We start from the raw sequence: 227,534 nt of genomic DNA, 5'->3' as shown, positions 1-227,534 counted from the left end.
CGGCCGGTGCCATCGCACAGGGCACCACAGGTCAGGGGGTGCTGTTTGGGCCTGTCAAATTTCTGTTTATTATCATTCTTGTTTGTAGCTTCCTCTTATTTCATCCCCAGCATCTCCTGGCCTCTCCTATCTCTTCCCTGGCCCTTCCCCATGAAGCCATGGCCCTTTTTTGGGTGCATTATGTCCCTTTGAAAAATGAGGGGGGCGCCAATGCTTTTTCTGGCACAGGGCACCAAAAAGTCTAGTTATGGCTCTGCGTCCACCACCCAGCCAATTACGCAATTCGTGTTGAATCATGTAATCTTGACGCCAATCTCTGCTTCACAATGCCGGAAATTGCAGCATAGTATAGCGGGGGGCAACCCAAAGGTCTGCAAGTATGCTATCAGGGATAAATGAGGGCAGAGGTTACAAGGGTAATCAAATTCATGTTTAATCCGAAAAATGCATGTGCGATGCAAGAATTGATCATAATTTGCGTAAATACTGCACGTATTACTGAAAGAAACAGCATCCCAAACCATATGTGGTAAATGTGATTTGTCCTGTTATATAGTTATAAGAACCACAGTAAACGTAGTATTTAGAGTTATGCTGCTGTGTAAGGTGCTATAAGGAAATATAAATCTTAGGCATTTGTAAATACGCCGTATTATCTGAGCACTAGAGCATTTTAAACAAATTGCAAACCCCAAAAAGATAAAACTGTAATGTAAAATTGTGCAAAAAAAAAATGTTGCCTCCCCGTCGGGGAATCGAACCCCGGTCTCCCGCGTGACAGGCGGGGATACTTACCACTATACTAACGAGGAGCTGCATGGTGAGAACGGCTGTACATGGCACACAGCAGCTGCTCCTCATTACAGTATGCGCGTGGATAAGTGCACAGTACATGACCTTTGCAGTAGGATTGACTCTAACTAGTTTTCCGGTGAATGTTGTCAAAGAGCCGGGGTCCAGGGAACAAATCTAGAGCTCCCATGAGGCATCGCACGGCCGTTATCTTTTCCTGTTGCATGCTGGTCTTGCTGTGTGTGTCATTATGATTACACCTATATAGAAATCATTACGTAAAGTACAAAGTTGCAAATATGTCGGATCCAAGCTCGTTCTCTTCCCCGGAGCAGCTCACCACCCGGCACATGAACCTCCGCCTGAGTGTTGACTTCTCCAAGCGTGTGATTTCAGCCTCCACTTCTCTGACCGTGCGATGCCTGCAGGACTCTCTGACCAGCATGGTACGGTGCTACCTTATCCCTGCACCAGCATACATATACACTGATGCCAGGTCCCTGCACCCACACACCTGTATCCTGTCCCTATACCTGCACCCACACACCAGTGCTCTCCCCAGATCCCTGCACCCACACACCTGTATCCTGTCCCTAAACCTACACTCACACACCTGTATCCTGTCCCTAAACCTACACTCAAACACCTGGATCCTGTCCTTATCCCTGCACCAGCATACATAAACACTGATGCCATGTCCCTGCACCCACACACCTGTATCCTGTCCCTGTACCCACACACCTGTACCCTGTCCTTATCCCTGCACCAGCATACATATACACTGATGCCATGTCCCTGCAACCACACACCTGTATCCTGTCCCTATACCTGCACCCACACACCTGTATCCTGTTCCTATCCCTGTACCCACACACCTGTATCCTGTCTCTATCCCTGTACCCACACATCTGTATCCTGTCCCTATCCCTGCACCCACACACCAGTGCTCTCCCCAGATCCCTGCACCCACACACCTGTATCCTGTCCCTATCCCTGCACCCACACACCTGTATCCTGTCCCTATCCCTGCACCCACACACCTGTATTCTGTCCTTATCCCTGCACCAGCATACATATACACTGATGCCAGGTCCCTGCACCCACACACCTGTATCCTGTCCCTATCCTTGCTCCTACACACCTGTATCCTGTCCTTATCCCAGCACCAGCATACATATACACTGATGCCAGGTCCCTGCACCCACACACCTGTACCCTGTCCTTATCCCTTCACCAGCATACATATACACTGATGCTAGCTCCCTGCACCCACACACCTGTATCCTGTCCCTATCCCTGCACCCACACACCTGTATCCTGTCCCTATCCCTGCTCCTACACACCTGTATCCTGTCCCTATCCCTGCTCCTACACACCTGTATCCTGTCCTTATCCCTGCACCAGCATACATATACACTGATGCCAGGTCCCTGCACCCACACACCTGTATCCTGTCCCTATCCCTGGACCCACACACCTGTATCCTGTCCCTATCCCTGCACCCTCACACCTGTATCCTGTCCTTATCCCTATACCCACACACCTCTATCCTGTCCCTATCCCTGCACGGAACGGTATACCTGCACCCACACATCTCTATACTGTCCCTATTCCTGCACACACACATCTGTATCCTGTCCCTATGCCTAATGCACCCACACACCTGTGCTCTCACCAGATCCCTGCACCCACACACCTGTGCTCTCACCAGATCCCTGCACCCCCACACCTGTGCTTTCACCAGATCCCCGCACACACACACCTCTGCCCTGTCTCTATCCCTACACCTGTGCCCTGTCGTTATCCCTGCACCCTCACACCTGTATACTGTCCCTATCCCAATTCCTGCACCCACACACCTGTGCCCTCCCCAGAGATCCCTGAACTTGCATTACCTTTGCCATGTCCCCATCCCGACACCCGCACACCTGTGCTCTGTTCTGACCCCTGCACACCTCTATGCAAGTACAACTAGTGATCCATTGTTGTACACATCTCCACTTGCGGCTGAAATGTCATAACTCTATGTAGTAGAGCATTTGCATGTATGAAGTTTAGCTAGGACTTGTTGATGGAGTTGTGAGTTATGTGGGGTACACACCTTGCCGATGGACCAATCGATTTGGTAAGTATGTGCTAATGCATACCAACTTATCAAGTGGCTGACTGATATGTCTGGCCGCAGGAACCAGTTGTGACATCATTGTCACTGGTTCCTGCGGCCAGCATTTCGGTCAGTCGGTTACCCATGTACACAGGCAAAATGTGCACAAAATATTTTTCGGATATATCACATCTGCTGTGCTGCACGTCCGACGCGATCTATATCTGTGAACGACATGGTTCACAGATATATTGTGTGTACACACTGGCCGATGGTCAGGATGATATATCATTCGTCGGCTGTACGGCCAGCATTAGACAGAGTTGTGCTATTTGGGTAAGTTACCATGCGCTTGGGTAAGTTACCCTGGGTTTAATTAACCCAGGGTAACTATGCCTGGCTATGAAACTAAGCGCATGGATGGGGTGTTATGATCACACACAATACAGGCAAATATATGCAGTTAGTTTTATGCATACATTGTGGGATTAATTATGCCTGACTTGCATTCAACCCTGCATCAACCCATATGTGAGTGTGGGATTAGTGGTAACACAAAATGCTCATCAAAGCAAGAGTATTTATAAGTGATCTACAAACACAGGTGTAAATCCCATTGACTTGACTGGTCTGTATAAATAAGCCTGTATGTTATTAAGCTAGTTGAATACTGTCAACATTTGTTGCACTATGGGGAATAGAAATGCTTCTGTTTTCTTTCTATCTATCACATGTTTTTCAGATTTTGGACACCAAGGACCTCACTGTAAAGAAAGTCGCTGTGAATGGACAAGATGCTAAATTTGTATTTGGGACAAGTCACAGTTTCAAAGGCACTCCTCTAGAAATCATCCTTCCTTTCCCCCTGATAAGGTACAGATCTCTCCTACACATAACTGCGCAGACAACATAAATGAAAATAACTGACCCTTGCTACTTAGTTGCTACTAATTTCACATCTGTATGTGTTTACGTGGAGAAAGCCATGTTCTGGGTAGGTATTATTATTCATATTTATTAAGATGTATGAACATTTAGGGGGCAATAAAATTGTTTAGTCAGCGGCTATTTTTTTAAGCCGCCCGACAGAGCAATTCAATTGTTTCTCCGTCTGAGCGCGATAATAATAATAATTTTATTTATATAGCGCTTTTCTCTCTAAAGGACTCAAAGTGCTTTACATTTACAGTACAAAATAAGCTTAAACAAGGGACATTAGTGAAATGCTTGGGTGAATAGGTGAGTCTTGAGTCTATTTTTGAAGGATTCTAGAGTGGAGTCCTCTCGAACTGTGCAGGGAGGTGAGTTTCAAAAGGTTGGACCCACAAAACTGAAAGCTCGACCCCCAGATGAATTCTGGGAAATTCTAGGTACTGTTAATAGTCCTTAGTCAACGGATCGCAGTAATCGAGAGGGACCGTAAGGAATCAGAAGCTGCTTCAGGTACCCTGGGCCATGGTCATGTAGGGCTTTGTAAGTTATTAATCCAAACTTGAAAACAATTCGCCATCTGACAGGCAGCCAGTGAAGGGAGTAGAGAGTGGGTGTTATGTGGCTGGAACGGGGCTGGTTGTTTAATAGCCTGGCAGCTGCGTTTTGTACCATCTGCAAGCGGTGCAATTCTTTTGCTGGGAGACCGAGGTAGAGGGCATTGCAGTAGTCTAGGCATGATGATATAAATGCATGTATGACTTTAGGCAGATCTTCTGAGGGAATTAAGTGCTTGATTCTGGATATGTTCCTCAGATGAAAGAATGAGGATTTGATTGTGGCTGATACCTGATGTCTAAGTGTCAAGCCACTATCCAGGACAACACCAAGATTCCGCACATGTTTAGTGTTTTGTAATTCTGAACCCCCAAGCGTAAGTCCTGTTGGTTGGCTATGCTGTAGCCCTGTCCTGTGACCTATCATAAGTACCTCTGTTTTATCAGGGTTCAGTCGCAGCCAACTGGCACTCATCCACTCCTGAAGCTCAGCTAGGCAGCCATTTAGAGTTGTTATTGGGTCCTTTGTACCTGGAGCAAAGGACAGGTACAGTTGTGTATCATCTGCATAGCAGTGGTAGACAAGGCCATGACGTCTAATTATTTCACCCAATGGTAGCATGTATACTGCAAAAAGCATGGGAGATAGTATAGAACCCTGTGGGACACCGCATGGAAGTGGCACTGGTGATGAAGAGTTTACTCCAGAAGAAACTCTCTGTGACCTGCCAGTGAGAAATGATTTGAACCAGCTAAGGACTGTGCCATCCAGTCCACAGAAATTTTTCAGGCGCTCAAGTAAAATCCCATGGTCCACAGTATCAAATGCTGCTGAGAGATCCAGAAGGATTAAAATTGAACTATCACCTCTGTCTCTTGCCATCAGAAGATCATTAAGCACACATACCAGGGCTGTTTCAGTCCTATGTCTTCTCCTGAATCCTGACTGGAATGGATTATAAATATCATGGGTAGACAGGTGGGTTTCCAGTTGCAGTGCCAACTCTTTCTCAATGACCTTTCCTAGAAATGGAAGGTTTGATACTGGTCTATAGTTGGTCATGCAGTCTGGGTCTAAATTAGGTTTTTTAAGAAGTGGTCTAACAATTGCTTCCTTTATTGGTTCTGGACAAATGGCTGTTTGCAAAGAGCATTGAACTATTTTTGCAATTACAGGGCCAATAATGTCTATACACCCTATGAGAAGCTTGGTTGAGGCAGGGTCCAGATCACAGGTGGTGGGTCGCAACATTCTGATAAGTTTAGCAATGTCTTTTACATCCATTATGTCAAAGCTGTTCCAGGGAGCCAGGTGGCTTACCTTGGCAGGCTTAGTAGTTTGGCACTCTTTTGATGGCACTGTGGGGATTCCAGCCCAGATGGAGGATACTTTATCTGCAAAGAATTTTGCAAACTCATTGCATCTTGACTGGGAGAGGGATTCATCATGCTGCAGGCATGCTGGTTTGCAAAGCATGTCCACTACGGAAAAGCTGAGCTGGCCTATTGTTTGCTGCCTTGATCTCATTTGAAAGGAACTCTGTTTTCTTATGGGTGATGATTGATATTCTCTAATATGTTTGATTAGTGTTAACTTATCCTCTGCCAGGTTCGTTTCCTCTATCGTCTTTCAAGTCTATGCCCCCTTTTCTTGAGTTCACTAACACTATTGTCAAACCTAGGGGCTTGACGGTGTGGTATGAGGGGTCGTATATGCACAGGGGCAATAATATCCATTGCAGTGGTCACATCCCTGTTATAGTAATTAACAAGGATCTTCACAGGCCCCCATTCCCGCTGAAAGAGCCAGGTTTGATGCAAGAGCCTGTGGAGTCATGCCCCTCCTTGGACGATACCTTGTCAACTCCATGGGTAAAGTTCTATTTTGAGGGGTTGCGACTGAGAAGTGAATTGAGTGGTGGTCTGACCACGTGACTGGATTTATATTTAGGTCAGAGACTTCTAATCCAATCTGGAAGACAAGATCAAGAGTGTGATCACTTATATGAGTAGCCGAAGGAATGACTTGTGTGAGGCCCAGAGCATTCATTGTGCACAGGAGATCCTGTCCAAAGTGTGAGAGCTCATCATCAAGCCATGTATTGAAATCCCCAAGGATCAGCCATCTTTGATGCTCCAGAACTAGTCCAGCAACAATATCTGCAAATTCTTGGAGAAATATCTTTACATCGCCAGGGGGTGGTAAATGAGAAGTACTCTGAATCCTAATTCTGTAGAACTCCGAGCAGTGATGCACTCAAATGAGTGAGTCATTTCCATTGGGTGGACGCTAAGTTTAAGTGCTTTTTTAAAGCGGATGGCCACTCCCCCCTCCCCTGCGGTTAAGTCTTGGGTTGTGAATGACAGAATAATTTGTTGGAACTGCAGCTTCCAAGATAGGTGCTGCACTTTCGTCTAGCCAAGTCTCTGTAATACAGGCAAGATCTGCAGATTCTGTAAGGTCAGCAATTGTGGCAGTCTTGTTTCTTATAGATCTGGCATTACAAAGGACAGACCTGATTGGGCATACCAGAAGGAATGTAGTTTCCTTTATATTGAGTGTAGGGGCTCTGGGAATGTCAGTCACACAGCGAGTTTAATGATCTGTTCTTCCAAGCACAGGGCCATTTGATAGGTACCACTTCTATCCTATATGAAACTGGTGAACCTGAAGGCAAGGAACTTAGGTGGTTACAGCGGATAGGAGATTTTCGTCCTCTCTTCCCACGACTTCCCCGTTGAGTTTTTTTGAAAATGCCAAGAGATTTAAGAATGGAAGCCTGTGCTGGATCAATAGGAACTGCTGCTCGTGGTGGGCGGAGTGAAAGCATAAAGCTGGAGGTGTAAAAATACATTGGGCCATCGATGAGAGAGCATGAATTGCATTTGATGATGAGAGAAGATCATGCAGTTTTTTATTTTTCTGTTTTCTCAACTCTGTGTGTGATCCAGAAGTTATAATGGGATTCATGAACAGTCTAATTTAATTTGGCTATTGCTATGTCCAGTAGCTTCTCTCTTGTACAAAAGGTATATTTTGAATAAGGAGTATCTAATAAGCTAACTTGTCTTTTCAGTTGATGATTTAGAGTCACACAAATTATCCCAGGGCAAAGCAGGCTTGCGGAAAGGTGTTAGAAGCCATTCCTATTGTATAGGTGTGAAAATCCCAGTGTGAGGCTACTTTTGAAGTGGATATTATGTGCAAAGGTAAAGATAACATGTCTCCAGGGGAAAAAAAAATTGGATCCTGTATTTTAAAATGACCAGACTTCCAGATTTCAGAGACTGGGGATACTGTATTTTAGATTATTAATGTAAGAAATCAGAGTTATTTGCTGAGCAGAGAACAGAGGTGAATGATGTCTTAGGGGGGAGCTGGAGCCAAAGATAATTTGTATTCCACAGTACCTTGCTCTGGGGTGTCCATTGCAGAGGTAATGCCAGTCTGAGTTCTAGTGGAGAAGGTAGAGGTTTCAATCCAATCCAATGTGAATCTCAGTGCAGGAATGCAATCCGTTGATTTTGGAGAGATATCCATGTAATGCAGTACAAGTTACAGGTAAGTCCTTGGATATTTCTTGTGCTTCTGATGTCACTTTTGTAGAATTTAAGCTGTTTTATGGAGATGTTCAGGAGCATGTAAAAGGTGAGGCAGCCATCTTGGGCGCCTGCAAATAGCCACCGGCATTTCTGCTCACACCCTCAGGAGGGTGTGAGCAAAAATGTGTGAGAAACCCCCTGGTGAGAGCACCCTAACCAGGACTTTAGACGGGTTTAGCTGTTTTACATGGCTAAACCCGGTCTAATAGGGCTTGAAGAGGGCGACAATTAATGAGCACCCAGAACAATTGAATTGCAAAACTGGGCACTCGTGAAGTATCGTCGCCCATGCAACAATTGAATCGCCCCCACAAAATCTTCTTTCAAACTGTTGATAGTTTCTCCGCTATTATTATTTTGGCACTGTATTATAAATGAGATTAGTGCTGTGAACCTTTGCAGCGTTTGCAACAGTTGGGTACCTGCAGGGGTTGAAAGCTTTACATGTTGCTATATGATGATCTAGGCGGATCAGGGATATTGACACCTAAATGCAGGCAAGGAGCACTTATGTGCCATGTAAAGGGCCTGGTCCTGAGTGGGGCGCATTGCTTAATTTTCTGTAGACTGTACATGCGCCGCAAACGCTGCCTGCACATATGGCAATTGAAGCAGTAGCTCATACGAGCTCTGTATGAGTTGGATCTCGAGACAACAACCTGCTGTGAAATGGGCATTAATGGGTGGTTACCATGCATACAGATACCTCTTGTGGGAGTGTCTTGGACTTGTAGCCCGACTTGCATGCTGGTTAGTGACCTGCGTACTGAGATGGGATGCCAGACCGATCTTTTTTTACTCAGCATGGGGTGGATGCAAGTGCCGATACTAATAATGATGGCAGTGGCCGGGAAAACAGTGGGCGCAATGCTAACACATAAAGCCACAGTGATAATAGCATGGACAGACAGATACTCACATCAGCATAATGTAATAAATCTGGCAGCTGCTGTAATTCACATATGCAGACACTTTGCATCCAACTCAGAATCTGGACATTATGACCACATGAAAATGTATTATTTTATTTTGTGGGACAAGATATCTTAGATGAGATTGAAGAGGATTAGAGGTGACACTAATTGGGGCATTCCCTGGTCTGTGGCCTGTTTTTCCTATGCAAAAGGATTTTTCTACATTATCCAAGAGGACAAAGATTGGGATTTAACTAGGGGTGTGCACCGGCCACTTTTCGTGTTTTGTGTTTTGGTTTTGGATCTGGATCTTTCTTCGTGTTTTGGATCTGGATTGGTTTTGCCAAAACCACCCTTCCGTGTTTTGGGTTCTGGGTTTTGTGTTTTGGATCTGTATTTTTTTTTAAAAAGCATAAAAACAGCTAAAATCACAGAATTTGTTGGTTTCTCTGCTCCTATGCTATTATTAACCTCAATAACCTTAATTTCCACTCATTTCCAGTCTATTCTGAACACCTCACACCTCACAATAGTGTTTTTATGTCCAAAAGGTTGCACCGAGGTAGCTGGATGACTATGCTAAGCGACACGAGTGGGCGGCACAAACACGTGACCCATCTAGGAGTGACACTGCAGTGGCAGGCAGGATGGCAGTTAGAAAAACTAGGCCCCAAACTGTACATAATGCAAAGAAAAAAAGAGGTGCAAGATGGAATTGTCCTTGGGCCCTCCCACCCACCCTTATGTTGTATAAACAGGACATGCACACTTTAACAAATCAATCATTTCAGCGCCAGGGTCTGCCACACAACTGTGGCTGAAATGATTGGTTCGTTTGGGCCCCCACAAAACAAGCTGGCAATTAATGTGTCCCTGCACAAACTGGCTCTACGGAGGCAAGATGTCATCCTCATCCTCCTCATCCACCGATTCCTCACCCTCTTCAGTGTGTACATCCTCATCCTCACAAAGTATTAACTCGTCCCCACTTGAATCCACCACCACAGGTCCCTCTGTACCTTCTGGAGGCTGGTCTCCCTGGAAGAGCTGATAATTCATTTTGATGAACATCATCTTCTCCACATTCTGTGGAAGCAACCTCCTACGCCTTTCGCTGACAAGGTTCCCGGCTGCACTAAACACTCTTTCGGAGTACACACTGGAGGGGGGGCAACTCAGGTAAAATAGAGCCAGTTTGTACAGGGGCCTCCAAATTGCCTCTTTTTCCTGCCAGTACAGGTATGGACTGTCTGACATGCCTACTTGGATGCTGTCACCGATGTAATCCTCCACCATTCTGTCAATGGTGACAGTATCATATGCAGTGACAGTAGACATGTCAGAAATTGTTGCCAGGTCCTTCAGTCCGGACCAGATGTCCAAACTTGGTCCTGCCTGCCCTGCATCACCGCCAGCGGGTTGCTTAGGATACCTAAGTTTTTTCCTGGCAGCCCCAGTTGCGGGAGAAAATGAAGAAGGAGCCGTTGACGTGTCACGTTCCGCTTCAGCTGACAGTGTGTTCACCAGCAGGTCTTTGCACCTCTGCAGGCTTGTGTCGGCCGGAAAGAGAGACACCACATAGGCTTTAAACCTAGGATCGAGCACGGTGGCCAAAATGTAGTGGTCTGATTTCAACAGATTGACCACCCTGGAATCCTGGCAAAGCGAATGAAGGGCTTCATCCACAAGTCCCACATGCCGAGTGGAATCGCTCCGTCTTAGCTCCTCCTTCACTTTCTCCAGCTGCTTCTGCAAAAGCCTGATGAGGGGAATGACCTGACTCAAGCTGGCAGTGTCTGAACTGACTTCACGTGTGGCAAGTTCGAAGGGCTGGAGAACCTTGCACAACACGGAAATCATTCTCCACTGCGCTTGAGTCAGGTGCATACCCCCTCCTTTGCCTATGTCATAGGTGGATGTATAGGCTTGTATGGCCTTTTGCTGCTCCTCCATCCTCTGAAGCATATAGAGGGTTGAGTTCCACCGCGTCACAACCTCTTGCTTCAGGTGATGGCGGGGCAGGTTCAAGAGTGTTTGCTGGCGCTCCAGTCTTCGGCACGCAGTCGCTGAATGGCGAAAGTGGCCAGAAATTTTTCGGGCCACCCAAAGCGTCTCCTGCACGCCCCTGTCGCTTTTCAGAAAATTCTGCACCACCAAGTTTATTGTGTGAGCAAAACATGGGACGTGCTGGAATTTGCCCAGATGTAATGCCCGCACAATATTGGTGGCGTTGTCAGATATCACAAATCCCCAGGAGAGTCTAAGTGGGGTAAGCCACTGGGCGATGATTTCCCTCAGTTTCTCTAAGAGGTTGTCGGCGGTGTGCCTCTTACTGAAACCGGTGATACACAGCGTAGCCTGCCTTGTAACGAGCTGGCGTTTCTGAGATGCTGCTACTGGTGACGCTGCTGCTGTTGCTGCGTAAGGTGATACATCTACCCAGTGGGCTGTCACAGTCATATAGTCCTTAGTCTGCCCTGTTCCACTTGTCCACATGTCCGTGGTTAAGTGGACATTGTGTACAACGGCATTTTTCAGGACACTGAGGACACTTTTTCTGACGTTTCTGTACAGTCTCGGTATCGCCTGCCTAGTGAAGTGGAATCTAGACGGGATTTGGAACCGGGGACACACTACCTCCATCAATTGTCTAAATCCCACTGCACTAATGGCGGATACCGGACGCACGTCTAACACCAACATAGCAGTCAAGGCCTCAGTTATACGTTTTGCTTCAGGATGACTGCTGTCGTACTTCATCCTCCTCGCTAAGGACTGTTGGAGGGTCAATTGTTTAGTAAAAGTAGTGGTGTTCCTACTTCCTCTCTGGGATGATGAACGACTCCCAGCAGCAGCAGCAACAGCAGCAGCGGCAGCAGTAGGCGTAGCAATGCAGGATCCTCCGGAGGAATCCCGGATAGGAGAGTCAGTCATGCCAGTGATATGGCCTGCAGGACTACTTCCGATCCTGACTAAGGAGGAAATTGACGAGGAGGGAGTTGACGGTGTGGTTTGCAGGCGCTTGGATACAACAGGACAACGGGATTTAGGTGTCCCTGGACTGCTTACGGTCTGAGCCAAAGTTTCTGAACTTGACAGTAACTTTTTATGAACGCGCTGCAGGTGCCGTATAAGGGAGGATGTTCCTAGGTGGTTGACGTCCCTACCCCTACTTATTTCACCTTTACATATGGTACATATGGCAAGACAGTTGTTGTCCGGATTTGGATAGAAATATTGCCAGACCAAAGAGGTGGAATGTTTGGTCTTCTGCCCAGGCATGACCGTGATGGGCTTTTTCATCCCACGGACAACAACTGTCTCCCCCGGAGCCTGATTTAAACAAACCACATCACCATCAGAATCCTCCTCGCCAACTTCCTCCTCAGCGCCAGCTACACCAGTATCCTCATCCTGTTGTACTTCAACAGTGACATCTTCAATTTGCATATCAGCAAGTGGACTGTGGGTGCTCCTTTCAGCACTTGCAGGGGGCGTGCAAATGGTGGAAAGAGCCACCTCTTCCCGTCCAGTGCTGGGAAGGTCAGGCATCGCAACCACCACCACACTTGGACTCTCTTTGGGGATTTGTGATATCTTCTTAGAAAGCACAGTTCTTCGCTGTGCTTTTGCCAGCTTAACTCTTTTGATTTTTTTAGTGGGAGGAGTGCTTCCATCGTCATGTGAAGCTGAACCACTAGTCATGAACATACTAGGGATCGACCTTAGCCGTTCCTTGCCACTCCGTGTCGTAAATGGCATATTGGCAAGTTTACGTTTCTCTTCAGCTGATTTAAATGTCTTTTTCAAGGTCATTTTCCTGAACTTTGCCATTTGGGATTGTATGTGCCCTCTACTATGACATTGGGCATCGGCCTTGGCAGACGACGTTGATGGCATGTTATCGTCTATGTCATGACTAGTGGCAGCAGCTTCAGCACTAGGAGGAAGTGGTTCTTGATCTTTCTCTATTTTATTTTTATCGGAGAAAGTTTGGTCCTCCATTTATGTTATATCGATTTGATATATACGTGCGGCTAAACACAGAAAATAAATTTTTTTTTGGTTCGGACTGGAGTGTACTTTGTGGGTTACAGCACCCTTTAACGGTCAAGCCAGCCGGCCCTTTACTTATGACACAGGCGCACTCTTGGCACTACTTTGTTGATGCACGTGCGGCTACTGCGCACACAATTCACAAACACAGAAAATAATTTTTTTTTGGTTTGGACTGGAGTGTACTTTGGGGGTTACAGCACCCTTTAACGGTCAAGCCAGCCGGCCCTTTACTTATGACACAGGCGCACGCTTGGCACTACTTTGTTGATGCACGTGCGGCTACTGCGCACACAATTCACAAACACAGAAAATAATTTTTTTTTGGTTTGGACTGGAGTGTACTTTCGGGGGTTACAGCACCCTTTAACGGTCAAGCCAGCCGGCCCTTTACTTATGACACAGGCGCACGCTTGGCACTACTTTGTTGATGCACGTGCGGCTACTGCGCACACAATTCACAAACACAGAAAATAATTTTTTTTTAGGTTTGGACTGGAGTGTACTTTCGGGGGTTACAGCACCCTTAACGGTCAAGCCAGCCGGCCCTTTACTTATGACACAGGCGCACGCTTGGCACTACTTTGTTGATGCACGTGCGGCTACTGCGCACACAATTCACAAACACAGAAAATAATTTTTTTTTTGGTTTGGACTGGAGTGTACTTTCGGGGGTTACAGCACCCTTAACGGTCAAGCCAGCCGGCCCTTTACTTATGACACAGGCGCACGCTTGGCACTACTTTGTTGATGCACGTGCGGCTACTGCGCACACAATTCACAAACACAGAAAATAATTTTTTTTTTGGTTTGGACTGGAGTGTACTTTCGGGGGTTACAGCACCCTTAACGGTCAAGCCAGCCGGCCCTTTACTTATGACACAGGCGAACGCTTGACACTACTTTGTTGATGCACGTGCGGCTACTGCGCACACAATTCACAAACACAGAAAATAATTTTTTTTTGGTTTGGACTGGAGTGTACTTTCAGGGGTTACAGCACCCTTTAACGGTCAAGCCAGCCGGCCCTTTACTTATGACACAGGCGCACGCTTGGCACTACTTTGTTGATGCACGTGCGGCTACTGCGCACACAATTCACAAACACAGAAAATAATTTTTTTTTGGTTTGGACTGGAGTGTACTTTCGGGGGTTACAGCACCCTTTAACGGTCAAGCCAGCCGGCCCTTTACTTATGACACAGGGGCACTCTTGGCACTACTTTGTTGATGCACGTGCGGCTACTGCGCACACAATTCACAAACACAGAAAATAATTTTTTTTTAGGTTTGGACTGGAGTGTACTTTCGGGGGTTACAGCACCCTTAACGGTCAAGCCAGCCGGCCCTTTACTTATGACACAGGCGCACGCTTGGCACTACTTTGTTGATGCACGTGCGGCTACTGCGCACACAATTCACAAACACAGAAAATAATTTTTTTTTTGGTTTGGACTGGAGTGTACTTTCGGGGGTTACAGCACCCTTAACGGTCAAGCCAGCCGGCCCTTTACTTATGACACAGGCGCACGCTTGGCACTACTTTGTTGATGCACGTGCGGCTACTGCGCACACAATTCACAAACACAGAAAATATATTATTTTTTTAGCACTTGGGGGGAGCACCCCTGATGGACAGAGCACCCCCTGGACAACACTACAGCACCCCTTTAGGACTGGGACACTGCACAGGACTTTGGAACTGACTGCACAACACAGTCCAGCCAGCCCCTATGGACTTTGAAGTAGTGGACACAGCCCCTATTAACAACAGCAGCACAGCACAACACAGCCAGCCCCTATGGACTTTGAAGTAGTGGACAACAGCAGCACTACACTACACTACACTACACAGCACTAACTCCCACCCTCCCTCTTCACTGTCCACAGCCGAGTGAGAAAATGGCGCCGACGCGGGTACCTTATATAGGATCCAAAACCCGCGAGACTCGGAAGGCGGGATGATGACGTTTTGCCTCGATGTCAGATCCGAGTCAGGCGGGAAAAGTCGAGCCTGACTCGGATCGGACTCGGATCGGGGGGGCTCGGGGGGGTTCGGATTTTCAGAAATCCGAACCCGCTCACCCCTAGATTTAACATATTCTTCTTTCAAAGGAATGTGTTTAATGTAACGATGGCTATATGAGAATATAATATATCTTTTATGTATGTCTGTCTGTCTTTTACAACCCAGTAAAAGGTTAATGTTGATTCAAATTGTAAAGAGCAACAGAATTTGTTGTGCTATATAAGAAACTGATTATTATATATTTATTATGTGCTATTTATAAACAATTACATCCACCTTCCAACATGCTTGAAAATGGGCAAAAGGGATATACCTAATGATTTGTGATTGTGACCAAGGCATATTGCAGGCTCATTAGGGCATGCCCTAATTCTGCGCCCTTATTGGGGAAGTTTGGAAAGTGCATTATTAGTCACTGACTCATGTGAGCTAAATGAAAGATTTAACCATAGCAAAATCTCCATCAGCTAATGGAAGTAAGTAGTGTTAAAGGAAATGTGCATTACATACAAAGTATACTTTATTATAAAATAGGGAATCTTATGGGTATTATGTAACTAATAATATTTTCATTAACAATAAGGCATGTTGCACAGGAGAGGACTCATGTACTGTACAGTTAAACATAAGTATGTTTGCAGAGCTTATTTCACTTGATTTCACTCTGAACATGCTCTGCAAGCGAGTGTATGCAAGTACAGCTATACAGTCGTGCGCATTTTAATGACATACACTAACCACAGAAGAGCGTAACTGGGTGCGATCAGGGTGTCCTCACGCATGCAAGGTTCAGAGCTGGTCGGAAGAGGCGTTTCTTGTGCACCTACTATAGGGTAAGAGCAAGTGTGCCTCGATTATGGCAGACCAGGAGTATACATAGTGGTCTGTTACATATAGACGAATATAGACATTTTTTCCCATGCACCTTTATTTGGCGTAATATACACTCCAGTTACTTCCAACTCAGCATCAGGCCCAGGGAGTTTATAACCTATAAAACTGCCAGTCCATTTTTTATAGCACAGTAAACGTAGAATACAGGTTATTTTATGTGAAGAAATGCTAATAACATCCATATAAATGTAAAGGTTGTTTGAGCATATTAGATCAAGTTATCACTTACACCATATTTGCCAACTCTCTGTCAGGGAGATTCCCTGAAATAGTAGCAGTCTCCCTGAAGAGTCTAACCATCTCCTTAATTGTACCTGTTCTCCATTTTGTAGCTGTTATATAAAAAAACAGAGCTATATACATTCAAATGGGATCATTGGTATAATTTGCCTGCATTGGTTATAAGGCACAGTGGCCCTGATTCAGAGCCGGACGCTCTGACAGAGTGCTCGCTCTGAATCAGGGCCGTCCTTCTTAATTTTTAGAGCGGCCTCCTGGCCGCTCGTATAGCTGTGGGTGACCACCCACAGCTATAGCGAACGGCCAGGAAGATGGTCGCGATGGTCAAGACCATCGCGACCATCGGGCTTGCGACGAGACCCTTGTGGTAGGGTCTCGTTGCTGCAAGCCCTGGAGTGCTTTTGGCTCTATCAGAGCCAAAAGCACTCCCACTAACATCACTTGTGATGTCAGTGGGGCTGGCCCCAGACGGTAGGCGTTCCCATGGGAACGCCTCCGTCTGGGCGGCCACGCCCCCAGCACGCCCACCAAAGGGGGCGTGCTGTCACTCACCATCGACAGCACGCCCCCTTTGGTATGAGACCCGGAGCGACGGCTTGCCCGTCGCTATCCGGGTCTAGCGCATGCACACGACGGAGCCAGCTCCGTCGTGCGCATGTGCACTGGGCCAACATCGATCCGTTTGCGAGCGGGTCTGAATCAGGCCCAGTGATCACTATGGCTAAATGCTTTTACTGAAAAACATCAGTGTGTTTTCATCAACATGTAGATCTTACTAACTACTTTGGGCCTCATTTATATTTGGATGTAAGTCAATTTTATGACACGCCTCTCGGATGTAGCAGTACACGCCCACTTTACTACCGCGCTCATAGGTGTTGCCATCACAGTCTCCCTGTAATGATGTCACCCTGCCAGACAGTGACCGAGAGAAGCCTGACAGGGTGACGTTATTTCCGGTGAATGGAGTTACTGAAACCGGTAGTGAGTTCCCTGGATGCTGGGCGGGGATGCAGAGTGTGTGTGGCATCTGAAAGGGTGAGTGTTGTTATTTAAAGCACTGTATTTGCATGTTTATTTCATGTTGTGTATCCTGAGGAAGGGACTTTCATGTCCCGAAATGTTGATGATTAAAGCACAAAGTTTCACTATTTGATGAAAGTCTCCTGAGTGCCGCCGGTTATCTGTTTCTATATTGTGTGTAGGATTCGCACCCCAAAGGAGGGCACCGGGAGCAAGTTTTCCACCTTTGTTGGAGGGGAGTGCCGGGCTGAATTTGGATAGATATAAATATAGTTGGGTTTGAAGTCCTGGCTGTCGGGATGCCGCTGGTCAGAATACCGACAGCAGCATCCCGACACCAATACAGAACAGCGGTGAGTATATTTCTAACCCTTATATTAAGGCTGCATCTAAATAAACGGATTTCTCCATAGGGAATTCCGGAAGGAGGTCATGGTGTTTAAGGGGCTACACCTCAAAAGCTATAGAAGGTACTGGGCTGAAATTTGGCATGGTCGGGTAGAACTGTCGCTCGGTGCTGCATACCAAATTTCAGGGCAAAAACTTAAAAAAATTAGGATTTGGGTGTAATCTAAAGCTCCAACTGTCACTTTTTTTCTGACATTCTCAATTAGGACAACTTTTTTGCTGTTCTCTATGGGTTTTTTCGGGAAGGCTTAACTCGGGTTAGGGGGCAAATTTAGACTTGGGGTTTGTTTTATTAGGTAGCTATTGTGCCAGGGTACGTGCTTTTGGGGTTCAGGTAAATGAGAAAGTTACAGTTTTGAAACTATTACCTCAAGAATGCGCCATTGAATAGATGGGAAATTTCAACTTGTTGCGAAGCCGCAGAAGGAGCCTCCAGCAGGTGTATTCACTTTGGCTTCACTTGGGTGCAGCAAGATGGCTGCCTTTTTCGGGCGGTAGCAGGGGCCGGGTCCGGGGGGGAAGAAAGCCGGCATTTGCTGCAGCCGGGATGCAGAGGAGGGGATAGGGGTTAGCGGGCGTTAGCTGCGGCTAGGAACCGGGAATGGTTGCAGGCTTTAGCAGCGGCAGTGCGGGCAGCGGTGTAGCATGCGTTAGGACCCGGGGGAGGTAGCAGCACACAGATGCAGGCTCGGCTCTGGAATATCCGTAATACCTGCATCTTTGTTTAAATAAAACAAACACAGAAGCAGGGACGGGTCAGTGAGACCCGTCTGTGCTTCTGTGTTTAATTAAAGAAAAAAAAACCTGTTTAAAATATGGGGGACAACTGATGTAGGGGTCCCCCGTATTCAGCGCAACCAGCACTAGGCTCTGAGCCGGTTCTGGAAATACAGGGGGAAAAATGCATAGAGTCCCCCTGTATTTACCAGAACCAGCACCGGACTCTTTCTAGCGGGGGGGGTGATGCCACAGCCAGGGGAGCCCTTTCACCGAGCCCCCAGCCGCAGCATCACCCCTGACCACTAGTCAGCCCTGGGCGGTGGATGTCGGGTTGATTGTCTAATGTTGTGCAAGTAAAGTTTGAATATTGTCTTTTGCTGTGGCACTACAGTTCTCAGCAAGCCTCCCCTGCATGCTGGTACTTGGAGAACCACAAATATCAGCATGCGGGGCATTACGGGCCTGCTGGTACCTGTAGTTTCACAGCAAAAGCAATATTAAAAAACCACACAATACACACACCGTAGAAAAGTAAAAGTTTTTATTAAAAGATGCACACACATGTACTCACACATGCACACACTATCTCACATACTCACCTAGTATCCCTGAAGCCAATCTGTCCTCTTCTCCAGTAGACAATGCAATGGAGAACCTGTAATAAAAATTCCATACTCACCTTTGCGTGGATCTGTCCTCTTCAGGCAATCCAGGGACTTGGCAAAAAAAAACCCACAAAATACCTGGACCCACGAACATCAGTAGTGTCCTCTAAGGACACTACTACCCGAATGACAGCTCCGCCCGGCATTTCAGTTCAGAAATCCCGGTGCGGAGCGCTCATTGGCTGAGAGAGGCGAGCCTTCTGCCTCTCAGCCAATGAGCTGTTCTCACCATTGACTTGAATGGTGAGAACCGAGCGTGCCCTTTTCATTAATTTTTGAAATTAAAAGATGGCCGCAGCTATCCAATCATGGCTCGTGACGTCATCGCCCCTATCCCCTCGGCTAGCTTAAATACAGCCAGCGCGAGGCGCCGTTCACTCAGTCGTCAGCTGGGGAGCTGTAGAGAAGACCAGCTGAAGCAAGAAGACGCTGCGGAAGCCCTGGATGGGCGGCGACCGGGAAAAGCTTAAAGGCAGCCACCTTCCAGGTGAAGACGCCGTAGAAGTCTTGGGGGAGCGGCAGCCATGAAAAAGAGCTTAAAGGCTGTTGCCCCCCCCAGGTAAAGGTCCAGCTAAATAAAATATTAAAAAAAAACTTCTTTTTTTTTTTCATTTATTTTAATATTTCTTTTCCAGGAGTACTATAGGTACCAGCAGGCCCTTAATGCACTGCCTGCTGGTGCTTGTGGTTCTCCAAGTGCCAGTATGCGGGGATGCCTGCAGGGACCTATAGTACTACTGTAAAAGACAATATTTATATTATCTTATGCTCCACACAATACAATCAACCCAGCACCCACTGCCCAGGGGTGCTGGGGATAGCCCTCGGCTATCAGCCTGGGCCTGGGGTGCCCTGGAGGGGGGACCCCTTTAATGGGGGGGTCCCCAGCTCCCCTGGCCTGGGCTGACTAGCGGTCAAGGGTGATGCTGTGGCTGGGGGGCCCGGTGAAGGGGCTCCCCTGGCTGTGGCATCACCCCCCCCCCCCCACTAGAAAGAGTCCGGTGCTGGTTCTGGTAAATACAGGGGGGACCTACGCATTTTTCCCCCTGTATTTCAAGAACCAGGGCCGGCTCAGAGCCCAGTACTGGTTGCGCTGAGTACGGGGGACCCCTATGTAATTTTTCCCCTGTATTTAGCACAACCAGTACTGGGTCCTCAAAGCCTGGTGCTGGTTGTTGGTTTTGGGGGCGGGGCACGTTTTGTTTTTCATATTTACAGGTGCTCCATTGGACAGATTGGCTACAGGGATACATAGATGAGTGTGTGAGATAGTGTGTGCATATGTAAGTACACATGTGTGTGTCTGTGAGTGTGTGTGCATGTAAGTTTTAATAAAATGTAACTTTTCTACGGTGTGTGTGTTGTGTGGTTTTTTAATTTGCTTTTGCTGTGGAACTACAGGTACCAGCAGGCCCGTAATGCTCTGCCTGCTGGTACTTGTGGTTCTCCAAGTACCAGCATGCGGGGGAGGCTTGCTGGGAAATGTAGTTTCACAGCAACAGCCAATATTCAAACTATACTTGTACCACACTTTACATAATCATCCCAGCACCCACCGCCCAGGGGAGCCCGGGGACAGCTCCGGGCTATCAGCCTGGGGTGCCCTGGAGAGGGAGAACCCTTTTTTTATTGGGGGGGGGGCGTCCCTAGGGATTCCCGGGCCTGGGCTGACTAGCAGCCAGGGGTGATGCTTTGGCTGGGGGGCCCGGTGAAAGGGCTCCCCTGACTGTGGCATCACCCCCCTCCCCCGCTAAAAAGGGTCAGGTGCTGGGGACCCTATGCATTTATTTCCCCCTTTATTTCCAGAACCAGGGCCGGCTCAGAGCCCAGTGCTGGTTGCGCTGAATACAGGGGGACCCCTCCTCATTTGTCCCCCTGTATTTTGGCAACCGGGGATAGTTCTGATTAGCCCAGTGCTGGTTGTGCTTGAGTACAGGGGACCCCTACGTCATTTTTCCCCTGTATTTAAACACAACCAGGACTGGTTGTGTTTTGGGGTGGAGGGCACCTTTTTTTTTATTTTACACATTCAATTTTTAACATCGATGCGTAGATTGATCTCACTGCTGCGTTCGTGCATCTGTGACTTATTGATTTTATTTTCTCAGGTGCATGCGCACTACCAGTGAGCCCTCTGTCGCCCACTGATGCCCCTTTTGCACTGCACCACTGCTACTGCTTTGCACCACCACTGCTGCCACTACCCCGCACGCCTACAGCCGTCTCGCACTCTGCACCTCCCAGACCACCTCCTGTGTGCTGTCCCCTCTTCCACCTGCGCCAGTGTACCATTTTGTTGCCCTTCTCCCCTGCAGGTGGCCCGGTTTGCTCATCCAAACCCTGATAGTTAATATATTTTAAAAAAGCTATGAAATTCCATAGACAAAAAACCTTACGGTTTCACATGTCTCATTAAGGCTGCTTAGACATGATCTGAAAATTCACAAAACCTTCTGAATTTCTGCCACTCGAACTCCAAAAAGCAATGTAATTACAATCATTAAGGCTGACGCCTTAATGGATGTGTTCCTTGCGTAATACAGATATGGTATGCCATGACACCATGTCGTTAACTGCAGGTTCAGCACTCTCAAAGAGTGAGATTGCTGTCACTCACAAAATGGTGGAGCTGCTAATTCACAGAATTGTGTGCTCATTGGAATACACTAATACTGGACCTATGTAGGGCCATACGTTCCTTTAGTTGCTGGGAGATCTTCCCTATATAAAATAGCCTGCATGGGCATCTTATATAGTAAATTACTAATCTGCTTGAGCATAACAAGGCAAATCGAATTTTACAATTTTTTTCCGGAATGCGGATGTACAAATGAATCCCCGATTTCTAAGAAACTACAGGTCGTACATCCAGTGCATTTGTAGTTACCCGGTTTACGTGTAAGAAAATGGTCCGGTTTTTGAATGGTGAAGGAAGAGATGTCATTGTGGACAACAAAGTGCTTGATATTTTTTCCACACCTGAACGAAGGCATAATGGGTGGCGACCCTGCGCGACTGCACTGATCGAACACCCCTAGAGCCGGCCCTGCCCCATCCCCTGGTCCCCGGCAAGTACAGAGATGTTGGCTTGAGAGTCTTCTTTACCTATATGGTGGTTTCTCTGTACTGCAGAACGTCTGAAGAAACTGTTCCTCTCTGCAGATGGAGAATTCAGTCATATTCACTATTCACATAGAATACATGGTCCGGAAGACGCCTGTTTGCGTAGGAATATTACCAATGTCATTGTTATCATGTAACAGAAGTACGTACAGATAATATATAGATACAGAAGTGTTGGTGTAGGGCAAAATGTGAACTTCCTTGTTCAAATAATGTTATATTATTAAACTGTGGGCCTGATTCAGGCGAGCGCTGAGCGCTCGCAAGCGGGTCGATGTTGCCCAAGTGCGCATGCGCACGACGGAGACTGCTCCGTCGTGAGCATGCGCGAGACGGCCAAGCCGTCTTTATGGGTCTCGCACCAAAGGGGGCGTGCTGTCGATGGTGATTGACAGCACGCCCCCTTTGGTGGGCGTGCGGGGGCGTGGCTGCCCAGACGGAGGCATTCCCATGGGAACGCCTACCATCTGGGGCCGGCCCCACTGACATCACTAGTGATGTCAGTGGGATGCTTTTGGCTCTGATAGAGACCATCGCGACCATCATTTTGGCCGCTCGCTATAGCTGTGGGTGGTCACCCACAGCTATGCGAGCTGCCAGGTGGCTGCTCCAAAAAGTAGGAGGGACGGCCCTGATTCAGAGCAAGCGCTCTGTCAGAGCGTCCGGCTCTGAATCGGCCTGTATTTGCTAATTATTTAGTACCATTTTTATCAGTAATGTTTCTTTAGAATAAAGATTCAATAGAAACATTACTGGGAGTTTTCCTTGTAATCCTGCCAGTTGTGGATAACGTTCAGCCACTCCCCCTATACACTTCAGTCTCATCGCCCCCTTGTTTCTCTTTAGCCCCCCCTGTGTCTCTCCAGCCTCATTCACCCATGTCTCTCCAGCCCCCACCGTGTCTCTCCAGGCCCAGCTCCCAGTGTCTCTCCAGCCCTCACACCTTACCTTCTGCTATGTCTTCCGATTGCTCTGTATTTCAACAGTGCAGTCCTATGATGTGATGTGCGCTATGCAGGCAGGGGTTAGAGCTAGGTTTATCTGTGGGCTCATCCAGGGCCCCATAGAATGTCGGGGCCCAGAACAGCTGTGCCCCTAGTCCCCCCCCCCCCTGTCAAAGTAGTAATTTTATTGTTTTTAAGTTAATAACTACTGTATTTGTATATATAGATTTGATGCCCCCTTGCAAACATATTAACAGATTCTTCTGGTGGAGGTTTTTCGTCATGCTGGCTTTCTATCAGGAGTTGTACTGCTGTCATTTGGGTATTGGAGGTGGTGGGGGGAGAGTGTAAAATCTAACTATCTTTGCCTGAGAAAGTTTTTACCTCAAATTATCAGATTTGTAACAATTAATCTTTGTAAATGTTTTTTTTGCACAGGGGACAGGAGGCCATTGTGGAAATCAATTCTGATACATCCCCCAAATCATCAGGTCTTCAATGGCTTAACCCTGCACAGACTGTAGGGAAGACTCATCCTTATCTCTTCAGTCAGTGCCAGGTAATTAGATTTAATGATACATTTATTGTCCACATGAACATGTTTTGTGACATTTTATGCCCCTGAGTGTGCTGTATGATTACCTTATACTGTTACAGCATTATGACAATACCCCAATATATAATGAGCTTCATTTGCATGTGGTATTAAGCTGTACTGGTACTGCAAACTTAGGGCCTGATTCAGAGCCGGACGCTCTGACCAGAGCGCTCGCTCTGAATCAGGGCCCTCCTCCATTAAAATGGAGCGTCCTCCTGGACGCTCGTATAGCTGTGGGTCACCACCCACAGCATATACGAGCGTCCAAAAAGATGGTCGCGATGGTCTCCCTGCCACAAGCCCTGGAGTGATTTTGTCTCTATCAGAGCCAAAATCACTCCCACTGACATCACTAGTGATGTCAGTGGGGCCGGCTTCAGACGGTAGGCGTTCCCATGGGAACGCCTCCATCTGGCAGGCACGCCCCCGGCACGCCCACCAAAGGGGGCGTGCTGTCAATCAACATCCACAGCACGCCCGCTTGCGAGTGGGTCTGAATGACCCCCTTACTCCAGTGCTACAGTTTTGGGCCTATCAATTTTCCTATACATAGCAAGTATTTAGCCAGTTGCATCTAATTGGTAATTGTGAACCTATACATTTATACAAAAAGATTTAAAATCAAATAGTGTGACAAATTGATAGATTTATAAATTTCATAGCATGGACAATAACTATAAGCATAGCAGCCCATGCAGTTGCTAGCAGGTTCAGAGATAAAAGTGGCCAAAGGTTAGTGTCCTTTATCTTTGGCAAGGTTTATCTGAGAAATTATTGGGAGTTCTCACACATTTAGAGGCTCCCAATGAGCTTTGGCATCTTCTAGCAGTAGCTTCACCTAGCCTGTGTGTGTCATATAATACAGAAGCCTAATTGACTCCCACAGTCTTTTTAACACATCTGACAGTCATAACTATTAACTAGACATGGTAAGAGATATAGGGCTGGCAACTACCATCAAATATCTTAATGATATAACCCATCGTCAAGTCCCCTACCCCGCCCCCCTTCTTAGACATCCAGCCAAAATGTAATATCTCCAGTAAATAATTTTTTACTCATTTTGCAAATTAGGATATAATAAAATAAAATGTATAGACTGTGTATATAGAAGATCCTTGACCTCAATGGAGTCACTTTTTCACTGGCAATCATCCACAAAAGTATTTCTGAGATTGCCTTCTTTGGATCCACCACCAAATACCTCCATGAACTTACATGGGAGAGAGATCTGAGACCTTCGATGCAGAGGTTTGGGAAATACAGTAGATTAGCGCCTAAAGCTCCACCTATCAAAATAAAAGAAAAAAAGCTATAAGCTTCTATAATAATCGTATTATGATCTGGTACACCTTAATAAATTCTCTCCAGATGTTTAATGTACCTGTTGGCTGTTATATGGATAGAACCTTTCCTTGCATCTGCTGGATATATCCTTAGCTCTCCTTTTTATAGCAAAACATCAGGAGATTGGTGTTTACGGTATTGCATATCGATATCTTGCTTTCACCAAAATACTTCCTCCTCCCTTTGTATAACCCCTCTGCTACTCGTCACTAAATCAAACTGATTCAGTGCATCCTGTCTGCTGCCACCTGTCAAATTGCGGCCTCTTGGAAATGATCCCTACCTACCTATCGAATGGAGTTCATGACAACCATTATTAACAAATCCTTCGGGAACACAAGTGAGCCATGGGGCCTATGTAGTAACATTCAGATTCTTTTCTTTTGTATTGAATTTTGGATTATTTCTGTGTGTAATAAATTCTTACACATTCTCTCATCAACATTATAATTCCATTGTCCTTCTACTCCTATCTTTCCAACTTTCCTTTCAATATGCTGTGCTGCATACCCCACTTCTCCTAAAAATGGATCCAGTATCTTTGATTTATTTTAGTGTTCATTCTAGACCCCTGCATGTAATGAGTAAGGAGAACATATTTTTTTATTTTGAAGGGCACAATTTTATACGTGATGTATCACTACAATTAAAATTTGCCCTCCTCACTGATTACGTGCAGGGTGCTAGAATGAGCACTATACTTTATAATTCTGCCTGCAGACTCTAGGGAGATTTATTAAGCTGTGGGGAGATATCCTAACTGTCACTTTACTGGCTGTGTTTGAAAAATGACAGGAGCTGATTGGTTGGTACTTTATCTCCATCCACTTTATCTCTCTCCAAGGCTTAGTACATAGACCCCATAGAGAGGATCCGTGGGGCTTCAAGCAGGAAGTCGCTCCGCTCCCTGTTTTCCCGTCCACAGCCCTAACTGTCATCATTAGCATCAGGACGTCAGAAACAGGCTTTCCTTCCTACGCACACGCCCATGACACACCCACAAGAAAGAAGAGCTCTGTGCGATCGCATTGTCACCCCCCCATTTCCTGGAAAGACAGATCCGACCAAGTTCAGTCTGACTAAGAATAAGACGGAGATACGCAAAAATGCTAACATTGGCATCTGCGTATGCACTATATGCTAACACTTGCTATTTGCATTCGTACAAAGAGATTCGTCCGACACCGCATCAGCCCCGTAGTGTGATTGATTCAGGGACACTATTTAGTCTGTTACCATAAATGGTGCCATGTGATCATTTACCAGTATTTGCCACGTAAAATTAATAGTATGATTTGTTATTCTATGCAATATATCTTGTTCACTCACAGGCTACACATTGCAGAAGTATTATTCCTTGCCAAGACACTCCAGCAGTGAAATTTACTTACTACTGTCAGGTCTGTATGGTAATATCCTCAGAATAACTAATTTGACTGTAAAGGTTCTTCAAGAGCAACAGATTATCCTAGTGTGTATTGTCCGCACAATGGGCCTGATTCAGCAGAGGATGGAATTGCAAAGCCGCACACAAGCAGCTTTGCAACTCCGTCCTTGCTAAAATGCAAATGCAGCAGGAGGTGCCTGACACATCCTGATGCGTCCGCAGTCCCAACATTGCAAGCGACGTTGCAGCCTGGGATAACCATCTCGACCATCGGTCGCAATGTTGGACGGCGCCAGCCAGCTGAGTAAGCCTCAGCTTGCACAGACTGGCCAGCATGTGAGGCCAGGAATCTACGTCCATGGACGCAGGTCCTGGCCTTGCCACCCCCAGAGAACGGGGTCATCAAACCAGAGAACGCAGGCCATCACCGCCTTTGCACAGCCCTGTAAAGCCTCTGCCTCTGTCCCTGCCCGTGTGCAATAATCATGAATCTGCGTTCGGCAGTACACTTGCGTGCACAGCTGAATCAGGACCAATGGTAGTAAATAATCTTTATACTTGCGAAAAATTGCCAGTGTTTTTATCTCCAGTTTACCACCACATTCGGTTATAGCATATAAAGTTAATTTACTGTATTTGAACTATTGACCTCCAGTTTACACTAGCCTATAGCACTTTTTATCTACATATTAAAATGACTTACATGTAATCAGCACCAAAAATTCCATACTACACTGCATGTCAGTATCACCCTCCCTCAGACCGATTATCATTACCATTTTGTGAGTAATGTTATAGAATCCATATGTTTGTAAAATGTTAAAGATATGGCATATAAAGTTAAAATACACATATACGTTGGAATACACATGTATGCTTTCCTTTTTTGCCTAGATACAAGAAACATTGCAGACCTAGATGTTCTTTACAAAAATATATCCCCCCTCCATAGATGATCTTCTCATTTTCTAACAGGTGTCAGTAAGAAAGGACTTATTGGTGCTGATGGGTGCTATTCATGACGGGAACATGCCTGATCCGCAGGACTGCAATAAGAAGATCTATTGTTTCCAGCAAAATGTAAGATTACTGTACTATAGTTAGCTGACTGCAAACTGAAATAACAACTCCAGTTTCCTCCACTGTCACCACTGATACCACACGCCTAGCTCTTGTGCATGTCACCAGATATAAATGCAGAGAGAGAGAGAGAGAGAGAGAGAGCCATTGTACACACATATAAGCACACATTTAAATACAGGCTAATGCTAGAGTGGTCCCAAAAAAGGGCTTTTATCATTTGCATTCCTGAATATGGGAGGTTAAAAATAAGACTACTTGTTTAAAGTTTGTCTGCCTGTTTTGGATCTGAAAAAACCCCTGAGTATGTGATTATTGATAAATGGGCCCCGAAGTGTTAATCCTCAAGATTTAAAACTGTTTAATAAGAGCTTAACCTTGCCCTCCCAAATTCTGAAAAGGAAGCCGCTACACACTGTGAGAAAGGCATGTGAGTCATCAGGGCCGTAGCTAGGGTAGTGCGGCCGGTGCCATCGCACAGGGCACCACAGGGCAGGGGGCGCTGTTTGGGCCTGTCAAATTTCTGTTTATTATCATTCTTGCTTGTAGCTCCCTCTTATTTTATCCCCAGCATCTCCTGGCCTCTCCTATCTCTTCCCTGCCCCTTCCCCATAAAGCCATGGCCCTTTTTTGGGTACATTATGTCCCTTTGAAAAATGAGGGGGGTGTCGATGCTCTTTTTGGCACAGAGCACCAAAAAGTCTAGTTATGGCTCTGTGAGTCATTGGGTGTGCCGTCACAATATAGGAAAAACGTTGTCCTAGTATTCAGGAACACAAAAATATGCAATTTAGGAAATTATTTTACATTTTTGTTAATAATGGATAGACACAGTGACAGATGAGCTTTCAGTACAGTATTGTACTGATAATAAAGGGATAAACAAAAGATTTTTTCTGTGTGGTTATTTGTACATAATTAATGCAAAACTAGGAGAATATCCCCAATTATAGTACATTCCTTCTAATATAACTATAACATGGGATTAGTGGATCGTTTAGAGCAGTAGCCTGAAACCAAACAGCTGTAAAAAAGCCCAGACCTCCCTCATTCACACTCAGTTGTGCAAGTAGGATGAGTTATGATAGATGACAAACTACTCGGCTGAGGCTCATTTTCTAGAAGTCCCGATGAGCTAGTGGAAATGTGCCAAGTGTTTCTTGAAGGAAACAGAGATATGAGACTTGTTGTGCTTATCAACATATGTAGGGCCCCATTTAACAACAAGACATAACCCCTTTAGCAAGTTTTAAAGGGGATATGTCCTCTATTCAGTATTTAACAATCAGTGGTAAACTAAGATCACACCAGTGTTTCCTCAGGGAGCACTAACTGCATGTTTTCCAGATCTCCTCACAGAATTACAAGTGAAATAATAAACTCCACCTGTGGATCTTTTAAAATGTGTCAGTCAGTAATGAATACACCTATGCGCCAACTAGGAAAAATGGAAACCATGCACTGTTAGTGCTCCCTGAGGAATGAGTTTGGGAAACACTGGCTTACACCATCTATAGATGTCAAGAGTGATACAGTCCCCATTTCCGGCAGTGGGGGCACAGCAAGAGCCTTTCCTGCTTCAATGAAGTCTGACTCTCAAATACACTAGGTATCACACAATTTTTATAAACAAGTTATGCTCTGTTCATGGGTTGAGTTCATAGGCTTAAATAGACAGTGGTTATTATACCACGTACCGCAAATATAATCAGACATGCTTAAAATATAATGAATCCACTAGAAGTTCCATCAAGGGTCCCAAGTAACCTCTCTGCTAATATTAACATGTACCTCATAGAATGAAAATGAATCACAATATGTGATATAGCATAAAAAGTTTAATCAACAGCAAAACAATAAAATATTCCCGTACAGATGTGTCCACATACATCTATCCTCCGTGTGCCACACAATTTTTGAGCGCTGCGACTCGATAGCGCTGAGTGCACAAGCAGCTTATGCTGATTTGCAGCATGCCTATATTATGTGTACATGTGTACGACTGCGGCCATCTCTGCATGCGAAGTTCTATGTTTAGAGCAACAGCGGCTGTGAATACTGTAACGTAGCATTTTGCATGCAGAATCAGCCGCACACAGAATATAGGCATGCCGCATATCTTTTTTTTTTTTTTTTTAATTGACTACAAAGTAAAACTTTTTCACAGTGCTACACAATGCAGTAATCAACACAAAATATTTATACCAAATATCTGGCAGGACATGCAGGGCCGGTGCAAGGCTTCTAGGTACTCTAGCCAAATCTTCTGTCTGCTGCCCCCCCCCTCCCATTCAGTACTCACTTTTTAGCCCCTCAGGTGAAAGTGTGGAGGTGATGTTTTAGAAGTTCCACAGCCGCCACTGTCAAATTGAGATACACCCCCTCCAAAAACAATATGTAAAAACAACGGTGTGCGACATATGCAAATACACCCAGGCAGGCTGTAGTGTAGTCGGGCAACACAGGCTAGATAGATAGATCCATACAATCTCTGGGACAGATATTAAGTCCAGAGCATTTTTTTTTTTTTTTTTTTTTTATTGTCATTCGAAGTGTTGAACATCAAAATACAATCAAGGATGAACATAGCTATACAGAGATGGTTAGACATATTAAATCACACTTGTTTGAAGAAGTAGCATTTTGACTTATTAGGGCAAAATACAATAATTTATCACAAATCGACACAAAATGGTCACGGTGGATTATTTGGAATATCCCATATTATATTCATATTGGTTTTAAAAAAAAAAGAAACGATCATCCAATGACCAACTTATTGAAGAACAAATAATACATTTGAATAAGAATAAAGAGAATACACAGAAAAAATAAATAAAACTACAAAAAGTTTTCTTACAGAGCTGTGTACCATCACATTCAAATTTTAATAAAAATAAGAATGATGGGCCACCAATGCCCTCCCTCCCCCTCAATCAAACACTCACAAACAAAAAATAATATGACAAAGTCAGGTCTCTAATCTAATTGGAGGATCTCCTGCCGCACATTGCGTCAGATACCACGTTGAGTTTTGCAATGTTCTATGGAGTTGGAAGCGAAGAGTACACGAAAGAGTATCTACATAGCTCTCCCACATATCAAAAAATCTTGCCAACTTAATGTCTTTTTCCATTATTACTTCTACCCAGTTCATTCTAAAGATATGGTGTAATTTTGCCTTGAAAAGAGCTATAGGAGGTGGCTGGGGATCTATCCATGTATGTAGGATTGTTTTACAGGCTGCTGCACTTATAGCTAGTAATAAACGTTTTCTACCTGCAGAGATACGAGTATTATTAGGAAGAACGCCAAATATCGCCCATTCAGGCGTTAAAGGAATGAAATTAACTAAATGTGTGGTAACATATGTCCGCACCTGCATCCAAAACCCTCGTATTATAGGGCAAGACCACATGCAGTGAAAGATATCAGCCTCAGGATTCCCACATCTATAACAATTTGAGCTCTGTGACATGCCTATTAGAAAGCTCCTATGAGGTGAAATGTAGGATCTGTGTAAAATGTTCAGAAACATAGTAGTATAGGAAGAATATGGCATTAGTGCACAGGCTTTATCGTAGGCTCTATTTAGATCAGGCTTGTCCAACCCGCGGCCCACGGGCCGCATGCGGCCCAGGTCGGCTCGTAATGCGGCCCGCATACCTCTCAAGTGTCCCTGATTCAGCGGGACATTCACGATATGTCCCGCTGTTCTGGAATTGCTCACTGTAGTCCCGGCGCCCCCAGACCACGCCCCCACGCTCTCCTTCACTCACTGTGCCGCCAGCGTAATTGAGCATGCTGGGCGGTCACAGTGGCGTAGCAGTACTTTGTGGTGGCCGCGGCTCCGTCGGGTGATTTCTGCGCTCTGCTTACAAGCGATACTGCCTGGTAAGCAGAGCTTGGTACAGTAGCTGTGTGGGGGTGTTTGACTGGGGTACTCAGCTTGATGCAGGGGATTTGTGGGGTGTTGGGGTAGCTTGGTACAGGAGCCGGGGGGGTGGGGGACTCAGCTTGATGCAGGGGGTGGGGGATGGGTGAGAGAGCTTGGTACAGGAGCCGGGGCACTGGCATGGCATATATACTGGAGGGGGCACTGGCATGGCATTATATAACTGGAGGGGGCACTGGCATGGCATATATACTGGAGGGGCACTGGCATGGCATATATACTGGAGGGGGCACTGGCATGGTATATATACTGGAGGGGGCACTTCCATCGAAGCAAATATGGATGCATTGGTGGCTGAGAAACAATGTCAAACATCTCACTAACTTCATTTCTAGGTAAGTTTAATATGTTAACTATGTTTTCTATGGTTTTTTTGGATGATCAGGTATCGTTACTGTTATTTTATTTTATGTGCGGCCCAAACCAAATTTTCATCTTCTAATGTGGCCCAGGGAAGGTGAAAGGTTGGACACCCCAGAATTAGATCATCTATTTGCAAGGCTGGAATCTGGGACACCCATTTCGCATAGCTTGCTGAGGATTTATCAGATATAAAAACTGTGCGAAGAAGATGATAAATTTGTGAAATGGCTTTTATCTCTAATGATTGTGAGCTTAAAAGGTTGTCTAAGGAATTATTCCAGTCCAAAGCTGAAAAACTCCAGACTTTTGCCTCAACATAATGTTTAGCCTGCCAAAATGCAAGTGGGTTCCTCGTTCGTACCGGATATTTGTCCCTGGCCTCCTGGAACGTGAGGGGTCTCCCATCCTCTCTCTGTGTCAGCTTACCAATATTATTAATTTCTAGGGTATTCCACAAATTAAATGGGTAAGTAGCACCACCCCGTTGGAACTCTGGATTTGACAAAAAAGGCAGAAATAATGTTTTGTGAGCATTCAGAGCGAATTTATGTCTCACAATATGCCAGGTTTTTCTCGTAAACCAAAGCAAGGGGTTCTCTTTGATCTCGTGAGGTATTTCCTGATCATGGGCATGTAGGAAGTCAATCAGACCACCTGAATCCAAAAATTCCTTCTCGAGAGAGGAATTAGCATATAAGTCACGATGACACAACCAATCCTTAATGTATCTTAGATGTGCTGCATAAGAATACACCTGCACATCGGGGAAGTTAATACCTCCCTGAGTTCTAAGCTGCTGCAGTTTATGTAGGCCAATACGAGGCCTCTTTCCATTCCACACAAATTTTCTGAAAATATAATTAAGTTGTTGTGCATCTTTATTAGAAATCAAAAAAGGCAGAACTTGTATGGGATACATAATTTTTGGAAATGAGACCATCTTAATTAGGTTTGATCTTCCTGTGTATGAGACAACTAAATTCTTCCAACCCTCCAGTTCCAAGAAAATGGATTTGATAGCGATAGTAAAATTGAAGTCCTAGATTAGGTGTGGGTTATTAGAAACCTGTACACCTAGGTATGTGATCTGTCTATTCGCCCAAGCGATTGGGATATCTGAAAAAAACGAAGTACGAGCCGAAGGGCGACCCAGACATAATGCCACTGATTTGCTAACATTGACTTTAAAGCCTGATATATCACCAAATTCAGATAAAATATTAAAAATGTGACTCAGGGATTGTGAGGGATTGGATACAAATAACATTACATCATCGGCGAATGCCGTCATTTTGATCTCCTTTCTACCTATCTGAATGCCCTGAAAGGAGCTATTTGAATCTAGTAATCTAAGTAAGGGGTCCAGACTAATGTTAAATAGCAGAGGAGAAAGGGGACACCCCTACCTTGTACCTCTGAACATGGTGATAGGGGAGCCACAGTGTCCATTGATCAATAAAGAGGGTCAGTATAAAGAAATTTTACAAAGTTTATAAATAAAAGTGGGAACTGCCTTTTTTGTAAGGATTTAAACAAATGTGGCCATAATACTGTATCAAACGCTTTTATTGTGTCTAAGCTGATTAATACATTGCTGGTATTGTCTGCATTATGTGAAGCTACAATAGCTGCCATTGCAGTCCTAATTCCCTTTACTAATTGCTTGCCTAGTCCAGAGCATTTTAAATAAAACAGAATTAAAAGGGAACTCCAGGGATTTGATTATTGATTGGAAATGGTAGGTAGGGAGAGCATAATGTGCTGCTTCATTATGTAGATACATAGATAAATAGGGCATGATTCAGAGGTGGACGCATTTGAAACACTGGGCGTCTGCACATGCACTGCACATATGTCCCAATGGTCACCACCATGGAACGCAGATCAGAATTGCATGGCAATTCATGCAACTCCAATAGGCATTCCTGGGAGGTGACTGTCATCGGTGGGCGTGACTGTGTCAGGGACACAATTAGTGGTCATATACCGTCAGACATTCTAAAATTCAATTGTGCGCCTGATGTCAGCTAGAAAGTGCATGAAATCACGTTACTACATTACTGTCCACCTCTGTATCGGGCCCATGGAGAGATATAATTAGATAGTACACGAATAAATAAATATATACATATATATATAATATAATGCATATCCATCCTTGCTCCAGTGCCCTCCGTACAGGGAACGGCGTCCCCACCATATACAACTCACAGAGGCGGCACTCAAAGAACTTCCAATAAGGTGCAAAGAATAGCAATAATTTAACGCAGATACATCAACGTTTTGGGACTACACGCCCCTTCCTCAGGCTCGGGGGTCAGCACAGGATGGGAGGGGCAGCAGCCAGAGAGCATGGGGAAATTCAACAGAGTTTCTATTGAAGCCGCTGCCCTCAGGAGATTGGAGGCGGAGTGGCAGAGTGGGCCGGCTGGTAACACAGTGATGTCGCTGGCGCTGGACCCAGCTGCTGCAACAGTTTGCCTCAGGTCTTGCTGTGTATGTTTTTTTTTTTGTACCTTCCGGGTGGTGGATGTAGATGGGCGCCCGATGCTGGGGTGAGTAGGTTTCACCGAGTCTCTCAGCCGGCAGGAGTGGCTGCTGGGAGAGGCAAGACCATGCCCCCACTCCAAGGCAGCTTCAACAGGTCTCCCCTCCAGGTCCCGGCGCCCTTAGGCAGCTGACTAAAGCTGCCTAATGGAAGCGCCAGCCTGAGGACATGTAACAAACAGAAAATAGAACTGTGTCATATGAATATAATATACACTTGAATACAAGATTACACAGCCGGTGTACATTTTAATAATATCTGTTGCAGTGTGGACTAGTCGTCCAGCCCCCCCCCCCCCCCCCCCCCCCCCCGGGAACGGTATAGGAGGATTGTTATCAACAATTCTTAATTCAAACCACGAAGTAGAAGAAAAACATTTGTGAAGTAATTGCTGTGTTCTCAAGGGAAGAGTGATGACAATATTTTTCCCATGCCTCAAGAAAATTTCCCAGCTCTTGATTCTTTATCCAAGGATGCCTCCAACCAGTCCATTCTAAACAGGTAGAATATTTTTTCTTTAAACAAGCAAAAAGGGGGCATACCTGGTTGAATCCAAACCTGTAGTATAGTTTTTAGCGCATATCATTTTAATCAGCATGAGCTGCTTGGCGCTACCGAATCATACGACACTCATGCGTTATGTGTAACTGGACTTGTAGCACAAAGAGGATAGATGTATGTGTACATGGGGAAAAACAATTATCAGACTTATCTGAGAAAAAGGTCAAGCGCTATGTGCAAAGTTATTTGGGCGGGAGGAAATCCACAAAGTCCATTCTTTTTAGGGGATGCCCCTCGATGGAACCAGTGTACTTATTTATACCAAGAACAAAGAAGATGGTAATTTCCATGTGTTTATGGGACTCCCACATTATTTGTGACAATGAGTCCATAGCAACAATCACTTAGATCTATCTATCTATTTATCTATCTAAGTCTTTTGCTATAGCTGGGATGTGAATAGAGATAATGTCTACTCCTTTAACAGTACTCAGAGCCATAACTAGACTTTGTGGTGCCCTGTGCCAGAAAGAGCATTGGCGCTCCGCCCCCATTTTTCAAATGGGGACATAAGATAGTGCACCTTAAAAAGGGCCATGGCCTCATGGGGAAGGGCCAGGGGAGAGATAGAAAACCAGGAGCTGCTGGGGATAAAAGAAGAGGAAGCTACAAGTGAGAATGATAATAAACAGGAAAATTGACAGGTCCAAACAGCGACCCCTGCCCTGCGGTGCCCAGTGCAGGTCGCAACTACCCTAGTTACGGCCCTGACAGTGCTGTTCGATTTTCTTTCTCTTTTCTATTATTTATTTGGTGCCAGAAATTATCCTCTATCTGTGAATAGCTGGGTCAAGGCTTTTGATATGCAATTCAATTAATTTTATTAAGTACACATTGGTTTATGTTTTTGTTTTTTAATTTCATATCTTGTCAACCAGGTTCCAATACCAAGCTATTTGATTGCCCTAGTTGTGGGAGCTTTGGAGGGCAGGTGAGCTTATTCAGTTTGTATATTTTAATATTTTGTGTGTTGTAGTCGTTTTTGTTTGTGTTTAACCTTCTTTATTTTAATCAATTTATAATATTATTATTATAATTATTATTATGCTTTATTTATATGGCACCACAAGTGTTCCGCAGTGCCTTACAAAGTACAATAACAAATAATTTGACAAGCTACTTACAGTACAATACAATATAGGACAAGGACATGGATAATATACATTGCTACATTGGTGACCATAACACCTAGATATGCAACAGAGCATAAGCAACTAAGTGTTGGGTGCCCTTGTAGGGGTTAAGATGTAGATGAAAGTAAAGTAAGGCGAAGCACAAGAGGGGAGAGGGACCTGCTCGTAATAGCTTACATTCTAAAGGGGAGGGGCAGACAAACAGGTGTGACACAGATGGGGTAAACCGGGAGGAAGGGGCATGTGGCAGCAAGTTAGAATGGGAGCTGGAAGGCTTCGAAGAAGTAGCAGGTCTTCAGAGCCCGTTTGAAGGATTGTAAAGAGGTGGAGAGTCTGATGGGGAGAGTAAGAGAGTTTCAAAGGTCAGGAGCAGCACGGGCAAAATCTTGGAGGCGGGAGTGGTAGGAAGTAATCAGTTGGCATGAGAGGCGGCATGCATTTGTTGAGCGAAGAGGGCGGATAGGAGAGTGAAGGGAGATGAGGTCAGAGATGTAAATGGGAGAGCAATGGGTGAGGGCTTTGTAAGCGAGTGTGAGAACCTTGAATTGGGTACTAAAAGGGAAGGGGAGCCAGTGGAGGGCTTGTAGGAAAGGGGAGGCAGATCATCAGATGTAGAGCCTTTGGAGAAGAAGATGAGTCGAGCAGTAGCTTTGAGGACAGACTGGAGAGGAGCGAGATGGGAGTTGGGGAGGCCAGATAGGAGGAGGTTACAGTAGTCCAATCTGGAGATTAATGCAGACATTATTCTATGTAAATCCATGCCTTAACAGGGCATTCACTCAGTAGCTTAGGAAAATGTTCCTTTCTACTTCAGGGTCCATAGGGTATCCACAGGATACCTTGGGGTATAGGTGTGACGTCAGTCATCGGGCACCATAGAGTTAAGCTTTCAGCCTCCCAGGATGCACTAGGGTCCCCCTCCTATACCCCACCCCCGAGCCAAGGCACCTCAGTTTAGTTTGGTGCCTGGCCAGAGTTGGGTGCACCTGTTGGAGTGGGGGCTAAGAAGAGCCCCTGAAGCTTTTCTGCTTCAGCTGTGGCTGCACATCTGGTTGTACAGCATGGACAGTCAGTCCTGACGTCCATGCTGTCTTCCCTACACCCCCGCCGGTACCAGAACGCCGGTACCGATCCGGGGATGCTGGTGAGCATCTGGGGTCACAGCTAGCGGTGACCCCAGATGTTCCGGACCATGGCCGGATTCAAGGGGGACAGCAAGGTAAGCAGCGGGGTCCCGCGGTGGGTCCCCGCTGTTACATGGTCCAGAGTCCCCAGGCAGGGGGCTCCCTGGGGACTGGCTGCAGCGTGGAGCCAGGTAAGAACCTGCGCTTCCACTACACCCCTGGGACAAGGGACCGCAGCAGAGCGGTAGCGCTGCGGCGTCCCAGGGGTTAAATGCATGCCAGGGGAGCGCGCTTTCCCTGTCTTACAGCCGGTGCCTCCCCCGATGCACACAGCCCTCTCTGCACTCTGCCGACTGGCCCTGTGGCAGCGCTCCTCCCCCAGGCCAGCCTCCTCTCTGCTCCTCGGCGTCCATCTTCCTGAACGCATGGTGAACGCTGCTGGAAGCCTGGAAGAGGAAGCCTCTTGGTCTGGGTCCCCCCGCATACCTCTCCGCTTGTGGTCAGGTCTGTGTATGCAGCGCTGTGTCCTACCAGACCCTGTGTCTGCGTAGTTGAGTGATCAGCGCTGGTTAGTGCAGGAATTGATTTTCTTTGCATTGTATGTGACTGTGCTAGCGCTGCTGCCTGTATCTTCTATTCTAACTCAGCTTTATTACTGTCCCTGTTCTTTCTGCTAAGCCCTTGCGGTGCGGTGCTGCAGGGTGGTCTCTCACCTCTTTAAAATACAATTGGTGAGAGGGGTCACATACTTAGTACCATCATGTCTGAAAGTGATTTTCCTCTCCGGCTACAGTGTACTACATGTAAAGTACCTTTAGCGGAGGGGGAGGGTAGCGCGGAGGGCCTCTGCCGGCAGTGTTTGTCGATGGTGCGGCCTATTACGGTTACAGCACCGGTACAGGAGCCGCCCTGGGCTTGTTTCGCTCAGGCGCTTACAACCTTAGTGGGCCAGTTAGCTCCGCAGCCCGCATTTACACAGATGGGTTTGTCCCAGCAGTCAGTGGTGTCGTCACCCATGCAGGGTTTCCCAAGACAATTGGTGGTACCCCGCAGTCTCCCTATTTCCCCTCTCCCAGTTTCTCAGGAGCCGGCGTGGGTTAACTCCCTGACGAGTTCTGTACAGCACTTGTCGGATGTGTTGCAGGGGGAGACTGTGATGCGGCCACACAAACGGCCGGTGGCGTCTCTGTCGGCTCCTTATGAGGATGACGAAGGGACGTCTGATGATGGGGAGATTCTGGATCCTTACGATCAGGAACCTCTCCATACTAAGGACGCTGACGCTAGATCCAAGGTATATATTCCTGGACTTATTCGGGCAGTCCGCACAGCCTTGGTGATTGAGGACGAAGTTCCCCCAGCTGCTAAATCCAAGTATGCCTTTTTTAAGGATGTGAAGGGTGACGCCACAGTCTTTCCTCTTTCGGGTCAGTTAATGGACCATTTAGAGGAGGCGTGGAAACAGCCTGGCAAACGATACCAGCCGCAGAGGCGCCTGGCGGTGGCTTATCCGTTCGCGGATAATTATTTTGCTAAATGGGAATCCCCTCCACAGGTGGATTCTCACGTGACACGTCTTGTCCGTAGTGCCACATTGCCGATGCCATCCATGTCCTCCCTTAAGGATGCTACGGACCGCAAGGTGGAGATCTGCCTGAAGTCCGCTTATTCCCTTACGGGGGGGGCAGCGCGGCCGGCTATGGCCATTTGCTGGGTTGCCAGAGCGATGGAGCGCTGGGCGGATTCATTGGAGGCGTCCTTTGATTCCGACTGTCCGGCCGAACAAAGGGAGTTGATTGGTAATCTCCGTGATTCGGCCACATATATCAACGAGGCTGCCTTAGACATTAGTACACTGGTGTCTCGAATTTCTTCAGCAGCGGTGGCTGCTCGTCGCACCTTGTGGTTGCGATCCTGGAAGGCGGACGCTGACTCCAAAAAGGGTTTGGAGGCGTTGCCCTTTAACAGAGAAGTTCTCTTCGGTCCGGATCTGGACAAGATTGTGGCCACGCTGGCGGCAGCCAAATCGGCATGTCTCCCGTCGGCCGCGGCTCCTTCTGGTTCAGGACCATCGTCCTTTCGGTCTTATAGGGCCCAGGGCAGGCCCAAACCACAGTCTTTTCCCCGACAGGCTGGTCCCAAAAAATCGGCCAAGCCCCGGAAGCAGGCATGGGGTACCAGACGTCCGGCCCCTAAGCCTGATGACGAGCCTGCTGCCTGATGGTCCCGGCTCCCCCACGTTGGGGGATCCCAAAGTGGGAGGCCACCTGCTGCAGTTCGCCCGGTGTTGGTCGGTCACCACGACAGACACTTGGGTTCTCGAGGTGGTCTCCCACGGGTACGCCCTATCTTTCCGGCACAGACCCCCGGCTCGATTCTTCACCACGGGTCTACCATCAGACCGGAACAAGTCCACGGAGCTGCGGAAGGTTTTGCACACTATGCTCCAGGCTGGAGTTATAGTGCCTGTTCCATTCTCCCAGAGGGGCCAGGGTTTCTATTCAAATCTTTTTTTGGTGCAGAAACCCAATGGGTCGTATCGTCCGATTCTCAACCTCAAAGCTCTCAACAAGTCTTTGCGGGTGCCGAAGTTTCGGATGGAGACCCTACGGTCCATCATTCTGGCGCTGGAACCTGGGGACTACATGGTGTCATTGGACATACAGGACGCTTACCTGCATGTCCCTATTCTTTTGCGCCATCAACAGTTCCTCAGGTTTGCAATCCGCAGCGACCATTTTCAGTTTCGGGCGTTATCTTTTGGCCTGGCGACAGCACCGCGTGTGTTCACCAAGGTGATGGCAGTCATGGCGGCTTCTCTGTGGCTGCAGGGAGTCCGCATGTTGCCGTACTTGGACGACCTGTTATTAGTGGCAGGATCTCCAGAGCTCCTTCTTCGCCACTTGGACCTGACCATTGCGCTGCTGCAACGGCACGGCTGGTTAATCAACTGGCAGAAGTCCACTCTAATCCCGTCTCGGCGGATTCTGCACCTCGGAGCCTTATTGGATTCCGGACAGCAAAGGATCTTTGTGACGTAGGAAAAGATCTCTGCTTTACAGTTGAGGGTGCGCAGTTGTCTGCACAGCCGCCGGGTGTCTCTACACTCGGCGATGAGGTTACTGGGCTCCATGGTATCGGTGTTCAACATGGTGGAATATGCCCAGTTTCACTCCAGACCTCTGCAGCACCTGATCCTGTCCAAGTGGAACGGGCTGCCTCAGTCTCTAAAGTCCCAGACGATAGTGCTCACCCCGGAGGTTCGCCTGTCCCTTGCCCGGTGGTTGCAGACGACCCATCTCAGCAAGGGACGTCCGTTCTGGGTACCAAATTGGGTCGTGTTGACAACAGACGCCAGTCTTCGGGGCTGGGGAGCAGTTTCGGGTCCACACTTGTTCCAGGGCAGGTGGACACCGGCAGAAGCGGAACTTCCAATAAATATATTGGAACTCCGTGCGGTCTTCAATGCTCTCCAGCAGGCACATCGGGTTCTCCAGGGTCATCCGGTGCAGGTCCAGTCGGACAACGCTACCGCCGTGGTCTACATAAACAGGCAAGGAGGAACCCGAAGTCGGGCGGCTCTCGTAGAGGTGTCTCGGATCCTGGTATGGGCGGAGCGCAATCTTCCGGCCATATCAGCGGTCTTCATCCCGGGAGTGCTAAATTGGGAGGCGGACTTTCTAAGTCGCCAGGACGTTCATCCGGGGGAATGGTCCCTGCACCCGGATGTTTTTCAACTGCTGGTGGACAGGTGGGGTCTTCCAGAGATCGACCTCATGGCGTCCCAGCACAACAACAAGTTGCCAGTGTACGGGTCTCGCACAAGAGACGAAGAGGTGTCTCTGGTGGATGCTCTGTCCGTCCGGTGGACATTCCAGTTCGTATATCTGTTTCCTCCGGTTTCCCTTCTTCCACGGGTAATCCGGAAATTCAAACAGGAAGGAGGGACGCGCCTGTTGATAGCTCCCGCGTGGCCAAGACGGCACTGGTTCTCAGACCTTCAGGGGCTGTCCGTGGACAGTCCTCTGCGGTTGCCGCTACGACCGGACCTCCTGTCGCAGGGTCCTTGTCTTCACCCGGACCTGGCTCGGCTGTCTTTGACGGCGTGGCTGTTGAGACAGCCATGTTGAGGTCCAGGGGGTTTTCCAGCTCTGTGGTGCGTACCATGTTGCGAGCTCGGAAACCGTCGTCCGCGAGGATATACCATCGCGTGTGGCATACGTTCTTCCAATGGTGTCGACCGAGAGGTTATGCACCGCGGGAGTTTCGTCTGTCTAGGATTCTTGCCTTCCTACAAGCGGGATTAGATCATGGGCTTCACCTTGCTTCTTTGAAGGTACAGGTTTCAGCCCTGCCTGTCTGGTTTCACCGTAGGATTGCTACAATCCCGGATGTGCGCACCTTTATGCAAGGTGTTCTACGCATTCAGCCGCCCTTTGTTCCACCTGTGGCGCCTTGGGATTTGGCTGTGGTCCTGAGGGCTCTCCAGGGACCGCCGTTTGAACCACTGGGCTCAGTGGATAAATGGCTAACAGCTAAGACTGTTTTCCTTCTGGCCATAGCTTCGGCCAGACGTGTTTCTGATTTAGGGGCTCTCTCTTGTAGACCCCCTTTCTTGATTTTTCATGGGAACAGGGCAGTGCTCCGCACTCTGCCTGAATTTCTTCCCAAAGTTGTTTCCCAGTTTCATGTTAAAGAGGAAATAGTTGTTCCGGCCTTTAACTCACCTGGTCTTTCAGTGGGTGAGGCCACTTTGGATGTTGTGCGGGCCTTAAGGACTTATGTTGACCGCACTTCTTCCTTTAGGAAGTCGGATGCCTTGTTTGTCCTCTATGGCTTCCGTAAAAAGGGTTGGCCTGCTTCAAACCAAACTTTGGCAGCCTGGATCCGTATGGCTATTTCTGAAGCTTATCTTCATGAAAGTCTGCCGATTCCTCCTTCTTTGAAGGCTCATTCCACTAGGTCTGTGGGTCCTCCGTGGGCAGCTCGACGTGTTGCCTCTGCAGTCCGGATCTGTGAGGCTGCTACATGGTCCTCTGTCCATACCTTCGTGAGGTATTACAGGTTTGACACCTTCGCCTCTCAGGATGCTTCCTTCGGGCGGCGGATTCTCCTTTCAGCACAGGAGTGTCCCCACCCTTAAAGGATACTGCTTTGGGACATCCCCAAGGTATCCTGTGGATACCCTATGGACCCTGAAGTAGAAAATATGAGATATGGTAAGAACTTACCTTTGTTATCTCTATTTCTACGAAGTCCATAGGGTTCCACAGGACTCCCGCCCTGTCGCACCTGTGCTGCAGATGGGTTTTGGTCTGGTCACCGGTTTTCCCATCTCCCTCTGGTGAGAGTGTGATTCTTGTGTGTATCCAGATCTTCATTCTCTCTCTTCCTTCTCCTCCTCCAGCCTATGGCTTGGTAACTAACTGAGGTGCCTTGGCTCGGGGGAGGGGTATAGGAGGAGGACCCTAGTGCATCCTGGGAGGCTGAAAGCTTAACTCTATGGTGCCCGATGACTGACGTCACACCTATACCCCAAGGTATCCTGTGGAACCCTATGGACTTCGTAGAAATAGAGATAACAAAGGTAAGTTCTTACCATATCTCATATTATCTTTCGACTCGAGCACATAAAGTATCATATTAGTTATGTCCTCAGTAAACTCACAATTTTTCAGTTACTTGCCTTTTACCAATTTTTTACTTTATATCTGTCTTTTGCAGAAAACTCTGTTAATAACAGTAAAATTAAGACTACAATTTCAGCATTTGTTCTAGTTAATAATAATAAAAAGTCTGACTCTTGCTTTAGGTACATTTTAACTGAAATTGTACAACATATTTTTATATACAGTAGATAGTACAGTAAGAGCAACGCTTCATATGTTCGTGATTATTTGATGGCGGAGGTAAGCATTCAGTGGTTCTTGGCCCCAGGTGACAGAAGCTATGCTTCTGTCACCTGGGGCCAAGTCTCAGCTTGGTCCCCCCTCCCGAGCCTCCCTTTTTAACATGTTCTTACATGCCATCAGACTGACTAGACACCTCTTATAGAATGATGTTTTATAAGAGGCGTCTGGTCGGTCTAATGGCATGTAAGAACATGTTAAAAAGGGAGGCTTGGGAGGGGGGACTCCATCATATGCTCTTATGTAATCACACTCCTCCACATGTCCCTTATATGCCATCAGACCCCCCCTCTCATTTAGGGCTGCTTCAGAAACTTCCCAGGTTTTCTATCACAATCCGCCACTGCGTAAGGGAACCATTTTCTGCACTTGTGCAAAAGTCGTTTTGTTTTGTGAGACCAGATAAAGCTAAAGGACTTCCACATTTGTACCTAGCCTGCTCTGTTTATTTAATGGAGGATGTTTACTAATATGTGCACAATTAATGTATTTAAAGGCTAATGAGCTTATTCAGAGTTTAATGCAACTCCATTTTACAGCTGGATCTTGTATTTTTAGCACTGCGCATGCTCCGTAGCCAAGAATACGCTACTATGAGAAACTATGGGCTGTTCAAACTCGTACACATTTTAGTCCCATCAACAGGACCTTCGTCCGTAGTTCTGAGGGTGTAAATGGAATTGCAGGCTGTACAGAGTAGTGCGTACGCAGAGATCAGTTAGATTTCAGATGGATCTCTTGCACTAGGTATAGGGCAGGTGCAAATGCGTGCTGATGGTGATAATGGCTACTTTAGCAAGCAAATGAATAGGGGTGGTGCGGCCTCATGGATACATTCAATACCACATACAGTCAAATATCTGCATTCCTCACTGATGCATATAGGCAAATATCTTCCTTCTCATGTATTCATTCCCGTGCATGCAAACAAACTTAAGGCTGACTTTGCTGCAACTGAAAAAAATAAAAATAAAACTGTGAAAATAGCTGCGCTACCAACCAGTTGCGCTGCCTAAAGCGGATATCAAGGATTCTTCACAATATCCTAGTATAAACAAATAAATAACAAAATATCCACTCAATGGTGCACAATATATATTGATATAAAAGAAAGTCCTTACACAAGCAATGGAAAAATAAATGAGTCCACAATTCTTCTGTTCTTTACGTAATTCTTCCCATTCATATAATGGATTCTCAGACTTTTAGTAGTTTCACTTCCGCTCAGACCACGTATAATCTCTCAAAAATAGAGAAGAAAGAACATAGTGCAATACTATCCAGAAATAGAAAAGATTTATTTTCAAGTTGTAGTCACATTTAAAATAAGATAAAAAGCATATCACCACACAGTGGATATAGGGTTTAACATTCGTTGCTGAGTCCCTCCAATTACCCTCCCAGATGGATAATGGGTAGAAATCCAGAGGTCCAGAACTCCCCACGACTTTCAGGGTGTTTAAAGGTAGCAGCCACGATAACCCCACAGCACGATCACCAGCTTAAAGCTTTTCGGACCTTAGTCCTTCCTCAGCAGCTTGGTGATTCAAAGAACAGTCACAAATATTTATACTATCCCTAATTACTAAACCAGTCTCTGGTGTTCCTGTTAATTCCCGCCACAGCCGGCTGCCCCTCATTACCGGAAATTACATCACAAAGATACAAAACCGAAAGTTGGCGCTGCATTCCATTTCTGCCTGAACCAGAAGTGCCCGGTCGAAACCGGATGTTATCGCTTGCGTATCAAATAGCATGCATCATAGAGAACCAAAGGGAACAGAGGACATAATACTCCAGTTCCTTGTCCTCCAATAGATTTCAAATGATGGAGGAATCATTTTGTCCTTGTGAAAAACTGTTTCCATAGTTCATATCTCTCCATAAACGGGGCATAGAAAAAATAATAGAAAATACCAATAAGCAGTATTATATAAATACATAAAATTCATAAAATGTACATTAAAATGCAGATAAAATATTTATAAAAACCACTTTATCTCAAACTCTCCATTCAAGCCATTTGAGGTTAAAGTGTTTAATTTATGGGCCCATTTCATTTCTGCCTTGGAAAGTCTCACTTCAAGGTCCCTATTATTCCATGTTCAATGGATCGCCTGAATCCCCCAAAAAGCTTTACTACAATAAGGATTAGACTTGTGCATTTGTTTAGGTTGCATCGAGACAGTGTGGGTTTCTAAGCCCTTTTTAATATTATAAGTGTGTTCAGCCAAATGTACTTTTAAATTTCTACTAGTTTTAACTATGTAAATGAAATCACATTGGCATTTAAGAGCATATATCATGTTTTTAAAATTAAAAGTGATGAAGTCCTTTATTTTATAATCTACTCCATCAATCTGAAAGTCTTTGATCGATCTTTGATCCTTCAGTCCTACACATTGTACATAGGGCCTGATTCAGAGCCGTTCGCTATTTGCGGTCGTTCGTTCAAAAACAAGGGGTGGCTATTCAAATGATCCGTTCGCAAATTGCAGTCTGTTCCCACCTCTAAGTCTGAATGAGCGAGCAAAACATACGCTCGTTTATTTGATAAAAACGCCCCCTGGCCGCACGCACCATACGTCATGTCCGCTATTTATTAGATTAATCGAGTACATCGTACAGCGTATGAACTGCTCGCTATTCTTGTGGTTGGTGTTTTCAACCGCTATTTTGCGAGCAGTTCTGAGTTAAAAAAAACCAAGTGACGTGGTCAATGACGCTGCTTTGTTAATTATGCACTCCCTTAAAATGCCCGTTTTGACCTTTAAGCATGCCTGCGTTCGGATCTCCACTCCCCGTTTTCAAGCACCTTCCCCTGTTACCACCCACATACGCCTCATTCTGTCACTCAAAATAGCAGGCCCTCGCTATATTGCGTACCAACGATTTTCGGCCGCACTGACTGGTTCGCGCATGCGTACTAAAAACCGTACGCATGCACAGATGTGCGAACATCGCTCGGAACGAGCGTACTGCCGCTAGCGAGTGGCTCTGAATGAGGGCCATAGTCCACACCTATGAAACCCATGGCTTCTACTGCTTGTTCTTCCCTTTTCCGCAATAGCACTACGTACCAATTTATCCTTCAAATTTGGTGCCCTTCTATAGATAAAGAAAGGTTTCTCCGGTATGCACTTTCCAATTATTGGATCCTTTTTAAGTAGTTTCCAATGTTTTTTAAATGTCTCGATTTCCTTGTGTTGGAAGTTAAAATTACAAATAAAAGACCATTGATGGTTTTTGGTAACTTTTTCCCCTTTCCCCTCAAGTAAAACTTTCCTCTCTAAACCTTTTACCCTCTCTTGAGCTTTAGTGGTATTTCCACTCTCTTAACCCTTATCTAAAAATTGATTATCCATCTTGATCAGTTGTTCATTACAGACCTCTTCCTCTGTACAATTTCTCTTCACTCGTAGGAATTGTCCGTATGGAACCCTATCTAACCAATTTTTATGGTGTAGGCTATTGATCTCAATGTAGCTATTTGAGTCAGTACTTTTCCTATACGATTTCATATGTAGGTCACCATTTTTAATATATAGGGAAAGGTCTAAAAAGGCAACCTCTTGTTTATTTATGTAAAAAGTGAATTTGATATTAAAATTATTTATGTTCAGGGAATTACAGAAACACTGGAGTTCTTCCACTGAACTTCTCCAGATGAAGAGCACATCATCTATAAAACGTTTCCAGAGCACCAGGTTTGTCCCCAGCTGATCTTCATGCCATATCTTGGTATCCTCCCAATACACCATATACAAATCGGCATAGCTGGGGGCAAACCTAGTGCCCATAGCTGTTCCCACATTTTGCATAAAATAAGATCCATCAAAATACAAATAATTATTTGTTAAAATAAATTTAATACTATTTAAAATAAATTCTTTAAGTTCATTACATAAGTCAGATTTTTCGAGGAAATAAGTTACTGCTTCTATCCCCTTTTTCTGTATTTATTATAGTATATAAAGTGGATACGTCCCCACTGACCAAAATTAAGTCCTCTTTCTATTCCATATTATTTAAAATCTTAATTACATCTCCAATATCCTTTAAAAAAGCTTTTGTTTGTCTCACTAGGGGCTGTAAATAAAAAATCAATAACCACAGCCACGTTTGAGGTAATACTGTTGACACATGCTATTATAGGTCTTCCTGGAGGGTGGATAGGGTCCTTATGGATTTTTGTCAGTACATAGTCGGAATGGAGGGATGTTTGGTATTAGTATATTCATATTCAGACTTACTTAAAACCCCCTTTTGGAATGCATCTTCCGTTAATTCATATAAAGATTTTATAATCCGTAAAGTGGGGTCATTCTTAAATTTTTTTTTATAAGTTTCACCACTTTCCAGCTGTTTAATATTTCTGCCATATACTTAGTTTTATCCATAAGGACCACACCTCCACCCTTGTCTGCAGGCTTGATGATCAAATCATCTTCCTCCCTCAAGGACTTAAGGGCTAGACATTCTTTCTTAGTAAGATTGCATTTTCCAAATTATTTCTTCTTTAAAATTTCTTCAACGTCACTATTGACCATTTTGCTAAAACATTCAATAAAGCTTCCTCTTTATATACAGGATAGAAGGTTGATTTGGGTCTAAAACTAGAGCAGGAGGGTTCTTCCATCTCTTCTTTAACCTTATCATCCTCTTTACTCATAAAATATTATTTAACTGTAAGCTTCCAAACATATTTGTTTAAGTCAATAAAAAATTCAAATGGATCAATTATTACTGGTATTATCATCAACCATCATTTTTTTAGATTTTCTCCGGGGCTTCATCCCACTCCGTTTACCCCTTTTTCTTTTTCGGGTTCTTTTCACTTTATTCTTATCTTTTAGGACCTCTGTTTGATCTTGTGTCCCCAGTTTAAAAAAGGCGACTGACTTACTTCTTCTTCCCTTTAAAACGACTTCTGCTTATTGGCATTTCAAAATCATCTTTATAATTATCTCTTTTCCAATAGTTACTTCCATTCCTACAATAATTACCTTGTGTAGAATTCCTATATCTAGGATATTGATAATCATATTCCCATTTATACATTGGTCTCTCAATATTATTATGATTTCTTCCTACTTTTTGTCCATGTTCTTTCAGTATCTCTATTCCTATCAATTTCATTTTTTCTGTCATTTTTCCCTATATTCAATCTATAGGGTTTCTTAACTATGCTTTTATGACTAATAGATTCTGTCCTTCCTAGATCCTTTATCCCTATGTCCCTAAAATATTTATTTTGTTTCCTTTCTTTTAATTCCTTAGTCTCTTTATTAAGCGTTCTTACTATCTCAATTTTAGCCTCTTTGAAGTCTTCTAGATCTTTAAATGGCTCTACAAGGGAATTTAAACTATTAATCTCTTCTACCAATTGTAAATTCTGTCTCCATTCCTTTAGAATGAGTTCAATTAATCTAAACGAACATTGGTCTAAGATTAGATCCCATTCTTTCCTAATGTTTTCATTACTAGTATTGAAAGAAGGGTCTTTGGAAATGTTTAAACCTTTAGGGATCAAATGATCAGCTTCATACCTCTCCATAGTTATTATTTCCCACCATAACTGGTTTTCTTTTAAAACTGCGTTTTCTAGTTTCTGTAAGACTGATGTTAAGTCCTCATCACAAATATCAACATCTCTCTTATCTCTACAGAACATATTGGGAAGGAGTTATCTCCTATTATCCCTATCAATATATGTATTGTGCGCCATTGAGAGGATATTTTTTTTGCTGCAACTGAATCAGTCTCTAAGGGTCTTATGCTGAGTTGGGCATAGGTACATTTTGTGTAACTTAAAATATGTACATTTGTACAGCGCATGTCCACAAGAAAGCGTAAGCTTATGTCTGTATGTAGATTTGGTTGGAGTGTTGGAATGGTGGGAGGGAAGAGGCTGTAAATTCCAATCAAAGTATAGTAAGGGTGTGTTTGCGGAATTGCAAACTGAGACAGACCTGCACAGATACACCCAGTAGCTGTATGACTTGCGGGTGCCTGAGGGCTATTGCAGATACACACTTATGAGGAGGATAATGACACTAGCTAGCCACTTCTCATTGGCTTATCACACGTTCTCCTCTGAAGCCGATAGTGCTGTTCTAACTGCGCATGCTTATATTATATGATTTTATGGGTATATTTTAGAATGACTGTTTTGCTACTTCATACATGAGTAGGAAGATTATACCTGCTGTATTATAAAAATATTAATTTCAATCAATCCGAATAGTGAATATGTCTTTTGCAATTTAACCAGTTGAAAATTTTTGTTCTACTTATAACCTGTTTTCCTGTGGCATTGCTTCTACTTATGATCGAAGTACTTTGTCATCTCCCACAAAACTGTTAATTTTATTGTTTTTTTTTTTATCTTTGTCCTACAGCAGCTTCATCATTAATTGTGATTCATAAGCATCTTTTGTTTCCAATGCATGCCTGACATAAATATGGTGCATATGCTACTGATACAGAGTGGGGCACAGCTTAAGATGTATCTAACTGAGGCCGAGCATATACCCGCAAATATGTTCTGTTCAGTGCCGTAACAGGGCTTTAAGCCGCCCTTTGCCACCCCGCCACCTTTGCATGACGTTGTGCATAGGGGACGGGCCAGCCAGCACCCAGAAGCGCATCAGTGCACAGAGCTTCTAGAAGGCGCTCCGTGCAGCTGTATACATGGCAGGGTGTCTGCCTGTACAGTCCAAAATAAACTTTTTGCATCCACCTATGTTATATTTAAATGGATTCCATGATTTACTTGTTTTTATGGTTTAACCATTTACAGTCCGTGTCATATATGCATGATTTTCACAGGAAGATTGGTCCTAGGACAACCGTGTGGACAGAGAGAGAGCTTTTGGAGGCTTCAGCCTATGAGTTTGCAGAGGTTGGTCCAACATTCTTAACCTTCGTTATCACTATCCACTTATCTCCACCTATCTCCAAACTTTGTGGCTATTTAACTGAACACTGATTTCAATAGCTCTAGTCCTGACTGTAGACTGAAGCTGTGGTGAAGAGGGAAATGAGATTAGGTCAATTTAATTGCCCATGACACCTCATTAACCTGCAACACATCAATCAAATGCCATCAACTTGTGGCCTGTAGCAATGATGTGCTTGCTGGCCACACACCTGTAAGCTTTCACTGCTCCCTCCTATTTTCCTCAATAGCCTAGTTTATCACTTACAATGCTTAATGTGCCAACTAGAGCTTAGAGTGCCAATGTCTCGGAATTGGCTAAAACATTATAAAAGTGACAATCTGGGTTTAAAAAAATAGGAGCACGACTACATGGGCTGGAGAGTTGCCTCAGGCACTGAGAATGACTTGTGATTGTGCTTTCTATTTATACTTAAAAAGCTGATATAATTTAATAAAGGATCAGTTACTAGACTGAAAGAGTATCAACAGGCCCTTCAGTGGATCAACAGCACAGCACTAGAATAGAGTAGAAGAGTAGTGTCAGGTTGTTTGTAGGCTGTATAGGCCGCTAGCCCCAAAAAATGGGATAAGACATTGGAATACACCATATATGAAGGTGAGTTAATATATAACTCTGAAGTTATAGATAATGTTTGAGTACACTGCGGGTCAAAACAAATTGCATCCACAAAAAAAATCCATTTGGTAATATGCAGAGCCCAAGCATCAGGGTTGTTTCTAGGGGCTGGGGCTTCCAGTCAAAATGTGCCCCCCCTCAAACAAGCATAAGATAGTACGTTTGCACGTGCCCCCGGAAAGGGCGTGGTCTCACAATAATGGGCGTGGACTCAAATGAAAAGACTACTTTTATGAATAAATTACATAACCATTGGATTAGGGACAGCAAAAGAAACTGCTGTTTTCCTGTTAAAATTTCCAAGGCACACAATCAGTCCCGTCACCCCGTCCCCCACAGGAATAAAAACACATTGCTCCCCACAGAAGAAATAACATCGCTCCCCACAGAGGAAATAACATTGCTCCCCACAGAGGAAATACCTATGCTCCCCCATAGAAAACCAAAAAATTGACCCTTCTGTGTCCCCAGACAGCCCCCACATCTTTGTCGCCAGCCAGCCCCGCCGCTGTGTCCCCTGACAGCCTACCGCCCTTCTGTCTCCAGCCCAGCCCCCTTTCTGTCTCACCAGAGCCAGCCTAGTCTCTCACTTTCCTTCTTCTTGATGGCACGGTTCCTCCCTTTCAGCGTCAGTGTATGGTGTGACGCCATTATGTCATGCGCCGCGCCCGGTCTAAAAAAACCCCCAAAAACCTTTATTTCACGGTGGCCCCCCTCTCTCTCCGGGTCTAGTGTGGGGTTGTGAGCATTGCAATCGCAGGGGTTGGGCGCCCCTTGTGGTTGCACGGCTCGCCCGCCCCTAGAAATGGCCCTGCCAGGCATTTTAAGTAATATTTAGTAATTTATGCCTGTTGCACAAGAAACACTATATAGTACAAACAAGCCCTATGCTGACCAGCCCAGAGCTTGTTTGTACTATAGCATAAGAATACCACACTGACTGCTTTCTTGCTAAAGGGTATTAGCCCCTTGTGTTATCAGTGCTGCTTTTACTTTACTTTTTTTTGTTTACTGGTCAAACAAAGGTGAGGTAGCCGCAACAGATATGTGACTGCTTCCCCCCCCCCCCCCATACTAAGGGAGTGCGCTCCTGCGCTGGTTCCTTCTCTCTGAGCAGTGACCTCAGTGTGTTGACATCTCTGCACATGACCAATCTGGCGCACGCCACTGTTAGAGTGCCACAGTACTGCATGAACATGCAGTACTTAGCTCCTCAAGTGACCGCAGTGTACAGATTTGTCCACAGCTTATTTCTGTGCGCTACAAGTCGTGTTAAAAATAACGCATGAGCACCGTGCATCGCTGTAGCGCTGAACGTCTTTTCGTGCGACTTTTTACCTTCAAATGCATCTTATTCACAAAGTGTTGCGAATAGGATGCACAAGCTGATTAAAATAATATGGAGTATGTAGTGTTCATTCTAGGTCCGTCTCAGGGCAGGGTGCCGAACCGTAGAAAGGGTACTCTCTCGCATGCATCTGAAAAAGGGACACGTCCACTGTTCCTCACTCTTGGGGGGAGTGCCCAGCACTTATGGGCATGCGCACAGCCTCTATTCACCAGCAGAGAGTACTGCACCACAATTTTTCCCCTCCACGGGTAGGAACGGCACCCGGCAGGTTGTTTTAACAGGGTGCCACTATACGGGTACGTGCAGTATGCCCTTTTGAAATCGTGCAGGGTGCTGCTAAAATATCCTAGCGGGAACACTGTGCATGCCTATATTCTGTGCGCAACTGCGGGTGTATCTGCATTCAAAATGCTATGTTACAGTGTCAGCAGCTGTGACACTAACGTAGCATTTGGCATGCAGATACACCTGCAGTTGAACACAGAATATAGGCATTCCGCATATCATTTTAATCGGCAGAAGCTGCTTTGCAAATAAGATGCATGTAAAGATAAAATGTCAAAAGACGCTTGGCGCTATAGAGTCACGCCACAGCATGGCGCAACTAGATGTCTTGCTTAATGCGCAATGAAGTAAGATGTGTGTGGACCCATCTGTATACCATTGTATCACTGCTGTTAATACTGTGTATACCGCTGTACTTAATAAACTGAGCATCCTGGTTAAGAACATCTGTGTGGATTGACCATTTCACATGAAATTGGCACCTATTGCAAACCATACAGGTTCCACCAATAGATTTTACTAATATGTTATGGGCCCAGGATCCCAGAATGTGAAAATATGCATACAAGTAATGGATCAGCATAGAAAATGCACAGTGCAGTAGCCAGCATGAGCTACATAAAATTAAGAAAATTGGAGATTTGCTATGGAAATATAGCTAAAGTGAGAGAGGTTGTGGATAATCACAAATGAAGACACCGCACTGATCACCCTCGCAACCACCGGTCGCGGCATTGGACATCTGAGTAAGCCTAAGGCATTGACAAGATGTTAATATCTCAGCAATTGGCATCTGTTTTAGTCCAGGTGGATGACAAGGTGCTTGCAATGGCAATGCTACAGAATGTGACACCTCAGTTTGAGTTTTTAGTAGTGGCTTTAGAATCTTGTGCGATTAAGCTATCAACAGGGATTGTGAGGGCTAAGTTGTTGCAGTTCCAAGAGCGCATACTGGTTGAGTCAAATGCTGGGAGTTATGCTTTACTCACAGTATACTAAGCCCAAAAGGCCTAAGTACAAGTGTTTCATATGTCACAAAGCCTATGAGTATAGACTGAGAGATTCAAGTGGCACACAGAAGAAGCGTGATAAAGTAACAAATCAGTTTTAAGTCAGACAGTAGCAGGAAGGATTGCTGGTGCATGGTATCAGGAACCACAAGGCATTCCAGCAGCAATAAAGAGTAGTTTACATCATTGAGCACGTGACCCTATAACAGTCAGAGGGATCGGAAACAAAGTCCTTAAAGCCACAAAAGTTGGGACAGTCATAGTATGCCTGAGAATCAAAGGTGAAACCATAGTCAGACATCCAAGATGTGTTATTTGGGAATCAACTTTATTGTCCTAAGTGTCCTAGAAGAAAAAGGATTTAAGGTCAAGTTCACAGAGGGCAAGGGTGATGTGAATAATAAAAGTGGCTGTGATAGCAACAGCATTCCAGTGTCAGCAGATGTACGTCCTAAATACAGAGGAGTGTTATAGGGTGGCGGAGTCTGATTTTAGACAATCTATGGATCTTTTGGCATAGGCGATTAGGCTACCTAGAGTATGAGACTGTCCAGATGCTTCTTGAAGGGATGGTGATGGGAATAGTTGTAAATAAACCAGAGAGGCTGGCATGTGAGAGCTGTATAATAGGAAAGCAAACCTGTACCACTAGCATTGGTGTATGCAGATGTGTATGGTTCGATGGATGTGAAAAATAAAGTGAATGCGACTATTTACTGTCATTCATTGATGACTTCACAAAAATTATGAGTTTACTTCATTAAAGCTAAAAGTGAAGTAATAAAGAATTGCAGACTACAAGATTTTGGTGGAGACTCAAACTGGTCAGAAACGTAAGATCCTGAGATTGAACAATGGCGAGGATTATGAAAATTTTTTTAAAAAAAAATAACCGTCTTCTTGGAGAAATATGGCATTGAGCACAAGGTAATGTCAAGGTGAATCCCTAGCTTTGGCAAGGAGGTCCTGAAGATTTCTCATTCCCCTCAATGTTTTTTTTTTTGCTTTGAGGGGATTGGGAGAAACAAGGCCCTTTTGTGCTGGTGGCTTGGGTCTTTGGACCCTCTCCAAAAGGAAGTTTTTTCACACTGCATTGAGTGATTGAAGCATACACCTTCAGCTTAAAAAAAAAAAAACAATTACAAACCGCTATTAAAATCCAATGAAACAGAGCCACCTAATGTAAAGCTCGAACAAGAACTGCAACACAAGTGTATTACGCTGGATATGCCAATAGCTGAAAGCATGTCTGAGTTAGACTGCCAAAGTGTATATCCAATCACCAAGCAGGAGTTTTGTGAAAAGCAAGCAAAACCACCTAGGAGATATTATGAGGAGTTCGCAAATATCGTTTTCTGTAAACTGCAAAATATCCAAGAAGCAAAGTCAAGTAACAACTCGGAGAAATGGGATTCAACAATAGATAAAGAAATGGCATCAGTAGATGGTAACAATACATGCATGCTGTAAAAAACTAAATGCAGATGGAACTATTGCCTGTTACACAGCCTGTCTTGTTGCTAAAGGATATACACAAAAGTGCGGGATTGACTACAGGGAAATCTTCTTCTCATCTGTTGTAAGGTACTGCCATGCATGATTTATTGCTCTACCAAGTAGACTTTGAATCAGCTTTCTTAAATGGAGGGTTAGATGAAGAAATTTACATGGAACCTCCTGAGCATTACAATGAGGGCATGTTATATGAAGGAAAAGTCTTTTTATTGAAAAATGGCATTGTATGGTCTGAAACAAAGTGATCATTGTTGTCACATTAAGCTAGATGCTGTACTATTAAAGATGGATCTCGTACATTCAGATACTGATCAATTTCTATACCACAAGACAATAAAGCGATGCTTTATTGCAATAAAAATTACAGTTTAAAGGCCTAGGGCCTGCACATCACCAGGCTTAAGGATCTTACAAAACTTGAACACAGAAACTCTCACAATTGATCAACAGGGATATATAGAGACAATACTTAGTAAGTATACAATGACAGACGCAAAACCAGTCAGTACTCCCAATGACAAGGCACAAAAATGTACAAATGCCATGCCTCCAACAAGTGAGTCAGAGATAGACGTAATTAGGAAAATTCCTCATCAGAGCTCTTGTTTTATATGTTATTAGAATTAAATGGTTTATTCATCCAATATAATAGTTTAAAAAAAACAATAGTGGGAGTATACCAAGTTTCTTCTAGACACTCTAAAAAGCAATCAGTAGAAACTGAAGTGGAAGTAGCAGAGCTTCACACAGCTACAGCTGCTAGTTACAGATATACCACCTATGTGTTCCCGAAGTCTGTCTTGATTCAGTATTCATGAATTTCTTAACCTTTTTTAACTACAGACTGAGAAAATGCTGAAATGTGCAGAAGATCTGGTTGGCCCTTATGTCTGGGAGAAATATGATCTAGTTATTTTACCTCCATCATTCCCATGTGGGGGAATGGAGAACCCCTGCCTAACCTTTGTAACTCCAACTATTTTGGTAAGCTATTTTACTGTGACCATCTGCTGTTAATATTATGCCTTCATGAAATGTCTGCAATATATAAACATAATGGACCGTTTTCGTGTGCTATTGCGTTATAAGCAATGTGCCCACTTTTATTGCGTCATTTTTTTCTTTCAAGAAAACACAGCAAACCTTGAAGATCTGCATAACTGAGCCCTATAACACCCACAGGAGGCATAAACACAGGCATTGATTTAAGAAGCAATAATAATAATAATTTATTTATATAGCGCACTTCTCCCGCAAGACTCAAAGTCGCTTTACAGACATCAGAAAACATGGTACATTCAGAAAATAGAAAACCACACTGAGATAATTGAAAACAACCAAATCCTAGAGAGCTCAATAAGCATATCGCAGGGTTGGTGCAGACATTTTGGGAAATACGGGTTATATATTCCACCAACAAAAGGTACCAGATGAGGCAACCATTTTGGGCCTAACGCTAGGAGTAGGGTCCCACCATAATGGTCAGGTCCATGTATTTTTCATCCCATCCCCGAGTGTACCAGGTGAGGCAGCCAATTTGGGCCTAACGCTAGGAGTAGGGTCACACCATAATAGTCAGGTCCACGTATTTTTCATCCCATCCACGAGTGTACTAGGTGAGGCAACCATGCTGAGTGCACTACGAAGTTTTCACTGTAGGAGATAAGCCGTACAAGGACCCAAGGCATATATGGGAAAACTGACATGTCTGGCAGTATGATATACCCAGCATGAATAGATCCATGGAAAGTACATCCTGCCCATGAAGCATGGTTGGAAAAAATTAATAGTTTGACTATGTTCTGCCTTCCAAGTTCACTCGCTCTCATTTTCCATTTCTATGTGTTACTGCTGGAATTAATTATACCTACTTTTTAAGATTGTTTTTCTCTATCTAAAAGTGAATTACCAAAATATACAATTAAACCACCAATACATAGTGTGTACTTGAAAATATGGCATTGTTAGAGAACATGCATCTCTTCCATATCCACGGCTGCTGTTATCTTGTAATTTGTAATGAAAAACAGCATACGTACATTCTCACATACTTCTGCAATATAAATGCTACTGCTAATGAGCATCACACAGTAAGTATAAGGCTGTATTCAAGTATAATACAAGTAACTGGTCTGGTTATGATATATAAAATATATTTGAAGAAGATTCACACTTGGAAAATTTTTATGTATAATTTTCTGTGTTTTTAAGATTTTGTGTTTAAAAAAAAAGTTTCACCTTAATGTACAATATAATATGAGAAAGAGAATTAGATATACCGATCAGCCATAACATTATAACATAGATTATATTTTTCAATGGCATATGTCATGGAGTGGGATATATAAGGCAGCAAGTGAACATTCCATTCTTGAATTTGATGTGTTGGAAGCAGGAAAACGGGGCAAGTGTAAGGATCTGAGCAACTTTGACAAGGGCCAAATTGTGATGGCTAGTCGACTGGGTCAAAGCAGGTCTTGTGGGGTATTCCTGGTATGCAATGGTTAGTACGGACTAAAAAATTGGTGAGGATAAAAAGGCGCTCCAGAAAGATAAATGCAGCCTTTTTTAATACTTAGGATCTGTCCCAATACAGATCTTGAATTTGGTAAACGTAGTGTAAAAAAGGAGTAGTATTAAAAAAATGGCACTTTTATCATGTGTGGACTACTAATAGTAAAATATATAGTCAAAACATGAATACTTCGCTTAAAAACTAGTCAGTGAATTTTCATTGTGGTTCCCAGATGACGAAGTGTGATGTGGATGATGTTGACGCATCTCCGAACATCATTGTACATGTTGAAACTTGAACACCAACCTGTCCTTGTCCCCAAACGCGGTCCACAAGGCTCCCCAACAGTTCAGGTTGAACCAGAACTGTTCACACTCCGTCATCTGGGAACCCCAATGAAAATTCACTGACTGCTTTTGAAGCTAAGTATTCATGTTTTGACTATATATTTTAATATTAGTAGCCCACAGGCGATAAAAGCGCCATTTTTTAAATACTACTCCTTTTTTACACCATGCAATGGTTAGTACCTAGCATAAGTGGTCCAAGTAAGGATCATGGGTGCCCAATGCTCATTGATGTACGTGGGGTTCTATCCAACAAGAGATACTGTAGCACAAATTGATGAAAAAGTTAATGTTGGATATGATAGAAAGGTGTCCGAACACGCAGTGCATAGCCACAGACCTGTCAGAGTGCCGGCCATGCTGACCCCTGTCCACCTTCCAAAAGCGCCTACAATGAGAACCTGAGCGCCAGAACTGGACCATAAAGCAATGGAAGAAGGTGGCCTGGACTGATGAATCACGTTTTCATTTACATCATATGGATGGCTGGGTGCATGTGCGTCGTTTACCTGGGTAAGAGATGGCACCAGCTTGCACCATGGGATGAAGGCAAGCTGGTGGAAGCAGTATGATGCTCTGGGCAATGTGCTGCTTGGAAATTTCGGGTCCCGGCATTCATGTCGATGTTACTTTGACACGTACCACCTACTTAAACATTGTTGCAGACCCAAGTACACCCCTTCATGGCAACGGTAAATCCCTGATTGCAGTGGCCTATTTCAGCTGGATAATGTGCCCTGCCACACTGCAAAAGGTGTTCAGGTAAGGTTTGTGGAGCATGACAAAGAGTTCAAGGTGTTGACGTGGCCTCCAAATTCCCCAGATCTCAATTTGATTGAGCATCTGTGTGATGTGTTGGAAAAACAAGTCAAAGCCAAGGATGCCCCACCTCGCAACTTACAAGACTTAAAAGATCTGCTGCTAATGTACCACAGAACACCTTCAGAATGCTTTTGGAGCCCATGTCTCGACAGGTCAGAGCTGTTTTGGCAAAACGAGGGGGACCTACGCATTATTAGGTGGTTTTAATGTTATGGTTGATCAATGTATAACTGTATATATCTATCTGTCAATACTGTGATAAACTAACCCTCCTCCCTCTCGGCAGTCTTCTCTGTATACTTGGCATTATGAAACTGCTGAATTGAACATAGTAACACAGTGTGGTCCCACGGTAGTCACTGTAGGATTGGTTTATTATATGAAGTTTGATGCTATAATGTATAGAGATTGTTTCCACTTCTGAAACACAATTGGTTACAGAAGTAAATAACCCAGACCCGTTTCTTAATGTTACTGATACAGTGGCAGTGGGAATGTTCCCTGAGTGGAGTGTTCCCTTTTCCAAGCATGATTGTGGTATCAGAAAACCATGAGAACAGCAGTGGAGCGCAGAATGATGTCCCCCTTACTGAAGGAGCAAATGTTGTTAAACCAGTTGACTGTATTGAAGAGAGATTATATTTTTACCTCAGAACAGTTAAAAGACCTTTCTCTGGTAAAGGTTAGAGAGAATGTAAAAGTAGCTGATGGAAACCTACTAGAGAGAAAACAAAGGAGGTCTTAAAGGCCACTGAAGACTCTATAATGAGAGCACTCAAATAGCACAATGAGAATAAAGTTAAAATATATCCTTTATTACCAACTACAATGCAATTAAAATCAACTAATAAGTACAAAAATCAGTGCAGGGTGTGATTAAGTGCAAAGATTCTGAGGTAAAAGGACCATTGAAAATAGGTTCCTCAATACCTTAAAACGGCAAAATATTACAAACGATAATTTTTAAAGTAACACACAAAATACAGTACATCTAATGAAAAATAAAATACTCCCATGTCCGGACAAGACAATAGTCAATCTCAAGCTCGTAAATTAGAAGTAAACCGAATACATATAAATGTACAATTCTGCTTCAATTGAATGTAGATTAGGGATGTGGAGATCTGTTATACAGGAGGTTCTGCTGCTTCCTATCTTACCATAGGTATTAGATAGGGAGTGAGAGACCCCTGTTATACAGTATCTCCTAGAAACAACAGCTAATATCAGTGATCCTGTGCAGCTGTTCGCTTCTGCTTTCAAATGTCATGCCCAATCCAAAAATGTGGATTATAGGGTATAGGACAATTGATGAGAGAGTTAGTGAGCTGTTATGGCACCATAGGAAATGGAAAGAGGAAGAAGAAAAAGAGTTCAGATGGAGACATAAACCTTATTTAATTAAGGGAACCACATTATAACATTGGTTTATCATACATATAATTTCTCCTCCTTTTCAGTTATTATAGTTGGGCAATATCTCCTGAATACATTAATTTCAATGAATTCAGAAAAATAAATTCGTTGGCATAAATAATAAATGAAAAATATAACCAACTGCACAATGAAATAAATGAAGACCAGTAATAATGGAGCTTCAGATAAATGTAAGAAAACAAAGTAAAACGTGCTAAGCATTAGCTATATACTGTATGTTTCCAGAGAACAATCAGTTGTGAGGACATACAAATTCATATAAGAAGTAAACAATTAAACTAATGGCAGCAAACTCAAAATCATTATAGGACAAGTCTGTCTCAGATAAAGTGCAATGTGTCAAAACAGTGCCAGTGCGATATGATCAAAATAGTAGTCAGTTATACCCCTTTCACATCGTAAACCCGGCTCTGACCCAGGATTTGGAAGCCAGGTCGGATTTGGCTGTGACCCGGGTCAGACCCCTTTCACACTGAACCTTCGACCTGGGTTATTCCCAGGCCGGCCCCGTTAACACTGAACCCGGGTCTGCCCTGTAAAACCATATGGTTGTCATTAAAAATTGACTTCTATTTTTACTGTGGTCATGCACTTTCATAAAAAATGTCCTGAATGCCTTAAGTTTATATACCACCTGCTGCTGAGTCCTCCGGAAGCCACTGGATTCCAGGACCTTTGCTATATTTTTGTAGACAACAGCGTCTTTCACTGTGCCTGTCATCTGTTTTTCTTATTTCCACCTCGCCCCTTATGGCCAGCAACCCCTCACCTCCTGAGCCTGGCTGCTCACCTCAATTGGGATTAACAGATCTGCTACCATCACTGCACTGCCCGGCGGCACACGGGACATCAGGCGGGTTGTTTGATGTGGCTACCGGGTGTGATTCTCTTCCCCAGCAACCTTCACAGCTGGAGCTGTAAGTGTTTCTAAGATCAGCGATCTACCGCCTCATCCGTGATCCCAGGACTTCAAAAGACAGCCCCGGTCACTGGGCGCTCCCCGCTGGTCGGTTTGAGCGCACTTACAACAGATCACTTTCCATTTACTCGTGACCCTTGCTAATACCATTTCATTTCTTCTTACCAAGGACAGAAGTCACAGGTAACAACTTTATTTGCAACAATCTGCTTTATCTATTGCATATACAGGCTAATTAGCCCACCCACTTGCTCAGTGACTTTGCCAACAGCACTGCTAATACATTTATTCTGTGGAGGAAAAGGAGGAATGTTTCTATATACTGAGCCATATCCAGGAATCTTATTTATTTTAATTTTACATGTTTCATTAGTAATGATATAAATGTATTAATTGTTTGTCCTATTGTCAATATATATGTGATGTTTTATAGTAAATGAGTATATCCTTTTATGGATAACTGTTTTGAGTGAACTAATTAACTATTACCTCATTGTCCTGCGACTGCCTTCCCTTTTTTTAGTATATATTTTTCTATTTATGAGGGTGACTCCCTCATACAGTCGCACTGATATTGATGGTATTCTTGCAAACTCCTAAGCGCCAAGGTTTATTTCTATTTAACCCCTCACCTCCTCATCACTCCAAATGGACATGGCTTTACTGTATTAAAGCCTTTAACTGCAGAAATGCTGTCTTGTTGTCTGCAGTGTGCTGCGCGTGTGTCCATGGTTCTGGCTGCTGACATCATCAAAGGAGTCGCAAGAACATCCAATCATTGCTGTTTGCTGAGTCCAGGGTTGAATAACCCGGATTGAGCCCATTCACACTGCACATCAACCCGGCTTGTTCCCGAGTTCAACTCTGGTCGACTGCAGGGTTGAAATGCCAAATCGCCGGACCAGGCATTTTTCTGTTGTCACGTTCACACTGCACCTCGACCCGGGTCGACCCGGCAATATACCAGGTTACTTTTGTGATGTGAAAGGGATATAAATCAGTATTGATATAACTATTAAATCACACAGAGTAAACAACTGTTGCCTTTGCTCAGGAATCAGATATCCAGCTCACAGACTAATTTAAGTGTCATAAAAAAATGCACCCAGCGTTTACTTAATCATGTACAATAATTAGAGCTGCATAAATATTGGTATATAATATCTTTTATCACATCAAACTTTGAATCCTTTTTAAGTCACAAGCAAAGGACATCACTCGTCTGTGGATTATTTTAAATCAACAAATGTGTAATACCGCTCCATCGCATGAGCGCTCTTAGGAAAGCAGACCTATCTCCTCATACAACCTGGGGGTAGGGGTGCCCCAACATTGCGCAGCTGTTGGATACCCTTAAGTTCGGGTCCGATGCGCGTTTCATCTGCATGGCTTGATCATAGGAATCAGCTCAAAGTACAGCTTCCTGGTACTCATGAACTTTATAGTGGGAAAGAGCCAATCAGAAGCCATCTGTAGTAGAGTGGCATATAATTCCTCCAATGGGTGTTAGTTATGGCATCACTGACTCTCTGACCAATGTAAAGGGAGAGGGTGTGAACTGGGAGTAATGATAGACATCTGTAGCTCCTAGTCAGATGCACTAGGAGCTACGGATGTCTATTATTACTCCCAGTTCACACCCTCTCCCTTTACATTCTACACAGAAGAAGTGTGTGGGGACTAAGATTAGTGCTACAGAGTGCAATAAGCCTATTTGCATTATTACGAACTGACTTGTTGTTTTAGGGAACAGAAGTAGTGGATTCTACAGACATAGGAAATAAAGATAATGGTAAAATGTGTATATAATTAAGGAGGATCTGCAACATCTAGTCACATTCCTGAACTGCTAGAGTCGATTCTAGCTATACCTTCCTCTTAGTGATCAGGTCAGAAACTTCACCTATTGTCTGTGTTACTGAAAGTCCAACTGCAGATAGAATTACTAACAGACATTTACTATATTGCTTGTATATGTTCTTTATAATCCCCAATGGTATGCTTACCGCATAGTATGGATTACCATTGTCACCTCTATGAAAGTACATCTTATAAATGGAACTATCCTTGAAGTGCTACTAATTAAGAAACAAATAAGAATACATATTCCTAATTTATGACGTGGTCAAAAAGTTGTATGGTTTAAGCAAGGACCATATCAGGTCATCAGTGTCACATAGGGGAGTCGGGTGAATAATTTGTCAAGTGCGAAATTGACGCTTAGCCCATCAGAGGTGTATGCACTGGCATTATTTCACATTCAGGTAAGTATGATTCCATCAAGAAAGGGAAGTATTTTGAATCAAAAACAATATTGTTAGGAAATACTAACAAATTTGAGATGGACATGTTATCATTTAGGTCATCATGAGGATGGAAAAAGTCTTTCTTTGTAATATATAGAAAATTAAATGACTGCAATATAATTAGTGGTGGATAAGGAAACATTATCCTTGGTGATGATGAGAAAAGGCAGTATTAAGTGCAGACGATATCACTGCTTGTTTGTCCAACAACAGTATAAAGTAAAAACAATATATTGAATATCCCATGTATCAAAAAAGTACTGTACAAAACTTATTATAGGTCAAGAACTGCTGTTTTGACCGTTATCAAAATAAGTTACAAACCTCATCATCTACCTTAGGACGTAAAATTTAATAGATCAATACTTGTTAGTAATATTTTTTGAGTTATTATTTTATGTGAAAAAATATATTATCAAGTGAATAAAATACAATGATAGTGAATAATGGAGGTGTGGAATCAAAGATATTTTTTTAAGTGAAGTATGATCATGTGAAGTTGTAGGTGCAAATGTTAGAAAAATAAGATAGTCAATAATTAGTAACAATAGTGTAAAAACAAATCTATATACAGATTGAGTCTCCCATATCCAAAATGCTTGGGACCAGGGGCATTTTGGATATTGGAATATTCTGTATTTTGGAATATTTGCATAAAATAATGAAATATCTTGGGAATGGGCTCCAAATCTAATCACAGGATGCATTTATGTTTATATACACCTTATACACAGCCTGCAGGTCATTTTATACAATATTTCAATAATTTTGTGGCTCAAACAAAATTTGTGTACATACCTGAAATGTATTTGTTACATATACACCTTATACACACAGCCTGAAGGCAATTTTATACAATATTATTAACAATGTTGCGCTTTAAACAAAGTTTGTGCACATTGAACCATCAAAAACCAAGTTTTTACTATTTCAGTCATGCTCAAAAAATTCTGTATTTCGGAATATTCCGTATTTCGGAATATTTGGATATGGGAGACTCAACCTGTATAGAGAGAGAGAGAGAAGGGGGGGATGTAAAAAAGAAAAAATTAAACATTTATAATAAATGTGAAACTATGGAATTAAGCCAAAGTAAAATTTCATATACAAATTGTAGTGATTGTGATAAAATAAAATAAAAATATATGTCTTCTCTGGTAATGGGTGTTGAGATGAGTGATCAGATTCAAAGAAGAAGTGTGTGGGAACTAAGAATAGTGCTACAGAGTGCAATAATAATATTAATATTAAAAAATAGATCTTATAAAATATACTGAAAAAGGGAAACAAGTATGCAAAAGGAAATATGGATATCAAACTAGTGCAGAAATGAACTGAAACTGCTATATTCATTTAGGCCCTGTGGTACCAAGGTTCCTAACTTGATGATCCATTCAGTCTCCTTTTATGAGTAGGGTATAATTGAAATCTCCTCCCCTTATAGAGACGGTGTACATTTACAGACAATATATAAGGTATAAATAGAGATAATATATATTTACAGACAAAAGGAAGCTAAAACATTATGAAAAGTATATTTTTAATTGGATTCAGTAATAATTAGTCACAGTATACTAAAGAAGAACACAAGATATACAATATAAAAAGTTGAGAGCAGGCAATTACTAGTATGATATACATTATAAGCAAAGGTATATAAGGAGGGACAGTATGATGTGAAGGAGATAAGTAAGGACTAGAACACAGAGTTTAGTTCAATTTGTTCGTTCAGGCCATCTGGAAATAAACAGTTCATCTTCCTTTTGTCTGTAAATATATATTATGTCTATATATACCTTATATATTGTCTGTAAATGTACACCGTCTCTATATATACCATTCTATAGCAATATATATATATATATATATATATATATATGTTTCCATATGAAAGCAGTGTTCGATATACAAAAGATTTGTATAATTAGTATGGGTATCTAAATCTGGTTTAAATAAAAACAATAATATTAGTCCACATATTTTCTATCTTATCAAATATTTCATCCATGTATATAACACTATGATTATAATGCTGGTAAGAAATATACATATATATAGACTGTTAAACATGTCTGGTTTAATTCATATATAGATAGCATATCCACTGTGGTATTTTAATTAAACATACAATTGACAAGGTTCCTTTTTTAAACAAGTGCTTGTGATCAATTATGCTAATGAGCTTGCTTAGCTACAAATATAGAGACTGTGGCAGTTAGAACTTACACCTTGACGAAGATGACAGGAAGGCGTTGAAACGCGTAGGTGAACTCTCTTTACACTACTCCTTATTTGACCGGACACCCGCTGTACCAACTGGCTCTAACAAACACAGCCTAAACTAAAATAATTTTATTTTTTTTGCTCCATGTGGACACAGACCTTGAGTAAGTGGACATCAATCATTGGGCTAAACCACAAAAGAAAGTACGAGGCTCCACCCCGAACGGGTAGAGCCGTCACACTGTCAATTTCGTGCTGCCGGAAATATCCATCCTCACTGCCCGCTACTTGAGCGCAACCATTGTGGAACTAAAAGATCCAAAGTAACAAGGGAGACTACCGCTTGGATTTGTGTGTATTCTGTTGCCATCAGAAGAAGTCGCTATACGGAGATCCCCGTGTACCTGGCTATACACTCCCATTGTCAGCTCCCTGGATCTAATAACATTGTGAAGCTTCTGAAGCCTTTAATTTTCAAGTAAAATATTCTTACAGAGCTCTGTATATTCCGGTGGCAAGTTTAAATTGAAATTCTAATACTAGACACCGTAAATTCACTAGACTGCGTGTTTTGCTGAAATTAGCTGTGCCAGTCATCATGCTATAGTTAAAGGAGTAAGATCTCAATGTGCTAAACTATACACATTGGGTCTCATTCAGACCCGCTCGCAAGCGCGTCAATGGATGTGCATTGCGCATGCGCGACGTGCGCAATGCGCGTGCACAAGACCCGTAGCAAGTAAGAAATTCACTCGTTCCGGGGCTCGCTACAAACGGGGCGGCTGTCAATGTTGATCGACAGCTCGCCCCGTTTTGTAGGCGGGGTGGCTGGAAAAGTGGAGGCGTTCCTGAAGGAACGCCTGCCATTTGTGGATGGTCTTACTGACATCACCAGTGATGTCAGTAGTGAGCTTCTGGCTCTATTAGAGCCAGAAGCTCACTGGGGCTTGCGGCAGACAAGACCCTACCACAAGGGTCTCGTCACAAGCCTGATGGTCGCGACCATCACCTGGCCACTCGCAAAAACTGTGGGTGGTTACCCACAGCTTAACAAGCGGCCAGGAGGCCGGCTGTTAAAAGAAAAAAAAAGCGGCCGCCCTCATTCAGAGCGAGCGCCCGCTTTTTGGTCCATTGTGTGCTATATTTTTAATACTAATTGTCAGTGATTGCTTGTAACTTTATTTTATCTTTTAGTAAATAAATAACTTGTTTTTTTTATACAAATCAGAATGTCTATTGTATTTGTCAATTGTATCCACCCCCTGATTCACAAGCTGCTTTTATATGTATTGTTGCTTGTTTTTCTAGTGGAACTGACTATCCCATTCAGCTTTACTGAACCAGGGTGTGGTAATTAACTCACAGAGTGCCTGGGTTTTCTCATTTTCTTCATTAAGGAAAGATCCGTTTTTGCATTTCTTGATATTGCTCACGTGTTCAACAATACGGGCTTTCAGAGCTCTGGTTGTCATTCCTATTTATTTGCAGCCACATATACATTGGATTCAATAATTCACCCAGATTGCCTTGCAGTTCATAAAGCATGCATATGGTAACTGTCTTACCATATCTGTTTTCAACCTTATTAGTAATCTTTATGTAAATACATGCTTTGCAGTTGCCGCATGGATACGTTCCTGTGAGTTTGGGAATTTTTTTGGTGTTACATTCAAAATGGCTGTAAATAAGCTGATCCCTAATACTTATGTACCTAGGTGCTGTTTCAAGTCTGAGTCCAGTTGAAGGATCGGCCAATGAGTTTGTAGAATATTTTTTTAATTCTCGCCATTCCTTACAGTAATCACCCAAGAATCTTAGTTCATTAAAATCACCTGTAGTTCTTTTCTGAGGAAAAATTAGTTGCTCTCTATTCATCGTTTGTGCTGCGTACTTGGCTTTTTAAATTGAGTGGTTGCTATATCCTCTATTGTATAGTCTGGTAGACAGTTCTTGATTTTCTTTTTTGAAAAGTAGGGTCATCTGAGCAGTTCTGCCTTAAACGCAAAAATTCACCTTTCGGTAGGTTAGAGATAGTTGGTGAAAAGCGACAGCTTGTTTGATATAACAGGCTGTGGCGGTTTTCTTTCTTAGGTCAGTTATGATCTCACCATTTGAATCCTTGGTGAATTTGAGATCCAAGAAGGTGATGCACGTGCGACTAATCTCGCAGGTGAACTTCAAATTCAAATTGTTCTAATTTAGGACAGTCATTAACTACAGAAAGTTTTGTTCACTTCCATTCCAGATTATGAACACCTCATCGATGTATTGTAACCATTGTTCTATGTGTTCTGTGTAAATCTAATTTTCTTCTGCAAAGAATACCTCTTTCCCACCAACCTAAGAATAGGTTTGCGTATGTAGGGGCACATGTAGAACCCATTGCTGTTCTTCTGGTTTGAAAGTAAAAGTTGTTTTGAAAGGGGGCGATTCAGATCCGGATGCTAAGCTGCACTCTCAAAAGGGGCCTGGTATGCAAATTCCACGATTGCACTGTCTGGTGTAAGGACGCTCTCTATGTCTTAGAGAGCGATGGCAGAGTGAACTCAAACCGGTCTAAAGATGTCTACTTTTCTTTCTTAACATACGTCATCTTCAGAAAGTGTATAATTAATCGGAGCCAACGGAGCAGCACGCAGCGCTTAAGGTAGACCCTACCCCCCCCACAAGCACTGCGATCACTGCAGGCTGAAATACAACCAAGTGATGTGTACAATGACGCTTCCATGCTAATTATGCACACCCATAAAACACCGTTTTGATGCCCAGACATGCCTGCGTTCGCAGCACCACTCCACCGTTCACAAGCACCTTCCCCTATTACCACCCACAAACAATTTTTTTTAATAAGATTCAGGATCTACACCTCCTCCACAATATTTTAATTCGCCCCTTCTCACAGTCCTAAATAAACCAGGTCGAGATCCCGAACTTTCCAGCTAATACAGACCCATCTCTTTACTGAACACAGATTACAAAATAGTCATGAAAATACTATCAGAGCGACTTAAGACTATTCTACCTTCCCTCATTCACGAAGACCAAACTGGCTTCATTTGGGGTCTCCACTCTGTTAGCAATGTCAGAAAGGTTCTTTCGGTGATGCAGTGGTTGGAATCCTCTGGGTTCCCGAACACCCATGCTATTCTTTCTCGATACAGAAAAGGCTTTTGATTTAGTGACTTGGTATCATTTATTTGATGCTTTACAGATGTTTGGGGCCCCGGAGGAATTCATCTCTGTATTGAAATCCCTGTATTCAGTATCCTCCTCACAAATTTTGACCAATGGATACCTATCCCCTCCTTTTTCCATTGAAAAAGGCACACGTCAGAGGTGCCCTCTATCCCCTCTTTTATTTGCTTTAGTGTTGAAACCTCTAGCAATAGCATTTCGTGCTTCTCCCCTCTTCACAGGAATTAAAGTTGGTTGTGATTAAGTCAAATTAGGCCTCTTTGCAGATGATATGCTTTTATTTATCTCGAATCCTATTACATCTATCCTGGCTATAACCAATATTATAAATAGATTTTACACTAAATCAAAATTATTACCTCTGACTACAGATATTTCTTTCTATCAATCACACCCCACTCTTTCACAATTTTCCTTGTGTCAATCTTCTCTCAAATATTTAGGGATTTTGATTCCCCCAAAGTTACATTCCCTTTATACAGTTAATTGTAAGTCCCTTCTATCCTCATTTCCTAAACTTTTGACAATTTGGATGTCTCTTCCACTGTCCCTGTCAATAGCTGTTGTTAAGAGTGTTGCTTTCCCGAAAGTATCATATCTACTACAGATGATCCCTCTAGGTCTATCTAAACAAGATACAGCTTTTAACACCTTATTACAGTTGTAACACCTTATTCTACAAGTTTATTTGGGCAGGCAAAAAGCCTAGAATAGCCTTCTCTAAACTCAAATTACCCCAAAACAGTGGAGGTTTTGGTGCCCTGACATTACTTCTTTCACTCAGGCTGCTTTTTTTAGATATATTTCTGACTGGTTACTACAGACTATTGAAGAAGCTGTGTTCTATCCTTTTTCTCCTAGCACCCTTTTACACACTCGAAATCCTTATTGCCTCTAACAGTTTCCTCTAATATTCTCTTTAGATATATATATATGTATATATATATATATATATATATATATATATATATATTAAGTAAAGCATGGTATAATATCAATAAAAAACTAAAAGGAACCCCACTAGTTCTACACTTACTACTTTCTGGGGCAATCCATGTAGATAATAGCACATGTATTATGTGGAAATCAGTTGGTATTTCAGCTATTAGAGATATTTTTGGCCCAGGAGGCTCCTTTTATAAACCTTTGAGCTCTTAAAAGAAAAATGTAATCTTTCCCATAAACAGTTTTTTATGTATCTTCAAGCTCGCCATTTTGCATAGACTCTGCCAATGGCTATGTCCTCAGATCAGGACACAGACCCTATTATGTCTCTTATACGCACCAAGGTTTATAAAATGTTTCCGATATTCTGATTTGATTTCGCCTCAGAGTGATACACCCTGGAAAAGATCTTTTGCTAGCTGGTCCGCTCACATACCTTCTTTAGAGTCTACAGAGATATGGTTACAACATTGTTCAATGTCCTTAAAATACCTTCACTCTGCTGCTTTACAAGAATTATACCTTAAGGTAATTCATAGAGCATATATCTCTCAGGCTCAAAGAAGGCACATGGTCCCTACTGAATCGGGAGCCTGTCCAAAGTGTAATGCCCAAGTAGCTTCCTATTTTCACAACTTTTGGGAATGTGGGAAAATTAGGAAATTTTGGGATAGATTTATGATTTCTATTAATACATTTTTTTCTTTACATTTGGTTAAGCATCCCATTCCTTGCTTACTCTTACATTTTTCACAATGGAATTTGGGCGCAGAATCTAAATTTATTATCCCCTTGCTCACGATTAATTTTACTGTAGCCAAGAAAATTATTGGATAAGTAAAACTTCTTTGGCAATTGTTGAAGTTAAACAAATGATGCTTTGTATTCTATATTATGAACGCCAAGCCACTTTGCCAGATATGGAAAAAGGTGTTCTTCGTCTTTATAAAAAGTGGGGTACAAATATTGACCATTTGGATAATGCCATACAACTACAAATCCAAAAAATATTTGAATCAACAAACTAGTACCTACTATGCCAACTAACAAATGATACCTAGTTGTACCTCATAAGTGTAACAATATTTTATCGGCCGATATTCTCTGTTTATATGTACATGTACGACATACTTTTGTCTCATTTTCCTTGCACTTTGCCCCTTCCTCTTCTATACCATTTTGTGCCTTTTTTAATTTTCTTTCTTTAATATGTCTAGTTTTTGTTTAATTTTCTGTGTACTATGTAAGAAAAAAAATCTATATTCTAATGGTTTCTGTTTTTCTGATGTTTTTATGGAAATATATCGATCTCCAGATTATATATTGATCAGTCAATATTCTTTATACATATTGTCATTTATATTTGGAGATGTTTTTTTCTCCCCTATATGTTTGCTTTGTATTATTATTTTATGATTATATATTTTTGTGAAAATTCAATAAAATTTGTTTAAAAAAAAAAAAAGATGATTGAGCTGGTGTGAGGATCTAATCAGATAAGCTGATGATTTCAAGTTCATCTTCTTTGTCACTGTGGACTATAACCATGTTTGTCCTGGAGGACTGTGTTTGAGGGAGAGGGGAGCCCCAGGTGGTTCGGTCTCTAACTCTTCTTTCTCCCCTTCCTCGTTCCCCTCCAGTGCGATATCTTACTCTGGTATCCCCTAAAAAAGTGACCGCAGATTTATTTGGTAGTGTTTCTGGGTATTCCTCCATCCCTGAGTATTCCGCTTCTTAGGATGAGTAATGATCATTATAATTTTGTTGTCTGGCTGTTCTATTCACACAATTCCACTTGACAATCCTTCCAGTGGCAAAATCTTTTTTATCATTGGTATCACCGATAATTTACAAAAGGAATGGGAGGCATGTTTACTGAGGTGCTCACAGGATCTCTTCACAATTCTTTTCCAACATAACCTTTTGGCTTTAGAAGAATGCGACAAAGAAATAGAAACCCTTGGAAAAAAGCTGGCACAGTGGGAAAAGGATAACCTTTTCCAGACATTTTTTTTACATGGAGCTTGAAAATTTGGAGAAACTATTATAGATTTTGCCACTGGAAGGATTTTCAAGTGGAATCATGTGAATAGAACAGCCAGACAACAGAACTATAATTTGAATTGAAATTCACCTGGGAGATTAGTCACACGTTCATCACCTTCTTGGATCTCAAAATCACCAAGGATTCAAATGGTGAGATCATAACTGACCTACACAGAAAGAAAACCACCACTAACAGCCTGTTATATCCAAGAAGCTGTCACTTTCCACCAACTATTAACCTACCGAAAAGTGAATTTTTGCATTTAAGACGGAACTGCTCAGATGACCCTACTTTTCAAAAAAGAAGTCAAGAACTGTCCACCAGACTACACAATAGAGGATATAGCAACCGCTCGATTTAAAAAAGCCAAGTACGCAGCACAAAGGATAAATAGAGAACATCTAATTTTTCCTCAGAAAACAACTACAGGTGATCCTAATGAACTAAGGCCCTGATTCAGAGCCGGACGCTCTGACAGAGCGCTCGCTCTGAATCAGGGCCATCCCTCCTTCATTTTGGAGCGGCCTCCTGGCCGCACGTATAGCTGTGGGTGACCACCCACAGCTATAGCGAGCGGACATGATGATGGTCGCAATGGTCATTTCCATCGCGACCATCGGGCTTGTGACGAGACCCTGCGGTAGGGTCTCGCTGCCACAAGCCCAGGAGTGCTTTTGGCTCTATCAGAACCAAAAGCACTCCCACTGACATCACTAGTGATGTCAGTGGGGCTGGACCCAGACGGTAGGCGTTCCCATGGGAACGCCTCCGTCTGGGCAGCCATGCCCCCGGCATGCCCACCAAAGGGGGTGTGCTGTCAATCACCATCATCAGCACACCCCCTTTGGTGCGAGACCCTTAACGACTGCTTGGCCGTCATTATTCGGGTCTCGTGCATGCGCACGACAGAGCCGCCTCCGTCGTGCGCATGCGCACTTGGGCACCATCGACCCGCTTGCGAGCGCTCAGCGCTCACGAGCGGGTCTGAATCAGGCCCTAAGGTTCTTGGGTGATTACTGTAAGGAATGGCGAGAATTAAAAAAATATTCTACAAACTCTTGGCCGATCCTTCACCTGGACCCAGACTTGAAACAGCACCTAGGTACATAAGTATCAATGAGATGGAGGTGAGCCAGAAACCTTAGGGATCAGCTTATCCACAGCCATTTTGAAAGTAACACCAAAAAAATTCCCACACTCACAGGAATGTATCCATGTGGTGACTGCAAAGCATGTATTTACATAAAGATAACCAATAGGGTGGAAGACAAATATGGTAAGACAATTGGTAAGGTGTGGGGGCCCCTGGACGACCACCCCGCCTATAATTCGGCCCTGGATTCCACATCTTCATTATTCACTATTGTTATTATTGTATTTGATTCACTTGATAATAAATTTTTTTAGATAGTAATATTTTTTGAGTTATTATTCTAACAAGTCTAAAAAGTATTGATATTTTATGTCGTTAGGTAGATGAGGTTTATAACTTATTCTGATAATGGTCAAAACCTCAGTTCTTTAATTTTTGTACAGTACTTTTTTTGATACATGGGATATTCAATATATTGTTTTTACTGTACACTGTTGTTGGACAAACAAGCAGTGATATAGTCTGCACTTAATACTACCTTTTTTCATCATCACCAAGGATAATGTTTCCTATCTCACTGCTAATTATATTGCAGTCATTTAATTTTCTATATATTACAAAGAAAGGCTTTTTCCATCCTCATGATGACCTAAATGATAACATGTCCATCTCAAACTTGTTAGTATTTCCTCACAATATTTGAGATATGATTTTTGAGTGAACCTCTTGTTTTTTATTTGAAATTCTTCCCTTTCTTGATGGAATCATACTGAATGTGAAATAATGCCAGCGCATACACCTATGATGGGCTAAGCTTCAATTTTGCATTTGACAAATTATTCACCTGACTCCCCTATGTGACACTGACGACCTGATATGGTACTTGCTTAAACCTTACGACTTTTTGACCACGTCATAATTTAGGAATATGTGTTCTTAATTATTTCTTAATTAGTACCACACTAAGGATAGTATGTGACCATAAGTCCATTTATAAGATGTACTTTCATAGAGGTGACAATGGTAATCCATACTATGAGGCAAGCATTCCATTGGTGATTATAGAGGACATATACAAGCAATATAGCAAATGTCTGTTAGTAATTCTATCTGCATTTGGACTTTCAGTAACACAGACAATAGGCAAAGTTTCTGACCTGATCACTAAGAGGAGGGTATAGCTAGAATCGACTCTAGCAGTTCAGGAATGTTACTAGATGTTGCAGATCCTCCTTAATTATATACACATTTTACCATTATCTTTATTTCCTATGTCTGTATAATCCACTACTTCTGTTACCTAAAACAACAAGTCAGTTCGTAACAAGAAACGTTAATACCTGATAACCAGCATCTGATTCGGAGCTACGGATGTCTATCATTACTCCCAGTTCACAACCCTCTACCTTTACATTGGTCAGAAAGTCTGTGATGTCATAACTAACACCCATTGGAGGAATTATATGCCACTCTACCAAAGATGGCTTCTGATTGGCTCTTTCCCACTAGAAAGTTCATGAGTACCAGGAAGCTGTACTTTGAGCTGATTCCCGTGATTAAACCACGTAGGCGAAACGGGCATCGGACCCGAACCTAAGGGTGTCCAACAGCTGCGCAATGTTGGGACACCCCTACCCCCAGGTTGTATGAGGAGATATGTCTGCTTTCCTACGAGCGCTCATGTGATGCAGTGGTGTTACACATGTGTTGATTTAAAATAATCCACAGATGAGTGATGTCCTTTGCTTGTGACTTAAAAAGGATTCAAAGTTTGATGTGATAAAAGATATTATACACCGATATTTATGCAGCCTAATTATTGTTCATTATTAAGTGAACGCTGGGTGCGTTTTTCTCTGACACTTAAATCATTCATTGTTCTGTGAGCTGGATATCTGATTTCTGAGCAAAGGCAACAGTTGTTTACTCTGTGTGACTTAATAGTTATATCCAGTGCTTAAAGTGGTCCTAGAGAAGTGGGGGAACTCACCCTCCTTCACTGCCAAAAAATTACAATGTGCGCCATAGGTGCGTGGCGAAAAAAGGGGTGTGGCTACCAAAAGAAAGGGGGCATGGCCACAAAATAAATGGGCATGGTCACACAATCAAATTACACCACTCAGTAGCACAATCTTGATTTACCCGATTCACATTACACCACATGTATGACACACAGCAGTGCCCCTTATACACAATGCCCACATTTGTGCCACTTATACGCAATGCCCACAGTAGTGCCCCTTATACAATGCCCACAGCAGTAGTGCCACTTATGCAAATGCAATGCCCATTGTAGTGGTGCCCCTGATGCAGTCCCCCCAGTAGTGGTGCCCATTATGAAGTGCCCATAGTGATAGTGCCCCTTATGCAGTGCCCTCAGTAGTGGTGCCCCTTATGCAGTGCCCCTAGTTGTGGTGCTCCTTATGCAGTGCCCCTTATTCAGTGCCTCCGGTAGTGGTGCCCTTTATGCAGCACCCACAGTAGTGGTAGTGCCCCTTGTTCAGTGCCTCCAGGAGTGGTGCCCCCAGGAGTGGTGCCCCTTGTAGTAATGCCCCCAACAGTAGTGCCCCCTGTGGTTGTGTCCCCTAATGCCCCCTGTAGTTGTGCCCCCTTAGTAATGACACCAGTAGTAGTGCCCCCTAAGAAAATCTCAGTGGGCGCCCGGCAAATGCAGTCTCCCTGCGGCGCCGGGGTTAGGTGGGTCAGAGGAGGTGGATATGGTTCTGTCTCCTAAAATAAGTGACGGAACGCAGTTCTTCCCCGTTCCGGCCCACTTTAACCCCAGGTTATATCAATACTGATTTATTGCACTGGCACTTTTTTGACACATTGCACTTTATCTGAGATGGACCTGTCCTCTAATGATTTTGAGTTTGCTGCCAATAGTTTAATTGTTTGCTCTTACCATATACTTCTTAGGGATTAGTATGAAGTAATCCTGAAGCCGGAAGACCGGTAACAGAAGATACGGACAGGTGAGTGCCTAACCCTAACCCCCCCCTGTAAGTGCCTAAACCTATCCCCCATTCCCCAAAGCCTAAACCTAACCCCGTTCCCCGCAGCCTAAACCTAGCCCCCCCTAACCCGGGGGGTGCCTAACCCTAACCTCCCCTGTGGGTGCCTAATCCTAACCCCCCCTTAACCTAGACTAACCTTAATGCTCCTGGGGGATTGCCTAACCCGAAGTCTGCCCCGGGAGCCCCTAACCTAACCCCCCCTGCGCTGCTGTCCGCGCCCGCCGCCCGACTTTCCTTCATTCGGCATGCCGGGCGTCGGGCTCCCGGCATAGGGATAATGATAGGCGTTGGGATTTTGATGCCTGTCAGTAGACCCCTGCCAGGATTAGACAGGTGGGAAGCCGGTGGGTGGCATTTTGACCATCGGCTTCCTGACTGCATCCCACTTCTTATATGAATTTGTATGTCCTCACAACTAATTGTTTTCCATAAACATATATAGCCAATACTTAACATTTTGTACTTTGTGGATCAATTTAGCTGAAGCTCCATTATTATTTGTCTTCATTTATTTAATTGTGTATTTGGATATATTTTTCATTCATTATTTATGCCAACAAATGTATTTTTCTGCTTTCATTGAAATTAATGTATTCAGGAGATATCACACAACAATAATAACTGAAAAGGAGGAGAAATTATATGTATGATAAACCAATGTTATAATGTGATTCCCTTAATTAAATAAGGTTTATGTCTCCATCTGAACTCTTTTTCTTCTTCCTCTTTCCATTTCCTATGGTGCCATAATAGCTCACTAACTCGCTCATCTATTGTCCTATACCCTATAATCCACATTTTTGGATTGGGCATGACATTTGAAAGCAGAAGCGAACAGCTGCACAGGATCACTCATTTTAGCTGTTGTTTCTAGGGGGTACTGTATAACGGGTGTCTCACTCCCGATCCAATACCTGTTGTGGCAGTATCACCAGAAATGGCGTTGGTGAGCAGCATATTCTGTGTGGGGTTGGAGAGATCCTCCCACACAAGGTAGAAATACTGAGTTGTGATACATCTGTGTGTTCCTTGTGGAGAGAGCTCAGGTGTGGGCTGATGAGAAGGCAGACCAGTCAGGCTGCTGTTGGAGACAGTCTATGTGGGACTGTGGCAGCCAGAGAGCCCAGTGAAGCTAAGCAAGCCATTGGGGCCAGGAGGCCTGTGTCTGAACCTTGCAGGAGGCAGTGGGTGGACCATAAACCTCTCAGACTGTGTAACATTGAAGCAGCTGGGCTGCAGGCTGAGGAAGCCAGAGCCTACTGTATCACTGGAGGATACAGGGAAGGCCACCAAGACTGATGGTGTTTGTATAGCTGTGGCAGCCAAGCCGAGCCAGGCTGGAGCCAGCAATAGACCTGCAGAGAAGCAGGCAGAGACTTTATTGGCAGATAGCTGCACCTTGATAGAGGTGGTTCAAGAAGTGAGCTACTGCCCTAAGAGAGGGCTAGGTTGTTTGTTATTTTCTATTTCTGTTTCCTGATTACCATGCTGCAAGTAAAGCACCATTTTCATTTATTTTACTGGAATGCCATGTGTGGACCTGCACCTAATCACTGACACCAATCTACCGAGCTAATTACCCCAAGTTATCACGCTATGGTAAGATAAGAAGCAGCAGAACCTCCTGTATAACAGATCTCGACATCCCTGGCTTTATTCTAATCTACATTCAGTTGAAGCAGAATGCACATTTATATGTATTTTGTTTACTTCTAACTTACGATCTTGAGATTGACTTATCCGGACCTGGGGGTATTTTATTTTTCATTAGATGTACTGTATTTTGTGTGTTACTTTAAAAATTACCGTTTGTAATATTTCGCCGTTTTAAATGGTCCTTTTACCTCAGAATTTTTGCACTTAATCACCCACCATACTGTTTTTTTGTACTTGTTAGTCAATTGTAATTGCATTGTAGTTGGTAATAAAGGTTATGTTTTAACTTTATTTTTATTTTCATTTTCATTGTGCTATTTGAGTCCTCTCATTATAGAGTCTTCGGTGGCCTTTAAGACCGACCTTTGTTTTCTTTGTAGATTGTTATTACTCTGAGAAGCATCTCCACTTCTGTCACGACTCTGGTGAAATTGGCCTCCAATGATGGAGCAGGCTTTGCAGGCAGTTAGTGTTCACTGTAGCTCCGGCAGCAGGCAGGTCACCGGAGCTAGAGAGGACAGTTCCTCACGCGCACCCGAAAAGGGGGCATGGCCATTGAAAAAGGGGCATGCTATAAGATGCATTCGTCACTCTTGGGGGCGTGCCCGGCACTTACGGACATGCTGGGCAACCCCCAAGCGCTGCTGACAGGTAGAACAGATGCCGGGCGCATGCGCCCAATGTCTGTTCACCGGCGGTGACCGGGGCACCGCACATTTCCCCGCCCGCGGTGAGGACAGGGTGCTTTTTGCCCTCCAGAAGGAGGGCAGGGCGCAGCACCCCGCTAAAACAGTCTAGCAGGAACGCTAGGCAGTGATACTGGCAGCACAAACTGAGGAGGTCTTAGATATGTTTTCCTCATATGACGGCACAAGACACAAGTAGATCAGAAGAATAGAACTTTAATTATGACAAGAATGGTTGGAGGGAATAGTGGTATAAGCACAGAACCAGTCCCGGTAATACGTAATAATATACCACTAGACAGATGCTTGAAAGGATCCGTGAATGACTGAAGACTGTATGCTGAAGCACTGGTTTGAGCCCAGGTAAAAGACAGAGTTCTAGGAGCAAAGTGCTGAGCTATGCTCAGTAATAGCAAGAGTACTTGGAGCCAGGTGCTAAGCAGTGCTCAGTAATTAGCAAGAGTTCTTAGAGCCAGGTGCTGAACTGTGTTCAGTAATTAGCAGAAGTTCTTTGAGCAAGGTTCTGAACTGTGTTCAGTAATAAGCAAAAAGTTCTTATAGCAAGGTGTTGTGCTATACACAGTAAATAGCAGAAGTTCTTGGAGCCAGTAAGTTTACTGAGTCAGGTACAAACGAAGATCCATCAGGAGCCAAAAGGAAACCTTTTAGGAGACATTGCACAGACACTGAGTTTCCAGGATGGACTTATATACCCAGTGCCTGCTGCTGGTTGGCCACATACGAACAGCTGAATCCAGGAGAAACTTAAGATTGGTAACTGTAGGATCACATGATCAAACCAAGATGGTCGCGCCCATGGACCGAAGAGGTGCTCATGGACACCGTGGAATATCGCCATGCAGGTAAGTAAGAACCACTGGGTAGCGGGAGTGGACATTTAGGCACTTAGGCAGTGTTTAGATGACTTCACATGGCTGACACCGCACATGGCTGTGGGGAGAGCGGACATGCCAGAGAGGACACCTGAATCTGGACACGTAGAGCACAGTCGCCCGGTACCTCAGCCGTAGTCTGAGAGTCCGTCCTGACAACTACCCTATAATACTAACATTTATACAATACAATTTTGAGTGAAATTAGTGGCTGTAGCACCCTCCTCGGATTATTATATATGACTGGTGATTACATACCTGTGCAGTGACATGCCTTCTCCCTCCTTTCCCTTTAATATTATTCAGAAACCTAGTAGAGCCTGATAGTAGGTTGTTATACCCTAACATGGCAGTATGTCAAGATTTGTTATATCAAATGTCCAAAAACAGAGAAAATAGTGTGGGACAATTAATAGTTCCTATGCCATATACACTATGTAGACAAAAGTGATTGGACACCCCCCTGTGCAAGTGAAGTGCATACCATTGCACACAAGTTCCAAATGGCCACTAATGTTATGGTTTTGACAAGAACACTTTGTAGGGAGGCCCATACACTTGCAGTTCTACGATAGAGCTAACGTTTTAATTAGGATGACAATTTTAGGACGACAATGCCACCTGTTATGTTTCCAGAGCGACATTGGACTGATATACAGAAAATGTAGTACCCCGATGGACTGGCCAGCTCAGAGTCCAGATCTTAACCCTATTGAGAACCTCTGGGACAAATTGTACCGACTGGTGCATTCTAGGCTGACTTGACCTTCTTCAGTGTCACAGTTGGTCACTACTTAACGCGGAATGGCAAAACATACCACCTGCTGTTGTCCAGGAACTTGTGGTCAGTTTTCCAAGAAGGGTACCTGCAGTAATCACTGCACATGGTGGACCTACAAATTACTGATGTCAATAAAATCTTGTTGATCTAATTGCTGTCAGTGTCCAATCACTTTTGTCTACATTGTGTAGAAGAACAGTGTTAAACCTGGCTCATGGTCACATAACTGCAGGACATCTAGGGCTAGAGAAACACCTCAGAGAATGTTGCAGTGGTTTTTCTGTCCATGGGTCCATAAGGATGTTTCTGACCTCTGTGATTCCTGCCCTGAGTGTCCGTACCATGCTTCCAGGCCACATTATAGAAGTCCACTTGTCCCATTAATCATTATTGAGGTCTAATTTGGTGGTAATGTATTATGCTACCAGATACCTGGAAGTGATACCATTGTGCAATTCCTCAACAAAGACAATTGCTTTGGAACTAGTACATGTCTTTAGCAGAGTGGGAATACCTAAGGAAATCCTAACTCATCAGGATACCCCCTGTATGTCAAGAATCATGAAAGACTCTGTTTAAGGTTACTCAGCTAAGGACCTCCATGTATCACCCTCAGACTGATGGTTTAGTGGAGAGAATTAACAAAACTTTTAAGAATATGCTAAAGAAAGTGATGAATAAAGAAGGGAAAGATTTTGATATCTGATATTGCAAAAGAGACATAGGAGGGACAACCCAGTCCATATAAGACTGTTATTGAGCATGTTTCTCAGATGCAGGAAAAAAATAGCTGCAGGGATGCAGATGGTGAAAGAGGACACGCCTAACAAAGGGTGTACAATCGTAATGCCCAATTATGCACCTTTGCTCCTGGGGGCAAAGTACTGATTTAGGTTCTAATGGTAAAAGGTAAAGTTCTGGCCAAGTGTCAAGGACCATTTGAAATCATAGAAAAAGTGGGTGAGGTTAATTAAAAGGTGTACCAACCTTGGAATAGAAAGCCAGAACAGATCTATCATGTAAATCTTCTAAAACCTTGGAAAGCCACACCGGCCCCTCTGGTAACCGCAGTACCTTTTGATTCGTGAAGTAACAATAGCCATTACCCTCTGAACTATTCAACAGCATGAGGCTAAAGAATTTCTCATAAGAAATAGAGATTTGTTTTCTGATATACATGGTAAAACAGTCATTAAAAATGAACTAATCACTGAACCAGGGGTTAAGGTTAACCTAAGCCCTATAGAATACCAGAAGCCTAATGGGAATTAGTGTCTAAGGAAATGTAAAAATAAAAAAAGAATTCTGTTAAAAAAATAAAAATACATTTTGAAATTAGATATAATTTCTACTAGTAAACTCGTGAGTGATCAAGTCCCATTGCACTCATTTCAAAACCTAATGGGAGCTTACGCTGCTGCAATGATGTACATAAATTGATCAGTGTATCTTAAGTTTGATGCCTACCCAATGCCTTGTGTGGATTAACTTACTAAAAGGCTGGGAACAGCTTGGTACTTCACCACTCTTGACTTAACCTAAGGGTACTGGCAAATGCCATTGACAGACAAGGCAAAAGAAAAGTCACTTTTTCTGAACCTAAGGGTCTTTTCCAATATAAGATGTTGCCATTTGGGTTACATGGAGCACAGAGGATGATGGATAAAATTTTAAGGCCACATAGACAATATGCTGATGCTTATCTTGATGATGATGTAGTCATCTATAGTTCTGAATGGCAGTCTCGCTTACCTGGAGTACAAGCAGTATTGGACTCCATCCATAAAGCAGGGATTGAAAGCCGACCCAAAGTATTAGGAATTAAAGAGGTGAAGTATCTTGGATACACCATAGGCAGAAGTTTGATTAAACCGCAACTTAATAAAATTGAATCAATACAAAATTGGCCCCTAAATAAGAAGCAGGACCAAGCTTTCTTAGGAATCACATGGATTATAGTAGATTTAAACACAATTTTGCCACCATTGCTGTCCCTTTTACTGACCTTACCAAGGGTAAACAGTCTGTTATGGCTAAATGGAATCCTGATGCAGAAAAGGCTGTTCAGACCTTGAAGGTAGTGTGCAGCCAACTAATGACACTTGACTTTAAAAATTAATTTGTCATGCAGACAGATGTATCAGATTATACTATAAAAAAATGAGCGCTGCTATTGTTGAGTTGCTGTATAATTATAATGTTATTTTTTTTGCACAATAAAATAATGAGAACATTAAAATTCAGTGCATATATCTTGTCACACAAACTGGCTTATAAAAACCAACAAGCATAAATTAGCAGCAAGTACCTGTGACCACACAAATTATTGAATTAGTGCATGCAATTGTTTAAACAATCAATATTGTTAAATAGGAGTGAGGACTAGTGTTGAATTGCAGTTATTTTAATCAAAGGAAGTCCAACTTGAGAGCAGCCCTATTCTGTTGGTTCCATTAGCATAATTAAATAATGCAATTATGTAAATTAAATATAACAGAGCATCCCAGCATTGTTAGTATGCAGACATGCAACAGCCTTGATCCAAGGTGTGTCCCTTACCACTGCCCAGACACACCAGTGTCCCCTTACCACTGCCCAGACACACCAGTGTCCCCTTACCACTGCCCAGAAACAACAGCGTGTTTTCTTTAGAATATATGTCTTTACCTCCAAGGGAGAAATAGTAACTCACAGTATGCTCTAATTAGTGTGCTCCACTTAATATGGTCCAATTGCCTGCACTGAGTATCTTCCCTGGAGCGCAACTGTGGCAGGGAATCTTTACAGCTGAATAGTCACAGTGAACTTTCTGCTGCTCAGCTGTCAGTACTGGCTGTGCAGCTGTCTGCAGCAAGTGTCAATCAGTTTCCATCAGATGTAGGGATAGGTGCTGGTTTGTCTTAAAGCAAAGATGGTAAAGAACGCCATCTTATTTATTTAAATAGGAAATTGAATATATATGAGAGAAATTATACCATTGTTGAAAAAGAAGCATGGGCATTAGAAACTCTAAGGTACTACCTTTTGGATTGAAAATTAATTTGATTACGGATCCTGCTCAGTTAAAGTAGATGCCTGAGAATAAAGAAACCAATGGGAATATAACTAGATGGTTCTTCACAAATGTTTATTTTTTTGTCCTATATTATGGGCTACAGGTGCTCTGCCACAGAGGGTTGAAACAGGAGGGGGAGATATGTGACAAAAACACTGGAAAAGTTGTGAAGGGGATACAAATATACCCCAGGTTTTCAGCTTTTGTCTGATAGGGTAGACAGAAGCTTATTTGCAGCCTTGATTGCCAGATCACCTGTGAGAGGCTGATAAAGGGTGTGTCAGTCTCTGTAGGCAGTCACTCACTGCCTGGGGAGCAGTTCAAAGGCCTGTTAAGAAAGACTGTGATTAATATAAGTGCTGTGCTAAAGACTTCTGTTTGTGAGAGGGAATCATTTTGGTTAGTTGGAGCCAGACAGGCCAGGATTTACTTTTATGTTTTTTGTTTATTTTTATGCTACTAACAAAACTAGCTGCAGATACTTGTACCAAGACCCAGGACTAGTGCACTACTTCTTGGCTGCTGCAAGACAAGTGTAACCTTTTACCCCAGGAGACGGCACCCTTACCCTGATCTTGTCACACAATATATAATTAATATAATATAGTGCTCAACATAATGTTTCTGGAAAAGATACTAACTTTTTATTTTTTTCTCTCTCTTGTTCATGGATAGGCTGGTGACCGGTCATTAGTAAATGTAAGTATTATTAGAACATTTACTTGCTCAATATTATAACGTAAACAGAGAAACAAAAAGACTGGGTGCTAATCAGTGAATAGAATATTATAAATAATAGCAGCAAATTCACCCAATGGGCTTGTGTCTGCCCTAATATAGAGATACCACAACAAGAGATGATGATGCACTAATAAACAAATAAATAATATACTATGTAGTTCCCGAAATGGCAGAAAAAATTCTGAAGACACCACCTATATAATATTAATAATCTTTATAAAAATGGAATGTCAGTACATATAATCACATTTACACTTATAAATAGTCACTTTTATCTATCTAATATAGAAAGACTCAAATGCACTCCTGAGAATTGAAATTTATAAAATATACAGCCTCTAATAGAAATGAATCACTGGATCTTTGATGCTTGGAGAAGTTTCTTGTCAAATTTAATGACATGTTGAAAATCCAATAATAAATATATAAAGCTATTTCTGTATGATATAAGTGCACACACTGTTATACCAGTCTTTCACCATATTGATACCTAGTTGCAGAGTCCCATGAACAATCTGTTGCATTTGGAAGAACACACCTACTATGAAGCACGTCCACCATGAACACTATGAAGCACGCCCACTCATACTATCTTCAGGATACAAAACATACAATAAAAACTTCTTACCTTAAATACCAAACACCTCTAAGTTGAACCACGCCAGAACCTGGAGCGACAAGCCATCCAGCGTCGGATACAAATGATGTCATCACATCAAAAAGACGCAGACATGTGACATAACCCATCACCCAAATGTAAACAAAATCAGCACTGGAAAAAATATTAAATACAGTTTAATGAATAACAATAATTTGCAAAATCAGGATAAGTATTCTACATAACATAACTGAGCATAGTCATCACAGCAAACAGCACAATACTGGAATAATAATGAAGACGTTTTTAAAGGCAGGATAGGCTAACGTATTCATTAAGCCCCCTTGGTGCTATTACATTCATGCGGTGAATCCACCCCGTCTCACACTGTAAAAGAAGGCGATTACGCTCACCACCTCTAGTGAGTGGGGGCACATGGTCTATCATACGGTACCGTAAACTGACTAGGCTATGATTAAACTCCGCAAAGTGGTGAGCAACCGGCTGCTCACCAGTGCCACTCAATAATGCTGCCCTTATGCTCGAGCGGTGCAACGCCATGCTCTCCTTCAATTTGCATTTAGTTTTGCCGATATAAGACAGTCCACATGGACACATAATCATAATGGTATATGACAAATGAACTGTTGCATGTAAGATGGTACAAAAACTTGAATTTCTTCCCTGAATGAGGGTGATTAAATACACTCCCAGGAATTAGGTAGCGGCAGGTAACACAAGAACACTTGAAACAACCTGGTTTTAAAGATAAAAAGTGCTCAATGGGTTTCTTTTTGCTAATGTCAGCTTTTACAAGGAAATCACGTCAATTATGCCCCCTAGAATAGCAGGGCATAATATTACAGTCAGATAAGGGTAATAAATTATCAGATTTAATAATCGGCCAATGTTTCTTGGCTATTCCATTAATATCGGGCGATAGGATATTAAAACGATTAACCCATGGTATAACTTTTTTACTGTCAATTTTTTTTCTTCAATAAATCAGAGCGATCCATAGATAGTACCTTAATCTTAGTTTTAAGTAGATTCGATCGACAATAACCCCGCACAGCAAATTTATTAATTAAATCATCAATTTGAGAACTAGCTAACGTTATGTTACTGTTAATACGCATAATCCTCAACATTGAGAATAAGGTAAACCAAGTTTCACGAGGTAACGATAAAATAATAGGTAACGCTACTATGAGTCACTATGTGTCTCGAGAGTGTAGTGCACACTTTAATCTAATATGTCTTATATATATTAGTGGAAATTGAGCTACCAATTTTAGTAATCTGTACGTCCAAAAAATCAATATCCTGGTTCAACCTCACGGTAAATTTCACCGGACAGGCTGTCCCATTGTGTTGTTTAATCATCTCCAAAAAGGAAGTATTATATATATATATAGAAATGCGAAGTCTGTCAGAAACAGCAACAGGCGGCACTCCATGGACTTTATAAATGAAGAAAAGTGACTTTATTCACCAATGTTTCAAGACCCATGCGGTCTTGTCATCAGGGTGTGAAAGTGTGACAATGGAAAAGGCTTACCTTAAATAGCAGTGAACAAACAAATGAATCGATGACCATCCTCACGCGCCGTCAGACAAGGAGGCGCATAGTGTATGATGTCACAAGGCGCGACGTGTTTGACTGTGGTCCAAGAGAGGGTAGCCAAGGAAACACTGGACGCTGTAGAAAGTACGGGAGGAGAGATGAATCAAAAGGATACACTACGCGGCTGCCTGCATGAAGGGGGGAGGAGTCAATGAAAGTGAAGGAAACACATGTGTACATGGGTGATTAGTACATAAATATGTACATACATAAAATACAATAAACACAAAAATCCAGAACATCGATGAGATATCGGTTCATACATCAAAAAAGATATCAATAATATATGTCAATGCAAGAGATGGCATGAAGGAGAATTAGGAGCAATTGGAAACAAATGATAGCTCACTGAGATGTTCAAAGCACACTAAAATATTTGTAATGGACCTACTGCATAACTCATGTGGACTAACTCAACACATGAATACTATGGGCCTGATTCAGACCCACTCGCGAGCGGCTGACCTTAAATATATGTTAGAACCATGAAAAATCTCACTCATTCCATAAAGAAATAGGGTGCACGTCAAGGGATCCCACTTTACTGCCAGTCCCTACTTTATTGCTCAGAATTAAAACATGGAAATAACTATGACATTAGTGTTAAACTCAAGGTATGCTATCTGGTTTGAAGCTCACAACAACTATGCTTTTAAAGGTGATACATGTTCTAATTCTGAGCAAGAAAGTAGGGACTTGCAGTAATCTAGGGTCCCTGGATGGGGCTGAAAGCTTAAATGCATCTATCAATTTGTGAACCATAACCCTATTGTATGTTATTATTGTTAGTTATCACGGTGAGTGCAAAGCCCCATGGTGCACCCCAAATCTAGGAATGGTGAGTGCCACGGATTAGTGCTTTATATATATATATATATATATATATATATATATATATGGCTTAATCCTCGGCACTCAACCATCTGGGGTGATGTGACCACGCCATTTACATATATACGAGGGTTGTTCAAAAAGTAATGCCTAAATGCTCTCAACTCAAATTTTATTATAGATACAGATTTGAAAATTTCCAGTAAAATACTTTGAAGTCTTAGTGACAGAATGACTCTACTCAAAAAATTCACCATCTGCCCTCAAACATTTTCTCCACCTCTCAACCCAAGCTGTGAATCCACTTTGGAAAAATGCCAGTGGTTGGTGTTTGACCCAGGAACATATGGCATTTTTAACAACCTCTATGTCTTCAAAATGCTGACCACGGTTTTTGAGAGGGCCAAACAAATGAAAGTCAGAAGGGGCCAAATCAGGACTGTATGGTGGATGTGGCATTATTGCCCACCCCATTTTGGCAATGGCCGCAGATGTTGCCATCGAAGTGTGAGGTCTGGCATTGTCGTGGTGTAAGATGACATTTGTCAGTCAAATTGTTGACCTTTTTTTGCAGATGGCTTCATTCAGCTTCTTAAGTGTAATAATGTATTGATCACTGTTGATTGATTGGTTTGGTTCCTTCCAAGTAATCGATGAGAATAACACCTCGGCAATCATTGAAGAATGTGGCCATGACTTTGTTTACGGATTGCTATGAGTTAAACTTTTTTGGCCTAGGTGAACTTTTCCATTGATTTGATTGGGCCTTTGTTTCTGGGTCATAAAGGAATACCCAGGTCTCATTTCCTGTAATGACATTTTCCAAAAACATCTCAGGGTTGGCTTCAAAGGTGATCAAAAATTCATTGCACAGTTCCTCCCTCTGGGCCTTATGATCCCTGGTTAATTGCTTTGGAACCCATTTAGCACACACTTTACGATCTCCCAAATCATTGATTAGTGTTTCTGCAGTGCCATGGCTACATTCAAGTTCATCACGGATATCTCTGATGGTCACACAATGGTCTTTTTGAATCATGGCATTGACTTTGTTTCAGTTCTCTGCTGTCACTTCAGTTGATGGTCTGCCACCACGAGGTTTGTCGCACACGGATGATTCTCCCAGTTGAAAATGCTTCATCCACCTTCTGACATTGCTATAGTCAATTGTACGCTCACCATACACTTTTTTCAGTCTTCTGTGGATTTCTGTAGCACGAGAAAATGTCCCTACACAGGCAGGTTAAGTGGACTCTTTTACTGGGGCACTCTTCAATAGTAGTTTGAAATGATATGATGAATAATTGATAAAATAACAATTTTATTTCACTCGTTAAAATACTAGTGCTAACAGCACTGAAAACACTGATTACCAAGACAAGACAAAAAGACGAACATAAACATATAACATATAATATAATAGATCCTGCCTGAAGTATCCAATCAATATTCTTATTGCAGGAGCAAAAGGTTAGGGCGAAAATATAGCCTAGCTCTTTGAAGAGATGGTTGTGTCAAGCCTAGAAACATTTTATATTGATTGCAGATTGCATGCTAGGCTTCAATCAGTAGCTTGATAAGCATCTGACTGTGGTTTATGATATTCAGACACAGAGGCACTATTATCAATCATTTAGATACAAGCGGATTTATTATGTGATTATATTCTTACCTAAGCTTATTGTTAAACAACAGGGATATGTGTGGTCACCATTGGTAAGGGATACCTGCTTTGTGTTTATTGTTTTTCCACACTTACCTTGTCTGCAGCTGCCAGCCTTCACCATCTCTTCAAAGAGCTAGGCTATATTTTCGCCCTAACCTTTTGCTCCTGCAATAAGAATATTGATTGGATACTTCAGGCAGGATCTATTATATTATATGTTATATGTTTATGTTCGTCTTTTTGTCTTGTCTTGGTAATCAGTGTTTTCAGTGCTGTTAGCACTAGTATTTTAACGAGTGAAATAAAATTGTTATTTTATCAATTATTCATCATATCATTTCAAACTACTATTGAAGAGTGCCCCAGTAAAAGAGTCCACTTAACCTGCTTGTGTAGGGACATTTTTTCTGTTTATAATAATTGACTTTTGGGAGCACCACCAACAATCTTTATTCAATAGGAGGTTCTTCTCCAGTAATTTGTATCTATAGTTGGTTATTTATATTTCTATTCTACTTTTTCTCTTGTGCAGAATCCTTTTTCCCAAATTTCCCCTTCCCCCCATTTCATAGATTTCTGTAGCACTGCAGCCTTCTTTTTCCAGAAATTCAATGACTGCTCTTTGTTTCATCTTGGATTCCATAGTATTTATTGGACTACCTAAACAAAACTACATATATAGTTAGTAGACATATTAAACTACAAACTGACAAAGTTTCAAATAAATGTTGCATATTATTTCAGAGTTCTGAGCATTTAGGCATTACTTTTTGAACAACACTCATATTTTCCCAGGTGCTCATTACCTGATATGCCTGGGTGTATTTCTGTCTCTTTAAACCAGGACCCATACTCATGGAAGAAGCATAATTTGTATTTACTACATAATATGTGTGATAGCTGGTGCCAAATGTGGCAGAGCAGTGCTCATGTTTTTGGGAGTCAGTGTAGGGACTGGCCAGATGGGAAGACCCTGACGTGGTTGACCAGCTGGACAAATTATTGCAATATACTGGAAGTAAAATTCCTTGTATTTAAAGGAATTACTGTTTGAAAAGTGAGTGCCGATCTCTCTCTCTCTCTCTCTCTCTCTCTCTCTCTCTCTCTCTCTCTCTCTCTCTATATATATATATATATATATATATATAAATTTATTTATATTTGCATTATCTCATTTTAGGTGATAGCGCATGAAATATCACATAGTTGGACAGGAAACTTGGTTACTAACACTAGCTGGGAACACAGTTGGTATGTACAAATTTATTATCATATTTTGACTTCCCAAAGTAACTGGAAAAGTCAGCATGCTACTGATTGGGTTATTACCACAGGGCTTGTGTATAAGTGTGGTCTAAATTTCTTATTGTAGAAGAAGCTTGAAGTTGCAGAACTGTTAAGCTTGAAATAAGTGCAAGATTAATAGTGTTGTGCGATATAAATTAGATAGATCTAGTCTTATTTGCACACATAGGGTTTAAAGTTTCTTGTGTTTATTTGCACGCATGTTCTTATTTGGTCTTTATATACTGGTCATGAACTGCAGCCAAAATGCACGTCTTTGAGTTTGTCCAAGCTATTCGGAGTAGGACGCATTCCAGTAATTTCTCTTATTTATTTATTAACATTTACTTACTGCACATAGTGCCAGCATATTCTGATGCACTTACAATTGGGAGCAAAGCAGTAATGGAAAAGGGATAAACTTGGCTGAGAAATAAGAGACCAACAAAGAGACAAGAAGGCCCTGCTCACAAGCGTATAATCTATAGGGAAATAGGCATTTGGTACACAAGTATTAGTGCTACATATTGCATGACAGTCCACACAGATTGCAAAGGTTCTCTTGTCCCTCAAATGGGAATTACTGGTAGCAACTGTGTACACATGTAAGAAAACTATCTACTGGGCATATAGCTAGAGTTGCACCATATTTTGAGTTTTGTGTATGCCGAGCAGACGCCTATTTCAGTCAGATCTCTTCCACCTAACTTCCACCATAATGGGCTTGTAAGTATAAGTGCCAATAAGAGTAATGCTCTTGCAGACAGAAGTCTGTGGGCGGTGCAGTTGCACAGATCCTTGTGACTCCAAATAACAGCAGACATTTGAGTTAGATTTCCGATCATGGCCAGTAAATGAAATTGCGGTAGTCAGGCTCAGATTATGTGTGTGTATCTCTGTACATATTCTGTATATATAATGATTTTTAAATGGAAATTACTTTTAGGGGTTTATGAAACTTAAGGCAAGATGACTTTCCTCTTCTGTTTTTGATACTGCCTTTTATATATGCAGGGGTGTAACTAGGTATTTGAAGACCCCATATCAAAAGTTTGTAAGGGTCCCTATGTACCACCCAATGGTGAAAAATGTATATAACACATGTGACTTTTGACAAGTAAGATGGCCCCCCTCAGCTCTGAGCCCATAGCAGCTGCACCCCTTGCACCTATAGTAGTTATATCTATGTATATATACTAATATATACTGCAGCAAGTTGAGGTTAACTCAAATTTTTTTTTAGAATAACAGTCTCGCCCTTGCTAGCTGTTATATCGCGCTTTCTAGATACAATACAGCACATCTCTCATTCCTAAAAAACTACTGTTAAAGCTACCTCTGTCACAGAGGTATTATTGCTGAACTGGGATCCGCAAGTGACTCGGCTTTTCCTGAGGTGGTCTATCTCCATTGAATGCTCCGGCTACTATACTAATCACATACAAAGCAGAGTCACACCACTTGCTACACAAATGATGTTGACGCAGATTGCTCTCTTCCCGCGCTGCCTTTAAAAGTAATTTGAAGCACAGCCAATTCCAGGTCAGTGTTGTGGCCACCTAGCTAATCACAGTGCCTGGAGGCGGGGTTTTCGGCCCCTCTCAGAAGATTGCACCTGCAGTTTGCCCTAACTCAGTTTGGACCACCCACCTGCACCCTTGGAAATTATGTGTCCGCATCTGATTGCCACCTTCATCCAGCACTGCTCTAACTTGGTTGTGTCCTGTTCTGCTTAGTGGCATTGTTCACAGTTTGTGTTGCAGTGTGCAGAACTTGTATGAGATGGATAGTAGCAATATCCAAAGGCTTTTTCCCCAGGTTATAACATACAAGTATCTTCAATGTGATGCTCATCAGTCTCTCATTGTGATAATGGAGTGTGTCCACTTGGCAAGTAGTATGCTGGTGCGTTTCATTGATGCTGTCAACTTCATTAGAGGTAAGGTGATGATGGCTTCCATTGTGCAGGTTTGAATATTTGTAGAGATTACCTAAAATACTTCACCCGAAGCAATAGCAAGGGGATGGGGTACTCGCATACAATGGAAAAGTACTGTGTCCATATACTAATACTAACCAATGCTGATTGTTTTTTTTTATTTCCATTGTTTCACATTCCTGGTGTGTGTGCATGTATGCGTGTGTGTGTATGTATGTATGTATATATATATATATATATATATATATATTACAGTTCCTTAGATCAAGCACACTCCTTCCAGTGTTACAATGCCGCAGTGCTCGCTACAGGACAATAAACAGCAATCAAACTTGGACAACATGAGGAAGGGGTGAAAGACCCCGAAACGTTGACCCACAATAAAATCCCTTTGGTGAGGATATTGCATTTATTTGTCTCCTAGTGCTGCCTGGATAGTTGGTATACAAATTTGGGGGTGCTGACTCCTGAGGATGCCCATATTTACTGTGTGATGGAGCAAAAAAACACGGTTAGGCACTCCAAACAATAAATAAACAACTGGTGCCAGTGCCCTCACAGACAGGGATACATACAAAGCGGTGGTGTGGCACTCGAGGCAGCAAACAAATTATTCAGTCAGAGGCAGTCAGCAATTTCAACGTTTCTGTTTTTATAAACTGTCGTCAGGAAAAAGTAACAAATAAACATAAAACACATACCTTATATACTACCCACCCAGTGAAAACCGGAACTCCGGCACGGGACTGCACACCCGCCCAGTGTCCCCTTTGAATGACGTCATTGCGCTGTTAGCACACGGCGTCGCTCCTTCTGTGACCACCCATCACCATAGCTACAGGAGTAAACAAGAACTTCAATAAAGCATCTTAACAATATGCAAAATATATCGAAAAAAACTCCACATACTAAGGTACTGCCAGAAAAAATACATACCGACAGATAACAAAATATAGATAATGACCTCGTTCACTGCAAGATTACAAATTGCCTCATTGCCATAAAGCTAATACTACCAAAATAATTACATACTGTCTAATTGTAAATAAGAACAATAAACTTATTAGCTTCCTGATTACAAAAAACTAGAGTAAGAAATATTTTCATTTGGACCCCTAGGGAATATTACATCAAGTTTAACGATCCAATAAGCTTTTCGCTGTAGTATATTTTTTTTTACGCGATCACCTCCACGTAATAGCGGGGGAATAAAATCAATCATTCTGTAATGCAGACTAGACAGGGGGTGTTTAAACTCAGAGAAGTGGCGAGCTACAGGCTGTTCACTAGATCCAGATAGTAATGCATTACGGATGGAAGATCTATGAGCTGCCATACGTTCTTTAAAATTTCCTCTCTGTTTTACAGGTATAACTTAAACCACAAGGGCAAATAATTTGGTAAACTACAAAATTAGTATTACAGTTAAGTTGGAAATTGATAGAAAAAGGTTTACCACTATGGGGATGATGGAATGTATCACCCGCAATCAAGTATTGGCACGTTAAGCATGTACATTTGATACACCCTAGTTTTTTTGGGAAAAAGGACGAGGTACTTTTAGATTTACCAACATGTGAAATATCAGTTTTTACCAAAAAGTCTCTTAGATTGCGGCCACGAGAATAGCACGGCATTAGCTCAGTATTAGAGAGATGAAGATTCTCATCCGATTCTGTTAAAGGCCAGTGTTTTTTTGCAATTCTATTAACTGTAGGGGAGGTGACATTACATTTGTTAACCCAAGGGAACTTGGGTTTAACATTGTTGCTACTATGTTGTTTAGAAAGAAGTATTTTTCTATCCATAGATAGTACTTTTTCTTTAGTTGCCTTTAATTGACCAAGATTGTAGCCCCTACAAGAAAATCGATCGATTAATTTGTCTATTTGTTGTGCCGCCTTAGCAGCATCACTGTTAATACGATAAATTCTGATCATTTGGGAGTATGGGAGTCCTCTAATGAGGCTCTTCGGATGGCAACTTTGTGCTTGTAACAGCATGTCCCTATCAGTTGGTTTTGTATACAAACTCGTAATGATTGAATTATCAATGACAGTGATGTTAACATCGAGGAAATTTAATTCCTTTTTATCCATAATGAATGTAAATTTTATAGGGTTACTACTCAAATTATGCTTCTCAATTAGGGATTTTAAGATAACTCGTTCACCATCCCAAAACACAATTAAGTCGTCTATAAACCGCGAGTATAGAATAATATGTGTTGAAATCAAGGGATCCTCAAAAAATAAATTATTCTCCACGATAAACATAACAATATTAGCATAAACCAGGGGGTTGTGCTCGAACCCATAGCGCAGCCTCTCACTTGAAGGAAATATTGTGCATCGTACATAAAAAAGTTGTTAGTTAATAACAGCTCAAAAAGACATAGAAAAAAGTCTATTAGCACCGCTCAGAACTCAGGGCCTGATTCAGAGCCGGACGCTCTGAACGAGCGCCCCCTCTGAATCAGGGTGTTTTTGTTTGTTTTTTGATGCGTCCTCCTGGACGCTCGCATAGCTGTGGGTTACCACCCACAGCTTATGCGAGCATCCATGATGATGGTCGCGATGGTCAAGACCATCGCGATCATCGGGCTTGCGACAAGACTCAGCACTCGCGAGCGGGTCTGAATCAGGCCCTCAGTCCTGGTAGTTAAAATTTTTTTAACACAACAAAGGCCAAAGTCATGAGGGATACTTGTATAAAGATTGATTATATCAATACTTGCAAACCAGCAATTATCCGTTACAACATCAATGTCACTAAGTTTATTTAATAAAGTGGTGGTATCCAATAAAAAGGTTGGTTCCTTCTGTATATATTTTTGTAGTTGGGAATCTAGATATATTGCTGTCGGTTGCAGTAAAGAACCCCTGGCTGACACTATCGGGTGTCCAGGTGGAGGGTCCAAGCCCTTGTGGATCTTTGGTATTGTATAAAAAATTGGCGTTATAGGGAATTCAGGTAATAGGATATTCATCAATTTGTCAGTTATACAATGTGTATCCACTCCTTGTTGTAAAATCGTGAATAGTTTCTTCTTACAGGACGGTTTTGTATCTCCTTGTAGTTTAATATAGACAGTTTCATCAGATAGCTTCTTCTCAATTTCAATTTTATAATCCTTAAGGTCTTGTAAAACGATGGCTCCACCTTTATCCGCATTGCGGATGATTAAGTTGTTATTATTAGATAAAGAATGTACAGCCTGTCATTCAAGTGGGGAAAGATTAGGATGAAAAATGGATTTCTTATTGCACAAATCTGAATCAGAAACATTTTGTTCCAAAAGACGTAAATAAGTTTTTTTTACTAGCATTGCTAGATTGAGGGTCAAATACTGAATGAGGTGCATATTGCTTCAATTGTGATGGTATGACATCTTCATTAACCATTGAAACATCACCCTTAAAAAATCTTTAAGTTTTAGCTTCCTCTGAAGTGTGTATTTTTCCACATTCCATTGCAATTCCTCAAAAGGTACAGAAGGAACAAAAGAAAGACCTTTATTCAATAAACTATATTCGCTATTTAAAAGTTCATATGATGATAAATTAAAAATTAGGTCCTTCTGTATTGTGGAGGTTTGCCTGCTCTTCCTCTGCCTCTTGGTTTGACCACCACTCCTTGTATAGTGCCTTTGCGCCTGGATTTTTCTGCCCTTGTTGTCATGCCTAAAGGGCCAGAAGCACTATTTATTTTTTCTGAATCACTATTAGAGCTATTAGCTTCTTGAGAAGATTCTGTTTCAAATCTCATAAATGGCTTATTATGTCTGAAAAAAGGACGCCTTTGGTTTTGTGAGCGACTATCAGCAAGCCATCTGTATACTGTATGGGTCTCATAATCGTGTTCCACTTTTGCCAATTTTTCTTTTTTAAAACGAATTAAATCCCTTTTATACTGTGAGAGCTGGATTTTCAATTTATCAGACCAGTTTGTATCAAGATCTGCCTCCAACACAGGTAAATTGATGGTTTCAAATGAAGCAATTTTATCTTTGATTTTCACAAGTTCCTTTGATGATCGCTCAATAACTAATAAAAGTAAATCAAAGGAGCATTTATTTGAAATCGCTATCCAGCGTCTGTGGAAGTCCGGGTCATGACGACCTATAGTAGGGCAATTGCGGACCCTAAAGCCCCTTGGGATTTTCTTTAATTTATGATAATCACTCAAGGATATCCCATGGAGGTAAAAATCGATTTCCTTTTTTCTTTAATCGGATCAAATCCTTAAAAATCGATTCTGGTGAAGTTGATTCAGTCTCATCGTTGAGTCCGCTTGATTTTAATATGCCCTCTGCTTCTGATTCAGAGAAAGACAATACATCACCGACTGGAAAGTGCTTATGTGCAAATGAGTCTTGAAGGGAACGTGCCATCTTGACTTAATATTGATGGTATTATTAAGGATCTATTTGTGTGCTTGTTATTCCCCAGTATCACCTTGGAAAAAAGTGCTGACGTGCTTTGTGCAAAATATTAATTGGTAAAGTGCAGATGGAGAATTTAAAACCACGGTTAGGCACTTGATGTAATATTCCCTAGGGGAGTAAATGAAAATATTTGTTACGCTAGTTTTTTGTAATCAGGAAGCTAATAAGTTTATTGTTCTTATTTACAATTAGACAGTATGTAATTGTTTTGGTAGTATTAGCTTTATGGCAATGAGGCAATTTGTAATCTTGCAGTGAACGAGGTAATTATCTATATCTTGTTATCTGTCGGTATGTATTTTTTCTGGCAGTCACTTTAGTATGTGGAGTTTTTTTCAATATATTTTGCATATTGTTAAGATGATTTATTGAAGTTCTTGTTTACTCCTGTAGCTATGGTGATGGGTGGTCACAGAAGGAGCGACACTGTGCGCTAACAGCGCGATGACGTCATTCAAAGAGGACACCGGGCGGGTGTGCAGTCCCGAGCCGGAGTTCCGGTTTTCACTGGGTGCAGTAGTATATAAGGTTTTTTATGTTTATGTTTTATGTTTATTTGTTACTTTTTCCTGACAGTTTACAAAACTGAAACGTTGAAATTGCTGACTGCCTCTGACTGAATAATTTGTTTGCTGCCTCGAGTGCCACACCACCGCTTTGTATATGTGTGTATGTGTATATATAAATATAAATATATATATATATATATATATACTGTCACGTTTAGTATCTGTGAGTTACCTGTCTCAGGTGATGAGCTGGATTCAACGGAGACTGGCATGACTGGAACCACAGTTGACGTAAATAGCTCCATTGCAAGACCTGTGTGGCAGTGAGAACTGCCTTTGATGATAAATGACAGGAACTTGGAACCAGTAGGAAACTTGGAGGGACCGGACTGGGACCGGCAGGAAGACTTGCAGAGTTGACCTGGTAAACTTGGAACTTGACTCTGGACTGGAATAACGTTGATTAAACTGATTACTTGGAACTTGACTCTGGACTGGAATAACCTTGACAATGGCTGAAGGGAAATCAGGTAATGCTGAGATGAGGGGCTAAACAGGGTAATCCGGAAATGCTGTGACAAAGGCTGGAACTTAGGTGCAGGCTGGATTGGGTAATTGGGAATAACAGGTTCAGGTAGGAATAGGTAGATTTGGGAATTTTAGGTTCAGGGAGGGAGTGGGTTGGTAGAAGGAGCAGGAGTTGATCCACAGCAGGAAGCAAGGCAGGGTAACACGGTGCAGGTTTGCAGGGAGCCAGGGACCAACCAGGAGTAGGGCAAGCAACAGAGCACAAGACTCTAAGGTCAGGAGCACAGGAACTCACTTAGCTGATGCTGAAACACACGAGTTGCACTGGCCTGAGAACTGGCAGGATTTCTGGATGCTCCAGGATTGCTGTAAGCAGGATTTCTGGATTTGCCAGGTATTGCTGTAAGCAGGATTTCTGGATTTCCAAGGTATTGCTGTAAACAGGACTTCTGGATTGCCAGGTATTGCTGAAAGCAGGATTACCGGATGAACTGGTCTAGGAACCAGTAGGAGCAGGAGCTTTGGATACCCTTGTACTCAGAAGTAGCACGAACTAACACCAAGGGAAGTAACGAGATGTTCAGGCCCAGAATGCTATCAGAGGAGGGTGTTTATACCCTGGGTCTCGCAGGAATTGGTGGATACGGACAGGTGGTCTGGTAGTAGCACTCTGAGTGGTGGAGGGCACGTCATGCAGAGGGAGAGATCTTCTCTGCAGTACTGAGAGTCAGAGCCACACCTGCGATTCCAATCAAGGCTAGCAGTTCACAGACAGAGGAGGCCCAGGTGAATAATCACTGTGGAAAGGAATGCATTCCCAGCATGATCAGAGCAGATTTCCCAGGCAAATTACACACACAGATCCATGAGACAGCTGGCAGGGGTAAGTCTACAGGCAAAAAGGTGAAAACTAGATAGGGTCGTGACATAAACAAGTGTTTTCTATTTAGCCAACTTTTCAAGGCCCAGCAAGCCGTGTCATAAGGGCTAGCCGGGCATTGCAACGTTGGCTAAATAAAGAGCACTTGTTTAGGAAGTCCGTGGGAGTGCCGCTTGTTTAATTTTATATGGACATTGGATTACTATACCAATATAAGGAAGGCATCCCGGCACTTTATCTACTGAACTGTAAGTGCCCCTCTACATGTTATATACTACAGTACTATTTTCAGCAGGAACTCCATTCCTGAACCTCTTATCAACTGTGACTAAATTGTATTTTCCATAAGATAAATTATATTTTAATGGTCCTTCCTTTTCTACATTTTATATATATATATATATATATATATATACATATGTGTGTGTGTGTGTGTGTGTGTGTGTGTGTGTGTGTATATATATATATATATATATATATATATATATATTCCAGAAAGAATGGCACTCGGAGAAAACAAAGAGTTATAAATACAGTGTAATAACGTCAAACATTTTCAGGGTCTCAGCCCCGTCATCAGGACAATATACGCATGCAAACAAATAACCACTTACCCCACAAATATAAACCCCTCTCATGGCCATCAGCTGTCCCATGGTGCTCCGGCCGCAGGTACCTCCTATTGGCTTCATTATTGGATAAGAAATTAGCTCCATTGCAAGATTCTTTGGACTCAGCCCTGACACAATTGACGCAACATGATCAACGTATTTCAGAAGCGGAGCAGAGGCTTTCGGACTTGGAAGATGAGCTTATTGTACTCAAAACTGATCTGTCTGTTCAGGGAAAAGCAACAGCCTCTATGCAGGATAAGTTGGAAGACCTTGAAATAGAAATAGAAGGAATAATGTGTGAATAATTGGTCTTCCTGAATCTATCAAAACTGCCGACCTGATGACAATTGTTTCCGACTGGTTACCTCGTGAGTTGGGGAGTGTTCCAGATATGGGAACGATGGTGGTGGAGCGTGTACACCGCATTGGTCCAGACAAACAAAATACCAGAAACAGACCACCACCTGTCATTATGAGAGTGTTAAATTATGCTGACAAGACTTGATTGATGGAAGCATACAGAAAGTAAACCGATCTACGTTATCAAGGAACTAAAATACTCCTGTTTCAGGACTTTTCCTACATGGTTGCGACAAAGAGAAAGGAATTTGCTCCCATCTGCAAGTATTTATTTGAAAGGGTCACGCTTTGCTTTATTATATCCAGCCAAATTAAGAGTCTCTTATGAGGGGAAAACCTACTTATTTGATGCACTACAAGCTAGACAAACAAAATACCCGCACAGATTCCAGATCTCAGTGGTTATTCCCTTCTATATTACATTTTGTACAGTATATTCTAATGATATATTATAATTATCATGGTAGGGAGGTGCTCCCAGGAATATAATATTGCACAAGAATACAAAGAGAAAGAAAAAGCATTCCTATGTGGGGCACTCATGAACCTTAGAGTAATATTGTTTTACCATGTTCCATTTCTCCTGGGAGCCAACAATTTACTAAAATATAACTTTTAGTAATATATTAAAAATAATGCCAGCGTAATATAAAAACAAAAATGTGACACAAATAGTGAAAAGTGATTCTTAAAATTAATATGAAGCTTTCACGACAAATGAAAATGTATTATCTCTTCATCATTCCTTTTATAAATCTCACATTACACAAATTGCCTTCTAGGTACAATATACCACACCGCTTATTTATATATAATATTCTCCTATAGAGGGTCCTCTTATTCAGTTAATCTAAAAAAGCAGTGAGTTCTGTGACCACAATGCTTAATTCTTCAAATTATTATTAATAGTCGCTGTTTGTAAGTCCATAAATGATAGTGTGATTCCTGTTTGTTAATCCAAAATTGGAGTTAGTATTCAAGGATCACTAAAAATTGTCAGTGAAACCTGATACATCACTATCATATTATTTGTAATAAGTTCCACTGAGTTACACTGTCTCTTATTCAACCCTGATAAGGTAGAGTATTCTTATATCAAAATGTCAGTATTAAGTATATAAGGGCTCTGGATATTTATGTTATATTATGGCAACTGTTGCAGTTTAATTGAAACAGGAACTCATTCTGTTGTTTAATGATAACAGTTCTTCCAGTAGTCATGCTTCTCCCACACACTATTCAGACCGCATTCAGTCACATAATTTGGGCAATAGCCATATATGTAATCTTGCCACAATTGCCAGCATTAGGTCGCTATTATCCATTTCATGTATTAGTACATTTTACATAAATGAGAGAGTCTAGTGCAATCATACTGTGCACGCTAGTGGTAAATGCAGCATGTCTCCCTTATCAGCATTAGGTCACTATTATCCAGTTCATGTGTTAGTACATTTTACATAAAAGAAAGAGTCTTTGCAATCATATTGTGCACTCTAGCAGCAAGTGTCGCGTGTCTCCCTGACGCGCGTTTCGCTTAGTCAGCGTATTCATATGAATTATTATTCAGCTAAATGAATATGAGGTTCCTAAAATAATAGCACACATTGAACCCTGTATAGGGCTTATGAAGTGAGATATATATTATAATTTGAATACATGGGGTAAACATCTGCAGTATCTTATTAAGAATCCCGTCATATGCAATTTAATATTGAGGGACTTGTGATATGGATTATCTATCCGAGGTATCTAGTGCTAGCAATAACTAGTGGATGTGAATAAATTCCATTTGTAATTGAATACACAGAACCCGGTTTAGAGAGTACTGAATAAGATGGGACTTAATTCTAATGCTTGTGGTTACTATGCCTGAAAACAGAATTTAATGAGATTAGTAAAGATTCTCAGCAGGACTAAACATTCATATATGACCATAATATTAGAATAAATACACAGGCAATGTTATTACCTTTTATAAAGAAAATAGTGCAAAAATCTTGTGTGTAATATGACGTGAGAAACCTCATTTAATAAATTCACTCACTACTGGAAAGTTTAAGAATATATAACATTCTCATAATTGCAACTCTGTCCACTATAATCAGCAGCAGTGAATGTTGATACATTTAATTAACATTTTTTTTTGCAATTAGAGACCATAACATAAGGGAAACATTTTCATTCTGTCGGAGATATAGAACCAGCCAGCTGGTAGGAACCTGACACTGTTTCATTTAGAGGTATTAATTACAGTAGAAACTTTTATTATACTATTGAAACCAGTATAATTAACTATTTAAACACAACAGTACTGAAATTATGTCTAAATAAGAAATAAAAGGACACTCAGACATTAAGAGAAATTATATTCTTTTATTTTAATTACTATTTCTTGTTTATTCACACACAATTCTTTCTATATTTGAACTCAATATTTTGCGTTGTTTTATACATTGTTTGGATATTTTAAATAAAAGAATAAAAGTTACATTTTAAATATAGTGCACCAGGTATAGATTCCTTTGTTTCTCTTATTTCTATGAATAAGCTGACTAAGCGAAACGCGCATCAGGGAGACGTGGCATTTTCTGCTAGCGTGCACAATATGATTGCAAAGACTCTCTCATTTATGTAAAATGTACTAACACGTGAACTGGATAATAGCGACCTAATGCTGATGAGGGAGACACGCGGCATTTACCGCTAACGTGCACAATTGATTGCACTAGACTCTCTCACTTAGTAAAATGTACTAACACATGAATTGGATAATAACGACCTAAGGCTGGCAATTGTGGCAAGATTACTTATACGGCTATTGCCCAAATGATGTGACTGATATGAATGTATGAACATGTTTTAGACTGCACATGTGATCGTTATATTCACAACGCTGTCTGAATAGTGTGTGGGAGATGCCTGACTACTGGAAGAACTGTTATCATTAATCAACAGAATGAGTTCCTGTTTCAATTAAACTGCAACAGTTGCCATAATATAACATAAATATCCAGAGCCCTTATATACTAAATACTGACATTTTGATATAAGAATACTCAGCCTCAGGGTTGGATAAGAGACAGTGGAACTCATTACAAATAATATGATAGTGATGTACCAGGTTTGGCTGATAATTTTTAATAAGTCAGATTAAACCAACATGCGTTGTGATATATCATTACATACAAGAAAGATGAAAATATGCAAAACCGATATTCTTGGAATATAGTTATCCTTGAATAATAACTCCAATTTTGGATTAGCAAACAGGAATAACACTATCATTTATGGACTTACAAACAGCGACTATTAATAATAATATGAATAATTAAGCATTGTGGTCACAGAACCCACTGCTTTTTTGAGTTTAGTTGAATCCTGATAAAAGGACCCTCTATAGGAGAATATTATATATAAATAAGCGGTGTGGTATATTAAACCTATAAGGCAATTTGTGTCATGAGATTTATAAAGGAACGATGAAGAGATAATACATTTTCATTTGTCTTGAAAGCTTCATATTTATTTTAAGAATCACTTTCACTATTTGTGTCACTTTCTTGTTTTTATATTTCGCTGGCATTATTTTTAATATGTTATTAAAAGTTAGATTTTAGTAAATTGTTGGATCCCAGGAGAAATGGAACATGGTAAAACAATATTACTCTAAGGTTCATGAGTGCCCCACATAGGAATGCTTTTTCTTTCTCTTTGTATTCTTATGCACCACAAGCTGCAAAGAACCTTTGTGGACTCTCTTCTGTCTGATTGTCGCCACAAAGCCATGGTTGACTGTGACACTGTTGTTTCATTATATTTCATGCTTTCTTCATTTGTGATTTACATTCAGATTCTACATATAAAAATGATTTTTAGGAATGTTTGTCGTTAACTGAATGCAATTATTTAGTTTTTTTGTGCAGCTTTTATCATCTGCTATGATTGCGTAGTATTATTGTTATGGTACTTTGAGATGTCACAATACGGATCTTTTAAGATTTTTTTGTTGGACCCTCTTTTAGGCTACAAAACAGAAAAACTTTTGCTATCGGCGCTGACAATAATATACTGCAAATTTATGTGTGTGCAGCAAATAAAACAAAGGGGATTTTGTCATGATTTGATCAAAGCATTTAAGCCTGCAGCCCAGCATCAAGGGACCCCATTTTTCTGCAGGTCCCTAACACTAGCATATATGCCTAGCACATCATTACATTGCAGTTAAATGTACTCACCTCCTAGATACAGAGGGACACATCTATACAGGGGCTGGCTGTTAGCCACACCCAACTAGGCTTTTTATAGCCTTAATTGAAAGTGCCATGATAGCACAAGGCAAAATTTTGAAACAAAACAGAAAAGAAATATGCCCGCGCTCGGTTTTACCCATATCATACATGGTACCAGCAGCATGGCAATATTTTAGACTACCAACAGTTTTTTCCTCAGATGTGGTTATTGGGTCAAATGACTCTAATTTGTCTAAATTTGCCTTATAGTATCTATATATGTATTATAGGCTCTTTTTCTAATCAGTTTTCATTTTACTTTTATAGTAGGCAATCTTTTCAATTGCCATTCTTGGTTCTAAAAAATTTACAAATATGTTGTATATTATTTCTATGGATGTATATGGATATATGTTTTTCCACTCTATTGATTATGACATGGTGCTCTAGGATGTATATTTTATTACTCCGATACCTGCTTGCTGGGACAGGTGGGGATTGTCCCGTTATTATAATTATTTACTTTTTAGAACCTAGGGCAGGAATAGGTCGATATAGCTATGGAATCTTCTAACTCCACAAGGGTACAGTCAGTGCTTAAATTCGTTTCATGTAAGGATTCTGCCTTTGAACCTCTATACACCCCTGCCTATACCTTCTGATATCCTGCCTATAAACCTCTAAGGATGACGCTATTTTGCGTACGCAGTTATACAGTAAATAAAGACTCCAGACCTAGAACCTGTGGTTCCAAAGCACAAAGTATTATTCAAGTAAAAGTACAGTCAGTTACATGCCAGTTATAAGTACAATTTAGCGCAAAGGAATTATACAGACCCAAGTACAGTTATACATACGCAGCGCTCTGGACCAGATGTAGGCATCAGCAAGAAACCCCTCGTCAATCAGCATTCAGCATGAATACTCGAAACCCAGGGTCAGAGCACACATTTATACCCCTCCAGAAATAGACAACACAATAGAGAAGTTTGTTGCTAATACCATTGGTCCTAAAGGAGAGGGCATATGTTACAAGGCATCTAACAGGTTGGTTCAAATAGACACAGTCCAGCCTCTAACAACTGGTGGTCTCTGGTTTCCCACCTCATGCAATCCTAACAGTTGGTGATATAATGTACATTTTGTTGCTTGAAGTCTCTGCGGTCCATAAGTTGAGAATGCCTGTTGCGATCTCTACATCGATGTTACCGGGAATACTGTTGAGAGAGTACGCATCAGTACAATACCAAACATGACTAACTTATCACGTATAAAACCTTAGTTACAAAATAATCTTTATTTCATAGCAATTATAGTAAATGTGCCTACTTGAATCTTATACCTTAAAGCTTATGGAACTTTGTATGTGAATATGTAATGTGTGAGTATGTGGGGTTTGATGTAAAGATGCTAGTTAGGTTTATCTGATTTGGGGCAGATGTGCACGCATGCAGCTAATAAACAGCGTTCGCATGCAGGATATTGTGCTTTCGCTACTGAGCATCATGTTAGCAACTTAACTGTACGTAATGTGCGGTATTCATGCATGAGATTCCATACACATATATATATGTGTATACATATATTTATACACATATATATATATATACACACACACATCTCATTCCTTATTTACAGTTTCAAACTGTAATGCAAATGTGTTACCCCCAGCTGTGAAGCCGGGGGCCACTCTGTCTGGGTGTGGGACTAAAACCTGTTTAGGATTCAGACAAATTCAATTGTGTAGATCAATGCCTGGGTTATATTACAATTGCCACAACTATACTTGCCTACATACAGGGATTCCCAATTTGTATGTAAAACACTCACAGTATCCTGGTGCATTGTCTATTCTATTTACTTTTCTCAGGGGCTGCATTTCTAGTTGTTTTTGTTAGATTATCAAAAACATTGCTATCTGTACTTAGCTCGTGAGTTGCAACTTAAAATGGCGCTGGTCGCAAAATGGCGTCTTGCAGATTCTTGTCTCTAAAATGGAGGGTAGCTTCCATTCGCAAGATGGCGTCATGCACACCAATTTCTACGCTGATTCCGTCTCAGCCACTAATCCACCTTCGACAGTCCACCCTTTGATAGCTAACAACATGCTATCACATCCTGATTTAAAATTAATTTAGGCATACATTTATATATATTACTTAATGTTATTAGGGGATGGCACAAGGTGGTTCTTAATCCATCAATAATGTGTCTCTAGGAGGGGACATAAAACTACCATTATACGCACACCGCGGACCTTGGGAGATCATGTGAAAGATGTGGGGATGCACCAGTCCTACAAAGGAAGTTTTGATGGGGAATTAGGACTTACATTATTTGAGGTGTTTTTAAAATAAATTTTTTTGGGTACTACTAACCACCATCATAATTTTGCTCTTCCGATTTACCTTATTTTTACATTTTCCACACTTCAACACATTAGGAACACACCGGACACATATGCCAATTATTATGATGACAATCAGTATAAGGATTAAGAATTTGCCTATGCTGGCGATCACTTCCTGGACCCATTCCCCTAGACCTGAGAACCATTTCACTGGGTTCAGCCATGAAACCCATCCTTCTATCTTCTGTCCTACTTCAGTCACTGAAGCATTATGGTTCTTACGAAATTCCCATTTTAGCTGCAGAATTTCATCCATCTTTCGGTCTATCACCTCCTTGGGGTCGCTGGTATCATTGGTGACATAGGTGCAACAGTTTACTCCAAATTGGGTGGCCAACGTTACGCAATACCCTCCAGTAACAGCAGTTAAATAATTTAACACTAGCCTGTGTGGCACCAGTTCTTTCTTGTATGCTTGCAATTCTCTCCCTGTATACCTGAATGTGTCATCGTACATCTCGGTGATATTATCTATTAATTTAGCAAGTTCCTGAATATATCTAAAATTTAATGTACCCCGAGCGATCCTGGTGGGATCCAATGCGACTAAAACTTGAAAGCCAGTTGTCTCACTAATTAACTGACTGGCTTTAAGCATGTCACCAGGTATCATATTTCGTTTGCCTCTGTGTTCATATTGCGTGTGAAGATATGGTGATGGTGTGTTTTTATAATTACCAAGCATTTCACCATCTGTAAGGGTCATAATTTCTGGAAGTAGTCTTCCCAAATAACATAACAATTACGGTACTAAGGGCCTGATTCAGAGCCGGACGCTATCAGCCGTTTGCTCGTACGCTTTTGATTGTTTTAAACCACGCATGCGTCCGGTTCTAATTGCGCATGTGCAGCTGGATCATTGCGGTCATTTTTCGTTCGCTCGTATACACAGCGAACAGGAAGTGACCTATGTCATTTGATTGACAGAATGTTCCGTTTATGGGCGGTAACGGGGTTGGAGATGAGAAAACGCAGGCGTGGCCAGCCGTTTTTTGGGCGTACATGTATTATCTTGTGAGAACGTCCAATGTGGACCCTATTTTGTACACGTGACTGTGTGATCCAGTTTCCATTATGACTGCTCGTTCAGCTTGTGGTAGGGTATTGGATCTTGCAAAGATGATGGTCTCTTCGTAGCTCCCTTAGCGAATCAATGTTTTTCTATTCTCCTTTACAAGACAAAAGACCAATCACCTAATAATTGGATCACTTGCGAGAAGGTGATTTTCAATGGCCATGATTTATTAGCTAAATTTGGAACGCATGTTGTGTTCCTATTTGTTTGGGTTTTGTAATCACAGCAATCACAAAAAATAAGTTTAAATAAAGGTTAAAATGTTTGGTTTTTTTGCTAAATTCCGTACGCATGTTGTCAGTTTTTTTTTTTAAAAAGACCAAAACCTGTTTTTCTTTTAATGTCTAATTTTTTTGGACAATTTGGTTACAATACAGAAAGACAATCATCTACTAATTGCTTTGCTTGTGTTATTGTTTACCTACCTGTTATCTTATGTTTTTTGGTTTAAAATATTTTTTAAAGTATATCACCTTTGTTATGTATTTAAGTATGTTTGTTCCAGTCCCTTTCAGCCATTTGCTAATGAATTGGAGACATATTTTTGGAAGAATGGATTTTTATTTTTGCAAAAATTAAATGTTGACATTTTTTGCCAAATGTGGCTTTTTTTTACAGCCAATTTGTTATTTTATTTTACATTTAAAAAAAAATAATGTAAAAAAAAAAAAAATTCACAAGAAAGGAGAGGGAGGTTTGGTGTAGCCAAAATATGGGGCAAACACAGAGATGGAATTTGGGGAAATTAGCCAGTGCTGTCAACACTTCTCCCCCGCTTGGCTTGATGTTGGAGGGAGCATGATTTTGTCTGTCTGGTTGTACGGCGTGCCTGGGCAGAGGTAGCTGGTGTTTCCTCTGGGCTAGGCATAGGGCTAGGCACATTTGGAGGGATGGCCGATGTTGCACCAGAGGTGGAGGGCCCTGATTTTCCGGCAGGAACGGAGGCCGGCTCCAACATGCGCAGGCAGACGAGCTGCTCCAGGGCATTAGCTATTCTGACATTGGCCGCAGCGTTTTCCTCCAGGGCATCCGCCACCCGCAGCAGATTGGCATCCATCCTCAGCAGAATCTCAGTGTTTTTATCCGTTTTATCATTGAGATCTGTGAGAAGGGCCACTGCCTGTGAGGGGGAAGGCCCTAGACTGTCTGCCACAGGGTCCCCAGCCAGAAATACTGCTTCCTCCCCTGTGGAGCCAGCAGATCTACTGCGGCCTAACCTCAGTTCTGGAGCAGACTCGTCCTCTTCTGTGCCTGTGTGAAAAAGAGAGATTATAAAAATATTAGTACATTTGTCTTTGTATTTAAACAAGTTGTTCAAACATTTTAAAAAAAATTATCCTGCAGCAACATGTGGAGCCGTAAAGTCTGGCTTGTCTGTGTCCATGTTGGACACGCCAAACACCTCCTCTTCCTGCACACACCCCTGTGCCAGTTCCTCCAAATCGGTTAACTCCAATGACACAGGGGTTGGCGCACCACCTGTCCCCCCGCATGCCTAGCCCTATCAGCCAGTTTTTGTTTGAGCCAATATTTGAAGTCGCTCCATCTGTTGTTTAAAAATGTATGTTTAGTTTTTTAACTAAGTTTTTCGAATTGTGGAAATAGGTTATATCATTTACTTACCGGCATTTGACTTCTTTGGTTGACCGGACAAAATCACCAACACCATTGACAGCACTGGCTATTTCCTCCCACAGTTTCCATCTCTGGCTTGCACCCATATTTCGGGGTGCCTGTGCCAGGTTATCCACGCACTGTTGCACCAAAGCCTCCATCTCCTTTCTTGTGAATTGTGGCTGCCTTTTTCTTTTGGCCCTGACCTGGGTAGGCCCCGCAGCCTCCTCATTGTCAGTCTCAACACCTTACAGAAAAAAAACAATAATAATTTTTTTTTTTTGTGTGTGTGTTAACTTTACATTTGGAGCTACTTACTGTTTGGTCCTAGAATTTGGCTTTGCTGCTGTTCAGTGGACATGATTAAACCCTTGAATTCAGCAGACCCATTGTAGCCTCTTGTGATGTTTTTATAGACGTTTTTATTGAGCGTCATTGATTTGAGCTGGAAAGTTAGGTCTATTTAAGGCTTTTTCGGGGTGGGTTGATAGTAGTGGTTGGTGGATGTTCTAGGTGCGGAGTTGTTTGGGAAGGTGTTTGGATTTGCTGAGAGTTGTCGAGTGGTTTTGTTTTTTTCGCATTTTTGCGTTTTTGTAATGAGCCTTTTTTTTTGTTTTGAGGTAAGTTTGGTGGTTCGCTTTCTTTTTTAAATAATGTTTTTGGGTTTTTTAGTTGTTTTTTTTTTTATTTTGATCTCCTTTCGTCTTGTGGACTGCATTTCGAGTTTCCGGATCATCTTTGTACGGTAAGTATTTATTGAGATATATTAGACCCTGTTTATGGTTAACATTTTTCATGTTTTTTTTAAGGGATCTCATTATGCATATTTTTTTTTTCCAAAATGATTATTTGGCCATCAAAAATGCAAAATGTCTGGCGTATATTTTGCACAGCTCCTGTCTGTGGCGTTAGCGTACCATTTAGCGGTATTTTTTGTCCTTTATTGCGCATATTTTGCACAGCTCCTGTCTGTGGCGTTAGCGTACCATTTAGCGGTATTTTTTGTCCTCTATTGTGTATATTTTGCACAGCTCCTGTCTGTGGTGTTAGCGTACCATTTAGCGGTATTTTTTGTCCTCTCTTGCATATATTTTGCACAGCTCCTGTCTGTGACATTAGCGTACATTGGATTAATAGAATAAAATCAGACACTAACAACATCTGTGTGGTGCATGCATTCTTTATATTTTTGCCTTAGGCTGTCTTTATTTTGTTGGGTTTTTTTGAGTTTTTATTTGTTAAATCTAATTCGTAGGTTTTCTTCAAGATGTCACTGCCTAACTCTGTAAGATTCTTCTTAATGTGTCAAAAAGTGAAGTATATTTTCGTATTTTTAAATTTTTGAAAAATAACTACATTGTCTAACATTTCAGATTGATGTTGGGCGAATAATAGTGGCAATGGTCCACGACCCCGACCAACCTGAACATCCTCCTTGGCATAGGCATCGTAGGCGTGCAAGGCCCCAAATATTTAGAACATGTGTCACCCTTTTTGGAATGCCTGATGATGTGGTTTTACGGCGGTATTGCCTACCACCACAAATCATCCTAGACACTCTTTCATTAATAGAGAGTTATCTTGAAAGGCAAATTAATAATCCAACAGCAATATCACCACTTACGCACTTAATGTCGGTGTTACATTTTTGCGCCTCAGGATCCTTCCAGACCACAGTTGGGATTGTTGCAGGCATTTCCCAATCCTCCTTTTCAAGGATCCTGAGGGCGGTCATGGATGCACTGTTTAAGCACCTACATCATTTTATTAATATGCCATTGGATATGGGTTCCCTTAATGTGGTGAAGCAGAAATTTTACCAAATTGCAGGCTTCCCACACATCAGAGGGGTTGTGGACGGCACTCACATACCACTTCAGCCTCCAGCAGCGCTGGAGGCCATATTTAGGAACCGCAAGCATTTCCATTCGATGAATGTAATGGTGGTATGTGATGCCTCCCTCCAGATCCTGTTCCTGAATGTCAAATTTCCAGGAAGTGCACATGATTCATTTGTCATCCGGCAATCAGGGCTTTGGCACAAATTAAACAACCTACAAGCTGGTGACGCGTGGCTTCTGGGTAAGTGGTACCCCTAATTTTTAAACCAAACACTGTTGACTTAGAAATGGTACTGAATGCTTTTTTTTTTTCACAGGAGACAGTGGTTACCCTTGCACACCCTGGCTGCTCACTCCTTATTTGGTTCCCACACCAGGGCCACAAACTCAATATAATTCCGCACTTACTGCCACCAGGCAGGTGGTGGAGCATTGTATCGGCCTTTTAAAAGGCCGATTTCGTTGCCTCCACCGCTCTGGTGGCGACCTCATGTATTTGCCGGCTATGGTTTCCAAAATTGTGGTCCTGTGTGTGATATTTCACAATATCGCCATAAGGAGTGGTGTCCCAATGCAGCCAGAGGATGCCTTGCCTGAGGATGGCCCCCCGAGGTTGGTCGGAGGAGAGTGTCAGGGGGGGCCATACGTGATGATGTCGTTTCCCGCTTTTTCAGGTATTTGAATTTCCTTGGTTTTACATTTGTTGACATTGTGAAGACTGAAAATTATGTGTGTTTAATATCCTATGTTTCGAATTTTAACCTTTTTTTATTTTTTTTTGCAAAATCCAAGCAACAACCTTCTTCCTGAAAATGCTCGCCTGTGACATTAATGACTCCAAAATGACCTTTACACCTGGACAAATGTGTTTCTTACCTGATTTTGGGACAACATGTTGGCATGCACCATTTTCAAGCAGTTCTTGACTTTTTGTTTCCATTCTTTGAGTGTATTTGCTTTTTATTGTGAAAAATTGTATAATAAACTACTTTTAAAATTATTTGTTTTTTTTTTACCAGAAAAACCAGCAAATGGACAGTACCTTTTAACTTAATTTACAAGTGTTTTTTTAAAAAAAAAGGAACTATTTTTGGCAAAACAATTTTAAAAACAACATAACAATTAACAACATGTTTGCATAGTTGGGCCTACCTTTTTTATTATTTTTTAAATTATTATGGGAGTTGCATGGATATTTTGGAATAACTTAAATAATTACATAAGGGATTTGTTGCAAAACATTATGGAGTTAATGTCAATTGGACCAATTATTGGAATGTCCAAATATGTCTTTAAAGTCTGGGAAACCACTTTTAAAAAAAAAAAAAGTTTAACTTTTAAATAATACTTACTCCAAAAATGTTGTATGCCACATTGTTTGCATTTTCATATGCAAAATCCATAAACCAAAATGTTTACCCCCAAAAATTAAAAAAAATTACCTTGTGAGCTAATTTTGGAGTCAATAAATGAGATTGGTTTAAACAAACAGCTTTTATTAACAAAAAGAAAAACATAATAAATTAATGTCACAAAAACAAAATCAAATGGTCCATTGCGACCAGCAGCTGGACCAAATGTCCCCTCATTGCCATTATCTGGCCCAAAATGGCTTGATCCAGCATCCTTGGGTCTGTAGAAAGACAAATATGAGTTTCAAAAAAATGTGAATTTAAAAAGAAAAATCATACAAGAAAAACAGGATTAGTTACAGTTAAATAAAGTTTACATATCATGCTAATTTTGTTTCAAAACTATAGTGGTAACATAAATTTGCCTAAATTACCAATTGGCACCAAAACAAAAAAAACATGAACATGAGAATAGTGGTTTGAACAATCACTTTGGGATCTTAATTAATCCTTACACCATTTGTATATTGATTTTAGTGTAGAAATGTAATCAAAAACAATGAAACTTGTATTTGGCTCTGGCATATGTGGTTATTGTAAAGTTTATTTTGTTTAGAAACATGAATAAATTGGTCAAAAATTTGGGAAATAAAAAACCCAAAAAATTTACAAGAAATAAAAAGCGTTTTTAAAAAAAATAAAAAAATTGAAGCAAACTTTTTTAAAAAATACCACCCAAAATAAACAAAAAAAAACCAAAACATGGACTGCCCTTAGATTGTAAGCAGGGATACAACGGTGTATGCATATAGAGCAAATTTTTACACAATAATTGCAAACAACCCCCAAAAAATACCTGCAGGTTCAGGGCCAGGTTGGCCCAGATCCTCTTCCTCCAGTGGATGTGTGAAGACGGGGGCTAAATGTCTGGGGGGGATAAAGGGGAGGGGTTGGATTCAGGAGTGGGTGCATCAGGGGAGGGTGTGGGAATGTGGATGGGTAGGACAGGGGAGGGAGGGGTGATTTGGATTTGGGGAGCAGGAGAGGGAGGGGAAATAGGGATGACCAGGTCAGGGGAGGGTGGCGAAATTTGGGAGGAGTGGGCAGGGGAGGAGATGGTGGGAGTTGGGGAGAGGGGTCGGGCAGGCCTCCGTCTATGTCTCTGGATCCGCTCCCGACCTAAATGATGTATAGTTTGTAATATTAGCCAATATGTATACCCAAAAACATTTTTAATGTAAAACATTAACCCAAAAGAAAATATTAATCTTGAAAAAAAACAATAACAAGGTGTCATTTAGCCCGAAAAAAATGCATACTGCACACATGCACACGCATTAATGCAAATTTACATTAGCAAAGACAAAAAGTAACAACAGATTGTCATAGGTATATAAACATTCAAATATCCACTTACGCCTACGGATCCTCATCCGAAGATGCGCAAGCAGGTGGGCCCGGCGGCGTAAATCCGACCACTGGCGCTCTAATTGGCCGATGGTCCTCCGATATCCCAAGGCCCGCAACCTGCGCCGCACCTCCGCGTACGCCCGGCGTATGCCCGGTGCTTGCGTTGGTTGGTGACGGGGGGCGGCATGTCAGTAATTCTCCTATCAATTACTTCAGTGAGCACCAGCAGCTCAACACGTGTAAAAGCACTGGCTCTCATGATGGCAATGGGGTTTTTTTTTAACACAAATCAGTTTTATTACAGGGACCCCTAAATTTTGATTGGCTAATGTACTTTCATAAATAACATGAAGAATTCTATTGGTTAATGTGTGAGTCATGTGAACAACCCCTAAAAATATATTGTGACTTATGATTGGCTTCCTGCATTTGGATGCGTTAGCAACAAGCCGGAAATAAAACAATTTCTAACAGCCTTTGGATTGAAAAAAAAGAAGTTTGCTGTTAAAAGCGGACGGATTCTATGGACCAAAATGAACACAAAACAAACAATAAAGTTTATTGACATTCCAAAAAAAAAAAGATTGAAAACTTTTGACCAACAATTAAGTAAATTAAGGTAATGATTGGCACCAATCGATTCACGGATGTTTGACGAAGGAGAAACAAGGCAATCGACAAATGACAGGCCTAGTTCCGGTTGTAATTGTGCGAGCGAACACTTCATCCAAAAACGAGTAGTGCGTTCGCTATTTTGGACGCTCATTAGCTAGAGGAGGGGTTGTGGAAATATGGGGCGGAAGACTCGCTACGAGTGACCACACGTGCGAGCGCTTGGTTTGACATTTGGACGGACGTACCTCCTGCGGGCGAACGGCTGATAGAGTCCGGCTCTGAATCAGGCCCTAAGATTGGTCAGACACTCCCCTGATTTGGCATAGCACTCCTCCTCCTGACTCCACTCCATCAGCACTGCCATCAGCTCCCATCTCCTCTATTGGTCCTCCATCACAGAAACTGGTTATCCCCAAACAAACCAAGATGACGGAAACTCTGGAAGAAGAATACAAAAATGAACACAGCAGAACAATCCCTTGCTGTGACACTGATCTACAGTTTTCTTTTAGCTCAGGTTTCTCACTGTCACCTTTTTAATCCTCCCGGCACAAGCTCGCAATCGACAGGTCCATGTTATCGGCCTCGTCTCCGTTTTGTATCACCACAGGTTGGTTAACCTCCCTGTAGTGAGTGGAATGGACCCACGTATCTTCCTCGGCCACCCTTTGAGGATGTGGTACTTTGTTAACAACGTCAGATACGGACCTTTCCACCGATCAGTCAAACAACCTGAGCTAAAAAAATTCGGATCATAACACATTCCCCAGGTTCGACATCATGACAGTTTGCATCAGTCATGTTGGAAAATAACATTTTCAATTTCAAGTGTACTGGGTGATAGTCTGCAGATTCACTCTCCTTTTGCTTTATGGTGAAAATTTTGTTCCACTTAACTACTACTGGAAAATATATACCCAATTGAGTTATGATGCGGGAAATATTATCTTGGTTTACTTGGTCTGTTAAGGGAACGTCACAATCCAATACACAATCCGTGATAAATTTTGTCATGTCGGTACTGCGTGGTAGACAGGCCCTTAACACCACCCGCCAATCTTTATTAGTTGGCTAATGAGAACTACCCAAATTCCTCAAAAATCTTTGACATTTGGCTAGTTCCTTTTTGGGATCGGGGAAATCATTTATGATGGAATTTAGTTCTGCTGTTGTCCAAGGACAATGCTTTACCACTTCCCTCGTGGGCACTACACCGTTCGCATCTGCATTTCCATTCGGAACAGTTATTGTCCGAATGGGATGCAGACCGGTAGCGCTGCTACCTTTTGACCTTGTTACCTGGCTGGGGGTTTAGTCTGCTGCTGCTACATATGATATTAACAACTTCCTCTATGGGTGCAGAGGGGGCTAGCACTTCCCTTACTGTTACTGATGGAGATGATGGCACCAATTGTGATTGTTGTGGTGCAGCATCTATCATCTGTACAGCATGGGAAATGGCAGACATTACAATAGGCTCATCATCCACATCATGAACTTTTTCTTTATAGTTGCTTAAGAGAGGGTACAAATTACTTGTTACATTTTTATGGGTATTTTTGATAACTGTACTTGCACCTCCATCCACTTAAGGTGGAGGTGGTGTGCGTGAACTGCTGGCAATACCTTCTACAACGCGGCCTTGCCGCACGTGCGTGCCATTTTGCGGCTCGCTCGTATTGCAATTTAGCGTCGCGGATGCATTCTCTGGCAATGCGCTCACAAGGCTAGTTTGCGTCTCTTGTGTATTTTTAAGCTACGCATCCCCTTCATGCTGCCACAACTTTAAACATTCAGAAAATTTTACCTTTTTACCTCGAGAGCGCATCAGACTGATTATTATTATTATTATTATTATTATTATTATTATTATTATTATTATAATATAATGGACATTATTCAATACATCTTCATCAAAACTACCAATTCTAGGAAACGGTTTAACACTCTTCCTCGTCATATTAAACCATAAATCACAATACCTGGTTGCATTGGCACCGTACCCAATATGAACCAAGTGGCACTTCCAACAGCAGCAAATCATTTAACATCTCTACCGATCGCTTGGCCCTCATCCTGGGAGAACCCTAAGTTTTTCAATAAAGATTTAAATTGGTGAAAGACAGTCTAGATACTCTCGCTTACCTATGGAAGAAATTTCCAGATGCCGCAGCTCACCTACAGAAGAAATTTCTAGATGCCCCTGCTCACCTACTGAAGAAATTTCTAGAAGCCCCCGCTCACCTACGGAAGAAATTTCTAGATGGCCCCACTCACCTACGGAAGAAATTTCTAGATGCCCCCGCTCACCTACGGAAGAAATTTCTAGATGCCCCCGCTCACCTATTATCTCTCAGCTCACAATCACTAATTTCCTAGTGTGGCTCAACTACAATGCTCAAATAACCCAACCTAATTATTGAACACTGCAATCACACTGAGAGCCGGTCCCTACAACAAAGACAACATGTACACCTGCTGATGTGTATAGAATGGTAAGCTACTTACCAAGCTACTAGGCCAACTCCTGCACCTAGTAGTCAAGGGTCATACAATTCCCTTAACCTTTAGGTCCCGTGTTACACCCTAAACAAATACTCACAATCCCACACTCTTTTCCTGCGCAGAAAACTACACGTTAACCCAATTAGTGGCAACAATTAAAAAGAATGTAAACCTCAATGGCTTTGTTTAAACACGTGGCAGCACAACCGGAAGTACGTATATGTTATTGTGCAACCAGTCGCATACACAATAATGCGACTACCACACAACCGTATAACAACCTTTAGCTGCGTACACAAAAGTGCATCTTTACTGTGCGCAAAACTGCGACCCAGCCGCGTGTTCAATACTGCGGCACCCCTTTAAATGTTAGGTTCTATCAACAAAGGAAAACAAACTTTTTCCTTTCTTATCCCTGGATTCTAGTCAGCATCCCTGGCTCACACGAAAACGGGTAGCGATCTCTCAGCACCGAGCGGTTGCAGGTAAACCCTGCATGTGGCCACTCCACCCTTTTGTGAGATATCGATAACCGTATGTGCCGTGTTAGTGGGTAAGTGACTTCACTACGAGCCCCCAACTAAGGATGTGTCTTTGAACCTCTATACACCCCTGCCTATACCTTCTGATATCCTGCCTATAAACCTCTAAGGATGATGCTATTTTGCGTACGCAGTTATACAGTAAATAAAGACTCCAGACCTAGAACCTGTGGTTCCAAAGCACAAAGTATTATTCAAGTAAAAGTACAGTCAGTTATACGCTAGTTATAAGTACAATTTAGTGCAAAGGAATTATACAGACCCAAGTACAGTTATACATACGCAGCGCTCTGGACCAGATGTAGGCATCAGCAAGAAACCCCTCGTCAATCAGCATTCAGCACGAAGACTCGAAACCCAGGGTCAGAGCACACATATTTATACCCCCCAGAAATAGACAACACAATAGAGAAGTTTGTTGCTAATACCATTGGTCCTAAAGGAGAGGGCATATGTTACAAGGCATCTAACAGGTTGGTTCAAATAGACACAGTCCAGCCTCTAACAACTGGTGGTCTCTGGTTTCCCACCTCATGCAAATCCTAACAGTTGGTGATATAATGTACATTTTGTTGCTTGAAGTCTCTGCGGTCCATAAGTTGAGAATGCCTGTTGCGATCTCTACATCGATGTTACCGGAATACTGTTGAGAGAGTACGCATCAGTACAATACCAAACATGACTTACTTATCACGTATAAAACCTTAGTTACAAAATAATCTTTATTTCATAACAATTATGGAACTTATGGAACCTTGTATGTGAATATGTAATGTGTGAGTATGTGGGGTTTGATGTAAAGACGCTAGTTAGGTTTATCTGATTTGGGGGAGATGTGCACACATGCAGCTAATAAACAGCGTTCGCATGCAGGATATTGTGCATTCGCTACTGAGCGTCATGTTAGCAGCTTAACTGTGCGTAATGTGTGGTGTTCATGCATGAGATTCCATACACATATATATATGTGTATACATATATTTATACACATACACACACACACACACACACACACACACACACACATCTCATTCCTTATTTACAGTTTCAAACTGTAATGCAAATGTATTACCCCCAGCTGTGAAGCCGGGGGCCATTCTGTCTGGGTGTGGGACTAAAACCTGTTTAGGATTCAGACAAATTAAATTGTGTAGACCAATGCCTGGGTTTTATTACAATTGCCACAACTATACTTGCCTACATACAGGGATTCCCAATTTGTATGTAAAACACTCACAGTATCCTGGTGCATTGTCTATTCTATTTACTTTTCTCAGGGGCTGCATTTCTAGTTGTTTTTGGTAGATTATCAAAAACATTGCTATCTGTACTTAGCTTGTGAGTTGTAACTTAAAATAGCGCTCGTCGCAAAATGGCATCTTGCAGATTCTTGTTTCTAAAATGGAGTCTAGCTTCCATTTGCAAGATGGCGTCACGCACGCCAATTTCTACGCTGATTCCATCTCAGCCACTAATCCAGCTTCGATACATGGAATGTAGAGGGGTTGAATGCCCCTATTAAGAGGTGTAAGGTCCTTTAAACATTTAAAAAAGCTTAAAACCAAATGTGGCATTTTTGCAAGAGTCTCAGGGCCTGATTCAGAGCCGGACGCTCTGACAATAGCGCTCGCTCTGACTCAGGGCCCTCCTACCTCTTATTGGAGCGGCCTCCTGGCCGCTCGCATAGCTGTGGGTGACCACCCACAGCTTATGCGAACGGCCAAAATGATGGTCGCGATGGTCAAGACCATCGCGACTATCGGGCTTGCAACGAGACCCTGCGGTAGGGTCTCACTGCCGCAAGCCCAGGAGTGCTTTTGGCTCTATCAGATGTCAGTGGGTGATGTCAGTGGGGCCGGCACCAGATGGTAGGCGTTCCCATGGGAACGCCTCCGTCTGGGCAGCAACGCCCCCGGTACGCCCACCAAAGGGGGCGTGCTGTCAATCAACATCGATAGCACACCCCCTTTGTTGCAAGACCCATAGCGACGGCCTGGTCGTCACCATTCGGGTCTCGCGCATGTGCACGACGGAGCTCCCTCCATCGTGCACATGCGCACTAGGGCACCATCGACCCGCTTGCGAGTGCTCAGCGCTCGCGAGCAGGTCAGAATCAGGCCCTCAATTCTAAAGATTTGAATACGCTGAGAGATACATGGATAGGTGAATATAAGGCTGCCTCATTCACGTCCAAAAGCAGAGGAGCTTTGATTATTTTTTGTAAAAATCTCCCATATAGTACCAAAGACACATTGATAGAGCATGACGGTAGATTTCTCTTTGTTAAAATATCGCTATATGACTCAGTTTATGCCCTGGCTGCTGTTTATTCACCCACTGGCCCGAATAAGGTGTTCTTCACCAATTTATACGTTAGACTGCAGGACTGGATGGAAGGGGAGTTGATTTTGGGGGGAGATTTTAACTGTGTCATATCTCAGGGTCTGGATAGGTCTAATGTGCTAGGTAGGGACAGAGAGGCCTCAGTGTCCTCTGTACAATTGTTAATAGATTGCTTACAATTATGTGACCAATGGAGGTGCCGGAATCCTGTACCTCGTGAATATACTTTTTATTCACATCCACATCACACCTTTTCACGTATTGACTTTTGGTTATTATCTCAATCTTTGTATCAGAAGGTGGAGTCATCTGGGATAAAACCTATAGCAATTTTGGATCATGCACCGGTATGGTTCACTCTTTCATTACATTCCCCTATTCTTACATCAACTGGAGATTTCCAGCATATTTAGGTAAATCAATTGATTTTCGTACTCATTTAGAGGGAGCTTTTTTTTTTAATTATGTAGATGATTATAATATTGAACATCTGGATGATGTTAATTTATTTTGGGCAGCCTCAAAACCTGTGCTTCGTGGACAAATTGGAGTATGTGGCCAGGAAACGTAAATCGGTAGCTTCTAAATTGGATATATTTGGTAAGCATTTAACCAAAACATACGACTCTCTCATTTTGAGTGAGACACCTGAAAATAGACAGAGATATGTAGAGGCCAAAACTGAATATGATCTTTTATGTGAAGAACGTGCCCAATATTCATATGATTTTCAACGTAGTAAGTTTTTTCGAGGCTGCAATAAATCAGGAAGGTTATTGGCTAATTTGGTTAAAACTCATAGCATATCTTCACATATCTTACAACAACGGAATAACTCGGATGCTTATGCTACTCGACATAAATTTCGGAACGGTTTCAACAATATTATAAACAATTATATATGGCTACCCCTGAGTCCTGTGCACTAGCCATGAGATTTTGAGAGAGGCAGGTTTGCCAATATTAACGGAGGAGGAAAGAGATTCTTTGGTAGAACCAGTAACAGAATTAGAATTGTTACCATTAATTAAGGCATTGTCTAAGGGCAAGACTCCGGGGCCTGATGGTTGTGGAGCAGAATATTATCAGATTATTTCACCTCATTTAATGCCACATCTGTTAGCCTTATTCAATTCTATTAGTGCTGGAAATGCCCCACCGATTGGCTTTAATGATGCAAGAATTATAGTATTGCCAAAACCTGGAAGGGATCCTACATTGGTTCAATCCTATAGGCCCATCTGACTACTGAACCAAGATCTGAAATTGTTCACTAAGTTCCTAGCTCAACGACTTCAAAATATTCTTCCTAGAATTCTACATGGATACATAATGTGCACCTGTTAATAGCAGCTATGACTCGTTCTTAACAAATTAACAATAGAGAGGCTGTGATAGTTGTGATGCTGACAAGGCGTTTGATCACGTTTCTTGGTTGAATATAACACGTGTTCTCCACCTTCAACAATTTGGCACTCGATTTATTAATATTTTTTGATTACTTTACACGTGGCCTACTGCTTTTCTGATAATTAATGGATTGAACTCCTCTCCTCCTTTTTATTTATCAAGAGGCACACGTCAGGGATGTCCTCAATCCCCATTGCTTATTGATCTTGCCTTAGACCCCTTGATACGCACTTTCATTAAGAACGAACTCTGGAAAGGAATTTCGGTAGGGAATTGTATGATTATGGTGTCAGCATTTGCAGACGATCTTCTTTTGTATTTCAGTGAACCAAAGAGGGCTTTTCCATCATTATTACAAATATTAGACGATTTTCATGATATCTCAGACTTTCTAGTGAATTTTAATAAGACGGAAGCTTTAGCATTGTATGCTGATGCCAGACTGGGATGGGGAGACCAGTTTCCCTTTTGTTGGGCTCAGGGACACCTAACATATCTGGGCCTAAGATTTCCCAGTAGGTTGGATAGTTTATATTCAGCTAATATTAAATTTTCTATCCAACAGATGTTACAGGACTTTGAAAACTGGAAACATCTGCCTTTATCTTATTTAGGGATGCCATCTGTATAAGATGACTTCCTTCCCCTGATTATTATATCCGTTCCAGATGCTCCCTTTTCTTATAACAAAAAGTGATGCTAAAATAATTAATGGAGCATTATCTAAATTCATCTGGGCTAGCAAACATCCCAGAATTTCCTTATTAAAGTTGCAACAAGCACTGTCAATTGGAGGGATGAACCTGCCATGTGTACAGGATTATGCTATAGCAGCGAACAATAGGTATGTCCTGGATTGGATAGGGAATGGTAGTAATTTTACACATAGGGAAATGGATCAAGCCTTTAGTCCTGAATGTAATCTAGTCAGTTTATTGCATACACCACCCCAACACATTATTTCTGACATTAAACTTAATCCTCTTTTGAATACTCCTTGTTCTGCCTGGCGAATACTAAGGAAACGACTTAATCTCTCACACACAGGATCTTTGTTTAAACCAATATTTTCTGACTGCCTCTCAAGGAGGTGTTTCTGATAAGATATTTCGGGACTGGCATCTTGGGGGCCTTAGTTTGGTGTATCTATTTCTGCTGTATTACCTGTATCTACACTTAAAGAGCGCTATCCTAATATTCAATTTCCATTGTTTGCATATTTTCAAGTTCGAAGTTATATCTTAAAATTATTGTCTCACCTTGACTGGTTGGATAAAACTAACACTCTAGATGCTATGGTGAGGAGTGGGATGGGCAAGTCATGTTCTACTTCGGTGCTTTATGACTATACAGGAAGATGGTTAGATCTTTCCAAAATTGATACAGGATTGGCTAAATGGAAAGCTACATTTCCAGATTTAATGCTACAATCTGTCATTACGTCCTGCATTACACTAAATAAACAATTAATCTCTTACTCATATGTAGAGATGCATTATAAAATATTACACAGAGCATATTATACCCCAAAACTTCGATATTTAACAGGAGCCTCAGACAATTCTAATTGTTTCAAGTGCTCAGCACCTAAAGCTGACATCGTACATTGTTTATGGTCCTGTGAGATTGTAAAAGCATTTTGGAAGGAGGTTCAGTCCTATATAAATAATAGATTACATATTTCTTTTGAGATATCTATGGCATGGGCGCTGTGGAATTATTATCCTCCCACACTTCACCCGAGAATTTCTATGGGAAAGCGTTTGCTATTAGCTAGAGTAGCAGAAACAGCAAAAAAACAATCTTCTCACAATGGATCGACTCCAACTCTATACCTTTAACGCTTATGCTACCAAGATTACTGTATCTTTATCAGATGGACTGGGTGGAAAGCTTGCTTGATATAGCGAATTAAGCTCAAAATTTTTCTGAGATATGGCTTCCATATATTGTCACCTTATCACCATCTACCAAAGAAAGGATACGTAGAATAGTAAATCTGACTACTTGGTATAATATGGAGATACTTGAAAAGGGCCATCCAGCATTTTAGTGGTAAATTATTATTTTCCACAGAATTTCTATTATACAGAATGAGGATATTTGTTGTGCCGCATGGGAATGTTTATATATTGTCCAACCACTATATGGATCCTGCTATGTTCTCCGTATTATCTTTATATGATCAGGGGCGGATTGGGATGGAAAACCAGCCCGGGAAATTTCTGGAAGCAGCCCTAAGGGGGGTGGGTGTGTTGAGTAGGTGCGTCTGTTGAAAGGGCGGAGTCTGTGGAGGAGGGCAGGATACTCCCTCATCTTAGGGCCTGGAGCTGATTTTGCAAGCCACTGAGGGGAGTAGGGCCGGCAACAGAAATCTGGGTGAATGATACCCTTTTATTTGGGGCCCCCCATCCCCCTGCACTAGGTACAGGCCAGTCAGTTTGAAAGTCTTTTCTTATCTATACGGTGGTTTCTCAACAACAGGGAACCTCTGAGGAATTTGAGCCTCACTGGGCAGCGTCTTCAGCCACTATTCACTATTCATGTAGAAGATCATATTGTCTGGAAGATGCCTGTTTATGTACAAATATAACTAATGTCATCATCATAACCTATAGTAGCAGAAGTTTGTGTGCAGGGTAAAATTAATTTCCCTGACCAAACAATATCTGTGTCTCCAGATGCCTGTACATCTCTCCATCCCCAGGCTCCCCTGTGGTTCTCCAGGCTCCCTCTGTCTCTCCATTTCCAGGACCCATTGTCTCTCTCCAGGACCCCATGCGTTTCTCCATCCCCAGGACCCCCGTGTCTCTCCATCCCCAGGCCCACCTGTGCTTCTCAGCCTCATTCCCACAGCACCAATGTGTTTCAGCCTCATTCCCTCAGCACCAGTGTGTTTCTCAGTCCCATTCCCCCAGCCATAGTGTGTCTCTCAGTCCTATTCCCCCAGCTCCAGTGTGTCTCTCTGTCCCATTTCCCCAGTCCCAGTGTGTATCTCTCAGCCACATTCCCCAGTGTGTATCTCTTGACCCCATTCACCCAGCCCCAGTGTGTGTATCAGCCTCATTCCCCAAGCCCCAGCGTCTCCAAGCCTCATTCTCCAGCCCCAGTGTACCTCTTTCAGCCTTATTCTCCAGCCCCAGTTTGTCTCTCGGCCTTATTCCCCTGCCAGCCCTTGTGTATCTCAGCCCCTGTGTGTCTCAGCATTATTCCCCAGCCCTTGTGTCAGCTCCAACCCCCCCCAGCCCTGCATCATTAGCTCACCCACCCCTCCCCCCCGCGTTGTCAACTCCCCCTTCCCTCCCATCTCCCCCAGACTCACCCCACAGCCAACACTTACCTGATGATGCTCTGGCTATCCGCTGCTTGTCCCTTTGGCCAGCCAGCTGCATCACCTGCTGCTTCTCTGGCTGCCCGCTGCTTGTGTCTGTGGCCGGCCAATGGCGTCACCGTGCAGGCTGCCAGTGCTTGTTGCAGCGTGCATGGAATGGGGCCGGGCTGCGCGAAGGGGCTGGAGGAGGAGCTGTCAGCTGTGACTGACAGGCTCCGCAAAGGCTTATGGGAAGAGCTGCTGCCGGGCATGTGCAGCAGCTCCCCCGTCAGTCATTTTTTCCATTAGTAAGTATGCGCAGAAGCTGTACTACTGTAAAGCTGCCCGATTGGAGCTGAGCTCCGATTGTGGCAGTGGATGGGTAAGTGGAGGGTGGCCGGCCATAGTAGGGACCAGCCCAGCGGGCACCAGCCCGGCATCCCGGCAGCCCAATCCGCCCCTGCTGGCTGTTAAGTTGAGAATCTTTTTGTTATTGTATAGCATATACCTTTTCTTTTCTTTCTATCACTATGTCATTGAATTGTCCCTTGGTATGATATATGGAGAAATGTACTCTCTGTTTAAATTGTTTAATAAAAATATTATTCAAGCCTGGGGAACTTATGAAAGGATTTCCCTGGCTGTGGCATTATCGCCTACTAGAAAGGGTCAGGTGCTGGTTATGGCAAATACAGGGGATCCTTATGCTTAGGCTTTTTGTCCCCTGCATTTCAAAAAACAGGACTGGCTCAGCCGAGCCCAGTGCTGGTTGTGCTAAATACAGGGGACCCCTACGTCATTTGTCCCCTGTATTTTGACAACCAGGACTGGGTCTCCAAAGCCCGGGGCTGGTTTAGGTGTGTGGGGGCACCGTTTAAAAAAACACTTTTATTCATTTTTTTACACAGATGCACGGATGGATCTCACTGATCTGTCCATGCATCTGTGTCTTTGGCATCTAAGTTTTGATGCATGCAGGGATTCTAGGTGAGTAGGTGAGATAGTGAGTGTGCATGTGTTAATAAACTTGTACTTTCACGATGTGTGTGTAATATTTTTTTTTTATATATCTTTTGCACTAGAACAACAGGTACCAGCAGGATCGTAATTCCTTGCATGCTGGTATTTGTGGTTCTCCAAGTACCAGCATGCGGGGGAGGCTTGCTGGGACCTGTAGTTCTCCTGTAAAAGACAATATTATTTAATCTTTCTTTGCACTACACTCTACACTATCAACCCGGCACCCACCGCTCTAGGGGTGTCGGGGATAGCCCCGACCTATCAGCCTAGGCCTTGGGTGCCATGGAGAGGGGAACCCCTTTATTGGGGGGTCTCCACCTTTAGAACATGATAAGAGAGAAAAAAATCAGACTTGTTTGGGGGCACTACTTATAATGTAGATTGAAAATAATTAAAACTTAACTTTTAATATCACTATTTAGAATAAATTGGACAAACAATAAACATATAACGTATATTAATACATAGAAGGATAAATCAAATAAATCATGATTTTCTTACATATGACATAATGCCCTATAGAGAGATAAAGGAGATAGTATATGTCTAGATCTCCTAAAAGCAGACTGCAGGCAATCAATACAGTCTGACAGTAATACACTGTTGCTCAAACAGCACACTTCTACAAGTTCATGCACATCCTATAGCCTTAAAAATAAGGATACACTTCTGCAACATTGTAATCCAGATATAACTTGTAGCACACAGTATCCAAAGCCTTTAACAGATTTATATACATCACATAGTCATAGATTTACTTGGAATAAATTGTCGCAATTCAGTAGTTCAATAATGAAAAAGTAACAAATTGTATTCACCGTTTCATAAATAGATGTATTAGTAGTTAACGCTGTATTTCACAACAATTTATAACATATATTGAACCACAATCAAATTACATATGTTATGTACACAGTGATGTGTTGCAGAAAAGAATCCTAGGGTCTATTATAAGAGGACCATATATAATAAGTAACCAAGTTACAGATTAACGTACTGATCAATTAGTACAATAGACCTCTAGGTAGCATCATGCCCTTAGCTTTACATAAATTGCTAATATAAAACATCAGTCATATTCTCAACATGTATATTAGCAAAATTGCCACACAAAAAAATAAGATGATCATTGATACTTAGCTATCCGTAGGGATGGATTCTAACTCAGCCATTCATATACCATTAGGGTCTAAAATCCACGAGGCCACTGTGCCTGGATACTTGGTTCCGCGTGTGGATGCATGCGGATCGTGCCGGAGCTCGCGGCAATAATAAAAGGGATTCCCTCCCTATAGTGTTGTCAGGCTGACAGCCTGAATCACGGAGCGGCTTCCCCGTTTTGAGGTGCGCTGTAGCAGGAGGCACGCGGCTATGAACAGCGGGTCTCTCTCATGCTGTTTCCAGGGAGGTGCCTGGCCGCTAACCGCCGCCAGGCGCTGGGGTCCCCACCTTCCCAGGGATCCCTGGCCTGGGCTGACTAGTGGTCAGGGGTAATGGTCTGGCCAGGGGACCTGGTGAAAGGGTTCCCCTCGCTGTGGCTTTACGCCCCTTCTAGAAACGGTCCGAGCTGGTAGTGGTTTATACTGGGGACCCCTACACTTTTTGACCCCTGTATCTCCAAAACCAGGACCAGCTAAGCAGAGCCCAGTGCTGGTTGCACTAAATACAGGGGACACCTACGTCTTTTGTCCTCTATATTTGGCAACCAGGACTAGCTCTGAAAAGCCCGGTGATGGTTGTGCTAAATACAGGGGACCCCTATGTCATTTGTCCCCTGTATTTTCTTAAACAAGACCGGCTGTGAAATCCTGGGGCTGGTTGTGCTTTAGGGAGGGAGTAACGACCATTTTTTTTTTTTTTTCATTTTTAACTTGTTTTCATATTTTCTAACATAGATGCATGGACGGATCTCACTGATCCGTCCATGCATCTGTGTCTTACTGATTTTTTGATTCTCAGATGCATGCCGCACTGATCCGTGCGTGCGTCTCTGAATATTATTTTTTAAACAGATGCCTGCATCATGGGTCTCACTGATTTGTGCATGCAGTCAGCTGTCTTTAGATCTTGCACGATAGTTCTTATACGAAAATGTGCTGTTTAAGCACCATATTGTGTCCTGGAGTGACGGGGAGAGTTTAAGGGAAATCGTTCACGATATCGCATCGTGAGCACATCATTCCGTGTGTAGGGTCCTTATGAAGCAGTTCATGGCTGGGATCATCAGCGCCAGTGAGCCCCCTGTCCCCCGCTCCTGCCCCTTTGCACTGCCACTGCTCCACACCCCCGCACTGCCCCACTTCTGCCACTGCCCCGCACGCCTGCAGCCTGCCCCCGCAGCCGTCTCTCCCTCTGCAGCCCCGAAACACTTATGCTGCTGCTGTCCCCTCCACCACCAGCGCTAGTGTACCATTTTTTTGCCCTTCTCCCGTGCAGCTGCTCCCGTCCCTGATGGTTCATAAATTATAAAAAAGCAATGAAATTCCATAGACAAAAAACCCTACGGTTTCACATATCCCATTAAGGCTGCTTAGACATGTTCTGAAATTTCACAAAACCTACTGAATTTTTGCCACTCAAATTAAAAAAAGCAATGAAATTCCGATCATTAAGGCTGACACCTTAATGGACATGTTCCTTGCACAATACATAATTTGGTATGCCATGACACCCTGTGGTTAACTGCAGATTCAGCACTCTCACATAGTGAGATTGCTGTCACTCACAAAATGGTGGAGATGACAGCAACTTCCTTCTTGCAGTGGCACTTCAGTGACAGCGCTGCGGCACCCTGCACAGTTTGGGAACCACTGGTCTATGGAATATACTGTATAGATATAATGTAATATTTTTTTTTATTTATTTATTTTTTCTTTTTACTTAATGAATTAAATAAGTTTTATACTTGATGCAGTAGTACAACAGTTTGTATTTATTTACGTTGTTTAAGGACACAATGCTCTCATGTTTCTGCCTGTGGAGGGTTACTTTGATTATGTGATTAAATTTGACGTGTGGAAAAGCTATTGTTGTAAACTTTAAGCTGGTGGCAATTAAAATGTTAACATCTTTAAAGCAGCTGGGGCTCAGTCCTTTGCACCACACTCATCTAAGTCCTAAAGACACTACCAAGAGATCAGTCTGAAGCTAATGTGCACCTGCAGTCATTCTGTTGTTCTAAAGACTCCTATAGCCAGATACTAGGGGGTATATTTACTAAAGTGCGGGTTTACAAAAGTGGAGATGTTGCTCATAGCAACCAAGTAGATTCTAACTATCTTTTTCTAGAAGGTACTAGATAAATGGTGAGTTGAATCTGATTGGTTGCTATGGGCAACATCTACACTATTGTAAACTCGCACTTTAGTAAATATACCGCTAGGGCTTCAAATGTTCTTAGTTTTCTATGTTTGTGCATTTAATGGTGAGCTGTACTTTATGGTAATCTGCACTCAGAAGTCTGCTTCAGTATATCCACCTGACTACTAAGTTTCATAAAGCATTGCTGTGGTATCTGTTTGCGCCCACTACCCACAAATACACTTTTTGTTAAATCTTATAGACCCTAATTTATTTTTGTTTTGTTCACAAGGTTAAATGAAGGTCTTACAGTCTATCTGGAGAGGAGGATTGATGGCCACCTTTATGGTGAGCAGTTTCGACAGTTTGAAGCTTTGGGAGGCTGGAAAGAATTGCAAAATGCAGTATGTTGAAACCCGTAAACTGTACTGTACTGTTTGTTGAATCTCTTTGTTGATTATTTTGCAAATCATTTTGTGTTTGTATATAGATACGCTATATATATTGTATATATGTGTGTGTGTGTGTGTGTGTATATATGAATGTATATACAGTATATATATCTTATGAGTCAAAGTCCTTGATAAATCGTTTTAGGGTATGGCCTAGTGACGTGCTAGCAGCGCCCTCTATTCTATCCCGAAGCCGGTCTTCAGCGTGTCTGCAGTTGCCGAGACTGAAAAAGCAGAGACTGAGGGGTACATTTACTAAGATTCGTGTTGGTCCCGATTTGCATTCTCGGGTGATAATCTCACTTTTTTGCCAATCGGGAATTTATTATCATTAAAGTCGGGTGATTTGTTCATTTTTCAGGTTGAAATCGGGCGGTTTTATGCCGCAAATTCGGCTGTTTTGAACAATAGAAATTATATCACGATTGGCTCAATTCGGAAGTACTTTTCATTCATTTCTACCAAATCGGGAATTTTACCATTATTCCTTTTGCTAATTTTGGCCGTTTTACACTGAAATCGTGGACTCAATAGAAGTTTTAAATGCACCACCTTCAGAGCTGCGAGTTGCATTCCAACATACAAATCTGTGTGATTTGTGTATGTTTACGAATGGCTAGTGTGTTGTAAGGGTTAAGTTTAGTGGAAAAATTAACGTGTGGTACCCCCCAAAAAGGCTAACCAGCCCCGGGCTGCAGGGCCAGTCCTGGTTTTAAATATAGGGGGAAAAAAATTGCATAGGGGTCCCCCTATATTTAAAACCAACACCAGACCCAAAACGACCTGGGTATAATGCCACAGCCCGGAGACCCTATTACCGGGTCTCCAGTTCCAAAGCATTATCACCCCAAGCTGCTCAGGCCAAGCCGGGGATCTCAGGGAAGGTGGGGACCACATAAAAAGGGGTCCCCCTCTCCCGAACCCCAGGCTGGGTCTGAAGCCCGGGCCTCTTCCCCGCACCCCTGGAGCGGTGGGTACGGGGATAATGGGGGGACCAGATAAAGTGTGACTATTGTATTTTACAGTGGAACTACAGGTGCCAGCATGTCTGCCATTTGGAGATACGGGTGCCGCACGTCAGCTGGCACTTGTAGTTCCACAAGTACTAGCTGACGTGCGGCACCTGTATCTCCACTGTAAATTAAATAGTTAAAAAACACATCACTCACACACCGTAGAAAGTAGAAGTTTATTGCACACCTACCACACTCTCACATACTTACCTGCTGCCCGATGTTCACGTCCCCTTGTCAACATAAAGTATCCATGGATGTACCTGCAAACAAATTCCAGTACTCACCTTTTGTCCCACAATGTTCTCCGCAGAAATCCATTATGGACCACGGACTCACTTTAAGTACATGCTGAAGCATGTAGTTACAGTACGCGAATGACAGCTCATGGGAATAAGCTGTCATTACTCCCGGGCCACGAGCCAATGAGCGGCTTTACATTAGCGCCCGCTCTTTGGCTGGGAACCATGTGGGTTCCAGCCAGGACCAGGACAGGCTGACAGGTCCGGGGCTGGTTAGGCTTTTGAGGGGGGACCCCTTGTCATTTTTTATTAAGAAATTAACCCTTAAAATGTAAAAAAAAAAAAACAAGCAGTCTGCACATATTTCACTGATATGTGCAGCCTGCTTGTTCGGGAGAGAAATTTGGGCGGTGAAATCGGGACTTCAGAACAGACAGGATCGACCAAATACACCATCAATCAAAACGATCCTGTCAAAACCAGGAGCTTGGTAAATTAACGATTTTTAAAGTGAAAAAAAAACGTCTGTTTTTGATTGATACTATCTGAGTTGAAAAACGGGACCAATTGGGACCAAATCGAAACTTAGTAAATTTATCCCTGAGTGTCTGACCATAAGGGTATACGACCGCAGGATATATCCTTCCATCCAGCATTTACCTGCATTTGGTCATCAGCGACGTTGGCCCATCTGACGTGCGGCACATCAGGTGGGACGACGTTGCTGACGACGCACGTGAACGTGCGATTGCCAGTACACACTGAGGGATGTGGACAATATGTTGTTCCAATTTGCCTCAAAACGACAAATATTCCAATATATCACCTAATGCATACCCCACCTGAAGGATGCATGAACAGTTCCTGCTGGTCCTTTTGGTTCACAATGAGATCTAAAATATTTGCGGGACCAAGGGCCACTTATGAGGCTCCTGACTAATATTTTGCTACCATCACTCTTTTTTTCAAAAGAAACCAATACTTTTTTGTGTGAAAATGCCAAATAAAAAATAGTTTATTATAGAATAGAATGTTAGACATACAGTATTACAGCATATTCAATGTTCTTTCTTGTAGGTGAATGCTTTTGGTCCAAATAATCCTCTCACTAATCTTGTGCCAAATCTGCATGAAGTTGATGTAGATGACATCGTTTCATTTGTCCCTTATGAAAAAGGATTTGCCTTGCTTTTTTACCTTGAACAGCTCCTTGGAGGTCCAGGTTTGTTTGCTACCAAATCTACCAAGACATTTTTATGGGGGAACCAATGTAGTATAAAGTGGGAGGCACATATAGAAACCGTTGTAATTCCTACACCGTTCACCTGATTTGGATGTAATTACCCTCAAATTAAATCTGAAAGTCTGCAGTTAAATCACATCTTGTTTGTTTCATTTCAAAGCCATTGTGGTGGTGAATAGAGGACAAAATATGAAAATTCTGTCAATGTCCCAATATTTATGGACCTGACTGTATGTCCTGATACATTTATCCGGGGCTGTGATCAGAAATTGTGGGGCCCGGGACTAACAAAATAGACAGGGCCCCCCAACCACCGCCCCCCTTTTCTGCAAATCCAGCCCTGCAGTGTCTCTCCTTCTACAGCCAGCACCCTTCTGTTTCCTCATCCAGCACCCCCTTATGTCTCCCTAACCAGTACGACTTGTCCCGACATCCTCCCATATGTGTCACCAGCCAGCCCCCATTTTATGTCACCAGCCAGCCCCCCTTTTATGTCACCAGCCAGCCCCCCTTTTCTGCAACTCCAGCCCTGCAGTGTCTCTCCTTCTACAGCCAGCACCCTTCTGTTTCCTCATCCAGCACCCCCTTATGTCACCCTAACCAGTACGACTTGTCCCGACATCCTCCCTTATGTGTCACCAGCCAGCCCCCATTTTATGTCACCAGCCAGCCCCCCTTTTATGTCACCAGCCAGCCCCCCTTTTATGTCAACAGCAAGCCCCGCTTCTGTGCCTTCAGCAAGCCCCAGTCTGTGTGCCTCCAGCCAGCCCAGCATCACTCACTTACCTTACGTTGTTTGCTGCTCCTCTTCATATCGCGGCACCTCTCAGCGGTCTGGCGCTACGTAATGACATCACGCACACTGCGCCGCATTAAAAGAAAAGACTTTCTTATACATGCATCTGTCACCGGGCCGGCCGTCTGAAGAATTGCCCCGACATGGGGGAGCCAGAGGCTGTGGGCCTGCCAAGCCACTAAGGGCAGCTCTGGGAACTGTCCCAAGTTCCTGGTGTCCTGGGAGCCAGGGGTGGGCCCCCTTTTCTGTTCGGGCCCGGGACTTCAGTATAAATAATTAGAATGGTGCTCTGCACAGGCACTATAAACAGTGCTGTATTGGAAAACCTTGGGCCAGCCAGAGTGAAATATTTTGAAGGAACTCCTTTGTGTTAAAGAAAATAGTATTGCACATATTGGGCCTTGTTCTGAGTTAAACGCATCTGCACCGTTTTTCCATTTTTCCATCGGTCTGTTGCAGCTTGCTTGCTATCTTATGCTAATGCTGGCCTGCCCACTGTTTTCCTATCTGCAGCCATTGTCCTTAGTATCAGCACTTACTCTCATGCTGATTGCAGAAGTTACATCAGAGACAGATGTCCCATCCATTTGCACACTCCAAAGGAGCACAGAAGTGGCATACACATCCTGTGAGACAGATCTGTTTTGTGCGATCGCATGGTCGCCGCCCAGAAATGCTAATTTCACGGAAGTAGTGGTCTGTCCGCTCTTACAGTCACTGTTCTGTGTGCATGGTGTGGCACATGTGCAGTCTGCAATAGCTTTCTACATCGTATGTGCAGTTAGCAGATATCCACAGGATGCACCCCCATTTGAACTTGTATCCCACTCTGAATCAGGCCCATTGCCTCAATGTTTATTATAGCACACTGCAATGTGCAGCCTATCCCACATAGATTATTATCAACAGTGTCCAATCATATAATTCCCAGCAATGACTATTTATACTATGTCAAGCACAAGTTGGGTACCGGATGCGGTTGCCTAGGGATCTCGGCGGTCATAATTACGACGCTGGCATCCCAACAGGGTTAGGATACCGACACCTGTCAGTAAGTATCCTAAACCCGATCACTAAACCTAACTCTCCCCACCAGTGTCTGACCCTAACCCTCCCCCTAACCCTACTACTTACCATCAGGATGGTGGTGGCGGGCCTCTGACTGGTGTCGGGATTTCGGCGCCGACATTGTGAGCGCCAGCATCCTAACAGCTGGGATTTAAACTACATCCGGTAAAGCACTATATTCTGAGCCACTGTTTCTTTTTTGGGGGGACTTGCTCAGAATCCCTCTGGAACCATGTTTACATACAAGGCTGGATTAAGGTTTCTAGGGGCCCCAGAGCATGTAAATTGAGGGGACCCCTAACAATAAAATTGTCAAAATTATATACTGGCAGTTTAATGAAGCCTCCCGGTGACCGGCATACAGTAGATTCAGCCTCCCAGTGACCGTCATACAGTAGACCAGAGGTTCCCAAACTTTTTTGAATAAGCCCCCTAGAGTATCTGCGTTGCTTTCACGGCACCCTAAGCCACAAGTTTGTTGGAAAATTCATAAAAAAAATTAGTAAAATAGCATAGTGAAATAAATTGTGCTTACCTGTCATCCTTGGGTTCAGTTACGTGGTTGTGGACTGGTTTGAGCTTCTGTTTGCCCACATACTTACATTACATTGAACAAAAATAATTTGATTTGGTGCTGGACCACCAACCTGAGGCACCCCTGCAAGTGTTCTGAGGCACCCCAGGGTGCCACGGCGCACAGTTTGGGAACCACTGCAGTAGACCTTTCACACTGCCAGCAATAAACCGGGTTATTTCACGTAAACGCGCAGCAACCCGGCTTATTATGCAGTGTGAAAGGACCCAGTTGAAATAACCCAGGTCGAGCGACCAGGCATTTGAACTCGGGTAACGAGCAGGGTTGAACATGTTTTCAACCCAAGCGCTGGGTCAGCACGTGATGGTGGTAATGTCATCGACCCAGCAATAAGCTGGGTCGGGCTGCCAGTATGAAAGGGGTCTCACCCGGATCGCACCCGTGTACAAAATCCCAGGTGCGACCCGGGTTTGCAGTGTGAAAGGGGTATCAGCTTCCCAGTGATCACCATACAGTAGACCAGTGTTTCCACACCTCGGTCCTCAAAACAGAAGTGGGCCATCCAGTTGGCTAGATGATGCGATTTGGGGGGTGGGGCCACAATGACATGATCAAGGCACCACATCCATAGCCAGGGGCCTATTTATATTGGGTGCAGGGTGTTGCACCCATATTATACTTACCTCTCCAGACTCCCACGTTGGCGCCGGTGTCAGCACTGTAAAAATGCCTGGAAAATGTCCGCCGCTGCCATTTTCCCGTCGTCATACGCAGTACAAGATAAATGGCCGTGGAGCCATTTTTCTGGTGACCTGCGCATGCTCTCTAGACTCTGGGTACACTCTAGTGCCCAAAGTCTATCAGTGCGGCGCTGTGCTCAGTGCGCTGCCGGCTGCCGGATTGAGAGGAGGGTGCCCGTGTGCAGTCTCCTCTCTTGAAACGCCTCTGTCCTTAGCTACATTAAAGTGATTGTCAAAATCTTCCAGCATCAGAATAGACAGTACACAAAACTAAAAGAAACTGCAAAGTTAGGCACACATCTGTTTGCTGGTGATTAGAGAAGTAAAAGTTGATTATTATAAAAGAATACATACATTTCAGATAATTAGAACATGGGTCATCAACCTGTGGCCCACGGAGCTGTTCCCCATGTCCCGCCGATGGATAGTGTAGTGCAGACCGCACTACACAGAAACAAACACACCGGCGCCGGCAGCAGTGTGTTTTGTTTTGGCAGCCAATGAGAGTCAGACAGACTAGACTGGCTGCTGCGCCCACTGCAGGAACCGGACTGAAGCTCACTCATGAGCTCCGCCTTCCGGCTCTTACAGTGGGTGATGGGAGAGACTCCATGACCTCTCTCCCATAGTGCAGAGCGGACTGGGAGGACGCCGGATGGAGGAGCGGACAGCGGCAGGCGTCAGTCGTGGGGATTGAGGTAAGTGGGTTTTTTTTGTCTTTGTCCAATATATGTAAGGGGCACTGCATAGAGGAGACTACTACTGGGGGGTGGGGGGCACTGCATAGGGGAGATCACTACTGGAGACGCAATATAAGGGGCACAACTGGGGGACCACTACTGGGGGCACTGTATAAAGGACACTACTGGGGGCACTGCAGAGGGGGGCAGTTATGGGAATTGTTTGAGGATGGGGGCAACTATCTGACATAATTAATGGAGTAGGAGGGACAGTTATGGGGCATAATTATAATTGTGGGAGGATGGGTGCCGTTCTGGGACCTAATTAAAATTGTAGGAGGGGGCAGTTATGGGACATAATTGTATGATGAGGGGGCAGGGTCTAAATACCGCAGTACAGCTTAGTAGCTCTCTGGCTTTATTGATTTTTTTAATGTGGCCCACACTGTCTTAAAGGTTGAAGACCCCTAACTTAGAATTTCTATCCATGTTTTTTAAATAAAAACACTTTAGCTACTCTTTATTCTTTATTTTGTACTTAGATGTGTTTTTGGGATTTCTAAAGACCTACATACAGGTTTTTGCTTACAAGAGTGTAACTACAGAGGAGTGGAAGACATTCTTGTATTCTTATTTCAAAGATAAGGTATGAAACTATTATTTCTGGCCTTACCATTTAAAATAACTTCAATATTTAGGCCTATGTTTTTTTTACATGGTAACAAAAGTGAACAACACAAAACTTACAGTATTAATAAAAAATATATGCAATAATGCAGCACAGAGAACTAATTATTAATCAGAAAGGTGACCTAATGTCCCAAACCTAAGGTAGATGTTTTTATTTCTAGTTCTGTTAGTTAAAGATCATAGTCCTACTGGGAGGCTGCAAATACTGGCATCTTGTCTGGTTTAATGTAAGTGTCAGTGAAAATCTTCTTGCCCTCCCCGTTTTGCCACGTAGTATGCAAGGTGTGTTACCCAGTGCGGGAGGAAGGTATAGCCTCCCCCCCATCCCATCCTCAGACTGCCCCAACCCTCAAGCAATTTGATGGTGCACTATCACCAGACTTTCTTACCTTATGTAGGGCAAGTAAGTGGAGTGGCAGGCAGACGAGGGGCGCTGCTTCTCCATTGTTTCATTGAGAAACTGGGAGTGAGGCATTATGCTGGAGAAGCAGCAAATGCTATCCCTTTGTAAGGTATGAAGCACGTAAGGTGCGCTCAAGTTCATTTAAATTGAAACATAATTACATTGAATTTAAACACTGACAGCCGATGAGGAATGTGTGTGTCCTATAACTTCCCATAGTGGATGCTGCTCTATGCGGGTTCACCAAGGTGTTTTTTTTTGGGAAGGAACACAAGTGTGCATCGTGTTGGACAGAGCAGAGTATTCATTTTTATCTGCATTCTGCACAATTTACCTAAGTATACTACTGATGAAGTAGATGCACTGTCGCTCTTAGTATTGTGGGACAGTGTAAAATCTATATTTTATTTAGCAGAGCTGTACATTATGGAAATAAGGTGGAGAAGGGGCCGTCTTTGCTGTGTGGAGGGGTTCACATACATTTCTACTACACAGAAAGACCAAACTGTTTCATAAATATGCAGAAAAAAAACCTATTAAAAGTGTTCATATAATATCCCTTAAAAAGGAATTTCTTCCACATCGAGAATTCACACCATGTTAGGAAGGTTACTTATGAGTAAATACTCTTACTGGACACCAATAAATAAAGGCACATCTCACATATCAATATCTTAATAGTCTTCTCCTTGATGTATGTCTGGAAGATCAGCCAAGCAGGGAAACTGGCTCCATAAAAATAATAAATCATATAGTGACATACTGACAAAGTAACAAAAATATTATTTAATTAATATCAGCAGGCATAGAACAATTCACAAAATGGCTGCATGCATTCATCCAATCAACCGATTAGCTCTGTACCAGCTTATAAGTGAAGAGAGGGCACATTAATAGAAAATGATGTTATTAACTGTAGCAATAACATTAGCTTGTGTCAACAAGCAATAAAAATAACATTAAATGTGAATAGAAGCAATTAAATTAGTTGATGATTAGTGATAATGTATAGTTCTTGCCCCTCTAAGAAGCTGGGTGAGTGTGGGAATAGGTAATTTATGGCTGGAAAGCCTTCTTACCCTAAACTTACCCTATCACTTCAACCAAGGATGATTTACAAAGTAGCTAAACGTGTCTAATGACAGGCATCGAAATCCCGACGAATGTCATTAGACCTACGCCGGGAGCACCGACACCCGGCTTACCGATCGAAGGTAAGCCGGGCGCGGACAGCTGTGGGGAGGGATGGTTAGGTTAGGGGCTCCCGGGGGTGACTTAGGGAGCGGCACCCCCCGGGAGGTTAGGGTTAGGCTAGGGGAAGGGGGGTGTTAGGGTTAGGCACCCCCAGTGGAAGGTTAGGGTTAGGCACCCTCCCGGGGGACTTAGGTTTAGGCAGCGGGGTAAGGGGGGATTAGGTTTAGGCACTTAGCGGGGGGATTAGGTTTAGGCACTTAGCGGGGGGATTAGGTTTAGGCATTTAGCGGGGGGATTAGGGTTAGGCATTTAGCGGGGGGATTAGGGTTAGGCACCCCTAAGGGAGGGTTAGGGTTTCCCTTGATATTCTCCTCCAGATAGTAAAAGCATGGCTGTCCTCTGTGGTTTCCCCACCCCTGGTAACGCTCTATCTTTATCAAAGCCAGTAGTGAGGTTCAGTTACAGGAAGTCAATTTAAGTGATAGTTTGACCAATTCAAATGTTTAAATGGAGTCACTAGTCACATTGTTCCATCATGCCCATTATATGCCCAGCAAGTGACAACACATCCCAATATACATGTCATGCTGTAATACCCATTGGTGCATGTCTCTGTAAAATCTGACACAACAAGGCAAATATAGGGACATTAAATGTTAGATTATACTTCCTGCTTTATAATGTTACTTTGGAAAGCCCCAGACAATAATATGGTCTTTTGCCACAAACCAAAAAGGCATCCAAATCCACCATTGACATTGACAGAAGTATGATATAAAAGGTATGGACATGTGAATAAAGTAAGTTTTAAGTTAGTTTTAGTTTCATTACACTTGTAACAAACTTTATATACTTTTCTCAATGTTTCCTCAAAGTTAGATTGATGCTTTGTATTTCAATCTTTGTGAATCATTACTATAAATTTTTGTGTCTACTGTGTAGGCTGAAGTCCTAGACTCGGTTGATTGGAATGGATGGATGTATACTCCAGGATTGCCACCTGTACAACCAAAGTAAGTTAGTGTTTGAACTCTGCAATATGTTTTACCTTTAATGATTTGAATAATCCAAACAGAATCACTAACCACATAATTATGTGCAAATGTAGATAACTTGAAGATGGTATTTCACACCAATAAATTGAAATAAGCAACATATTAATACAATCTAGTACTGGTGAGGATAATTCACTTGCTGACGAAATCTTGAAAGTGAACTGTTTCCCTTTATAGGTATGATATGACACTTGCCAATATCTGTATTGCACTGAGTGAGAAATGGATTGAGGTACGATTTACCTTATTTACAGGTAGAGATGAAGGAATCATTCACAGCTTGATTTCCAAAAGATGTCACTCTGCATTTGACCTGTGATTTGGCTTTTTGTTTAGGATTCTATTTATTTATACTAGATTGCACTAAAACAGATGTACAGTTACAGACTTTGGTGGGTCAGGATGCTGGGTGGTGTGGCTGCTGGTGGGGGGATGGCTTTGCTCTTGCATTTTATACATTCCTATGATGCGTGCATCGGGGGGCATTGATTGTTGCATCAGAGGGGCATGGTTATGCTGGTTCTGCCCCTACAGCAGATTATTTATATAATCCATTTCCTTAGTCATCGATAGATTTGAGTTGATTGTTGCATCACAGAGGGGCATGGTTATGCTGGTTCTGCCCCTACAGCAGATTATTTACATAATCCATTTCCTTAGTCATCGATAGATTTGAGTTGATTGTTGTATCACAGAGGGGCATGGTTATGCTGGTTCTGCCCCTATAGCAGATTATTTACATAATCCATTTCCTTAGTCATCGATAGATTTGAGGGACAGTGATAGCAAGTCCTGATTTAAAAATAATTCTTAGTATAGTGTATAGAAAATAACTAACGGTGCATCTACAGGCCATAATATGTCAGCACAGATATTTGCATCTTCAGATTATCCCACCATTACCTCTATCAACCACCCATAACAGCCCATAATGGGCCCTCACTCTTTGTCAACTTGTTACAAATGCATGATGGTATAACATACTAACATTCTACCTTTATTGTATCTCATCAGTATAATTCTTGTTGGCAGCTAGACAGTGCTGGATTAACAACAGGGTGGTTGATGTGATCGCCCAGGAGCCCCCACAAATATGTATATAATCCAGCATGGGGGGCAGTGTGGCATAATGTGAACTGATGTTTCCGAGAGGCTTAATGTGACGTGGGTGTAATATAGTGTGCCCAAGATTTGTAGTGCTGGGAGTATTTTCAAACTATAATGACTTTTGACTATTTTGCAGGCTAAGCAAAGTGACTTGAGCTCATTCACTTCTGCAGATGTGACATTTTTTTCAACCAAGCAGATGATTGAGTTCTTGACTCTATTACTGCTCGAGGTAAGGACTAATGTATAAGGAGAAATTTTTTTTACGGTGATCCTGTCTTGGCTATGAACCCATCTTGGCTTTCTCTCAGCAAGATATATTTCCCATTCGCTAGTATGGTATGAAATCACTATATTGCCAATATGTCCACAGTAGGACCATTTATCATACACCAAAACCAGTGGGTTACTGAGCCCTTATGTAGAACAACCTTCGTCAGTCTGATATAAAACTAACCAACAGACTTACAATTATTATTACAGCAAAAGGTAGTTCTACCAAGTACTAGCTGCATGAGGTTAAATCTGCAGACAAGTAATAAATTATGAGTTTGAAAATTCACTTTCAGAACCTACTTCACAAAATCTGGAACAATCTGTGTGTCATTTTTAATACAGATATATCTTGATTTTGTTAGGGTGTTGAATACTTTTGCAAGTCACTGTATATTACATTAAACGGTGTTTGATTTTGCCTTTCAAACAGATAACAGGTTTGTTAGATACACATAATATTCTGGTAAATCCCAAGAGCAAAGGACACAATCACTATACCCGTTATCATAAATAAAATAGGTGTAGTAGTCATTAATACATTTTAATAATTGAGTGTTTGTAAATGAGCTAAATTTCAGTAAGCGTGTTCAATACTTTTTCCCTGTATCATTTCATATTATTACACAGAATTTTATTTATCTATATCTATGGTTTAATTTCTTTGCTTGTGTGGATTGCATGGGTTGTTGCTGACATTTGGTGAAAATTTCATTACAATTGCCCCTTTACAAATATATTTACTGAGAAAACTGTTGATGTGTCCAATACTTATATTACCCACTGTATATATAATATGCCTCATTGTTTCTGTGTGCGCAAAAAGTTAATCAGTCCCCTATTTCATAGGCAAATGCAGGGGGGGTTCCGGTTGCCTCCAACCTACATCATGACCACTATAGAAATCGTATATAATACAATTTTAATAGTGCCTCATGTTCTCCTCAGTATCACAAATTAAATAATTAGCACCACTTGTGGATCTTTTAACATGTGTCAGCCAGTAATGAATACACGTGTGTACCAACTAGGAGATCTAGAAAACATGGACCATCTATAGGGTTAATTGTTAATACAGTTATATAGTGCATAAAGAAACCAATATGTACATATATGTCCAGAGCAGTGCTAGGATCTTTTGCTGCTCCCCAAGAGTCCTATTTTGCTCCCATTCTCTGGAAATGTGCCCAGCCTCACATGTGAAATTAAAACATTCAGCTCAGGCAGGATGGCCCTAGTGCCGCATCTAATGGCTTACTGTGATCACTGGTCCTGTATATGCTGGAATTATGACATACACTACACTTTGTATGATGCTTATTAAAGCTGGTTAAGTGCTAATTATGTCCTCTTCATGGATTTGCCATACTCGCTCTAAACTCAAGCATTTGGAAACCCCCCTCTAGAAATCCTGTTTTAATGTGAAGATTTACGTAGATGCAATGAAGCTCCTCCTGAATTGACTTTCCCCAGGAGGCATAAGTTGATTCGGATAAAAAGCAGAGAGCACACACTTGTGACTAGTTCAAAAACGTAAACTCTTTACCAAAGTGTAAAAACACGTAAATCTAAATTTGAAACCGTAAACTTCACCAAGAACAGGTAATGCTGGTTTCATAGTGCAGCAGCAGCATGCATCGGAGTCAACTGCTCCCTGTCTGCAGTTAAAGGTTCAGTCTCACCAGAATCACTCCATGACACAAATACATCAATGTCACACATTGGTGGCTACGCCTAACATGTTTTGTCACTCTAATTTTAGTCTTTACTAGGGGTGAGCGGGTTCGGATTTCTGAAATCCGAACCCCCCCGATCCGAGTCTGATCCGAGTCAGGCTCGACTTTTCCCGCCTGACTCGGATCTGAAATCGAGGCAAAACGTCATCATCCCGCCTTCCGAGTCTCGCGGGTTTTGGATCCTATATAAGGTACCCGCGTCGGCGCCATTTTCTCACTCGGCTGTGGACAGTGAAGAGGGAGGGTGGGAGTTAGGGCAGTGTAGTGTAGTGTAGTGTAGTGCTGCTGTTGTCCACTACTTCAAAGTCCATAGGGGCTGGCTGTGTTGTGCTGTGCTGCTGTTGTTAATAGGGGCTGTGTCCACTACTTCAAAGTCCATAGGGGCTGGCTGGACTGTGTTGTGCAGTCAGTTCTCCATAGGGGCTGTGTCCACTCCAAAGTCCTGTGCAGTGTCCCAGTCCTAAAGGAGTGCTGTAGTGTTGTCCAGGGGGTGCTCTGTCCATCAGGGGTGCTCCCCCCAAGTGCTAAAAAAATAATATATTTTCTGTGTTTGTGAATTGTGTGCGCAGTAGCCGCACGTGCATCAACAAAGTAGTGCCAAGCGTGCGCCTGTGTCATAAGTAAAGGGCCGGCTGGCTTGACCGTTAAAGGGTGCTGTAACCCCCGAAAGTACACTCCAGTCCAAACCAAAAAAAAATTATTTTCTGTGTTTGTGAATTGTGTGCGCAGTAGCCGCACGTGCATCAACAAAGTAGTGCCAAGCGTGCGCCTGTGTCATAAGTAAAGGGCCGGCTGGCTTGACCGTTAAGGGTGCTGTAACCCCCGAAAGTACACTCCAGTCCAAACCAAAAAAAAAATTATTTTCTGTGTTTGTGAATTGTGTGCGCAGTAGCCGCACGTGCATCAACAAAGTAGTGCCAAGCGTGCGCCTGTGTCATAAGTAAAGGGCCGGCTGGCTTGACCGTTAAGGGTGCTGTAACCCCCGAAAGTACACTCCAGTCCAAACAAAAAAAAAAATTATTTTCTGTGTTTGTGAATTGTGTGCGCAGTAGCCGCACGTGCATCAACAAAGTAGTGCCAAGCGTGCGCCTGTGTCATAAGTAAAGGGCCGGCTGGCTTGACCGTTAAGGGTGCTGTAACCCCCGAAAGTACACTCCAGTCCAAACCAAAAAAAAAATTATTTTCTGTGTTTGTGAATTGTGTGCGCAGTAGCCGCACGTGCATCAACAAAGTAGTGCCAAGCGTGCGCCTGTGTCATAAGTAAAGGGCCGGCTGGCTTGACCGTTAAAGGGTGCTGTAACCCCCAAAGTACACTCCAGTCCAAACCAAAAAAAAAATTATTTTCTGTGTTTGTGAATTGTGTGCGCAGTAGCCGCACGTGCATCAACAAAGTAGTGCCAAGCGTGCGCCTGTGTCATAAGTAAAGGGCCGGCTGGCTTGACCGTTAAGGGTGCTGTAACCCCCGAAAGTACACTCCAGTCCAAACAAAAAAAAAAATTATTTTCTGTGTTTGTGAATTGTGTGCGCAGTAGCCGCACGTGCATCAACAAAGTAGTGCCAAGCGTGCGCCTGTGTCATAAGTAAAGGGCCGGCTGGCTTGACCGTTAAGGGTGCTGTAACCCCCGAAAGTACACTCCAGTCCAAACCAAAAAAAAAATTATTTTCTGTGTTTGTGAATTGTGTGCGCAGTAGCCGCACGTGCATCAACAAAGTAGTGCCAAGCGTGCGCCTGTGTCATAAGTAAAGGGCCGGCTGGCTTGACCGTTAAAGGGTGCTGTAACCCCCAAAGTACACTCCAGTCCAAACCAAAAAAAAAATTATTTTCTGTGTTTGTGAATTGTGTGCGCAGTAGCCGCACGTGCATCAACAAAGTAGTGCCAAGCGTGCGCCTGTGTCATAAGTAAAGGGCCGGCTGGCTTGACCGTTAAGGGTGCTGTAACCCCCGAAAGTACACTCCAGTCCAAACCAAAAAAAAAATTATTTTCTGTGTTTGTGAATTGTGTGCGCAGTAGCCGCACGTGCATCAACAAAGTAGTGCCAAGCGTGCGCCTGTGTCATAAGTAAAGGGCCGGCTGGCTTGACCATTAAAGGGTGCTGTAACCCCCGAAAGTACACTCCAGTCCAAACCAAAAAAAAAATTATTTTCTGTGTTTGTGAATTGTGTGCGCAGTAGCCGCACGTGCATCAACAAAGTAGTGCCAAGCGTGCGCCTGTGTCATAAGTAAAGGGCCGGCTGGCTTGACCGTTAAGGGTGCTGTAACCCCCGAAAGTACACTCCAGTCCAAACCAAAAAAAAAATTATTTTCTGTGTTTGTGAATTGTGTGCGCAGTAGCCGCACGTGCATCAACAAAGTAGTGCCAAGCGTGCGCCTGTGTCATAAGTAAAGGGCCGGCTGGCTTGACCGTTAAGGGTGCTGTAACCCCCGAAAGTACACTCCAGTCCAAACCAAAAAAAAAATTATTTTCTGTGTTTGTGAATTGTGTGCGCAGTAGCCGCACGTGCATCAACAAAGTAGTGCCAAGCGTGCGCCTGTGTCATAAGTAAAGGGCCGGCTGGCTTGACCGTTAAGGGTGCTGTAACCCCCGAAAGTACACTCCAGTCCAAACCAAAAAAAAAATTATTTTCTGTGTTTGTGAATTGTGTGCGCAGTAGCCGCACGTGCATCAACAAAGTAGTGCCAAGCGTGCGCCTGTGTCATAAGTAAAGGGCCGGCTGGCTTGACCGTTAAAGGGTGCTGTAACCCCCGAAAGTACACTCCAGTCCAAACCCCAAAAAAAATTATTTTCTGTGTTTGTGAATTGTGTGCGCAGTAGCCGCACGTGCATCAACAAAGTAGTGCCAAGAGTGCGCCTGTGTCATAAGTAAAGGGCCGGCTGGCTTGACCGTTAAAGGGTGCTGTAACCCCCAAAGTACACTCCAGTCCAAACCAAAAAAAAAATTATTTTCTGTGTTTGTGAATTGTGTGCGCAGTAGCCGCACGTGCATCAACAAAGTAGTGCCAAGCGTGCGCCTGTGTCATAAGTAAAGGGCCGGCTGGCTTGACCGTTAAAGGGTGCTGTAACCCCTGAAAGTACACTCCAGTCCAAACCAAAAAAAAAATTATTTTCTGTGTTTAGCCGCACGTATATATCAAATCGATATAACATAAATGGAGGACCAAACTTTCTCCGATAAAAATAAAATAGAGAAAGATCAAGAACCACTTCCTCCTAGTGCTGAAGCTGCTGCCACTAGTCATGACATAGACGATAACATGCCATCAACGTCGTCTGCCAAGGCCGATGCCCAATGTCATAGTAGAGGGCACATACAATCCCAAATGGCAAAGTTCAGGAAAATGACCTTGAAAAAGACATTTAAATCAGCTGAAGAGAAACGTAAACTTGCCAATATGCCATTTACGACACGGAGTGGCAAGGAACGGCTAAGGTCGATCCCTAGTATGTTCATGACTAGTGGTTCAGCTTCACATGACGATGGAAGCCCTCCTCCCACTAAAAAAATCAAAAGAGTTAAGCTGGCAAAAGCACAGCGAAGAACTGTGCTTTCTAAGAAGATATCACAAATCCCCAAGGAGAGTCCAAGTGTGGTGGTGGTTGCGATGCCTGACCTTCCCAGCACTGGACGTGAAGAGGTGGCTCTTTCCACCATTTGCACGCCCCCTGCAAGTGCTGAAAGGAGCACCCACAGTCCACTTGCTGATATGCAAATTGAAGATGTCACTGTTGAAGTACAACAGGATGAGGATACTGGTGTAGCTGGCGCTGAGGAGGAAGTTGGCGAGGAGGATTCTGATGGTGATGTGGTTTGTTTAAATCAGGCTCCGGGGGAGACAGTTGTTGTCCGTGGGATGAAAAAGCCCATCACGGTCATGCCTGGGCAGAAGACCAAACATTCCACCTCTTTGGTCTGGCAATATTTCTATCCAAATCCGGACAACAACTGTCTTGCCATATGTACCATATGTAAAGGTGAAATAAGTAGGGGTAGGGACGTCAACCACCTAGGAACATCCTCCCTTATACGGCACCTGCAGCGCGTTCATAAAAAGTTACTGTCAAGTTCAGAAACTTTGGCTAAGACCGTAAGCAGTCCAGGGACACCTAAATCCCGTTGTCCTGTTGTATCCAAGCGCCTGCAAACCACACCGTCAACTCCCTCCTCGTCAATTTCCTCCTTAGTCAGGATCGGAAGTAGTCCTGCAGGCCATGTCACTGGCATGACTGACTCTCCTATCCGGGATTCCTCTGGAGGATCCTGCATTGCTACGCCTACTGCTGCCGCTGCTGCTGTTGCTGCTGCTGGGAATCGTTCATCATCCCAGAGAGGAAGTAGGAACACCACTACTTTTACTAAACAATTGACCCTCCAACAGTCCTTAGCGAGGAGGATGAAGTACGACAGCAGTCATCCTGAAGCAAAACGTATAACTGAGGCCTTGACTGCTATGTTGGTGTTAGACGTGCGTCCGGTATCCGCCATTAGTGCAGTGGGATTTAGACAATTGATGGAGGTAGTGTGTCCCCGGTTCCAAATCCCGTCTAGATTCCACTTCACTAGGCAGGCGATACCGAGACTGTACAGAAACGTCAGAAAAAGTGTCCTCAGTGTCCTGAAAAATGCCGTTGTACACAATGTCCACTTAACCACGGACATGTGGACAAGTGGAACAGGGCAGACTAAGGACTATATGACTGTGACAGCCCACTGGGTAGATGTATCACCTTACGCAGCAACAGCAGCAGCGTCACCAGTAGCAGCATCTCAGAAACGCCAGCTCGTTACAAGGCAGGCTACGCTGTGTATCACCGGTTTCAGTAAGAGGCACACCGCCGACAACCTCTTAGAGAAACTGAGGGAAATCATCGCCCAGTGGCTTACCCCACTTAGACTCTCCTGGGGATTTGTGATATCTGACAACGCCACCAATATTGTGCGGGCATTACATCTGGGCAAATTCCAGCACGTCCCATGTTTTGCTCACACAATAAACTTGGTGGTGCAGAATTTTCTGAAAAGCGACAGGGGCGTGCAGGAGACGCTTTGGGTGGCCCGAAAAATTTCTGGCCACTTTCGCCATTCAGCGACTGCGTGCCGAAGACTGGAGCACCAGCAAACACTCTTGAACCTGCCCCGCCATCACCTGAAGCAAGAGGTTGTGACGCGGTGGAACTCAACCCTCTATATGCTTCAGAGGATGGAGGAGCAGCAAAAGGCCATACAAGCCTATACATCCACCTATGACATAGGCAAAGGAGGGGGTATGCACCTGACTCAAGCGCAGTGGAGAATGATTTCCGTGTTGTGCAAGGTTCTCCAGCCCTTCGAACTTGCCACACGTGAAGTCAGTTCAGACACAGCCAGCTTGAGTCAGGTCATTCCCCTCATCAGGCTTTTGCAGAAGCAGCTGGAGAAAGTGAAGGAGGAGCTAAGACGGAGCGATTCCGCTCGGCATGTGGGACTTGTGGATGAAGCCCTTCATTCGCTTTGCCAGGATTCCAGGGTGGTCAATCTGTTGAAATCAGACCACTACATTTTGGCCACCGTGCTTGATCCTAGGTTTAAAGCCTATGTGGTGTCTCTCTTTCCGGCCGACACAAGCCTGCAGAGGTGCAAAGACCTGCTGGTGAACACACTGTCAGCTGAAGCGGAACGTGACACGTCAACGGCTCCTTCTTCATTTTCTCCCGCAACTGGGGCTGCCAGGAAAAAACTTAGGTATCCTAAGCAACCCGCTGGCGGTGATGCAGGGCAGGCAGGACCAAGTTTGGACATCTGGTCCGGACTGAAGGACCTGGCAACAATTTCTGACATGTCTACTGTCACTGCATATGATACTGTCACCATTGACAGAATGGTGGAGGATTACATCGGTGACAGCATCCAAGTAGGCATGTCAGACAGTCCATACCTGTACTGGCAGGAAAAAGAGGCAATTTGGAGGCCCCTGTACAAGCTGGCTCTATTTTACCTGAGTTGCCCCCCCTCCAGTGTGTACTCCGAAAGAGTGTTTAGTGCAGCCGGGAACCTTGTCAGCGAAAGGCGTAGGAGGTTGCTTCCACAGAATGTGGAGAAGATGATGTTCATCAAAATGAATTATCAGCTCTTCCAGGCAGACCAGCCTCCAGAAGGTACAGAGGGACCTGTGGTGGTGGATTCAAGTGGGGACGAGTTAATACTTTGTGAGGATGAGGATGTACACACTGAAGAGGGTGAGGAATCGGTGGATGAGGAGGATGAGGATGACATCTTGCCTCCGTAGAGCCAGTTTGTGCAGGGACACATTAATTGCCAGCTTGTTTTGTGGGGGCCCAAACGAACCAATCATTTCAGCCACAGTTGTGTGGCAGACCCTGGCGCTGAAATGATTGATTTGTTAAAGTGTGCATGTCCTGTTTATACAACATAAGGGTGGGTGGGAGGGCCCAAGGACAATTCCATCTTGCACTTCTTTTTTTTCTTTGCATTATGTACAGTTTGGGGCCTAGTTTTTCTAACTGCCATCCTGTCTGCCACTGCAGTGTCACTCCTAGATGGGTCACGTGTTTGTGCCGCCCACTCGTGTCGCTTAGCATAGTCATCCAGCTACCTCGGTGCAACCTTTTGGACATGAAAACACTATTGTGAGGTGTGAGGTGTTCAGAATAGACTGGAAATGAGTGGAAATTAAGGTTATTGAGGTTAATAATAGCATAGGAGCAGAGAAACCAACAAATTCTGTGATTTTAGCTGTTTTTATGCTTTTTAAAAAAAAAATACAGATCCAAAACACAAAACCCAGAACCCAAAACACGGAAGGGTGGTTTTGGCAAAACCAATCCAGATCCAAAACACGAAGAAAGATCCAGATCCAAAACCAAAACACAAAACACGAAAAGTGGCCGGTGCACACCCCTAGTCTTTACCGTTTCAAACCTAGATGTGTGTTTTTTTTAACTTTAGTAAAGTGTTTACACTTTTAACTACTCACAAGTGTGCTCTCTCTTCTTTTTATATATATATATATAGTTATATATCTATATATTAGGTTAAAACTATTTTGATTTTGTTCATTTTAGGCACCAATGCCTGTCTCTCACTTGAAACATATGCAAGAGGTGTACAGCATGAATACATTTAAAAATTCCGAAATTCGATTCAGGTTTGTAGGAAATGAATAGTATTACAGTGAAATGTGGAGGTAGAAGTCTGGTTTCTAATTTACACTTCGCTGCATGAAGACAAATTTGTTGGTACCCTTCCACAAAAAAACAACACATTTTTCTATGATATAACTGCAGACAAATTGGCATCCATCATTGTTTATTCCATATTTAATAGAAATCAGACTGTGCATTTTATTTTTGATTCAAGGGAATAGTTTAAATAATGTAACAAATGAAAATAGCATGCACAAAAATGATGGGACCCATAACAATATATTTTGTTGCACAACCTTTAGAGGGAATCACTGCAATCGATTTCAGTAGATCTCAATGAGACTTCTGCACCTGACAACAGGTAGTTTGGCCCACTCTTCCTGAGCCAACTACTCCAGCTGTCTCGGGTTTGATGGGTGCCTTCTCCAGGTTTCAGCTCTTTCCATAGATGTTTGATAGGATTCAGACCAGGGAAAATAGAAGGCCACTTCAGAATAGTTGAATGTTTCTTGTTCTTATCCATTCTTGTTTGATTTTAGAATCCCATTGATTTCAATGCATTTTTGCAAAAAAAGAGCATTTGCTGTTTTCTCTTAAACGCAACATGGGAGAAAAACCATTTCACATCACATTTGTGGGCCTTGGTCTTCAACACATTGTGTGAAATTTTGAGCTGTCTGTGTTTGCTACAAGAGGAGATATAGCAAAGTATGCGTTTTTACTGTTCCCATTGATTTCAATGCATGTTTGCAAAAAACGAGCATTTGCTGTTTTCTCTTAACTGTGTGTTTTGGCTCAATATAAATAGCGGATTTTACCTAGGGGCTGCAGTTCCGCAGAAAAACTGCCACCCGCAGTGAGCCAATCTGTGCACTGGCTTTACTGGTAGTGGCTTCCTGTTAGAAGCACTATGTGCTAATCACACACAGGACAGGCAGTCCTAGGGGGAGGTGATTTCTCCCCTTGGGACTGCCAGTCCTGGCCACGATTAACAGACACCACCTTTAATAGTTTGCCGCTCGTCTGCCTTTCCTATAGCCCTACCGACCCCTAGGGGCAGCAGCCGTTGCAGTCCCTAGAAGCCAGTGTTTGTGCGCATGTGCCGGTCCAAGTGCTGTTTGTGGGGTGGGACCGGCACCTGCCAATCCATTGCGCATTTCCATTGCATTTAGCTATTCACTATACAGTGAAATATACTGTAATACAGGGAATTATAATACACATTAGGAATGGATTTGGGCTCTCACGTTTCCAGATATTTGTAAATGGAAACAATTATTTTACCAGAATTCAGATTCCTGGAATAAATAATAGGAATATAATAATTATTTCTTTTTTATGCTAAACAGAGAAAAAGTGTTTTTGTGGGATTTTTTTTTTGTTTTACGCTAACAAATTTCATATTACATGGTACTCCATGTATTTCAAAAGTGCCACTTGTCCTAACAATATAAATTTAGATCTTTGGCATTCTTCCCAACATTTAAAAAATATTAATCATGGCAAATATTAATCAGGGCAAATATTAATCAGGGCAAAAAAAAAAGCTTTCTACTCCCCAACCCACGCCAGCCACATTCCCATGAAGCCATACCCCCTTCTGATTTACCACACCTATTTAGGGCCCTCAAACTTGGGCTATATGGTGATATATGCTATAGTACTTGAAAAAAAACAATCCTCTTTTTGTGGATTGTGTATTCTCAGTGATCACGTTACAATGCATTTTTTGAGCTGCAGATTAATGATTTAAATGGCTGCAATGTATTTATGGTATGCTTTCTGTAATATTGTAAGCTAATGGTGACTTCTGCTATCATAATAGATGGTTACGTCTTTGCATTCAAGCTAAATGGGATGATATCATCCCCTTGGCTTTAGAAATGGTAACGGAACAAGGCAGGCTGAAGTTCACGCGTCCCCTGTATAGGTAAGTTCGTAACATTTTACCTTACAAGTGTTGAGTTTGTGCTTGTAATGAAAGCATAGCAAACTATGCCATATACTTCCATGTTATAGAGTGTTTATATTTACCCCTTGCATCATCTGCTGTAGAGATGTCTGCTGCAAAAAAAATTATGATGCTATGACAGTTAATATGTGGATTGCAGTGATAAAAACAGGAACTTTCTGTTTGGATGGAGACAATTGTACAGAGTGAGACTTAGCACTGCATGGTGCTCAGGCATGTAATTGTAATTCTGAAAAGGTAAAAATAGGTACACTATTCCTAGACTTACAAAAGTACTTACATATTTGGGAATAATAAAGAATAAAATGTAAGGAGAGAAGCTGATTCAAACACTGCAAAACCATGATGCAGAAATCATTGTGCTGCCTCTTAGACCTTACAGCACGAACTGAGGGCCTGATTCAGAGCCGGACGCTCTGACCAGTGCCCTCCTACCTTAAAATGGAGCGGCCTCCTGGCCGCTCGCATAGCTGTGGGTGACCACCCACAGCATATGCGAGCGGCCAAAAAGATGGTCGCGATGGTAAAGACCATCGCGATCATTGGGCTTGCGACGAGACCCTTGTGGTAGGGTCTCGTTGCCGCAAGCCCTGGAGTGATTTTGGCTCTCTCAGAGCCAAAATCACTCCCACTGACATCACTAGTGATGTCAGTGGGGCCGGACTCAGACGGTAGGCGTTCCCATGGGAACGCCTCCGTCTGGCAACCACGCCCACTAAAGGGGGCGTGCTGTCAGTCACCATCGACAACACGCCCCCTTTAGTGTGAGACCCATAACGATGGCTTGGCCGTCGTTATTTGGGTCTCGCGCATGCGTACGACGGAGCTTCCTCCGTCGTGCGCATGCGCATTGGGGGAACATCGATCCGCTTGTGAGCATCCTGCGCTCGCAAGTGGGTCTGAATGACCCCCTGAGGCCCTGATTCAGAGCCGGACGCTCTGACAGAGCGCTCGCTCTGAATCAGGGCCGTCCTTCCTGATTTTAGAGCGGCCTCCCGGCCGCTCGCATAGCTGTGGGTGGCCACCCACAGCTATAGCGAGCTGCCAAAAAGATGGTCGCGATGGTCTTGACGGGCTTGCGACGAGACCCTTGTGGTAGGGTCTCGTCTGTCGCAAGCCCTGGAGTGCTTTCGCCTCTATCAGAGCCGAAGGCACTCCCACTGACATCACTTGTGATGTCAGTGGGGCCGGCCCCAGACAGCAGACGTTCCCATGGGAACGCCCCCGTCTGGCCAGCCACGCCCCCGGCACGCCCACCAAAGGGGGCATGCTGTCACTCACCATCGACAGCATGCCCCCTTTGTAGCGAGACCCGGGTCTCACGCATGCGCACTGGCCCAACATCGACCCGCTTGCGAGCGCTCGCGAGCGGGTCTGAATCAGGCCTAGAATCCAAAACAAAGCCGTTATTTTATGAATCTTAAGGGGCCTATCCATTAGCAGATGTATTTCTGAGCGATAAAAGACAAAAGATACCCTTGAAAATCCCGGTGGCTGTGCTGAACGATATCTGTCATGTACATGACAGATTTTGGCAAATGATGAACGATATCGCATATTTCACCCACCATACAGTGTTTTTGGTTTTTCCATTCAGGGAGTGTATTTTTTGTCTACAGCACTATGTAGCTGCTGCTAATATCGTTCATCGTTTGCCGCATATAAACCGCACGATATTGCTAATATTGTACAGCTATATGTGAAAATTGACCAACATGTTGGAGAGATGATAGATACGATTTATCGGCCGCGGGAGTGCGCATCTGTCATCGTTCAGGGCCTTTCCATTAGCAGATATAATCAATGATTGAACGATATATTGTTCAATCGTTCATTTTATTTGCTAATGGATAGGCCCCTTTGCTAATGGATAGGCCCATTATGACTATTGTCTCATTCTGAAAACGAGGACATGTGACAGGGGGTCTGATGTTATAGGAGCAGTGAAGCACAGCCTTAACTACACTATCAGAAACTTACAGAAGTATGGCAATGGGCGGCCCAGAATCCCTCCTTCAAGCCCCCATCCCTATCTCACACACACACGCACACAACTAAGTTTGCTATAATGCTGGCCATAGACTGCAAGACTTACAGGATGATCCGACCACGTTATAGAGCCACTGAGCGATGGTCCGATAATATCTGTGCCTCCATACACTGAACAATGTATGAGCATTATGTACAGTTAACTGCATAGAATCGGTAGAGCACGGGTCAGGACAACCTACATGTTTGATAATTGTTTTTCTGCTGTTTTCAAGCTTTTAACGATTTTTTGTTCATGTACGTACACTGAACTACAATCATTCAGAACTGTCATGCATTGGATGGATATGAATGATAATTGTTCAGTGTGTGGCCAATTTTGAAGCCTCATTCAAAGATGTACTCAAACCCGATAGTTTGCGTACATCTCTCATGGTGGCAGGATCGTGCATGTGCAGGATGTGTACTGTGTATGTGCAGGCCTCCATTTGCGAGTTAGCTCGCAGTGCCCCAACATTTGCAGCATGATTGACATGCTGCATCCATTTGGGGTCAACGAGGGAGTGGTGACAAGGGCCATTTTACAAAACAGAGGCGTGTTGCCCCTGTTGTGTAGGCATGTTGAGGCCAGGGTCTGCGTCTTCCTAGCCCAGTTCAGCTGCCCATTCTGAGTAAATTGAAGCTTACGTAGATGGGTGATGACTGCAGCCATTGTGACTGATGGTCGCAATGATAATCTGATGCAGCACTCGGATCTGCGATGCTGAATAGGAGGCGTCTTTTGTCATCAGACACCTCCTGCTGCATTAGCATATTTTAGCATCATTGCTGCGGGCAAAGACTCAGCAGTGATGATAACGGCGTCCATCTCTGATTTAGGCCCTTAGACTGTAGATTGGGGTGACAAGACTTATTAGCATATGCAGGGACGGATTGGGAATTTAAAGTGGCCCTGGAAAATTCTCTTACAGTGCCCTATGTGCGCGCACCAAATGTGCGCATCCGAAAAGGGGGCGTGGTTTGTGACAAGGGGCATGGCTTTGTGCTTGCTAGCCATTCTCCCCCAGTTTTGTCATGCTGGGGGCATGCCCTCTGCACAGGGAGCTGATGTGCATGCCCCCAGTCCCTCTCTAGTGAATAAACACAGCAAGCATGTGAATGGGTATTGTCTTACCTATATGATCTCTCTGCAACGAGGAACCTCTGGAGAAATTGATCCTTTCTGGACAGGCAGTGTCTTAAGTTGGTATTCTCTACTTACAGTATGCAAGAGATCACATGGACTGGAAGCTGCCTGTTTATGTAGGAATAAAGCCAATGTCCTCAACATGTAGTGGCTATAAAGTCAATGTTTAATAAAGGAAGAGAGGGGTACCATGAGATGCTGGAAGCAGGGGTGTATCTATGGATCCGAGCGCCCCTGGCAATGTAATGGACTGGCGCCCCCCTCCCCCCATAATTTCTGAATAATTACACTATACATTAAATAAGTACTTAAAATGTTTCCCCAGCTAACCCATTCTGTCTCCCCAGCCATCCCACGTTTCATCAGCCAGCACCTCCGTCTGTTTTCCCAGCCATCCTCCTAAACAGTGCCCCCAGTAGTAATCCCCCTATGCTGCATTGCCCCCAGTAGTAATCACCCTATGCTGCATTGCCCCCAGTAGTAGTCCCCCCTATGCTGCATTGCCCCCAGTAGTAATCCCCCTATACTGCATTGCCCCCAGTAGTAGTCACCCCTATACATTGCCCCCAGTAGTAGTCCCCCCTATGCTGCATTGCCCCTGGTAGTAGTCCCACCTATACAGTGCCCCCAGTAGCAGCCACCCCCCATAAAGAGCCCCCATAGCCGCCACCCCCTATACTGTGCCCCTAGTAGCCACACCCCCTCCCCCCTGTGCCAGGCTTACACACATATAAAAAAAAAAACATACTACTTACCTGAATCCCCGCTCCTGACGCGACCGCCGCTGTCTGCTCCTCCCGGCCCACTCTGCACTATGGGAGAGACGTCATCACGTCTCTCCCATCACCTGCTGTGGGGGAGCCGGAAGGGGGAGCCCATAATGAGCTCCAGCCGGCTCCCTCCGTGGACGCAGCAGCCAATGAAAGTCTATCTGACGGCTGTGTGTTTGTTACTGTGTAGGGCAGACCACTCTCACTGCGGTCTGCCCCACACTTGTGGGGTCCAGAGGACTAGCGGTGTGAGCAGCGGCAGCTATGGGCCCCTGCACCACAGCGGGCCCCGATGCAAGGCACCACCTGCACCGCCGCTAGTTCCGGTCCTGGTAGTCCTGGCCTGATTCCACCCCTTGGCTGCTGGTGGCACTGCCGGATGGCGCCCCCCTTTGGCCGGCGCCCCTGGCAAGTGCCATCCTGGCCAATGGGTAGATATGCCCCTGGCTGGAAGACTGGAAGGCGAGTATGGAGAGAAACAGGGAGAAGAGAGAGAGAGAGACAGGGAGAAGAGAAAGAGAGAGAGAGAGATAGGGAGACGGGAAGAACAGAGAGACGGAGACAAGTGAGAGAGAAAAAACGAAGTGTGAGAGACGGAGCAGTGTGAGGGAGAGACAGGGAGCAGTGTGAGGGAGAGACAGGGAGCAGTGTGAGGGAGAGACGGGGAGCAGTGTGAGGGAGAGACGGGGAGCAGTGTGAGGGAGAGACTGGGAGCAGTGTGAGGGAGAGACGGGGAGCAGTGTGAGGGAGAGACGGGGAGCAGTGTGAGGGAGAGACGGGGAGCAGTGTGAGGGAGAGACGGGGAGCAGTGTGATGGAAAGACAGGGAGCAGTGGGGATAGAGGGAGAAGGAGCAGTGGGATAGACAGACAGGGAGCAGTGTGAGAGAGACAGGGAGCAGTGTCAGAGAGAGACAGGGAGCAGTGTCAGAGAGAGACAGGGAGCAGTGTCAGAGAGAGACAGGGAGAAACATTTCCAATTTGCATTTAGTTATTTCAGGCACATATCCTGAAGGGTCTTTGAACTTCCTCTTTCAGCTTAGAAGGACACAGTAAAACGCTCAGCAGCGTATCTCTCCATCTACCATTCCTACCAAGGATTCATTAGGACTTGCACTGTCTTATGTATTGTCTATATGTTTTGTCAATGTTAATTGTTGTACCAATTGGTCAATAGTTTGATTTAGGCAAAATGTTTTACTTGTAAATTAAAACTGCTGTTTGTATTGAGTTTGTTTTGATATAAATTTTCTTTATGATGACCTTTCTACTTCTTTTAGGGACCTTTTTAACTTTGACAAAGCTCGGGATCTAGCAGTTGCCACCTTCCTGAAAAACAGATCCTTCATGTATCCAGTGACAGAAATGCTGGTGGCCAAAGACCTTAACATTGATGCTCAATAATACACATAATGCAACTCTGGTGATAATGGGCCTGATTCAGCAAGGATTGCTATTGTGATCGCAATAGCGATTACGCACGCAGTCAGGGCTGGCTCTAGGGGTGTTCGACCAGTGCGGTCGCACAGGGGCGCCACCCGTAGAGGGGCGGCACCCCTCCCCAGCATCCCGATTTCAGTGGGACAGTACTTTCCCGCTGTTCCACCCGTGGGCCGAAGTGGCCCGCGGGTGGTCAAATCGGGAGGCTGGGGACCCCCGGAGAGTGAATGGATGCCGCGCGCATTCACTGACGGGAGAGGCGGGGGGAAGCCCAGCCAGTGACGGAGTGCTGGGCTTTACCCCCAGCCTGACGTTATTTGGAGGCGTGCCATGCGGGCACGCCTCCAAATAACGGAACATAGGGGGCGTGGCTTATGGTAGTTAGGCCACACCCCCAAATTCGGCCACGCGTGATGTTAGGGCGCCATTTCGAGGGCCGGCACAGGGTGCTCCGAACCCTGGAGCCGGCCCTGCACGCAGTCTCACTGCGAAGATATGCTAATGATTGCAATGCTATACGCAGCCTAACATAAGGACGTCCCCCTATCCTTACACACATCTGTAATACTTGGCAAGACTGCGAAACCATCGGTAACAATCTGAGCCTCACGCACAGTGATGCACACGGCTACGTAGAACGCAACAATCGGCCAATTGCGTGCGGAATCGCAATGGCAATCCTTACTGAATCAGGCCAATGTCTTAACCAATAAGCCGCCTGATATTGACCTTTCTGATAGATTACATAATGAAGTTTGATTAAGAAAATTGAAAAATACTTGTTTACAATAAGTAGATATCTGTATTATTGCAGGCATACAATAAAGAAGTATACCTGTTTTACATACATATGTTATCCAACATTAGCAAAATAATCACTTTGCACCCTCTAATGAGAAGGCTTTTCTTTTATTTCCATTCCTCATGCAAACACTTTACAATCCTGCTCATTTTCCCCTTGACTGTGCTAAGGGGAAAAAAAAAAGAGGTCATAAGAGCTGTATCTCTGCTTCCTGATGTCTGAGTAACACAAGGCACTGTGGTTTCAAATCAAGAGAATCTGCTCTTCTGAGTTGTTGACTAAGGGCCCGATTCAGAGATGTACCTTAACCCGATGGTTACCGCACATTCCCGATTGTTGGAGGACTGCGCATGCGCAGGATGTGTACTGAGCATGTGCAGCCCTCCATCTGTATGTCCGCTAACAGTGTCTCCCAGCCACAACCTAATTGACAGGCTGCTGCGTTTGGGAGGCAGAGTGGGCACTTTCCTAGCCACCGTTTCCGGAAATGGGCGTATCGCCCCCATGATCCGGGATGGGCGAGGCCAGGGTCTTCGTCCATAGACGCAGACTTCCTGGCCTCGCTAGCAGCACAGCCTGCATAAGTTGAAGCCTACTCAGCTGGCTGATGTCGGGGAACAGATGCTGACAGGAGGAGTCTTTTCTCTTCAGACACCTCCTGCAGCATTAGCATTTTAGACGGACGGTATCTGTGGATGATGTTGTTCACAGATATATCACTTAGGTCATGCAGCACAGCAGACGTGATATATCTGAAAGCTATATCGTGCACATCTGCCTCTGTGTACACACAACCGATCCATTATGCTGGCCACAGGAACCAGTGACAATCAGGCACCCTATGAAGGCCCCGCCCCCAGAATGCAAGACATCACCCTGAGGGGCCGGGTTCACTAGCACCAGGAAGTACAGCACTGCCTGGAGCGTCCCCAGGACTCTCCGAGCGGCTGTACAAGCTGCAGGGTGCCTGGAACGTCAAAAGGCGGCACTAAGCAGCCAGATGCAGGGGATGTGCGGCAGTGATGGTGCTGCCCACAGAGCCCTGCTCTCTGTGCGACAGCACTGCTCGCACACCATTGTTACAGTCCTAAATGACCATTACAACTGGGCAGAGAAATTTAAATGCCCTCCTTGTAATGTTTGGCCAGACATATCGAGCAGTCGATTGTGTATGCATACCAAATTGGTTTCTTGGGTGGCAGGACAATCGGTCAGGATACTAATTTGTCGTTGTGGGTTTCAAATGCAAACAGTGGGGTAACTACTGAATATGTAATGAGGGGATTTAGTATTTTTATGTACATTTTTTTCAAACCAAAATATTCCTTTATGAAAAGAAAAAATCCAAATTGAAAACAGATATGGGGTATATGTAATAGCCTCACGGCAGCTCCGAGATGTCAATGATTAGCTGCTAGATGTAATGCAGTTTTAATTCTTTAAAAAGCTAAATCAGGTCCTTTTTAAAGGATTACCGCTTTGAACCTAGTGGCTAAATCACCAAAATATCTTGACTGCCTGCAACTCACAGGCTATTACATATACCCCGTGGTCTTTCAGTGGTCATGCCAAACTACCATTGTACAAACGTAAGGAGGTTGGTAGAGTGATCTGAGTCGAAAAGCAAATATCAGTTGTAAGCAACTTCACAAAAGATCCAGCCACCTATGCACGTTACCTATGCACGTTATGCTGTTTATCTTTCCAGTCAGATGATTTCATTACTGATCAATCGCAATGCAATTTCATGCACACATTATACTGAATTTTTGTGAGATCTGTTTGGAAAATAACTGAATCAATCTGAAAAGGCACAATATTACCTTGGTATTTATCAATTGTGTGATTGCAGTATCCAAATAAAAATTTTACTACACAAAAAATGTTGGTGCCTTTCTGATCTGAATTCTAACCAATCTGATCTTGGTTTTCACTCCCACATCCATAAAGATTAAAGTGCTACTCAGTCAACATCAGTTGATAAGTACAGCCAAATTGTAAAGTGTCCATCATAGCTTAGAAGGCTTTTTCAGGTGTGTACCATGTATTACTCACCCAGGGTTGTCTTAACAGCAGTGTGGGCCCTGGGCAAAGCAATGCACTGGAGCCCCTACCCACCCATTTACAGGAAAAAATGTAAATGGTCAATAAAATGAAACCCTCTGGGCCTGATTCAGAGCCGCTCGTAAGCGGCCGCTCGTTCGCTCCGAGCGATGTTTGCCCAACTGCGCATGCGTACGGATCATTATACGCATGCGCGAACCAGTCAGTGCGGTCGAAATTCATGTGTTCGCAAAATAGCGAATGCCTGATAATTTGAGTGACAGGATGAGGCGTATGTGGGTGGTAACGGGAAGGTGCTTGAAAACGGGGAGTGGAGATCCGAACGCAGGCGTGCTTAAAGGTCAAAACGGGCGTTTTATGGGTGTGCATAATTAATACAGCAGCGTCATTGACCACGTCACTGGGTTATTTTATAGCCAGAACTGCTCGCAAAATTGTGGTAGCAAAAACCAACCACAAGAATAGCGAGCAGTTCATACCCTGGTCGATGTACTCGATTAATCTAATAAATAGCGGACATGACGTTGGATGCAAGCGGCCAGGGGGCGTATTTTTTCAAAAAACGACCGCAAGTTTTGTTCGCTCGTTCAGACATAGAGGCGTGAACATACCACAAAGAGCGAACGGTTCATTTGAATAGCCACCCCTATTTTCTGGAAGAACGACCGCAAATAGCGTCCGGCTCTGAATCAGGCCCTCTGTCTGACTGGTCTGCAGCCGGGGGATGAAGTGAAACTGGGACTGATGTGAGTACTCATCATGGGGGGGGAAGGGGTGGAGGAGGTTGGATCAGAATACAGTGCACCGGAGGCCGGCTTATAAAAATATCACAAATTTACCAACTGGCCACGGCTGCAGGGGGGTAGTTTGGCGACCCCTACAAGCTTGGGGTACTTGGGCAACTGCCCAACAAGCCCAATGGAAGAGATGGTTTTGTACTCACCTTGCTATAGAACATGTGCATCCATTAGCCTCCCAATGGTTTTTTATAGTGGCTGCCATAGCCTAGATCGGTCTTTCACTAGATTTGTTTTACTTAGGCATAGACTTTGTGATGTCATGCAAGGTAACAGATTATTCATTTGACATGTGCAAATATACAGTATTTCTCAAAGGACAAAAATAAAATAAATTTTTTTTAGACGTTTTATAAAGGAAGTAAGGGAATATGCCCAAGACTATATATCCACAATTAGTGCAACACTAAAAAGATATACTCTTAGGGCCTGATTCAGAGCCGTTCGCTATTTGCGGTCGTTCGTTAAAAAACAAGGGGTGGCTATTCAAATGATCCGTTCGCAAATTGCAGTCTGTTCCCACCTCTAAGTCTGAACGAGCGAGCAAAACATACGCTCGTTTATTTGTTAAAAACGCCCCCTGGCCGCACGCACCATACGTCATGTCCGCTATTTATTAGATTAATCGAGTACATCGACCAGTGTATGAACTGCTCGCTATTCTTGTGGTTGGGTTTTGCTACCACAATTTTGCGAGCAGTTCTGGCTAGAAAATAACCCAGTGACGTGGTCAATGATGCTGCTGTATTAATTATGCACACCCATAAAACGCCCGTTTTGACCTTTAAGCACGCCTGCGTTCGGATCTCCACTCCCCATTTTCAAGCACCTTCCCCTGTTACCACCCACATACGCCTCATTCTGTCACTCAAAATAGCAGGCATTCGCTATATTGCGAGCACATGAATTTCGGCCACACTGACTGGTTCGCGCATGCGTATAACGATCCGTACGCATGCGCAGATGTGCGAACATCGCTCGGAACGAGCGTACTGCCGCTAGCGAGTGGCTCTGAATGAGGGCCTTAGTCTCTTAGTAGCCAAATTACTGTGACCGCTGGGTTAGTACTTTGTTGGGCCACCTTTTGCCCTTAATACGACTTGAATTCTTCTAGACATGGATTCTACTAATTGTCGGTATGTTTCATGGGAAATATTAGACCAAATACGATGAACTGCATCTTCCAGTTCATAAAGGTTTGATGGTAGCAGATCCAGAAAGATCCATGTTTTTGTGCTGTTGGCTCCTACCATAGGCATGGTGTAACTGAAAATGTGAATAGTCAGACCACATAACCGGTTTCCAGTCATTTATTATTCCTTTGTTCCTGAGCAAATAATACGTTTCACCCAGGATGTAGTCAAATTGCAGTGTCAACAACACAATGTATGTGCGGAATGTTGACCTGTTCACATGGTCATCTTGTGAAATGCTGACATTCTGCACGGACCGGCAGTGGAGGGTTAGGGTTAGGCTACAGGAGGGGAGGTTAGGAGGCGGTAGTGGAGGTTAGGGTTAGACTGCAGGAGGGGAAGTGGGAGGTTAGGAGACGGGAGGGGAGGTTAGGCACTAGGAGGATGGTTAAGGGTTAGAGATACTCACTGGCGGCAGCACTGCTGGACCCAGTAAGTCACCGCTAGACCACCAGGGACGTTTTATTGTCGGACATTCTAATCATGTCAACATTGCATCAGTGTAGTGAACTTTATGAAAGTTGACAAAATATACAACACTCATTTCACCCTGTTTGCAACAGATAGCAATGGCATAAAGGCAGGCCTTCTACTTCAGCATACTGTTTGTTGAGTGGCCATCTGAATTGGTACCTGATTCAGTTATCTGTGATTTGATGCACTGTTGCCAATCTGTGGGACTGAACAAGCCTGCCCAATATCTGTTCCGCATCCAGTAGCTGTTTATGACCAAAGGCTTTGCGCTCAGACCGTTATTTGATTGCTGGTCCACTCGCTGGTGCCGGTACATTTTAACAACAATTCACCAATGCAGCAGTTTTCAACCCCTGCTGCGAGTGCCAATAATCATTTCACGTTCAAAGTCTACTAGATTGTGTTGTTTACCCATTTCTTTATGAGTGAAACACTTCATTATTCTCTGCATACCTTCGCCTTCCATTCTTATACAGATACAGACATCCTATGTCAGCAGTATCTGCAGAATAGCTACTTTCCATAAAATATACTCTACATCTCCTGCTTCATTTTCTATGTATAGTGTTACTCAATGTTTGATCCAACTTTGGAGGCTAGGAACACAAATACATTTTAAATCTATTAGATTAATTATTTTTTTAACAATGGGTGTCTATAATGAGTCCTAAGAGACTGACCATTCTTGCCTATAATTAGTATCATTACAGATGAGTAATCTGTTTATAATAGTAGCTAGCAGTCAGGGGCGTAGCTAGAGATTTGTGGGCCCTGTAGCAACTGTCTGTAAGGTCCCTTTTGTACCACACAATGGTAAAAAAAATCTATATGTAGTACCCCGCTATGTGAGTTATGTCTTACACAGTGCAGCACGCTACAGCACATGTAGAAGGAGCCATTACACAGGCAGACCACAGTTTCCAGCAGTCTCTGCAGCTACTGAAGAGGCCAGCAGCAGGTCATGTGACCAGTGTCATGTGGTCAGACATGTGATAGCTGGAAGTGAACAGCAGTTACTCAAGGAGACTCTGAAGTGATGATCAGAGAGGAGGATGGATGCTCTGCAGCTCTCAGAAGGTGAAGAGCCCTGAGGCAGTCTGTAAGATGCCAGAGACAGACCCCAGAGGTGGGAAGAGGGCAGACTGGTCTGAGACTGATGTGAAAGTTACCCAGGGAGCTGGTTATAGTGCTGCAGCCCCTGTATTCGTCACATAGAGCATATGAATGGACTACTTGCACTGGCATATAGCAATATATGAAGCACACTGAAAAGATACAATATGAAAAATAGGTAACGGCCACATGTGAGAATCACACCGGGCTCCGGAAGATAATACCTACCTGGAAACTGACATTAAGTAAAGTGACTACAATAGAGATATTTATGCATATATATAGTGACAAATGTGCAAAGTACAAAGGGTTGCCTTCTACCACTGGCAATCACAGTGACATCATATATAGTAGATGTAAACAATCCAAAGCATTATCTACAGCACTATACAACCTCCTGCAGGCTTTGGGACTAATTTATGTGCACCTTCCAGCTCATAATTTGGGTTTGAACCCTAGAGACATTTTATTGTACTGAAATAGTTTATACTGCAGTATAAAAACATTATCAAAGTTAATTAGTTCCACTGGCAAGTGATAGAAGTTGTGCTGTATAGTATATTGGCATATTGGAAACTAGTGTCATGTATGTTATGTTATAAGGTGTTGGATAAATTGGTGGACATGCAATGTAATGAAATAGTAAAGATAATTTATTTGTGTTGAATTCTAAATTTATATTTAATACCTGTGACTGACTTAAATCTAGAGACGAAGGGCCTGATTCAGAGCCGGACGCTATTTGCGCTCGCTCGTTCAAAAAAAGGGGCCGGCTATTTAAATTGAGCGCTCGCTCTTTGCGGTCTGTTGACGCCTCTGTCTGAGCGAGCGAACGAAACATGCGCTCGCTATTTTGTAAAGACGCCCCCTGGCCGCTCGCATCATACGTCATCTCCGCTAATTATTAGATTAATCGAGTACATCGAAAGGCGTCTGAACTGCTCGCAGTGCTTGTGGTTGGATTTTCCTACCGCAATCATGCGAACAGTTCAGGCTAAGAGACAACCAAGTGACCTGGCCGATGACGCTGCTTTGTTAATTATGCACACCCTTAAAACGCCTGTTTTGACCATTTGGCACGCCTGCGTTCGGATCTCCACTCCCCGTTTTCAAGCACTTTCCCCTGTTACCACCCACAAACGCCTCATTCTGTCACTCAAATTAGCAGGCACTCGCTATTTTGCGAACACACGATTTCCGACTGCACTGACTGGTTGGCGCATGTGAATTACGACCCATACGCATGCGCAGATGTGCGAACATCGCTCGGAGCGAACGAGCGGCCGCTTACGAGTGGCTCTGAATCAGGCCCGAAGATCTATGTAGTAGGGGAACTTGCCTCTCTGAAGAGAATTACCACTGTTACAAACCTGTAAAGTTAATAGAGCTATTGTGGGCTCATATTACCACATTTATAACACATGGAACTTAAGCAGAGAATATGGGCCCCTTCTGCTGTCAGCCCCACAGTAGCTGCACCCTCTGCACCTATGGTAGCTACGCCCTTGCTGGCAGCCAAACGTAGCTCCATAAATGGTTCACTATACTGTAAATGGCCATAGGGGTGATGTATAATTCGTATAATTATGTATACGAATGTATAATTCGGGTAACAACCGGTAATTGTCTGGAACTGCTTCACCCATTATTTTGGTGAAGCAGTTTCAGGCACTGCCTACATTTATTGTAATTTGATTTTCTGAAGGGGGAGAGTCCGGAAAATTATGCTATCCCTCTTTTGACTGTGTGACTGGCGCTTGCATATATTTTGCGCATGCGACACTCATTTTCTCCCAGCAGCACAGAGATAGGTTGATCCCAGATAATGCTGGTGAGAAGGCATTATGGGAATATGTAGGTATGCATCCTGAATGTCCAGCGATACCATATAATACCAAGGTTCCATAGCCTGTATGATGGACCGAAAGGTCTCCATCCTGAACCTGGGTATCCTGAGGAACTTGTTCAGAGATTTGAGGTTGAGGATAGGCCGATGAGACCCATTCGGTTTCTGAAACAGAAAGAGAGTAGAATAATATACAGTCCCTCGATGAGATAGTGAAACTGGTACAATTACCTCTGCTTGCAGCAAGGACTGTATGGCTTTCTGGATCTGCAAGGCCTTGGTTTTGTCTGAAGGAGGTCCTGTGCAAAAAAACTGGTGGGGAGGCCTTCTGGTTCACTGCCATTGATGGCATGCTGATGTTTTTTTTTTTCATGGCGCATAGCTCTGCCCTCCCACTGCATAGCACAGTGGCTGCCACCCTTCCTTGAGTGGCCCGCTGTGTTCCAAAAGTGATGGCCATTGATGGTGCAACCCATTGATGGTTTCTTGCCATTGATGTAAAGCACTGACAGCACAATAGATGGGGACTCTCAACGAATATTCAACATGTGGCTCTCGAGCAGCTGTGGAACTACACATCCCAGCATGCCCTGCCCCAGTATTACTATTAAGGCATGCTAAAACTGGCAGGGCATGCTGGGATATGTAGTTCCACAGCAGCTCAAGGGCTGCCTGCTGAATTCCCCTGCTATAGGTGCTCACTAACCTGTTCGCATTTTGATGCACAGATAAGGATGAGAATGAAGGGGAAGTTGAGAAGGAACAGCTCAGCCATACACAAGAAGTGCTGCTTGTGTAAATGGCTTCACCCTAGTGAACTAAGGGGGTCATTCAGACCCGATCGCGAGCAAAGGACGCTCGCAAACAGGTCGATGTTGCCCCACTGCGCATGCGCACGATGGAGGGAGCTCCGTCGTGCGCATGCGCGAGACCCGGACTGCGACAGCCAAGCTGTCGCTCCGGGTCTCGCACCAAAGGGGGCGTGCTGTCGATGTTGATTGACAGCACGCCCCCTTTGGTGGGTGTGCCGGGGGCGTGGCTGCCAGACGGAGGCATTCCCATGGGAACGCCTACCATCTGAAGCCGGCCTCACTGACATCACTAGTGATGTCAGTGGGAGTGATTTTGGCTCTGATAGAGCCAAAATCACTCCAGGGCTTGCGGCAGCGAGACCCTACCGCAGGGTCTCCGTCGCAAGCCCGATGGTCTTGACCATCGCGACCATCATCATGGACGCTCGCATAAGCTGTGGGTGGTAACCCACAGCTATGCGAGCGTTCATGAGGACGCTCCTAAAACAGGTAGGAGGGCCCTGTTTCAGAGCGAGCGCTCTGGTCAGAGCGTTCAGCTCTGAATCAGGCCCTAAGTCTAACAAGCAGGATGTGCCCCAGCCTCCAAACAGTATTTATTACCAGTAATTTATATAGCGCACACATACTCCACAGTGCTTTACAGAAAACATTCATTCAGTGGAGCTTACAATCTATATTCCCTTATCACATGTACCAGTGGCATAACTATGAATTTTGCTCCCCCTGCCAAAATAGTTTTTGGTGCCCCCCATGGCATTTTGGTAGAACCAACAGGGCCATTTCTAGGCAATTTGGCTCCCACTACGAACAGTTAAAAATGCGCCCCCACCCCATAGCCATTTTTAAAATAAAGAATTTGCGCGCTCCAAAAAGAGGTGTGGCCTTGTAGGAAAAGACAATCTTATACCCCAGTTTTGCAACCTGCACGCCCAGTGTCAGGATGCAGCCTTGGATCGGCCTTTACTCACCGCTGAACTGGTGTCTTTAGGCTCCGAGGTGTTCAGGCGCCAGTTGTAGTGATGAGTTATGGCTGAGTATTCTCCCTGGGGCCTGCTAGGGCTTCCATGTGTGCGTCCTGGTTCCTGTGGAAGCAGACATGGGCGCGGCCATGTTAGATCATCTCACCTGATCAGTCTCCTCCAATGGCAGTCCTGCGGTCTGTCAGCTGATCTCATGATCCAATGACCAGCTGCCTAGGGGTATTTAGGTCGGACTCCTGCAACAGGAAGTTGCCTGATCAACTTTACTGTTCCTGTGCTCTCTGGTGTTTCCCAAGAGGAACCTACAGTTTGTTGTTACAGCCCTCATGCTGACCACCAGTGGTACTTATTTTAGCTTCCATGCTAAATCCCTGTGTGTTACTTTAGCTTTCACAGAACTCCAGTGTTTCTTGCAAAACCCTGTGTTGTCTTTTAGTGTGCTGCTGAGCGCTCTAATCGCCTCCCTGTGTTCCAGTGGTGTCAGCTTTCATGCTAACTGCTAGTTTTCAGCTGAAGCTCTAGCTATTCCCAGTACATACCTGTGTCCATTTCCTTTGTGTTTATCTGCAAATATGCACTTGGACCTCTAACAATTTCCAGTACATTCTCAAGTTCATTTCCAGTGTTCAAATATTCCGTTCATCACCAGTGTTCAAGCATTCTCACATTCATCACCAGTGTTCAAGCATTCTCACGTTCATCACCAGTGTTCAAGCATTCTCACGTTCATCACCAGTGTTCAAGCATTCTCACGTTCATCACCAGTATTCAAGCATTCTCACGTTCATCACCAGTGTTCAAGCATTCTCACGTTCATCACCAGTGTTCAAGCATTCTCAAATTCATCACCAGTGTTCAAGCATTCTCAAGTTCATCACCAGTGTTCAAGTATTCCGTTCATCACCAGTGTTCAAGAATTCTCAAGTTCATCTCCAGTGTTCAAATATTCTTTTCAACTCCAGTATTCAACTCAACTACAGTGTTCCCATATTCAGTTAATCTCCAGTGTTTTAGTTTATACTCTATTCATTTAATATAGATCCGGTCTTCTGCCACTTCCAGGTACCTATCCAGAGGGCCACAACCTGCCCACTTGAGGCGAAACCCAAATCCCGACTGGAGGGGTCACTTGAGCAGACTACCAAGTGGGTTAGACTCCGTGCCTTTGGGTAGGTCTAGCCAAACCTGGGTTTGGTTGCAATTAGATTTAGTCATTATCTTCCTGTCATTTACCTCACAGGTTATCCTAACCCCCTGGTTCTCGACTTCAGCAGAGCTATTCCTAGTGCACGAGCATGACACCCAGACATTGGCAACCACAGGAAAAAAAATTTGATTCATGCCCCTTATATTATTTCTCATTTTTCTTTCTTATAGTAATGCCCCTCACACCATAATGTCCATTACACAATATTCCACATAACATAATGCCCATTACACAATATGCCACACTGTAATGCCCATTACACAAAATTCCACACACTGTAATGCCCATTACACCACACACAGTTATGCCCCAGAGTAAGGCTTCTAATTATTTTTAAATTACCTGCTCATTGTCAGGGGACTCATGCTTGCTGCCAGGGGTTTCATGCTCTGGGTTCCATTCTCGTTGCCAGGGATTTCTTGCTCTGGGTTCCACTTCCAGGTAACACTATACATGCTGTGCTTCCCTGACAGACGTTAGAGGTCAAGTAGGACCTCTAGCTTCTGTCTCCTCCTAGGCAGCGGACATTTTTGGAGGGACATTTTCAGAAGGTTGCACGGCTAGACCGCATGGAATTTGCATAAATACTGGCCGCAGGCAGGCGTCCCCAAGCCACCTGCGAAGACTAATGTTATGCCACTGACATGTACACAAACACATATACACTAGGGTTACATTTTTGAAAGCTACCAATTATCCTTTTGGGATTGTGGGAGAAAATCCATGCAAACATGGGGGTGGGGGGGTGTAATATAATAATGCGGACTGAGGTATCCTGGGTCTCTGCAGCTCACATTCAGGTGTGCCCTGGGTGCAGGGGCATTTTAAGAGAGAGTACCTGTGTGCAGCCTCCGTGAGGGCCACTTCCTCTCTGACAGGGCAGTACACTCTGACTTTGTGCAAGCGCAAATCACTGGGCAAATGATACACAGGCTGTACCACTTAGTGTGCACCTGTGCATCCCTGCTCCCTCTTCAACTTCCTCTTTAATCTCATTCTATTTTCTCTTCAATGTGGCATTTTTCTCACAAAGTCCCTGATTCCTAGTAGAAGGAAGATCATAAGGAAGGTTCCCAACTCTTCCATTCCGTCCACATTTTTGTCCCATCCTCTCTGCTCCACCTCTGTACATCTGTCACCCCCTTTGTATTAGTCTCTGACTCTCTAATTATGTATATATGTACTTGTCTGTCTCCCTACATATGGCTCTCCCCCCCCCCGTTTGTGTGTATGTTTCCCATTGTTCACCCCCCCATCCCATATTTCCCCCCTCCCTTTTCTGCCACAACCCATGTCCCTTTAACTCCCCCCCTCCACACGTCTTCTACTTCTTCCTCCTTCACGCCTTTCTTTGCCTCTCTTCCTCAATGATATGCAGATGTGACATGGACAAACAGAAGTGCAATCTTTTCCAACATAACTGAATCTAAGCATTACAGGTAAGAACAATTAGCTGATTTTTTTTTTTTTTTTGCTGAGTATCTCAATATGAAACTTTTTGCCTGGGTGAACTGCAAAACAATCACTGAGGCACTACTGTAAGGGGACCATGATCCAAGAAAGTTTGGGAACCACTACCATAGGTCATGTGACTGTTATATGTAAAACCAGTCACTAAAGGATTGTTTAATCCTTATATGGAAAGCATAAACCCTGTATCAATTGGGACCCCATCTCACTATATAATTGAGTGATCGACCTGATTTATTGTATAGTGTGCAGGCCAAAGCATTTTGGCGTTTCTCCAATAATACAGTTAAAAAACGTTCACAAACACATCCCTTCGATTTTCTGATCCATCGGTCAAGACACAAATTCTCTGCCTCAATCTCTCGATATCAATCAGCGTGTGTGCATTCTCAAATATATGCCCATATTTCCTACGTTTTTCGTGAATGTGTCATCCTCCTTGTAGGCAGGCATATGCAGAATCAATGTGGTATGGCCAAATATCAGTTACTTCTAATAAAAAATTCCATAATGTGTAGAACAGATATTGAGGCTTTCGATTTGCTGAAAAATCATCCGATTTGTCTGCTACATCAAAAAAATCGGACAGTGTGTAGGCAGAAAAAGGATTTATCCTGGTCCCCTATCTTGAGGAAGGAAGTACCACGCAATCACTGAGCATAATAGCAATTCACACTTAGGGGCATATTTATCACAATCCTCATCTCAGATGCAGATGGGATGTGATAATTTCGCTCAATGTATCAAATATCGCATGCAAGGACAGTGCTTTCGAGAAAGCTCTGTCCCAGCGAATCCTCTCCCCACACTTCTCAGGGTATTTTCAGCAAAAAATACAGAGAGTGTGACTGTGCATGTGCTGCTGGCTACCCAATAAATCTCCCCCCTTAGCTAACACTTACCTGTACCATCGGTGAGCTCCTCGTGACTCAGGTCAGCTGAACACCGGGCTCCTGCTCCGTCACCCCAGTAGGCTGCTCTGTGCTGTAAACTGGCATCTCAGTTTACAGCAAATAGCAGCTGACTGGGGGGTCATGGAGCAGGAGCCCAGTAATCAGCTGACCAGAGTCACGGAGGAGCTCACCGATCACCAGCACCAGGTGCAGGTGTTATTACTATTATTTTTTTATTCTAATTTTTTTTCTTTGTAATGAGACTATTGTCTGTCAGACACCCATGGCTGATTACAGAAGCCTGCTCCTGGCTCTGCTTTCCCTGTCAGCAGACAGGGAAGGCTAAGCTGGAGTAGGTGAAACGTTTTCACATTATGGTGGTAAAAATAATATTGATAAATATTCTTATAGTAGGTGAGAAGGTGGATCTCTTAGCACTAAAAAACCTCAGCAGCTTAGACACTTTAAAATGGGGTAATCCCTTTCCCCAGGAATAGAAAACACAATATAAAATTATTTAAAGTGACACTAGCGCTTAAGGTTAAAAAATATATTTAATGAATATAGAATAAATAAGACAAAATTTCCCACATTGCTTAAGGGAAAATGAATAAAAAACAAATAGCAGCAGAGTATACAGTGAATGTACAGTACCTGCAGATATAGCAGCAGAATATGCAATGAATGTTAGGAACAAAGTAGTCCATAAACTGAAGTCCCATATGTGATACAATGCATACCGTGTGACGTAGGTGAGTGTCTATTTAGGTGGGGAAACAGGGGATCCGGATAGCACCCTGGTCCAGACACTCACAGGCTTAAAGGATGTGATCCTGCAGACTAGCGCCGACGCGTTTCGAGCTGGAAGCTCTTTATCAAGGCTTGATAAAGAGCTTCCAGCTCGAAACGCGTCGGCGCTAGTCTGCAGGATCACATCCTTTAAGCCTGTGAGTGTCTGGACCAGGGTGCTATCCGGATCCCCTGTTTCCCCGCCTAAATAGACACTCACCTACGTCACACGGTATGCATTGTATCACATATGGGACTTCAGTTTATGGACTACTTTGTTCCTAACATTCATTGCATATTCTGCTGCTATATCTGCAGGTACTGTACATTCACTGTATACTCTGCTGCTATTTGTTTTTTTATTCATTTTCCCTTAAGCAATGTGGGAAACTTTGTCTTATTTATTCTATATTCATTAAATATATTTTTTAACCTTAAGCGCCAGTGTCACTTTAAAGAATTTTAATATTGATAAATATGCCCGTTAAAGTCCAAACTGGGCTCCACCGTGCTTGTGCCACCCCATGCAGCCTCAGAAGAGCAGACAAGGGGCATTTTGAGTGGATGAATGCATACTGCCACTCTACCCGCCCCCAAATGTTGTTATCACCTGGTATATCTCTTTCAGAAGATGGGAGCAATCTCTGCTTAATACCAAAAAAGATGCTTTATTGTGTATGCATCAGTTGCACTTGGACAGGATGGACTAGCATTACCAGGCCCCATGGCATTCACTTGGGCAGCTCCAGCCGTAGTCAAGTATCTGGGTCTGTTATCTGCATAATAACTTTTTCAGTTTGTAGTCTGACAAATATATTTTACTGTATAGGCTGCTGCTTTTCTGGATATATGATTTTTTTTCTTTTCATTTGGAAGCTTATAAACATACAATAAAAAATACTGAAGAAATAGGATGGATTCCAGCTATTTATTAAATGAGCAATGAAATTGTGAAGGTAACAAAGTCACATAAAGGTTTTTAAGACTTACTGTATATGAATTACTCTAAAGTTCACTTATTTGCTAATGCCAATTGCAAGAAGTATATATTTATACAAGAAGAAGTCTTATCTCTTGTTTTTCAACGTCTTTAATTTGGACAACAATAGAAAATTCCTGCGTGATAGGCTAAATTTCATGAAATCAATCTTTTGGCTTTATTCAAACATAAAAAAAAGGATAACTCATAAACCGTACATATAGTTTGTTACATGTAGCTATACTACAATATAACTAATCATATGATCAATGCAAAGGAAATGCTATTTTTTGGGGGTATGGATTGAAACATCTACAGTATTTAGATAGTCAATAGGTTGACACCAAATGGTTGACAGGGTCATAAGGTCGACTGTTAAAATGGTCAACCAAGAAAAGGTCAATACATGTTGTTTGTTTGTTTTTTGCTATTTTAACCTTAATCCTCCCCAATGCCTAACCTTAAAAGCCCCCTTCCACAGCTTAACCCTCCGCCATGTGCCTAACCCTAACCTTAAAAATCATGACAAAACATGTGTCGACCTTTTGGCCATATCGACCTCTTAACTGTTGACCTTTTGTCCCATGTGTCGACCTATTGACTATTTAAATACTGTAGATCAGGGATTCCCAACCACGGTCCTCAAGGCACACTAACAGTCCAAGGTTTTAAGGACAGCCAAACTTGAGCACAGGTGACTTAATTAGTATTCAGTTATTTTGATTTAACATCTGCGCTCAACCATGGAAATCACTAAAACCAGGACTGTTAGTGTGCCTTGAGGACCGATGTTGGGAAACACTGCTGTAGATCTTCCATCCCTGTTATTTTTTTTCATATTTTGAACAGCACTTACCAACTGTCCTGCAACATTTTCTTTTTCCTGATCCACCCTCTGGAACAGATGCTTAAATGACTCTGGTATTAGCAATGCACATTTGTGGCAAACAGGTAATGTTCACAAGATGCTACTTATTTAAGACTTGTCTTTTGATTTACTGTTCATAAGTCTCATTTATATTCACATTGTGTCCTGTTATACCTGAAGAATGTTTCTTCTTCCGGTTGGGTACGGGATGCTGGTGCTCGGGATCCTGGTGGTCAGAATCCCGACAGGGTTTGAATCACGACACTTGTCGATCAGTATCCTAACTCTCCCCCTATCCCTCCCTTCCTGGTGCCTAGACCTAACCTCTGCTTCCCTGCACCCTAGCCCTCCCCCCAGTACTTACCGTCGGGATGGCGATGCTGGGATTTTGACAGGTGTTGGGATTCCGGCGCCTGCATTCTAGACGTCGGGATTTTGACCGGATCCCGTTTCTTCTTTCCCAAGCTGCACACCCATTTCCCGGTGTTCTCAGTTCCACTCCCTTATAATCCTATGTTGGTGGGATTTCAGATATACCTGAAAATATACAAGGTGGGAAATCATGTTAATAATACTTCAAAGTGCAAACAGCGACCCCTTTAAGTGCCCCCCTGTGCTAATATCCTGGCTTTCTGATAAAATAGTGCAAGTCCATGAGACAGGACAGGCTTACATCATATCTGAGCAGGTTGACAGATAAGGTTACTTTGAAAGTATACCAATATTATACAGTACAATTTTTAGAATAAAAAAAAACTAAAAAAATAAATAAGTTAGTTTTTAGATTTCAAAACGATCTGATCAAAACGGCTTCTACTTGCTAGGAAGTGATAAGAGATGCAGCTTATAAATAATAATAATAATAGCTTTCACTCTAAATTCAACAGGACTGGGACGTGACAGCACGCAGGGCTGAGGCTGAGGAGGAATGTTGTTGTCACTACACTACAGTTGCGAAACTGATCATATATATATCCCAGTCCCTCCCAGTCAGACTACATCTCCCATAAGGTCTTAGCGCCCAGCTCATTGTCCCGGTGCATGCAGGGAATTTTTTTCTTTGGTGAAGTCTTTGATCCGTTACACATCGGTCCTGTCATTGTGCACAGCAGCAGCAATAATCATCATCACGGGAGCCATGTCTGACCCCAGCTCGTTCTCCTCCCCGGAGCAGCTCACAACCCGGCACCTGAACCTCCGCCTGAGTGTTGACTTCTCCAAGCGTGTGATTTCAGCCTCCACTTCTCTGACCGTGCGATGCCTGCAGGACTGTCTGACCAGCCTGGTACGGTGCTACCTTATCCCTGCACCAGCATACATATACACTGATGCCATGTCCCTACACCCACACACCTGTATCCTGTCCCTATACCTGCACCCACACACCAGTGCTCTCCCCAGATCCCTGCACCCACACACCTGTATCCTGTCCCTATCCCTGCACCCACAAACATGTGCCCTCCCCAGATCCCTGCACCCACACTTCTGTACCCTGTCTCTGTGCACTCACGCCTGTGCCCTCTCCGGCTTTCCACACTTTCACACCTGTGTCCTCCCCAGATCCCTGAACCCTAATCTCTCTCCTTTACAATGCCTGGGCTCCGCAACCATGCCATGCCATGCCCTGCCCAGATCCCTGCACCCTAATCTCTCTCCTTTACCATGCCATGCCCTGCCCAGATTCCTGCACCCTGACATAATCTCTGCACATTGCCACATAGTTAATGGCTTCCATGCGTTTTAGATTTCCCAGGGCAGGCCCCTAATTTGCTTTTTTATAGGTTTAACAGCTTATTTTCTCATAATTTGTACTCCATATGAATCTACGTTGACAATGGGAATATGTTCCTGTAACTGTTTTGCCTTATTAGGGACCTATATGGAAGTATGATGTGGACTTTATGCCCTGTGCAACTGCAGGTGACATAGTTTATTCATTATAAAATGATAGTAGCCCTAATCATGATCATTACACAACATTTTCCTTAATGTCACATTTATGACTTTATTAAAAATATATAAATCATTGAATAACTGTTTTGTTTTTTTAATGCAGATACAGAGAACAATTTGTGTTTTAAAAATAAAAAAAATTATCCATAGATAGTACCCTATATGGTCTGTATGTGGACGTTCTATTCCTTTACTGATTTTCTGCCTTTACTGACTTATTCTGTCGCTTACCATTACTGACAGCTACAAGCTGTTGATGTTCTCAAGAAAGCTTCACACCCTCAAGTGGCTTACTCTCCCCATGTTGCTTCAGTTCTCTGCATGGGAAACAATGTGCGCAGAGATTGTACAGCTGAAACTGCTGCCCACTAATATTTTAGTTTTAATTTTTTTTTTGTAAAAATATCTATCTACATAAAATGCAAAAAATTGTCCCTTTTAATTGTCTACTCTTTAATGCACAGTGTGACGCCTAGTTATTGCTCTGTGATGATCTATTGCGCTGGTTACATGGTGTGATCAGTCCTTTCCCTTAAGCCCTGTATGTGACCCTGCACTGTCTACTTTCATGTGACATTTTATTATTATTAAGTTACTTATATAGCACAACATATTCCGTTACACTTTACAATTGGAAACAAACAGCAATAAAACAAGACAGTAGTAACAGACAGACATAAAGGTAAGAGGGTCCTGCTCAAAAGTTTACAATCTATAGGGAAATTTACATACTATTGTAGCATTTCTAGGGAGCATAGATTAAAGAATTATGTGGGCCATATAATATATATTATATTATATGGGTCCTGATTCCCTGTTCTGCCGATCCAATTCACTAGTCAGCGACCATCGATGATCGGGGAATAACAGCATGTTAGAAATCCCTCACTTGCTTATCCGAATAATTTTTTGGTCGGGAGCAGTGAATAAATGATTTCCAACATGTTGGTTTTCCAAGATTCTTCAACCCCGGCATCAGCAGAACGGGGAATTGGGGCAATACATTGCAGATGCATGAGCCCCATTAGAAGTTTGGAACTATAATTGCAAAAGAATACTACTTTTCCAGTGTAAAACTTTTCTACAGTATTCATTTACTGTTATGTAATAGTCTCAAGTAACTTTAGTTAGAAAATAAGTTCCTTTTAAAGTATAGTGTTGCATAACATTTCTGTAACAGTGACATATAAATTTAGGTCTCCATCCCACTATATCATACTATGCAATATGTTCCTTTTTATATCAAGAAATTCCTCCCCCCAAAAATGCACCTTCAATCCCCAAAACACTTGACCCCTTCTTAGTGCACCCCCAGAACCTTATTTCGCTAGTTTGGGAACTTGTCCCCACACTTTGCAATTTTTTGCCCCCAAATTCAAAGTATTTTTTTGGGATGTACGGAAGTCTTTTTCTAGAATTTTTTGACGCAGTTGTCCTTTGAGGGGCTGTCCCAAGGGTTCTGAGATGTTTCCCCACCTTTACACCCCAAAATAAAAATGTTGCACTTCTTTTCTCCACCTATTCAGAGGCAAATCTTTATCACATATTACATTGCATTGACTTTCCCCGTATGTATAAAGTGTATGGAATTAAATATGGAGGTAAGTTTCTGACAGGTGAAAAGTCGCAATTGGCGATACTTTTTTGTGGATCTTGGCTTTTTGCAGCTTATTGAATACAGGCCTATGTAGGAAACTGTACCCGCTTGGACAGTGGTAGCGATAACCGCTGTCCCTGCAAGTTACTTCCCTGGCATATTGGAGGAGTCTTTCACAATTGTGGAAAACTCCTTGGGGGAATCTGACATTGCGCAACCAGAGGCTGCAAGAGAGGGATTGGAAGATACCTCTCTCCTTTATGTAAAGCATCCATAGGCTTAAAGTGGTTTACGTAATCTGAAGATGGTGTTAACTAACCACGCCAAACTCAGAAAAGCTTAGCTTTTTGGAGTTTGGTACATAGGGGGTCAGATTCTGGTCCCCATCGATCATATTTGGGACTGGAGTCTGCAGCGCTAATTAGCCTTCTGCAGGAGATTTCTGTGAATAGGCTGTTGGCATATAGCAATAATTCATAAAAGTATGCAGAAACTGCCATTTCTACATAATTCTAGGAAAAATTTTTATACACCCCCTAAACTTTATTATCAAGTCCTCTATCTTATCTCTGATAATGGGGGGAATTCACTTAGGTGCGAGTTTGGTCCCGAAGGTGAAATCGCTGCAAATTCGCCTTGCGAATTACATTTGCAATTCAATTCCAAACTCTCATTTCTTTTTCAGAGTAAATTCACCTGTCTTTCTTCGCACCCCCCTGAGCAGGTGAAAAGGTAGGGAAAATCTGTATTTTAAGGTACAAATTTCAGGACTTGCTTTAGAACCCCTCAAACCCCCTCCTATTGACTAATTAGGCATTTGGAATTTTTTTATTAGCTTAATTGGCCAAATAATTACATGTCATTTTTGGTGTGAAAAAATAAATAAATGGCCTCAAATTACCACAAAATAAGCTTTTTTTAGCTAAATGATGCGCCTCAAATTTAATGAAGTTTTTTTGCATTTTCCATTTAATTCCTTTTGTAATTGAAATTACATTCTACAGCTTTTTACATTTATTTAACTTTTTTATAAAAAAAGAAAAAACTGCACAAATCAGCCATTTGACACCTTTTAAAAGCATACAGCACTGTCCTTATGGCCACTAACCGTCTTCTACATGATTCTGCTAACAAAGGCCCTCATTCAGAGCCGTACGCTCTGAGCAGAGCGCACGCTCTGAATGAGGGCCGGGCTCCATTTTCATGGAGCGTCCTCCTGGACGCTCGTATAGCTGTGGGTCACTATACGAGCGTGCTTTGTGATGGCCGCGATGGTCGAGACCATCGCGACCATCGAATTTGCGAGCCGGAGCCTGCGGTTGAGGTTTTCAACCGCAAGCTCCGGAGTGATTTTGGCTCTATCAGAGCCAAAATCACTCCCACTGACATCACTAGTGATGTCAGTGGGCCGGCTTCTGACGGGAGGCGTTCCCGTGGGAACGCCCCCGTCAGGGAGGCACGCCCCCGGCACGCCCACCAAAGGGGGCGTGCTGTCAATCAACATTGACAGCACGCCCCCTTTGATCGGACACAACGAGCGAAGGACTTTCCTTCGCTCGTCGTGTCTAGCACATGCGCACGACGGAGCTCCCTCCGTCGTGCGCATGCTCAGTGCATAACATCGACCCACTTGCGAGCGGACAGCCGCTCGCGAGTGGGTCTGAATCAGGACCAAAGTTTTCACTTTTTTGGGATACAGGGCAATCTCCCCACTTTTTCATGCTATTTTCCCTGTTCACTTTTTGGACAAAATTTACACACTCACTGCGAGTAGTGTGAATTTGCATTTCTAATTGAATCGTGCGTATCTCGGGTGCGCTTGAAGGCGAAGTGTGAGAGTTTTTCACGTTTTGCAAACTCATCTAATTGAATTCCCCCCAATGTGTATTGGGAAGGTCAAGATAGATTGCGGTAAAATCCATCTAAACATTGTACATACGCAATACGCATAGACTGCACTATAAACCAACCAAGCTGTCCTTGATAATACTTACCCTGGCACCCGTTAGTTTAACCCTGATCCGTTCCTGTGTGTCAACTTTTTTTATTTATTTATTTTCTTCATATTCCTCCATAGATTTTGGACACCAAGGACCTCACTATAAAGCGAGTTTCTTTGAATGGACAAGAGGCAAAATTTTCCTTTGGAGCGATCCACAGTTTTAAAGGCACTCCTCTAGAGATCACTCTTCCATTTCCCCTGAACAGGTACAGCTCACTGTAATCTATTGTGGTCACTAAAGGGGCCTATCCATTACATGACTTTTTGCACGATCCGACTAAAACAAGGAGGTCTTGGTCTCATCGTACAGAAAGTCGTGTAATGGATAGCCTGCAAAGACCAACGATGCGCGTGCTCGCTGGGTCCTTGCCGACCCCGACTATCTACTGAACATGCCTGTCAACCTGACGTCGATCGTCAGGTTCGGCATGTTCAGAGATAGGAGGTCGGGCTCCTGCACTGAATGACATTCAGTGAACGCCGTTTAGTGCGGGCACCGCACCTCTGCGACCTGAAGGTCTGAACCATAGTCGTTCATTCTTTCAGGTCGCCTAGTGGATAGGCCCCTTAAGTTGTTCCGTACATCAGGCAGTTCATCAGATGTACTCTTCAGAATACAACACTTCTTATGGATACAATAACTTGCATACATTACAACAGGAATTACTTAATTTACTTTCTACTCATTTTGTGAAACTGCAGATTGTACTATTGCTGGAATTTACAGGGATTTTCTGATTACATTGCCGCACTAACTTGGCTGCCAATAAAGCGGTTTTTGTACGTAGTAGATCTTTGATATCCTCTTGTGTGATATCCTAAAGGCTCCATAACTTGGTTAATTTTTATACTTTGATCTCCTGAAATTCTGATTAGTGTTTGCAGTCCTGTGCGTTTTAGTAATACTTCAACCTTTTATCACTTGGATTATTCACCTCCATATCATAACTGTGTAGCACATTCGATTGATTTGGTTCTAAGTACAAAGTCTTTGAACCTCTGGGCTGCTTGCTTGGCAGTCTCTCTTCATGCATTGCTGGTTATGCTGGACAATAGTATCTGCCACAAAGCTGAACTAACTTTGTTTCAATATTTCTAACTCCTTTTGGAACCTGATATTGTTTTGGCTTGTAGAGTATGAACTTCACTTTATTTCCTTTCCACACTTTCATAATAATACCACTCTTTACTTAGAAAATTGTTCCAAGTTAGTAACTGAACACTGTCATATTTTCATAGAAACTTGTACATTCCAGGTCTTGATTCAGTAGACTGCACTGTGGGCAACAATCCAGATTTACAGCAACCTTGTTTTACCTGTTACCTGTTTTATCTTGCTTGATTACACAGCATGCTTTATTTATAAAATGCATATTCACAGCAAATTATTGATCACCTGTGCTATTTGTCGCCTCATTGAGTATTGTTGAGCCATTTGGATGTAAGAAGTGGTAGATGTGTAATGCAGCCACTGAAGTCTGCACTTGGGAACCAGTGATGCAGGGAGGAATTGCTGGTTAGTCCCCACACTTTCACATGTGTGAATATATTCTTATTAATGTCACCAATACTTTTGTTCTTGTTTCTTGTCATCTTGGATTTTGAACACAGTACATCACCTTCTCATCCTCCTACACACTTTGCCTTTGTCACACCGTTCTCTCCTGGTTAATTTCCTGTATCTGCTACCTTAAATTCCCCCCCTTTTACCCCCCTCTCTTGCCAGCTGTAGGACTTCTACCTGGTTTTCTCCTCTGCGCTTCTCACTGTAGACTTTCTTCCTTGGCTCCTATGATCTCCAGTAACCTCTCTATACTGTTGACACCCAAATCTACCCCTCTACTCCTTTGCTCCCCTTATCATCTTTTTGTGTGTTTTGTACTATCTTCAGATGTCCCAAACTTGTTTAAAAGTCTGCGTGTCTAAAATAGTTCTGAGTTCTTCATCAGTATTCAAGTTTTCTTAAACTGCTGAGCGCTGCAAGCAAAATATTTAGCATTTACAAATACAAAATATTTAGATCGTCTAGTGTAATGGAACTTTCCCTGCAGGTCAGGAAATGCTGGCAGCTGTGAACAGCCATGGCCAAAGGTTTTGAGAATGACACAAGTATTGGCTTGCACAAAGTTTGCTGCTTCAGTGTTTTTAGACCTTTTTGTCAGATGTTACTATGGTATACTGAAGTAAAATTACAAGCTTTTCATAGGTGTCAAAGGCTTTTATTGACAATTGTATTAAGTTTATGCAAAGAGTCAATATTTGCAGTGTTGATCCTTCTTTTTCAAGACCTCTGCAATTCGCCCTGACATGCTGTCAATCAACTTCTGGGCCACATACTGACTGATTGCCGCCCATTCTTGCCTATTCAATCCTTGGAGTTTGGCAGAATTTGTGGCTTTTTGTTTGTCCACCCACCTCCTTGAGGATTGACCACAAGTTCTCAATGGGATTAAGGTCTGGGGAGTTTCCCGGCCATGGACCCAAAATTTCGATGTTTTGTTCCCCGAGCCACTTAGTTATCCCTTTTGCCTTATGGCAAGGTGCTCCATCATGTTGGAAAAGGCAATGTTCATCACCATACTGTTCTTGGATCGTTGGGAGAAGTTGCTTTTGGAGGAAGTTTTGGTACCATTCTTTATTCATGGCTGTGTTCTTAGGTAAAATTGTGAGTGATCCCACTCCCTTGGCTGAGAAGCAACCCCACACATGAATGGTCTCAGGATGCTTTACTGTTTGCAAATGATGTATCAATAGATCACATCCTTGTTCACACCACAGTATACGATCCGCCTTTACGATGACAACATATTGTTACATGGTTAATGTAACTAAACTGCTTTGTAAGTCACATCATCCCATCTGATGTGCAGCACATTAGATGGGTTGAGGCTACCATACAATTCGTAAAACTATGAATTGTGTGTACACACTACACAATGGTCGTGCAGAGTGGTTGCAGGTACCATGATTGCTCGACAAACCATGTAATGTGTACCCGGCTTTACACTAATCACCATGGTTGGGAAATAATGTGCTGGTACAGACCCAGACTTCCCAACCATTCCGATTTTGGTGGGACAGTCCCACTTTTCAGGCACTGTCCCATAATGTGAGATGCGCGCAGCATCCATACACTAGGAAAAGGGACTGGGGTCAGGCAGTCCCTCCTCCTCAATGTTGGGAGATATGCAGGACGCAATGGGATTGAAATGCCGGCAGCTGCTCGACAGGATCAAGATCCCGACAGAGGCAGGTAAGTACCCTAACCTACCCCAGCAGGTGCCTAACCCTAACCCCCCCTCCCCCTTACCACTCCCTAACCCTAACCTCTCCCTGGGTGCGCCTAACCCTAACCTCTCCCTGGGGGTGCCTAACCCTAATCCCCCCCCCTCCCCAAACCTAACCCCGCTAGACTCCCTAATCCTAACCCCCACCCCCGTGGCTAACGCTAAGGGTGCCCCGGACTTGCTTTCGTTCGGGATGTCGCCCTTGGCGATCTGGCGTCGGGATTATGATAGGCGTCTGTATCATAACTCCCTAGCCGGCATTCCGCTGTCGGGATTGTGACCGGCGGCCGCCACTACATCACTGCAGGACAAGTGTGGTGGTTACAGAAGTTCATATTACGTTTCAGTGGCACAATTTTTAATTATTCAAGACACTACACATCACATGTAATATTTGAAAGCTACATATGGACATCCATCATCTTTATCTGAAATACAGTGAAGTTACTCAATATCTCTTCCCTGTCTGCTCAGAAAACCATGTCATAGGGTCCGATATCTCTCCTGCACATATAGCAATTCCCCATTGGGTGGGTTCCGACCACTGACCTGACATGATGAGATTACTATGTGCTGCAATTTTTCAGGCGTGAGAATTAAGTCTTAAAAGTAGAACTTCCTCATTTGGTTTTTTGTCTGTCCCTCCTATGATGATTATGCGTGACAGCAACAAGAAACCAAATCCAGCAACCTTCACTCCACTTCAGGTTACACACAGAGAACCCTTCACTTGCTTGCCAGGAATTGCATCTCAGCTATCCACTTCCCTTCCAGTTCACTGAAGCAGTCACCTCCCTTACCAATGCAAAACAGACGCCAAGCCTTATGGTGCTAAGTATTTGGTGGGCTGAATAGGTAACAGGTTGGAACAGTTGGAAGGACATACTTTGCCCACCCTTGTTCTGCATTCTTCAAACCTACCCACTTCTCTCTCTCCGTAGACCTTATTATCTCCTCTTTTGCTCATGTCCACTGCCTAGGAGTTATCCTCAGCTCCTCCCTCTTTCTTCTTCTTCCATAGGGGACACAGGCTCTACATTGGGTACAGGTTGTAGTCTGGGCAGCACATAGTTAAACTTGTTCACCCTCCCCCTAGACCCTGCCCCCAGCCACAGGCACGTCAGTTTTTTGTTGGTGCCTGCAAGAGCGGCACACTGAGTAAGCTGTTCACTTTTTTAATTTATTTTTAGTTAGTTGGCAGCACTGGGCATCCTGAGGGACTCCCGCACAGCTGCTCAATCACCCTAGTACTGGCAACTGGGTCAGCATCTTCAGCTAGAGCTCCGGACACAGCAGAGAGCCGCAGCCGGCGCACCAGGGGACATGTAAGGCGGTTCCCTGCTTGAACTCAAGGAGACAACGGTGGTGCTGGCAGAGGGGACCTAGGTCCTCTCCGCATCCCCACTAGACCAGCTGGGCAAAGGGGCACCACGGTATAGAAGGCCATTTGCCCTGGGGTCAATGCCAGAAGGGGGAGGTAGGCTCTCCTCTTTAGCTCCTCCCTTGCCCCTGGGTGCTATCACTTAAGAGGCATTCCATCCCAGGGACACTCCTCCTCCTCTCCCCTCCTTCACAGACGCTGGGCAGCCATTTTCACAGTGCCTGCTAGTACCTCTCGTCTCCGGAGAGTGCAGGCTCCTGGTCTCCCTGTGTTCCTCGTGCTCAGTGGTCAGGTTATACATAGAGCTCCTCCCTCCCCTATTGGGGTTGGTTTGTCGAGCGCTTATTGCCTTTTCTACTGTGCATTGAATGTTTCTGTGTGCATGACTGTTTAATGTACTTTAGATGGTCTCAGTCTCTGTATAGCCCCACTTATTTTTCTATTTGTGGTGCATTTACATTCATTGCTCTACCCTTATTGGCACATCACAATTCCTTGCTCTGGTGTGTGGGGTCCTCATTGGATTACTATGTCTTCCAGGGGTAAAGTTCCCAGGGCGGTGGGTGCTTCTGTGCTGCGTAATTGTAGGTTTTGTGCTGCTGTTTTTTCTTCACAGGTTCCGGACCACGATGGTCTCTGTGTTCGCTGATTTACAAGCCCACAGCAGGAGGTTTCTTTAACTTTTCCTACCAGCCAGGAACCGGCTTGGGTTACCTCGCTATCCCAGGTAATGTTGCAGGTAGTTGATAGGCTCTCATCACCGGGGTCCTCTCCCCCCCCCACTGGTGTCCCCTCAGGCGTGGTCCAGTTCTCCAATATGATACCATCCCCGTTGCTGCCTCCTGCTGTGGAGCCTGCATGGATGCAGTCCTTTACACAGTCAGTTCAGGGTTTGGCGCCGGTGTCAATCTTTCAAACAGATGCTGGACAGGGAGCATAAGCCTTTTAAAAGGGACAGCTCTACATCCCTGTTTGATATTGATTCAGACTCTGACCATGAGAACAACTTATCTGTAGCCTTGGATGAGTCCTTTTCTATTCCGGAGAACTCCCAAACTCAGGTAGATGCAGTTTCTTTGATCAAAGCAGTTAAATCTGTGCTGCTGATCAAGGATGCGGAACCGGCCCCTATGTCCAATGCTCCAGTGTTTAAACGTAAAAAGAAGGCAGTTTTAGAGTTCCTTTCTTCGGTGCAGCTTCAGGACCTTTTGGCGGAGGCATGGTCCCATTCTAATAGGCGCTTCCAGGTCTCTAAGCTTTTATCATCTGCCAATCGGGTAGATGCGCATGTTGCCCATCTGGTCAAAAATACCACCCTTCCTAACACAGCATACCTTAAGGATCCGACGGATAGGAAGTTGGAAACTTTTCGAAAGTCTATTACTTTAATGCAGGTGCAGTAGCTTGCCTGGCCCTCGCATCAGCCTGGGTTGCTAAGGCCATCGGTCGCTGGGCTGACGCTCTGGAGGATGGGCTCACTTCAGGTACCCACAGGAATGATCTTTTGTCTCTCGTAGAGCATATCCGTGAGGCGGCTTCTTATCTTGGGGAAACTGCTATAGACACAGGCATACTAACTTCCAAGGATCCGGCCTCTTCAGTATCAGCTAGAAGAGCCCTCTGGCTTCGTTCCTGGCAGGCAGATACGGACCCTCTAAGAAGGCCCTTGAAGCTCTCCCCCAATACAGAGCCGGCCTCTACCTGGGGACACCAGCGTGAGAGGTCCACTTCTTTTTTTTTTTAAATTTGGAATGTAACCATAGAGGAAGCCTGGGTAAGAGGGGTGGCCTACTAGGGTTACGCATTGACCTTTTGGGAACATCCTCCGACCCAGTTTTTTACCACAGATTTTCCTTTAGATCTGGAGAAAGCAGGAGCTTGAGGGAGTCCATTTGCTGTCTACTGGCCTCCAGGGTTATTGTTCTGGTTCCCACGTCTCAGTGGGGCACGGGCTTCTATGCTAGTGTTGTTCGGAAGCTGAATGGGTTCTTCCGACCGATTCTCAACCTGAAGTCTCTCAACAAGTACTTCCCAAATTTAGAATGGAATTGCTTCGTTCCATTATTTTAGCCATGGAGCCGGGGGACTTCATGGCCTCCTTAGACATCCAGATTGCCTATTTGCATGTTCCCATTCGTCTCAATCACCAGCAATTCCTCAGGTTTGCAGTCCAGGAGGATCATTTCCAGTTTCAGGCTTTGCCATTTGGACTTTCCACGGCTCCTCGTGTCTTCACGAAGGTCATGGCGGTCATCTTCGGAGCAGGGGAATCTGAATATTTCCCTATCTAAAAGACTTGTTTCTTCTGGCCCAGTCTCCGGAGGTTCTCAAGGAGCACATTCAGGTCAGGGTGGATCTTCTCCAGGCTCACAGATGGAACATCAATTGGAATAAATCCTCTTCGACTCCCTCTCAGGATAATGGTGCATTAGGGGGCCTTGTTGGACTCGAAGACTCAACAGATGTTCCTCCTGGCAGACAAGGTTCGGGACTTAAACAGCGTACACACTTGGCGATTAGGAAAGACAGTACGATTACGACATCGTAATCGTACAGTCATTCCTGATCCCCTGTAGTGCCTACACTGAGCGATATGCCGTTCAGTGTAGGCACCCTCCTCATCCCTGAACATGGCCAATCTGTCATTATCTGCAAATTGACCTGCATGTTCAGGCGATGATAGGTGTCAGAAACAACCAGTGACGCACGCTCCCGCTGGTCGTTTCCGACATCTATCGTCACTGGTTGTTTCTGACATAATGCACGATTAATGAGCGATTGAATGATTACGAGGTCTGCTTAGCTGCAATGGTTTAAACTGACAATTACAACTAGCTTCATATAGTTAACAGTAGTCAACTTCCAGTGAGGGAGCACATATCTCCAGGTGTTAGGTATCTGACTGTAGTATGTAAGGTTGTGAGTTCAAGCCCTGGTTATGGAATGCAGAGCAATGTGTATGGGGATTTAACTGAATGACAAGGTGCACATAAATCACACTGTTACTGATGTTAAGTTAAGTGTATGAATAAGGAGGTTTGTTGTACAGATCCCTTGCTTGGAGTGTTGTTAAGCTAGTTTACTGGAAACCATTGGTGTTCCTGAACCGATATTTAGGACTAATGTTTTATGACCAATGGTAAAAACATTGGTACTACTGGATGTTTTCTCTTAAATGTGCCATCCCCATTCGCTACAGCTGCAGATTGGAACAGCTCACATGAAAACCTTGCCTGTCCTAATCCCCGTATAAAGCACAGCATGATTGGAAGTCTTCAAGTAAATCTTTAGTCAGATAATCTAAAGGTTCTAAAGCCTTTGATGGGCAAGAACTACAAGAAGAAATGTCTGTGTCTGATAATCTTTGAGCAAAGTTCCCCGGTGTAATTAGCTTCACACGCCTCTGACTGTTGGACAGTTGCCTGATAATAGGCAGCTTGCACTTGTGTGATGGCACCAGCCTGGAGTAGTTTGCAACTAATTTAAAAAAATAAATAATGATTTACAATACATCAGCACATCTCCCTTTTTACTGTTTTTCCATGTGTCCTGGTAATCTCCACTGACCTTTGATAATGGTGTCGGTGTGCTGTCTTCTGAAATTATTGCCATTACAGAAACTTTGTCACTGGTGTTTGCTTAGTTTGTCAGAATCCTCTCTAACAAGGATGAAATGATATCAATAACTGACTTTTTTGAATTCTTATATAAGTCACCACTGACTATATTGTATATGCAATACTGAACTGTTTTTGTTCTGTGCCTCTTTTAATATAACCCTGATTATTTGTTTTATATTTTACACAGAGGACAAGAGGCCATTTTGGAGATCTGTTCTGAAACCTCCCCGAAATCATCAGCTCTTCAATGGCTTAATCCAGAACAGACCGCAGGGAAGACTCATCCTTATCTCTTCAGTCAGTGCCAGGTGATATTTTCATATGTTGTGTAGAGGATGAATAATGCCATTGTATTATTACATGTCGGTACAGCTCTGGTTAATCGGAAGTTGCTTACAGCATGCTGCTGAGTACTAGCTTACTTTTGGGAATCTGTCCAACATTACTGAATAGACAACCAAGTTGTCAACAATACATGAGGCATTAGCCTTGTATTTGCTTTAATTTATTAGTTGGCACCACCCCACCTTTTTGCAGAACTGGAAAATTGAAACAAAGTATTTCCATTATTCTGTGCTTATCTTATCTGTACTCAAGTCAAATTTATCATAGAGAACATAATAAAATAAATTGAGTTCCATTAAAATAATTTACCACTGAAATCCTTAAGCCTTTAGAACAGTAGTTCCCAAACTTCATAGTCACTGCTCCATTGTTTCAATAAACGCGCCCAACACATCGAGTAAGATAATAACAGAAACTCAAATCAGTTAATTTAACCATATTAAATAAAAATTAATTTTGCCCACTTTGTGAACCACTGCTGTAGAGGTTCCTTACATTACATTTAAATTGTTATCGGTCTTTAATAGTTATACTACTACGTATTTTTAAATATGATGCATTGGTACTATATATCTGTTTGTTTTTTTTCAGAATTGCATAGCATTGATTGAACAGTCTATTGTTTATGGCCTCGAGCTTGAGTGCCTCCCGTTGTAGACTGAATCCTATCAAAACACTTTGTAGCCATTTCTGACTCTCTAACCAGTATTGTAGAACAACATATTTATTGGTGGTTATTATTAGCTGTCATCCTTGCAATACATGTTATTTTAGTCTTAGGAACTGAGTGATGGCGTACAGATTTCTTAATCTATATTTACTTTTATTCCTTACAGGCCACACATTGCAGGACTATTATTCCCTGTCAGGATACTCCGTCAGTGAAATCCACCTACTATTGTCAGGTTTGTTAACTAACAAAAACTAAGAGGTATTACCTGTATTCAAATAAATTACTTTAAATAATGTAAACTCCAAAAATTGTAAGAAAAAGATAGTGATATGATGCACAGGGGATGTAGTGGATATGATGCCGGCCGTCGATATACCGACGCCTGGCAAAATGCAGACGCCGCTATCCCGAAGGGGATCAGGATACTCACATCGGCATCTCGACCGCTGGAGTCCCGAACGATGGGTCCAGGTAAGTATTAGCCCGGGGAAGGGGGGGATTAGGTTTAGAGACTCCCAGGGGGAGGGTTAGGGTTAGGCTGCAGGGAGGGAGTGTGTGGGTTAGGCCCCACCGGGGGGAGAGCCCCCGGGAGGGTTAGGTTTAGGGTACAGGGAGGGGGGGGTTAAGGTTAGGCATCACTAAGAGAGGGTTAGACACCAGTAAAAGAGGGTTAGGTTACTTACACCGTCGTTGAGATTCTCCACGTTCGGGCTTGCACTGTCAGGATTTGCCGCCAGTATTTCATACCCAACCTGGTGCACAGGTCACATAAATATATAAATTCATAAAATATAACTTTAATTGATTTTATAAAACTTTTGAAATTCCAAAATATACAATATGCAAAATTGGTGAATATTATATATATATCTAGCAGTGGTGTCCTATGCCAGTATAAACAAGTATAATTCACACCATATCTCTTATTTCGTGATCCAGTCATATCCTATTTTATTCTACCTGGCAACTGTTTCAAACCACTGCAAAACATATATATATATAAAACTGTAAAAACACTGTAAAACTGCAAAAACTGTACTAACACTGTGTCCTTTTACATTTATATTAACCCCTTTGGTGCTAATGATGAGTGGGAACCATCCGGCTCATCATATACTTCAAAAGTGCTGAGGATGAATCGCACGTGTCTTCAGCAATGCAGGAATTCAGGCCCTGATTCAGAGCCGCACGCTCTGACAGAGCGCTCGCTCTGAATCAGGGCTGTCCTTCATTTTTAGAGCGGCCTCCTGGCCGCTCGTATAGTTGTGGGTGACCACCCACAGCTATAGCGAGAGGCCAGGAAGATGGTCGCGATGGTCAAGACCATCGCGACCATCGGGCTTGCAACGAGACCCTTGTGGTAGGGTGTCGTTGCCGCAAGCCCTGGAGTGCTTTCGGCTCTATCAGAGCCGAGAGCACTCCCAACTGACATCACAAGTGATGTCAGTGGGGCCGGCCCCAGACGGTAGGCATTCCCATGGGAACGCTTCAGTCTCAGCAGCCACGCCCCCGGCACGCCCACCAAAGAGGGCGTGCTGTCACTCAGCATCGACGGCACGCCCCCTTTGGCACGAGATCCATAGCGACGGCTTGGCTGTCGCTATCCGGGTCTCGCGCACGTCGGAGCCGATTCCGTCGTGCGCATGCACACTGGGCCAACATCGACCCGCTTGCGAGCGGGTCTGAATTAGGCCCTCATTGTGAAGAAAAACTAACCTAAAAGTCCCACATTGATTGTTTCTACTGTTGGGAGCTGGGGAGGGGGTGGAACATGATGATGTCATTGTGACAGGGTTGCAATGATTTCATTAAGCCCTTCCTCTCCCAGCCACAATTATATGGATAGTTGTAAAAAGCCAAAAAAAAAGAGAGGAGGGGACTAAAAACTGTCTCCATACACCTCCATTTTAATAGTATGTGATATGATTTCTGAAGTGGCCTTGGGCGCCCTGACATCTAAATAGCAGCAACTAAATAGTCAAAAAACTGGTTATATCCTTCAAACATTTCAAAGTACACAATGTCAAAATATTGATAACTCAGATGCACTAGTGTCACAACAAAATAAATCAGAAAAGGTATACCTAGGGCCATATTCAATTAGCGGCAAAAACTGAAGTTTAAAAAAAAAAAAAAACAGCGAAATTATCGCCAAAAAAAACAGGTGAAAACGGCAACAGGCGAATAAAAACTGGAGAAAATTTTCTCCATCCCAGACCATGAAGAAAAAAATGCAAAATCCCTATTTTTGGCTAAAATTGTGGGAATTATCTTTCGGAACCCTTTGAACACCGCCCCCCCCCCCCCTCTCCCCCACTGGAAAATCTTTTCGTAAGTTGCGTACTTTGTCAAAAAACGAGCATGCAAATTTTGGCTGAAAACAATAACCAAACATAGTTGAAAATGGTTTTAACGTATTGGGTCTGATTTTTTTATTTAATTTTTTTGTTGGGGGGGGGGGGGGGGCGCGGTATGGATGTGTCAAGTGTTTTAAACATTGCATGTGGTCACTGCAGGCGTTTTTTTTTAAAGGTTTTTAAAATTGCGTTTTTACAACACGAACATATAGTTGCACCCATTTTAACGTACTCCCAATTATGTGGAACAGTAATTTCCTGAAAAAAAATTGCTTTCTATCTTTTTTTTCAACTATTTATTTATATTTTTCGCCCCCCAAATTTTTTTCTCCTGGTCTGGGATGGGGAGAAATTTTCTAAAGTTTTTTTTCGCCTGTTGCCTTTTTAGCCTGTTTTTTGCGAAAATGTTGCCGTTTATTTTGGCGTTTTCGCTGATGGCGAAAAAAACTGCCTTTTTCACCGCTAATTGAATACGGCCCTTAAATGGAACTCGTGAATAAGTAGATCTTTCATAGATGATAGTAAGACATAAGCCTTGCGCAAGGCATAGTGTAGTTTTTCAACGTAAATTTATTTCTCCAAAATTTGATAAAAAAATTGTGTTCAGCATAATGCATCATGCAGAGTAGGTCAGGAGGAACTGATTGTCAGTCCCCCTTGCTGCAGCTGATCTCTGCACACACAGATCAGCCATATAGTGCTGGAGGGATTGGTAGAACATTCTGCACAGCATTCTCGGGAGCGATAATGTCAGTGATTGTCGGCGGGCAGAAAACGCTACGTCACTGCTGGGAGCAGAGCCGTAACTAGACTTATTGGTGCCCTGTGCCAGAAATAGCATTGGCGCCCCCTCATTTTTTAAACGGACATAATGCACCCAAAAAAGGAGAATGGCCTCATGGGGAAGGGCCAGGGAAGAGGTAGGGGAGGCCAGGAGATGCTGGGGATGAAATAAGAGGAAGCTACAAGCAAGAATGATAATAAACAGAAATTTGACAGGCCCAAACAGCGCCCCCTGAACTGTGGTGCCCTGAGTAATGGCACCGGCCGCACTACCCTAGCTACGACCCTGGCTGGGAGGCCATGCCAGCAGGAGGAAATTGCTTTTGCAGAACGTATTCTGTCATGAACAGCCGGGGAACGGATGCAGACAGCGCAATCTCATGATGTGCGACTGTGTCAGCAGCAGCCCAGCAGGATGAGGGTGCATCCCATGCAACTGTTCCAATTAAGTGGTTAATGGTTACCTTATTGGTTATTGCTTCTATTTATGTTCTCTGGTGCTGCAGATACTTGTGGCACCTTTAAAAATGAAAGCTAATGTATACTATGTCATATGATACTTGTATAGACAAACTACATTTTGTGTATGTCTACATTTAGATTTCCATTCCAAAAGAATTGGTGGCTCTAATGAGTGCTCTTAATGACGGGGACTATCCTGATCCACATGACAGCAAAAGACAGGTTTATCGTTTTAAGCAAAATGTATGTTCTTCTCTTCCATCATTTATCTAATTAGCCTTTAGTAATATAAATGAAGTGCTGTATGAAATAGTTTTCCGCGTACAGTATAGTTTCATTTGACAAGATTTACTTATGATTTTGTTGGATAAATTAAGCAGTATGTAATTTTATTTAGGCTATATATGTCAAACAGAAGAATGCCAGAATACAAGATTTTGCAGAGTGGTATAAAAACCTGGATAAAGTTCTACGAGCGAAACGAGTTAGAATTGTTCTGATAATGTATATATTATTCTTGTTTATACTGTACGTCTATGCAGAGCTGTACAGAGATGTGTAAATCACACCTGTACAAATTTCATAACTTTTTTTTTTTTCTCTCCTTACATCTCTGTACCTTATGTACGATCATTCTAAATAATTGATGTAAACAAATTTTATTGAGCTTTCTTAAATATGCAAACCCAGGATTGTGCAAGCTGCGGGTTATGCAATCCCTAACACTTTTTTTCCCCCTTTATTTTAGGTGCCAATACCAAGCTACTTAATTGCCCTGGTGGTTGGAGCTTTGGAGGGGAAGTAAGTATGCCAAATAGTTGTTAGAGCTACAGTCCTTTCCGTCTTTATAACAGGGAATGTTCCTAGCAGTGTAGATTGCAGGTTATTATGTAATAATAACTTTGAGTACTAGTTATGTAGATCAGACATTCTGATACATTTGTGGCACTTGCTACTTTTAAAGTATTTGTGTTTTCCTATAGGACCTTTTGAGTACACCCCTCACAAACACTTGTTTTAGCCTAGAAATTGATTAAGCAACATGCACTTTGTATATCACCATTCTGAGTAGCATACAATGGTGCTTGAAAGTTTGTGAACCCTTCAGAATTTTCTATATTTCTGCTGAAATTTGGCCTAAAACTACCTCAGATTTTCACACAGGTCCTAAAAGTAGATAAAGAACCAAATCAAATAAATGATACAAAAACTAGAATTGCTCATTTTTTTTATTGTGGAAAATTATCCAATATCACATAATTGTGAGTGTCAAAAGTATGTTAACCTTTAGGCCTAGCAGATATTTTGAAGGTAAAATTAGAGTCGGGTAGTTTCAATCTATGGGATGATGATCAAGTGTGAGTGGACAACCTGTCTATTTAAAAGAACAGGGATCTATCAAAGTCTGATGTTCAGAACATGTTTGTGGAAGTGTATCATGCTACGAACAAAGGAGATTTCTGAGGACCTCAGAAGAAGAGTTGTTGATGCTTATCAGGCTGGAAAAGGTTACAAAACCATCTCTAAAGATTGTGTACAAATGGGGGAAATTCCAGACCGTTATTACCCTCCCCAGGAGTGGTCGACCAACAAAGATTACGCCAAGAGCAAGGCGTCTAATAGTTTGCAAAGTCACAAAGGAACCCAAGGTAACCTCTAAGCAGCTGAAGGCCTTTCTCACATGTTAATGTTCAGGAGTCCACCATCAAGAGGACACTGAACAACAATAGTTTGCATTGCAAGGAGAAAGCCACTGCTCTCTAAAAAGAACATTGTTGCCTGTCTGCAGTTTGCTAAAGATCACCTGGGCAAGCCAGAAGACTATTGGAACAAAGTTTTGTGGACGGATGAGTCCAAAATATAGTTTTTTTTTTTTTTCTATTTAAATAGGAAGCGTTATGTTTGGAGAAAGGAGAACACCGCATTCCAGCATAGAAACCTCACACCATCTGTGAAACATGGTGATGGGGGGGTATTCAATTCAAAGCGATGTTGAATAGCCACGGGAGGGAGCTCCAGCAGCTATTCGATTCAAGACGGTGTTTGGGCGGGCTAAAGATTTCTTCTCGCACCCCCGTGGGGATGCGAGGAGAACTCCGACAGAAGTGTCGGGCGTGCAGCTGTTTTCCTGCTTAGCGCGGTGCTAACAGCTGCGAGCCCGGCACCTTAGAGAATGCCGGTTCTCGTGTCTAAACACCCAGGTTAAGTCGCAAGAACCGGCATTCTCCGACATAACAGCGCCCTGAAATTAATAGCTCTGGAAGCTCCCTCCCGGCGCTATTCAATTCGCGTTGAATTGAATTCGGCCCATGATTTGGGCCTGTTTTTGCTGCATCTGGCCCAGGACGACTTGCCATCATTGATTGGACAATGAATTCTGAATTATACCAGAATATTCTAAAGGAAAATGTCAGGACATCTGTCCATGAGCTGCATCTCAAGAGAATGTGGGTCCTACAGCAAGACAGCGACCCAAAGCACACAAGTCATTCGACCTAGGAATGGTTAAAGAAGAATAAATTTAAAGTTTTGGAATGGCCAAGTCAAAGTCCTGACCTTAATCCAATCGAAATGATGTGGAAGGACCTGAAGCGAACAGTTCATGGGAGGGAACCCACCAACTGAGTTGAATCTGTTTTGTACAGAGGAATGGGGTAAAATTCCTTCAAGCCGATGTTCAGTGACTAATCAATAATTACCGGAAACGTTTAGAAGCAGATATTGTTGCACAAGGGGGTCATAGCAGATACTGGAAGCAAAGGTTCACATACTTTTGCCACTCACAGATTTGCAATATTGGATAATTTTCCTCAATAAAAAAATGTGCACGTCTAGTTTTTTTGTCTCATTTGTTTGATTTGGTTCTTTATCTACTTTTAGGACAAGGTAGATTTAGGACAAATTTCTGCAGAAATATAGAAAATTCTGAAGGGTTCACAAACTTTCAAGCACCACTGTATATGGGATCAGTAGCTAGCAATGAGTGCTGGTCCTTGTATTGCCATATTGAAGGGTTTGGGCTACCTCCTGGTAATTTAGCTCTCAATTAAAAAAAATAAAATAAGTTAATGTATGAGACAATGTAGGTGCTCTCTTTTCTTAGAGTTAGGACTATTCTTAGGTGGCTTATATATTTGCAAATGTGTGTAACTGGAGTCTTCTGCAAGTTATTTACTTGAAGAATGCTGGCTTATTGCAGTGTGGAAAAATATTGTGTTTTATTGTTTACATAAGCCACTCTCTTACAAGACCATGCGATCAGAATGCCGATGCCAGAATCCCAACACTTGTCAGAATACCGGCGCTGGCATCCCGACCACCGGAATCCTGAAGGGGTTAGGGGGAGGGGGGAAGGTTAGGTTTAGACTGTGAAGAGGGAGGGTTAGGTTTAGGCACTGGAGGGGGGGGGGGAGCTTAGGGGTAGAGTTAAGCTTACTTACTGGGGACATCTGCATTCTAACCTCGTCTGATAACGGCGTTGGGATTTGACCGTTGGGATTCCGAGCGCCTACATCCCGTACCCAACCCCTTACAACATCCTGTTCAAGCCTATATATTGATTTGAGCAACTTGCATTTTGTGTAAAGCTACTGGTATTCTAATAACTAAATTGTAACAACAGTTTAAAGTCAGTAGAGTATTGTCTGTATGCACTGGGGGCCTGATTCAGAGATGTAAAATAATGCAGCTGTAATCTCTCACTGATCGCAATTTTGAAAATATTTGAATGACTCTCTCACCGTCCAGTGCTTAGAGACGCCCACTGAAAAAATCCCACAACCACCCAAAACCGGAAACAATGATTGCAGCTCATGTGGATAATTACACTTGAAGTTTCCTCTCAAAGCAACAACCTGGGGCGAAGATGATCAGTCAATTGCTAATAGTATATATCTTACTTTCTAAGGGAAGACTGCATCTATACCTTGCCAGAAAAATATCCCCCACAACAGTACTGTAAATTTCTTTAGGATGCAGCCACGTGTGCTTATATGTTTGTCAAGAACATAGTAAAGGATTCTTCACCTTCCTTCCACTGCTCAGCAGTGCATTGTCTGTGCTGTTTGATCCTCACACTGGTATTGAACGTTTGCAAGTTCAGTGATGCAGTCAGACTACAGTATCCTCCTCTAGGAACGCTTCTTGAAGCTCTTCCTGAATGAACTGGCTGATTGAGCCACAGGTAGGGATTTGCAGTCAGTGGAGACTTTTTAATTATGGACAATTGCCGCTAAGTGCATTTGGAGCAGTAGTTGCTAGACGATCACTGACCTAACTTGCATGTTTTTGTAATCCACAATTGGTAATAGCAATAAGCTTAGCACCTAATGCTGTTTTTAACCTGATTCCAAAGCACAATTGCTTTGATTTTCAATGACCAGGCACAATAAAGTTTCACTTGCAAGAGATCTCAGTTGTCTTCAGCACTGTGCAGTAGCAATAAACTCTGTTCCAAGGTGCTCTTTAACTCTGCTTCATATTCAGAAAATGGTTGCTGCTCTTTACACTGATAAACTTAGGAACTGCTTCTCTAGTGGCTCAAACAAGATGAATATCAGGATTGCACAGTACTTGAAATATGCCAGATCTCAGTACCTGTCAATTCTTAGTGTCTCATACATTCTCGCAATATATCTGTAACAGTACTCAATTGCTCCTAAGCAATTCTCAGTAGTGCCACAGCTCAGTAGGAACGTCTCCCTTTATATAGCTCTTTCACTCACTCGGAGCCTCTACGAATATCAACTGCAGCTCCCAGTGCTGATACACTGTCTCCAGCTCTCAGTCTCAGCTGGCTCTTCTGAAGCGGTCACTCAGCACACCATCAGCTGGTATACAGTTGCTGCTTCTAGACCACACCACTTCAGCGCTAATGCTTTGCCCAGTCTCTGCAGCTCACTCCGCTCCTCGGCGTCTCCTGATCTTAACTGCGAATGTGCAACCACAAACACACTGTCCTGTTGCTGACTTGTCTCAGTTTTGGCAGATAACTGCTCCACCTGGTGGCAGCCTCCTATATTGCAATGTCCATTGGCTCCTGTCAGAACCAGTGGTATCACAGTTATCACCTTTAGACATCAAGTGAACCATCTGCAAGTTGAATGGTCTTAGTCACTGAAGCTTCGTTCACCTCTCTTTCAAAGTCACTGAGCTTTCCTCTTGTAACCATACAATCTATAAATATAGACAGCCAGGATTACCAGCAATTTGATATGTTACCCTAATCATCATGGCACACTGTTTGTTTGCTTAATTATTGCATGTGGCACCCCTGTGTCGAAGAGAAGAAGTTAGCAGAACAGTGAGAAGGACGCAGTCTCTAGCTCAGTGCTGTTAAAAAGTCTAAAATATGGTTATATTCTGGCTTTTTTCACTTTATATTTGTACCAAGGAGATAGACAAAGAAGCTGCCTTTTATATAATGATACTTTTCTGCACTACTGCTTAGGAATTAATATGCCATAGTTATGTTAGTTACATTGCCCTACAGGGAGTGACAGATGACCACTAATGCATGCCTCTGTTGTTATCACATCCCCAAACTAATGTTCACTGCTGGTGATTTGTACTTATGTTTTTTTTCTTTATAGAAAGATTGGCCCTAGGACAACAGTATGGACTGAGAAAGAGCTGCTGAAGGCCTCTGTCTACGAATTTGGCGAGGTTGGTCCTATACAATTTATTTTAGGTATTTGGGCTTTACTGATGTCAGTGAGTGATGCTTTTTGAAGTTTTTTTTTATTTAATAGAATCTTAAGTTAATTACTGATCTGCAATAAACAAAGTACATAATGTTAAATTTGTAAATAAACCTTTTAATATATTCCTTCCTATAAACCTCTTAAGATTCACCTGCCTAGAACCTCTAAGACAAAACCCTGCCTAAAAACCTCTAAGACAACGCTAATTGCGTACGCAGTATGACCGCAAATAAAGACAGGAGTGGAATCTTGTGGTTCCAACGCACAAGTATTATTCAGGTAAAAGTACAGTCAGTTACACGCAATCTATACATACATAATTTAGGCGTAAAAGGAAATAATACAGACCAAGTACGGTTATACATACGCTGCGCCTCTGGATCCAGAGATAGACTTCTGACTAGATATCCTCAGCTCACCCAAAATTCAGCATGAACTGCCAAACCAGTGTTTGGACACATGTATTTATTCCCCCCCAGACTGAAACAGGACAAAGGGGAAACTTCCTGCTGATCTCATTGGTTCCCAGAGGAGGAGCATTTGTAACGACACATTTAACAGGTTGTTTCAAATAGACTTTTCCTGCCTCTAACAGCCGGGGTCTTTCTGGTAACGCCTCCTGTAACATTCCATCAACTAAAACATTTTGTTGCTTATAAGTTCTGCGATCCATAACTTGAGTTTGCATGATGCGATCTCTCCACCGATAACACCGGGATTCTGTAAAAAGCGTAGGCATCAGAACGAGATCAAACATACCTTGCCCATCATATGTAATACCTTAGATATCAAAAACCTCTATTTCTTAGCATTTAAACTAACTTAACCAACTTGAATCATACATTTTGATGCTTATGGAACCTTATGTGCGAATATGTAGTGTGTGGGTATTCGGGGTTTGATATAAGGACGCTAGTTATTAATGGGTGAGATTTAAGTGCATAATCTCTCATACACGAAGTGAACATCCAGCAGTGTGGATGGCTGAGGGTTGTAATTCCACATGCCCTCTGTCAGCAGGCCCCCACCTGCTGTGTTCAAAGGAAAACAAAACCTCTTTTGTTCTCACAGACACTTGTGTGAAGTGCAAATGTATTATCACCTCAAACTATGGGATTTAGAGCCATCTTGTCTAGAATTCAGGCAAATCCAATTGTGTAGATATTATATTACAATTGCCACAACTATACTTTATCTGCATCCCGGGATTCCCAATTTGTATGTAAAAATACCCATTGTCTCTCCTTATTTACTTCTACTTAGAAAGCTGTTTTTTCCCATTGCCCTTGGTGTTAACAAAAACATTGCCATCTGTTCTTAGTTAATGTGTTATAACTTGAATTAATGCTGACCACACAAAATGGTGTCTTGTGATCTCATTTCCAAAATGGAGTCTTGTGGCCATTCGCAAGATGGCGTCGCTGCGATTAAATTTTAAACTGAACTTGTCTCACTCAATTATTCAGCTTTGACAATAATAATTCTAGATCGCAGTTGGTAAGTATGCCCATAAAAGTCAAATATAGCATTACATACGTTAAGATGTTTTTTGGCAAAGTCTGTATAACCCTTGCACTGACTTAAGGATACCCTGAGTATAGCAGCAGTTACATGCTCATGTCCGCTGCCTGGTGTGACGTCCTAGACATTGCACATAATGGTCTTGCCATTGTGTTTAGAAACACTGTAATCTACTTATCAGCAAGTGCCCCTTATTAAATACCTGGGATCCATTATTATAATTTGTTTTTGAGAGGTAATCCGCAAAATTAAATATTTTTATTTTGTTAATCTGATCTATTTGAATTGGAATGTTCCAATAGAAATTTATTTGCTTTAAGTACAGGTAGTAACAGACTAAATTTATTATTTTTTTTTTTTTTTAATGTAGACAGAGAAAATGCTGAAATATGCAGAAGATCTGGTTGGCCCTTATGTCTGGGAGAAATATGATCTTCTTATTTTACCTCCATCATTCCCATATGGGGGAATGGAGAACCCATGCCTAACCTTTGTAACTCCAACTGTGCTGGTAAGTGTGCTGTGCATGGCAGTGCTGGGGACATTTATTAGCTGAGATGGCAGTCTTTGCACAGAAGTCTAGAATTATCTTACTTGTATCTATTGAATAGTAAATTGGCAAGGTATATAAAACAATAGGCTCATTATGAAGCCGTATTTGCTAGTACTGGTAGGAGTCGCTTGCTTGAAACAATATCGCTACATTTGGTAGTCTGTTTTTCAAATATGTCATCCATTTATACTTGGCCTTTCCCGGGAATAACCTCACAGAACTTGTGTTGTGTATTTATTGTTCCCCATATAGGTCTTGAATGTATTTCAATGTTTCTAAACTGAATAATTTACTTTGCTTGCATCCTTCTGCTTGTTTACAATGGGTACATGGCAGACAAGTGCAGTTCGGGAAATAATATACTAGGATGTTAGGCAGAGGACAGGCACAGATTTTTATGTGATCCCGTCTTGCCTTATTTTGTATTCTAGGCTGGTGATCGATCTCTGGCAAGTGTGAGTATCTCCTTTTCTCTTATCATGACGGGTCAGCTTAACACATGCTCTGATGAAGACTACAATTTACCAATATGTAATAAATCAAATATCTGTGTACTTATAACATACAGTACAAACCTGTCATATCTTCCATATCAGTCACTACAGTCTAAAATTGTATTATCATTAAATGTTGTTTTTTTTTTTTAATCTTCATGTCCTCTCCATTAAAACACTTAAATATGGGATGTTGTTACCATCCGGGTGGTGGGGAAGTGGGGCTCAAACTCACAACCGCCAGTATCCCGACAATTAGTATCAGGGTTAGGGGGAGAGTTAGGCTGGGATGGGGGGTTAGGGTTAGGCTGCTGGGGGCAGGGTTAGAGTTCGGCTGCAGGGGGGAGGGTTCGGCTGCGGGAAAGGTGGGTTAGGGAGAGGTTTAAGATTAGGACACTTACCTAATGTGTTCAGGATTCTGACTATCGGGATGCTGACCGCCAGGATTCTATACCCATCCTTTAAAAATTATCAACTTCACTAGTATTATTTTATATTTAAAGCACTACACAATAGAGATTTTTTTTTTTTTGCTATTGTTTTAATTTTTTGTTGCTTTAGAGTGAAGAAACTACTGTAAACAAAATACCCCTTTTGTTACATTGAGCCAATTATGTAGGACATGTATTCCCATTTAGATGCACTTTTTTTTTTGTCTATTGAGAGTGATGTCATTATTTTTACTAAAGATTACCCATTAGTAATCCTTACCCTAGAGCCCCTTACTTGCTGGCATGGCATTGGCTTCAAGAAACACAAGTGGAGTTCCCATATGAAGATGCATGTGCTTTATATGGGGTTCATATGCCATCAATATGCCCCTGGCTGTAACGAAAGCTACATGTACAAATCTCATTGGAAAAATTTAGAAAATTCGTACCAATTAAATTGATTTGAAAAAATCTCCCACATATTAACAAACTGATCTGTACCCCTTATCTGCAGCCCTCCTCCCCACTGTAATGCCAGCTCAATGGTCCCAGTATAATATTCCCTAATTCCCTTTGTCAATGAAACTGGAATAGGTAATGACACAAATGCTATTTGAATAATACTGGTGTACCTGATCCCTTGGAGCCCAGTTTGGGGGAAGAGTATAAGAAATCCAGAGAAATAGATATTGCTCTCTGCTGCTAGATGAGAGAAGGGAGTGTGCAGGGTGCCCATTTCCTGCCAGCCAAACAAAAGTGGTCTCCCACACTGCTCATTTTAATTGTCTGGCGGTGAGTGGGGACCGGGGACTTTCTGCTTTTTCCCATATTAATAGAGACTAATTGAATATCTACTGATATATGTGGATGGGGCTGGGTTCCCCTTTCCCCCATACTCCACACGTGCTGTGGTACATGCTATAGGTTAATGTCGGGTGCTATGGAATGAGGGTGCATCCTGAGGCGTTATGCCATCACTCACATTCTTGTTTATGGGGCAAAGTGCCGCTATTTTGGTCGGTTTATAAAACTCCTCACTTGGATGGGATAGAGTAAGTTCACCCTCTAACTGGTGAAAAAAAACAGTGAACCATGCAGTGCACAATTCCAATGAAATGGATTGGCCATTGACGAGTGTGGGTGTGGCTAACAGCACAGCACTAATATAACAGATATTGTCACCTGTGAAGATAAAGATCCATGCCCTGTCACAGAAGGAGCTAGCTGAATCTAATGGAAGTGGTTGCTTCACTTTTTTAAAGGAAGGAGAACATTCCAAAACTTCATGTGATGACTTTGGAATAGGGAAGGTCATTTTTTGGCGCCGGTTCTACCAATAGAAGAGTCATTATTACCACTTCCTATAAATGGCTTCAAATGTATTTAATAGTTCATTGCAGTTGGTTCAAACACCCCACAGATGGCAAGGAAATGTCTTTCATTGGAGAATGAAACCGTCACAGAATGTTAATATACAGTAAGCAATGTATTCTGTAACTACACTATATTCAATACAATGATGACTTAAGTGACAACTTTTTTTTTTTTTTCAATGCACACATCAATGTTTAGTGATCTGTATTCCAAAAAGTATTATTAGATTACTTTTTATTTGTTTCAGGAATCTAAGTTTTGCCCATCTAACTTTTAGGTCATTGCACATGAAATTTCACACAGCTGGACAGGAAACTTGGTTACAAACAAAACCTGGGAAAACTTCTGGTATGTCTGGAAATCCCTTATCCTCCATACATGGCTGTATCATACACAGTACATATATTACAGCAGTGCGTCATATGGCGTGATACATCAGATGAGCTTTCTGTAATAGTGACATTTAGGGCCTGACAGAGGTGGATGCAGTGTCGATGTTGGATGGAAGTGACCGATGTTTTCAGCCAGTGCATGTATCTGGATGGTTACCGAAGCATAATGCAGAGTGAATGTGGACACAGAGAGCTGGAGTTTCAGTGCATGTTCCTGAGGGGCTGGCCTGATGCGGGCATATCGTGGTCAGCAACTGCACTGATTCCAGCCGCCATGTTCAGAGAGACATTCTGTGTCTCCATAGGGCTGGTGCAATGTTAGATGATGCAACGAGGCGGACTAGCACAACAGCTGGTGGGCGTGTCTGTATGGATTCCATCGGCTGTGGCATTAGCATAAAGACAGTCTCGTTCTGTAAATAGTCGCAGTAGAAGCAGCGACTGCATCCACCCCTGATTCAGGCCCTATCAGGAAACTACAGAAACTGCTATTATCATTACATTTTGCTGTTCTGAGATTCTAATGTATATTTCACATCAATATTTGCACATTGTCTGATCCACCTGTGTACAGTATGTTTGTAATATCTTCAGTGTTTAAATCGTAAAGGTTTTTGGGTAAAACATTTCCGGGATCCTTATTTGCATATCATTCACAAGTCGCTGCATGCTTGGCGTTCTGTGCAGGGAGGTGCTGTGGCTGCAACCAAGTATTTTATACCTAGGGATTCGGGGCCTGATTCAGTAAGGATCACAACTGTGACTGCGTTCTGCACATGCGTATGCATCGCAGTGAGTACGCAGACCCATCGCAGAGTGATTGACAGGAAGTACCATGTGGGGGAGGGGGTCGGCGAAATGCAGGCGTGCCAGTGCAGTTGAATGCCGTTGCAGGGGCGTGCATAAATTGGCCATTGCGATGCCATGCGCAGCTTGGGCTTTCGCTGCGCACGATGAGGTTAGCAATTTCTGAGTAAGGTCAGACCGTGTGCAAGAGTGCGTGAGCCTGCGATGGTACTTTGTTACCGATGTTTTAGCATACTTGCAAAGTATTGCTGATGTGGGTAAGGTAAGGTGGGCGTCCTTATGTTGTGCTGCGACGGCATAGCGATCGCAGAGGATTAGCACATCATTGCAGTGAGACTGCTTGCGTAATCGCTATTGCGATCTGTACTGAATCAGACCCTCTATGTACTGGTTTTTCCTGATTGTTTGTTTTTCCCTTGGTTAGAGATTTAGTAAGACCTGGATATACTAAGGGGTATATTTACTAAAGCAAGAGTTTTTTTTTAAGTGGAGATGTTGCCCATAGCAACCAATTAGATTCTACTTAACATTTAACTAGCACCTTCTAGAAGATAATAGCTAGACTCTGGTTGCTAGGGGCAACATCTCCACTTCCAAAAACTCTCACATTAGTAAATTGTGCTTTTTTATTTAAGTCCTTGAGGCAAAGATAATGTGTTGAAGTTTTGTTTGTCAGGTTAAATGAAGGACACACAGTCTATCTGGAGAGGAGAATTGATGGACTCCTCTATGGGGAACAGTTTCGGCAATTCAAGGCTTTAGGTGGATGGAAGGAACTTCAAAATTCGGTATGTGGGATTCTACTTTTCAGTTTGTAATCTTTATTGTACCTGTCAGCTAGATGTAATAATGAGCTTATGCCACATAGACATTGTATTATGATGTATGGAGTCTGTGGGTTACTAGTCAGCATATAGACAGTGTTGCGGTTGATTGGGACAGAGGGCTTGGGCACAGTGCTGGAAAGCTCTATGCCACGTGCATGAGTGGCAGGTGCACATGGTACCCATTCATTGCTGCTCTTCTCTGAATGGGACATGCCTCCCAAATGTCAGGCAGATCAAGACCCTGCTGTCCTGTATGAGATGGTGGGACAGAGACCTCAAATTGGGATTTTCCTGCTGAAATCAGGATGGTTGGGTGGTATACAGTATGCAAAGTATAATTGTTATATGCCAGTTCTTCTAAACTCTATTTTACATGTAAAATAAGTGAATTTAGAGAACTTGTTCATGTCCCATTCCAAACGGCCCCTGAAAGAGAAGCAGCAGGAGAAATCGAGGTCACTGCAACGCGCTCAGAATCTTGGTAGTTACTGTACAGATAAGTGTGTGTATATATATATATATATATATATCAAACCTTACAGGAATGACTACATTTTAGTTTCAGGGCAAATAGGTCTTGTCTAATGGATTTTACCAAGTCCAAAACATGACTTTTTCTGCACATGATATCTGAGCCTTTGTATGTAGAAGCTGTGACATTCTGTGCGATTTCTGTTATTTGTTTGCAGGTCAACACCTTTGGCGCCAGCAATACCCTCACAAACCTGGTCCCCAATTTACACGACGTTGATGTGGATGCAGCATTCTCCTCTGTTCCTTATGAAAAAGGATTTGCCCTTTTGTTCTACCTTGAACAGCTTCTTGGAGGACCAGGTCTGTAGTTCTTAGCAACTGTATTACTATGTAGTTGTCACGTTTCAATTCCACGCTGTACATTATTACCAGCACATGTGCAGCCTTTTACCTAGAGCGTACCCGGCTCCTATTTCTAGCTAACAGCGGTCCATAGACCATGCAGAGGGGAGGTGGGGGGTTAAACTATCAGACCAGATTTGCTTTCAAATATTAAAGTGGAACTGAAGTAAAGAAATATATATATATATATATATATATAATTTTCAAAAGGCAGGCACTCGCGGACTACATAGGCTTAGGAAAAAGCTAATGCTTTATTGCATTAGCGCTAATGCAATAAAGCATTAGTTTTTTTCTAAGCCTATGTAGTCCGCGAGTGCCTGCCTTTTGAAAATAGCTATATATATATATATATATATAATATGAGATATAGATTTTGAGAACTCCATGTAAAACTGATACAATTGATAGTGTAATAATAAGACCATTTTGTAACTGAGTGTTGCAGGCTTAGCCTTTGCTGATTGGATACTGCCATGTTGGTAGCATTATGCAGCAACATAAAACATATATGCCTGCTAACCATGCAACACAGTTTATCCTCCTGTACAACATATATTTAATCAGATTTAGCTACAATTTCTTGCAGATCCATGGATAGTACTTGACAAATATTTTTAAAATGTTGCGTACAATTATTCAGCAAATGACAAATGTGTTTCCTCAATATACATGTGGACCATTTTATAGAGTACTAGATAGTTACATACAATGGTGGGAATCACTCTGTGGGCTGAACCAATAATCCTCAGTATGCAGCTTATAGATGCGTTAGGAATTGCTGTCTTGAGAACATTGCTCACAACTTGTCTGCATTCTCATGCAACCCAAAACAGTGCTACTTCCACTATCTGTATGCAACAAGTTATCTATTTGTCCTGCAGTGGAACCACAAATACACTGCACATCACACTATGATAGGTCATTGATGATTTTTAATGTTTTGATGATGATCATATTAAACTGTGATCATGAATCCAATGTGCAATGGAAATGTGGATCTGTGCATTAGGCTTATTATTTTCTTTTATTGTCTGAAGATCGATACCAGTGGTACACACTTTTCCTTTTATTCAAATAACCATTGTTTTTTGTTTGGCAAGTACAATAGAACCGTAAACTGCTTCCACTAAGCTTGATAAAAGTTGAAGAGGAGTTAAACATTTCTTGTAGCAAAGACATCACTATGTTGCAATACCCAATACCCACGTAATCCATCACACAGTTATATAGTTTGATGCTGTTTGATCACTGTCAATCTCTGGTAATATTGATATGGTGTATGACTATATCCCGGGGGAAGATTTGGTAGAAAAGCAAATACTTTAGACCAGCTTTCATTTTTAAAAATGTTTTTTTAATAAATACTTGTTTCGATTATTTATGTTTCCAGATGTTTTCTTGGGGTTTTTGAAAACTTACATACAGACGTTTGCTTATAAGACTGTAGATACAGATGAATGGAAGAAGTTCTTGTATTCATATTTCAAAGACAAGGTAGGAAAATATGGAACCTTTTATTAAATTTTAGATGACCCAGAATTTGAATACATCATATGTTTCACATTGTGACTACTGTACTCTAGTTTTATTGTTGCTAATAATGCTTTTTATGCAGGTGGAAATTCTTGACCAAGTTGATTGGAACGGGTGGATGCATACTCCTGGTATGCCACCAGTTCAGCCAAAGTGAGTTATTTCCTCCTCTCCTGGGTTCATGTAACAGACATAGTAAAATATACTCTCCTGACATCTATCTGATGACTGTATTTTACCAATATTAAAGGAACATGTCCACCTGGAAAGATTTCAGTTGGGCAGGTGAGTACTACTTTGCTTTCCCTGGTCATGTAGGTGCACATAATTTGTAACCAATTCCGAATTCAATGCAATGCTTATAATCACACAAATAGTCAATGTTTTTCCATTGTGCATGCGTCTTAGTAACTAAAAAGTCACACAGCGCATGCACGCCATGGTGTGTGTGTACAGAGTCACAGTAGCTATTGAGATGCACTACCTCAGAAATGTATTGGGCATTCCTAGGCTGTGACTGGGAGGTGGCTATTTAAACGCACGGACAATTACTGTCTTATGAGCCTGTCGTATAACTAGTTGCGAACTCAGATGCTTAATCGCTCACATTAAAGGCCATACTCTGACGTAGAGTCTGCACTTGGCATGGGGCTGGAGCACACTTGTACACCAGGGGACGGGCTTTTACTAGCATTGGTAAAAAGTTGCAGATGCAACTACAGCAAAAGACTCTAAAGCAGTCACAGCAGTGTGCAGCTGAGATTCCACCCCTATATGATTAGTAGCAAGGAGAGCACTAATCACTAAACTGTAGAGAAAATCGCTGAATTATATAGAAATTCAAAGTGATAAAGGGGAGCTTTCGAAGGGGATTGTTGAGCACCACACACAGAAGGCAGGATAAAATTGAGAGAGAGAGAGGTAAAATACAAGGGTGTGCTAAACCAGAACTAAAACAATATGGAGCAAAATAATATGTTTGGAAACACATGTGTGCTAAAACAAGAAACTAATGATCTCTGCTTAGAAAGACTGTTCTTATATACCTGTAAGGGATACACCACCAAAGAGAGCAAGGATATTATTACATATTCAGAATTTGTCAAGCAATCCACAGCACACACAAATCCCTTAATGCTAAGTTTGGGAGAAATTTAATAAAATAAATAATAATTTAAAAAATATATATATTTATACTTTAAATATCTAAACCAAGGTAACACTTTCCAATGTAATAGAGTAATTAAATATGCAGAAATAGCGGCTAGTTCCAATAATAGATTTGTGAATAAACTCCAACAAATAAAATAAATTAAAAAAGAATGTATAGGGAACTGCACTCATAAGAAGTACCACATTGATAGGTATGGCAGAAATAGAATGTCGAGACAAGCTATTGATAAGTTAAGCAACTTTAGCGAATATTTCTCCTACATGTAAAAATATTAAATCTGCAATAATCGCTACAAATATATATTCACTTAAGAAAATCAGTTTAGGATTCTGAATAATAGCATTGATACCCCTTTAAAAGTATAGCACGCTGCCAAAATTATTTTGCAATATAGAAGCCAATTAATGTCCTCAGGATTCCGATAGAGGCATCAAAAGAGTTAAATGAACAAATGACTTGTGAAGTATGTAAGGAACCACAAGTCCCATAAGTGTGTTATATTATCAGCACAGTCTCAGACTGATGAATGAGGAATGGATACTTTATTACCAAAAGCTTCGGCAGTATACTGATATCCCAAGTGTGAATATGCAGGTGCCCACCCAGATTGTAATACATGGTAAGGTATCAAGCCTATTTGAATCTGGCCCATAGTGTAACTCTGAACTTCTAGATTGGATTCTGAATATACATTTTAGGCTTCTTTTCATGCACGTGGGTTCCATGAACTGTTTTCATTGGAAGCCCTGTCCTTATCTTTAATAGTCAATTTTTTCACCTAACTTTTTGTTTTACTTCTGCAATTAATCAAGTAACCATGGAGATTAAAAATGTCACTTAAATAGACTGCCTGTAGTCTCTCCTCTTACAGTCAGTGCGGAAGGTAGAGTGCAGTGTTTAATGTCGTCCAAGTGGGCAAATATGACACCCAGCAGACCTTGCCTCTTCTGTTGTGTACAGCAATCATGTAAAACTCCATCTGACCTTATTAAAACTGATTTTCTTCCTGCTGTTAAATTTTTTTTGTATCTGTTGTAGGTATGACATGACTCTGGCCAATTCCTGCATTGCACTCAGCAATAGATGGATGGAGGTAAGTGTAACATGTACATGTTACCAATTTAAGTCATTTGAAATGAGATTGCAGAGCATTACCAATGTGCTATTGTGTTTCTAGGCCAAGGAAAGTGACTTGAACTCCTTCACTGCCGCTGATATAAAAGAATTATCATCCCATCAGCAAATTGAGTTCCTCACACTGTTGCTTCTTAAGGTAAGTGATGGATTTCTATAGTCTACAAATGTGTTCTCTAGGTTTCAATTTTCTATTACTATGACTCCAGCATTGGGGTACTGTGTGGCATAATGTGAACTTGAGGCACTACAATGTGGCATAATGTGAACTGGGGACACTACAATGTGGCATTATGTAAAGTGGAAAGAACAAGGCTAGGTAGACAGTGCAAATAAATATCTACACAATTTTACCCAAAGATAGAACCTACAATAAAAGTTGTATAGTAGAGGAGAGGGGCAGCGGCGTGGAGAGTGGCTGGTCATTCTGTTCACGTCCTATTAATGGGATTCCTCGACAGAGACCAACCAAACAGGAGGCATTTTTGGAAGCAGTGTAAATCTTAGTCTGAGATAGGTAATCGTGAAACACTTTTCGTTTACCAAATTCAACTTCTTCAGAGGTAGTGTGAGCTAAGATGAGTCCAGTTCAGTCCTATATTACTTTACAAATACAAGGAAAAGCAGACAAGTTTGATTCCATTTGGGAGTCCTAGGGCTATATTTATGAAGCGGCAGCTTTTGTAAGCCACTGCTTCTCGGTTGGTTGGAGCTGAAGATGTAAAGCTGCATTCAGTGTGAAGCATGCCCGCATTACCACTGAATGTGAGGCCACTTTAAATTTTCAGCTACAAAATGCTGAGAATCTGCGGCTTACAAAATCCACCACTTTATAAATCTAGCCCCTGATTTATGTTTGTCACCTACTCCTGTTACCTTATATTTGGTACTATTTTGATGGCACATTACCTTTTATAAGCCCAATTTGCTGATGACTGATTGCAGATATGGAGCCATTTAAGATTCAATTCCCAGGATAAGTGCTTTCTTTTAAAACAAAGTTTTGTGTGTCATACATCGCATTAGGCTGAGATGCATTCTGCCACTGATCACATGCATAGCAGCGTTTAGTAACGCCGTATGCATGTACATTTAAGCAAAGGACTATTGGATCCTTCTCTGGTAAGTCAGCGATTAAGGCTCTAGGTGGCGTTGCCTTATGGGTCTAAGCTCCGGAAAACTAATTGCATACAGCGATTTCGGTCACACTGCATTTTTCAGTATAGTGCATCCCACCACATATATACAACAAGCCAGGCCTTACCATCAATCTGTTTCCGTTTAGAAGTCTTTATTATGTCTCCTCTGTAAAGAATGCCACTACTCATTTATCTGTTAACAGTTGTTTTATGTAGCACTTACATGTTCTCTGTAAAGCACTGCACAATGAGTAATTTACAATAATAATAATCATTTATTAAGGAGATTTCAATCTGTTCAAAGTATGCATGTTAATCTGATTGTACAGGGATACTTTGGGGGTGTACACAAGGAATTGCCCTACTTCTGTTTTGACGTTTGCCTTACAGTTAAGATTCTTATTTTGGATGACCTTATGTGGCTGTTTAGAGAGCGATTTTATTTGGCAGGAGGGTCCATCTGACATGGTATTTCACACAATGCTTCCTTCGATTTGCTCTGAGAAGACTATTTCCACAATATTTTGGAATAAACACTGAATCTTTAGTGTAATCACTATAAATTTTATTGGTGAGAGCATTTTTATTGTGAACACTTATTATCCCCCCCTCTTTTTTTTCCTTCTTCTTACATGAGACATTGGACACCACGCTAATTTAAGTTTGACATTTTTACACTGTGTCTTGATCAGCTAACACGTTTGTGGAATTTTGTGATATAGTGAAGTGCTAATGTTAATGCCTTTTTACTTGTTCAGTTGTTCATAAAAAAGACATTGAGATTTAGTTTTTTTCCTTTTTGTTCTGCTGAGTCTGGTACTTCCACTGAAACTGAACACAAATGTATTTGTTTAAGGCTTGTTTTTTATTCATCTAGAATTATGGGGGCATTTTGTTTTATACTTTTAATAGCTTTTTTCTTTTAAAGAATCCTTGAAATTGATTTACACAATTACACCACCTTTTTATTATGATAAATTACAAAGGTCTAGTATACATTTACCACATGGCATGTTGGAAGCAGCTGTTCCAGCCAAGAGCAGATACCATAGACCAAGCCTGGCCAACCTGTGGCTCTCCAGCTGTTGTGAAACTACAAGTCCCAGCATGCCCTGCCTCAATTTTGCTATTGGGGAATGCTAAAACTGTGGCAGGGCATGCTGGGATGTGTAGTTTCATAATAGCTGGAGAGCCAAAGGTTGGCCAGGCCTGCCATAGACTATAGTGCCAAGTATTAACAGCATGTATCTACTGCTTTTTACTGACTATTTTAAAAAGCAGAGTGACACCAACCAAAAAGGTGACGTCTATTTTATTAAATTTTTTTTATGCGTATTTAAAAGAAATGTATACCGATGGTTCTTTAAAGAATGCATAAAAAGTGAACTGACCAGCAATTATTGTTTGTGTGGTGATGGGTTCTCTAACCGTCTGTATGGGCCACATTTTTGTTTTCCGTTGCTGTGTAAAATGCTTGTCCAGAACTGAAGTACTATTGATTTACTCTGGTTTTAGGACCCATTGCCTGTGTCTCATGTTACCCATATGCAAGAGGTGTACAACTTCAATGCAGTGAGGAACTCTGAAATTCTATTCAGGTATGTTAAAGCAAAGAGAGGTAACCAAGTAATTGAGTTGAATTACTATATTCTGTATACAGTGCATCCGGAAAGTATTCACAGCGCTTCACTTTTTCCACATTTTGTTATGTTACAGCCTTATTCCAAAATGGAATAAATTCATTTTTGTCCTCAAAATTCTACACACAATACCCCATAATGACGTGTAAAAACAGGATTTTGGTACTTACCGATAAATCCCTTTCTCCGATTCCACAGGGGACACTGGAGTTCAAGACAGTGGGGTATAGACGGTGGTAGAGTAGAGCCTTGGCACTTTAAATAATTTAGAAGTGTGACTGGCTCCTCCCCCTCTATGCCCCATCAGCCCCAGTTTAAGAAACTGAGCCCGAGAGGAGACAGAGGACAACAGGAAACGAGGAGAAGGAGAATCCACAGAAAGTAACAAGACCGACTGAAGGAGCACAGTGGAACCCACTGCAGGTAACCCATGCAGTCACACAACCATATAATAAACCAAACAAAACGGCAGGAACGCAGCGCTGGGTGGGCGTTCAGTGTCCCCTGTGGAATCGGAGAAAGGGATTTATCGGTAAGTACCAAAATCCTGTTTTCTCCTTCATCCACTAGGGGACACTGGAGTTCAAGACAGTGGGGACGTCCCAAAGCCAACCTCCCGGGTGGGAAGCGCTGAGAACATGCCGACCCAGCGGGCAACCGAAACGGCGACCGCCAAGAACCCGGAGGCCCAAGTGAAAAGCAAGGGCTGAGGGGACAAGCGACGTAGAGCAGAGGAGACAATCAAAACTCCTCGCTAAACAGCCACAGAATTTCCCCACATACAACGTATGTCGAATGGAACAAAACAGCAATCTAGTGGACAACAGCAGACAAGAATCTGTCAGCAGACAGAACACCGTAATCTCAGCTGAAAACAGACCAACCAAGGCCGTTGGTAGCAGAGAGTCCCAAAAATAGGAGAAGGGCGGTAACACGAGAACAAACTTGAGAAACCCGTAACAGAGTCTGAAACAGAAGGATGCAACAGTCTCAGACATCAGAATCTCCGCAGTGCTGGACAAAAGCAAAATCATATAGATATATGTATAATGATACTAATCTACAGATACAGAGCTGAGCTGTCCACAGACTTCTCTAACAAGAGTATACATTGAGGCAAAGCCACGGCCGAACAGTCAACCCAGACCATTCTGGAGGTCCCACTAATTACAGGGTTGTCAACCAGTGGAAGGGTAAAATCATAAAAGTCTCCAACTGGTGGAGATCCCACTGGGCATGAGGCAGATGTGGCGTCGAGAGAATACAACTCCTTTCAGAGGTTTAAACATCGGTATAACCCATTCTGTAAACAGGGATAAAACAGCAACAGGAACCCTGCAGCTGAAAAGAAAACCATAGTAACAAACCCCAAACAACAACTTCCAACGTGATGGAAGTGCGTAGTCAGTACAGCTGTTGGCACGAACATAGTCGGAAAACAACCGGGATAGCCTAGCAGTTAAAAAATCACGGATGCAACAGCCATACAGGTAGAGCGAGCTACCAATATGGGGAAGCCTCCCAAAGGCAAGGCGAGAGCACTAGGACAACCCTGAAGGTACCCGTAAGTACCTGAAAGTGTAATTAAAGTATCAATAGATAGTGAACAGGAAAACAACCAGGCCTCCTGCATGGAATAATGACTGTCACATCTTAATGTAAGGGTGTGCACTAGCCCATAGATGCACCACTGTCCAGAACCCCAACAGATTTTAGTAGAATATTGTCACTAATCTCTATGTTGGAACTATGAATCCACACGTCAGGAAAGCTCTAAAGTGTAGGGTCAACTGATAGGAACAGGTACCAAAAAAGAGCAGATGGCTGCTAGGACAGCAGCTTGGGTGCGAAAGGGAGAATAAAGGCTGTGTAACGTCAGGTTGCATTAATAGGCGCATCTTTCGAAGCTGTAGAGGAGTAAGCCCGCTTACCTGTGAGCGACCAGAAACCCTCTGGACTCTATGCAGAATTACACTGACCTTTTCCATCTCACCCCAAACCAGCCTTGTCAGGTATAGAGAATAGCATCGGTAGACTAAGAACCAATGTTCTACAGTGTGGACGTCAGTCTGGAGATGTTGCAGTAGAAAATACTGTAAATACTAGCAGAGTGTTAGTGGAGATATGAAGGTCCTACAAGACCACATGCTAGTTCCATTAGGGATATGTACCTATATAGAAAACATACCCCCCAAAAAACAGTCTGCTATTGTAATTATCCTTACATTAACACTTATAATGGACCAGCAAGTATTAGCCAAAGAGACAGAAACCCTGTACCGGACAAGGTGCACATAGAATATCATATATGTGATGATGGATCACCACCAGCGACCCCTGACATTATAAGTCACAACGATAGGGATATTTTGAAACAAACAATAAAACTGAACCACAGAGTCAAGGATTTACTTGATGCCCACCAAGACAATACAACCCAGGCCTAACCGTGTCTATATCAGTGGGCAGCCCTCCTACCTTCAGGCATAGGAGCAGTAACTGCAGTCTGTTGGAAATTAACCAAATAAGCCCCAAGGTTGGAATAGAACCTGGATTTCCTATGTTCTGATAGGAAATGTACCTAGGGCCCACTGCTTCAAAGACTCATCTTACTGAAAAAGCTTGGTCACTCTGTGACACTGGAATTTATACCGAGAAGGGTACCTGTACATAGAATGTGTATGTTATCCCAATAAAAGAAGGGATATATCTGTAGTCATAACCTCAGTTAGGGTGGAAACAGGTTTCCCGCTTATTAGGAAATATTCAAAGGATGGGAATATATTAGTATAGACAGCCACATACACACTGCATAAACATAGTGGCATGGGAAGTCAATCTCTCTGAAAGGAAGAGTTAGTACAACAGATTAAGTTTACTTGTCAGACTCCTGCACCAGGTGATAAGAACTGACATAGAACTTAACATATTGCATTCTTAATGTCTTATATTTTGTGCATCGGTTCTTGAAGTACTTACCGGGCGCTGTCAAGTGCGCCACTGGAGTGTAGTTATAAAGAATATGCCCCCCCGAAAAGGGGTGCCTTAGATATTGTCGCGAGACAGAATGCCTCCCTAGAACAACATTAGCTGAACCTAGACACCTAATGCCCCAGGAACATTAATGCAAATACCCCTATAGATTGTAAGCTTGCGAGCAGGGCCTTCCTACCTATATATCTGTCTGTTATTACCCAGTTTTGTTCTATCAATGTTTACAATTGTAAAGCGCAACGGAATATGCTGCGCTATATAAGAAACTGTTAATAAATAAATAAATAATTATTATTTCATACGTGTGTGGTCAGAAGGCCACAGGACATATATAGGGTCCCGAACTAGAAGTCACACTTTAAGTGTTATAACAGGACTCTAATCTATAGAGTCACCTAATAATTTGTATACTGGACTTTAGAATCCAGCTTTCCAAATAATTTTTTTTTTTTTGTTTGGCGTGCTGCCGAAGCGAGCACCAAAGAATAAATATATATCCTATAACTCCTGGTCCCAGGTGACATCCCCTCTGGGTACTAACCGGGTCCACGGCTAGCCTGTTATAATTAATTTTGGAATTATAGGTACACCTAAAGACTGTGGAATTGTAGCTATACCTATTTTATACATATTTATATATAATATATATGCACCGACATATATAACATACAATTCTGTAAAGCAGTTATTGTTCCAAACGATCGCATCGGGTCATTCCCGCTTCCAATCACAGCATCTTACCTTTTAAATATGCTAGATATCAGACATAAAACTGATAACAGATCCTGCCCTTGTCTTTGAGGTAAGGACAAGAAGCGATACATTGTACATATATATCTATACATGCATACACGTACCTACATAACAGAATAATAGGTGACGATAATACTTTAAAGTAGAACATGAGCAATAGTTAGCTAGCCATGTAAGGAACTGACTCAAGATCCTGGTTGAGGCAATGACAGAGTTCACTCTGGACATGTATACAGTATGTTATAAAGCAGAGCTTAGTATAAAATACATACATACATACATACATACATATATATGTATATATATATATATATATATATATACACATATATACACACACACACACACGCTTACCTCCACGCAGGGAGACCACCATGTGCCGCGTGTGGACGGCTGTGAGCTACGGCATAGGGGCAGGATCTTTCTGCTACGTTTGAATATGGAACACTTCACAAATTTGCATGTCATCCTTGCGCAGGGACCATGTAATCTGTATTGTTCCAATTTTAGTATATGTGCTGCCGAAGCAAGCACTTTGAGGTTTCACCATACGCAGGATTAGGGCACGTGTTTTTCCACCATGCCAGCCTGCGACATATAAATAGCAAACAAGTTGGTGTTCAATCCCACACAGTATGGAGCTAGCAAGGCTAACCACAGCGCCAACTATGTTACTGTAGCGCTATCACAACCGGGATTCTACCGGGTTGTAGAACATAAGCTTTAGTGCATATACTTAACTAATGTACACTGGGAGAAAAAAACAGCACGTGTTGCTGCAGTGAGCACCGTCTCATTCCCGAGTAGGGTAGATTTGTAATAGTCTATGTGCTGCCATATTACTGATTATTGTATCGCCCCTGTCAGCTTCCAGTTCACAGTGGTGTAGCTGTATCTATACTCAAAATGTGAGCGCTCCTATGGTACTTTGTTACAATTATAGCCACTACAGTGCTTCTCAGAGTGGTGAGGAGAGCAGGCATAGACATATGCATACCCAACATAAAATTAAATGAAGGACCCGCAGGGACGTGACTGTGCGCGCCGGCTGAAAGCCATTCTAGACTATATGTGGCAGCCCTCCTCCTATTAGCACAGCGTCTAGCATTGAAGCTCCCCATACTGCACTGCCTTCCTACGAGCAGAAGGACGCGGTTTTCCACTGTAAAAGAAAAACGAGGGCGGGGAGCCGTGCTGTACACGCTCTGTAATTCCCTGCTATGGGAGCGCGGGGTGCAGCGGTCTCTCTCTCTCTGAGTATCGAGGAGGGAACCAAGCGTGTGTGAGACAGCCGCTGCTGTCACACTGTATAATATAAGTACCCCCAGCAGCGTTGTAGCTTTAATAATACAACTCCTGGCGGAGGAAAAGCCAGCATGGAGTGTAATACTGACAGCTGCTAGTAGCCGTATGTCTCGGCGCGGCTGCAATTACTGAGGGCCGCGCTTCAGAGCCCGAATACTGATGGCGCCGCTGGTGTGCAGGACGCGACAAACACCAGCTGCTATGGGCGCAGGCTGAGCTATGGCCGCCGATAATGAGCACTGCCCCCGCTAGCTGTCTGCCCCCTTAACACCGCTACTGAGTTCCCAGTACCACGAGGAGGGACTCAGTGCAGTGAAAGGAGGTGCGGGGGATGCGGGGGGAGGATGTCGGGTCTCTCCTAACAGTGACAGCCGTGGCAGGTCACTGAGCCCAGCTATGTCTCCACTGCTCCTGCTTAACCAGGAGCAGTGGTATACTTACAGGCTGCTGCGGCCGGGATGCTGGGCTGAGGGGGCAGCAAGGAAACCCGGACACGAGCCGGTGTCAGCTGTGGCGGGTCCTTGCAGGGTCCGATGACTCCATGATGTGTGCCCCCTCCATAGGGTCACCGGACACAGACTGCAGTAGCCGTGGCGGTGCCTTCCCGGCGGCTCCCCCGTAGCAGGCAGACTGCCACAGCTAGCAATCTGCCTGTCCTCATTGTATATAAAAAATTAAAGATAAAAAATATATGAAAAGGCTGGAGACAGCCTGATGTGCTACTGGCTCTCTCGGGCACATTTTCTAAACTGGGGCTGATGGGGCATAGAGGGGGAGGAGCCAGTCACACTTCTAAATTATTTAAAGTGCCAAGGCTCTACTCTACCACCGTCTATACCCCACTGTCTTGAACTCCAGTGTCCCCTAGTGGATGAAGGAGAAATTTTTTTTGAGGTTTTTGCAAATTTTATTTAAAAACAAACAAAGAAATCACATGTACAGAAGTATTCACAGCCTTTGCTCAATACTTTTGTTGATGCACCTTTGGCAGCAATTACAGCCTTAAGTCTTTCTGAATATGATGCCACAAGCTTGGCACACCTATCGTTGGGCAGTTTCGCCCATTCCTCTTTGCAGCACCTCTCAAGCTCCATCAGATTGGATGGGAAGCGTCGGTGCACAGCCATTTTCAGATCTCTGTTCAATCGGATTCAAGTCTGGGCTCTGGCTGGGCCACTCAAGGACATTCACAGAGTTGTCCTGAAGCCACTCCTTTGATATCTTGGCTTAGTGCTTAGGGTTGTTGTCCTGCTGAAAGATGAACCGTCGCCCCAGACTGAGGTCAAGAGCGCTCTGGAGCAGGTTTCATCCAGGATGTCTCTTTACATTGCTGCATTCATCTTTCCCTCTATCCTGACTAGTCTCCCAGTTACTGCTGCTGAAAAACATCCCCACAGCATGATGCTGCCACCACCATGCTTCACTGTAGGGATGGTATTGGCCTGGTGATGAGCGGTGCCTTGTTTCCTCCAAACATAACGCCTGGCATTGACTGCAAAGAGTTCAATCTTTGTCTCATCAGACCAGAGAATTTTGTTTCTCATGGTCTGTGAGAGTCCTTCAGGTGCCTTTTTTTAGCAAACTCCAGGCGGGCTGTCATGTGCTTTTTACTAAGGCATCCGTCTGGCAACTCTACCATATAGGCCTGATTGGTGGATTGCTGCAGAGCTGGTGGTCCTTCTTGAAGGTTCTCCTCTCTCCACTGTAGCTCTGACAGTGAACATCGGGTTCTTGGTCACCTCCCTGACTAGGGCCCTTCTCCCCCGATCGCTCAGTTTAGACAGCCGGCCAAGTCTAGGAAGAGTCCTGGTGGTTCCGAACTTCTTCCATTTACGGATGATGGAGACCACTGTGCTCATTGGGACATTCAAAGCAGCAGATAATTTTTCTGTACTATTCCCCAGATTTATGCCTTGAGAAAATCTTGTAACATAACAAAATGTGGTAAAAGTGAAGCGCTGTGAATACTTTATGGATGCACGGTAAACATTCTACTAGCAGGCATCAGCTCATAATGGTTTTCTATAGGCACATTACTGTCTGGTGGAATGCTGGTGATGCCTCACCAATTTAGAGGAAATGTATCAAACCTAATAAAGAGTGGAGATTGCCCATGGCAACCAGTCAGCATCTACTTGTCATGTTATAGAATGTGCTTGATAAATGCTACCTTGAAGCCGATTGGTTGCTATGGGCAACTTCACCACTTGTCCTCTTCTCCACTGTTTAGAATGTTTGATGCAGTTCCCAATTAAAGAGTACAGGTTGCCCGCACCCAGTGGTTATAGTTTTCATGATCAGTGTTGATATTCATTAGAATACAGCTTATTAGCTCACTAGGAATTGCTGATGTCCTGAGGGTCAATTAAAACATTGAGGCTGCCTTGATTTTAGCGATGGTTCAGAACCATCTACAAGAAAACAGTGGACATGCTAAAAGATAGCCAGCACCAGAAAATTGACAATCTTTATTTTACGGTTTGAGAGCAATGAAGTAACTTTTGTTGGTAAACTCCTTCAAAAAAAAACAAAGCCAATTTCTGTAGCCTTATTGACATTCAAACATCACTTTACAGAACCTCATCCAAAAAAACATTGTTGTCATTTTGCTGCTTACGGTGTAAGACAGTGGAAAAAATATTTACTGCGCTGGTACTAATAATGGTATTTAAAGTTGGAGAGTAAAACTTCTCACTAAAACAGGAGGCTTGATTAATTTTACTAAATATAAATTTTATCAGTATTAATATGTATCCACTCTTAAAAAAAAATATATATATATCTATATGTAGAAACAATCATCTCATGAAACAATTATTGTTAAAAAAAAATGTGCTTTCAAGAGTCACATGTTGCACCACAGACTTACTAATCTAATAATTGGATGTATTTGTGGTTATGTCTCAATAGACACCATGTAGCAATATGTTGCTAATTTCAGAATAACTTCGGCAAGTAAATTAAGCATTCCATAGCTGCTAAGAACACAGTCCATATAATACTGGCATCCCAGTATATATGTATATACCAATACAATCATTCAGAGAGAGGTATAATGCAGTCTGACTTAAACATCGTATTAACACAGCCCAATAGTTCTTATACTTTTGTTGGTAGCGAGCCCTTCTACAGTAGTGAGGTCACGCTGCAGGGAGTCGTATGATGGGTACTGTGGTTGCTGCAGAGAGCGGCGGCTGGAAGCGCTGACAGTGCACACAGTAGAATTCTGCTGCCGCCAACGGTTCATTCTTCTCTCTCTGGACAGCGGGCTTTCATGGTGTGCCACAGTAATGACCGAAGTCGGGTATATAGTTGGCAGTGCGCACAGTAAAATTCAGCTGCTGCCGCGGGTTACTCCTTCTCTCGGAAGGGGGAGATAGTTTCTCTCAAGGTCAACGCGTTTCGTCCCTTAGAATGCTGGGACTTTTTTCAAGGCTGAAGATCTGAGGCTCCAATACCTCCTTATATGTCCACCAAGGTCTAATTAGATCTGTAACACCTGAGTCAAAGATAAAACGTCTATTTTGCTAAAGGTGCTTACACACGTAAAGATTTTCTGTCCAACCATCCAACTACTTGATTGGTTGGAATGAAAATCTGGTAAGGTATGAAAGCAAATGACAATCAGCAATTTGCTCCCAAACACCGGAAAATGGACAAATACGGTTTGAACAAATTGTTTAGATCAAACATTTAACAAACTTGTCTGACGACCATTTCCACCTGTTTTCTGGCATTTAGAAGCAAATTGCTGATCATCAGTTACTCCCATATGTTACCAGATTTTCATTCCAACCAATCAACTAGTTGGATGGTTGGACAGAAAATCTTTTTCCTTTTGATACTTCATACTGTATTTCTATCCCTCTTTTGTTGTTTTTATCTAGAAGCTTGTGCTACTATAATGTTTACAAGTAAAAACAGATAATCTTTAAAGATAATTTATAATCAAAAATAAAATAAATAGTCCTCTAATTTGCTAAATAAGATATACATGAATCATAATAATAAGAAAGTAAATAGAACTAAAAATAAATAGAATATATAAAAATATTTTAAGAAAAATGAATGAATGTATATACCTCTTATCTTTAATTGTTGACATATTTGCATGTTACTCTAATAATATGAACCATATACACTATTTACCACAAATACTATGTCCCCAAAATCCATGTTTGAGATCCATATTTATAGATCTTTCACTTATTTTAAGTTAATGCCCTTTATTGTTTTTTTTTAGTCACTATATTAAATTAAACGATTACTAAACACCCAAGAATTACATATTTAGGTTTTCCCCTTTAATCCTGATCTAATATGCAAATGTATGTATGTATATAACCCTAGTGTGCCTCTGACTTACATGTGAAACGGTGATCGACTTCCCTCGTTCTACATGTGATGTATCAGCACACCAAGTATTTGTATGATCATTAAAGTCCACTGTGTTATCCACGTATAGTGTACCATGGTGATGGACTATGTATCAACAAGAGTGATATGTCTCTGAGTCTGTATGGTGTAAGACAGTACGTTCTAATCAGCTACAGATGATATACTTTGCTGTCTCTGGAATGCATTTTGAGCAACAGTAGAGGAGGCTGGAATCTCCACAATTCCTTGTTTTAGTGAACATTAGTATTTAAAAAGTTGTTTAATTTAATGCGTCCTCTTCTAATTACGATTTGTTTATTTTTATTATGTTGGCCTTCCATATTCAGATTCTTCTACATGTTCTTGCCCAGTTACCCATACTGCAGGATGTCACTTAACCCAAGTAATGAAAACCCTATCTGTTACAATTTGCAGGTGGCTGCGTCTCTGTATTCGAGCAAAATGGGAAAAAGTAATTCCATTGGCTCTAAAAATGGCAACCGAGCAGGGACGGATGAAATTTACTCGTCCTTTGTATCGGTAAGACATTGGATGTTGATCACTCTAATGGCGATCTTGTTTCATAGCAAAAATATTACTCAATGCCATTACACCTCATTGCTTGTTTTTTTTTTTTTTTTTTAATCATACAATTTTACATTTCAGGATAAGCCTAAAAATATTGGACTTATGCATGTTATTTTTCGGTCACATCTGTTATCTTTTCTTACTCTAAAGATTAGAGGTATATGGAAAAAGTGTGCCATATTCTATTTCCAACCATTACATACCATGACAGTGAATATGTTGCTCATTAACATTTCCCTGTAAATCAGCCTGGAGAATAAAGACCCAACAGTTTATTTTCCTTTGACAGATTTTTCATTTTATTATTATAATTTATTTTTACATGCCTCTGCACAATCCAGTCTATTACATTACTGACCGACTCAACACTCCTATTACCGGGAGTTTGATTGATAGTGTTTTCAGGATAAAATGTCTATAAACCGAGTAATGTAGCAGCAGTTTTTGGTATCCCGTAATCCATATGGCTTTCAGATATCGCTACTGTAGCTGGGAAACTTACATTTTTATTTGGTTTCTTGTTATATGGCTATGTAGATTCACCTGTTGACTTGTAAGTTGTATTTAAAAAAAAAAAAAAAATCGAATTTCTTTATATTTGTATTTACTAAAATATTGACATAATGAAGCAAATGCATTAAGAGCATGAATACTGTATCTGAGCCTGGAACTACTTATCCAGGTGTGTACTTTTTCCTTTTTTAGGGAGCTCTATAACTTTGACAAAGCTCAGGATCAAGCAATTCAAACTTTTATAAAGAACAGATCCTTCATGCATCCAGTGACGGAAATGCTGGTGACCAAAGACCTACATGTTGCCTAATGATGAATCAATGTATATTATGCACAAATTAGGGATGAAAGCTTAGGCTAAACCTTATGTTAACTTTTGCCTTCATTTGAAGTCGACCCACGACCGAAAAAAAAAAAAAAAAAAACACTTAATAAAGATTGTTATCCATGCAGAATGCCACAATAAAAAATTGCAGCTGAAATTTGAATTGAGTGGATGTGTGCTTATTCAGGCTATTTGACCAGTGCATGGCAAGCACTAATACGTATAACGTATCTAAGAAAGATAATTGATAGTGTTGTGTATAGAATACTATTACCTCTCCTTTCGTCAGTCGTTGGCCATACAGTGACTGATCCTTTCCCTCAGTTTAGCTTCTAATCTAAACTCATAGGGCCATACACTAAAAACCCACCTTTCTACTTCAGGGTCCATAGGGGGTCCACAGGGTTGACCTTGGGGATATAGCTGGATCAGGATCCATGGGCACCACACAGTTAAGCTTTTAGCTCCCAGGATGCACTTGTGTCCTCTATATCCCGAGCCACAGGCACCTCAGTGTAAGTTGGTGCCCAGCCGGAGTCGGTCACCGCGCAGGGGGGCTGCAGGAGCAGCCCCCAGAAGCTTTTTATTTTCTAATAGATTTTATTTATTTTAGTTTCTCTTTTTACTACAGACGGCAGCGAAGGGCTGTCTGTACAGACGCCCACGCTGCCGCTCTGATCCCCGACTGGCGCCGCGACGCCAGTACTGATCTGGGGATCGCGGCAGGAGGACAGAGTCCGTACTAGCCGGACTCTGTCTACCTCCCAGGACTGCTGCCGGAGTCGCCGGGGATTCAGGTAAGCCGCGCGTCGCTGGCTAGCGGCGGCGCGCGGAATACCTTAAAATGCAGTCCTTTAGCCTCCGGTCCTGGGGACAGACCGGAGGCTGCTGGCAGTGGCGGCGGGCCCCCCCCATAACCCGTGGGACCACTAGACCACCAGGGATAACCGGCAAGCGGGAAGCCAGCATCCCTGGGGTTAATGGCCAGCCAGGGGAGGAAGCCTTCCCTGTTTAGCGGCTCCTCAGCTCAGCGCGCTTTTCAGCCTGCATGTCCAGCGTCCCTGAGCTGCAGTTCACTCGGCCACTCCTCCTCTGAGGTCTCTGGCGGCCATTTTTTTCTACATGTGGCAGCGCAGATCCCTCAGGGAGCACGCGGACCGGTCCCCCTGTGTACCTCTCCCCTGTTAGGACGGCGTACACAGCACTATAGCCCTCCCAGACACTGAATCTGGGCGGTTGAGTGTAGTGTAAAGGTGCAGTGAGTATATCTTCCTGCATGGTATGTGACTTTTGCTAGTGCTGCTGTCTGTATTTTTCTCTTATTACTGTCAGCTTATATCTATCTCTTTCCTTCTTCCTTAGCCCTACAGGTGTGGAGGAGGGGCTTTTCTACTAACCTCACATATATAAATCAAGTATTTGTGAGGTCTGTCACATACAGTTGTGTGCTACACAGTGCCATATTCAGGACTGTTGTTCAGCACACAGGGAAGTGCAATTCTTTTTTCCTCTATTGCCATATATATTTTGTCTGTACATTATATTTGGTCATGTCTGAGGGTGAAGTTGAGCACTTCGGGACTCCAGTGTTGTTTTCCTGCAGGCGCTGCTCTGCGGGATCACATAGGGAAGAGGCATCTCTGGATGGCCTTTGGATTGACCAGGAGTCAACTGACACCGCTCACAGACTCCCTATGACACAGGAGCCACCATGGGCTATGTTTTCACAGGTGCTGGTGTCTCTGGCGGGCCGCCTTGCGGCTCCGTCTGCTGTCCCTACGAGGACTCTGTCCCAGCCTACCATTTCCCATTACCAGTGTACCCCGCAATTATTGCAGAGTTCCTCTGGGTCACAGACTGTGGACCCTTATTCAGGATTGCCTATCTATTTTCAGGCCACTCCTGCTACACAACAGTCTGTGGTGCCTTTCCAGGCCAATGTGGCTGCTCCTCCACCATGGGTGGACGTGCTCTCCAGTTCAGTCCAGAGTCTGGCAGCTGCATCTTCGACTTTTCAGTCGATGCTGCACAATGACAGGTCTGCAGGGGCGTCTAAGCGTGCACATAAGTTGCATGCGGCGCAGATTTCGGACACTGAGGGGTCCTCAGATGAGGGTGATGTCCAGGACGACTCCGATTCGTACACCTCGGCTCAGGAGTTGGAATCTCTGTCGTCTATTAATGTACGAGCTCTGGTTAGGGCGGTGCGTGCCATTCTCCTAATAGAGGATGAGGCACCTGAACCTAAGTAGAAATTCCCTAGTTTTAAAAAAACTAAGGTGACTTCGGCGGTATTCCCCCTATCTGATCAATTAACGGATCATATGGCGGTGGCTTGGCAGACACCCAGTAAGAAATTTGTGCCTCAAAAGAGGTTGGCTTCCAATTATCCATTCCCGGAGGCGCATTGTAGGAAGTGGGAAGCTCCACCGGCGGTGGATTGCCACGTCACACGCCTTATTAGGAGTGCTACGCTGCCAATACCGTCAGTTTCCTCGTTAAAGGATCCCACAGACAGAAAGGTTGAGGCTTGCCTTAAGTCTATTTATTCCCTCTCGGGAGCAATTGCTCACCCGTCCATGGCCATTTCCTGGGTGGCTAAGGCCATTGAGGGTTGGGCCAATGCCTTAGAGGACACTTTTCCTGAGGATACTCAGGAAGTCCAGAGGGCATTACTAGGACAGATGAGTGATGCGGCTTCTTATATTGGAGAAGCTTCCTTGGACGCTAGTCTGCTAACCTCTAGGGTGTCGGCTGCGGCTGTGCATGCCCGCCGCTCCTTATGGCTGAGGTCCTGGAGCGCAGACGCTGATTCAAAGAAGGGCCTGGAGGCCTTACCTTTTAATGGGGAATTACTTTTTGGTCCAGACTTGGATTGGATCATGGATAGACTGGCTAGGTCCAAGAAACAAGCTTAGAGTGCCAGGCGTCCCTCTTCCAAACAGGAAGATAAGCCTTCCGCCTGATGGGACGTGCCTCCCTCTGGGGGATCCCAGAGTGGGAGGCCGACTTCTTCAATTCGCCCAGAGCTGGTTCAATACCACCACCGATGCCTGGGTGCGAGAAGTGGTCTCCCAGGGGTACGCCCTGTCTTTTCGGCGCAGACCGCCTCACCAGTTTTTCTGCACGAGTCCTTCTCAGGACATAGCCAAGGCTATGCTGATCAGGGAAGCTATAGACTCCTTGCTGACTGCAGGGGTCATTGTACCTGTTCCACAATCTCAGCATGGGATGGGGTACTATTCTGCTGTTTCTGGTACAGAAACCCAATGGCTCCCATCGACCCGTTCTAAATTTAAAGTCTCTGAACAGATTTCTCAGGATTCCCAGGTTCAGAATGGAAACCTTGCGTTCCATAATTCTGGCTATGGAACCAGGGGATTACATGGTCTCCCTGGATATCCAGGACGCTTACCTCCATGTGCCGATAGCAACGTCACATCAGAGGTATCTGCGGTTCGCTCTGTTGCACCATCACTACCAGTTCCGGGCTCTCCACAGCGCCGAGGGTGTTCACCAAGGTGATGGCAGTTATGGCTGCCCACCTTCGGAACCAGGGGGTACGGTTGTTAGCGTATCTGGACGACCTCCTATTGCTGGCAAGCTCTCCGGAGGTTCTGCTGCAACATCTCCAACTGACGGTGGCTTGTCTGCAGACGCACGGGTGGTTAATAAATTGGAGGAAGTCATCCCTGATCCCATCTTAGCAGATGGTCCATTTGGGGGCCCTCCTAGACTCTCGTCAGCAGTGGATCTTTCTAACTCCAGAAAAGGTATCTTCCCTACAGTTGCGGATACGCAGTTGCCTGGATTGTGCCAGTCTTTTGGTACACTCGGCAATGAGAGTGCTGGGTTCCATGGTGTCGGCATTCGACACGGTGGAATTTGCCCAGTTTCACTCCAGGCCTCTGCAGAGGCTGATTCTAGCAAACTGGAATGGGTTGCCTCACCGGATCCGGTCACAAGACGCTGGTGCTATCTCCGGATGTACGACAGTCCCTGAATTGGTGGCTTTAAACAGCTCACATCCTCGAGGTTCGCCCCTTTTGAATCCCGGACTGGGTTCTGCTCACGACAGATGCCAGTCTTTGGGGTTGGGGGGCGGTGACAGGCTCCTTGTCACTTCAGGGTCGTTGGACAGCGGAGGAAGCGGCTCTCCCCATCAATGTTCTCGAACTAAGAGCAGTGTACAGGGCTCTGCAGTCGGCCGGCACCACTCTTCACGGAAGGGCAGTGCAAGTGCAGTCAGACAACGCCACCACGGTGGCGTATATCAATCACCAGGGAGGAACTCGCAGCCGGGCTGCGATGGCAGAAGTGTCTCACATCCTAACCTGGGCGGAGTGCCACCTTCCAGCGATCTCGGCAGTCTTCATTCCCGGAATCCTCAATTGGGAGGCAGACTTCCTCAGCCGTTACGACTTGCATCCAGGGGAATGGTCGCTTCATCCAGAGGTATTCCAACTACTCATGGACAAGTAGGGACTGCCGGAGATGGACTTGATGGCCTCTCGTCACAATCACAAGTTGCCAGTGTACGGGTCAAGGACAAGGGACGACGGCGCCAGTCTGGTGGACGCTCTGTAGGTCAGATGGACGTTTCAGCTGGCATATCTGTTTCCTCCGATATCCCTTCTGCCTTGGGTCCTGCGCAAGTTCTAGCAGGACGGAGGCACTCTGGTACTGGTGGCCCCAGCGTGGCCAAGACGTCCGTGGTACTCCAACCTACAGAGTCTGTCCATCGACGTTCCGTACCTTCCTCCTCAGCGGCAGGACTTGTTGTCTCAGGGGCCCTACCTTTACCCGGATCTGGGTCGTCTGTCTTTGACGGCGTGGCTCTTGAGACGGCCGTCTTAAGGTCCCGGGGCTTTTCTAGTTCCGTTATTTCTACCATGCTGAGGGCACGCAAGCCTGCTTCTGCAAGGATTTACCATAGAGTGTGGCACACGTACTTTCAGTGGTGTGAGTCCAGAAACTTATGATCCTCAGGTATTCAGAGTTTCAAGGATTCTGGCTTTTCTTCAGTCGGGTTTGGACTTAGGTTTACGCCTTTCCTCTCTGAAGGTGCACGTGTCTGCTTTATCGGTTTGGTACCAACGTAGAATTGCTATGTTACCGGACGTACAGACTTTTTTCCAGGGTGTTCTCAGGATTCAGCCATGCCTCCGGTGGCACCGTGGGATTTGGCGGTGGTTCTTTGAGTTCTGCAAGGTCCTCCCTTTGAGCCTCTTGAGTCAGTTGACCTCAAATGGTTAACGCTTAAAACTGTGTTTCTCCTGGCTATTGCTTCAGCAAGGAGGGTTTCCGAGTTGGGGGCACTTTCATGTAGTCCCCCCTTCTTAATTATTTTTTCCAGGACAGAGCAGTGCTTCGCACTCGTCCTGAGTGTTTACCTAAGGTTGTCTCTAAGTTCCATATCATTCAGGAACTGGTGGTCCCAGCCTTTCAGTCCCCTGATCTTACAGCTGGGGAGACTTCGTTGGACATTGTCCGTGCTCTCAGAGTTTATGTTGATCAGACTGCTTCTGTTCGAAAGTCCGACTCCTTGTTTGTCCTCTTTGGTTTTCATAAGAGGGGTTGGCCTGCCAACAAACAGACTTTGGCCCGTTGGTTTTGTTCTGTTATTAGGGAGGCTTAGATACGAGAGCATTTACCTGTTCCAGCCTCTGTTAAGGCTCATTCCACTCGTTCTGTGGGCCCTTCTTGGGCTGCTAAACGTGGTGCCTCAGCTGTTCAGCTGTGTAAGGCAGCCACTTGGTCTTCGGTTCAAACGTTTCTAAGATTTTATGCGTTTGACACCTTTGCCTCTCAGGATGCATCCTTCGGGCGCAGGATTCTCCTTTCTGCACAGGAGCGTCCCCGCCCTTAGTTGAACTGCTTTGGGACATCCCCAAGGTCAACCCTGTGGACCCCCTATGGGCCCTGAAGTAGAAAACAAGAGATATGGTAAGAACTTACCTTTGTTTCTACGAAGTCCATAGGGTCCACAGGGCGCCCGCCCTGACGCACCTGGCTTCAAATGGGCTGTGTTGCTGGTCACCGGTGTTTCCGTCTCCTTTTTCTGTGAGTATGGTTTCTTGTGTGTTCCAGTCTTCCTTCTCTCTGTTCCATATTCTCCTCCAGCCTAGGCTGCTTACCAACTGAGGTGCCTGTGGCTCGGGATATAGAGGAGGACCCAAGTGCATCCTGGGAGCTAAAAGCTTAACTGTGTGGTGCCCATGGATCCTGATCCAGCTATATCCCCAAGGTCAACCCTGTGGACCCTATGGACTTCGTAGAAACAGAGATAACAAAGGTAAGTTCTTACCATATCTCTTGTTGTTCTTCAAAGCATACCCTTCCACCACATAACCGTGTCTCCAAATCTCTGTCCTTCCTGCCTCAGCCATCTCTACCTTGCCTACTTCCTGCACTCAGGTCCCCATCTACACACTCATGCCTCATGTCATCTGTCTGTCTCCTAAATTGTAAGCTCCTAGGAGCAGAGTCCTCCACCCCACTGTCTCACAGCCTTCTTCTCTAGCAGTTCTACGACAACCTTCACCTTCCCATCTGTATTGTGTATGGAGACTTGTGTTGCTAATTGTTAGTTGTGCTGTATGTACAACACCACAGACCACTTGTGACGCCCTATAAATAAAATGTAATAATAAATATTTAATTGGGGATAAGAATAGCAAAAATCCCGCACCCGTGCAGGTGTGGGATTTTTGCTATTCAATTAGGAGTTGGGTTTTTGATTATTTTGAGCGCTGGGAGGTACGACCAATTTTTCCTAAAATCCACAATTTTAGGAAAAATGGTCTGGAAATGCTCTGGGACCTCGGCAGCCCCTCCGGAAGTTACCAATTTGCTTAATTGTGTGTGTGTGTAATATCACAATTTGGAAAATGGAGCAAATAACCTACAATATGCATACTCC

At 43.0% G+C, this 227,534-nt stretch overlaps 2 protein-coding genes, 1 non-coding gene and 1 pseudogene across 3 annotated transcripts; 2 read left to right on the top strand and 2 right to left on the bottom strand.

The window, feature by feature from the left end:
- Window positions 1-740: 740 nt before the first annotated feature.
- On the bottom strand, window positions 741-812 carry TRNAD-GUC (transfer RNA aspartic acid (anticodon GUC)). Its single transcript has one exon. It is a non-coding gene; the product is annotated as a tRNA-Asp (tRNA).
- A 134-nt stretch (window positions 813-946) lies between these two features.
- Window positions 947-155,661, top strand: LOC148538314 (leukotriene A-4 hydrolase-like). The gene is made up of 19 exons (XM_088453652.1): window positions 947-1,238; window positions 3,639-3,769; window positions 23,441-23,561; window positions 26,279-26,347; window positions 27,310-27,414; window positions 35,720-35,772; window positions 49,839-49,911; window positions 55,592-55,732; window positions 83,361-83,384; window positions 89,329-89,399; window positions 127,981-128,092; window positions 130,473-130,617; window positions 135,000-135,103; window positions 137,687-137,757; window positions 137,977-138,031; window positions 139,043-139,138; window positions 147,975-148,057; window positions 149,881-149,985; window positions 155,251-155,661. Exons 1-19 carry the CDS (start codon window positions 1,092-1,094, stop codon window positions 155,372-155,374), a joined length of 1,830 nt encoding a protein of 609 aa, XP_088309778.1. The 5' UTR covers window positions 947-1,091; the 3' UTR covers window positions 155,375-155,661.
- A 17,072-nt stretch (window positions 155,662-172,733) lies between these two features.
- Window positions 172,734-220,775, top strand: LTA4H (leukotriene A4 hydrolase). Its single transcript, XM_088454354.1, has 19 exons — window positions 172,734-172,982; window positions 177,325-177,455; window positions 185,725-185,845; window positions 186,719-186,787; window positions 190,296-190,400; window positions 190,906-190,958; window positions 195,749-195,821; window positions 197,751-197,891; window positions 198,365-198,388; window positions 200,510-200,580; window positions 202,108-202,219; window positions 202,948-203,092; window positions 204,528-204,631; window positions 204,753-204,823; window positions 206,883-206,937; window positions 207,022-207,117; window positions 209,633-209,715; window positions 219,622-219,726; window positions 220,480-220,775. Exons 1-19 carry the CDS (start codon window positions 172,836-172,838, stop codon window positions 220,595-220,597), a joined length of 1,824 nt encoding a protein of 607 aa, XP_088310480.1. The 5' UTR covers window positions 172,734-172,835; the 3' UTR covers window positions 220,598-220,775.
- LOC148538313 (U6 spliceosomal RNA) lies at window positions 213,938-214,038 on the bottom strand (annotated as a pseudogene).
- Window positions 220,776-227,534: the final 6,759 nt, after the last annotated feature.

The sequence above is a fragment of the Taudactylus pleione genome, unplaced genomic scaffold, assembly GCF_031769625.1.
Source record: "Taudactylus pleione unplaced genomic scaffold, aTauple2 ptg000040l, whole genome shotgun sequence".
Taxonomy (NCBI): domain Eukaryota; kingdom Metazoa; phylum Chordata; class Amphibia; order Anura; family Myobatrachidae; genus Taudactylus; species Taudactylus pleione.
This window is presented reverse-complemented; position numbering and strand designations above follow the sequence as displayed.

Coding starts and splice junctions, on each gene's coding strand:
- LOC148538314 (XM_088453652.1), top strand. CDS start 1,092: ATGTCGGATCCAAGCTCGTTCTCTTCCCCGGAGCAGCTCACCACCCGG. Junction 27,415..35,719: donor TCTATTGTTTCCAGCAAAAT/GTAAGATTACTG, acceptor CTTGTCAACCAG/GTTCCAATACCAAGCTATTT. Junction 135,104..137,686: donor ATTCTTATTTCAAAGATAAG/GTATGAAACTAT, acceptor TCTACTGTGTAG/GCTGAAGTCCTAGACTCGGT.
- LTA4H (XM_088454354.1), top strand. CDS start 172,836: ATGTCTGACCCCAGCTCGTTCTCCTCCCCGGAGCAGCTCACAACCCGG. Junction 186,788..190,295: donor AATCCACCTACTATTGTCAG/GTTTGTTAACTA, acceptor GTCTACATTTAG/ATTTCCATTCCAAAAGAATT. Junction 200,581..202,107: donor AAAACCTGGGAAAACTTCTG/GTATGTCTGGAA, acceptor TTTGTTTGTCAG/GTTAAATGAAGGACACACAG.